The sequence below is a fragment of the Colius striatus genome, chromosome 24 (genome assembly GCF_028858725.1).
Source record: "Colius striatus isolate bColStr4 chromosome 24, bColStr4.1.hap1, whole genome shotgun sequence".
Lineage (NCBI taxonomy): Eukaryota > Metazoa > Chordata > Aves > Coliiformes > Coliidae > Colius > Colius striatus.
In genome coordinates, this window is record NC_084782.1 from 5,072,355 (window position 1) to 5,317,572 (window position 245,218).

At 59.7% G+C, this 245,218-nt stretch overlaps 9 protein-coding genes across 15 annotated transcripts in view; 5 read left to right on the plus strand and 4 right to left on the minus strand.

Moving 5' to 3' along the window:
- KCNQ4 (potassium voltage-gated channel subfamily Q member 4) overlaps nucleotides 1-16,674 on the plus strand; it is a 17,865-nt gene extending 1,191 nt beyond the window's left edge. The window contains exons 2-15 of the mRNA XM_062014287.1: nucleotides 7,722-7,812; nucleotides 8,444-8,570; nucleotides 8,662-8,837; nucleotides 9,723-9,848; nucleotides 9,931-10,068; nucleotides 10,170-10,265; nucleotides 10,419-10,507; nucleotides 11,601-11,738; nucleotides 12,738-12,782; nucleotides 14,727-14,944; nucleotides 15,057-15,159; nucleotides 15,586-15,717; nucleotides 15,874-16,009; nucleotides 16,122-16,674. Coding sequence (XP_061870271.1) covers nucleotides 7,722-7,812; nucleotides 8,444-8,570; nucleotides 8,662-8,837; nucleotides 9,723-9,848; nucleotides 9,931-10,068; nucleotides 10,170-10,265; nucleotides 10,419-10,507; nucleotides 11,601-11,738; nucleotides 12,738-12,782; nucleotides 14,727-14,944; nucleotides 15,057-15,159; nucleotides 15,586-15,717; nucleotides 15,874-16,009; nucleotides 16,122-16,340 — 1,834 coding nt within the window. The 3' untranslated portion in view covers nucleotides 16,341-16,674. The remainder of the gene's footprint in view (nucleotides 1-7,721; nucleotides 7,813-8,443; nucleotides 8,571-8,661; nucleotides 8,838-9,722; nucleotides 9,849-9,930; nucleotides 10,069-10,169; nucleotides 10,266-10,418; nucleotides 10,508-11,600; nucleotides 11,739-12,737; nucleotides 12,783-14,726; nucleotides 14,945-15,056; nucleotides 15,160-15,585; nucleotides 15,718-15,873; nucleotides 16,010-16,121) is intronic.
- Nucleotides 16,675-22,323: 5,649 nt separating this feature from the next.
- TINAGL1 (tubulointerstitial nephritis antigen like 1) lies at nucleotides 22,324-31,258 on the plus strand. Its single transcript, XM_062014595.1, has 12 exons — nucleotides 22,324-22,408; nucleotides 22,891-23,213; nucleotides 23,967-24,030; nucleotides 26,212-26,304; nucleotides 26,400-26,514; nucleotides 27,727-27,850; nucleotides 28,043-28,193; nucleotides 28,381-28,564; nucleotides 28,855-28,900; nucleotides 29,764-29,887; nucleotides 30,309-30,354; nucleotides 30,453-31,258. Exons 2-12 carry the CDS (start codon nucleotides 22,922-22,924, stop codon nucleotides 30,591-30,593), a joined length of 1,380 nt encoding a protein of 459 aa, XP_061870579.1. The 5' UTR covers nucleotides 22,324-22,408; nucleotides 22,891-22,921; the 3' UTR covers nucleotides 30,594-31,258.
- A 4,488-nt stretch (nucleotides 31,259-35,746) lies between these two features.
- PEF1 (penta-EF-hand domain containing 1) lies at nucleotides 35,747-39,192 on the minus strand. 2 transcript variants are annotated; one of them, XM_062014606.1, is made up of 5 exons: nucleotides 39,148-39,192; nucleotides 38,920-39,058; nucleotides 37,989-38,144; nucleotides 37,569-37,712; nucleotides 35,747-36,620 (listed from the first exon to the last, which is right to left on the minus strand). In XM_062014606.1, the coding sequence occupies exons 1-5, from the start codon at nucleotides 39,166-39,168 to the stop codon at nucleotides 36,391-36,393; spliced, it is 690 nt and encodes a 229-aa protein (XP_061870590.1). In that variant the 5' UTR covers nucleotides 39,169-39,192; the 3' UTR covers nucleotides 35,747-36,390. The 2 variants fall into 2 exon arrangements, with proteins under 2 accessions (XP_061870590.1, XP_061870591.1); XM_062014607.1 differs by lacking the exon at nucleotides 35,747-36,620 and adding an exon at nucleotides 36,628-37,483.
- A 1,157-nt stretch (nucleotides 39,193-40,349) lies between these two features.
- On the minus strand, nucleotides 40,350-62,624 carry COL16A1 (collagen type XVI alpha 1 chain). Of its 2 annotated transcripts, none has more exons than XM_062014594.1 (71): nucleotides 62,558-62,624; nucleotides 61,458-61,570; nucleotides 59,486-59,548; nucleotides 59,231-59,348; nucleotides 57,564-57,687; nucleotides 57,224-57,484; nucleotides 57,030-57,110; nucleotides 56,305-56,436; nucleotides 55,766-55,819; nucleotides 54,833-54,868; nucleotides 54,433-54,459; nucleotides 54,201-54,263; nucleotides 54,047-54,088; nucleotides 53,913-53,957; nucleotides 53,701-53,736; nucleotides 53,499-53,561; nucleotides 53,306-53,350; nucleotides 53,133-53,228; nucleotides 52,978-53,016; nucleotides 52,749-52,793; nucleotides 52,451-52,486; nucleotides 52,155-52,271; nucleotides 52,038-52,073; nucleotides 51,916-51,951; nucleotides 51,769-51,849; nucleotides 51,641-51,679; nucleotides 51,492-51,527; nucleotides 51,360-51,413; nucleotides 50,828-50,944; nucleotides 50,715-50,750; nucleotides 50,498-50,605; nucleotides 50,264-50,386; nucleotides 50,142-50,195; nucleotides 50,006-50,047; nucleotides 49,747-49,782; nucleotides 49,460-49,513; nucleotides 49,323-49,391; nucleotides 49,156-49,200; nucleotides 49,030-49,056; nucleotides 48,885-48,950; nucleotides 48,753-48,800; nucleotides 48,608-48,661; nucleotides 48,477-48,530; nucleotides 48,332-48,376; nucleotides 48,128-48,235; nucleotides 47,676-47,711; nucleotides 47,049-47,129; nucleotides 46,861-46,905; nucleotides 46,504-46,548; nucleotides 45,204-45,257; nucleotides 45,045-45,098; nucleotides 44,699-44,752; nucleotides 44,522-44,566; nucleotides 44,353-44,406; nucleotides 44,232-44,267; nucleotides 43,929-43,991; nucleotides 43,711-43,782; nucleotides 43,458-43,511; nucleotides 43,321-43,365; nucleotides 43,033-43,077; nucleotides 42,878-42,931; nucleotides 42,746-42,799; nucleotides 42,573-42,623; nucleotides 41,873-41,962; nucleotides 41,758-41,793; nucleotides 41,580-41,624; nucleotides 41,308-41,496; nucleotides 41,139-41,205; nucleotides 40,877-41,053; nucleotides 40,715-40,792; nucleotides 40,350-40,619 (listed from the first exon to the last, which is right to left on the minus strand). In XM_062014594.1, the coding sequence occupies exons 2-71, from the start codon at nucleotides 61,531-61,533 to the stop codon at nucleotides 40,417-40,419; spliced, it is 4,794 nt and encodes a 1,597-aa protein (XP_061870578.1). In that variant the 5' UTR covers nucleotides 61,534-61,570; nucleotides 62,558-62,624; the 3' UTR covers nucleotides 40,350-40,416. The 2 variants fall into 2 exon arrangements, with proteins under 2 accessions (XP_061870578.1, XP_061870577.1); XM_062014593.1 differs by lacking the exon at nucleotides 62,558-62,624 and adding an exon at nucleotides 62,368-62,420.
- Nucleotides 62,625-66,069: 3,445 nt separating this feature from the next.
- On the minus strand, nucleotides 66,070-170,101 carry ADGRB2 (adhesion G protein-coupled receptor B2). Of its 2 annotated transcripts, XM_062014359.1 has the most exons (31): nucleotides 169,994-170,083; nucleotides 87,398-88,202; nucleotides 83,228-83,311; nucleotides 81,500-81,664; nucleotides 80,252-80,416; nucleotides 78,762-78,926; nucleotides 77,897-78,061; nucleotides 77,718-77,819; nucleotides 77,506-77,612; nucleotides 76,956-77,150; nucleotides 76,808-76,876; nucleotides 76,595-76,703; nucleotides 76,374-76,520; nucleotides 74,998-75,073; nucleotides 74,823-74,925; nucleotides 74,645-74,688; nucleotides 73,438-73,564; nucleotides 72,824-72,927; nucleotides 72,474-72,576; nucleotides 72,078-72,228; nucleotides 71,509-71,578; nucleotides 71,321-71,387; nucleotides 71,109-71,194; nucleotides 69,472-69,643; nucleotides 69,293-69,388; nucleotides 69,105-69,144; nucleotides 68,313-68,974; nucleotides 67,991-68,026; nucleotides 67,077-67,181; nucleotides 66,873-66,926; nucleotides 66,070-66,717 (listed from the first exon to the last, which is right to left on the minus strand). In XM_062014359.1, exons 2-31 carry the CDS (start codon nucleotides 88,185-88,187, stop codon nucleotides 66,538-66,540), a joined length of 4,539 nt encoding a protein of 1,512 aa, XP_061870343.1. In that variant the 5' UTR covers nucleotides 88,188-88,202; nucleotides 169,994-170,083; the 3' UTR covers nucleotides 66,070-66,537. The 2 variants fall into 2 exon arrangements, with proteins under 2 accessions (XP_061870343.1, XP_061870342.1); XM_062014358.1 differs by lacking the exons at nucleotides 78,762-78,926; nucleotides 80,252-80,416 and having other exon boundaries at nucleotides 169,994-170,101.
- On the plus strand, nucleotides 140,645-150,485 carry LOC133627676 (skin secretory protein xP2-like; the record flags this gene model as incomplete). Its single annotated transcript, XM_062014288.1, has 4 exons — nucleotides 140,645-140,687; nucleotides 142,685-142,791; nucleotides 149,148-149,321; nucleotides 149,454-150,485. Coding segments are annotated over exons 1-4 (1,356 nt in total), but the record flags the coding sequence as incomplete, so codon positions are not given.
- Nucleotides 170,102-174,271: 4,170 nt separating the features above from the next.
- On the minus strand, nucleotides 174,272-196,559 carry PTP4A2 (protein tyrosine phosphatase 4A2). 3 transcript variants are annotated; one of them, XM_062014557.1, is made up of 7 exons: nucleotides 196,356-196,559; nucleotides 195,661-195,738; nucleotides 183,790-184,447; nucleotides 182,123-182,215; nucleotides 177,094-177,224; nucleotides 175,789-175,863; nucleotides 174,272-174,707 (listed from the first exon to the last, which is right to left on the minus strand). In XM_062014557.1, exons 3-7 carry the CDS (start codon nucleotides 183,883-183,885, stop codon nucleotides 174,599-174,601), a joined length of 504 nt encoding a protein of 167 aa, XP_061870541.1. In that variant the 5' UTR covers nucleotides 183,886-184,447; nucleotides 195,661-195,738; nucleotides 196,356-196,559; the 3' UTR covers nucleotides 174,272-174,598. The 3 variants fall into 3 exon arrangements, with proteins under 3 accessions (XP_061870541.1, XP_061870540.1, XP_061870539.1); XM_062014556.1 differs by having other exon boundaries at nucleotides 196,289-196,559; XM_062014555.1 differs by lacking the exons at nucleotides 195,661-195,738; nucleotides 196,356-196,559 and adding an exon at nucleotides 192,795-193,000.
- A 134-nt stretch (nucleotides 196,560-196,693) lies between these two features.
- On the plus strand, nucleotides 196,694-214,202 carry KHDRBS1 (KH RNA binding domain containing, signal transduction associated 1). 2 transcript variants are annotated; one of them, XR_009820354.1, is made up of 10 exons: nucleotides 196,694-197,337; nucleotides 203,979-204,106; nucleotides 204,689-204,805; nucleotides 205,838-205,984; nucleotides 207,908-208,044; nucleotides 208,903-209,116; nucleotides 210,050-210,117; nucleotides 210,447-210,505; nucleotides 212,843-213,037; nucleotides 213,870-214,202. XR_009820354.1 is itself a non-coding variant. In XM_062014552.1 (9 exons), the coding sequence occupies exons 1-9, from the start codon at nucleotides 197,010-197,012 to the stop codon at nucleotides 212,938-212,940; spliced, it is 1,296 nt and encodes a 431-aa protein (XP_061870536.1). In that variant the 5' UTR covers nucleotides 196,694-197,009; the 3' UTR covers nucleotides 212,941-214,202. The 2 variants fall into 2 exon arrangements, 1 of the variants encoding a protein (XP_061870536.1); XM_062014552.1 differs by having other exon boundaries at nucleotides 212,843-214,202.
- A 6,011-nt stretch (nucleotides 214,203-220,213) lies between these two features.
- Nucleotides 220,214-228,546, plus strand: TMEM39B (transmembrane protein 39B). Its single transcript, XM_062014554.1, has 9 exons — nucleotides 220,214-220,303; nucleotides 222,392-222,566; nucleotides 224,242-224,461; nucleotides 224,667-224,750; nucleotides 224,975-225,129; nucleotides 225,846-226,179; nucleotides 227,088-227,275; nucleotides 227,629-227,749; nucleotides 228,144-228,546. Exons 2-9 carry the CDS (start codon nucleotides 222,451-222,453, stop codon nucleotides 228,375-228,377), a joined length of 1,452 nt encoding a protein of 483 aa, XP_061870538.1. The 5' UTR covers nucleotides 220,214-220,303; nucleotides 222,392-222,450; the 3' UTR covers nucleotides 228,378-228,546.
- Nucleotides 228,547-245,218: the final 16,672 nt, after the last annotated feature.

Below are 245,218 nucleotides of genomic sequence, written 5' to 3' on the forward strand. Positions count from 1 at the left end.
GGTGTAATGCACCCAGAGGCTGGGAGGAGTCAGAGGGGAGCTCTGTGCTGGGGAGGATTGTTCTGAGACCCCTGCTCAGCCCCAGCTGCTGGGGGACACAGCTCCCTGCCAGCCACAGCAAGGGGAAGGAGGCCATTCCCCCCTCCTTCTGCCCTGTGTGTGCTGTATGTGTGCTTGGTGTGTGCCAGGCATGGGCACTGTGCCCCCTGTCCCACCTGGGCACAGACCCTCTGAGAGCAGGAGCTGACAAAGTGCCTCTCCCTCTGCTTCCAGGAGCAGTAAGTCAGGGCTGAGTCGTTAGCAGGCTGTGGGAGCTGGAGCTCGTTAAGAGGCAGGAAAGTGGGTCTTGCCTCAGTTAGCAGATTGAGCTGGCAGGATGAATTTGTCACCAGCTCAGAGGGCACCTGAGCTCCCAGGGGACGCAGGAGAGGAGCCTGGGGCCCATTTGTAACACCTCCCAACACCTCTGCAGTGTGCTCCAGCAGCAGCACCCACATGGCAAATGATGCCCTGAAAGAGTTTTTCCTGCAAACAATTAATAAGGGTGGCAGCCAAATCCTCCTGCCAGGGCAGAGGGAGCAGGGTGTTTTGTGCAGGTACTTGCTGGGCTCTGGAGGAGAGTTGCCCCTGCACATCTCCCAGCTGAGATGCATGTGCCTGAGTGTCTCCCATGAGTTCTGCCTCCTCACCTGCTCGTGCTTTGCCCCAGGAACAACCACATCAGAGCCCACTGAGCCCCAGCTCCCTCCTCTGCCACCCTGGCTGTGCCCAGCCCTCAGCTCTTGGCAGAGGGGCTTTGCCTGGCATGGGCAAGGCAGGAGCAAGAGCAAAACATCTTGGAGCATCTGGTGGGATGGGGAGGGTTCTCATCCTGGGGAAGGGGCTGATGGGGAGCAGCTGTGAGGGAATGGGGGTGTTGAGGCTGGAGAAGAGGAGGCTGAGGGGAGACAGCAGCACTCTGACACTCCCTGGCAGGAGTAGCCAGGGCAGCTGCTGCAGAGTGTGGAGCTGTGTGTGCTGAAACCTTTCCTGTCAATGTCACTCCTTTCTGCCTCCTTCAAAGCTGAGGTTTGGTGGGTTTTTTCCCCTCTCTCCTGCAGCAGATGGGAGCTGTGAAGATCAAGTCCAGTGCCTGGGAGCACAGAGCAGGGGTTGAGCTGGTATCATTTACTGGACAAGTTCAGGCTCTTTCTGTCAGCAAATTGATCCCAAATGGCTTCTTCCCATCCCCAGTGTCTGCCCTGGGCTGCTGCTGCTGCTCCTTGCAGGGTGGTTTTGTGGCTTTGCTGTCTTGCAGCCCCTGAGCTGTGTTGGGTGCTCAGAGTTACTGCTGGGCTCTGCTGGGGCTTCAAAGCCCCTCAGAGCCCCTGTGCAGGATCTTTCCCTTCTGCAAAGGCTGGAGATGAGCGTGGTGTGGAAGCAGCTGGAGCAGTGCAAAGCTGGGGCTGAGGTGAGCAATGTCAGCTGCCCATCCCCTCTAACTGCTGCTAACCACGGCAGGGCCGTGGAGGCACGTACTGGGGCTTGCAAAGCTGTGCCTTGCCCTCTTGAAATGAGTTTCTAGCCCTGGAGCTTACAGAGCAAATCTGGGAGTGTGACCAGCCTGTTAACCCAAAGGCTTTACAGACAGAAGGCAAAGAAAAAATTTCCTTTTCCAATCTGCACCTCTTAAGCAAATGGGGGAGGGTTGTTCTCATACCCAGCTCCTGCTTTTTGCTGCCTGTGGCCAGTGCTGAGTGCCCTGCTGCTGGGCAGAGCTGCTGGGGGCTCTGCCCTTGGCACAGGCACCTCTGGCAGCCCCAGGGCCTGACCCCCAAGGGCTCTCCTGCAGCCTGGTGCATTGGGGAGGTTTTCAGTTCAAGCTGTCCATCCCCATCTGCCAGCCCCTGCCCTTGGCCAGGGCTCTGAGTGCTGCTGCCCCGATGGAAACGGGGCTCTGGGATCTCCTCTCCATGGTTATGAAACTGCTGGGTGCAGCAGCAGCTCAGCTCAGCACTTTCCCATTTCCTAGAGGGAAGCTTTGATAAAGAACAGCTCGACCTGGAGCAAATGAGGCAGGACCGAGCTGGCAGCATCAGTAACAACCCCCAACCCCCTGCCTGAAACCCTGGGCAGCTCAGCCCCTCCTCTGCCCGCTGCTGCTGGCACCATCGCACCTGGGTTGGAGCTGGGGGCTTCATTTGCCTTGTGGAAGTGTAAGCGATGGGAGGGCAGAGCTTGGAGGGTGCCCAGCCCATGGGCTGTCCCAGGGCATCCCCCACCCGTGCTGTGCTGGGTCCCCGTGTATGTTGGGGGGTAGCAGAGGGATGGCAGCTTCTGCCAGAGCCCCGGGGCCATCCCTGAGCTCGCTGGGCAGTGGGTGGATGAGGCCGGGCACGGGCACTGGCTGGATGCCTCGGGATGTCGGGGATGGGATGGGTGCAGGGAGGGGGGCTGCTGGGGGGTCCCCGTGTGCTGCTCGGGAGCAGCTCAGCGCTCGGATGCTGCTGCGGGAGGGGGCTGTGGGGGGTGGGCTGGAGCTCAGCCCGTCGCTCCGGAGCAGCTCAGCGCTCGGATGCTGCTGCGGGAGGGGGCTGCGGGGGGTGGGCTGGAGCTCAGCCCGTGGCTCCGGAGCTCCTGAGCGCTCGGATGCTGCTGCGGGAGGGGGCTGCGGGGGGTGGGCTGGAGCTCAGCCCGTGGCTCCCGGAGCAGCTCAGCGCTCGGATGCTGCTGCGGGAGGGGGCTGCGGGGGGTGGGCTGGAGCTCAGCCCGGGCCCCGCATCCCGGCGCGGTACCGCGGCTCTGCCGGTGCGTCCCGCCGCATTTCCCCGCATCCCCCGTCGGCGGGTAACGGGGAAAAGCCCTTTCCCGGGCAGCCCAGGGATTGTCACCGGCTTTGTCGCCCGCGGCAGCTCCAGCCCCTCCCTCACCAACCCCCCCGGGGCCATTTGATGGGTGAGATCCCCGGGAGGGGTTTGCAGGCTGTTTGCTCCGTGCGGGTTCTCCACTCGGTAAAACCTTCCTGGGATTAACCCCGCGGGGTTTAAAGTGCCGTCCCAGGCTGGGCACGGTGCTTTCCCAGCCGCGGGGCTGTGTCCTTGGGGCAGGGGCTGTGCCCAGGGCAGGAGGAGCCGTCCCAGCAGCTTCCTCGGCCCGACGTGGTGCCACCGGGGCATAGAATTCAGCGGCTTCGGCACAACATGAGCCTCTGCATTGATTTGTTTTCGTCTTTCTTTGGTTCTTTCCTTCCCTCTTTTGCTGCTCCCACAGCCCAGAGCAGCAGATGCCAGTTTGGGTGCCTCAAGGGGGAGGATGGGGGGGGGGAACCCCAGTGCTGGGGGGTGCAGAGGTGATGCCTGGTCACCCCAGAGAGGCTTTGTGACCCCCTCTCCTTCCCCCCTCGAGTTACTTCGGAGGTGAGGGTTGGAGTGGGGCTGAGCAAGCACCTGCATCTGCCCACTCAGCCTGGCAATGCTTCTGCCCCCCCTGCAACGCATTTAGGGGCTCATCTTGCCTCAGTTTCTCGGGGCCACTCGTGTCCCTGTGCCCTGAAGGTCCCACATCCCCTGTGGAGTCCCCAGGAGCTGCAGCTGGGCACAGCCCCAACTCCTGTCCTGGGGTGTGAGGTGCATCTGAAAACACACTGCTTTGCTTTTCCCCTCTTTAAGTCAGCTCCTTGCCAGATGATTCAAGAGCAAAACTATCTGAGCTGCCCTGTGTGAGTCTTGGCAGCATCTGCAGGAGCCTTGTGACCGTGCTCCCTGCGGGGTTGGGGTGCTGGGGGGCACTGGGTGCTGTGGGGGTGCAGCTCTGCAGCCTGAGGGTGATGTGATGGGTGATGCTGCTCAGGCTTTGGGTCCCTCTCATCAGCTCCTGTGTGCTGTGGGACATCACCTGGAGCTGCTGCTGTGGGTGCTGCAGGGTGAGTTCAGCCTGCAGACAAGCTCCTTGTGCCAGTCCTGCTTCAAGGCTGCACCAGGGCACTGGAAACACCCCATTCTGGTACCCTGGGGGTGTGGAGGGCTCTTGGAGCAGCACCTTTCCTCTCCTGGCACTGATGACCAGGTCAGGGCTGGGCTTTGAGCATGTGCTGGGCTTTGTGGTGCTGGTGCCATGGCAAAGCTGCTTAGTTCCAGCCCTGCTTTCCCTGACCGTGGGGAAACACTCAGTGCCTTTGTGTTTCTCTTCTTGTCAGGGCACAGAGCAGAGCACAGAGCAGGCCAGCCCAGCCCCTGCCATGGTTACAGGCACAAACAGGCCCACCACAGCCTGGTTATTTTTATCCCCTGGAGCTGAGAGGCTGCTGAGGCGAGGGACAGGGCATTTCTGAGCCTTGCTGTTTACAGGGTGCTGGGGAAGCTGAACCTGGCAGAGTGGGGAATGAAACATCATCCCTCTTCCCATCCCCAGTAAGGCTGAGCTGGGGCAGTTTTGACCCAGTGACACAGCCTGATGGGGACAGCCTGGGACTGCCCAGCACTGTGCTGCTGGGGCAGAGGCTGGTTGTTCCCTCATCCCCTGTCTGAGCCTTTTATCCTCCTGCACGTGGTGTTTTCCCTTCCAGTGAGTTATTGCTGGGCATCAGTGTGAGCCTCCAGCCTCTGCTCTGGGCTTCCTCACAGGGGGAGAGTAAAGCAGAGCCTGGGCCAGTCCACACAGGGCACAAGGAACCCAGCATCACTCCCTCCTCCCAGCCTGGACACTGCTGTGCTTGGGGATTGCAGCCTGGCTGGGCTGTGCCATCCCAGTGCACAGGCTCTGAGCATCACCATGGGCACTGGCTGTGCCAGGGTTCAGCCTGGTTACCCAGGTGGGCACTGGGCTGGTTCTGCCTTGCCCAGAGCTGCTCCTTGCTGGTTCTGCCTTGCCCAGAGCTGCTCCTTGCTAGCCAGGGCCAAGCTGGCCCCGTTTCCCCCGAGCTCAGCAGCTTTCCCAGCTCACCTGTTCCTTGGCTGCCACAAGCATATGGCCAAGGCTGCTCTAATGAAGATTAATGGGAAGGGATTGGCTTCCCCCCCCCAACCCCACCGGGGTTTAATTATCAATGTGGGGAGGAATGCTCTGCCTGTGCAGCCAGGCTCTGCTCCTGCAGGGGAGTTCCCATCCCTATCCCCATGCCCAGGGTGCCAGCAGTGGTCCCCTCCTGCCTGGGCACATTTGGGGGTGGTGTGTGAGCCCCTGGGGAGGGGGCTGTGGGATGGTGATGGAAGGTTTCTTGTGGAGAGCTGATGCAACAGCAGCATCTGCTCCCCTCAGCCCCTGGGTGCTGGGGCAGGGGGAGGCAGCGAGGCTCCTGCCAGCCCCTGCCCTGCCAGCTTTGCCCCATTTGCCCCACGTTCCCTGGCAGTGCAGCTTTTCCCTGGCTCTGTCTGTGGCTGGGGAGGGCTCAGGGAGCCTGGCACCGCCGGCACCGCGCAGCGTGTGATGGACACAGGTTGGGCTGAGCCCTGGCTGCGGTGCTGAGCTCTCAGCGCGGTGCTGAGCTGCTGCAGGCGGCACTTTCACCCCCGAGGGCTGCCTTCCCGGGGGGGGGACGGCCGGTTCCTGGCTCATGAGCTGCCTCCAGGCATCTGAGCCGTCCCTAAGCCGCTTATGCGCCGCCGGCACCGTTCGCTGGGGCTTTAACGACTTAATTCCCAGCAGCTGATGTGTTCCCACCGCGTTTCTTTCCCAGGCTGCCGGTGGAGGGGGCTGCCAGGAAGGTTTTTCCCACCTCGGGGGCTGCAGGTTTCCATCTGCACTCCCGTGGCTCAGCTTTTACCGCGGGTCCCGTTGCTGTGGGGATGGGGGATGAGGGGGCTCCAGCTGGGACTTGCTGCTCCCCAAACCCATCCCCAGGCGCTGGAGACCCTCCCCTCCCTGCTCCCCAGCTGGGGTGAGAGGCACCAGAAGCTTTCTGCCTTGCCTCCTGCTCTGTGCCCTGCTGCATCCCGACTGAGCTGATGGTGCATGGAGCTGAAAGGCTCTGCCCTGGGCCAGGGCTCATGTTGCTCCTCAGCCTGGGAGGACAGAGACCTGCTGGGTGCTCCCTGGCTGCAGGAGCTCAGGGCAGAGCTGCTGTGCTGGAGAAAAGGGGCTCCATTAATAATTCAGAGGGAGAAGGGACTGGCTCCAGCCTTCTGCCTTGCAGCTGCATCTTCTGCCTTGGAGCATCGTCCTCTGCAGCGAGGGCAGGGCTGTGACACCCCCAGCCCCTTCATTCCTGCAGCTGGCACAGGGTGTGTGGCTCCAGCCTCCTCTGGACCAGCCCTTCTGCTGTTCCCTGGGGTTTCTGTGCCATCAGTCCCATCTCCAGCTCCCCCTCGCAGTGGTTCTGGGGGGAGGGACCTGCTTGACCCCTTAGGCTGTGTTTTGAGCTGCATGTTCCCCTCTTTCCCTGCTGTGGCCCAGGCTTGCAGAGCCCCCCAGCCCTCCAAACCCTGGGGCTGGGGGTGTGCACGTTGTCCCCAGGCTGTGCTCAGTGTCTGCACCAGGTCTCCTGGGCCTGGGTGATCCCACAAAGGGCACAGAGCGTCGTCCCCTCTCACTGCATCACCTGGCACTGGGGCAGCCTGTGGGTCAGGCTCTGCCTTCACCCCTTTTCTTTGGGTCTGAAGTTCCAGGTGAGCACCAAGAGGAGCCAGGGCAATGCTCCCAAGCAGGTGTGGGGCAGAATCCCCCCAAACTGAGCCCCCCACGCTGTCTGGGGCACGGTGGGTGTTGCTCCCTGTGGGGAGATGCTGCTGAGGGGGGTGAGATGGATACTGGACACTCAGCAGCTTGGGGACAGGCTGCCAGGGCCACCTCTCTCACACTGCTGGCCTGAGCTGGGCCACCCCAGAGCTGGCAGTGGCCAGGGGGTGCCCAGAGCCCCCCCAGCCGTGGCTGTGGCAGAGCCCTGGCCCTGCTCCCGCTGCTGCCACCTCAAACCCTTCATTTGCCTTTTTTAGAATCGCTGGATCAGGGGAAAAAAAATGTATTTTTGGAGTTTGATTTGCTTCAGCTTCAGTCTGCTCTGGGGGTTTTTTATTTCCCTTGCTTTTCCCTTCTACTGTAAATGGGCCAAAGCCCCTCGTGCCTTGGCACAGCTCTGAGGGACAGGCAGCCCCAGGGCAGCTCCCTGGCATCTCTGCCCCAGGCTTGGCTGTTCCCAGGTGGTCCCAGCAGGATCCCCCAGTGACTGGGATGTTGGGGACAGTCAGGACAAGCTCTGGTCCCCTTTCTACGGCAGCAGCAGCACCTTGTTGCCATACAGGACCCTCCATCTCCCTCCCTGCCTTTAAGCAGAGGCTGTTTTGCCCGGGCAGAGGCTGCAGGGCTGTGTTGGAGCCTCCTCCTCAGTGCCTGTGGGGCAGCCTGGGGGTGTGCTGGGCTGGCACATGGGTGCCAATACAGGGCTGGTGTCCATCCCAGGGAGAACCAGGGGGAGCTGTGTTCCCTCTGGGCACCCAAAGCTGGGCAAAGAGCTTGTCCTGGAGCGATGCCCAAGTAGTAGAGGAGTCCCACCGTGGGCTGGGTGCCCTGGGCCAGGGAGGTGCTGCCAGAGCCATGGGCATCCTGGGAGTGGGTAGGCTTTAGGCACAGCCCTGCCTCTGCACCCACAGGCAGCTGCTTGTGGGCTCCTGAATTGCTCCATGTCACCATCTAGGGGCAAAGCCTGTGCCCAGTGGCTCAGCTCGGCTGGGGGGGTCAGGCTGTGAGTGGGAGGGTGCATTGGGAGCACTGGGAGCCCTGACACCCACACCAGCACCTTCTCCTTCCAGATTCCTCCTGGTCTTCAGCTGCCTGGTGCTGTCAGTCTTCTCCACCATCCAGGAGCACCAGAAACTGGCCAACCAGTGCCTCTTCATCCTGGTAAGCAGGGAGTGGGGCTGTTGCTCACACTCTTCCTCCTCACATTACACCCTAAGAGACAAGATCACAGACAAAAACCTTTCTGGCCCTTTCCCCAGCCCAGATGTCCCCACTGATGGGCATCAGCCTGTCTGGCTCAGGGGGTGACAAGCTGCAGCCTGGCTCGGGGTGGCCCATCCAGACCTGTGTGGTGCAGAGAGACATTAAAAGCAGCAGCAAAGGCAGGGCAGGAGGGGCTAAAAAAACCAGGCAGCTTTCCCCCTGAAGTGTCAGAAAGGGCTGACTCTGGGATTGTTCTGGGTGATGGAGACTAAATCGGGAAGGTCCGTGTGACTTTCCCGCGAGTAAGCAGCACGGGGCTGGCTGTGCCGGAGGTAGGACAATGCTGACAGCGGAGGAAAAGGCCCAGCTCGCTGGGAGCTGACACAGGGAGAGGAGCTGGGCTGCTCACACAGCCCTCACAGCCCTCACAGCCCAGCTCCCATCTCCCTGCCCTCATTCCTCACCCCCGGGGACGGCTCCACATCACAAGGGCCGGGCACCAGCATCTCGTTTTACCCCTTTCCACCAAGCTGAGCCCCGTCCCCCTCCTCACCTCACCTGGCTGAGCCCCAGCTGTGCTCTCTGGCAGGAGTTTGTGATGATTGTGGTGTTTGGCATGGAGTACCTCGTCCGGGTGTGGGCTGCTGGCTGCTGCTGCCGCTACCGGGGCTGGAGGGGCCGGCTCCGCTTCGCACGGAAACCCTTCTGCGTGATAGGTAACGGCGGGGGCTGCCTTGGAGGCTTCAGAGCATCAACCACGGCGTGGCTGTGGCTCCTGAGCTTCAGTGTGTGTGTGTGTGGCCCCAGATCTCATGGTGTTTGTGGCCTCGGTGGCCGTGATCGCCGCCGGCACTCAGGGCAACATCCTGGCGACGTCGGCGCTGCGCAGCCTGCGCTTCCTGCAGATCCTGCGCATGGTGCGCATGGACCGCCGGGGCGGCACCTGGAAGCTGCTGGGCTCCGTCGTCTACGCCCACAGCAAGGTGAGGGGAAGGGAAACACAGACTCAGATGGCTTGGCAAAGCCTCTGGAGCTGCTGCAGCCCCAGCCCTGCCCTCGCCCTGCCCAGCCCAGCGCTGACCCACAGCCCTCAGCACCTCAGCCCCACGGCTTTGGGGTCCCTCCAGGGCTGGGCACTGCCCCAGCTCCCTGGGCAGCCTGGCACAGGGGTGACACCCCTCTCAGGGAAACAGTTCTGCCTCAGCTCCAGCCTCAACCTCCCCTGAGCCCGTTTCCCCTTGTCCTGTCATTCATTATTGGGGAGTAGACCCCAACCCCCAGCTCCCTGCAGCCTCCTGCCAGGGAGTGTCAGAGAGGGCTCTGGTCTCCCCTCAGCCTCCTCTTCTCCAGCCTCAACACCCCCATTCCCTCACAGCCCCTCCCCATCAGCCCCTTCCCCAGGGTGAAAACCCTCCCCATCCCACCAGATGCTCCAAGATGTTTTGCTCTTGCTCCTCCTGCCTTGCCCATGCCAGGCAAAGCCCCTCTGCCAAGAGCTGAGGGCTGGGCACAGCCAGCGTGGCAGAGGAGGGAGCTGGGGCTCAGTGGGCTCTGATGTGGTTGTTTCTGGGGCAAAGCACGAGCAGGTGAGGAGGCAGAACTCATGGGAGACACTCAGGCACATGCATCTCAGCTGTGAGATGTGCAGGGGCAACTCTCCTCCAGAGCCCAGCGAGAACCTGCACAAAACACCCTGCTGCCTCTGCCCTGGCAGGAGGGTTTGGCTGCCACCCTTCTCCAGGCTCAACACCCCCATTCCCTCAGCCCCTCCCCAGCACCCTTGTGCTCCAGCCCCTTCCCCAGCACACTCATTCTCCAGCAACAGCCTCCCTCCCACGGGCCCTCTGACCCCGTCCCTGCCCTGGCAGGAGCTCATCACCGCCTGGTACATCGGTTTCCTGGTGCTCATCTTCGCCTCCTTCCTCGTGTACCTGGCAGAGAAGGATGCCAATGCCCAGTTTGCCACCTACGCCGACTCGCTGTGGTGGGGCACGGTAAGCTCGGCCACCGCGGCCCCCCGGCGCTGGAGGGGATGAGCAGGGTGGGATGGGGCTGTGTGTGGGGAGCTCCCTCCAGGCCTCCCCCTGCTCTGGCCCCGGGCAGGTCACTCTCACCACCATTGGCTACGGGGACAAGACCCCTGAGACGTGGCTGGGCAGGATGCTGGCGGCCGCCTTCGCCCTGCTGGGCATCTCCTTCTTCGCTCTGCCCGCCGTGAGTAGCACCAGCCACGGGCACAAAGGGGCCAAACCCTGCCCCTGCAGCCCTCGGTGTGGACTCCAGCACCCACAGAGCCCCATCCCCTCCATCCTCAGGGCATCCTGGGCTCCGGCTTCGCCCTCAAAGTGCAGGAGCAGCATCGGCAGAAGCACTTCGAGAAGAGACGGACTCCGGCGGCCAACCTCATCCAGGTAACGTGGGCTTGGTGCGTGCTGGGGGTCTCTCCTCCCCCCTCTGCTGCCCTGCCTGCTGCAGGCTCGACCCACAGGCCCTCTGGCAGCTCCTGTGCCCGTGTGGCACGGGGGGCAGGGCAGGGGGTGACCCGGTGCCCACGGGCTCTGCAGGCTGCCTGGCGCCTGTACTCCACGGACAGCACCCACAGCTACCTGACAGCGACCTGGTGCTACTATGACAGCCTGCTGCCCTCCTTCAGGTAAGCAGGGGCTGGGGGAGGGATGAGGGGGAGTCTCTGTGGGGCTCCAACCCCCTGAGGGGCCCCGTGGAGCCAGCCAGGGCTCGGTGTGGCCGAGCAGCACGGACACCTCGGCAGCCCCAGCACAGCATCTGCCTCTCCTCCATCCTCACCATCCTCCCAGCACACAGCACCCATCTCACCCTGTTCCCCCTCACAGCCTTCCTCCCAACAGGCTGGTGCCACTGGGCACAGGGACCTCGTGGCTGAGGCCATGGATGGAGCATGGATGGACCCAGAGAGGATCCAGCAGAGACCCCCCCCATCCCCATCCCTGCAGCCCACCTCCGTCCCACAGCCCCTGGGATGTTGCACCATGGCTCTACTGAAGATTCTGGAGCTTTTGCAGCTGCCCTGTGTGTTGCCATCACCCTGTGCCACAGCCCTGCCCTCCTGCCTGCCCCTGCTCCCTCCAGCCACATTTTCCTTGGCAGGCACAAGTTGATTGTTGTGTTTTGGTGTCTTTTCCCCAAGCCAGGGCTCTGAGCAGCCGGGGCAGCCTCTGAGCCTCAGCCCAGGACACGTCCTGGGCATCACCCCCAGGCAAGGTGCCCAGCTCTCCCGACATGGGCACCACGGGGGGCTCCCCCAGCCTCTCCTGCTCTGCCAGGAGCCCTTTCTCCTGTCCCAGGGGAGCTGAGGGAGGACTCCATCCCTGCCAGCTCTGAGCTTTTCCCTCTTTGGCTGCTCCAGCAGTGGCCAGTCCCCCAGATGGAGTGGTGGCCTGTGCCCCCATCCCCACTCTGCTTCTCCTGCCTGTGCCCTGCCTCAGCCATCCCTCTGAGCACAGCCTGACCCCTCTGATGATGGACAACCTCTGTGGAGCCCTTTCCCAGCACCATCACCCCCGGGTGCCTCAGCCTGCTGCCAGCTGGGCTGGGAACAAGCTGGTTTTTGCACGGGAGCTGCTGGGTTTTCCCCCGCTCCCCTCGCCCGTGGCTCTGCTTTGCTTTGCACAGAGGAGGAGGAGCCAGCTCTGCCCAGTCTCCTTTGGCTCGTTTGCTTTTGGGAAGTTGTAATTTGTGCCCTGTTTGTATTTGACCCCCAACCCCAGAGAGCTGCTCCTAATGTTTGAGCACTTGCACCGGGTCCGCAACGGAGGATTTAGGAACTCAGAGGTGACAAACTGGCCCGACGGAGCCCCAGCACCTTCCCTGGGCCAGGCACACAGCAGCCCGTGCTCAGGGGAAAGGTAGGAGGGTGCAGCCCCGTGGCCCTGTGTTCTCCCTCCTCTCTGCCTTCTCTCTGTTCATCTGTGTGTGCCTCTGATGCCACCCCGGTGCCCGTCGCCCCAAGGAGCCCAGAGGAGCAGCCCCTGGCCTCAGTCCCTGCCCTGTGGCACCCATCCTGCTCTGCTCCCAGCTGCTGAGGGGTCACTTTTGGTCCCCATGGATGGACTCTGGGGCTGTTGGACCGTGGTGAAGCATCTTGCAAGGTTCAGCACCGACTGTTTTGATGTGGCCACAGCTCTGGACCCGTGCAGGGGGTAACGTGTGGCTGCAGAGGCTGGGCATCGGCGCTGCAGTGGTGGGGGCCCTTCTGCAGGGCCCAGTGAGGAGCAAACCACACTCCCTGCAGTCCCAGGTGGGCTTCCCATACCCACAGCAGTGGGCAACAGCGATGCTGAGCTGCCCCAGTGCTGGTGAGGACAGAGCAAGAGGGTTTGGGGCTGCTCTGCACCTCATCCCCCATCCCTTCGGAGAGCGTCCTGGAGACCCCCCACCATGGCTGCTGGGTGCCCACCCAGGGCATGGGCACAGCACAGGGCCCTGGGCTGCTGGCAGGAGAAGCAGCACTGCTCCTCCCTGGCATCCTGCCTCAGTTTCCCCTGGTACTGGGGGTGATGCTGCTGGGGGGATGTGCTGAGCCATGAGGCTGAGGGGGACCTGCTCCCCCCACCAGCCCCCAGGTGAGTATGGGCTTAGGGGGGGCTTCTCCCTGCAGCAGCACCAGCCTGGCCTCAGCTTCCCAGGGAAGAGCCAGAAGCTGGCAAGGGAAAGGCTGCAGCCCCCTGGATAACCCACCCTGGGGAGGGGGGCCCAGCCTCCCCCCACCTCCTCCACAAGCATCACCTCTCATAACATCTCACCTTCTCTCTCTCCTCCCCTCTCCTGCTCACCCTCCTCCTCTCCATCCCTCCAACCTCCCCCCAAACCTCCTGTGCCCCTCATTCACCCCCTTTCCCCCCAAGCTGGAAGGAGGAGGACGTGCAGCCCCACAAGTGCTTACAGCTCAGGTAACGTTCTGCCCTGGCAGTGCCGTGGCAGGGGGTGTGCAGAGCCCCCCCTTCAGCTGCCTGGCACCACCTGCCATCACCAGCTCACTTTGCTTTTGAGCAACTGGACTGTTCTTACCCTCTGAGGGGGAGGTGTTGGTGGTGTTTATGCAGGACCTACACAAACAACTTGACTGGTGCTTCTTGCCTCCACAGCGGAGGTGGGTACTGGGGCTGGGGATGCCCAGGGGGCTGGGCTGGCAGCTCAGGGGGAGCAGGGAAACGGTGGCCCAGGATGCTCTGCTCCCTCCCAGCCATGGGCTAACTCATTGTTTTTTCTCCTGTGTCTCTGCCCTGATCCTCCAGCCCCATCTTTGGTGGTAAGAGGAGGCTCTTGCGGACGTGGGGCACGTGGAGATGGAGGTACTGCGTGGCACAGGGCTGGGGGCACCGGGGCTGCATGGTGCCCCGTGCTGGGCTGGCTGCGGGGAGGAGGGGGCTGGAGGGCTGAGGCAGATGGGTAGAAGCTGAAGGGTGATTTTTCCATAGGGCAGGGGGTCTGTGCATGGCTTGGGCTGTCCCCACCGTCCCTCCACCAGCTCCCACAGCCAGCCCTGCCTCGGTTTCCCCTCCTGCATGGATGAGCCGGGCACATTGGCTGTGCCAAGTCCAACAACAGCAAAGAGGCTCTTGGATGAATCCCATCCCACGTGTATCCCCCAGCCTGGTCCCCTGGGGCACAGCCCTCCCTTGTTCCCTGGCAGCATGGCTTGTCTGTGGCTGCAGGGGCTGCTGGCAGCCCTTCTTGCCTGGTGCCAGCTGCCTGCCTGGGCACGGGCCGGGAGCCCCCTGTGCTGCCCATTCCTCTGCCTATGCCCATCCCTTGCCCTGGGGAACCCAGCAACCTCCCACAGTGCAGGGCTTTGGCAGAGCTGCTCGTGCAGGGTTTGCTCTCTCTGGGGGCTGAGCAGCTGCTTGGCCTCCTGTGCATGTCCAGGGGGTGCTTGTGGTCCCCCCTCACCCAAACTGCAGCGCTGAGGGTGGCTTTGTGTAGGTCCTACATAAAGGATGCCCCTTGTTCCCCTTCCCTGGGGGGCAGCTGGTGTTAGGGCAGGAGAGCAGCTGCTCCACTCACTCCCTGGAGCAGAGCCTCAGGAGGAGGATGAAGGACCATGGTTGGGTGCCCCATGGCAGGGGGTTTGGGGCAGGGGCAGAGCTGCTCCCCACGGTGCCAGGGCTGGGTGCTCTGAGGGCAGCTCTCCTGTGTGTCCTCCCCACTGTGCCTGTCTGTCCCCACTCTAAGTCTGTCTGTCTCCTGTTTCTCTGCTCTTGTGGGGGGGGAAAAGGTGTTTAAAGGAGTAAGCCCAGAGCTGCTCAGATGGTCAGAGGCTGGAACATCTCTGATGGGAGGGTGGGGTTTCCTCACCTGAGGCTGTTCAGCCTGGAGAAGAGAAGGCTGAGAGGGGACCTTGGTAACACAAGCACCTGAAAGGTGGGTGTCAGGAGCATGGGACCAGATTTTGTTCTGTGGTGGCCAGTGCCAGGACAAGGGCTCATGGAAAGAAGCTGGCACACAGGCAGTGCCCCTGGCCCGGGAGGAGCAAGTCCTTTGGTGCTGGGGTGAGGGAGCCCTGGCCCAGGCTGCCCAGGGAGGGTGTGGAGGCTCCTGCTCAGGAGGTTTCCAACCCCAGCTGGACACGTTCCTATGCCCCTGAGCCAGGGGAAGCTGCTGGAGCAGGGGCTGGGGCTGGAGCAGCTCTGCAGGGGGGATTTTATGATCCACGTGGCACCACCAGCTCCTGGTTGCCCATCACATGCCAGGGGCTCTCTGTGAGCCCAGCACAGCCACCTCCCATCCTCAGCCCCCCTGCAGTGGGTACCATGTGTGCTCCCTCCTCTCCCTGTCCCCATGCCTGTGAGCCTGGCACCAGCTCCGTGCTGACGCTGCCCCGCTGTGCCCCGCAGCACCAGGATGGGCATCAAGGAGCGCATCCGCCTGGGCACCCCCCAGCGCCAGAGCAGCCGGGGCAGGCAGCACCTGGGGCCCCCCCTGCACCGCTCCCCCAGCACTGAGGATGTCTCTGAGGCCTCCAGTCCCACCAAGGTGCAGAAGAGCTGGAGCTTCAATGACAGGACCCGCTTCCGTGCGTCCCTGAGGCTCAAACCGCGCACCCCGGCCGAGGGTGAGCCCTGGGGACCGGTGGGGGGTGATGCTGAGGGGGGCTGCTGGCATTTTGGGGGGCACAGAGGGGTAGGTCTCTGTCTCTCTCACCTTCCCACTCTTGTCACCCACAGCCAGCTGCCCACCAGAGGACAGCAGCGAGGAGAAGAGCTCCCACTGCGACCTGACCTTCGAGGACATCATGCCAGCAGTGAAGACTCTCATCCGAGCTGTCAGGTGAGATTGTCCCCTCTCATGTCCCCCCACTGTCTGTGCTGCCATCCCCCAGCTCCTCTGCAGCTCCTGGCACTTGGGGACAAGTGGATGTGTGCAGACAGCTCTGGTCCTGGCAGGGGTTGAGTTTGGCAGGGTGTCTCAGCCCCACAATCAGGACCCCCCCCACAGAGCCCCCTTCTCCTCCCCAGTGCCCCATGGCCAAGCCCAGGACCCCCCACAGAGCCCCCTGCTCCTCCCCAGTGCCCCATGGCCAAACCCAGGACCCTCACAGAGCCCCCTGGTCCTCCCCAGTGCCCCATGGCCAAGCCCAGGACCCCCCACAGATCCCCCTGCTCCTCCCCAGTGCCCCATGGCCAAACCCAGGACCCCCACAGAGCCCCCTGGTCCTCCCCAGTGCCCCATGGCCAAGCCTGGGTGTCTCTGCAGGATCCTCAAGTTCCTGGTGGCCAAGAGGAAGTTCAAGGAGACTTTGCGTCCCTACGACGTGAAGGACGTCATCGAGCAGTACTCAGCCGGTCACCTGGACATGCTGGGCCGGATCAAGAGCCTGCAGACACGGTGAGCTGCCCTGGCACTGCAGGGGAGGGGGCTCTGGGTTCCTTGGGGTCCCCAGTCGCTGGCTGTGCTCAGCAGGAGCAGCATTCCCAAAGCCCCCATCCTCACCCCTGCTGTGCCCCCGGGAGTGATGGGCTACATCCTGTCCCTCGGTGCCAGCGTGGACCAGATCGTGGGCAGAGGGAGCCTGGCTGCAGACAAGAAGCTCCGGGAGAAGGGGGAGAAGCCGGCGCTGGAGGTGGAGCTGGTGGATGAGCTCAGCATGATGGGCCGAGTGGTCAAAGTGGAGAGGCAGGTGAGGAGGGGGCTGGTCCCTGGGAGGATGTCACCCAGGACCCGTCCCCCAGGGAGGGACCCGTCCCCCAGGGAGGGACCCGCCCAGCCCCTCTCGCCCCCCTCCCCTGCAGGTTCAGTCCATTGAGCACAAGCTGGACCTGCTGCTCGGCCTCTACTCGCAGTGCCTGAGGAAAGGCTCCACCAACTCCTTCAGCCTGGCTGCTGTGCAGGTCCCTCCCTGCGAGCCAGACATCACCTCAGACTACCACAGCCCCGTGGACCACGAGGACATCTCTGTGTCTGCCCAGACCCTGAACATCTCCAGGTCGGCCAGTGCCAACATGGACTGAGCAGGGAGGCGCCGGGGCCGGATCCTGCCCGGGTGCGGGCGCTGGGAGCAGCGTGGCGGTGCCTGGCCCCCAGCAGCCACGTCCCTCGCCCTGTTACTTGAACCAAGGCTTCCTTGGAGGGGGCACATCTGCAGGGGGCTGGGCTGGGAGCCCGTGGCACGGCCAGACCCCGCTCCTGGAGCGTTCTCCAGCCTGGCCCTGTCCCGTGGGGGTTGGCTCGTAGCCCCAGCCCTCAGGACCCCCCCTCTCAGCTCCTGCCTGGTTCCCCCAGAGCTGAGCTGGGGCCACCACAGCTATGCAGGACCCCGTCTCCCTTCTGCTGCTGGGACTGGGACACGCCTGGGGGGGGTTATCTGCATTGCTGCAGGTCAGGGCAGTGATTGGGGGTCCCCCCGGGCAGGGGAGTGGGGGTCTGTCCCTCCTCATCCTCCTCTGCACAGGTTGTTTCCCTGCTTGCAGGGCTGCAGAGCTGCAGCTGCACCTCTAGAAGCACAGCAGAGCCTCGTGCCTGCCCCTGCATGCTCCCAGGGCCATATATATATAGGAGATATATATATATTTATGCAATAATGACTTAATATGCAACACCCCCGGGCACAGCAACCCAGGGGGACATAGGCAATAAGCAAACCCTCCTAGCAGCACACAGGGCTGGATCCTGCTGCCCATGGAGGGGGGCTTGGGGACAGGTAATAAACCTTTGCCCAAGGGTGGCCCTGGGGCCACGGGGCTGGGTGGGGGCTGTGGAGGAGGGAGGGATGCAGGCACAGGGGATGCTGGTCCCCAAGGAGCATCCTCATCTCTTGTATCCCAGCCCAGGCTCTTGCTTAGAGGATTCCTTCCCTGCCAGGTCCTGTGGTGCTCAGTTTGTCCCCTTCGATGTCCCTGTGGGGGGCAGGGAGCAGGGGTCAGGCCTGGGGGGGGTGACTGTCTGGCAGGGACAGAGCAGGGGTGGCAGGACAGAGCAGGGCTGGCTGTGCCTCCTCGCAGAGCTCCCAGCCCCACAGAGCCGGGCTGGAAGGGAGGGTGGGAGTGCCAAAGTGTTCTGAGCTGGGGCTGCTGCCAGCCCCCGGGGGTCTCAGCTGGAGCCACGGTGCCAGGCTCTGAGCTGGGCTAGTGATGCTGCACCGATCCCCTCCCTGCTGCTGCAGCCCGTCCCTGGGCTTCCGACGGTCAGACTCGCAGCTCCCCCTTCGCCCCTCCCTCACCCCCCGCCGCTGCCTCTGCCCCCGGCAGCCGGGACCCCCCACCCTGCTCGTTTTTCTTGCCTCCTTAGTGCATGTGGCCAGAGCCGCCTGCAGCCTCCCCCCGGCCCCCTCCCGCCCCCCCGGCCGGGCCGTGGGGCAGCGGGACACGCGGGGGGGTGCGGGGGGGTCTCGGGGTGAGGGTGCATGTGAGAGCTTTGCCCGCAGCCGCAGGAACGGCCCCGTGGGAGCGTCGCCCGGGGGGTCCCCGCGGAGCTCCCGGCCCGCGGCACTTACCTCGGTAACTTATTAACTTATTTCTGTCATTAAACGTTGGAGCAGGGGCTGTGTGCGGTGCCTGTGTGCGGTGCCGGCTGTGTGCGGTGCCGGCTGTGTGCGGTGCCCGGCTGTGTGCGGTGTCTGTGTGCGGTGTCTGTGTGCGGTGTCCGGCTGTGTGCGGTGTCCGGCTGTGTGCGGTGTCTGTGTGCGGTGCCGGCTGTGTGCGGTGCCGGCTGTGTGCGGTGCCGGCTGTGTGCGGTGTCTGTGTGCGGTGCCGGCTGTGTGCGGTGTCTGTGTGCGGTGTCTGTGTGCGGTGTCCGGCTGTGTGCGGTGTCCGGCTGTGTGCGGTGTCTGTGTGCAGTGCCGGCTGTGTGCGGTGCCCGGCTGTGTGCGGTACCTGTGTGCGGTGCCCGGCTGTGTGCGGTGTCCGGCTGTGTGCGGTGTCTGTGTGCGGTGCCGGCTGTGTGCGGTGCCGGCTGTGTGCGGTGCCTGTGTGCGGTGCCGGCTGTGTGCGGTGCCTGTGTGCGGTGTCTGTGTGCGGTGTCCGGCTGTGTGCGGTGTCCGGCTGTGTGCGGTGTCTGTGTGCGGTGTCTGTGTGCGGTGTCTGTGTGCGGTGCCGGCTGTGTGCGGTGTCTGTGTGCGGTGTCTGTGTGCGGTGCCGGCTGTGTGCGGTGTCTGTGTGCGGTGTCCGGCTGTGTGCGGTGTCTGTGTGCGGTGCCGGCTGTGTGCGGTGTCTGTGTGCGGTGTCTGTGTGCGGTGTCCGGCTGTGTGCGGTGTCCGGCTGTGTGCGGTGTCTGTGTGCAGTGCCGGCTGTGTGCGGTGCCCGGCTGTGTGCGGTACCTGTGTGCGGTGCCCGGCTGTGTGCGGTGTCCGGCTGTGTGCGGTGTCTGTGTGCGGTGCCGGCTGTGTGCGGTGCCGGCTGTGTGCGGTGCCTGTGTGCGGTGCCGGCTGTGTGCGGTGCCTGTGTGCGGTGTCTGTGTGCGGTGTCCGGCTGTGTGCGGTGTCCGGCTGTGTGCGGTGTCTGTGTGCGGTGTCTGTGTGCGGTGTCTGTGTGCGGTGCCGGCTGTGTGCGGTGTCTGTGTGCGGTGTCTGTGTGCGGTGCCGGCTGTGTGCGGTGTCTGTGTGCGGTGTCCGGCTGTGTGCGGTGTCTGTGTGCGGTGTCCGGCTGTGTGCGGTGTCTGTGTGCGGTGTCCGGCTGTGTGCGGTGCCGGCTGTGTGCGGTGCCGGCTGTGTGCGGTGTCTGTGTGCGGTGCCGGCTGTGTGCGGTGTCTGGCTGTGTGCGGTGCCTGTGTGCGGTGCCCGGCTGTGTGCGGTGTCCGGCTGTGTGCGGTGTCCGGCTGTGTGCGGTGTCTGTGTGCGGTGCCGGCTGTGTGCGGTGTCCGGCTGTGTGCGGTGTCTGTGTGCGGTGCCGGCTGTGTGCGGTGCCGGCTGTGTGCGGTGCCTGTGTGCGGTGCCGGCTGTGTGCGGTGTCCGGCTGTGTGCGGTGTCCGGCTGTGTGCGGTGCCTGTGTGCGGTGTCTGTGTGCGGTGCCGGCTGTGTGCGGTGCCGGCTGTGTGCGGTGTCTGTGTGCGGTGCCGGCTGTGTGCGGTGTCTGGCTGTGTGCGGTGCCTGTGTGCGGTGCCCGGCTGTGTGCGGTGCTGCCTGTGTGCGGTGCCCGGCTGTGTGCGGTGTCTGGCTGCTGGCTCGCTCCCGGGAGGTGGCACTCCAGCCCTGCTGCTGGCACAGGACACGGCCCCCTCCGCAGCCCCAGCCCCTGCCCCGGGCTCCCCTCGAGCCGCAGCAGCTTCCCGCAGTGAGAGCGGGGTCCTGGCTCCAGCCCCATCCCCCTGCCCGGCTCCGAGGGGCTCTGGGGTGGGGGGTGTGGGGGCCTGATGCTGCTGTAGAGGGGCTCAAGCCCTGGGGTTGGAGGGAGGGTGGCTGCTTTGGGAAGGGCAGTGTCCCATCTGCCTCTTCAGGAGTGTCACGGTGTGTCCTTACATGGGGATGATGCTCTGATGGCTGTCCCAGGGGAGGGGAGGGTGTGAGCCCCCTGCCCCATGAGACCACAGCCCCTCAGGGGGTGGCAGATCCCTCAGCCCTGTGTGCTGGCACCTCCCAGGGATGTGTCCCCATTGGGGGGGCTGGGGCTGGCCCCTTTCCACACTGTCCTGCCCCAGCACTGGCTGGGGAGGAAGCCAGGGCTCGTCTCAGGTCAGTCCCTGCCTTTCCTGGCTGCTTCTTGCCAACAAACCCATTCCTGGCTCATCCTGGAGCCTTGGGCTGGGCTGAGCTCTGCAGGGACCAGCACCTCCCTTCCCCAGCCCTGCTGCCCTCAGGGCTGCCTCAGCCCGTGGGGATGGGTATCTTGGGGTGACTGTGCTTGCCCTGAGCACCCCAAGGGCCTGGCAGGTGGGGTGCAGGCTCTGGGGAGCCTGAGCCGCCCCCAGCCCTGCGCACGTCCGCTGGCGCCTGGGCTCAGGCTGCTCTGACGCCAGAGCTTTGAAGGGGGAGCCAGGACACGGCAGCACCCGGAAAGCCCCGTGTGAGGGAGCTGGGCTCTGCCCTCACAGCCCTGCACCAGCCTCCTCCCAGCTCGCTGGGGCTGGGGGGGGACACATCTCTGCAGCCGAGGGGTCTTCAACCTGCCCCAGGTCATGGCAGGAGAAGGGGGGGGACACACTTTGTTCTGTGGTGGCCAGTGCCAGGATAAGGGGTACTGGGCACAGTACCTCAGCAACCAGGAGAAGCTCCTTTGGTGCTGAGGGGAGGGAGTCCTGGCCCAGGCTGCCCAGGGAGGGTGTGGAGGCTCCTTCTCAGGAGGTTCCCAACCCCACCTGGACACGTTCCTGTGCCCCCTGAGCCAGGGGAAGCTGCTGGAGCAGGGGCTGGGGCTGCAGCAGCTCTGCAGGGCCCTGCACACCTCCACCAGTCAGGGATTCTGTGATTCTATTCAATGGGGGGCCTCACATTGCACCCCCTGGGGATGGCAGCAATGGGTGCAGCTCAGCAGAGCCCCTGCATGGCCCTGCAGCTCCGTGGGGCATCCAGGGACAACCCACAGGCAGCGGCGGTGGCGGGAGCTTGGCGTGTGCCAACCCCTGGCACCCGGCTCAGCTTCCCGCTGCCACGTGTGCCCAAGGTGCCCTGGCTGGACTTTACCCCCCTCCACCTTGGCTCCCTCACATGTGCCAGAGGCTGCCACTCCCCGGAGCGGGGCCAGGCCTGGCAGTGGGAGAGGTGCCAGCGGCAGAGGGACGCAGCGAGCTGTGACCCCAACGCCCCGTCCCACGCAGAGCACGGCTGGAGGAAGGGACAGGGGGGACACACTCACAGGCACTTGGGCTGTTGCTGCTCCCAGCTCCACACACGAGCCCTTATCAGGGGCTGGGGGCTGCAATGGGAAGGGGAAGGAGCCAGCACTGCTGGCAGCACCCTGCAGCACCCCACAGCACCCCACAGTCTCTGGCAGGGAGCTGCCTGGCAGGAGCACAATGACCCTGAGCCAGGGGTGCCCCTTTTTGCCAGTGGCTTTGCTTTGTCTAAGGGTCTTGGGGGATATGTGACTCACTGTGGATTCTTGTCAGTCCAGTCATGGGGAGCTGTACATCTGATTGGAGACAGTCAGGCTCCAGGCAGCAGCCAGTTCCTTCCTGAGGTGCTCAGCAGCCTCCAGCCCTGTGGGCTCTGCCCAAGGCCATGCTTGCAGGAAAAGGCCCTTCTGAGAGCCAGAAGAGCAGCCAGCCTGGGGTTCCAGCAGATGAGGCTCTTGCAGGACCCTTGTTTGGGCACCCAGAGCTCCCTGGGGGCTCGGGGAGCAGGCAACTCTCCTTGGGGGGATGCAGTGCCCCTTGTGTATGGGCACCTGGGGTGCAAGCACAGCCTGACCAGCCACAGCATCCTCCCTGTGGGCTGCAGGCAGGAGCCAGGAGCGCTTCAGCCTCTGTGCCCCAGCTCCCATGAAACCCCATTCCCACCTCCTTCCATCCTGGCTGCCATGAGGCATCCTTGAGGGGTCCTTTGCAGCTGGGAGATGCTCCTGGGTGGGCCAGGAGCCCTGTGGGGAGCAGCTGAAGCCCTGCAGTGAGTATTGGTGCTCCAGAGGCTGCTGGAGCCTGTGGAGCAACCAGGAGCAAACATCCCCAGGTCCTCAATGCCTGGGGGCCAGCCAAGATCCCCCTCCCCATAATCCCGAGCACCTGGCTGGCTGCTGGCAGCGGCTACACGGAGCTGACTCCAAGTGACACCGACTCAGTGCTGTGAGGGATGTCCCCGGGGGTGCTGGAAGCGGGGGGGGAGGCATGCAGCCCCCTCCCCACACCCCGCAGCAGAGACACACCCCGGGATGGAGCAGAGGGTGCCGGCGGAGCTGCTGGGACCCCCACCCCCCCCAATTTACGAGGGCACGGCCAGGGCAGCACAGCCACCCGGGGAAGCCCGGGCAGGGTTGGGGGCGGCAGCCGGCGGGAGTCCCCGGGCTCCAACCCCGCGGGCAGGGGCAGCGCAGCCCGGCCGGCTCCCGGCTGCCCCCGGCGCCTGCCCACGCCCCCCCACGCTCGGGGCGCGGCTATAAGGAGCGGCGGGGCCGGGGGAGGCGCTCGGCGCGGAGCTCGGCGGCGGGCGCGGCAGGTACGGGCAGGGGCACGGGAGGGGGTCGAGTCGGGCCCCGGGGGCTTGCCGTGGGTTCCCCGAATCAGCCCTTCCAGGGGTCTCCAGCCCCTTCCCCCCCGCTCCGACCCGCGCGGGATGAACCGGGGCCGAGGCAGCGAGGAGCAGCCGGGCTAAAGCAGCTGCCCCCGGGTGCGCCGAGGAGCCTCGTCCCGCTGGGGCTCCGCGTTTGGGGCAGGGGGTTCAGGGGTGGGTGGGCTCGGGGCCCCTCGGCCGTCTGGGGAGGGGGCGCTCGGGGGAGCGGTTGTTTTTGCTGCTTCGCGGAGTCGCATTGCTCGCAAGGGGGATTATGAAACTCTCACTCTGAGCGTCCCGGGGGAGGGTCGGGGCGAGGCAGCCCGGGGAGAGGCTCGGTGGGCAGCACCGAGGGGGTGCAGAGCTGCTCTGTGCCCACAGGACCCCCCCGGCTGCCCCTCGCCCAACTCCCTGCCCTCCCTCCGCAGCGGCTGCGGGTCTGGGCACATCCCCGGCAACATGCGGGTCCTGCTCCTCCTCTGGCTCCTGGCCGAGGCTGCCGTGGCTGCCCGGGTGCGCACCCGCCGGGAGTTGTCCCCCGGGCTGTACGAGCACGGGGTGTACGATGCCAGCGGGTCCTACTGCCAGCGAGGGGACGTCTGCTGCCACGGCCGCGACGACGCCTGCACCGTCCCCTACCACGACACCCTCTGCTACTGTGACCTCTTCTGCAACCGCACCGTGTCCGACTGCTGCCCTGACTTCTGGGAGTACTGCCTGGGCATCCCCGCCCCCTTCCCCAAAGCCGCAGGTGAGGCGGGGGTCCGTGGGCCAGCCCGGTATGCTGTGTGGTGCTGTGCCGGGTGATGGATGCAGCCCGTGTGGCATCTCAGCTCCGGCTCCCCCGCAGCTGCAGCGGCTCCCGGGAAGTGGGGGGCTGGGGCTGGGCTGACAGAAACGGGGCTGGGGGCGGCTGGTGGCCCCACAGCCCATCCTCTGTGCCTCCCTCCGGACAGGGCTGCGGGAGGGCAGAGGAGCCGTTCCAGCTCCGGTGGGTTCCCGTGGTGCAGGGCAGGGGAGTGAGGGAGCTCTGTGCCAGCTTCCCCGGTCGTGTCTGGGGCAGGCAGATGCTGACCCGGACTTAACCCTCCCGGTGGCCGGGGCGAGAGGGCAGACGGGGGCGGGAGGGGGGCGCGAGCAGCCCCCGCCGCGCAGCACAAGGCTCTCTAAGATAAAGTGCCCGCAGAGCAGAGCCAGCTCCCGGGTACAAGTGGCCCCTTTATCCCCGTCCTGTCAGGAGCCGACTCTGCTCGGCAGCCCCACGCACAGCCCCACGGTTAACCCTCCCGGCGCCGAGCCAGTCCTGCTCCCACCCTCACCCCGCGGGGCGTGAACTGGTCCCCGTTGCAGGTCTGGAGGTGCCGGGATGCAGCCAGGGACCTGCCTGCAATTAACGACCACATTTATTTGCCCTCGGTATTTACCACCTGGAGCCGTGGAGGTTCTGGCAGGACCCTTGATACAGCCACAGCCTCTCACCAGGACTCTCCCTTCTCCCATCCAGGCTGTGCCCGCGCCGGCCGCAACTACCCCGCGGGAGCCACGTACCGAGAGAACTGCAACCTGTGGTGAGTGCCCGGAGGAAAGGCAGCGAGGGGAGGTCTGTGAGCACCGGGGCTGCCCGGAGGAAAGGCATCGAGGTGGGGTCTGTAAGCACCGGGGCTGCCCGGAGGAAAGGCATCGAGGGGAGGTCTGTGAGCACCGGGGCTGCCCGGAGGAAAGGCATCGAGGGGAGGTCTGTAAGCACCGGGGCTGCCCGGAGGAAAGGCATCGAGGGGAGGTCTGTAAGCACCGGGGCTGCCCGGAGGAAAGGCATCGAGGTGGGGTCTGTGAGCACCGGGCTGCCCGGAGGAAAGGCATCGAGGTGGGATCTGTGAGCACCGGGGCTGCCCGGAGGAAAGGCATCGAGGGAGGGTCTATAAGCACCGGGGCTGCCCGGAGGAAAGGCATCGAGGGGAGGTCTGTGAGCACCGGGGCTGCCCGGAGGAAAGGCATCGAGGGAGGGTCTGTGAGCGCCGGGGCTGCCCGGAGGAAAGGCATCGAGGTGGGGCCTGTGACCACCGGGCTGCCCGGAGGAAAGGCATCGAGGTGGGGTCTGTAAGCACCGGGGCTGCCCGGAGGAAAGGCATCGAGGTGGGGTCTGTGAGCACCGGGGCTGCCCGCAGCCGTCTCGGCAGGAGCACAGGGCCCGAGCTGGGTGGTGGGGGCCGGCGCCAAAATGCTTTTGCTCTGGCATATTCGTGTTGCAGAGCCCGGGGCTCCGAGCCGCTCCCAAGTTTCAGCACATGCCGTGTGGGAGCCGCTGGCTCGGCCGGGTTAGCGCGGGGCCGGGCTGGCTGCGGGTTGCCGACGCGAGCCCGACGCCGCTTTGGCCCCGCTGGTCCCGGCTCGGCTTGCCCGTGCCTGACGGGCTGCGTCTGTCCCTGGCAGCCAGGCGGCTGTAGCCCGGCCCCGCGGCCGCTTTGGGTGCGAGCAGCCCGGTGTGCGCCGAGCGCCGGGAGCTCGCTGTTTGCATTAGCTCCCAGCGTGGGGTTTATCTGGAAGCGGCTGCGGTTGGTATTAATGGCATCCTGGAGGTGGGGGAGAGGGGAGCCCGCGGGCGCAGATCCGCCCCGCAGACGGAGCAGAGCCGCCAGGGCTGCGATGCGGCAGATAAAGGGAATCAAACGGCTCCGTCTGGGGCGCGTGTGAGGGCACGAGTGCGTGTGTGTGTGCAGGCGTGTGCGTGGGGCTGCGGGGGAATCCAGCCCGACCCCTCCTCGCGGCCCCGCTGCCGTCTGTGGGACGTGGGGGGAGGCTGTCCCCGAGCTCTGGGGACAAGTTGAGGTTTCCAAGCCGTGCAAGTTGGGTGACAGGTCCCTGCTGCTGGGAAATCATCCCTTCCCCCAGCTGCGCTGGCCTGTGGGCATTGAGGCTTCTGTGCCAAAACCTCCTTCCCCAGCCCTTGGCGCCTGGAGAGCCGCGATTGCTGCAGCGTTTCACCCCAGCCCCTGGCCCGTGGGCTCTGGGGGGGTGGCAGGGGGCAAACGCAGAGGGGGCTGCCGTGGGAATGCAGCTGGCTGCACCCCGAGGTGCTGCTGGGGATCCCCAGGGAGTTACAGGCAGCTGTGGGGTGTGATGGGGATGGGGGAGTGCTGGGGTGCAGGTGGGGTCGGGGCTGGACACGGCTCCGGCCTCACACGGCTCCTTAAAAGGGAAGAACGTGGCGGGAGCTGGGCCGAGGGCAGGAGGGAACATGCCAAGCATTGCTCACTGTGTGGGGGGAGCACAGCCCAGGGCTCCCCAGGGGGACCCCGACCCAGCACAGCCTGCTCAGCCCTCCCCATCCTGGGTTTCCCCATGGGTGCTGCAGGGCTCCTGGCTGACCCAGAGCAGCTCGCCCTGGAGCTGGGGGAGGGAGCAGCCAGCCCAGAATCCCCCTCCCTGGGCTGGTGTCCAAGTCCCACTCTGATGTCTGCAGGCCTGGCTGCTTTTCAGCTGAAATTCTGTCCCATGCTCTGTCTGCCCTCCAGGCTCGTGCAGGGACTGGGTTGGTGGGGAGGGGGACAGTCCCCGTGGCCACACAGAGGCTCCTGGCCTAGCTTCACCCTGTCCTGAGGTGCCAAGCCAAGGTGTGAGCCCCACAGCCCTTGCTGGCTGCCCACGATGGCACCAGGTCACTTGAGAGGGGCAGCACCGATTTGGGGTGACCCCAGGGCCACCATCCTCCCCCTGAGCTGACTGTCCCCTCTGATGCCATCCCCCTGCAGCACCTGCAGCCCCGGGGGGCAGTGGCAGTGCGAGGACCACGCCTGCCTGATGGATGGAGAGCTCATCGACGCTGTCAACAGGGGCAATTACGGGTAAGGACCGAGCACCAAGAGGATGGGGAAGGGGTTGCTTCACCCCTGGGTGCTTTTTGGGGCAACCCTGACCTGTGCCCCCTCCTCATGTGCAGCTGGAGAGCCACCAACTACAGCCAGTTCTGGGGCATGACGCTGGAGGAAGGGATCCGGCACCGCCTGGGCACCTTCCGACCCTCTCCCACCGTCATGAACATGAACGAGCTGCAGGTGGGTCACACGGATGCGAGGGGAAACTGAGGCACGCCGAGGCTGGAGCCTGCCAGTCCCACACAATGCCTCATCCCCACGTCCTCACAGCGTCCCCATCCCTGGGAGGGGGCTCTGGCTGCGGGGGGGAGGGGGCTGTGGTGGGTGGGTGCCCCCGGGGCAGCCCTTGTGTTTGGAGACAGCAGCTCAGCAAATTCCCCCTGACAATCCCCGGGCTGCCAGTGTTGTTTTTTCCCCCCTCTCCTCCCTCTCTTTCCCATCGGAAAGCCGTCCCTGTGGCTGCTGAGTCGGCAGAGCCGCCTGTGCCAGAGCTTTGTGAGTGGGGTGCTTCTGCCCTGACCCCCACAAACACCCAGACTGACCCCCCCGGTGAGGGTGGGCAGCAGCCGGGGGTCCCGGGGCGCTGGCAGGGAGCGAGCGCGGCACCCGGCGCACACCCACAGCTCCCACCTCTGCTGCTGGGGAGGTTTAATTTTAGAGGCACTTCCTGTGCTGGGAGATGTCGGGTGTCACGGCCACGTCCTCCCCAGGAAAGGCTGAACCCCGTGGCCTCACCGTGGCCCCCCCTGCAGCGGAAAGGCCGGGTGTGAGTCAGCGGCCGGAGGCCACAATGAGGGGCTGGAGGCAGCCGGGGCTGGGCACTTGTATCAGGGAAGCGCTGCCCCTGCTGGGACCTGAGAGCTGGCACTTGGGGCTGGTGCTGCTGGGGGTGAAGAGCACAAATTTTGGGGAAGTAGAGGGATTTGACACTTCTTCACCCCTCACTGCCACAGGGACACTGAGGGGCTGCAGCGGGGCCAGAGCTGGGCACTGAGCTGGGGAAGGGGCTGGGGAACAAGGGTGTGGGGAGGGGCTGAGGGAATGGGGGTGTTGAGGCTGGAGAAGAGGAGGCTGAGGGGAGCCAGGAGCCCTCTCTGACACTCCCTGACAGGAGGCTGCAGGGAGCTGGGGGTTGGTCTGTTCTTCCAAGTAATGAGCAGCAGGACAAGAGGAAACGGGCTTCAGTTGCCCCAGGGGAGGTTGAGGCTGGAGCTGAGGCAGAGCTGTTTCCCTGAGAGGGGTGTCAGCCCTGTGCCAGGCTGCCCAGGGAGCTGGGGCAGTGCCCAGCCCTGGAGGGACCCCAAAGCCGTGGAGCTGAGCTGCTGAGGGAGGAAGGAGTGAGGGTCCCTGTGACGTGTGACCACCCCTCACAGCTCCATTCTGCCTCCACAGATGAACATGGACTCCAATGAGGTGCTGCCCCGGCACTTTGATGCAGCTGCCAAGTGGCCTGGGATGATCCACGAGCCCCTGGACCAGGGGAACTGTGCTGGCTCCTGGGCCTTCTCCACAGCAGGTGGGATGGGGTGAGATGGGATGAGGTGGGATGGGATGGGGTGAGATGGGGTGGGATGGGATGAGGTGGGATGGGGTGGGGTGGGATGGGATGGGATGGGGTGAGATGGGATGGGATGGGGTGGCCAGTGGGGAGCAGAGCAGGCTCTGGGGGAGCAGCTGCTGGTGTCTGACCCTCTCTGCTGGCTCCCAGCCGTCGCCTCAGACCGCATCTCCATCCACTCCATGGGCCACATGACGCCCGCCCTGTCCCCGCAGAACCTCCTGTCCTGCGACACCCGCAACCAGCGCGGCTGCGGCGGCGGGCGGCTGGACGGCGCCTGGTGGTACCTGCGCCGCAGAGGGTGAGCGGGGCTGGGGGGACAGAGGCTGCCCCAGCCCTGGGGACGCAGCCAGGGGCCTGTGAGCATCCCGTCCCGAGGGCTGCTGGGGACCGAGGGCTGCCAGCCCAGGTGGGGATGGAGAGGGGTGGTGTTTGGGGATGAAGCCCGGTGGTCCATCCCCTCCTCACGCCCTCGTCCCTCTGCCCAGGGTGGTGACAGACGAGTGCTATCCCTTCAGCAGCCAGCAGCGGCAGCCGGTGGCACAGCCCTGCATGATGCACAGCCGCTCCACGGGCAGGGGCAAGCGGCAGGCCACGGCGCGGTGCCCCAACCCCCAGACCCACGCCAACGACATCTACCAGTCCACCCCTGCCTACCGCCTCTCCTCCAGCGTGAGTGGCCGTGGGCACAGCCTCTGGCACGGGCACAGCCTCTGGCACGGGCACAGCGGGAGCTGTTTGTTGTGGGGAGCAGGAGGGGGCTTGGCACGGGGCCGTTTGCCTGGGAGAGCCAAGTTTGGGAGCGAAGCTGGGGAAAAACCCCAGGGAAGCTGCTCCTCCCCCTGGCATCTCCACAGCACCCACCTGTGGGGGCTGAAACAGCCTCTGCCTGCATCCCTGGGGGGTGGGGAGGGCGCTGCTGGGGGTCCCAGCCCTGATACCACCCTGCTCTGTGCTTGCAGGAGAAGGAGATCATGAAGGAGCTGCTGGAGAATGGCCCTGTGCAAGGTAGGGAGCTGGCAGGGGTACCCCAAACCTGGGTGCTGCAATGGCCAGGGGAGTGAGGTGGGTGGGGAAAGCTGGTGCCTGAGGCTGCTGTGGGAGCCTGGACCCCCCTCCCCTGCTCTCCCTGTTAATGTTCAGCCACGTGCCCGGGCAGCACCGTGCTCTGGCCGGCCCAGGGGTGCCCGTCACGCTGCCCACACCAGCGGGCACTTGTTGCTCATTAACTCCTGAGATTTAATCTCTCTTTTGGCAGTTGGGTTTGTTTTCCTTTCGGCTTTTTTTTTTGTGTGTGTGTGTTTTTCCTTAATCCTCCTCTGAGTCTTGTCACAGCACCCAGGGGAGGGTCTGGGACTGAGGGGCTGGCACTGGGGCTGCTCAGCCTGGGGAAGGGAAGGCTGAGGGGGGATCTCACCAATGCTGATCAGTCCCTAAAGGGTGGGTGTCAGGAGGATGGGGGGGACACTTTTTTTACAGTGGTGGCCAGTGACAGGACAAGGGGTAAAGGACATAAACTGGAGCAAAACCAGTTCCCCTGGCACAGGAGGAGCAAGTCCTTTGGTGCTGAGGGGAGGGAGCCCTGGCCCAGGCTGCCCAGGGAGGGTGTGGAGGCTCCTTCTTGGGAGGTTTCTGGACACATTCCTGTGGCCTCTGAGCCAGGGGAACCTGCTGGGGCTGGAGCAGCTTTGCAGGGCCCTTCCCACCCCACCACTCGGGGACTCCATGATCTGACTTGCTGCCTTCCCTCCCCCTGGGCAATGCCCTGTGCCTGTATCCCCCAAACCTGGGGGCTGTGGACCCCTGGGAGTTTGCTGCCCCATCCCTCAGCAAAGGCTCAGCATCCCCAGCCCCTCTCCCTGTTCCCACAGCCATCCTGGAGGTGCACGAGGATTTCTTCATGTACCAGAGCGGGATCTATCGGCACACGCCGGTGGCTGAGGGGAAGGGGCCAAAGCACCAGAGACACGGCACCCACTCGGTCAAAATCACTGGGTAGGTGGGAAGGGGGGTTTGGGGGCTGTGGAGAGCTCTGCTCTGGGCAGGAGCAGCGTTTGCTGTGAGGGAGGAAAGGCGTCCCCTTCCTCCGGGCAGGGAGAGGAAGCGGCGAGGGGAGGAGGGTGCAGGGGCTGCTGCGGGGGCCAACGCTTGCCCCAGGGTGCTGGCCACGGCTGGGTGGTGCTCAGCCCCTCCGTGCAGGAAGGGTTGAGGATGAGGAGGGGAGCAGGGCTGCCTGCCCCATGGCTGTACCCTCCTCATGGCTCAGAACCCCTGCCTATGTTTTGGGAGCGGAGCAAGCAGCTCAGGCTGGGCTTTGGGGTGTGAGGGCTGGGAAAGGAGGGGGCAGATCCTACAGCAGGGCTCAGGGGGTGCCTGGGCATCCCCCCACCCTGCTCACCAGCCCGTCCTGCTGCAGGTGGGGAGAAGAGCAGCTGCCTGATGGCCAGACCCTCAAATACTGGGTGAGTGGGGTGTCAGGGGCTGGGTGGGCGTTGGTGGGGGTGAGGGGGGTGTTGAGGGGGGTCCCCCCGCGCTGAGCCGTGTCCCCCCTCCCCTGCAGACGGCGGCCAACTCGTGGGGCACAGCGTGGGGCGAGCGCGGCCGCTTCCGCATCGCCCGCGGCGTCAACGAGTGCGAGGTCGAGACCTTCGTGGTGGGCGTGTGGGGCCGGGTCAGCGTGGAGGACATGGCCCACAAGTGAGAGCAGCAGCCCCCCGACCCCAGGGACCCCCACACACCCCCTACAAGCGTCCTTGTCCCCGGCCTGGGGGGCAGAGGCGTGGGGCAGGGGCTGGGCTTGGCCGCTGGTGCCCCGGCCGTGCTGACACAGCACACGGGTGCAGCGGGGCGTGGGAAAGGGGGGGATGCTGGGCCCCAGCCCCTGGCCTGGGGGGGATTTACCCGTTAATCCCCCTGCCCTGGGCTCAGCTGTGCTGCCATGGCACATGGGGGCTCTGCAAAAGCAGCTTCACCCTCCTGCTCCCACTGCAATGGGACCCCCACACCCCAGATCTGCCCCCTCAGCTCCCCTGGAGTAGGGAAGGGGGGTTAAAATAGCCCAGCAGTGTCCAGGGGAGGCTCAGCCGTGCTCCCAGGGCTGGGAGCTGCCAGCATGGGCTCCCCACCGTCCCCCCTGCCTGTCCCTATGGTGCTATGGCCCTGCTCCCCCCCAGGCACAGGGGAAGGCTCAGCCCTGCGCTGTCCCTGTCCTGGTTGGGCCACAATTGGGGACCACACCGACACACAGCCCAGGCCCCCCCTTCCCTGCTCCCTCTTTCCCCCACTCCCCAGGGCTGGGCTTTTAAAATGGGTTTTTGTATTTATTGTTGCTTTTTATTATTTCTAAATAAAGCTGTGGAAGCCTCAGTGCTGCAGCCTCTGTGTGCCCAGCACGGGGGGCACGAGCCTGGAGCGGCCTCTGGGTGCCCAGCACGGGGGGCACGAGCCTGGAGCGGCCTCTGGGTGCCCAGCACAGGGGCACGAGCCTGGAGCGGCCTCTGGGTGCCCAGCACGGGGGGCACGAGCCTGGAGCGGCCTCTGGGTGCCCAGCACGGGGGGCACAAGCCTGGAGCGGCCTCCGGGTGCCCAGCACGGGGGGCACGAGCCTGGAGCGGCCTCTGGGTGTCCAGCACGGGGGGCACGAGCCTGGAGCGGCCTCTGGGTGCCCAGCACGGGGGGCACGAGCCTGGAGCGGCCTCTGGGTGCCCAGCACGGGGGGCACGAGCCTGGAGCTGCCTCTGGGTGTCCAGCACGGGGGGCACGAGCCTGGAGCGGCCTCTGGGTGCCCAGCATGGGGGGCACGAGCCTGGAGCTGCCTCTGCAGGCCCAGCACAGGGGGTATGGGCCCTGCTGCCCCTCCTGCCCTGGCCTGGGGAGGGGGAAGGACCGCAGGGGGCCCCAGGAAGGGCTGTGGGGTGAGATAAGGCCTCGCTCATTGTGTCCCTTCCGGCCCCACAGCCGCGGGTGCCTGCCCCAGCAGCAGCGGCCAGCGCTGGCCCCGCCACAGCCCCGGCGGCCACACGGGCCACGGGGGTCAGGGATGTGGCTGCAGCCACCCCACAGCCAGAGGTGCCACCAACAGCCCCCCCGGCCCCCACAGCCAGCAGGAGCAGGGCAGCCCCCTTGGCCCCTGCAGCCCCGTCCATGGCAGCGCCCTGCTCCGTGCCGGCTGCAGCAGGGGTGCAGGGGGGGCTGAGCCTGTCCCAGGGGTGCAGGGGGTGCTGCTGAGCCTGTCCCAGGGGTGCAGGGGGGGCTGAGCCTGTCCCAGGGGTGCAGGGGGTGCTGCTGAGCCTGTCCCAGGGGTGCAGGGGGGGCTGAGCCTGTCCCAGGGGTGCAGGGGGTGCTGCTGAGCCTGTCCCAGGGGTGCAGGGGGGACTGAGCCTGTCCCAGGGGTGCAGGGGGTGCTGCTGAGCCTGTCCCAGGGGTGCAGGGGGGGCTGAGCCTGTCCCAGGGGTGCAGGGGGTGCTGCTGAGCCTGTCCCAGGGGTGCAGGGGGGACTGAGCCTGTCCCAGGGGTGCAGGGGGTGCTGCTGAGCCTGTCCCAGGGGTGCAGGGGGGACTGAGCCTGTCCCAGGGGTGCAGGGGGTGCTGCTGAGCCTGTCCCAGGGGTGCAGGGGGGGCTGAGCCTGTCCCAGGGGTGCAGGGGGGTGCTGCTGAGCCTGTCCCAGGGGTGCAGGGGGGGCTGAGCCTGTCCCAGGGGTGCAGGGGGGTGCTGCTGAGCCTGTCCCAGGGGTGCAGGGGGGGCTGAGCCTGTCCCAGGGGTGCAGGGGGGTGCTGCTGAGCCTGTCCCAGGGGTGCAGGGGGGACTGAGCCTGTCCCAGGGGTGCAGGGGGTGCTGCTGAGCCTGTCCCAGGGGTGCAGGGGGGACTGAACCTGTCCCGGAGGTTCGGGGGTCCCTCTCGCCCCCCGCAGCGCGCATGGGCCGGGCAGGGGCGCCCCCTGCTGGACACGGGTGTGTTACAGCGGCTGCTGCAGCCGGCACCTGTGGCTGCAACCCAGCTGCACACAGAGCTGCAGTTATAGCTGTCACCTACAGAGCTGCAGTTATAGCTGTCACCTACAGCTCTCTTCACACACACAAACACACACACATACATTAGAGTCAAGGATGGTAAGGGTCTTTTCCAACCACAATGATTCGATTCTGTTCTATTCTATTCTATTCTATTCTATTCTATTCTATTCTATTCTATTCTATTCTATTCCATTCTGGTATATATCTGCACACACACACACACAGAGTGATACATATAGATATAAAAATAATATAAATGTATACCAATAAATGATAATTAGAGATATTGCATATATTAAATATATATATTTCTAGACACACACATATATATATATATATATATCTCTATATATATCTATATATATATATAGAGAGAGAGAGAGAGAGATTTATAGACAGATAGATAGATTGGACTCAAAGATCTTAAAGGTCTTTTCCTACCACAATAATTCTCCTCTACTCTCTCTCTCTCTCTCTCTCTCTCTCTCTCTATACATATACACATATATGTGTGTGTGTGTATATATATATATATATATACACACACACACACACATACACAGAGAAAATGATGTATTTGTATTTATACTTGTATTTATATATTCAGAAATTAAAATATCATCATGATCTTAAAGGTCTTTTCCTACCACAATATTCCTAGCCTATCTGATTTACACACATCATTTTATATATACATATATAAATATGTAATACATACATATGATATACATATCATTTAATATATCATTATATGTATATATACATATACATAGCCTATGTATGATATGTACATATCATTATATGTCTATATAAAATCATATGTAAAAAAAGAAATAAAAGTTAAAGAAATTTACAAGACATATATTATCTATGAGCTAAACACACACACACACACACACACACACACACACACACATTTTTATGGGTTAAAAAAAGAAACTAAACATAAAATATATTATTATAATATATAAAATATATGTACTATATATATATAAAAATTATATAAATATATATTATATAAATATAAAATATATATATAAATAGATTATATATATATAAAATATAAATAGATATAAATTTATATAATTATAAATAAATATAATATATAAATATATATTTTTATATAAATAGATATAAATATATTTATAATATATAAATGTATATAATATATACAATATCTAAATAGATAAATATATATTTATATATAAATATATATTTATATATAAAAATATATTTATATAGAGAGATAATAAATAAACAAATAAATATCTAGATATATTTTTTAATATATATATGTGAAATAAAATATAGATTTTGTTTTTAAATGAAAAAAATGTTGGTACACAAACACACATACTTGTGTTTTATACACACACACACACACACACACACACGTTATAAATTTCTTATTTATTTTTTATATGTGTGTATATATATGTGTGTGTGTGTGTGTGTGTGTGTGTGATTCACTCACATATTTTTCTATCTCTATTTGACGTGTGCAGATATATAAACACGTGTGTGCATATCAAGTACTAGATATATTTTTAAATTATTTATATATCTATTAAAAAACTATTAATATGTATATCTGTGTGTGTGTGTGTGTGTGTGTAAAAAATAAGATTGGAATGGAATGGACTAGACTAGAATAGAATTATTGTGGTTGGAATAGACCTTTAAGATCTTTGAGTCTCATCTGTCCATCTACCTATCTATTTATCTATCCACACACACACACACACACACACACACACACAACTCAAAGATCTTTTCCAACCACAATAATTCTGTCTATTCTATTCTATTCTATTCTATTCTATTCTATTCTATTCTATTCTATTCTATTCTATTCCATTCTATTCCATTCTATTCCATTATATAGATATATACACACACACACACATACAGTCATATATAAAAATAATATCTACATGTATATACTCTATATATATATATATGACTGATATATATATATATAGATAGATATATAGATATACACCCCCCCCATCTATCTATATCTATACACATTAGACATGATGATCTTAAAGGTCTTTTCCTACCACAATATTTCTATTCTATTCTATTTGTTCTCTTCTCTGTGTGTGTGTATATATATATATATATATGTTTCTCTCTCTATATAAACACACACACAAGGATATATTAATATATATATCAAAAAAAACCCATCAGTGGTGTCTGTGAGGAAGAGCATGTGTGTGTGTGTGTGTCTGTGTATACACAGAGTCTCACAGAGACACACAGAGCTGTTTATTTCTCACACACACACACACAGATGCTGCTGTTTATAAAATCTACACACCAAAGGTCATTAGCTATTAGGGGCAAGAGGTGTCCCCCCACCTCTGCTTTGACCCTCTCTCCAGGGCTGGGCTGCTCTGACTCACCAGCCAGCAATGAGAAATATTGTTGGAATGATGAACAACACTCTGGAACAAACTGTGCTGCCTTTGGCTCAATGTGAGGAAAACACTGACACGTGGTTATCACTTGGGCAGGCCTTGCACTTCCCCGCAGGATCCCTGAGTGATGGGGTGGGCAGGGCCCTGCAGAGCTGCTGCAGCCCCAGCCCTGCTAAAGCAGGTTCCCGTTAATCAGGGAGCACAGGAACCTGTCCAGATGGGTTTGGAAACCTCCAGAGAAGCCTCCACACCCTTCCCTTGCAGCCTGGGCTAGGGCTCCCCGTATTTCCTCTAACTTGACCTGAAACAAGCAACAATTAACCCCAGAGATGTACCCTGAGCCCCATGAGCAGCACCAAGAGCTGCTGCTGGCCCCCCGTCCACGAGCTGCTCAGCAAACACAAAGCCCCTGCTGCCCAGTGCACGCTGCCTTTTATTCAAAAGCTGTAAAAATAAGCTCTAAACCAGTTCTGAGTTTGGCTTCAGCAGACAGAATCCAGCCATTGGCAACAAGGGGAGGTCAATGATCCCGTGTGTGGCTGCTGGAAGGGGCCACATGTCTGCAGCCTGGCGAGAAACAGGGCTGAGAGCCCCAGGAAAGCTGAGAGGATGGACAGTCAGTTCTTCCCAGTGAGGAAGAACCATCTGTAAGTTGAAGAAGGATGAACTCTGCCTTGGCTTGTGCCCTTCAAACAAAGGTTCAGCTCTTGGGTCACTGGAGCATCCCCAAAAGCACGCTGAGACTGGGATGTTCCAGTGCAGACATCCCAGCAGGCAGGGGCACGGAGCAGCTGGGGGTGAGGTGTGTGGCAGGGGATGCTCTCAGCACTCCCTGGGAGGCATGGCACAGGCTGCTGCTTTGGCTGTCCCACTCCATGGCTCAACACCAGCTCTGGGCTGTATTTTGCTGGGTGCAGCACCCACTGCCACCGAGTGGGGAACAAGGAATGGAAGCCAGGAAGATCCCAAACAGGACTCAGGGATTGGAACTCCAAGCTGGGGGAACGGCTCTTCCACTTCTACTGCTGCTGGCCCTGGGGCTCTGCCAGGCTCTGGGTGTCACATCATGCGTGTGACGACCATGGTGAGGAAATCCTCGTAGCTGAGGCGGACGTTGCCCAGCAGCCCCGTGTCCTTCTCTCGGAAGGCGTCGGTGCTGCTCTGCAGCTGCATGCACAGCTGCATGAAACGGTCCAGCTGGATGCCAGCGCTGGGGGAGTGCTGGGCATAGCGGGCCAGCAGCAGCTGGCTGAACTGGGGGCTCAGGTTATAGCCCATCTGGGAGAAAGCTGAGGGCAAAAACCAAGGAAAAACTCGCTCAAGATGGTATTTAGCAGCCTGTGTTCTCCCTGGCACACACAGCCCATCGCCCACTGCCACAGGGTGGTTGCTTCCCATGATGGGGTGTGTGGGCAGAGCTTCCCGTGGGCAGGGCTCAGACAAGGGACGAACCAAACCAAGGCTGGAATTCCAGATGTTTTTCCCCTCCATCAGACACACACACCCAAGAGGAGGCTGAGGGGAGACAGGAGCACTCTCTGATACTCCCTGGCAGGAGGCTGCAGGGAGCTGGGGGTTGGGCTCTGCTCCCCAGTGATGAATGACAGGATCAAAGGAAATGGGCTCAAGTTACCCCAGGGGAGGTTGAGGTTGGAGCTGAGGCAGAACTGTTTCCCTGAGAGGGGTGTCACCCCTGTGCCAGGCTGCCCAGGGAGCTGGGGAAGTGCCCAGCCCTGGAGGGATCCCAAAGCCATGGGGCTGAGGTGCTGAGGGCCAGGGGTTAGTGCTGGGCTAGGCAGGGTGAGGGGAGGGCTGGGACTGCAGAAGCTGAGAGCTCTTTTCCAACCAAAATGATCCTCTCATTCTAAAAATCCCTCCCAGAAAACTGGCTTTAGCCACATACTACTTCAGGAGGGTATACTGAGTTTCCTTAAGGGAGGAAGCTCATGCCCCAGTCCTGCTGTAGCTCCTCATCTCCTGCCCCATGGGAAGGCTCAGTACCAGCTCTGCTACAGCCAATTCAGCCAGCCCAGTGTGCCCCAGCACAGCCACAGGCATGGGCTGCAGCCAGGCCTGCATGGGAGGCACCTGAGAGCTACCCCACACCCAGTTCTGCTGCAGGGACGGGGCTGGGAGGAGTCACTGGGCCAGGCTGGAAAGAAACACCAAGAAGAGCTCGTCAGCAGGGCCTGGGGAGCTGGGTAAGGGCCAGGCTGGTGTCTCTGCCTCTCACCCACCTTGCTGGAGCTCGTTAACGCTGATGGAGCCCGACTGGTCCCTGTCATACTGCTGGAAGAGGCTCTTCCACTGCTGGATGAAGCGCAGCAGGGCCGAGAAGCCGTACACGTCTATGCGACCCGACCTGGTCCTGTCAAACATGTCTGGGGAGGAAGGAGGGAAGATGAGGAGCAGGGCAATAAGGAGCAAAGCAAGGACACGCTGTAGAAACACCCAGAACACTCAGGATCTGCAGCTGCAGAATCCTGGCCCTCAAAAGCCCTCCCTCACCAAGACCTGGTAGGAAACAGCCTCAAAACCTGATGCCGGGGCAAGCAGGGGAATGGGGTGACTCTGGTTTGCTGCTGGAGCTCTCCCTACCTTTTCTCCCTGGGAGCAGGGACTCACTCAGCCTCGTACAGAGACGGGCTCAGACTCACTTATCATCAGCAGGCAAGTCTCATCGTTGAACGTTGACCAGTTGGAGTTGACCAGCGCCTGCTTCAGCTCCTTCATTGAGATGTACCCGCTGCCATCGGCATCGACCGCCTGGAACCAGGAGAAGGCCTCTGGGTCCACCCCTGGGGGGGCATTACCTGTGTGGGGAGAGCCCATTCACCCCCTCAGAGAGGCTGCTGGCTGTGCTGCCTCAGCTGTCCCTGGGGTGGCTCACAGCGAACACCCAGGGTCAGGCAGTGCTTCTGCTCCACAAAGCTTTTCACAGCCACGTGACGCTGGGAAACCAGCCTGGCAAGGTCAGGGCTTGGCAGGCAAAGTGTGGCAGCAGTGGCAGGGAAGGAAATCAGAGCCCTCACATTTATTGGGTCTGAAGAGTGAACCACCAACCACAAACCTGTCAGTGCCAGAGACAGATGTGAGGCTGTAAAGTTCATAGAACTGGACACAGGACTCCAGCTGAGGCCTCAGCAGGGCAGAGCAGAGGGGCAGCACAACCTCCCTGGCCCTGCTGCCCACACTCTTCCTGCTGCCCCCAGGCTGCCATTGGCTTCTTGCCCACGAGGGCTCCTTGCTGCTCAGGGTTAGTTTGTTATCATCCAGCACTCCCAGGTCCCTCTCCTGGAGCTGCTCTCCAGCAGGTCACCCCCAGCCTGTGCTGGTGCTGGGCTTGTCCCTCCCCAGCTGCACGACTCCACTACTAAACAGCACCACGTCCTGCTCCTGTTGCTCAGGGCCGGGGCCCCTTCAGCCCGTTCCTCCTCCTCGGCGTTGCGGTTTCATTCCCGGGTGGGTGCAGCGGAGCCGGGGCCGGGACACGGGCGGGACCGGGCTGGGGACCCCGCACTCCCCGTCCCGGGCACACCCGGCGGTTCGTACCGCCGCCGCCCGCCCCAAACCAGCGGCCCCACTCACCTCCGGGAGCCGGCCCTCCGTAGGGCCCAGGCTGGGGGCCGCTGCCGGGCTGGCCGTAGGGCCCTCCGGCCGCCGCGCCGCCTCCGTACGGACCCCCAGGGTACGGCGCGCCGGGGGCCGGTCCTGCGCCGGGGAAGCCCTGGGGAGAGGCCAGAGGACAGTGGGCGGCCGGCACCAGGCGCCGCGTCCCTCCCGCCGCCCCCCGCCCGGCCCCGGCCGCGGCCTCACCGGCCCCGGGTACGCGGCCATGGCTCCGCTGCCGCCTCCGCCGGCCACGCCCCCTCTTATGACGTCACTGGCGTCGCGCACGCCCATTGCGCGATCACGTCCGGGCCCCGCCCACCCGAGCTCTGATAGGCGGAGGGGCGGAACGCGCGGGAAGGGCGGAACGCGCGGGAAGGGCGCGCCCGGAAGAGCCTTAAAGCGGCAACGGCCGGTGACCGCGTGGGGCCCACCGCGCCCCAGCCGCGAACGGGGCTGGCGCTTCCCTGCGAGCCGGGCCGGGAGCAGAGCCAGCGACAGCCTGGGAGTGGGGCGGGGACGCTCCTGGGAAGAAGGACTGGGATCCCTGCAGTAGCTGCTCAGGGATTCCCCCAGAGGCAGGACGCGGATCAGCCCGGGAGCACGGCTGGGATCTCCCCAGGATCACAGCTGGGATCCCCGCAGTAGGGGGACTGAGATCGCCTGGTATCGGGGCTGGGATTGCCCCAGGGTCTGGGCTGGCATCTCCTCAGGATGTGGCCTGAGCATCCCTGTGATCAGGGCTGGGATCTCCCTGAGATCACATCTGGGATCAGGGCTGGGATCTCCATGAGATCACATCTCGGATCGGGGCTGGGATCTCCATGAGATCAGGGCTGGGATCTCCATGAGATCACATCTTGGATCAGGGCTGGGATCTCATGAGATCACATCTTGGATCAGGGCTGGGATCTCCATGAGATCAGGGCTGGGATCTCCATGAGATCACATCTGGGATCAGGGCTGGGATCTCATGAGATCACATCTTGGATCAGGGCTGGGATCTCCATGAGATCAGGGCTGGGATCTCCATGAGATCACATCTGGGATCAGGGCTGGGATCTCCATGACATCAGGGCTGGGATCTCCATGAGATCACATCTGGGACCAGGGCTGGGATCCCCCCAGGATCTCCTCCCGTCAGCCCCAGGAGCACAGGGTGTAAGGGGCTCTGGGTCACGCCGCTCCAGGCCAGTCTGGCCCCAGGCCCCACGCAGAGCACGGGCAGTGCCAGGCTGAGCATCCCCGTTCCTCAGGGATGGGGATGGAGCAGGAGCCACCCAGCAGCCGAGGGAGCAGGCAGGAGGCACGAGGGCACCAGCACGGGTGTATTTGGCCAGGCAGGATCCACCTGCCCCCCACCGAGCGGTACAACACCCACCCCCCTGCCCACCCCCCCAGAACAGGCACAGCCCCGGCACAGCAGGGAAACAATATTAACAGCAAAGGTGGGGGGCACGGGGGGCGCCGGGAGCCTCAGCCGAACGGGCCCTTGACATTTTTGGGCTGGAAGAGGGGCTGCTCCATGGCCATGGCGCCCATGCAGTCTGCTGGGCTGCAGTGCCCCGTCTTGCCCGGCTGCCCCGTGGCTCCGGGGGGCCCGGGGATGCCAGGGATGCCCTGCTGACCCACCGGGCCCGGGGGACCCATCTTCCCATAGCCTGGTGGCCCTTGGGGACCTGGAAGAGACAGAGAGAAAGAGGGTGGGAGAGCAGGGGGGGTGGCAGCAAGCCCCGGCATGGCGCTGGCGGTCTCGTGGAGGGAGGGGGCTCACCTGGGGGTCCCGGGGGGCCGCTGTCCCCCATCACCCCGACACCTTTCTCGCCTTTCTCGCCCTTGGCACCCGGCTCACCTGCGGGAGGGGAGGGGGATGCAGAGGGGTGAGAGCCCGGCAGAGGCTGGGCACGGGGCGAATGGCGGGGGGAGCAGCACGTACCCCTCATGCCCGGCACTCCCTGCCGCCCCTCTCTGCCGATCTGCCCCGGCAGCCCCGGTGAGCCCGGCGGGCCCGGCCGGCCCGGCAGCCCGTCCTTCCCCGGCGGCCCGGGTCTGCCCGGGGCTGCCACCATCTCCACGGGGAAGTGCAGGCGGGAGGTGTAGTAGGCCATGCGCTCTGCGGGACGGGCAGCGGGGGCTCAGGGGGGGCTCAGGGGGGCTGGGGACCCCCCACGCTGCCCCCGGCCCCGCCGACACCTCACCCTCGAACATCTTGCTGAGCTCCTGCCGCACGAACCGCTTGATCTCGTCGTAATTCACCGCGTCTCCCTGGGGAGGGGAACACACACACACACACACACACGGGAGGGGCCGTGGCCAGCAGGCCCTGGCCAGGGGGTGCTGGAGCTCAGAGCAGACCCCAACCCTTACCATGGTGCCCGGGGGGCCCGGCAGCCCAGGGCTGCCCGCAGGGCCCGGCGAGCCGGGGGGGCCCCTCTCTCCCGCAGGGCCCCGCGGCCCCACGAGGCCCATGGCGCCGCTCTTCCCCGGCCCCCCGGGCACACCGGCCCGGCCCTTCTCCCCGGGGTAGCCTCTGTCGCCGGGGGATCCCGCTTCGCCCTGCGGAGGGGCAGAGGGGGAGGGCTCAGAGCCAGCCCCCCTGGGCTGGGGGGGTGCCAGCATGGCAGAGGTTCTGCCCTCACCTTCTGTCCCGCCGGGCCCGCGAGGCCGGGTTTTCCTGGGGGGCCCTGAGGAGACACAGGTGAGGGGCAGCAGGGTGTCCCCCACATGGGCACCCCGGGCACGGCCTGGCCAGGGCAGGGGAGGCCGCGAGCCGTCCTTCGGGTGCCCGTGGCAGAGCTGCAGAGCCCACGCTCGTACCTCTTTACCAACGGGTCCGTCTGCTCCCTGCTCCCCCTGTCAAATCACAGTGAGATGGCGACTGGTGCAGCCCCCCCAGGTCTCCGTGGCACCCCTCAGGCCCCGCTGCACTCACCGGTGGTCCCGGGTGGCCTGGGGATCCCGGCTGGCCTGGCATCCCTGGCAGCCCTCGCTCCCCCACAGAGCCCCTCTCGCCCTTCAGCCCCTGCAGGGAGGAAGGAGAGGGCAGCCAGGGGCGTCAGTGTAGGATGGGGACAGCGACCCTCAGACCTGCTCTTCATGGCAGCCAGGCAGCCCCATCCCAGCCCCCCACCACAGAATCCCCCAATGGTGGGGTGAGCAGGGCCCTGCAGAGCTGCTCCAGCCCCTGCTCCAGCAGCTTCCCCTGGCTCAGGGGGCACAGGAACGTGTCCAGGGGGGTTGGAAACCTCCTGAGAAGGAGCCTCCACACCCTCCCTGGGCAGCCTGGGCCAGGGCTCCCTCACCTCAGCACCAAAGGAGCTTCTCCTTGTGTTCCAGCCTGTGCCCGTTACCCCTTGTCCTGGCACTGGCCGCGTGCTCCTGACACCCACCCTGTAGGGACTGATCACCATTGATCAGGGCCCCCTGAGCTCAGGCTTCTCTTCCCCAAGCTGAGCAGCCCCAGGGCTGCAGCCTTTCCTCCTCACACACACATCCCATCCCCTCAGCACCTTGGTGTCCCTGCCCTGGCCTCTCTGCAGCAGCTCCCTGTCTCTGCTGAGCTGGGGAGCCCAGACCTGGGCACAGGGCTCCAGCTGATCCCCCAGCCCAGGCTGTGCCGGGTCACTACTCACCACTCCAGTGAGGCCAGCGGGACCTGGCTGCCCTGGGCTGCCGGGGGGACCCTGGGGACACAGATTGGGGTGTGGAGTGGGCTGCAGGTGATGCCCCCCTCCCTGCAGAGCCCCTCCACACCCCTGCCATGGGCACCTGCCCCGTGTGCCCTGGGGGGACGGGTCCAACTTACGATGAGCCCTGGGGGTCCCTGTCGGCCTTGGGGTCCCATGGGGCCGGGGTCACCCTGAGGAAGGCGGCGTGGTCAGAGGTGGCACGGGGTCCCTGCAGCTCAGGGCTCCTGTGCCCACCTCCCCTCGCTCACCTCCGCTCCGGGCCGGCCCGTGCTGCCCGGGGGGCCGGGTTTGCCGCAGTCACCCTGAGGGGAGGAAGGTTCATGGTGGGCAGTGCAGCGTGTGCAGGACACAGGTGCCCCAGGGCTGGCACCTCCCAGGGTCCCCTGGTGCCACCAGCACTCACCTTCGGTCCTGGGAGACCTGGGAGACCCGTCTTCCCTTTGAAGCCCTTGGGAGGAAAGGAGTTGGGGGGAGGTGGGGGGGTACCTGCTCCCACCAGCAAAACGAGGCAGGTGACCCCCCCCAGGAGGAGCAGCACTGGTGCCAGGGGAATGCCCACCCTCCTCTGGGGCTCAGCACGCCCAGGGGCACACGGTGGGACATCCCAGCTGAGGGGACACCAGCTCCTGGCTGCAGGGATGTGCCAGGCAGCCAGCACTGGGGAGGGGGCACAAGGGAAGGGAACACTCACCGGGGGACCCATCATCCCTGGAGGCCCAGGGGGCCCGGGGTCACCCTGCAGGGAAAGAGACAGGGCTTGGGGGTGTGCTGGGGGGTTGCAGGGTGGCTGCTCCTCTGCCAGCACCCAGGAATGCCTCAGAGCCTCACCCGCAGCCCTGGCTTGCCGTCCTTGCCATCCAGTCCTTCCAAGCCAGCGGGGCCCTACGGGGGAAAGGGAGGGTGGCAGAAGGTGGTTTGCACTGAGGGGCTTTTGGGGTCCCCAAGGGAACCTCTTGGGGTACCCCAGGGCGTGGGAACAGATCCCTGGGGCATGGGAACAGATCCCTGGGGGACAGATCCAGCCAGCAGCAGCACGATACCAGCCATCCCGTCCCCAAGGGTGACATGGGGGGGATTTTACCTGGATGCCTGGGGGTCCTGGGGGTCCAGGGGGTCCTGGCATCCCTGTGGGGCCACGCATGCCCTCGCTGCCCTGCAAGAGCCATGGGAGGTGATGGGAGCAGCCAGGGCTGGGCAGCCCTCAGCCACCCCACAGAGCAGCAGCCAAACCTGGCCACCATGCAGCCATGCCCCCTGGCACTCACTCCCCCTCAGCATTCACTCCCCCTCAGCACTCACCTTCTCAGCTGCAGGTCCTGGGGGTCCAGCTGGACCAACCTTCCCTGGGAAGCCAGGAGGCCCCTAAAGAGAAGAGGGGTTTTGGGGCATCACAGGGTGAGCTGCCTCGTTTTAAGGGCTGCTCTCTGCACCTCATCCCACAGAATGTGCCTGTGTTCCCCTGGTAGAGACCCCCATCCCCATCCCCATCCCCATCCCCATCCCCATCCCCATCGGCTCCCCAGCCCCGAGGGGCCATGGGAACACAGAGCTGGGGCCAGGCAGCATGTCCTGGAGACCCCTGAGGTGCTGGGACATACTCACTGGTGGCCCTGGGAAGCCAGGCTGGCCCTGGAAACCCTGTGGAGAGCCAGGAGCTGAGTCAGACCCCCATGGTCACATCCTGCCCGAGGAGGGTCCTGGGGGTCCCCTCAGGGATGCTCACCTGGTCGCCCTTCTCACCAGCACTGCCTGGGAGCCCACGCTCACCCCTGGGGCCCTGCAGAGATGGGAGGGAGGTGGGTGAGTGGGTGAGAAGCACCTCACTGGCCCCATGGCCACCGTGGCTGTCCCCCCACCCCCTCCCCACAGCCCCCCAGGAGCTGGTCACCTACCGCTGGCCCCGTGGGACCGGGGAGCCCGTCCATGCCGGGGGGTCCCTGGGGAGGGGAGCAATGGATGGAGTCAGATGGACACAGCTGGAAGGACTCAGCCCCGGTGCCCGTGGGGAGGGGGCACCTGGGAGAGCCCCCAGACCCTCTGCCCCCCGAGCACAGCCCCCAGGGACTCACCAGTTCCCCTTTCTCCCCGGGGGGACCCACGTAGCCTCGCTCGCCTTTGATGCCCTGGGGGAGGAAGGGGATGAAGGCTCCACGCAGGAGAGGGGTGACACGGGGCACAGATGGGACATGGAGGGGACAGATGGGGACAGGGATGGATGGGGAAAGACAGAGCAGAGCCAGGGCACAGATGGATGGAGTGAAGAGAGGGGCAGTGGGGAGGGCACTGGGCACGGGGGGCAGGGGATGGATGCCCCTGGCAGCAGGGGGGGACCCCAGCAGGGAGGGATGGGGGGACATGGGGACATGGGGGTGGCTGGGGGCTGGCACATGCTGCCTGGCTCCCCGTGCTACTCACAGGAAGGCCAGGGGGGCCTGTTGCACCGGGGTAGCCAGGCTGCCCTGGAGGTCCCTGTGCAGGACAAAGAGGATGCTGAAGCCCCTGCAATGCCCCTGCAGGTGCCCAAAGCCCACAGGGCACTGGTGTCCCCCTGTCCCCTCCTCCAGCACCACTCACCGGCTCCCCTTTGGCTCCAGCAAGCCCTGTGGGGCCACGTTCCCCCTGGAGACCCTTTGGAGGGAGAAGAGAGGAGCTGCAGTGGGGCTCCTGCAGCCTCTGCCCAGGGCTGTGCCTGGCTGGCAGCACAACCGGGCACAGCGTGGGGGCTGAGAGCCCGTGGGGACTGTGACCACCAGCCCGTGCTGGCCCCAGCGTGCCCAGCAGCTCTGGGCACCAGGGAGGACCTGCTTGGCACCTGGCTGGGCTCCCTCCAGCCATGGCACCAGGCTCAGTGCACAAGGGTGGCCAGGAACGCTCACAGGTCAGTGTGGCCCAGGGGCAAGGAGCCACGGGCAGCCCCGGTGCCATGCCCAGCTCCTGGCACACTGGCCACTGCCCCGACCACAGCTCCAGCCTGGCTGCCACCACTGCCCCCTGTCCCCCCAGGGCACAGGGAGACACGGGGAGGGGGGCACACGGGGACAGTGTGACGGGTTAGTGGGGTGAGGAGGCGGTGGAGGCTGGACAGGACACGCTGGCACACCACAGAGCAGCGACCCCCAGACACCCACAGAGCCCAGACACCCACACAGAGCCCAGACACCCACACAGACCGTGGTGTTACGGTGACATTAGCAGCCCAGGGGACAAGAGCAGGACAGGACTGGCACTGGCACGGGCCAGGGAGGGCGGGATCCTCCGAGAGCTGCCGCACGGCCCCGCCGCCGCCTCGAGTGAGGAGGGAGCGGGAGGATGAAGATGAGGATGAGGATGAAGATGACAATGAAGATCAAGATGGAGGTGGTGGTGGAGGCTGGCTGGCCCCAGAGGAGCTGGGGGGCAGGGGAGGAGCAGGGTGAGCCCAGGCTGCAGCGGCTGCACAGGGGGACTCTCCTGACCCCCGTGAGAGGAGTCGCTGGGGGCAGCAGCCGGGTGCCATCGGGCACATCCAGCTTGCCCCAGGGGAGCTGCAGTCAGCCACGGGCACCAAGCCAGGCCACCAGCTTGCCAGCACCCTGAGAGCTGCTGGGACAAGGCAGCCCTGGGCCCGCTGGGTGCAGGGAACGGCCCTGCCGTGGGCAGCAGAGCCGCCGAGCGCCGGGTCCCTGAGCTCAGGAAGGTCACTCCCGAGCCTGCAGACCCCAGACCTGCCTGGAGATGGATGGAAGAGGTGGAAATGGGAGGATGGAGATGGGGTGGAAGGGGAAGGGGGCAGCTGGGCTGCAGCTGCTGCCAGGGGGGCACAGGGACAAGGGGACACAGCCAAAGGAAGCGGCAGCAACACAGGGCACAGAGCGGAGCCGTGCTGGGTCCTTACGGGCAGTCCGGGTGCGCCAGGCGTGCCAGGAAAGCCTGGGGGGCCCTGAGGGGAGAAACAGGGAGGTCACAGCCTGGAAATGGCACTTGAGAGCCTGGGCTGAGTCCTCAGGGAGCCACAGAGCAGCTGGGCACGAGCCAGCTCGGCCTCAGCCTCGCACCACGCCGGGCTCCTGCTCTGTCTCCGGGCTGGCAGCGCCTGAGCCTCCATCTCCAGACGGGCCGTGCCATGCTGTGCCTCACTGTGGCTTTGGGGCAGGGTGACTTGCAGTGGGGAGGGGGCTCCAAGCCCCCCAGGCCTGTGACACGATGCCTGCAGAGCCCCACAGCCCCCCCTATCCCAGGCAGAGCTACTTACGATGGGCCCGGGTGGTCCCGGGGGTCCCCGCAGTCCTGGGGAGCCCTGGGGAGAGAGACGGGTGCAGGAGCTGTGACCACGCACTGGGGACAGGGACCTGGTCCCACCTCAGCTCTGAGGGACACTGAGGGCACAGCCATGGGGGTGCCAGAGGAAGGGGCAGTGCTGGGGGTCTGGGGTGCACCCACCTGCTCGCCTCTCTCGCCAGGGATGCCCGGGGCACCCGGTAACCCGGGGTCACCCCCACAGTCGGGGTCAGGGCTGTCACCCTGCAGGGAATGGGGACACATCAGGGGCTGGGGACAGCTCTGCCCCAGCCAGAGCCCTGCCAAGTGCTTCCCAAAGCGACCTCCACACTGCCTGGATCACCCTGCAGCTCCCTGACAGGGGGTTGCAGTGAGCTGGGGGTCAGTCTGTGCTCCCAGATGATGACAGGACCAGAGGAAAGGGGCTGGAGCTGCCCCAGGGGAGGGTGAGGTTGGAGCTGGGGCAGAACTGTTTCCCTGAGAGGGGTGTCACCCCTGTGCCAGGCTGCCCAGGGAGCTGGGGCAGTGCCCAGCCCTGGAGGGGTCCCAGAGCCGTGGGGCTGAGGTGCTGAGGCCGTGGGTCAGTGCTGGGCTGGGCAGGGCAAGGGCAGGGCTGGGACTTGGGAAAGCCCTTGAAGCTCATCAGGCAAAATCCTTCTCTGATTCTCTGCTCCCCAAAGCTTCAGCTGCTCCCACAGCGAGGGGACAGTGCCAGGTCCTATCCCAGCAGGGCCCATCCCTGCAGCACCCTGGGGCAGGGAGAGGCTGCCAGGCAGCAGCTCCACTCACCCGAGCCTCCTCTGCTCGTGGGAACTGGGCAAAGCACTGGAAGAAGAACCCAGGAGTCACCCAGGGCTGCTCTGCAGAGGGCACAGCTGGGCACAGAGCCCCACATCCTGCAGCGCTGGGGCACTCAGCACCCACTGCTGCAGCCCACTCCAGCTCAGGATGAGCTTCTCACCCTCCCTGGGTTCCCATGCAGGCAGGTAGGAGCTGTGCATGGAGCCTACCTGCCTGCTGTGCAGGACTAGCATGCCCAGAGTGTTCCCAGAGTGTACCCAGAGCATGCCCATGTGCCTAGAGTATGTCAGAGTGTGCCCAGAGCATGCTCAGCACCTGCTGTTTTGCACAACCACCTCTTGAGCCAATGCCTAGGGCTCAGGATCATCTTTACACTTCACTCCAAGACTCATCTGGGCCAGGAGCTTCTGGGCACCCACCCAGAGGTGGGAAACACTCACCTGGGCACAGCTCTCAGTGCCAGGGGCGCCTGGCATGCCCCCATCCCCCTCGATGCTGCTGGGTGCTGTGAAGGCTGCCTGCAGCTGGGCACAGTCCCCACACAGGCTCTGGGAGGAGACAGCGAGTCAGGAGCAGCCCGAGGTGCTGGGAGTCCCCTGAGTCTGACCCACAGAGTCATGGTGCCCCATCCCTGGAGCTCTCACCTTCAGCACCTCGATGTTCCTCTCGGCCATGGCAGCCAGGGGGCCCTGGAAGGGATGCAGAGGGGAGGGGGTGCTCCCTGCCCTGGGGGAGGTGCAGGATGGGTGGGAGTGGGGGAGTGGGGGTGTGGGCTGAGATGCTGCCTACCAGGTCTCCAGCTGGCCCAGGCAGTCCTGGCAAACCGTTGTGCCCTGGCATCCCCTGCAGAGAGGGAAGGTTGAGCCCCTGCCCTGAAAGCTGAGCAGGATGAGTCCCTGGTCCCAGCTCCCAGCGCTCACCTGGCGACCCGGGGCACCGGGAGGGCCGGGGGGGCCGGGGGCTCCGGGGGGACCCTGCAACACCCCAAAACACAGAGAGAGCTGAGGGGTGAGGTGGTGGTGGGGAAGGGGCTGGTGGGCACGGGGCAGCAGGGGCAGCACCCACCTGAGGACCCGGCTGCCAGGACATCCCTGTCCACAGTCCCGGCGCTCCCTGGGGCACAGAGGAAGGGGAGAGCGGTCAGTGGGGGGCAAAGTGGAGCTGGGGGGTGCCCAGGGGGGTGCTCGTGGTGCTTACTGGCATCCCAGAGTAGCTGGGGTCCTGGCGTGGGCTGGGGGGGCAGGAGCAGTCCCCGGGGTCTCCCTGCAGAGAGAGGGGGGTGAGGGCAGGGAGGGTGCTGGGCTGGCACAGGGGGTACAGCTCACCCCCCAGCATGACTCACCTTCTCTCCCCGGGCACCTTTCTCACCCTGCCAGGAGGAAAGGCAGAGGTGGGCATTAGCAGCTGCCTCCCCCCTCCCCGTGCCCCCCACCACAGGGCATCGCTGCCCGTCCAGCCCCCGACCTACCGGCTGCCCGCTGGAGCCAGGGAGCCCCCGCTGCCCTTCGGGGCCCTGCGAGGAAGAGGAGGGCTCAGAGCTCTGGGTGCTGGGCTCAGAGCACTGCAGGGTGGCTTTCAGCCAGGGTGCAGGGGCAGGGGAGGATGGCAGTGCCCATCCCCGAGGGCAGGACTCACCTGAGGCCCCACGACGCCGGTTCCCGGTGGCCCAGGGGGTCCCACGGCACCTTTGGGCCCTGGAGCCCCCTGCAGAGGAAGGACAGCAGCAGTGGGGGCACAGCCAGGGGAGGGAGGGCTGGGGGACACCCCCTTACCTTGGCACCTTTCTCTGCTGCCATCCCTGGGGGGCCCTGTGGTCCAGGGGGGCCCTGGGGGGGTGGGAGAGAGTGTCAGCACCCCCCAGCAGCCCCCAGCCAGCCCCTCTGCCCACCCAGCCGGCTGTGGGGACAGCACTGTGCCCAGGGGCCGCTGCCCAGGACCCCAACTGCCACCACCAGCAGCGGGGCAGGAGGGGGCAGGATGGGCTGATGCTGCAGGGCTGTGAATCCCCCCATGGGCAGGAACTGGGGAGGGGGCTGTGGGCTCCTCAAACGCTACTCACGGGTGTCCCAGGGGGTCCAGGGGTCCCAGGCTCTCCCTGTGAACAGCAGAGTGTGAGAGAGATGGCACTGCCAAGGGGCATGGCACGGCATGGCATGGCACAGCATGGCATGGCACAGCATGGCACTGCTAAGGGGCATGATATGGCATGGCATGGCATGGCACAGCACGGCATGGTACAGCATGGCATGGTACAGCATGGCACGGCACAGTATGGCACAGCATGGCATGGCATGGTACAGCATGGCACGGGCACTCACCTCTGGCCCTGGCTGCCCAATGCCTGGTGGTCCTGGCTCACCCTGGGGACACAGCAGGACAGTGAATGGCCCCAAGACCCCCCTCCCCTGCCCCCCAAACCCTGCCCCCACCCCCTCCCCCCGCAGCCCCACTCACCTGCAGCCCCTTCAGCCCGGCAGGACCCTGTGCCCCGGGCAGTCCCGGCTTCCCCTGAAACACAGCGGGGTCACCCCGAGGCCACGGTGCCAGGGGGCTGCGGGGGGCTGGGGGGCACTCACGGGTCTGCCTGGCTGCCCCATGCCCGGGGGTCCCTGGTCCCCTTTGGCCCCGGGTTTGCCCGGGATGCCAACCACGTCTGAGAGGGCGCCGTGCGGAGTGGGGCCGGGCTGGCAGGCGTCTCCCTGCGGGGGAGGCACAGTGGGCATGGGAGGGGGATGGAGGGGGTGGGTGATGCCAGGGCACAGCGTGGGGGTGCCCACACAAGCGTTGGGGAGGAGGGGGGCGGGTCTCACCTTCTCGCCTTTGGGGCCGGCGGGACCCCTGATGCCAGGCTCACCCGACAGCCCCGGGACACCAGCCATGCCCGGGGTGCCAGGGTCCCCAGGGCTGCCAGCATCGCCCTGCCAGACACCAGGTGAGGCTGGCAGGGAGGCTGGGGGGCACACGGCCCTCCCCCAGCCCCACAAGTGCCCGCTCTGCCACCTCCATCCCCTCCCCAGCCCCACTCACCTTCTGTCCCTTCTGCCCCACGTCCCCAGGTCTGCCCTGCAGGAGCAGAGGAAGGGCTCAGGTCACAGCATCCCCCCCAAAACCGGGCACCGCTGGGCACGGGGGGCACTCACCGCTCTGCCCGGGGCGCCGTCCTGGCCCCTCTGCCCCGCTGGTCCCGGCACAGCCAGCACCGTGGCTGCCCCTTCCAGGGCCTGTGGTGCAGGAGGGCACTGCCCACACGGCTCACCCTGCACAGGGCACAGCCTGGTCACAGCCTGGCCTGGGGGCTGCAGCGCTGTGGGCATGGGGGGTCCCAGCCCTGCTGCTCCCCCCACCTCAGGCTGTTGGCAGAGTGCCCCAATGGTGGGGTGTGCAGGGCCCTGCAGAGCTGCTGCAGCCCCAGCCCCTGCTCCAGCAGCTTCCCCTGGCTCAGGGGGCACGGGAAGGTGTCCAGCCTTTCCTCCTCACACACGTTGCATCCCCTCAGCACCTTGCTGTCCCTGCCCTGGCCTCTCTCCAGCACTTCCCTGTCTCCCCTGAGCTGGGGAGCCCAGACCTGGACACTCCTCCAGCCATGGCCAGAGCTGCAGAGGTTTCACAGGGAAGGACTCACACAGGGGGGGCAGGGAGTGGGGTCCCAGGGGGTCCCATCACAGGACTCACCTTCTCTCCTTTGAGCCCCTGCACACCTGGGTCACCTTTGTCTCCCTGGAGCCCCTGCACGGAGAAGCCAGAGCTGAGGTGACACTACAGGGCACAGCCCCTGCACCCCTGGGCACCCAGCACCCCACTCACCGCTCTGCCTGGGGGTCCCTCCTGGCCCAGATCCCCCTGCAAGACAGTGGGGTGAGGGTGAGGCCCCAGGGGAAGCCCACGGCGTGACCCAGCCGCTGCTGCCCCCTCGGGGGGGTGCAGAGAGGAGGGTGGGCACTGGGCTCACTCACCTTCTGGCCCTTGATGCCAGGCAGCCCCACGTCACCCTGCTGAATGCCCCACAGGTTACACACAGCACCCTCACGGCCTCGGGGTGCCCCTCTGGCACTGGAGGGGGGGCTCAGCCCCGTGTACTCACCAGCAGCCCCTCCAGCCCCTCGCTGGGTGCCCGCAGCAGCGCAGCCAGGACACGGGCATCGCAGGACAGGCACGAGTCCCCCTGCGAGGGCACAGTCAGGGGGCTGCCCATTGAGCAGGCTGAGGGGATGCAGGGATGGGCACTCACCTTCTCTCCTTTCACCCCCTGCATGCCAGGATCTCCCTGGGGAGGAAACACAGGAGCTGTGCCGGACGCTGCCCCGCATCCCCTGGCCCTGCCAGCCCACCCTGTGCCCCCCCGTCACCTACCCTGTCCCCTTTGGGTCCCACGGGGCCAGGTCTGTCCTGGGGAGGGGGAAATCAAGAGGGAGGGTTAAGGGTGCTGAGAGAACCCCCTCTCTGCCCTGCTCCTGGTCCCAGACTCACCGAGACGCCGTCCCTGCCGGGTGCTCCGGGCGCTCCCCTGGGCCCAGGTTTGCCCGGCGGCCCCGTGGCACCCAGCAGCCCCTCAGGGCCGGTGGGACACACCTCACACGGCTCACCCTGCCCACAGCAGACAGTGACACACAGCCCAGGGCTGGGGGGTCCTGGGGGAGGCCCCCGAGATGCACCCAGCAGCCCCGAGCCCACGGGACGGGCACAGCCTGGCAGGGGCTGCCACAGCCGCGGCACGGTGAGATGTGGCACAGCCCCTTGCCAGGACGTCCCGCTGCCGCACCCACCTTGTCTCCTTTTGGCCCCAGGGTGCCAGGGGGTCCCTGTGGGAGGAAGGCAGGAGATGGGGCAGCTTCAGGGAGCCCCGAGGCCAAGGTTTGCCCAGGCAATGCCACCCAGCAGCCCCCAAGCCCTGCACCAGCCGTGGCACGGGCCGGTGTCAGCTCTGAGCGAGGCTGTCAGCTCTCCCACAGCCTTCCCCGTGCCTGGGCTCGGATCCCACCACAGCTCCAGCCAGTGGCCCCGACCCTGAGCCAAGAAACCCGGCGCTGACCCCGGGCTTTGGCTGCAGCCGCCGGTACTCACGGGCATCCCCGGCGATCCTCCCGGCCCAGGAGCTCCCCAGCTGCCCTGGAGCCAGAGACAGGAGAGCCTGAGCCCCCAGGGGGGAAAACCACAGCCCCTGGCACTCCTGTGTTCCTCCCAGGGGGTTTCCTGTCCCCAAGCCAAACCTTGGGCCACCCCCAGCCGGCAGCACCGTGAGATGCTGCTGACTCAGCACAGCGGTCCAGGACCCCCCTTTCCCCCTACTCACCTTTTCTCCCTTTGGGCCTGGGGGACCCCCAGGGTCACCCTGCAAGGGAGAGAGAGGATGGCATTAGCCCTGCCCAAGCCTCCCGGCCAGCCAGCCCCACGGTGCTGAGCAGGGGCTGCCCCTTGGGCACAGCCCCATGCCAGGGGGGTCCTCACCGGCCTCCCTGGAATGCCAATGCCCGGAGAGCCCGGCTTCCCCGGGGGTCCCGGCTCCCCAGCCAGCCCCTCGGGTCCCACGAGCCCAGGGTCACCCTGGAAAGCAACAGGAGGGGTGTGAGTGCCAGTGGGTGGCCCAATTCCCACCCACTCACCCCCAAACCCCCACCTACCTTCTGGCCCTTGGGACCCACCACACAAATCTCGCCGGGCCGGCCCTGCAGGGGATGGGGAGAGGGGTGTGAAGGCTCTGCACGTGCAGCACTGTGGGGGCTGGTGCAGTGGAGGGACCCCACTGCCCACGGGATGCCCCAGGGGGTGGGTGCCCCAGGGGGTGGGTGCCCAGGACCACCCAGCACGACTCACGTCACGTCCCGGCCGCCCTGGCTTGCCCTGCAGTCCCCCGTCGCCCTTCTCGCCCTTCTGGCCCTGTGGGACAGACAGACTCTGTCACTCAGATCATCCCCCCACGCTCCCCAGGTCCTGGCAGCTCTGCCAGCGTGCTGGGACCCCCGTGGCAGCCGTGTCCCCGCTGCCAGGCTGGGTCACACGGCTGGGCTGCACTCACCTTCTGCCCGTCGGCGCCGGTTGCCCCCGGGACCCCCTACGTGGGAACAGCAGGGCAAGGTGGGTGCCCAGCGGTGGGCTCACGCAGGGGCTTCCCTCCCAGTCACACCACAGCTCCCTTCAGCCCCTCACCACTCCCCAGCTTGGGCCAGACCCCCCCTCCAGCCCAGGGAACACACGAGGGGGGCGCCTCGGGGTGCCCATCACACTTACCGCCTCGCCACGCTCTCCCTTCTCACCCTGAGGCCCCTCAGCGCACTGTGGGGAGGAGGAGGAAGGAGTGGGGTGAGGCAGAGCAGCAGAGCCAGGGGTGGGGGGTACACAGAGGGCTGTTGGGGGGGTCTCACCTGCACGGGGCCGCCGGGGTGGCTGCGCACACAGTCAGCACCCTGCAGGGGAAAGCGGGCGCTCAGGGGGCGCTGCCTGCGCCTGCCACGGCTGGGGCCGGGGGCTGTGGGGGGCAGGAGCAGCCCCCAGAGGGACACGGCCACAGCCACTCACCCGCTCGCCCTTCTCGCCCCTGCTGCCAGCGGGGCCGGGCAGCCCACGCTCACCCTTCGCCCCCTGCGAGAGACGAGGGCTGTGGGCACGGGACGGGCATGGGACGGGCACGGGACCCACCACGTGTGCCACAGCTCCCGGGCAGGGATGCTCCACACACAGCCCAGGGTCTGTGTGGCCACATCCCTGCAGGAGCTGGGCTCTGTGGGGCCCAAGGGGGTCACAAACCTACCTTTGGACCCGAGGGACCGACTGTGACCTAGAGAGAGAGGAGAACGATGTCCCACGGCACCCAGAGCGCTGGGAGGGCACACGGGCTCCAAGCAGGAGACAGCCACAGTGCCCATCCTCCCAACACCCTGTCCCCACATCAGGGACCTCACGGGGCACGTGGGGACCCAAACACCCACTATCGCCCCACATCAGCCCCACACCTCCCGTTGCCATGGGAATGGGACCACGTCTGGGAGGGATCAGAGACCAGGGCCAGGAGGAGCTGAGGGTCAGGGGGAGCAGAGCAGCGGGTGCCACCCCCAAACCAGCACCCCAGTGGCTTTTGCCAGCTGCCAGGCAGCAGGGGCTGGGCTGGGGTCCTCATCCCCTCCTGCCAGCACAGACAGTGGCACACTCACGTTTGCTGAGGCCATCTGTGGTGAGCAGGGTGGGCACTGGAAGAGACAGAGATGGCAACTTGCACCAGCTCCAGGCACTGCCCACGGCACCCAAACAGCCCCCAGCACCCACAGCCCCACTCCCCTGGGCACCCCAAACCCACGGAGCTCACCCAGCAGTATCTGTCTCCAGGGCCAGCCCTGGGGTGCCCATGGGCACAGGGTGATGCTCAGGGTGGAGAAGGGAAGAGCCAGGAGAGTGTTTTCCCCCTGCCACGTCCCTGTGGCTTCGTGGCTCACCCACAGCTCCTCTGGGCCAAACCACAGACCCAGTGCCAGGCAGGACAGGGCTGCCCACCCCCTGTGGTGCCCTGTGGCAGGGCTCAGCACAGCTCCCCAGGCTTACACCCCACATCTGGAGGCAGCCCCACACCTCAGCCCCTCACTGGGGTCCCCACTTGCCTGGGGGGTGCCCAGGGGAAGTTACATGGGGCAGGGAGGGGAGAGGAAAAGCCAACCAGGCTCGTGGAGCACAACCCACGCTGCTGGATCCGATCTGCACAGCCTGGGGATCCCCAGGAGGATCCCAGAGGGGCTGGAGCAGCCCTGGGGGGACGGAGCCTGGCGGGGCTGGGGCAGGGGCTGAGCTGCAGCCGCTTCCCAGAGCTGGCAGCGCTCCGGAGACGCTCGGAGGGAACAAAGAGGCCCTTGGCCACGGCTGGGATGGCTCCAGCAGCAGCACAGCCTGAGTGGGGCCTCAATTCCAGCTCGGGGAAGCAGAGCAGCCACTTCTGCAGGAGTCCCTGCAGCTCTGGCAGCAGCAGCAAGTTCCCAAACGCTGCAGGGACAGGCTGAGCCCATGGCATGGACAGGCTCCTGGCATGGCAGCAGCAGCAGTGGGCACGCCAGGGCCAGGGCAGCCAGGCTGGGACACCCTCTGCCACCTCCTTGTACCTTCTCCTTGTAATCCCCCTTCAGGCCAGTCCTCCCTGGGGTCCTCACTGACTGCTGTGAAGAGAGAAGAGCACCCACAGGATCACAGAAGGGTTTGGGTTGGCAAAGCCCCTGGAGCTGCTGCAGCCCCAGCCCTGCCCTCACCCTGCCCAGCCCAGCACTGACCCACAGCCCTCAGCACCTCACCCCACGGCTCTGGGATCCCTCCAGAGCTGGGCACTGCCCCAGCTCCCTGGGCAGCCTGGCACAGGGGTGACACCCCTCTCAGGGAAACAGTTCTGCCTCAGCTCCAGCCTCAGCCTCCCCTGGGGCAACTCCAGCCCATTTCCTCTGGTCCTGTCATTACTGAGGAGCAGAACCCGACCCCCAGCTCTCTCCAGCCTCCTGTCACCGAGCTGTAGAGAGCACCCATGGGTGCTACCCGCCTGCTCTCCTGCCTGGGCACCTCCTGCCCATGCAGCCGGGGTACGCCCTGGTGCGGGTGCAGCTCCGCGCTGTGCCCGTGGGGGGCTGCAGGGACCCCCGTGCCCAGCACTCACCGAGCCCAGCGGCTCCTCCAGGCAGAAGCAGCGGGTGTACACCCGGCCCTCGGGCTGCGGGGACATCTCGATCAGGTTGCTGCTCTGCGCCGGCTCCGCTTGCCGACGGGTCTTGGGCGCTTCGCTGGGGCACTGCAGGGAGAGGGGCGTGGGGGTGGGAGCTGGGACCATCCAGCGTGATACACAGCGGATCCAGCCCCAGCCCCTGCTCCAGCAGCTGCCCCTGGCTCAGGGGGCACAGGAACGTGTCCAGCTGGGGTTGGAAACCTCCTGAGCAGGAGCCTCCACACCCTCCCTGGGCAGCCTGGGCCAGGGCTCCCTCACCCCAGCACCGAAGGAGCTTCTCCTCCTGTGCCAGGGGCTGTGTGCCAGCCTGTGCCCATTGTCCTGGCGCTGGCCCCATCCTCCTGACACCCACCCTTTAGGGATTGATCAGCATTGCTGAGGTGCCCGAGCTCAGGCTTCTCTCCCCCAGGCTGAACAGCCCCAGGGCTGCAGCCTTTCCCCAGCAGAACGATCACCCAGCCCCCTCATCACCTTGTTAGCCCTGCACTGGCCTCTCTCCAGAGGCACCAGGGCTGGCAGAGACCTGCCCTCCATCCCCACCCACCACAGGCAGGAGGCGACCCACAGGGCAGCTCTAAACCCCTGCCCTCAGCGTGCCTCAGTTTCCCCTGTGGCCGTGGCTGGCAGCGCCAGGGCCTCGGGGCTCCCTGGGGACTCACCCCAGCAGCCGAGATCTCGCAGCAGCCCTCGTGCCTGGCCAGCTCGGGGTCACAGTAGATGTGAGCTTGCTGGATGTCAAACTGCAGCGGGAAGGGGCCGGGGGGTCAGGGGCTGGCAGGGGACGGGTGCAGAGCGTGGCCAGAGCATGCCCAAAGTGTGCCCAGAGCGTGCCCAGGGCTCAGCAGGGACTCACCCGCACCGGGGTGCCGCGCACAGCATCCAGCCCCAGCAGGGCATTGCCCTCGGGGCTCAGCGCCCGCCGCGGCGGCAGCGGCTTGGAGGAGATGGACGAGCAGTCGAGGTGCAGGGCCACGCCGCGGCTCTGCACCGCCACAGCCAGCTTGTGCCAGCGGCCGTCGAACAGCGAGGCCACGGCTCTGCCCACGAACACGGCGCCGGCCGCCCGCGCCCGGAACTCCAGGCTCCTCTCGGGGCCGTGCACGGCCAGGGAGAGCTGGGCAGAGACGGGACGGGGCTGTGCTGGGGGACGGCTCCGGGGTGGCCCCTCGAAGCCCAGCGCCCCGGGGCCGTACCTGGGGGTAGCCCTGGCGGTCGGTGACCTGGAACAGGTACCAGTGCTCCCCGGTGCTGTTCTTCTTCAGCAGCACGGTGAGGATGAGGGTGAAGGTGGAGGGGAGCCCGTGGGGAAACACCTGCCTGTGGGGACGGGCATCAGAGGCACAGAATCAGAGACTCATTTGGGTTGTTCAAGCCCTTGGAGCTGCTGCAGTCCCAGCCCTGCCCTCACCCTGCCCAGCCCAGCACTGATCCCTCAGCACCTCAGCCCCACGGCTTTGGGATCCCTCCAGGGCTGGGCACTGCCCCAGCTCCCTGGGCAGCCTGGCACAGGGCTGACACCCCTCTCAGGGAAACAGCTCTGCCTCAGCTCCAGCCTCAGCCTCCCCTGGGGAAACTGCAGCCCATTGCCTCTTGTCCTGTTGTTCATTACTGGGGAGCAGAGCCCAACCCCCAGCTCCCTGCAGCCCTCTGTCACACACTGACTGTCCCCTCCACCACTGCTCTCTCCACTGTTCATCCCAAACACATCTCTCCTGGGGCTGCCCCATGCCCAGGGCCTCGTTCTCATCACTGGGGTACTGAATTTTGTCCCCAAGCAGTGGGGGAACACATCCCTGACCCCACAGGCTCCGTGGGACAGATCCCCATCTCCTGCCTGTAGCCTGACCCCTGCTTCTGCAGCAAGGACTTGTGGCAGCCACATCCTGAGAGGTCTGCCCAGCTTGCCTGTGGCAGGCTCAGCCACTGGAAACATTTGCTTTGGGCTCCACTCTGTTCCCAGCCTCAGCTGCACCACACCAGGCATATTCCAAACCACCACTCTGGAGCTGGACCAAAGCATGTGGAATGGGCCAGACCCACCAGTCCCCTCTGCTGTCCATGAGGCCACCCTTGCTGGGCACCAAAGGCAGGGACAGGGTGAAGGAGAACCCATGGGTGGCCATCTGGAGCTCGTGACAGGGCTGCCAGGGCCAGTCCCGTGCTGAACCCTCCCCAGGGCCGGCTCTGGGCTGCCACAGGCACCCAGCCAAGAGCAACACCAGGCTGCAGCATTTGCCATCTCAGAGCCATCTAAGGACTTGGCTGCCCAGGTCAGGAGAGCCCTGTGCCCAGCGTAGCTGTGTGCCAGCCTTGGGGCTGTGTGGGGACAGGAGGGCTGGAGGAGGCAGCAGTGCAAACCACAGCAGTTTCCTCCAGGAACAGCTCCAGAGGACGTGGACCTGCTCCCACCTCGCCACGCTGCAGCAGCCCTGCCAGCACCTCTGCCAGTCCCTGCCCCTCCAGGCAGGATGTGCTGGAGACAGCGGGGCTGAAGGTGTCCACAAACCTCCCCCAACAGCCCCTCACGGCCTCGACAAACCCAGCAGCTCCTGCTCGGAGCTGTGCAGGGTTCTGAGCTTGTCTAGAGCCCCGTGAGTGACTGCCAAGCTGAGGAGAGCAGCCCAGAGCAGCCTCAGAACAGCCCAGAGCAGCCCCAGAGCAGCCCCAGAGCTGCGGTTCAGTCCAGGTTGGCTCCATCCCAGACGAGCCACCGCAGCCCATCAGTTCCAGGAGGAAGGTGGTTTGGGCAGCCCCAGGGCTGCACCCACCACTGGCACCTCTGCACCTCCCCCAGCCCAAGCCAAGGGCAAAGCCTGGGGAGCTGTGGCGGGCTCCTGGCGGTGCTGCAGTTGCCACTCACCGCGTGGGCTGCACCAGCGGCACCGCGCCCAGCCGCAGCACCGGCAGCCCCCGGGGGCTGTGGCTTTGCTTGATGGAGGAGATCTTCAGCAGGTCAAACCTTTTAATCAGGTTAAAACCTGCAGGACAGAGCAGAGGAGGTGAGGCCTGGCCCTGGCACCAAGGGCTGGTGCTCTCCGGGTAGGGGAGCAGAGCCCATCCCAGGGGAGCTGGGGCAGTGTGGGGACCTCTGTGGGGCAAGAGGAGCTTTCCTTACCTGTTACGTTCTCATACTTGTCCCCAACCAGATCCTCATCCCAGAGCTGTGGGCACAGCCCCCCTGCAGGGCAAAGCAGGAGGTCACCACAGCCTGAGGCTGTATCAGGACTGTGCAGAGCCCCCCAAACCCTGGCGGGTCTCAGGGGGCTGCTGGGAGCTCACCCCAGCCCCCAGCCCCCAGCTCCCTGAGGCTGCTGGCAGAGGCAGCTCCCAGGACAGCAAACAGCCCACAGGCAGCCAGGCAGGAGCTTTGGAAGGGACGGGCAGTGAGCTCCCTGCAGCCAATTCACCAGCTCAAATGTTTCCCTGGCCCCGCAGCTGGAACCGGCACCAAGAGACACCCAAGGTGGGAGATGCCCCCAGAGATGCCCCCAGAGATGCCCCCAGAGATGCCCCTTCCCGTCCCATCCCAGTGACACCCTCAGGGGACAGACCCCAGGGCTCAGCCAGGGGACAGCCAGAGGCTGAGCTGCAGGAAACGCCGTGTCAGGCGGGATCAGGGAGATGCTGCTGTTTGTAGCCCCTCTTGATCTATGAGAGCTTCAGCAGCATCAATCCACCTCCGCTGGCCACTGCCAGATGTCAGGAGGCTCCAGAGAGGAGGAAACAAGGAGGTATTGAAAGAGGAATTTGTTTTGTCTCCATCCACACCGGCCCTGGAGCAGGGATGGCCCTCGATGATTCACCCGGCTCTCCCCCAGCCCTTGGCTGTTCCTGTGGGGGTGGCTCCGGCCCCCACAGCCCCGCTGCCCGTCCCTGCCCAGCACCACCACGGTGCTTCTCCCCCAGGCTGACCACTTGCTCACACACAGCGCAGGGAGGTGCCCACAGCCCTCGGGACCCCCTTGGGATGTGGCAGCAGCGGGGGCTGCTGGCTCGGAGCAGGGGAGCTCCGTCCCGCTGGTGCTGAGCTCATCTGCAGCGGGGCAGGACACGGAAAGCGAAGCATAAATCACCCCAGGAGTGCTCTGCTTTGAGCCTGCCCCAGCCCCAGCGCTGCCTTGGAGGGAAACCTCATCTCCTCAAGCCTCCCTAACGAAGGGTCTGGGGCTGGGTGGCTGTGCCAGGAGGGATGGGGGGTGCCAGGAGGGACGGGGGGTGCCAAGAGGGACGGGGGGTGCCAGGAGGGACGGGGGGTGCCGGTGGTGGCCGTGGAGACCTTGCATGGGCCAAAGCTGGGCAGCCCCCAGGCCCTGCTGGGACGAGCCGCCGCTCCACCCCCACAAAGACTGATGCAACCACGGCCTCGCTGCCAGCAGCTCCTCCCCACCATCCGCCTCCAGCTCACCCTGAGCTGCAGCAGCCCCCACAGCAGCCCCCACACACAGCGGCCCCACAGCCTGCGACGCCCCAGCTGGGACCCCCACGGGCTCGCTCGTGGCTGAGCTGCACGGGGACGGCCCCAAACCATCCACCGTTGGTATTCACCGTGGCCAAACCTCTTCCCACCTTGCAGATGAGGGCCAAAACCCCTCTGGGAGCCGTGTGCATCCTCCCTGCTGCCCTGAGCGGCTCTGGCTCACCTACAGAGCGGCCCCGGCTCGCCCCGCGCCAGCCCCAGCTTCCGCCGGCGCCGGCTCCGCTGCCAGCTGGCAGCACGTGCCCCACGCCCACAGCGACGCCACATCTGCTCCCTCCACGCTACCCCTGGGCCATGGGGTGTTCCCAGCTGCTGGGGGGTGATGGGGGTGTCCCCAGAGCTCGGCTCTCCCTGGCCCCTGCCCACACAGGATGCTGAATGAGGCCCCCCCAGCCTGGGTAGCTGGTGCTCAGCGAGGATCCCATGTCCACAGCCACTGCTCTGGCTACCAACCAGCCCCTGTGAGTGGTCCTGGCATAAAGGGTCAGTGTCTCCCAGCCACTTCTGCCCTGCAGTCCCTGGGTCTGCCCTGACCCTTCTCTCCCCAAGCAGAGGCAGAGGAGGCTGCTCCCACACAGCTCCCCCAGCCCCCACTCCCGGTGCCTCGTACCTTCTGCTGACGGCAGCTCCTTCCCCTCACAGGCACTGACGAGTCCTGCAAGTGCCAGGGCCCAGAGACCCCTCATGGTGCCCACAGCTGTGGCTCAGGGCCCAGGTGGCTGCCTGCAAGGGAGAGAGATGAGGCAGCAGCGGGACAGGCACGTGCTGGGCACAATCCTGTGTCCCACGAGCTCGTCTGCGCTGGGACACCGACAGCAAGGCCACTGGCACGGTGTTGATGCTGACCTGATGCTGGGCCACAGCTTGGCCATGTTTTGGGGGTTCAGTGTGCCCCCCCCATCTGCTCCACACCCAGCCAAGCACACAGAGCACACTCCAGCACTCACAGGTTCAGGCCAACCCCAGCACCCAAAGTTACTCCAAGTATCCAGAAAGGCAGAGGCTGGGGTGCCCCAGAGCACAACCAGCTGCCCCCTGAGCTGACCCCCGCGGGAAAGTCTCACTCCCTCCTGTTTTATCTCCCATGGGGATGCCCGGGATGGCCCAAAACTTTGGAGATCACCCTGATCTGTCCTGGCTCCTGCCCGTGTCCTGCCGGCAGCCGCGGGACAGACCCGGCCGCTGGGACAGACCCGACAGCGGGAGTGGGATGTGCATCCCCACGCGTGCATCCCCGCACCTCCATCCCCACATGTGCATCCCCGCACCTCCATCCCCACGCACAGCAACCGCGCACCCCCGCGATGGGTGGCCCTGCCTCTGCCCCGCGGCTCCCCTGCCCCAAAGCCCCCCGCACCGCCCCAAGCCCCCCGCACCGCCGCAAAGCTGCCGGCTGCCCTGGCCCCGCACCGCCGGCGTGCCCCGCTGCCCTGCTCGCCCGCATCGCCGCTCCCCCCCTGCTCCCGCAGCGCCCACCCGCCCGTTTCCCTCTTCACCCCCCGCCTTTCCTCCCTCCGCACCGGCGGGTCCCCGCGGCTCCGGGAGCCGACGCCGCCTCGGTCCCGCCCAGCCCCGGGGGCGGTGATGAGTTGTGATTAATTACGGGGAATCCCCCCGTTCCCCTCCCCCCGCCCCGTCCCGCCCCGCCCCGCCCCGCCCCGTCCCGTCCCGTCCCGTCCCGTCCCGTCCCGTCCCGTCCCCGGGGCTCACCTGGTGCTCGGCGGGGCCGGGGGGAGGCAGCGGCGGCGGCTCCGGCCGCTCCGGGCGGTGGGAGCTCGGCGGGACACCGGCAGCTCGGCCGCGCCGCCCCCTTCCCCGCCTCCCTCCGGGGGGGTTCCAGCTGCCCCCCGGCCGCTGCCCGCCCTCCGCCTCCCGAACCCGGGGGGGGACCCGAACCACCGCCCGCCTTCGGCTCCCCGCCCTCCTCCTCCTCCTCCTCCTCAACCTGCCGGACCCCCGCCCGGAGGACGGGACCGAGCCGGGGTCCCGAAGCCCCGGGATGGGGGTGAACCCCATTCCTTGGCTGCCACCCCCGTGGAGCAGCTCCTCCTGCCCCAGGGACCAGAGGGGACGCAGGTGCTGGCACCGGGGCTGGCATCACTGGCCGGAACGGGGGGAGGAAGGTGTCCCTCCAGGATGCTGCTCCACTGGCATCCCACCGGGTGGGAGCAGCCCCAGGCAGCCCCCATGGCACAGGGGCAGCCAGACCAGGACTCCCCCACGTCCCCAGGGCCAGAGCCACTGCCTGTCCAGAGCTGAAGCAGCCTCAGTGGCAGTGCCAGAGCCCTGCCAAGCCCTGTGGGCATCCAGCACCCATCCGGGCTCACGCTGTCTCTGCCAGCCCCCAGTGCTGCCCTGCTGCCTGCTCCAGCATCCCCTGCCCACTCCAAACCCCTGTGAGCCCACCCAGGACAACCACTGACCCACACAAGTTTGGGTCCAGGGGCTGTCCCCGTGTCCCCACGCCCGCATTCCCCCTCCCAGGGATGCCCAGCACAGCACCAGGCCTCTGCTCAGCTGCTTCCCTCCCCAAATTGTGATGAATCTATTTACACTGAAGCTTTACAAATGTGTGTTAGGGCCACGATGCATCTCAATAAACGAGCTCTAATTAACAACTGCTATTTATTCAGCCCACAGTAAATAAGCTGTTGTGGGCAAACCAAGTGCTGCTGCTTCTGAAGAGCAGCTCCACTCTGCCATTTATCCAGCCCACAGCCCCTGAGATGAGGTGACAGGGCACTCCATTCCTCAGCGAGCTGCACACTGGAGTAATTAAGGGTAATTAAGGCAAGTGGGTATGAAATATAATGAAACTTTTAATAATTCCTGTTGGTTGGACCATTATTCAGCCAGAGCTGTTGTTCCTTTGTGGCCACCCAGCAGCAATGAACCGCTCTGTGAGCACGAGCCAGGCTTTGTGTGTCTCCTGGGTTGGGGCAGGTGGGACCTGCCCTGGCCCCCAGCACCTGGCACAGCCCCACAACCCACCCAGAGCGGGGCAGGGACAGGGGGCAGCCTCGTCCCTTCCTCTCAAGCCACACTCCTTGCCAACACCAGCACAGCCAGCAGCTCCCAGGGCTGCTCTGGGGGGTTGCATCTCCTCCTGCTGCTCTTCCCGTGCCTCAGCTTCCCCTGTTTGCCAGAATCACACAATCCTTTGGGTTGTCAAAGTCCTTGGAGCTGCTGCAGTCCCAGCCCTGCCCAGCCCAGCACTGACCCACAGCCCTCAGCACCACGGCTTTGGGACCCCTCCAGGGCTGGGCACTGCCCCAGCTCCCTGGGCAGCCTGGCACAGGGCTGACACCCCTCTCAGGGAAACAGCTCTGCCTAAAGAGCTGCCCTGGGATGATTGTCCCCAGCCCAGCGACCTCATTGGCCCTGGGAGCACAGCGACAGCCCCAGTGTGGAAACCTCTGCTCCCTCTTCCAGGGGATGAGTGTCCCTGGGGCAAGAGGCCGCATCCTGCTCCCCAGCGCTCAGCAAAGCAAGGAGCAGCCTGGCTGCAGCCCCAGGAGTGCTGCAGAGCTGGGGGGTGGAAAACAGGACCCTGCTGCCCCCCAGCCCAGCGTGGGAAACTGCCAGAGGCCAGGGCAGCTCCCAAGAGCGAGCGGTGCCGGCTGCCGGGAGCCAGGAGCCGCGGCACAACCCGGCAGCTCCGGGGCTGGACATGATTCACCTCCAAACCCAACATCACGTGGCGACTGCGGGACCGTGGGGCTCCATGTCCCAGCCCCACAGCTGCCAGCACGGCCCCCCCAGGCTGTGGGGTGAGGGTTGGGGTAACAGCGCCCAGCCCCTGCCAGGGAACTCCTGCAGCCAGGACTTTGTGGGTTCAATTCTTCCTGCACTGATTTGGGCACAATCCTCTCCTCCCTCCCAGTTCCACCATTGGCCAGGAAGGAGGGAGCCTGTGGGGATTCTTTCCCCCTCGGTCGGGGCCGTTTGTTTCCACGGTGCTAAAGCAGCACTTTTGCGTCTTTGGGAGGAAATTCTTTGCTGAGGAGCCAAGCGCCGGCGCTGGCCGCGGGCTGCAGCCTCACAGCCCTTCCCTCAGCGCTTCCCCCCCTAACCCCACGCTTTTGGCACGGGAGGGGGAAGGGGGAAGTTTGGCTCTGATGGAAATTGCAGATGGAAAATGGCTCCAGAGCTTTTCCAACCCACCCTGTACCACCCCCCCGGTCTCTGCCCGGAGCCGCAGGGCTGGGGGCTGCTCCCCCCGAGCCGGGACACGCCGGGCTCCGTTCCCTCACCCCATATGGCGGCTCCATGAGTAATCAGAGCTGCTAATTGCCAACAGATGCCCCAGGAAACCCTGACGCCGCCTCTCACGGCTGAGCTGGGCTGGGAAGGGAGAGGAAAGGAGGGGCTGGAGCCAGCCCTGGGTCCCCCAAAACGTGGGAGGGAGGCGGGGGGGGGGGGTCCCGGTGTGTGGCAGCTTCCAGTGACCAGAGCGAGGGGATGTGGCTGCTGCTGTCACTGAGAGCAAGGCCAAGGCAAGGGGGGGCATCCCTGGGGAGAGCCCCCAGCACACAGCATCACCCCCAGGGCACTGCCCACACGCTCTTCTTGATGCCCCCCCAGGCTGCCATTGGCCTTCTTGCCCACATGGCTGGCTCACGGTCGGTTTGTGATGGACCAGGGCAGAGCACCCGCTGCCTGAGGTGCTGGGAACCACGATGGAGCCACATCCTGCCCCCCTCTGCCTCAGGTGCTGGGAACCACGATGGAGCCACATCCTGCCCCCCTCTGCCTCATGCCCACAGCCTGCTCTCCCAACACAGCTCCTGGTCCAGCACCAGCCTGGCAGTGCCAGCCCCCCCCCTGCCCCTGTGCCCCATCCCCAGAGGCACCCACACCCTCAGTGCGCGGCTCAGCACCGGCAGGATGAGACCCCTCCCCCCGGTTCCATGCCTCTGCAGAACGCAGGGTAATTGCCTTCCAAGTTACTAATTTGCTCATAGATTAATTAACGTGTAATTTACTGCTCTTGGCTCCCACGATAAGACGCCGATTTGCAAAGCAGAGCGTGGGCAGGGGCTCAGAATGAGCAGGGAGGGGGGAGCAGACAGGCCGGGGGTCCCCACGGGGCGACGACCATCCCCCTCCCCTTCCCCAGCCGCAGCCCTGGCACCCAGCAGAGGCGGCGGCCGCGGCCCCAACGGCACCACAGAGAGTGAACTTTTATTTCCAACAACGACAGCACCTGCCCCGTGGGGGGGGACGGTGGGGAGGGCTGGGGGGGGGCGGCCACGGACCCCCGGGGGGAAGGGGCGGCGGGCGAGGGCAGCCCGGCCGCTGGCGTGCACACGGTGCACTGCGTGAGGAACATCCCGGTAGAAAAGAACAAAGATCCGACGGCCTCGACGGCTGATCCTGCCCCGGGGGGTGCGGGCGGGATCGGAGGGTGGGGAGTGAGCGTGGAGCGGGGCGGGAGGGAGCGCGTGTGTGTGTGTGTGTGTCCGTGTGTCCCTCACCCCCAGCCCCGTGTCCGGAGGGTGACGGGGAGGAGAAACCGCGGCGGAGACGGGCGGGGGGCGGCTGCGGAGCTGGGAGGAGACGGGGCGGGGGGAGCGCGGCCCCTCCCCCGGGGATGAGTCCGGGACCCCCGCGGCCGCCCAGAGGGATGGAGCGAAGCCAACGAGCCCGGCCCTGGGCAGCGCTGGGGGCGGGGGCCGGGGAGGGGAGGGTCACACCTCCGTCTGGAAGTCGCCGTCGGGCGCATCCAGAGCGGCGCACGGACCCTCCCAGTCGGCGCAGCGCAGCTCCAGCCGCTCCCGGTGGGCGCTGGGCAGAGACCCCAACGTCAGCGCCTTGAACGTGCTCCACGGCTTCGGCGGCGCCGGCGGCTTCTCGGGGGCGGCCGCGTCCTGGGGAGGGAGAGCTGCGGTGAGTGGTGGGGGACACAGCCGCGGGGCTCCATCCCACCCCCCAGCCAGCCCCGGGGCACAGGCACCCGCCTGCACCCCCGGGCACACGTCCAGGATGGGGGAGCAGCGGCCCCCGGGGGGATTCGGGCACTTACAGGGGTCGTGCTCTTCTCCCCCCCGCCCGACGAGACGCTCCATCGCTTCTCTCGCTGGGGAAGGAACCCGAGCGCTCAGCCCCAGCCCCGCGGGGAGACCCCATGGCCCCGTCCTCCCGGGGAGGCCTCGGCCCATGCAGAGGGGAGCTGGGGGGGGTTAGGGGAGCAAATGGGGTCACAGGACGGGGGTCTCCACGCCCTCACCTTGGAGGAACCGGCGGCCGGTGCCCGGTACCGGTCCAGTGTGTGAAACTTCTGGTTGAGCTCGTGGTAGAGCTCAGAGTGACGCTTCCGTGTGTGCATCACCTTCTGTGGGGGACACGGGGCCATCAGCCCCCGGCCCTGCCCCGCTCAGCACCCACCTCACCCCTCCCACCCCTCTGCCCTCTGCCCCCCGACCAGCAGCTGAGCTCCCCGCACCTCTCCTGGATGTGCTCCCTGCTCTGCTCCCAGCTGAGCTCCCTGCACCTCTCCTGGATGTGCTCCCTGCACCTCTCCTGGATGAGCTCCCTGCTCTGCTCCTGGATGAGCTCCCTGCACCTCTCCTGGATGTGCTCCCTGCACCTCTCCTGGATGAGCTCCCTGCTCTGCTCCTGGATGAGCTCCCTGCACCTCTCCTGGATGTGCTCCCTGCACCTCTCCTGGATGAGCTCCCTGCTCTGCTCCTGGATGAGCTCCCTGCACCTCTCCTGGATGTGCTCCCTGCACCTCTCCTGGATGAGCTCCCTGCTCTGCTCCTGGATGAGCTCCCTGCACCTCTCCTGGATGAGCTCCCTGCTCTGCTCCCAGCTGAGCTCCCTGCACCTCTCCTGGATGTGCTCCCTGCTCTGCTCCCAGCTGAGCTCCCTGCACCTCTCCTGGATGAGCTCCCTGCACCTCTCCCGGATGAGCTCTCTGCTGTGCTCCCAGCACTGCTCCCAGCTGAGCTCCCTGCTCTGCTCCTGGATGAGCTCTCTGCAGTGCTCCCTCTTGCTCCAGGCATTTGAACCAAGAGCCAGTGCTGGGTGTTGTCTGGTGTAAAACTGCCCCGAGCTCAGCTGCTTGTCAGTGAGCCAGAGGGGAGCAGGGACAGGGGGCTTCACAGTCCCCGGCTGGCACCGACCCGCCACGGGCCTTACCTCGAAGTCCAGGTCGGAATATCGCAACCTCTTCCTCTGGCGGGGCAGACACAGGGCCCAGAGCAGGGGGAGGAGATGGAGAAGAAAAGGGAAAGGTCTTTGCAGGGCTGAGGGGTGACACAGGGAGCGGGGCAGAGGGGGAAGCTCATGCCAACCCCGAGCTGTGCCACGTGCAGGGGACAGAACCCGGCGGGAGACAGGGGGCAAAGGGAGGGAGTGGGCTGGAAGGGGGGTGGGGGGTCTCTCATGCGACCTGCACCGTGCCCACAGGGCTCTGACACGCTCCCCCACCCCCTGCATTCCCCCCCTGCCCCCAGCTCACCTCCAGGGACCCCACTTTCATGGCAGAGCCGGGCACGGTGCGGGGCATGGTGCGGCTGCGCTCCGACAGCTCCGAGGCCAAGATCTGCCTCACCGTGGGGTGCTGCTTGAACTGGAGGCTGTAGGACGGGCCCTTCACCGTCCCGTAGGCTTGGCTCAAGTTCACATTGACGTGATCCAGCGCCACGAAGCCCGGGTAGGCATCGCCCTCGGCCGCCGGCCGCCCCGTCCCGCCGGGCAGCGCCTCCTCGGCACCGGGGCCGCGGCCGCCCTCGTCCCTCGGGAAGGGTTTGAGGCTGCCGCTGCGCCGGGGCAGCAGCATGTAGTCGCTCTCGCGGGGGGGCTCGGGGGCCCGCAGCCAGCCGTAGTCCAGGGGCCTCAGGCTGCTCTCCGTGCACAGGTAGACGGGCGCCGGAGCTTCCAGCCCCAGGGGCTGCGCCGGAGGCTCGGCCAGCTCGCTCAGGCCCGCCACCACGTTGGGTGGCATCTTGGGGACCTGGACCAGGATGCTGGCCGGAGGGATGTTTCCCGGCAGGCTGGAGAAGCCCAGGCCGCTTTCTGAGGTGGTGTTGAGCTTGGGGTCTTCGTCTCCGTCCAGGGAGATACGGGACAAGGTGCCCGTGATGGTGGCGGGGTTGCAGGTGTTCACCTCCTTGAAGAGCACTGAGGGCAGGGAGCGGGGTCAGAGGGGGCTACGGGGGTCCCACAGGACCTTCCCCAGGCTGTGTGGTGCCCGATGGGACACGGTGACATCCCTGTGCCCCCCTGGCACAGCGGGCAGGGGACGCCTCACCTGTCTGACACGCCAGGTCAACGTCCTTTTCAAAGTCTGTCTATAAAAATACAGAAAGAGGGGAAAGAGAAAGAGGAGAGAGAGAGAGAGAGAGGGGGGAGAGGGAAATGAATGCATCTGGGCCAGCACAGGGAGAGGGGAGGGGGTTGCAAAGGAAGCCGTGCCCAGCCCTGCCCTGCCGCACTCACCAGGATCTGCACCTGCCCGTTCTTGCAGGAGTCGGGTGAGTTTTCATTCTCCTCGCTCCTGCACCCCCCCATCTGACACTTCACCACGTCCTGGACCTGCGGGGACAGAGCCCAGAGCCGGTCACGTCCCGCAGCCGGGCTGAGGGGAGGAGGGGAGGGGAGGGGAAGCCACCCCCCACCTCTCTGCGCAGGAAGCCGTGCACCGTGATGATGACGAAGCCCTGGACGGAGTTGAAGACGGCGAAGAGGACCTGGAAGAGGATGGAGCGCCGGTCGGTCATGGCGAGCACGGCCGACATCCAGGTCAGCGCCAGCAGAGGCAGGACCACGCAGGAGCTCCACAGCGATGCCCTGCGGCGGGGAGAGAGGGGCCGGGGTGAGCCCACAGCGCCGGGGCTGCCCCACCACAGCCCCCCCCGGCCATCAGCCCTCTGTGCACCCCGAATGCCCCGTCCCTGCCCCCTCGGTGACCCCTCATCCTCGGTGTCCCCCAGCCCGAGTGCCCGGGGCGCCGCCGGGGACCCCTGGGCTCCTTCTGCCCCCCGGGCTGGGCCGTCAGCGTGGCTGAGGCGGCCTGGGCAGGGCACAGCCACGCGTGCCCCCGTCCCCACCAGGCAGTGAGGGTGCTGGGGGATGCAAGGAAGAGCAGAAAGGGGATTTTTCTCTCTCTCTCTCTCTCTTTCTCTCTTTTTCAGCAGCAGGTTTGGGAGCTGCTTCTATTGAAATGAAACCCCCCCAGTCCCAGCCCAGCCCCCGGCTCACGGCTCAGCCAGCTTCCCGTGCCAGGAAGAGGAGCCCTGGGATGCCCCCGAGGCCAGGACTAGCCCGTGCCACACAGCACCGTGCCCCTCATGCTCTCCCCGCTCCCAAAGCCCCCTGGGGAAGAGGAGCTGAGCCCCCCTCCAGCACCCCAACCCCGGGGATGAGGTGACCTGCGGGAAGCCATGCCATGCAGACGTGATGGCCGCGGTGGCACCCGCCCCGAGCACGCAGCCTTCACCCTGCCCACGGGACCCCCGAGCCCAGAGCCTCCCCGGGGATGGTGCCTGACATCCCCCTTCCCCTCCAGCCCCCCGGGCTCCCGCTGGCGGGGCGCGAGGCCGTGCTCGGGGCGGGGGGCGAGGCGGGCGCGTGGCGGCACTAACATGGCGCTGCTGGCGGTGGCGGAGGTCATGGCCGCGCTGGACACCACGCCGCACTTGGTGCATTTCAGCAGCAGGTTGCCACAGGGAGGAGGGGGCTTGGAGCTACGTGCCCACCACCCCCCCGGTGCCCCGCGGCCAGCGCCGGCCCAGGCGGGGATGCGGGAGCGGGGAGCAAGGCCGGGGCAGAGCGGGGTGGGGGGTGATGGGGGGATTGGAGGGATGGATGGATGGATGGATGGATGGATGGACGGAGGGATGGACAGACACAGGCCAGAAGCAAATGGGAGAAGGACAAGAGGAAGAGAAAGAGAGAAAGAGAGAGAGAGCCGGGTTAGTCGAGGGCAGCGGTGGCTGTTAATGAGGAGCGGGGTGGCCAAGCGGCAGCGGGCCGGGGCGGGCAGGGCTCAGCCCCCCTCTCAGCCGGTGCCAGGGAGGGGGGGCTGCAGTGTGTGACTCCCCCTGCCCCAGGTGTGGGGTGACCCCCCCTCCTCAGCTCCTTGCCCCTCCAGCAGCCCCCAGCAAAGGGCTGTGGTTGCCCCGGGCTCGGCCTCGCGCCGCCCGCCGATGAGCTGAAGTCGGCCCCGTCCTCAGGAGCTGAGCCCAGGCCGTGCCCCGTGGCAGGGGCAGGGTGCTCGGTGCCAGCCCCAGGGACGGCCCCACAGGGCACTTACCCAGCTCGCTGCTTTTTGGACTTATCTGAAATGCCATCGCGGGCCATGAGCTTGTTGAACACAATGATGCCCACCAGCATGTTCACCTTGGGCGAGAGCAGCGCCGGGGTCAGGGCTGGGGGCACCGAGCCCTTCGCCAGCCGGGGCTGGCACGAGCTGGCACCAGGGAAGGGGGTTTTGGGGGGCGGTTCCTGGGCTCGGGGTCAGCTCACCAGCACGATGACGGCGGCGGGTCCCACGAAGGCGTAGAGCAACCCACCCTCCAGCGAGAGCCAGCAGCTGCGGGGCACCGCGGCGCGTTGGGCTGGGGCAGGGGGCACGTGCCCCGTCCCCGTGCCCTGCTGCCAGCCCAGGGCAGTCCCTGTGCCCCCTACGTGCCCCCCACCCCATCCCCACGTACTAGCTCGCTGTCCCGTAGCCTTTGGTCCGTGTGAAACCGACGGAGACTGCGACCACGAGGGCTGGCAACCCTGCAGAGGGGAGAGGAGGCTGGAGCTGCAGAGCTGGCATCGCTGCCCCCCAGCCCCCAGGGATGGGGCTTTCCTGGCACCTGACTGGTGGGGGTGTGCAGGGCCCTGCAGAGCTGCTCCAGCTCCAGCCCCAGCCCCTGCTCCAGCAGCTTCCCCTGGCTCAGGGGGCACAGGAACGTGTCCAGGTGGGGTTGGAAACCTCCTGAGAAGGAGCCTCCACACCCTCCCTGGGCAGCCTGGGCCAGGGCTCCCTCACCCCAGCACCAAAGGACTTGCTCCTCCTGTGCCAGGGGAACTGTGTGTGTTCCAGTTGATGTCCTTTACCCCTTGTCCTGCCCAGCTCCCCGTGGCCTGGCTGGGCAGAAGGTGCCACATCAACGGACCCAAGACACCTGGGTCTGGTTTCCTCCGTTGTGCCTCAGTTTCCCTTTCCAGGGGGTAGCAGGGAGGGCTGGGTGGTGTTTTCCCTCCCCCAGAGCCAGCCCTGCCAGGTTCTTACCCCATCCCAAGCACAAGAAGCGCTTCCTGACCAGGCGTGTCCGGATCCGGCCGATCACCGCCAGGTAGGACTGCCAGGCCTCTGTGAGCACCCAGCAGAAGGACGAGAGGAAGAAGAAGTGGAGGAAGGCAGCTGTCATGGTGCACACACCCTGTGGGGACATGGGGATGTCACAGGGAGGCACCGTGGCACCGTGGCACGGCGGTGGTTAAACTCCCACGGCCCGCACCAGCCTCGTGGCAAAGCCACAGAGGATTTAAGCCCGAGATCGAGTTAATCCAAATCCAATCTGCTGCTGGGAGCTGGAGGGGATGAGGCAGCCAGAGGGAAGAGAGGGCTCAGACCCCAACCACAGCCCCCATGCCCACCCAGGGACCCCACGACGGTGGCACCCACCTTGCTGAGCATCTGGGACTGGCCCACGAGGATGAGGATGTTGGAGGCCAGGATGGAGACGCAGAAGTTGAGCAGGATGATGGAACGCTCCGACTTGATGAACCTGAGGGCAGGAGCAGCGTGGGGCCGGGGTGCCAGCCTGTGCCACATCCCTGTCCCACGTCCCCTGCGTGCCGTGGTGGGGCAGGGACAGTGCCAGGCAGCCCGGGCACCTCTCCCAGGGGGTGATTCCCTTCCCTCCACGTTGAGTTTAATCACAGTTAACCAGGATTAACACCCTTCACCGCCCCCTCCCCACAGGGTCTCATGCCCCAGGTGCCCCCCAGGTGCCCCATCTGTGCCCAGGTCACCTCCAGAAGGCCGCGTAGATCACCAGGAGGGTCAGCAGGGCCATGCAGGACACGGCACAGCCGATCATCAGCGGCACCGACGGGGTGCCCGAGGGGTCCATGGCCTAGTGGGCAACGGGACAGAGGGGGAGAGCAGCTGAGCCCAACCCCCAAGAGCTGCCCCCTGCCCCTCTCTGGGCCCCTCAACCCCCCCTGGCTGGGGACCCCTGGGTGCCGGGAGCAGGGGGGTGGCACAGCCAAGGCGCCTTCCCAGGGACCCGTGCCCGTCTCCATGCCAACGGGGGATGCGGGCGGAATAGCAATGGGGTGGGGGGATGCCCGGGGCTGGGGCTGCCCTCTCCCCTCCTGGCACACATATGGCAGCCCCCTGCTCACCCAAGCCCACCCTTGGGGTGCCAGGGGAGAGTGGGGACCCTTCCCTTGGGTGGTGAGAGACACCTCCCACCGTCCCCCCCTCCATGGAGGTGCCCGCAGGCAGCGCAGCCCCTGCCCCTCCCCAGACACCCCTGGGACCCCCACCTCAGCCAGGCCCCACAGCCTGGGGGTTGCCCCCCATCCAGGGTCCGTGTCCCCAGCAGGCTGCTCCCTGTCCCCATCCCTGTCCTGTCCCCTACCAGGTCTCTGGGCAGCTGGGCGAGGACGGCGAAGGTGGCGAGCTGGCGGCACTGGCATTTGGTGTGTGCTGGGAGGGTCTCCAGGGTTTGGCAGCTCTCCGTGTCCCAGTTTCCCAAGCCAGCATCTCTGATTAATGGGATGAGAGCGAGGGAGAGCAATTTGAAATGATCAAACACACGCAGCCCCTCACGCCTCTCTCCAGTTAACCCTTCGCTGGCCCTGCCTCAGGGAGGCAGATGGTGGAAGAGGGGGCACAGAGCCAGGGCACAGGTTAATCCTGAGCCCGTGGGGAGGGTGAAGCCATCTCTGCTCAAGTTGCCCCCACCTGCCCCGGTGCTGATCCCTCTGGGGAGCTGTGCAACACAAAGGCTTCGTTCTTAATCATCCCACACAGCTTTAGGGAGGGGGGCAGGTGTGGGAGGAGGGATGGCAGAGATGGAGGGGGGCTGAGGCAGCCCCAGGAGCCCACCACATCCCCATCATCCACATTCACATCATCCACATCCACATTCACATCATCCACATCCACATCATCCACATCCACATCCCCATCATCCACATCCACATCATCCACATCCCCCCCAGCGTGAGCCGTGGCAAAGGCAGCAGAGATGTGAAGGCCAAAGCTGCCTGGGAGCAGGTGATGCTGCACAGGAACCCCCCCGGGAGGGAGCTGTGAGGGAGTGGGAACAAGGAATGGAGGAGCAGCCCCAGCTCCCAGTGAGGCAGGGAAACTGGGAACTGGGTCTGTGGGACAGCTGGGGCTGCAGTTCCCCCTGGGCCAGGCTGAGACCTGCCATGCTCATCACAGCCACGTGCCTCCCCATCAGCACAGGGGCTGGACTGGGACCAGTGACACCCCCAGGTGAGAGGGGGACCAGGCACTGCCCCCCAGCACCGTGCAGTGCTGCTCCCCCCTCGCTGTGCCCTACTTTCCCTCGCTCCTGCCACAGCACCAGGCTCCAGGATAACAAATTGCATCTGGCAGGCTGGCGGCAGCCGTGTCCATCCCCGGCGGCACACGGCAGCACGGCCATCCCCTGGCACCACCATGCCCCCCACTCAGAGGTGTCTGGCCCCAGGAAGGGACTCCCCATCCCCCTCCCCACCCAAACAGCTCCCCAGAGATCAATGGGGTGCTGGGGCAGCCCCAATGCCCAGAGTGGCACTGCCACAGGGGTCCCCATCCCCGTGCCCCTCACTCACGTCCTCGAGTAGTCCCAAGTGACGCACTGTGGGTGTGACGTGCCCTGTGGGCAGAGGGACGGGTTAGTGCTGACCCCCTGCCTCGTGCCCACCCCAGCAGGGTATGTGGCACGGAGCTGAGTCCACGTGGGAGCTGCTGGAGAGGGGACCCGGAGCGTGAGGGCACGGGGACACTCACGTTGATGATGTGGGAGAGTTCCACCAGGACGAGGGGCTCGGCGGGTTTGGTCGGCGGGCGCACGGTGACCATCAGCACCTTGGAGGTGACGGCCAGAGGGGTCCTGGAGGGAGGGGCGCTGGCTGTCACAGGGAGGGGGACGTGGGCTGGGGGACAGCGGGGCAGCCCCACTCACCTGGGCGGGGGCAGGATCAGCCCCAGCGTGCGGTACAGCACGGCCCCGATGACAAAGTGCGACGACTCGTCCGACTCTGCAGAGGCGAGAGTGGTGCCGTGAGCCAGCTGGGCACAGATGGGCACAGGGCCCGGTGCACACTCACACCCACACACATGCACACCCCTGTGTGCTCACAACTGCACCTTCACACACGTGCACACTCCCAGCTGGGCACAGACGGGCACAGGGCCCGATGCACACTCACACCCACACACATGCACACCCGTGTGTGCTCACAACTGTGCACCTTCACACACGTGCACACTCCCAGATATGCTCTCAGATGTGCACAGCAACAGATGTGCACTCACATGTGCATCCTCACACAGGTGCACATCCATGTGCACTCACAACTGTGCAGGTCCACACATGTGCACAGCACCAGATGCACACTCACACATGTGCACAGCACCAGATGCGCACTCACACACATGCACAGCACCAGATGCGGACTCACACACATGCACAGCACCAGATGCACACTCACACACGTGCACAGCACCAGATGCACTCACACACGTGCACAGCACCAGATGCACACTCACACATGTGCACAGCACCAGATGTGCACTCACACACGTGCACAGCACCAGATGCACTCACACACGTGCACAGCACCAGATGCACACTCACACATGTGCACAGCACCAGATGCGCACTCACACACGTGCACAGCACCAGATGTGCACTCACACATGTGCACAGCACCAGATGCACACTCACACACGTGCACAGCACCAGATGCACACTCACACACGTGCACAGCACCAGATGCACACTCACACATGTGCACAGCACCAGATGTGCTCACACACATGCACAGCACCAGATGCACACTCACACACATGCACAGCACCAGATGCACACTCACACACGTGCACAGCACCAGATGCGCACTCACACACGTGCACAGCACCAGATGCACACTCACACACGTGCACAGCACCAGATGCACTCACACACGTGCACAGCACCAGATGCGCACTCACACACATGCACAGCACCAAATGCACACTCACACACATGCACAGCACCAAATGCACACTCACACACGTGCACAGCACCAGATGTGCACTCACACACGTGCACAGCACCAGATGCACACTCACACACGTGCACAGCACCAGATGTGCACTCACACACGTGCACAGCACCAAATGCACACTCACACACGTGCACAGCACCAGATGCACACTCACACATGTGCACAGCACCAGATGCGCACTCACACACGTGCACAGCACCAGATGCACTCACACACGTGCACAGCACCAGATGCACACTCACACACGTGCTCTGTCAGGCACAGCCCCTCTTGCCCAGCACAGCCTCACCAGCCGAGGCGAGGCTGAGCACCTCCCTAGGGATGAAGAGCTTGTCCTCGGAGCTGCGGGCCCAATCCTTCATACCCCGCCGCCCCTTCATGGGGAAGTTGATGTCGCTGGAGACGGCGGTGACGGGTTCCCTCTGGATGCTGATCACTGCCGGGGCACAGCGGGTGTCACCGGCCGCCTGCCCGTGCCCGCCGCGGCCCTGCGCCCGTCCCGCCGCTCACCCAGGTTGTCGGTGACGATGAGGGAGCTCTGGAAAGCCTTCAGCGCGTCCCCTACCAGGTGGATGAAGTCCTCCACCACCTTCATCAGGTGCACGGAGCCGGGTGAGACCTGCGGGCGAGGAACCAGCTCCACAGCTGGATGCATCCCCGGTGCTGGGGGCATCCCGGTTGCCACCCCATCCCCGCCACCCGCTCGTGCCCTGTGCCACTCACCTGCTGGGCATCCTCCCACTTGTCCCGGTTCTCCACGTCCACCATGTAGCTCACCACCTGGAAGAAGCGCTGCGGGACCGGGGCTCAGCGGGGCTGGGGGGCCGGGAGAGCTCCCCGGGGCCGTCCCTCACCGCCCCTCGCCCGCTACCTGCACGTCCTCGGAGGATGGGATGTAGGTGGCTCTCTTGAAGGTGTCGGTGACGTTGCGCAGGATCTCCACGGAGAACAGCAGGTCCCCGCTGTAGTAGCTCTTGCGGGCCATGAGCTCCAGGAGGCTCCTCACCACCTGCGACATGCCCTCGCCCGCCAGCACCCGCTGCCCCTTGGCCAGGTGCTCCCGCAGCTTGGGCAGAGAGAGGGGACACACTGGTGTCACTCCCCCTTCCCCCAGCGGCGCTCTGTGTCCCCAGGACCCTCGCCACGCCAGGGCAGTGGGGACACCGCAGAGCTAATGACCATAATTAGGGCAGCAGAGGGGGTCTGAGGGGTTCCTTCCCACCCCAAGAGCCATTTCCCGAGCACAGAGGCTCCCCACCAGCTCCAGGAAGGGCCCTCCTTTCCCAGCCCTGCCTCAGTGTCCCCATGCACGAAGCAAAGGAGCTGCTGGGTTTCCCTGCCCAGGGGGATGGGGCAGACCCCCTGAGCCACGAGGGAAGGGAGGGCAAGAGGGAGGGTCCCGCGCCAGAGCGTGCACCTACTGAGAGATGCAAGTATCGGTACTCGTGGGAGATGCAGCGGGCAAAGCTGGGCACTCCCCAGTAGGCAACGCCGTGGGGGCTCAGCAGGCACCGGCGGCTGGCGGACCCTGCGTGGCACAACCGGGTTGGACACGGTGCCACCCATCACCCCCTGCCCTGCTGCAGGTGGGAGGGGGGCCGGGGGTTGGGGGCTGCCACCCCGTGCCCCTCACCCGTGGCGTTGGGGGGACATTTGTTGTAGATGATCTCCCCGGCAGCCGTTTTCTTCCAGGTCATCAGCATGACGTACTCGTCCTTGCACATCTCGTGGTAGGCTGAGGGGTGAGGGGAGCTCAGGCACAGCCCTGGGGCAGGGCGGTGGGCACAGGCATGGGGAGGGGGTGTCTCCTACCTGGGCACTTCTTCTCGTTGCAGGTCTTCACCTCCTCGCCGGTGCCCTCGCAGGGGTAGCCCTGCACGCCCGTGCCCTCGCACATGCGGAAGCGCCGCTGCCAGCCCGTGTCACACGTCTTGGAGCAGAGGCTCCAGTGGTTCCAGGGACCCCACTTGCTGTCAGCTGTGGGGATGGGGACGCTGTGGGACACCTGGCTCGGCATGGCAAGTGGCAGCCAGGGGGATGGGGACAGGGCAGGGCCGGTGGGCACTGCCGCCTATGCCATGAGCCGAAAGCCCCACAGGGTACAAAGTCCACGGATCAACGATTTAAACCTCATTTAGACAAGACCCAATGTCCCCACTGCAGCCACTGTCCCGCCAGCAGCCCGAGGGCACCCCTGGGTGCGTGGGAGAGCTGCTCCTCCCTCCTCCCCTGAGGCTACCGCGGCAGCTCCGGCGCAGCAACCAGCTCCCCGTGCCCGCCACCGATGCCAAGGGCTCGAAGGACAACAACATGACGGGGTCCATCCTTTGGCCTGCTGACTTACCCCCCCACACACTCCGTGTGCCCCCTCCCAGCCCCAGAGTCACCCCCATGAGCTCGCACACCCGCAGCACACGCCGGGACCTGCAGCCACCGGGCACCGACGGGTCCCCGCAGGGTGTGACGGCAGCGAGGGCACGGGACGAAGGCAGCGACCGGCACGAGGAGAGGGGCACCTGATCCCTGGCATCGCCCTTTGGCTCCCACTCCCTCCCCACCCCAGCAGCGGAGGGTGCCACGGGCACCTCGGCGACACCGCAGCGGCTCCAGGGCACGGTGCCCCAGCGGCACGAGGCCGCTTCCCGCCCCACTCCCTCCCCAGCGCGCGGGGCCTTACTGGGACAGGCGGGGTTGGAGCAGTCCCGGGCGTCGGCGTGGGCCCCGCGGCACTCGGCCCAGCCGTGGGCCGTGACGCTGCACCTGCGCGTGCGCTGCTGGGTGCCGTTGGCGCAGGTGACGGAGCAGCGGCTCCAGGCGCCCCACTCCAGCCACTGCCCTTCCGCTGCGGGGACAAGCGAGAGCGGCGTCAGCCCCCCGCGGGCACCCCACGGCCCTGCCGCCTCCCGCCGGGCCAAGCTCAGCGGCTCGTGGGGAATCCTGGCCTGGGGCGGGGGGATTGGCCCCCCCAGGACTGACCCCTGCTCACAGCACCACCTCCCCGCTGCACCACAGCGCCCGGCCACGCTCGTGGGACCCTGGCATCGCTCCCTGGCAAACACAGCAGCTCTGGCATCGCTTCCCACCAAACACAGCAGCCCTGGCATTGCTCTTCACCAAACTCAGCAGCTCTGGCATCACCCCTGCCAAACACAGCAGCCCTGGCATTGCTCTTCACCAAACCCAGCAGCTCTGGCATCACTCCTGCCAAACACAGCAGCCCTGGCATTGCTCTTCACCAAACTCAGCAGCCCTGGCATTGCTCCTGGCAAATTCAGCAGCCTCAGCACCACTCTACACCAAATCCAGCAGCCCTGGCATCACTTCTGACCAGATCCAGAAGTCGTGGCATTGCTCTTCACCAAACCCAGCAGCCCTGGCATCACTTCTCAACAAACCCAGCAGCCTTGGCATCACTCCAGCCATACCCAGTGGCTCTGGCATTGCTCCTGGCAAAGCCAGCAGCACCCCCACTCTCCACCATGAGCCCCAGCACTGGTGCATGGGCAGGGGCATGGGGGGATGGACCTGCTGGGACCTTTCATTGGTGCAGCAGCACTCCCACGGAGCTGCCACGGTATAAGCCATGTGCCACGGGTGGCACATCCCTGCTGCAGCTGCTGCAGAGAGGCAGCACCCTGCACACCCCACAGCTCCCTCATTTCCCTCCCCTCCCAGCCCACTGCCAGTCCCCACACCGCACGTGGGGTGCCCACGGGGACGCTGGTCACGTCCTGGCATCCCAGGCCATCACTGCAGAAGCCCCACAGCCACCAGCACAGCCAGTGGTGGCACAGAGAAGGAAGGGATGGACAATGTGCTGACACACACAGACCCTGTAGCCGACCCACTCTGCCACCTCCCCGGTGCCCCACGACGTCTCCAGCACTGTGCCTGCAGTGGGGACAGGGACTCCCAGCAGACAGGGAGGGAAGGAGCTGGCTCCTCCATGGTCCCCGTGCCCACAGTGTGGGCTCAGGCCCCTGGCATGGCCGATGGAGACAGGTCTCCACCCTTGTTTCCAGCAGGGACGGGAGGGTGCAGCCCAGGTCGCAGCAGCCACGTGCCCAGGGGCTGTCCCGGGGCTGGAAGCACAGCCCCAGCTCTCAGCCGTCTCCTGCTGTTGCTGGGGTGGGGAAAGGAGGAGCAGGGGGAGAAGCAGGTACTGACCAGGGCAGCTCACGATATTGCAGGGCTTGGCCTGCAGCTCGGGGCCCTCGCAGGGTTTCCCTCCGCGCCGCGGGGCCACGCACGGCCGCGTCCTGGTCCTGGCCCCTCGCCCGCAGGTCACCGAGCACAGGCTCCACGGGGACCACTCCAACCACGCACCGGCAACTGCAACACAGCACAGCGGCCTGGCCACGCGCCCCCGGCCCCGCGGGGCTCCTGCTCCTGGCACCGAGGGGTCCTGGTCATGGCAGACCCCTCGTGCCCAGGGCTCCGCCGGGCACGGTCCCCGGCTCCTCTCCACGTCCCAGCAGCGTCACGCCCAGGTCTGAACCCCGAGGGCCCTGAGCGGGCAGCGGTGCCACTGCTGCTCCTGCCCTGCTCCAGCCTCGCCTCAGGGGTCCTGGCACCGGCGGCACACGTCCCTCCACGCCCACACACAGCTCTGCTCACCCCAACCCACGGCCACACACTGGGCACACGGCACAGCCACGGGAGCTCAGCTCACCCAGGGCAAGAGTGGGGGCACACACAGCACATGAGCATCCTAAAGGATGCTCTGCCCGTTGTGCCAGTGCACTCCCTAGCATGAGGGGGAGTGGGCACCCATGTGTTTTGGAGGTGCAAAGCCCCCAAAACGTGCCAGGCTTGGACAGGGCAGCCCAGCACCCCGAGACCCCTCCACTCCTCAGGGTCCCACACGAGACGCACGGGCAGCACCACGGACAAACGGCACAGAATACGGCCCAGAGAGACCCCCAGCACCCTGCCCTCGCCCTGCCCCGCAGCACTGAGCAGCTCAGTCCCCTCCTGCCCCACCGTGCCAGGCCAGGCAGCTGCCCAGCCCCTCTGCAGCCTCCAGCCCCCACTTCTCCCCCGGCACAAAGCCCAGAGACAACCGGGGGACGCCCCAAGGCTGTGGGGATGGAGGATGGAGAGCAGCTGCCGGCTGAGCTGCTCCAGAGGCACAAGCCCTGGCAGCAGGAGCTGGGGGGTAGGACCCATTCCAGGTGCCTCCCCCAGCTTTGCTGCTCCCCCTGTGCTTTCCCAGGAGCTGGGAAGGTGAGGTGATGGGTGGATGTAACGGGGCTCAGAGCATCGTCCACGACAGCGCTGCGGTGTAAAGCCCCCCTCCTGTCCTCCCCCACCCACAGACACTCCCCAGCAGCACATCCCAGCTCCCCCCAGCCACTTTGGGCAGTGAGCTGGTGCCCTGCAGCGTGCCCCCTGGTGCCCCTGTGCCCCCCGTACCTGGGCAGGTGGCCGTGTTGTTGCAGGCGCGTGTCTCCCGCAGCAGCCCACTGCACAGCGTCCCGTACGGAGAGGAGACGCAGGAGCGCGTCCGCACCTGGGAGCCCTGCCCACACGTCAGGGAACACACACTCCACTGTGACCACTCCTCTGCTGCGGGGTCCCCTGAGGAGACACAGACCCTGAGACACGAGCGGCCTGGGGAAGGTCCCGTGAGAGGAGGGATGGGAAACAGAGCGGGATGGAGACAGGGATGGGAGCGTGGCCAGAGTGGAGCTGGGGAAGGGGCTGGAGCACAAGGGTGCTGGGGAGGGGCCGAGGGAATGGGGGTGTTCAGCCTGGAGAAGAGGAGGCTGAGGGGAGACAGCAGCACTCTCTGACACTCCCTGGCAGGAGGCTGCAAGGAGCTGGGGGTCGGGCTCTGCTCCCCAGTAACAAATGACAGGACAAGAGGAAAGGGGCTCCAGTATCCCCAGGGGAGGTTGAGGCTGGAGCTGAGGCAGAGCTGTTTCCCTGAGAGGGGTGTCACCCCTGTGCCAGGCTGCCCAGGGAGCTGGGGCAGTGCCCAGCCCTGGAGGGATACCAAAGCCGTGGGGCTGAGGTGCTGAGGGCTGTGGGTCAGTGCTGGGCTGGGCAGGGTGAGGGCAGGGCTGGGACTGCAGCAGCTCCAAGGGCTTTAACAACCCAAACCATTCTATGGAAGTGGCTGGGCAGCACCTGTGAGCACAGGGACGGGGACTGGCCCAGGCTGCCCAGGGAGGGTGTGGAGGCTCCTTCTCAGGAGGTTTCCAACCCCGCCTGGACACATTCCTGTGCCCCCTGAGCCAGGGGAACCTGCTGTAGCAGGGGCTGTAGCAGCTCTGCAGGGCCCTGCCCACCCCACCATTCAGGGATTCTAAGGTGCTGCGAGTGACAGTGATGACACTGAGGACATGAACAGGACAAAGGAGCCTGTGACACTCTCTGGACCCAGCACCTGGAGGATTCAGGGCACAGGATGGCACACAGCATCCAGCCCGGGCACTGCAGGCAGCACAGCACGGCTCCCTCTCCCCACCCAGGCACAGCATTGACATTTACAACAACCCTGCTCTTATTAAGCTTGATGATGTCTCTGAAGCTATTGGACAGGCCAGAAGAAAAGGCCATCAGTTTAAATTAAAAAGGAATATATGGAGGAGGGCTCTGAAGGGGACGATTTGTCCTGGAGACAGGCAGGACGTGGGCTCCGGAGCGGGGCTCCCACGGAGGTGACAACATCCCACAGCTGCTCCTCGTCACCCTGGGGTCACCCCATGATTTACCCAGAGGCTCCCAGGGAGGGCAGGACCCCCTGTGAGCACGGAGTGAGGCAGGGAGGGGATCTGCATGCCAGGCACACGGAGCAGGGCTCCTCTCCACATCCATCTCCCGCTCGCCTCCCAGCCCTCGGCCCATAAATCAGGGAGGGATGGGGAGGGGGGAGCAGGGCTCTGGAATTACCCAGATGGATTTGCTAAATAAATACATTTGAACAAAACAATTAATGGATGAGGGCTGGGGGTGTTTTTCCTTGTAGGTTTTTTTTGCTTTACAACCCTCGGAGGAAAGTGTGAAGGAACAACACGGAGCAAACGAAGTGAGTCCGTGAGCAGGAAGCAAAGGGAGCTGGTGCATCTCATCCCCCTGCCCAGGGCTGCTGCCACCAGCCACCTCGTGCCTGTCGCTGTGCCAGGGCAGTGCCAGTACCTGTCTGGGCCATGTAGACACCTGGCTCATCTGCTGAACGTGGCCACTGGGTTTTCACCTTCTGGTTCTCCTCAACAGCATTTTCTGGAAGAGAGAAGCGTCCCAGTGAGAGCAGGGAGAGGATGGGGATGGGCCATTGTGGGTCAAAGGACAACAGGGGGGTACAGAGGTACCACATGGCACCCCTGAGGGAAAGAGCTGCTTGAGCACAGCTGAGCACACTCACAGACACCCCAAAATGTGTCACAGCTCTCCCAGATATGTGTCTCCCCACCACCACAGGGGCTGCAGCTGGAGCACAGCCCAGGGTGCCCGTGCCCACAGAGTGATGGGCAGAGGTGCTCTCCCACCCCCACTTAACAGCTTGCTGCAGTGAGGTGGCACAAATTTATAGCTTGGCTCACCAAAAATAACAAGTGATCCATCAAGAGCACTTGGTGTGAAATTAACTGGCATGTGGAGAGCGCAACGGGAGGCACAGCTGTGGGTGAGGCTCCTTCCCCACACCCTCCCGGCCACCCCCTGTCCTGCAGCAGGGTCCCTTGTCCCCAAACCCGGGTGTGGGATGCTGGGGAGCTGCCATGGACCTGCCCCAGGCATGGCAGGCCAGTAACAGGGCACAGAGATGCTCTGGGCACACAGAGGTGATGCAGGAGTCCAGGAAGGAAGGGACACTTTGCAGTGCTGTAAAACAGACCCAAATTTCACAGAATCCCCCAATGGTGGGGTGGGCAGGGTCCTGCAGAGCTGCTGCAGCTTAAACCCCTGCTAAAGCAGCTTCTCCTCACTCAAGGGACACAGGGACGTGTCCAGGTGGAGTTGCAAACCTCCTGAGAAGGAGCCTCCACACCCTCCCTGGGCAGCCTGGGCCAGGGCTCCCTCCCCTCAGCACCAAAGGAGTTCCTTTGTTCCAACTTGTCCTGGCACCGGTCCCAACCTCCTGCCACCCACCCTTTAGGTATTTATCACCATTGATGAGCTCTTCCCTCCCTCATCCTTCTCTTTTCCAGGCTAAACAGCCCCAGGTCTCACAGCTTTCCCTCATCAGAGGGTGTTCCCTCCTCCCAGCATCTTGATAGCCCTCAGCTGGCCTCTCTCCAGCAGCTCCATGTCTCTCTTGTCCAGGGGAGCTCAGAACTGGGAGGGGTCTGGCCAGCCATGGGACTGAGCTCCCCATGGGAACACCACCCCCCACAAGCAGCCCAGCAGAATCCCACTCATCAGAGTGAGCGTATGGGAAGCCATAAATCCCCAGGATATCCCCTCCCCTCTGTGTGTGACAGACACCCAATTCCATCTCCTTCAGCGAGCACTAAATCCCACCTGTCACTGTGGGGAGGCTGCAGCCACCCCAGCACCCACAGCTCATCCTGCCCTGGGGGTCCCTCAGTGCCCCCCACCACGGCAGGGCTACTGGGCTGCAAGGGCAGGGAAGGGGGTTCTTCTGGACAACTCAAGGTTGTCCCCCCAGAGCCATTTGTGTCCCCACAACCCAGCAGCTGCAGCCCTGCCCCAGCACCACCTCCCCAAGGGGGTGGCTTCTGAAGAGTGATGGGTTTGGGGCACAGGGGAAACACAGCTGAAGAGCTGGAACCCCTTGCAGGCTGTGTCAGGGTGTACCCCCTCCAAAGACCCCCCTCAATGCCCGGTGTCACCCCCCAAAGCTTCAACCTTCTCACACCCACCCACACTCCCTGTGAGCATGGACCCAGTGCTACGTCACACCAGGGCTGCATCTCCCTGGCTCCAGCACATTCCCCTGGGAGAACCATGTCCTGGAGGGGATGGGTAACCCTGGGGGCACCCTGGGAGTGGGGAGGGTCTGGGCAGGCGCCAGCCCCCGCGGCGCTGCGGCGTGGAGCGGAGGAGAGGCGGTGAGATCAGCGCTGGGTGCCCGCCAAGGCTCAGCTCACAGGCGCCATTCAGCCCCCCAGGCCCTGCCTGCCACCACCACCCTGAAAGCAGCCATTCTGCACCCAGGCACAGAGGGACCCCTGGGACCCCCCTGCCCCTCGCTGCCAGGAAGGGTGCTCTGCGCCCGGGGGCACGGCGGGGTCCGGGGAGGCTGGGGCAGCACGTCCTGCCCACAGCTCCGGTGCTGCAGGAACACTGTAGCTCCGAGGGCCTCTGGGTTTTAATTGAATGTCAAATGTAATTTGGGGCAGGAGCAGGAGTTCAGGCTCTCGCCATTGCAGCCCGTCAGCGTGCCAGCCCGTGCAGAGGCGGCAGGCAGCTCGATGCATGAGCGTGCCAGGTCTGCAGGGACCTCCAGCATCCCCTGAGTCATCACTGAGCCCCTCCAAACCAACCAGAATCCCCCCCAACCCCCCAAGAAGAAAGGTGAGGAAGGGACATCCCACAGCCCTGCTCTGCACCAGCAGCCCCTGCGGCATCCCTGCGCCCAGGGTGGGCCGGGCTGACCTTGAGGCTGGTGCTGAACTCTTAACTGTCCCCGTGGAGTTGCATGTAAAGGGGAAAGAGGGGGAAAAGAAAAAGAAGGAAGGAGGAAAAGAACCAAATAAGATCAGCTGAAGCAGCTCCCCTCGGGATGAGGCACTTTATAAGTGCAGCTGTAACGGACCGGGGATTTAGTCAGGGGATCTGCCCATAATGACATTTAGCTCCTGAAATAAATGCTAAAGCCCAATGAAATGATATCTCCACACTCACAGCCCGTCAGCACCACCTAATCTGCCGGATAAAGACTCTGCACAGCCAAGTTGGGGCTCGCTCCTCTCCACGCTTCACCCGGAGCTGGCGCAGCGGGAACATCTGGCCAGATGTGGCCCCTAAAGCTCTGCATCACCTCCCCTGGGCTGGGCAGAGATGCCTCACGGGCAAAGGGAGCACTGGAGTGAAGCAGCTCCCTGCCACGGGCAGCTGACCCCAGTGCCCAGGCTGCTTTATCTTCACTTGAGGTTTCTGCAGCTCCGTAACGAGCAAATGGCTCCATTCCGCCTGGTTAATAGCCCGGCCGCGCCGCGCCGCGTGCCGTGCCGTCCTGCCTGGAATAACAAGCGCCCGGGCTGCAGCAGTCAAGGGTAATTTGCCACAGGAAAGGGTCATTTTACCTGCAAATTGTTTTCTACGTCTCCACCAATGCAGAGTGATAAGGCTCCTGCTCAGGGCTTGGAGTCAGGCGAGCAGCAGCCCTGGGAGAGGCAGCGAGCAAGGCAGCGGGGCCACACAGGCTGTGCCAGAGCAGCCACGGCAAACAGCCCCCCAGGGCTAAGAGGGCTGCCCAAAACACAGCCAGGGCACAGCCAGCAGCAGCTTAAACACGAAGCAAAACTCCCTCGGTGCTGAGGTGAGGGAGCCCTGGCCCAGGCTGCCCAGGGAGGGTGTGGAGGCTCCTTCTCAGGAGGTTTCCAACCCCAGCTGGACACGTTCCTGTGCCCCTGAGCCAGGGGCAGCTGCTGGAGCAGGGGCTGGGGCTGCAGCAGCTCTGCAGGGCCCTTCCCACCCCACCACTGGGGCATTCTGTGATAGTTCAGGTGAGGAGCACATGGAGTTGGGAGTGTGCAGAGGAGTCTGTGCTCAGTTTTGGACTTGTCACTACAAGAAAGACATGGAGGTGCTGGAGTGTGGCCAGAGAAGGGCTGGAGCACAAGGGTGCTGGGGAAGGACTCAGTGAATGGGGGTGTTGAGCTTGGAGAAGAGGAGGCTGAGGGCAGACAGCAGCACTCTGTGACACTCCCTGACAGGAGGCTGCAGGGAGCTGGGGGTCGGGCTCTGCTCCCCAGTGATGAATGACAGGACAAGGGGAAATGGGCTCAGGTAGCCCCAGGGGAGGCTGAGGCTGGAGCTGAGGCAGAGCTGTTTCCCTGAGAGGGGTGTTAGCCCCTGTGCCAGGCTGCCCAGGGAGCTGGGGCAGTGCCCAGACCTGGAGGGACCCCAAAGCCATGGGGTGAGGTGCTGAGGGCTGTGGGTCAGTGCTGGGCTGGGCAGGGTGAGGGCAGGGCTGGGACTGCAGCAGCTCCACGGGCTTCAACAACCCAAACAAACCAAGTCCATGAGTCTGCACAGGTTCCCTGCACCCTGCCCTTGCTTCCCACCCTCCCATCCTGCTCCAAGCCCACGGGCAGGACTCACCCACAGCCCGGCTGCCCCCGGGGACTCACAGCAGGCACAGGCCGCCCGTGCCCGCAGCTCCCCCATCACGCCACTCACCGTGCGGGGCCCTGGGCAGCTCCAGGCCGTGCTGCCCGTCGGGGTGCGGGTCTGGGGGGCAGCAGGCCGGGGTCGGGGCGGTGGGCGCCGGGGCCGCGGGCCGGGTGCCGTTGCGCCGGGGCGCCGGGGCGCTCTCGGCCTGGCAGCTGCAGCCCGCGTGGGTGAAGCCGCAGCGGCGGGCGCCAGGGGCCTGCAGGCACTCCTCGAGCCAGCGGCACAGCACGCTGCAGGTGAACTGGCTGGAGTTGTTGTTGTTGATGAGCAGCACCTCGACGAAGCGGAACTCCAGCGCCTGGGGGGCCAGCAGGCGAGGCGCCGCCTCGGGCTCGGCCGCCAGGCACAGCTGCACAAAGTTCTTGTCGAAGTGGAGGAAGGTGAAAGGCCCCGCGGCCTCGCACAGCTCCAGCTCGGCTTCCTCCTCCTCCTCCTCCTCCTCCTCCTCGGCCTCGGGGCGCCGGCGGGAGGGCGGGGGGCTGGCGGCCTCGCCGCGGGGGTCGCACGTGTAGTTGGCCAAGTAGTGATCGAGCGGCAGCACCATGGGCGAGAAGTGCGTGCAGACCTGCTCCTCCCGGTTGAAGCGCAGGTACAGCGAGTACTTGGTGGGGTCGGGGTTCTCCAGGGTCCAGGAGCAGCCAGAGGAGATGGTGGGGAAAAGGTCCTTGAGGGAGAAGGAGCCGTAGAGGACGCCGGAGGCCAGAGCGGAGCAGGCGCTGGGAGCCGGGTCGAAGCCCCGCGTGAGCCACAGGACAGACGATATCACAGCCAGTAAGAGGGGACCAGCAGCGGTCATCCTATGGCATTTGCCCTGGGGGAGAGGCAGACGGAAAGACAGACACACACACACGCTTACCAGGAGGCTCCCTGCTTTGCCAGGGGACCGTGGAGCTGGCACAGAGGGTGTCAGCACCTTGCACCCAGCTCCTGGGCTGGTCCCTGTTCCCAGCTGCCACCCAGCAGCCATGGAGACCCCTGCCCTGACCCCTGCCCTGTGCCAAGGGGGGCACTTCATGGCCTTTAGACCAGGGACTTTACCCTAAAACCACCAGAGCACAGCCCTGGCTCCCACCCTGCAGCTGGTGGCCCCCCACCACAGTGACTTCCCCCCACTACCCCTGACCAAGCCAAGCACGACCTGAGCAAGGAGCCACCAAACAGCTTCTGCCCAGACAGGGCTATAAAAAGCCTCGCAGCTCCTGCTGCTGCCCCAGAGCCCTGTGGGGACAGGCTGACTGCTCAGTGTGGAGCCCAGGCTGATGTCTTGGGGGTACACAGGCACCCCAACAGCACGGTGTGCCCTCCCCCAGCTGCTGCGAGAGCCCAGCACGGGGTGAAAATCGTTCAAGTCCATATTTCTTGGCCAGCAGGCTGGGTACACAGCAGCAGCACGGCCATGGAGAGCTTTTTAATAACTCATTAATAAAATAGTGCACACGGTGACCTTATTAAGTGGGACCCGAGAGCAGCTCTACAGAGGCCGAGGCCACTGTGCACGTGTCGGCACCGCTCTGCAGGGTCAGCCCATGCCTGGGGACGTGGCACAGAGGGGACAGCCCTGGGGATGCTCAGGGACATGCAGGACAGATGCCATTTCAGAGGTTAATTGCCAAAATCACCTCTCCCCTCTGTCTCAGCCACACATGGGGGATGCTGAGCCCTCAGCACAACACGGGGATGCCTCTCTCCATCCCCAAACATCCCCTGCTCCCAAATCAACCCCTTACCCCAGGCCTTGGTGCTGGGGCATCCCCCTGCTCATCGGGGAGGGAGCCTGGGCCCGGCTGAGCCTGCGCCGAAGCCACGACGGGCACATTACAGAGCTAAAAATAACCCAGCTGTCATGCAACAGGCTGGTGCTGGCTCCTGCACGGGGAGAAAGGGGCTGGGATGGAGCCCCTGGGAGCAGCCAGGCCTGGGGATGGATACAGGCAGGACCCCTTCCCTGATGGAAGCTGGGACATCTGGGGCAAAGGCCACCTTCTTACAGCCACTTCCAGCCCTGGGGAATTCAATGGGCGATTCCTCACTCGCTGGGGCAGCAGCACAGAGCTGGAGGGGGGTCAGCCAGAGTGGGGAGCCCCATGGGCATCCCTCAGCCACGCTCCTCAAACACCCAGGAAGGACCTGGGGTCTCCTGGAGAGTCACAGCCCTCCAGTGCTCTGTGAGAGCCGGGGATGGGAGAAGCAGAGGAGGTGGAGATGAAGGAGGAGGAGGCAGAGGAGGAAGAGGTCAGGCAGGGACATGCTGCTGCTCTGCAGCGAGCTCCCGGGGTTCCCGCAGCCTGGCAGGGACACAAGATGGTGCTTCCTCCCCTCAGCCGGGAGCAGCGAGGAGGGATGCTCCAGCGCTGCCAGCCCTCCTGCCCCGCTCTGGCTGGTGCCCACCGTGCTGCCAGAAAGCTCAGCGGGCACAGGCACCGCCAGGCTGCCCGCTGCTGCACCTCCCTGCATGTTAACCACAGCACCGTGCAACAGCCGCGTGCTGCGGCCCCCGAGGAGCCTCCTCCCAGCCCACAGCCCCTGCCAGGGCCGGCGCCGCGGCTGCCCCAGAGCCGCTGCCACGCTGCAGCTGACGGCCAGAGCTCGTTACAGAGCGGCTCAAATGTGATGGAGCTCGTTGAGCACCAGCCCCGCTCCCTGCAGCGTCTGTTGCTGCTGCTGCTGCAGTGAAAATATTTCACCGAGCCGGGCCCAGAGAAGATCTTTAACATCTGGGGCACAGAGGCACGAGCAGGGGCCACCGTCACCCCCCTACCTGGCACCGCAGCGAGGCCGTCGCATCCCGCAGCATCGCCGCCCGTGCGCCCTGCCCAGGGGGAGCTCAGCCCGAGCGGGGTGCCAGGGCACAGCCCCGCTGCCCAGCACCCCTCTGCCACAGCCTCCATCCGCGGGGGTGAAACCACCCGGCCGTGGCCCGGCACTGCCGCCAAAACCTGCTGCCGGGGGCAGGGCGGCAGCCCCCCGGGACCCCCCGCGCCCATCCGCTGGAGCTGCTCCGCGGGGCCGGCTGCCGTGGCACGGCTGGCACGGGCTGGCACGGGCTGGCACGCTCAGCCGCCGCAGGCGCTCGCTCCAGCCCTGCCGTGCGCCTTTGTTCCGCGCCCGGACGCAGGGAAGGGGGTGGGTTTTTAATTACAGCTTTAAGGAGCCGTGCAGAGGCAGGAAGCGCCGGCACAGGAGCGGCAGCACCATCCCTCCCCGTCACCAGCATCACCCTCCCCGTCACCACCATCATCACCCTCCCGGCTCCGGCACCGGGCAGGATGCGACCCAGCCCGGCTGCCCGTCCCTGCCCATGGCGTCGCTCAGCACCCCTCTGCCCACGCCACACACACAGGTTGTTTCCCTGGAGGTGCTTTTGGCGTGGAGCTGAGCCAGCTGCATCCCCCTGGCACAGCCGGAGCCGGCTGCTGAGCATGGCGCTGCCGAAACGAGCACCCAGCCCCGAGGTGATGAGCGGGCGGCACTAAGCCCTGCTGCCATTAATAATCTGAGAAACGATTAGTAGCAAAGGAAAGGAGATTTGGGGTTTGAGAGACACGGTTTTTAACCCGACTGTTCTTTTAACAGGCTGTAGCAAATACCCATGAGAATCCCCAACGTGGGGATGGGTCAGGATGAGGGCGTGAGGGAGGAAGGGCCGGGCAGTGCTGGCTGGTGAGCCTCAGTGGGAATGGCCTCGGGTAACGGTGTCTGGGGAAGGGAAGGCTGGCCAGCAGCATGGCCATGCAGCCACCAAACAGGCCCCATCCCGTGGGGGCACAGCCCCTGTGCCAGGCTGCCCAGGGAGCTGGGGCAGTGCCCAGCCCTGGAGGGATCCCAGAGCCGTGGGGCTGAGGTGCTGAGGGCTGTGGGTCAGTGCTGGGCTGGGCAGGGTGAGGGCAGGGCTGGGACTGCAGCAGCTCCAAGGGCTTTAACAACCAAACTGATGTGATGACTCTGATTCTATGGTTCTATGATTCCTGCCCAGAGGTGAATCCAACCAACAAAGCGCCCGTAACGAGCTCTTCCTGCCAGGAGACCTTCTGATTTCCAGGATCTTTGCTGGTGGTTCAAAGGCATCCAGGAACTTCAAAGGCACCTCCACCACCTCCATGCTCAGCCCTCAGCAAAAGGGACCCCCAGCCCTCAGCCCCTGCCCAGCCCTCAGGGTCTCTCCACCAACTAATTAACACCGTGAGCATCGTCAGGAGAAAGTGTCAGAGTCCCTGCAGCGAGACCCCAGCCCTGAGCCCTCCCATCCCACCCCATCCCAGCTCCGTGCTCTGCCTGGACCTGCACCCACATGGGCTCTGACGGGGAGGGGGTGCCCATCCCTGTGCCCACCCCCAAAGCACGGTCCCCACCCAGTGCCAGGGCCACATCTGCCCCTGCTGCGTGCTCCCACGTCTCCCCCTCACACTCCCCCTCTCCCTCTGCCTCCCCCAGCGCGCTGCCACCACCTTTCCCGAAGCAGGCGGGCTGGCAGCGGCGCCGAGCTGTAATTAATGGTGCCGCTTTGCCAGTCCCTGGCTCAGCCTCGCTAGCACTGGCAAGCACAGGCCTCTTTATTTATTTTACTTAACTGCTGTTGGTAAAACTCCACTCCAAAAGCGAGGCCCAGAGACAGCACAGTGACATCTCCACCGGGATTAGGGATTACGCTCTGCCAGGCAACAGCGTGCGCTCCCCTCCCATCCCCTGGCTCTGGGGGGCTCTGGGGATGAGCCCCCTTCTCCCTGCAGCAAGGCACCCACTGAGGCTGCAGCAGCCACAGCTGCTCCTGCTGCTCTCCCACGGCCTCTTCCAAGTGGCTCCCGTGTTGCTGGGATGCAGGGATGCTCCTCCACCAGCTCCATCCTGCCCTGGCACTGTATGGTGGGGGGTCGGGGGGCTGAGAGCCCTGGGAGGGCTCCAAAGGGGAGGCTGAGTCGGCGCATGTGTGCTCACACCTGAAGGGTGTTTCTTTGTGTAACCCACCATCTCAGCTGGGCTCAGATCCACCAGGAGCCTCTGAGGTGCCTCAAGGAGATGAGGCCTGACTCCATCCCGGTCTTGGAGGACATCAAGAAGGAACAGACGGGACGAGAGCAGGGGGGATGCACCGAGGAGTGAGCACCGAGGAGCTACAGAGCCTCTGATGTTTGGCAACCAAGCTGCGTGGCCCAGAGCCAGCCCCATCCCAATTAGAGGACAGCTCCGTGGTAGGAAATGAGTTTGCAGGGCCTCGATCCAAATTCCCGTGGAGAACCATGAGGCACCCCAGCAGCACAGCCTCAGGCGCTGGGAGGGGCTGGCGGCTCATCCCACGGGCAGCGCATCCATCCCGCTGAGCGGCGCCTTCCTCCAGGCCAGGGGGGCACAGGGACCCCATCCTGCAGCCCACACCTGCACGGGGCGGGTTTGGAAGTGATGGGAACGGCTCAGGCGAAGGAAAACACATCTACTGCCACCACTCAGCACGGGAGGCTGGGGCCAGGGCAGGGCCAGCCCAGGGGGACGGAGCCCACTGCAGCTCCCTGGGAAAAGCCGGGCACTCCTGGCACCGTCGCGGCAGAGGCGTCACGCTGGGCTGAAGGGATGTGCTGCCAGAGGTCCTTAGAGCCATCGAGAGGAGCTGGAGCAGCTGGGAGGAGCAGGCAGCGTGTCCCCACTGGCACTGGAGCACCTCTGCCAGGCAGCTGCTGGTCAGAGCACGAGCCACCCGCGCTGCCAGCTCCACGTCCATCCTCCATCCAGCACACACCGAATTTGTAGGATCCCGGCTTCTTGCAGACTCCTTGGCTCAAAGCAGGGTCTGGTGACCAGGCCTGACGAGCAGCCGGGCAGGCCTCGAATTGGAGCCGCTGTCAGGCTCTGGGCTCTGGCACACGGGCGCTGGCACTGCCCCACGGCCGACGCCGGCATCCGCTGGCAAACGGGGCTCAGAGCCCCCCGAGGAGGGCAGTGGGTGAGGTCTGTGCTGCCCTGCTCCTCCCCACGGCCGTGAGCCCCGCGAGCCGGCTCCTTCCCCGCAGCTCAGCCGCCTGCGAGGGGCGAAGCGCCGAGTCCCAAAGCAGAGCCGCAGCCGGAGCTCTCCCGGCGGCGCAGCCCAGCGCCGGTCCCACGCACACCCCGACCACAAGCCCTGCCACGACCCAGCCTGGCCACCCCCCAGGGCCACCTCCCCACGTCAGCGGCAGCCCCGGCTGCCGGGAGCCACCCAGCACAGGCAGCAGTGCCGTGACCTAGAAAAGCGAAGGGTTGTTGAGCCGCGGCGCTGCCGCCAGCCCCCAGCGCCGGCCGTGGCGATGAGCCCGCGGCACACACGCACCCACCAGGGCTGCGGAAACAACCCCCACACACACACACACACAGCCCCTGTGCCTGCAACAAGTGACCTGCGTGGGCACACACGTGGGCACACGTGGCATCGCTCCTGCCGTGAACCCCAGGGCTGGCAGGGCCCCTGGGATGGGCAAGCAGCTCCCCCCAGCCCTCCTCCAGATCTGGTTGCCACCTGCACGCCGCACGTGCCCGCGCCAGCACACGCCGGGTGCCCACGTGTGCCCTCGCTGCGCACCCACGGTGCCAGGGCAGCGCTCAGCACCCGCGGCACGGCTGTGGCACGGGGGGCTTCCCGCAGCCCTCCGCGCTGGCACCGAACAAAGCCCCGCTGCAAAGCCACCCCTGGGGCTGTGCCAACACGGCTCTGCCCACGCGTCTCGGTGCGTGCCCGTTGCCCACGGCCCCGGCTGGGGGGGGCACAGCGTGGGGCGAGTCACGGCGTGCGGGAGACCCTGAGCACCCCCGGGAACCGGGCTGGCGGCACACGGGTGCCCACGCTGGGGCTGGCAGCTGGGTGCCCGTGGCCCTGCTGTGTGACACACCACCGTGCCACACGTGTGCTCAGCAACACACATGTGCCCAGCGACACGCGTGCAGCCCCGGCACTGCCTGGGGAGGGGGGGGACCGGCAGCCTGAGCCGGGGAAGGAGCGGGCAATGGCAGCTCCGGAGGAGCACCGGGGCTCGCTGCCGAGCCCGCTCACCACCGCAGCTCCGCGCAACTTCCAGGCAGGGCCAGGGCCGGCCCCGGGGATGCCACAGCCCGCACCGAGCACCGGGCAGCCCCGGTACCGAGGCGCCGCTGCAACTCCCCGGCCCCGCAGCCCCGCGGCCGGGGCAGGAAAGTTGGCCGAGGATTGCGGGGAGGAAAGCGGCGAGGCGGAGCTGGGGGGGCGGACGAGGCGGCGGGGAACGGTGGCAGCGGCACGGCGGAACCGGGGCTCTGCCGAGCGGCCGCCGCATCCCGCAGCCCGGCGAGCTGCCGCCCCCGCTGCGCCGCGGAGGGGGGGAGCGGAACGCACCGGACCCCGAGGCTCGGCGCAGCGCGGACGGCGAGCAAGCTGAGCGGGGGAGGAGCGGGGGAAGCTGCCGGTGCACCGGAGGGTTATCGGTGCACGGCGGTGCAAGGGGGGACCCCCCGCTCCCCTCCACCCTCCCCCCGCCGCCGCCGCCCTTTACCTGCGCTCCGTCAGCAGCGCGTGTAGCCCCGGCGCGGCGCGGCGTGCAGCGGGATCCCGGCCATTCCCGAGCGGCGGCGGCGGCAGAGGCGGCGGCAGAGGCGGCGGCAGAGGCGGCGGCAGAGGCGGCGGCAGAGGCAGCCGGTGCCCGGGCGCGCCCGGGGGAGCGCGGCGGCGGCGGCGGCGCGCGGGGCCGGCAGCGGGCGCGCGGAGCGCCGGGCCCCGGTGGCGGCGGCTGGAGGAGGGGGGCGGGAGGGAGGAGGGGGGAGGACAGGGGAGGAGGAGGAGGAGGAGGAGGAGAGCAGGGGGCGGGAGGGGGGGGGGCGGGGGCGGCGCGCGCGGCTCGGGCACTTGCTGCATGCGCCGGGTGCGGGGCGGTGTGAGCGCGGCGGGCACGGCGGGGAGGCTGCGCGGCGCGGGGGGCGGGGGGGACACGCGCACACACACACACATGCACCCCCCCCCAGCGTGTCATGTGTGCACCCCCCCACCCGCACACCGAAAGGTGACCCCCCGAGATACTGCAGCGCTTGGGGGGGCAGCGAGGTGCAGGCGGGTTGGGGGGGGGGGTGCGGTGTGCACACGCACACGAGTGGAGGGAGACACACGCACACGCGTGCTGCATGCGTGAACCCCGCACACGCGTGGAGCGGGCTGTGCTTGCGTGCAAGGGCTGTTGGTGCGTGCACACGAGGGGCCCGTCGCGCGTGTCGGTGCGTGGGCAGTGCACGCGTGCACCTCGGGGGGGCACACGCACGTGTGTGGCACCTTCCTGTGCAGGATACGTGTGCGCCCTGCCACTGGCTGTGGTGTGCAGGGAGCGGGGCTGGCACAGCCTGTGGCTGCACAAACGTGGCACAAGCGTGTGTCTGACTCCCAGAGCCACGGCGGTGTTTGGGGAGGCTGCAGAGCTGCAGTTCCACACGTGAAGGCTGTGCCCAGATGGGATAAACCTGAGTGTCTTGGTGCTCTGTGGGCAACTAAGAGCAGCTGGCACAGAAGCTCTGCTGCAGCCCGAGGAGATGGGGTGTCATGGCCTGTGAGCCCCAGTCCCTCAGCAAGGTGCCTGGCAGGATGCAGCACGGCCTGGCTGCACCTGGAAATGCAACGTGTGCCCATTGCCTGCCTGTCCAGCTCCAGTGGTCTCATCCTGCCTGGTGTGGTGTGCTCTGTGCTTAGCCCCAGGGGTGCTCAGGTCTCCAAGTGGCCCCTTGCAGCACCCATCCAGGGCTGGATGTGACAGGCAGAAATTGGATAGCAAGAGGCAATACTGGGACCACTACTGTACACCCTGGGGATCTGCTGAGCACCAGCTCTAATCCAGTCCAGCAACTCTTGAAGTGCAGGATTAGATCCACCTTTGTGCAATTCAGCTCCCTGGTGTTCTCTTTTCCCAGTCGCTGCAGCCTGGGAGTGCCTGACCCAGCATCCCCAGACTGACACATATCCCCTCTGGGTCACAGCTGAGAGACAGCACACCAGCTACTCTGTATCCTGGGGACAAAAGCATCATGAGCTCAGACACAACTGGAGGATGTTCCAGAACCCACCTCTGTAAATCCAGCTCATGGCAGTGGCTGCAGTGCTGGGGACGGGCAATCCCAGAGCCGTGGCTCTGGGTCACACTCTCTGCTTCCTGTGAGGTGTTTGACCCCTCAGCTGAACGGCTCTGCACGCCTCATGTACTCCCAAATGCACAAACACATCGTCTGTCACCAGCTACCACTGCCCTGTGAGGGATGCAGGATGCACTGAGAGATGCAGGATGCACTGTGAGGGATGCAGGCCGTGCTGCAGGGTGCAGGCTGTGCTGTGGGATGCAGGCTGGGCTGTGGGGTGCAGGATGCACTGTGAGGGATGCAGGCCGTGCTGCAGGGTGCAGGCTGTGCTGTGGGATGCAGGCTGGGCTGTGGGGTGCAGGATGCACTGTGAGGGATGCAGGTTGGGCTGTGGGGTGCAGGATGCACTGTGAGGGATGCAGGCCGTGCTGCAGGGTGCAGGCTGTGCTGCAGGGTGCAGGATGCAGGATGGGCTGCCTGCACATTGCCCTGCCCCCGGTGCTGGCTGTGGCACAGCCTGGTTTGCATCACTCAGCCCTTCAAGACCCTTCCTGCCTCCAAGCCTGGCCACGGCCTGCAGTCCTGCAGGTGACATCACCCTGTGCCCACTGCTGCCCCTTCCAGCGAGGGAGTCACTTCCAGCCACCACATCACCCCCTGTCCCAGGCTCTCTGTCAAAACTCTCCTTTGCCCCTGTGGGACCTTGCCTGCAATGAGGAGGGGCCAGAGGGTGCTGGGGGGCTGAGCTGCAGGAGCCAGAGGCACCCACGTTACCAGGACAACTGGGTGCTCTCCATAGCTGCTTGTTGCTGCTGCATCCCTGCAAACCTTCCCCCAGCCGCAGTGTGAGCTCTGCCTCCAGCACAAAGCAAAGCAAGAGGGGTGCTCAGCCCCCTCCCAGCCCCCTGCACCAGCCAGAGCTCGGGAAGGCGCTGGAGACCCCCCCAGCCAAAACAAAGCATCTCTCCCAGGGTGTGAGCACTCAGAGCCTCCAGCATCCTCCTCACCTCTGTGAACTGCTGGGACCTGGGGGAAACACTGGTGTGGCTCAGCCTCACTGGTGCTGGGGGATCCAGGGGGGCTGCAGCACAGGCTGAGCAGCCCATGGGGTGTCATTAGAGCAGCTCCTGCATGTGTAGAGGTTGTAACACCAGGGCTCTGCCTGCTGCATGGGAATTACACCCAGCCATTAAGGCAAATAATAACCCACCAGGTTGACACAAGGTCTCTGGTGCCTCCAGGATCACTGCTGCTGCCACGCTGGCAGCATGCATGGGCATGGGCACTGCCAGGACAGCCAGTGCTGGGCAGGGACTGGCCAAGCCCCCCATGGCAGCCACAGGCCCCTGAGCACACAGCACTGTTGTATTTCCAGCATGAGGCTCTTACTTCCCCTTGAGTTGGCACAGAATCCAGGGATGTGGAGAGTCACTGAGGTGGCAGCTCCTCTGTGTCAGGCCCTGGATGAGGATTCAGGGAAGAGAGCTGGGGTGATGTGGGGATGCTGTGACCAGCCCCCAAGGATCTGAGAATCACAGATTCATTTTGATTGTTAAAGCCCTTGGAGCTGCTGCAGTCCCAGCCCTGCCCTCGCCCTGCCCAGCCCAGCACTGACCCACAGCCCTCAGCACCTCAGCCCCACGGCTCTGGGATCCCTCCAGGGCTGGGCACTGCCCCAGCTCCCTGGGCAGCCTGGCACAGGGGTGACACCCCTCTCAGGGAAACAGTTCTGCCTCAGCTCCAGCCTCAGCCTCCCCTGGGGCAACTCCAGCCCATTGCCTCTTGTCCTGTTGTTCATTACTGGGGAGCAGAGCCCGACCCCCAGCTCCCTGCAGCCTCCTGCCAGGGAGTGTCAGAGAGTGCTGCTGTCTGCCCTCAGCCTCCTCTTCTCCATGAAGAGAAGCTCCAAGCTGTGGTCTGTGCTGGGCCCAGTCCCCAGGGCTCATCTCTCCTGAGCAGCACACGGAGCAGCAGCTTTTCAGCGAGGCTCAGCAGGAGCATCTCGGCTGGGGCCGCGGGGCAGGACGGCAGCAGGAGGCAGCTCCCAGCCCTGTACCGGCAGCTGCCTGGCGGAATCGCTGCCCATAAACCTCACCCTGGATTGCTCCCGTGGAAAAACAAAAGCAGCAATAAACAGGGAAGTTTGGTTGGCAGGATAATCCTCTCTGATGGGCAGAGGCAGGCAGTGCCTGCGCAGGAGCCCTCACCAGTCGCTCGGTGCCCGGCACCAGCTGCCCGCGGCTGCTCCCGTCGCCTGCACGGGAGGCTTTCTGCTTGTGCTGGCAGAGAGGAAAGCAAAGGCAAAGGGTGAGGGAAGCCTCACTCCCAGCAAGGGGAAAGATGTGAAGAAGCTCTGAAATCAATTTCATGTGGGGGTTTGTTGTGGCCTGGGCAGTGGTGCCACCGTGGAGCAGCCAACGGTCCCAAGCAGCTCCCAGCCCCACGGGCACAGCCCTTGTGTCCAGGAGGGTGGGTTTCAGCTCAGCACCTTCAGTTTGGTTTTTCCAGGCAGTTTGTGTGCTGAAGGACAGAGCAGGGCTGACCCACCTTCATCTGCACCAGCGCAGAGATGGCGCCTTGGCACGAGGCAGAGGCACTGGGCCAGACACTTCTGGGAGAGGTTCTGCTGGGTGAGGGGGCAGAGGCTGGCTCTTGGACCTGTGGCACCAAGGGATGAGCACAGCATCAGTGGGGAGCCAGCACAGGGGATGCCAGCAGGATTCTCGCCTCCAAGGCTCCATGCAGCAGGCAGCAGCCCAGCTCCATCCCAGGGCTTCGGGCAGGATGAGTCCCTCTGGGTCCCATCGTGCTGGGTGATGCTCCCCAAGCCCTGGCAGCCTGGCAAAGGTGCAAGCTCAGGGCCAGCCCTGCCTGCCCAGCCCCACAGCCTCCAGCCACTGGAGCCATTTCACCTCCCAAAGCAGCAGCAGTAGCTGGCTGGTGCCTGCACACGAGCAACTGCTCAGGAGCAGGGAACTTTGCATAAATCTGCATCTCCATTAATAAACATGAGGGCTGCAGAGCCCAGGCTGGAGCTGTCAGCACTGGGGGGGGTTATCTGGGCTGCTCAGCCTTGCAGGAGCACCGTGTTCAACGCTGACACCTGATGGGGTTTCACAGCAGGAAAACCCCGAGGCTGGGTGTTGGGAAAGACACTGGGCCACGTCCCCTCTCTCCTTCTCAGCAGCAGGGTGGCATCTCCCAGGGGCTGGAACCCCAGTGCCTCCCAGTAAGCCATGCTGAGGATGATGCTGGAGCTGCCCTGGATGCCTTTGCCTCAGGTGCTGTGGGGTTGAACCCCCTGGGTGACACAGGGGCCACAGCCATGGTGGCACTGAGGCTGCTGTGCCAGGCTCCCCACCCCAGCAGCATGCAGAGAGATGGATCCAGGTACATTCAGCCCCCACCACGGGGGAAACTGAGGCACAAGGACAGGCTGAGGGCTGCTGGGGAGACACAGGCAGCAGCTGGGTCCTGGCACCCTGGGAGCTGCAGCAGGGTGATGCCCGAGGGCTCCTCAGGGACCCTGCCTTTGTCACTCTGCCAGACACCCGGGGCATAAACAAGTGCCTGACATTTCCAGGCCCCTTGGATAAAAGCAGAACATAATTAGCAAATTAATCAGGAGACAATGGCTGTGGATCTGAAGGCTGCTGGGCTGTCATCAGCTCTGTGGGGAGCTGACCCTGGGGCACGCTGGGCTGGATGCGCTGGGGGAAGGGGCAGCCCCGGTCTCCAGCTCCCCTCAGGGCTCCTGGCCCCTGCACCCCTGGCAGGCAGCAGGGCAGGGGGAGGTGAGTGGCATTTCATGCCCCATCAGGAACCTGAGAATGAAACCTTCAAAGGGCAGCACCTTCCCTGGCTCGTCAGGAGCTTCCAAAGCTGTGAATCAGAGTGGATTTGCACCCAGCTTATTAGACACCCTGCAAATACAGCAAACCTCGTTCAAACACATTGCAGTGATAAAATGATATTGACTCTGAGTAATTAAAAACCATTTCCATATTCAAATACAGCTGATTGAGGAGAAATGGTTTCCTTTTAATTGCCTGGAGGGGAATTAGCAACTTTTGGAGTGAGCAGCCTGGGAAATGCATCTTCACTTGGCAGCTCAGGAAAGGCCCCTGCAGGAGGAGGAGAGGAGGAAGAGGAGGTGCAAGAGGAGGAGGAGGAGGAGAGCTGGTGTGCTGGCAGTGTGCAGAGTGAAGGTGTGACCCTGCCACCTGTGAGATCTTCCCTTGCCCTCCTGCCTGGTCGCTGAGGAACCAGCACTGATGCCCCATCTCAACTCTGAAGCCATGCACTGCTTCCCCCCCATCCATGGAGTCTTCCCAGGGAGATGTGATCTCCCAGCCCCTCTGGCAGCAGGGTTCCAGCCTGCTGGTGTGGGAGCTCTGGAGAGTCCCAGACTGCCCAGTGCTCAGGAGGTGATGCTCTGGGAGAGCTTCCAGCAGTCCTGACCCTGCTCAGGGCTGCAGCAGTGACAGCCCCACACCACCCCATTTTGGTCAGCTGGGAGTGCCAGGGGAGTGCCCAGAGGCCGTTTCATCACCAAACCCCTCTGTCCAGCCCTCCACAGCAGCACAGCCCCTCTCACCCCCAGCCACCCCCAGTGAGTGCCCTCACTGCTGTGGGCGTCCCTCAGCTGGGACCATGAGGCTCCTGGGGTGGGAAGCTCTTCAGGCCACATTTCAGAGCCCCTCCAGCACCTCCCTGCAGGAATTTGGGCTCTGGTTGGTTTCCTATGGAAACCAGGCTGCAGCTCGGCTCAGCCCCCGCGCTCGTGGGCGGGTGCAGGGCCGGGGGTGTGCGTGGGCACACGGGTGCCCCACACCCTCCATCTCCCTCCCCAGCTCTCACTCACACAGCAACCCTCAGTGCAGAGCATGAGGCCTCTCAGCACCCAGGAGCAGAGCTGAGCACCCATCCCTGGGTGCCCCTTCAGCAGGGTCCCTGGGGATGCTGCAGGTCCCACACCATGAGGATGCTCCGTGCCACCCCACCACCCCCAGCCCTCCGGCTCTGGCCTGTCCTGGGCTCTGTGTGTGGCAGGAGGAGGGCTCAGCCTTGGTGCCACGGCTGTTTCCACTCCCCATTGCCCACTGAACAGACTCACAGCTCCCTCACTTTGCTCACATGGATGCCCTCTCTCCTGGAGCTGTTGCTCACTCCGTGGGCAAAGCCCTGAGCCTCAAGTCCCCAGTTCCAGGGGACACACAGGAGCCCCCCATGAGCACACCCCACACCAGGCACACGGGCAGCACCTTCAGGGCACCCAGCACTGGGCCAGGGAGGCTGAGGTGGGAGAAGGGAGGAGGGGAGGGTGTGAATGGAACCTGCAGCTCCCCCAGAACAGCTCTGCTCTGCTTCAGCCTCACACACACACACACACACGTGCCTCCTGCTGCTCCAAAGGAGCTTCTAGCCCAGAAAAGCCACCACCAAACAGAGCCACTGCATCCCATTCCCCCACAGGCACTGCAAAAAGTGCCTCCAAAGGAACAGTCAACAGGCAAAATGCTCCCCCAGTGATCAGAGGGAGAAGGAGAAGAGTCCTCCAGGAGCAGAGGGGCAGGCAGAGGGTTGGGCAGGGGGCAGAGAGTTGGGCACAGGGGCCACTGGAGCTGCATGGGGAGCAGATCAAAGGCAACATGTGCACCAGCTCCAGCTTCCAGCTCAGCCTCTGCTCCATCACTCAGCTCACACTGATGAATTTTCCAGCCAGGGTTGCCTTGATGAACCCAGGGAAGATCCTTCTCCCCCCAGCATCGCTCTGTGGGCAGGGTGCACAAGCCCAGATCACAGACCAGCCACTGCTGTGCAGGGCAGAAGCAGCCTCAGCAAGTGTTTGGAGGTGTTTTCCTTCCTAACCCACAGAAAAAAGCACCAAATGTGCTTGAAAAACACCAGAGAGCTGAGTGTGCTCTTGTGTCTCTGTGAGCTGGGGTTTAGAGGGACACCAGCCCCAAGAAAGGGACTGAACCAGACTCCTGGGTACCAGGGATCACTCCCAGGAGCTGCCAGATCCTTCTGACCCCCTTCACTCTGTGCAGTTCCAGCCCTGGAGCCCCATCCAGGTGCCCCACAGCCCTGCTCCACAAACACACCGTGCTGGGACGTGGCTCAGCTCTGGGGCTGTGGGACACTCACCCTGCTTGCAAGGGAGAAATAGCAAAGCTAAAGGCAAAGGCACCAAGGAACCCTGATTCAAGTGGATTTTGCAGCATGTTGAAGGCAGAAGAGGCTGGTTGTGTTTGCCTCCCACATCCCAGATGGATGCAGGAGGGCTGCAGACAGCAGCAGAGCGCCTGGAGAAGAGGAGAGGAGGGAGTGAGCTGGTCCAGGACGTGTGTGTGAGCACAAATGGAATTGTTATCAGTTGCTGTGGGGATGGTGTTTATTCATCTGTCTCCCATCCAGCTCCCCCTGCACCTCCCTGTTTCTTTTACAAAATTACTTTCCTCCTTTGGCCTAATTTTGTTTGTGTAGCTAGCAGCTGCTTTCTTCCACTTCTGCATAAAGAAACCTCCTCACAAAGGAGGTGCTCAGCACCCTCAGCACAGGCTGGAGCAGCTACCCAGAGCCCATTAGCCTCTTGCTCCCACGGGGGCCATTTCCATCACAAAAAGCCAATGTTTGCTGCCTGCCCCTGAAGAAAAGGCTCCTGCCACCACAGGATGGGTGAGCTGGCACGAAACTGAGTGGGTGCTGCTCCCATGCACTGGCTCCTGCTGCCCACCCAGCCCCAGAGTCCCTCCCTGGGGAGAGCCCCACTCAGATTCATTGTATGAGACCAGAGTGGAACAGAGCCAGGGTCATGCAGAGTGCCAGTAAGGGAGGGTTTTGCCCTGAGAGCTGTTATTGGTGGTACCTGTCACTTGGATTCACCCCCCATGGCTGTGGGGCAGAGGAGAGCTGTGCAGGCAGCAGCCTGGCTCTCAAGTGAGCCCAGAGCTGAGCCTTGGGCTGCTCCCAAAAAGCAGGAGCCCTGGAGGGAGGCCAATGGCCAGGCAGGACCCTACATCCCATGGCAGGACCTGGTGTCCCTGAGCACTGCTGGGGACTGATGCTGGGCTGCACCAGTCAGCACCTCCAGACCCATCCCCATCCCCTGGATGACCTAAAGCCAAGCTCAGCATGTTCCTGTGAGCCCTGGGGCAGATGAGCCTGGAGGAGAGAAGCCTGAGCTCTGGGGGTTCTTATCCATGCTGACAAATCCTTACAGGGTGGGTGTCAGGAGGATGGGGCCAGTGCCAGGACAACGGGCACAGGCTGGCACACAGGCAGTGCCCCTGGCACAGGAGGAGAAGCTCCTTTGGTGCTGAGGTGAGGGAGCCCTGGCCCAGGCTGCCCAGGGAGGGTGTGGAGGCTCCTTCTCAGGAGGTTTCCAACCCCAGCTGGACACGTTCCTGTGCCCCCTGAGCCAGGGGCAGCTGCTGGAGCAGGGGCTGGGGCTGGGGCAGCTCTGCAGGGCTCTTCCAGCCCCACCATTCTCTCATTCTATAGTTTCTCCCATGCACAAACCCCCAAACCCAGCCCCTGGGTCCCACAAATGCAACAAAACCTTCCCATTGAGACCCCAGCCCAGCCAGTAAGCCCTGGGGAGACACAGATGGCTTGGCCAGAGGGGTATTTCCTATGCAGGGGGGTCCCTGGGGGTGCTGTGCCTGAGCAGGGCTGAGGAGGCAGCAGCTCAGTGCAGGGGGAAGCGGCTGCTCTGTGCTGTGCTGTGCTTTGAGGGAGCAGCCACGCAGCTGATTGATTCTCCCCCAGGGCCCACCATTAAAAATGTATGGAATTACTCATGCAGAGCCCCACTTACACACGGGTCTTTTGTGAGGACATTAAAACACCAGCGTTTGTCAGTTCACTTACCCACTGTTTGCAATTTGCTCCCATTTATTATCATGAACAAACCAGCATTGATTCTATTTTCGACTCCTTTCCACGTCACACTGAGCTCCCAGGCTCAGCACAGCTCAGCTGCAGCCCCCCAGCACGGGAGCCACTCCAGGCACAGCCCCCCCACCCCAAGCCCACAGTGAGCAAGGAAGATGCAGAGGATGCTCAGCATCACGTCCCCAGCCCCCTCCCAGCTCCCTTCTCACCACTGATGGGGGCAAAACCCAGCTGGGAGGAGGCTGAGGGAGCATCAGGATGCTCAGGGTGGGAAGGGGCTTTATCTTTGACCAGCAGCTGGGATCTCTGCCCCCTCCTCACCCCTCCAGGCCAGGCAGGGAGGCAGGTGCTGCAGCACTCAGCTCCTGGTTGCAGCCCAGGAGGGAACAAACACATTTACACACACAGCACAGGGAGGTGAAGGAATGCAAAGAATACAATATCTTGTGTTCACTGGGTTCCTCTCCCTGGGAGGAACAGGGCTTGAATCACATAACGTTTCCCCTTTGCTCTCAAAGCATTTCAGCTGTAATGCATTTCCCTCCCAGCTCAGCACCTCGCAGAGTCAAAGAGACAAATCTCCCAAGGCTTCAAAAGCTGCCGAGAGCCACAGCTCTGTGCTTCAAAACCATCACTCATTTACCCAAACAGCTCCAGCTCTCAGCAGCTCCTGCCCTCCCTCACCATCCCCTCCTCTCCCATCCCACCTTACCAACCAGGGCTGAGGGTGCTGAGCACAGCCCTGGCCCCCAAAGCACGGGGGGGACACACAATGTGGTGCCTCCTCCTGCCCACCCAGCTGCCAACATGAGGTGGGAGCCCCAGGATCAGAGGGAGGGTCACAGTGAGGTGGGTTTAGGGCTGTGGCAGACATAGGAAGGCTGGATGTGACCCTGCCCTTGGGGATGGCAGCGTGTGCAGCCTGCTGCAGGTCCACACGAGCAGCACCCACAGCAGCAGCAGTGCCCTCAGCACCCACGGGGATGGCACCAGCTGCCACCAGCACCTGACCCTCAGCCAGGGCTGGATGCTGCCAGGAGGCTGTGCCACTGCACACAGGGCATGTTCCACACTACTGCCAGTAATTGCATCTCCCAAAAAGCAATTGCCACGTAAGCAACCCTGCAGCTTCGGGGGTGAGACGGAGGGGGCAGCCCTGGGAGGTGCCCTGGCACTGGGCATTTCAGACAGTCATTGAATGGTGGGGTGAGCAGGGCCCTGCAGAGCTGCTGCAGCCCCAGCCCCTGCTCCAGCAGCTTCCCCTGGCTCAGGGGGCACAGGAACGTGTCCAGGTGGGGTTGGAAACCTCCTGAGAAGGAGCCTCCACACCCTCCCTGGGCAGCCTGGGCCAGGGCTCCCTCACCTCAGCACCAAAGGAGCTTCTCCTCCCGTGCCAGGGGCTGTGTGCCAGCCTGTGCCCATCACCCCTTGTCCTGGCACTGGCCCCATCCTCCTGACACCCACCCTTTAGGGACTGATCCTTCCAAATGCTGAACCAGTTTGGAAACCTCCTCTCTGGTGCCACACAAGCTGGAGATGCCACTTTTGCTCATTCAAGCACAGCCAGCAGTGATGGCAGCTCACCAGGGCAGCAAGCTGGGGGGCAATGGGGTATGCCAGCCCCCCAACAAACCCCCTCCATCCCACACCACCCCCTTTCCCCTTCCCTCCATCATCATTTCCCCCCTTCACCAGGAAGGTGACAACCCAGGGAAGGGAGCACCCCAGCCCTGTGCCCAGGTGCCCAAGGCAGGGTTGGTCCTGGGGCTGACTCTGAGCTCCTTGGAGAAGCAGCACATGCAATTAGTAAATTAATGATGGAGCAGTCAGGGAGGTTTCAGAGCTGGGAGCTGTCACATCAACAGGGGTTTGTCAACCCAGATGACGACTGGTGGAATTATTACTGCGGTGCTGGGGTTGAGAGAAGAGGAGAGAGAGACTTGCAGGGAGAGGGGAGGATAAAAATATAAAGGGAAGAGATAGGAAAGAACAAGATAAGTGGGTTTTGTTGCTAATGGAAGCTGGCACTGGGACAGAATTGAGACTATTATAAGACAACACACTACGTTACTAGTGGCTCTGAATGAGCCTCTCAATTAACAACCAGCACAAAAGGAGCCCCTGCCCATGCCCAGAAAGCAGCATGGCATGGGAAACTCTCTGTGCAGCCAGGCTGAGGCCAGTCCTGCCCCAAAACACACAGCCACAAGCAGGCAGGGAGCACAGAATCACTGAATCCCTTGGGTTTGAAAAGCCCCTGGAGCTGCTGCAGCCCCAGCCCTGCCCTCGCCCTGCCCAGCCCAGCACTGACCCCTCAGCACCTCAGCTCCAGGGCTTTGGGATCCCTCCAGGGCTGGGCACTGCCCCAGCTCCCTGGGCAGCCTGGCACAGGGCTGACACCCCTCTCAGGGAAACAGTTCTGCCTCAGCTCCAACCTCAACCTCCCCTGGGGCAACTTGGAGCTGTTTCCTCAGAGCTGAGGGGATGCTCAAAGCTGAGGGCAGGAGCCCTTTGGATCCTTGAGCCACCCTGGGCACTGACAACAACTCCAGGGCTTTGCCTGGGCACTGACAACAACTCCAGGGCTTTGCCTTCCCTTGCTTTGGCCATTTGCACTTTGCACATCAAGCCACAGGGATGTACTGGACTGGGACACCAGAAAGAGCACCCAGGGCTCCCTGTCCCCTCCTGCCACCAGCCAGGGCTGGGGGAGGAGCAGGACACAGCGTGGCACAGCCTGGAGCTGGCAGTAGGAGGGTGATCACAGCAGAGCCGTAACAGCAGGTGCTGAGCTGCCTTCCCCACCTCAGCCTGTTTCCTCTTCATCTTTTCCAGGGCCAGATTTAAGCTGTGTATCCAACCACATACAGAAATAACACCCCGCCCTCCTACTTGGGAAACTGATTCCTTCACTTCCCACCCTGCTCAGGCTTTAAATAGCCCCAGTTGAATGCAGCTTGTGCTATGTGAGGAGCCAGAGCTGGAGCTGGAGGGTGCTGGGACCCTGACCTGCTGCTCTGCTCCAGCCTGAGCTGGGGAGAGACAACCAGGGCAGGCGCCTCCGATGCCATCTCTGCAACACCCTGATGCTCCTTCCCAAACTGGCCACAGCCAGCCCACACCTGGGGTTGGCATCACCATCAAAGGCCACTGTGTGCCAGGCAGAGCCTGAATGGAGCAGCACATCTCACCCAGCTCCAATCCTCACCCAGCACTGCAGCCCTGCAGCCCCTGCAGCCCCCAGGGCCACGTCTGCTCCCGGCCCCAGCAGAGCAGCAGCTGCTGTGGGAAGGGGATGAGGAGCCATGGGCTGAGCCCTGGATCCCAGGGCAAACTCTGCAGGGGGAAGCTGAGCCATTGTGTGAGCAAATACAGCATCTGTGCTGGCTGGCAGAGCTCACACCCAGGGCCCCCAGCCCCCCCCCAGCTCAGAGGAGCCTTCCCCAGCCCTCCCCAGGGACAAAGCAGGAGCGTGGGGCACAGGGGTGATGGTGTGGGACAGGAGGGGTGGCTGTGGGGAGGGATTTGGGGGTGTCACACGGAGCAGAGACCGGCAGGACCAGCAGTGACCCCAGCTCAGAACTTCAGGCAGGAGGGAAAAACAAGGAGGGGTTTGAAGGAGGCACCTGAGGGCTCCCAGAGGGACCTTTGCCAGCTTCTCAGAGGGCTGAAATCCTTCCCCTGGGCAGCCCAGACTCGTGGCAGCACTCCCCAGCACAGCCCCATGTCCCAGATCACCTCCCTGGGCTGAGGGTGGGAGAAAAGCACCATTCTGTCTGAAACTGGGGAGAGCACAAAGAGCATTTACATATTCCAGCATCTTAATTCTATTTTAGCACCTCTTTGGCTATTTCTGTCACAGCAGAAGCACAACAGGAGGACAAGGCCAGAGAAAGGGCGAGAAACGAGCTGGAAATGTGGGGCAGAGGTGGAAAAAGTAAGTAAATCCCAACCTGAGCTCAGGAGCAGCTGAGACCTGCCCTGCTCATCACACCCAGCACCTTCAGCCTCCAGCCCCAGCTCAGACCTGCCCTGCTCAGCACACCCAGCACCTTCAGCCTCAGCTCAGACCTGCCCTGCTCAGCACACCCAGCACCTTCAGCCTCAGCTCAGACCTGCCCTGCTCAGCACACCCAGCACCTTCAGCCTCAGCTCAGACCTGCCCTGCTCAGCACACCCAGCACCTTCAGCCTCCAGCCATGCTCACATTCCCCCCACCATGGCCAGGAGCTGTTGCTGCTGCTGAGGTTAAACTCAGTGTGAAAGGCAGCTCTGCATGTGGTTTTATCCAAGGGGTGGGGGGTTAATTGGGAGAAATCCACCCTGATGGGTGTAGTTTAAGCATCTGCTCATGACCCTGGTGCTTCCTGTGCCAGGGCTCAAGTCTGCACCAAGCTCCTGTGTCTGGGAGGGGCAGTTTTGGAGTGGGTGGGTGTTCTCTGGCCATGCTCTGGTATGGGGGGGCTGCACCATGACCCCATCCCTGGAGAGGAGCCCCCCCAGGGCTCTGCCTGTCCCCATCCCAGCACCATTCCCTGCTGTGGCAGCGGGCTCTCAAGTCCCAGAAGAGCCCTACAGCAAATGGCTTCGTGCTGGCAGCCAGGCAGGCGGCCTGCTGGCAATTAGCTAATTGATACTGCGCTGTGCCACCAGCTCTTGCTTTGCTCCTCACCCTGTAAACAATCACAACCCACCCAGGAAATGGGGGACAAAAGGACACAAGTGTGAGCAGGCTCTGCTGTGCTGTGTGCAGCTGGGGCAGCACGGTGAGGGGGGGCTGTGAGGAGGGGACGGTCCCCAACAGCCCCGGGGCAGAAGTGCTGCCCCTCACTGGCTGGGAAATGCTGTGGGACCCTCAGGTCCAGGCACAGGGGGGATATTTCAGGGTGAGGGCAGCCCCTTGTAGCTGGAGGGGACCAGCCAGGGCTGGCTCAGCAGCATCCTTGCCTGTTGCCAGGACAACGGGATGTGATGGAGCCATCTCCATCAGGGCAACGACCGCAGGCACAGGGGGAGGTTGGGGTGGGGGGGATGCAGTCAGAGAGCAGGTCTGGGGAGCCAGGAAAGCTCCTCCAGGCTGGGGCCCACATGAGATCCCTGGAGAACCCCCCAAAAGCCACCAGCACCATGCTGAGCTCAACAGGCCCCACATGGACAGGGGATGTGGGCACAGTGAGGAGATGGGGAAAGGGGGATGGAGCAGGGAGCCTGTGGGGATCAACCCCAGCTCCCTGGGGAAAAGACAAGGCCCAATTTTGGGTCCCAGCTGCCGCATCCTGACACTTCTGGTCCTCCTCAGACATGGGGGGGGGAGGTTGGGGGCAGGTGGAGGGACCATGGGGGTCTCCTGAGCCCTGCAGCATCGCACTGCCCCAGGCACGGGCTGGCAGCACCCGAGGCTCTGGAGCAGCCATAAAGGTGCAGCTTCCTTTCTTTGCTTCTGGTACCATGGCAACCTTTCCCACTTGGCTTAATTACAGAGCTGGTTGCTGCCTCGGTAGGGGGTTCTGTCTATTCCCTGCTCCCCAGAGCCAGGGCTGCAAGACAGGAGCCAACAGGAACCCAGGGGCTCCCACAGAAGCTGGAGGGTCCTTGTCTGGCCTCAAATGAGCATCCTCACAGAGCAACCCTGGTGTGAGCTGAGCTGATGCCCCCCCTGGCACCCCACCCAGGGCTGGGGAATGCCAGGGCAAAGCCAGCAAAGCCTGATCCTGCAGAGGGGAAAGACCTTTTCCTCCTCCTCATGGCACAGCCACCAGTGCCTTTGGCAGCCCTTGTCCCAGCTCACTCCAGCCCTCTCTGCTGCTTGAGCATCCCCACACACAGCAGGATGCCCCAGCCCAACCATCCATCCACCCCAGCTGGCAAGCAAAGCAAGAGCAGGCTGAGGGGACCAGGCATCACATGGGCACACATGGAAGCAGGAGGATGGCACACACCTTCCTTGTCACACCTCTCCACAGCACCCCAGGCTGCATTTGGGGCCGTTCTTGGCTCAACACTCTTGACCATCATCTCGCTCTGGTGAGAACCCCAGCTTTGGGGTGGGATGTGGGGGGCTCATGGCACGGGCACACGCTCAGCCAGAGGAACAGCAGCACCAGGGGTGAAGCTTTGCCGAGTCCACAGCGTTTGGGAGCAGCCAGAGCCCAGCACTGGAGCAGCAGATGAGCTGCAAACGGGCAGCGACCGGCCACGTCCAGCCCCGGGGGGACGGGCAGGGAAATCCCTTCTCCGGGGAGGGGCTCCGGCTGCCAAGTTGCTGCCCAAAGCAACGACAAACGCTTGTCCTGGCGAGGTGGCTGCCCTCGGGCCGTGCCCAGGTGCCAGCTGGAGCCGAGCCACGGCGTTAATGACCTTTAATTGATCTGCCACGAGCCCGCCGCGGAGCGCCCGGCGAGCAGCGGGATGAGCAGAGATTTGGGAGCAGAGATTTGGGAGCAGCGGGATGAGCAGAGATTTGGGAGCAGAGATTTGGGAGCAGAGATTTGGGAGTAGCGGGATGAGCAGAGATTTGGGAGCAGAGATTTGGGAGCAGAGATTTGGGAGCAGAGATTTGGGAGCAGCGATTTGGGAGCAGCGATTTGGGAGCAGAGATTTGGGAGCAGAGATTTGGGAGCAGCGGGATGAGCAGAGATTTGGGAGCAGAGATTTGGGAGCAGAGATTTGGGAGTAGCGGGATGAGCAGAGATTTGGGAGCAGAGATTTGGGAGCAGAGATTTGGGAGCAGAGATTTGGGAGCAGCGATTTGGGAGCAGAGATTTGGGAGCAGCGGGATGAGCAGAGATTTGGGAGCAGAGATTTGGGAGCAGAGATTTGGGAGCCCGCGGGAGCGGGGAGGAGGCGGCAGAGGGAGGGAGAACATCTCCGGAGGAACGCCACGGAACGCGGTTAGACGGGGAGGGAGGAGGAGGTGTGAAAGGAGCCGTCGGGAGGCGGCGGGAGCGTGAGAGAAAGGGGGAAAGGGGGGAAAACCGAGCGAAGCCAGGAGGCAGCAGCCAGAGCTGCTTCGGGGGTCACCTCTGGGCCGGGGCTTTGTTCACACCGCAGCTTTGTTCGTTTGTTAATTATTCTCAGATGAAAAGGGAGAGATGCCCGTGACGGGGCGAAGGGCTGCGGTGGCGTTTGAGCTTCAAAGCGAGCTGTTTGCAGGGAAAACAGGAGCGGAGAGAGGGGAGAGTGAGATTCGAGAGGAGACAGAGGCTGGTGAGGGTCCCCCGCTGTCCCTGGCACTGCTGGGGACGTGCCGAGGACACGGGGGGTCTGCACTGAACCCCGACCTTCGCCCCTGTCCCCCGGCCCCCCCAGGAACAGGCGCACGGGGACGAGTCCTGAGCCCGGCCCGGGATGGGGGAGGGATGAGGCTGGGGGGTCTCAGGGATGAATCTGAGGGGTCTCGGGGATGAGGCTGAGGGGGTCTCGGGGATGAGGCTGGGGGACCTCGGGGATGAGGCTGGGGGGGTCTCGGGGATGAGGCTGGGGGGGTCTCGGGGATGAGGCTGGGGGGGTCTCGGGGATGAGGGGTCTCAGGGATGAGGCTGGGGGGTCTCGGGGATGAGGGGTCTCAGGGATGAGGCTGGGGGGTCTCGGGGATGAGGCTGGGGGGTCTCGGGGATGAGGCTGGGGGGGGTCTCAGGGATGAGGCTGGGAGGTCTCAGGGATGCTCCCAAAACCAGTCCCGAAGGGGGAATTGTCTCTGCCAGGTCTGCAAAGAGTCTGACCCCGGGGAGAGAAGAGCAAAAGCGACCTGAAAGCCGGGGCCAGGCAGGAGGAGCCAGGGAGGGGGGAGGAGAGCGCCTTTCCTCCTGCTCTCAGCTTTTGAGGCAGCCGTTTGCTGGAGCCGGAGCCCCGGGGAGGATTCGAGCGTGTTGCATGGAAAGCACAAGCGGGCGAGTTAAAGCCCCCGAGGGCTGCGCAGTGCAGAGCGTTAAAGCGACCCCCCTGTCCCTGCCCCCGAGAGCAGCCGCCCGCGGGACGGAGCCCAGCCGGAGCATCCCCGCGAAGCGGCGCCGACGGGGGGACGAGCCCGCAGCCCCCCGAGACCCCCCACGGCCGGACGAGCCCCCTCTGCATCAGCTGCCCTGTGTTTTTCTCGGCAGCCCCGTGCCTCAGTTTCCCCCTCGCGGGCTGGGAACGATCGTTACTCAGGAAGAGGAAGATTAGACCGAGGATTCGTCGTGATTTCTCGACTCCTCTTGATCTCCTGCCGGAGCTACCAGGGGGATTTTGCTCTCAGCTCCTCTGCAGCAGTTCTGCCCTGCCAAAGCCAGGGAAAAGCCCAATTTCAACAGCTCTCAGTCCATCCTGAGCTCCTAAAACGAAGCATATTGATGCCTAATGCAGAGCTAAAGCACAGCAGCCACGGTGGAGGAGAAAGGGCTGGGGGCAACGGGTCCAGGGGCACAGCACCCTTCCCCAGGGCTGTGATCCTGCTCCCTGGGCAGGGGATGCTCACACAGCCCCACCTCTCCCAGCATCATCCTCCCTGCCACTGCTGGTGACCCATAAAGGCAGCAAAGGGACTCGATGGCCCAAAGCCCACCTCCCCTCCCCCACAGCCTGTGTGGATGCCAAGAGCTGCAGCAGCAGCACGAGAGGCTGCCCCAGACCTGGACGTTAAGGGGCTGTGTCCCCTCAGTGCCACCCTCCCCTGGATCATCCCTGCAGAACAGGGACATTCAGCCTCTCCTGGGGCATCCCACGGAGGGTGCAGCCCCAGTGCAGGGATGGAGTGTTATTGCACCCCCTGGGCTCTCACTAATGAGGCAGCCTTAAACATCAAGGGGCAGGTTTGTGAACAAAGCAGCTCAGTGAGGCTGCATCCCCTTGTGAGTCAACATGGACAAGCAAACCCAGCACAGTCTGAACATCAGCACAGAACCATTTGGGTTGTTAAAGGCCCTGAAACTGCTGCAGTCCCAGCCCTGCCCTCACCCTGCCACAGCCACCACTAACCCACAGCCCTCAGCACCATGGCTGTGGGATCTCTCCAGGGCTGGGCACTCCCCCACCAATGAGGGGCCCAGCACTGACACAGTCCTGGAGCTGCAGCCTCCCCAGGGCCCAGCACGGGACAATCCCTGCCCTGCTCCTGCTGCCACCCCACTGCTGAGCCCAGCCAGGCTGCCCTTCGCTTCTTGCCCCCCTGGGCACGCTGCTGGCTCCTGTTCTGCCCCTGGCACCAATTCCCCCAAGTCCTTTCCCTCCAGCAGCTTTCCAGCCCCTCTGCCCCAGCCTGGAGCTGCCTGGCCTTGGGGTGGCCCAAGTGCAGGACTCAGCCCTTGCCCTTAGCCCATCCCTCTGCAGACCCTTCCTGAACAGCTGCTGGAGCTGCCAGTGACGTGCTGCAGCTCTGAGACTGACCCTGTCCCCTGCCACCATCCCCACGAGCAGCCCTGGCTGCGAGGCACCTGCTCCTGCCACCATTCACCAGCAGCTCCTCCAGAGCCTCTGCACCCTCCCCATGTGCTGAAACACTCAGTATTTTGTGTCTACAAGAAAATACCAAGTGGAGTTTGCAAAGATGAGGCACATTTAAATGCAAATGGTGTTATTTCTGTCTTGCAAAGTGTCATTAATACATTTGCTGCAATTGGGAGAAATCAGGGGCAACTTTGGGGTTGTTTTTGCTCAAAACCAACCATCAGCCAACCTGCACTTGAAGGGGAGAATATCAAGGAAATCATTACATGAGTGACATTTCCTCCCAGGTCTTCAAGCTGCTTTCTCTTTCTCTTTTCTCTTTAGAATAATTACTGAGGAGAGGAGCTGAGAAGTGGTTCCAGGAGAAGGATGTGCACAAAGCCAAGTGTCTTGTATTTGGTGTTGGCTGAAGGGCTGAACCAAGACCTGGGGCTGCTCAGCCTGGAGAAGAGAAGCCTGAGCTCAGGGAGCTCTTCTCAAGGCTGATCAATCCCTAAAGGCTGGGTGTCAGGAGGATGGGGCCAGTCTGTGTTCTGTGGTGCCCAGGGACAGGACAAGGGGTAACAGGCAAAGGATGGAACACAAACAGTTCCACTGGCACAGGAGTAGAAGCTCCTTTGGTGCTGAGGGGAGGGAGCCCTGGCCCAGGCTGCCCAGGGAGGGTGTGGAGGCTCCTTCTCAGGAGGTTTCCAACCCCAGCTGGACACGTTCCTGTGCCCCCTGAGCCAGGGGCAGCTGCTGGAGCAGGGGCTGGGGCTGCAGCAGCTCTGCATGGCCCTTCCCACCCCACCATTAGGGGATTCTGTGTGGTTCTGGGTGCACTCAGCCCAATCTGACTCCCTCAGGCTCACCAGCCCCTCCCTGGGCATCACCCCGTGGCACAGCCCATCAGCAGTGGCATCGGGGCTGCACCTTTTTAGCCAGAATCCCTAACGCTGCAAGTTCAAAAAAAGCTTCAGCAGCTGTCAGTGATGCCTGAGCCCACTTGCTGATGCAGCAGAGGGGTTCTGGAGGGATGTCTCCAAGGAGAAGGCTGGGCAGGGGGCTCCTGGCACCACTCAGGCTTCCCCCCAGCCGGGAGCTGCCTGTTGAACTCACACTGATGTGATCTCCCGGCTGCTAAATGAAAGGGAAAGGAGGAAAAAGCAACGAGGAGCTGTGGTGAGATTAAAAGAGAAAGGGGAGGAGGAGGGAAGGAAAGAAAAAAAGGCACCTGCTCTGATTTGATTCCTCGGGAAAGAGCAAATTTACATAACACTGCAAAGGACAGGCAGCTCCTGCAGCCCGGGACCGGCCAGCCCCGCTTCCAAAGCCTCGCACGCCCCCAGAGCAGCCCCGGGAGGGGCATTTGGGCTGAAGGGGAGCTGCCAGGCTGAGGGGCTGCCTCTGCTTTTCCCAGCAGCACAGGGGCTGCTGCAGATGTGTCGCTGACAAACGGCCCCGAGGCCCCCTCCAAAAGCAAAGAGGTGGGAGCCACCAAATGCCACATCCCTGGGACACCCCCAGCCATGTCACCTGCTGCAGGTCCCTCAGGCCTGGCAACACCTCCTTGCTGCTGGATAATTAATGGCAATGGGGGCTGGGCTGGATGATGTCCAGAGGCCCCTTCCAGCCTCTCCCACCCTGTGATTCCTGCTGGGTAAAGACATGCCACTTTTTATCTTCCCCTCCTTCCAGACTAAGCTGCAGAAGCTTTGTCTGCACCATTTCTGATGAAGGTCACCCAGAAACTTTGTTTGATGTACAGTGTCATTGTCCATCCTGCCACAGCCCTGACAGCAGCTGCCTGGTGCATTGAGATTCGGTGCCATCACTCACCCCCAAAACCAGTCTGACAGAAGGCTGGGCTCAGGGTTTGGTTTTTGCCAGTTGTGCCAAGCAGAAATACACCTAAAATGCTCCCTGATCCTCCCCAGGCAGGAGGAGCCAAGCCAAGAGCCCTTCACCATCAGCACAGAGGATGCAGGAGCCTGTTGCCACGAGTTGCAGAGCACCAACCTCCATCCATCAGCACCCACTGAGATGCCCAAAGCCCTGCCAGATCCCCCACTCCTGCAGCTCACCCAGCCCTGCTGCCAAGCCCTGCCCACAAACCCCATGCCCTCTGCCAGCTGATGGATGGCTGGAGGAGGGGGGTGAGTGAAGATGGGAGGCAGAACCCACCCCACAGCGCTGGCACAGCCCAGCAAGGGGCTTGGGGGGATGGTCCTCTCCTTGGGATAACCCTCAGCCACAACAGCAGCTCCTTGCCTGTGATGGATGGGTCCTGTCATCTCTCCCAGCCCTTTCCTATTGACTTTTTTTGTGCTACACATCATAAACCCCCGTGCAGCAGCCTGGCACCCACCCCTGCCCCGTGGGCAGCAGCAGGGAGGGGGGTTGCAAACACCTCAGGCCAGGCTGAGAGGTTCTCCCTGGATCCCCAGGGCTGTGTCCCCTCTCCATGGGCTGCAGGGGACACCAGAGCAATGCTCATCCCAGCACTGGGCTCTGGGCAGCGAGTAAAACCCAACGTGCAGCTGTTTAAGCCCCATAAATTACATTGGGGTTACCTGCTGAATGCTTAATCAAAAGAGTGTATTTCACCCAAGGGCTTGACTGATCTCTCTGCTTTTAGTAGCTTTTTTTCATGTCCTCTTTTGCTTGGCTATGGATCCAATCTCTCTTGTGGCATCCAAGGCCATAAAGATAAAAAATGGGGTAATTGTGGCAGAAGTTTATTGGTGGGAAAACACACACTCCCACAAACAAGCCCTGACAACTATTTTTTGGGCAGGTGAGCTGCAGGGAGAGACCCTCTGTCAGGAATTCATTCACCTCCAGCCCTACCTGCTCCTGCCAGCCCCAGCAGAGACTCCCAAGTGTGGGGATTGTCTCAGATGGGGGATCTGGGGCAGTGGGAGGGGTTCAGGGCAGGTGGCTGCACCCTGCAAGGAGCTCAGCACCTTGGTGCCCCCAGGAGGCAGCTGGCAAAGCAGAAAGGCTGGGAAACAAACCAGCTAAAGGAGATGAAGCTCTCCTTGCCCAGCTCCCACTGAGCAGGATGTGACAGCTGAGGAGGAGGAAGGGTGAGAGCGTGGCTTTGAGGAAAAGGGGTTTGGGATTGTGTCTGACACTGCTGGCTGTCCCTGGTCCTGTCAGGGAGGTCAGGATGGAGCTGACAGGTCCCAGCAAGGATCATTCCCACCCATCTTCAGAGGACTTTGGCTTTCTCAAGACACAGAGCCACTCAGCACAGACAACACCAACCCTACAGCTCAGGTCCAGGGAGAGTCATCACACTGCCCAGCCTCACACCTCACATCACTCCCAACCTGCCCCTGCTCATTCCACTCAGAAACCAAAGGCCAGGTTGTTGTGGGGAGTGAGATGCTCTTGCTCCACTCCCCACATCCCCAGTGAGTGCCCAGTACAGCCCCAGTGCCCAGCTCCTTGTTGCCTGGGTCACAAGGTGTGGCAGGGGAGGGATGGGAGGCTGATTTATAGACACAGCACATCCCTGACATCCAACTCACTGATGGCAAAGTCCTGAGATGGGCTCTTCAGAGCTGCTCTGCCAGCGAGTGTGGAGCTGTAAAAGGTGTTTAAAACAACAGCCCAATAAATTAAGAGCTGCCAAGCAGCCTCTCAGCACCACAGAGGGATCTGCTCTGGGGCTCCCTCCCTGCTCCCATTGCTCCTTTGGGGATGGGCTCTGTGTGCCCCAGCACACTTGCACCCTCTTCCCCCAGCTCTAGTCTGGCCCAGGACCAGCCCCTGTGATGGAGGCAAAGTCTCCTCCCAGTAACTCCAGTTTAAACTGGAGCTGAGGCAGAGCTGTTTCCCTGAGAGGGGTGTCACCCCTGTGCCAGGCTGCCCAGGGAGCTGGGGCAGTGCCCAGCCCTGGAGGGACCCCAAAGACCCCTAGAGGGCTGTGGGTCAGTGCTGGGCTGGGACTGCAGCAGCTCCAAGGGCTTTAACAACCCAAATGACTGTGATCTGTGACCCTCTCCTCGCCCTGCTCATCCCAGCACCCCCCTGTGCCTCCCATCAGCATCGTGCCCACCCCAGGGGAACGTTGCTTCCTCCCCAGATGCTGAAACCCATCGTGTGTCCCCCCCAAGCACGAGCAGCTCCAGGGGTAAGGTACAGTGCTAATTAATCCACAACTGACTCCAGCTACGTTACAATTAGCAGCCAATTAGCTGTGAGGCAGCAGCAAGCAGAGCCTGGCAGCCAGACAAACGCCTCGTCCCTCCCTCCTGCTCCTCAGGGGCAGCAGCAGCTCCTGGCCCCAGCACCCACAGCCCCTGGGAACCAGCTGCACCTCCAGCACTGAAGTGGCACCAGAGTTGTTCCATCACCCCACAGCTCCTTTTCCCCTGGGGCAGCTTTGCCCCAGCTCAAATTAACTCCATCCTCCCCACTGCCTCTGCACTCCCTTCTTTCCCCCTTCTAATTTCTAGGCTCCTAATGACTGTGTTGTTAAGCCTGTAATAACTGGTGAAATTGTGCATGTCCTTCTGGCAGATCCCATCCTGTGAGGAGGCAGCAGGGCTCCTGCAGCTCCATACAGGAGGGCCAGGGCTGGATGGGCTGTGTTGGGGTGTCAGCACTGATGGGTGTCCCTGAAGCGTTGGTGCTGCATGGGTGAAGGGGAGCCTGGGGCTGAGCAGGGAGGGACCTCTCCTGCAGCCCCCTCCCTGGGAAGTCTCCTTTCCCCATTTACAAGGGATGGATGTGAGCCTGGGGATGGGCTGGGTGCTGGCACCAAGGCTGGCTCCAGACAGGAGGAGAGGAGAGGAGAGGAGAGGAGAGGAGAGGAGAGGAGAGGAGAGGAGAGGAGAGGAGAGGAGAGGAGAGGAGAGGAGAGGAGAGGAGAGGAGAGGAGAGGAGAGGAGAGGAGAGGAGAGGACTGACCACCATGCCCAGGGGCAGGATGGAGAGACCCAGGAGAGGCAAAGCCATACATTTGGAGCCCACAGGGGCTGCTGTGCTGCTTTCTTTGCTGGGTGGAAGGAGGGTACAGCTCTGCACACAGCAGCTCCCGTGGCAAAGCGGCACCAGCTCTAACGGCACAGTGACACCATCCACGCTCCAGCCCCAGCAGCAGCCTCCCTGGCTTTCACACCCAGGCAACTGGAGCTGCTCAAGCTCACACTCTCAGGTTCCCTCCTCCTGAATAAAGAAAAGACCTGCCCCCAGCTCTTCCAGCAGCCTGAGATGATCATGAGTTCATCAAAACCCAGAGCACGCCGGTGCCGCCGCCCCACGGCCGCAGCAGCTGGGAAGGGCTGAGCTTTGCTTTGCTGGAGCCACATGCAAGAGCTTCACTCTCATTCAGCTTGAGCCTCACTTGCTGAGGTCCCAGAGGAGAGGCAGCAGGAGGATGACTGGGGGAGGCAGGCTGGGCTGAGGCTGGGAGCAGAGATGCTGCCAGGCAGCTCCCCTGGGCCCTGGGGACTCTGTGCTGGGAGATGCTCAGGTGGGGAGGAGAAAACTGGGCTTAAAGGCTGATAATTAAAGGCCTCCTGTCAGGGTATTAATACCTAAACACAACCAGTGAATGCATTAGCAGGGATCCCACTGGGGCTGTTGTGCTGCTTTATTTGATGGGTTTAATTAATTCATTGCTCTGCACACAACTGCTTCTCAAGCTGAGGCAACAGCAGCAGGGCTGGGGCATGGCCAGGCTCAGCCACCCCCCAGGGACCCACAGATGACCTCAAGCTGTCCCCCACCCCACAGGGGCTGCAGCCCTGCTCCTGGCACACACCACTCACCCACCTCAGCTCCTCTGGCTTGGCCAGCATCCTTCTGTGCCCACACTTGCAGTGTCCAGATGCCAGTGGTCCAGCTCAGTGGCTCATCCTGGTAGTTCAGCTGTGCACAGACACCCCCAGGATCCCAGCACAAGAACTCAACTGCTCTGAGCTCCCCATCTTATACTCAGCCCTCTCCATAAAGGGCAAGAACTTTCTCCACCTGCCTCATCTTCCACAGCTGGGCTCATGGATGGGGAAGGACCCCACACTCACCCACTCAGCTCTGCAGCTGCTCGTTACTCCCATCTGAGACCCTCGTTAGGGACCCAAGAGCCCCCCAGCACTTCAGGGTCTCTAACAGTGTGGCCCTGCCCTTGCCCTACACTGAGCTCACCCCAAAACATTGGAGGCACAAGGACTCACAAAAGGGCTCATTCACCCACCCAGCTCCCCCAGTCCAGGACCTTGACGTGCTTGTTCACCCCTTCATCCCTCAACTGGGTTGCACCAGGGCTGAGCTGCAGCTTTGCTCTTGGAGTCAGGTCTGCCCACTGTCCCCAGCACCCCCAGCACTGCAGCCATCCCACTGCCATCCCACTGCCATCCCACTGTCATCCCACTGCCATCCCACTGCCCCAGTGACTGATGGGCTGAGCAAAAGAGCCCCCACCTCATCACTTTGAGGAGCATCCCAGAGCATATTTATGGCTGCCAGCCTTCCCACATCAGAGGCTGTTACCTCCAGGCACAGTCTCAGCAGCCTTCAGAGGCTGATAAATGGCCACTTCTGCTGGGAGAGTGTGGAGAAGGAACATGGGAGATGGGGCTGCTGCTGGGCAATGGGTCCAGACAGCTCTGGGCCCCCATCCTGAGCCTCATGTGTGCCTTCAGACCACCTCCCCTGACACAAAACCACACATCACAGAAGGGCAGGTGGTCCCTGGGCTGCACACACACGCATTCCTGCACAGACACCATGGCCACACCCCAACACATCCTCTTACTTCATCCTTCCTCCCACCATCACCATCCCCAGCGCAGGGGAAGATGTGAGCAGCCTCAGCAGCTCCCTCTCCCTCTCCTCTCCCCTGAGGCTCCCTGAGGAGCAGTGGGCAGATGTTTGCTCTGTGACAATCTGCATCCTGCTGAATTCAATAATGGTGTCAATTACCCTGAGCTTTCATCCAGGGAGCTCTGTGTGCTCTGGAAACAGGGATGGATGGAGCCTCTTCACTGCCAGCCAGAGCAGGGGGGACCCACACAGCCATCCTGGGGATGCTGAGCCCTGTGACAGATGGGGAGCTCACAAGGAATTAATGGCAGAAGGGACATGGACAGCCCAAGGCTGGATTCCATATGGGAAATGGGAAAACTCTTCATTTCCATCCCCAGCTGGAGGGGAAGCCCTGAGCTCTGCCTTGGTGCTGATGGGAGAGAGCAGAGCTGCCCAGGGAGATGCTGGCCTCAGGCAGGGGCTGCTCCATGGATGGATGCCAACAGCTCCTTGGCAGAGCTGTGCCCTGGTGTGAGCCCACCCAGCTGCTGGGGTGGCAGAGTGGGAGCATCCCTGCAGGGATGAGCACAGCTGCTCCCTCTCAGCCACCTCCCTGCACCCAGTGAGTGCCCTGAGCTCCCAACACTCGCTCCCTTGGGACATCCCTTTCCCTTCAGGATGGGTTTTGCAGTCCTGGCTGGCTGGAGCAAGGGCTGAGGAGGGATGTGGGTGGAGAACACCCCAAGCAGCCCTTGGAAGCCTGTGCACAGCCCTGGGGTGAGTGCTCCCCCTCCCCCCCGGGCAGATCTCCCCCTGGGGCTGCTCACCAAGGGGTCTCTCCTCTTTTTTCCATGTGTGTTGTGATTTTGGCAGTGCCAGTAGCTCAGTTAAGCACTGAGGGGCCTCTGGACAGCTGCCCACACAGCCCCTGGTAACCAGGGACATGCTGCAGGCACACAGCAGACGGGGAGCAGCACGGGGAGAGCTCCGAGAGGAGCCCGAGCGGCTCCTGCAGGGCTGCAGCCAGCCCAGGATGCTGCCCACGGGGCCAGGGCTGCACCCAGCACCCCACAGCCTTGGAGAGGCTGGAGGGAAGCGTCCTGCAGCTGCTCTGTGGTGTGATGTGCCCCAGGAGCCGCTGCCAGCCCAGGGCTGGGAGATGGAGACGTCTCACTGGCAGCAGACGTGCTGGAGCGGATCCCGGCAGCCCGTGTCCCTCCTGTGTCCTGCCCTCTGCCTCAGCCCTGAGAGTGAGGGGTAATGCCTGGAGGGAAACCTCCCTCCTCAGCCTTGGCTCCTGCCCCACGTCCCCTTTGCTGAGGAGGAGGCAGAGTGGGAGCAGCAGCACATGGAAAACTTTCACCAAGCCCCTGGACGGGTCTGGAGGTGAAGCACATCCCTGAGCTGCTCCATCCTGCTGCTCCTGAGCTGCTCCTGAGCTGCTCCACTCACAGCAGCTGCACCCATCTCCTTCAGCCAAGCACAGGAGCATCACTGAAAGGCCTAATTGCAAACCACTGACAGATACATATGAATGCCAAACCCCCAGGAATAAAGCATATGGCTGGTTGTCCTGGGGGCTCGGCACAGGAGCCTCGGCTGTGCCTGCTGCAGCCACTTTGGTGGCCTGGCAGGAGGCTGCAGAGATGCAGCTGGGCATGAGCTGGCAGTGCCCACCTCTGAAGGGCCAGCAGCATGCACACAAGGAGCTGGAGGAGGGTTAGTGGCCACGGGCTGGTTTATGAAGCTCTCAGAGGGCAGCAGCTCCCAGGAGGCAGCAGGAGCAGCCTCTCCATATTCACATTTCCATCACATCCTCCTCAGACAGCTCCAGCTCCATTCTTCCATCTGCTTAAATGCCACCTCCAGAAGGGATTGGCTTCAAACATCCTCTCCCCTTGTCATTTGTTTCCCATCCTCCTCTTAAGGATTCGCCAGCTTGATCCTTGGAGTGGACGAGGGCTCTGGGCTTTGTGGGAGCCAGGAGCAAGGAAAACATCTCACCCTGAGGCTGGGGCAGGAGATGTCTCAAAGGCTCCATGGGCTGCTGCAGGCTGGGTGCCCCCAGCCACACCAGAGCTCCCACACTGTCTAGCAAGGGGAGGCACCTCTGCAACGAGGAGAGAGGCACCAAGTCCCAGCCCTGAATGCAAAGGATGCCTGTTTGTGTCCCTAAAGCTCAGCTGAGGCTGCAGCATCCCAGCCCAGATGTCACCCACCTGGGGACAGCCCTGGGCACGGCTCTGCCTCAGGCTCCCAGCCAGGAATGACTTGGCTGCTGCTTATTTTCTGAGCATGAATTGAATCTCAGCTGACAAGGAGCTTTTCTGCAGGATCTACCTGCCTGGTGCCTGGCAAATCCCATTTGTGAGTGACCCTGGGAGGCAGCTTCCAGATCTTCATCTCCATTATCAGCTCCAGGCCAATTTCCAAATGGCCCCAGCACACAGCTCCCAGCTGCTCTCAGAACTTCAGCTCACACCCAGCCCAGCTCCAGGGAGCTAAACACTGTCCTGGGATGAAATGGGATGAGCTGGGATGAACTGGGATGAACTGGGGTGGACTGGGATGAGCTGGGATGCTTTAAGACTCTCCCCACAAAGGTACACGTGCTCCTCATTGCAAACTGTGGCACTGCTGGGGATCTGCTGCCCACTGCAATGGCCAGGAGGGGGTCTGTCCCTTGGCCAAACCCTGTGTCACTTCCCCAGCCCCACACCCAGCTGCCTTTGGGCCCCACATCCACACTCAGCCCCCTGCACCCTGTTCCTTCCCTGCCCTGCTTGCCAGGAGGGTGACAGTGCTGGGGGGACACAGCTGCTGCTGGCAGAGGATGTGACAGGGTGTTGCAGCCCCTCCCCTCCCCTCCCCTCCCCTCCCCTCCCTGCCACGCTGGCACTGAGCATCTTTTCCCCAGCATGATTTGCATCCTCCCAGAGGCAGTTTCTGGGCTGTGGCTGCTGGTGTCAATCTGCAGCTCGCTGCCTCCTGAGATTCCAACGTGATGTGGCATCAAACCCAAATGCTGGGCACAGGGGTGGCTCCAGCACTGTGTCCTCCTGCCCACGCTGGCACCCACCTGTGCCCCCAGCCCTGGCAGCACCACGGAGCTGGGCTGGTGCTGGGCACTGTCTGGCCCAGGGTCCCTTTGGGGGGTGTCTGGCCATGACCCCTCTGGGTTCCTGCCCTGTAGAGATGGGGGAAACCTTGGAGAGGGACCAAGTTGGGCTGTGTGACATGGGGACAACATGGGGATGGCACCAGAGCTGCCAGAGCTCAGATGGATCATTGAATCACAGAATCATTTGGGTTGTCAAAGCCCCTGGAGCTGCTGCAGCCCCAGCCCTGCCCTCACCCTGCCCCAGCCCAGCACTGACCCCTCAGCACCTCACCCCACGGCTTTGGGATCCCTCCAGGGCTGGGCACTGCCCCAGCTCCCTGGGCAGCCTGGCACAGGGGTGACACCCCTCTCAGGGGAAACAGTTCTGCCTCAGCTCCAGCCTCAACCTCCCCTGGAGTAACTCCAGCCCGTTTCCTCAAGAGCCTGACCCCCAGCTCCCTGCAGCCTCCTGTCAGGGAGTGTCAGAGAGTGCTGCTGGCTGCCCTCAGCCTCCTCTTCTCCAGGCTCAACACCCCCCATTCCCTCAGCCCCTCCCCAGCCCCTTGTGCTCCAGCCCCTTCCCCAGCTCTGTGCTCAGCTCTGGCCACACTCCAGCTCCTCAGTGTCTTTCTTGTAGCATCTCCATGTCTTTTCTGCAGCATCTCCCATCTGTCCCAGCACACCACAGGTCCCTGTAGCACCCTGCTCTGCTGAGGCACCCCAGGGACACTGAGCCACAGGCGTGCTGTGGTCTCCAGGGAGCAGCTCTGCTCCCCTCCCATCCCTCTGCTTCATCCACCACCAACCACAGCCATCCACAAGCCCAGCTCAGCTCTCTGGGATTCTCCCCTCCCAGCACACACCAGCTCTGCTGAACCCCACTGGTTTGCAGTGAGCTGCCTGGATCTGAGCTCTCCATCAGCATCCTCCATCAGAGGCCTCCCCTTCACTCCAAAGTCCCTGATTCCAGGCACTGGGGGCTCTTCTCACTTTTATGTGCTATCTATAGGCCCTCTATGGCTCTATATATAGATTCCATATCTCCCAGCTAATCTCTTTGCAATCATAAAACCAATTAAATTAATTAGCCAAGGGAAAAGAGGAAAGGCTGCCCTGCCTCCCAAGGAACAGATGATGGTTTAACCTTTATCCACCCCCAGGATGAAAGGCAGCTCAGCCCCAGAGCTGCCAGTCCCCCAGGGCACGAGGGGCAGAGCCACGAGGCCACTGCCATGGGCCCCCATGGGCTGAGCTGTTAAGACCTGCTGGCACTGCTGCAAGGTTGGCATCAGCCCTGGGGATACTTAAAAGGCACAGAGATGAGGTTTAGTTTAGTGATGGGCAGCGTGAGGTGAGAGGACTCGATGCTCTGAAAGGGCTTTTCCAGGTGTAAGGATTCTGTGTGAGATCTGCTGGCCCTGCTGTGAGATCTGCTGGCCCTGCTGTGAGATCTGCTGGCCCTGCAGCCTCCAGCTCCCTCCTTATTTTCCAAGTGGGGAAATGAAGCATGAAAGAGCTGGAGGTGCCTGAAGCTGTGCAAGACCTACAGCTCCTGCAGCCCTTGGCAGCACCCCCTGTGACAGATCTGACACATGGGAGGGTTGGGGAGGTGGGTGCTGAACCCCACTCTGCCCCCCATCTCCCCTCCACACAGCCCCAGCACCTCTGCTCCCACCTCACAGGCTGAGAAACGTGTTTGGGGGAGGGAAGGGAAGGGAAGGGAAGGGAAGGGAAGGGAAGGGAAGGGAAGGGAAGGGAAGGGAAGGGAAGGGAAGGGAAGGGAAGGGAAGGGAAGGGAAGGGAAGGGAAGGGAAGGGAAGGGAAGGGAAGGGAAGGCCCCAGCCCCTGTTGTTGAGGGAAGAGCTCAGCATGGGCTGAGAGCTGCACACTTGCAATCAAACTGCAACCCCCAGCTCCTTTGCTTGAGGATGAGAAACAGCATTGCCTGGGAGCTGGGTTTTGCCTGGGAGCTGGGAGTGGATTTGGTCTCAGCCACCACGTTCAGACATGGTGGGAGAAGAGTGATGCTGGGATGGGGGAAGGAGCCCACGAAGCATGCAGAGCTGCCTCTCCAGCAGCCAGGGAAGCTTCTCCCCCGGAGCAGCTCAGGGGTTGATTGATCGGCTGTCTGCCTGCAATCCCCAGCCGTCACTCAGCCTCTAATCCGCAGCCCTGATGCATTCTCCTCGCTGACAGCCCAGCTGACACGGTTTTCATTGCACTTAATCAGCTCTTTAAATTTAATGCCCCAATCGGCAGCATCTGCATCGGCCACTCGGCAGCGGCCGGCTGAAATCCCTCACCGGGCTGTTAAGCAGCAGGACAGGAGCTCTGAGGCTGCTTCTCGGCACCCGGGAGCCTCGGCAAAGGGGCTCCAAACCCGGCACGGCCCCGGCAGCAGCCCGGATTGGCAGCTCTCCCGTGCCTCCCCCCGCCCCCGGGCAGCGCAGACCCCAGCCGGGCACACAGAGCATCCCTCCCACACCAGCCGGGCACACAGAGCATCCCTCCCACATCAGCTGGGCACACAGAGCATCCCTCCCACACCAGCTGGACACACAGAGCATCCCTCCCACACCAGCTGGGCACACAGAGCATCCCTCCCACATCAGCAGGGCACACAGAGCATCCCTCCCGCATCAGCCGGGCACACAGAGCATCCCTCCCACAGCAGCCGGGCACACAGAGCATCCCTCCCACACCAGCCGGGCACACAGCATCCCTCCCACACCAGCCGGGCACACAGAGCATCCCTCCCACACCAGCCGGGCACACAGCATCCCTCCCACACCAGCCGGGCACACAGAGCATCCCTCCCACACCAGCTGGGCACACAGAGCATCCCTCCCACACCAGCCGGGCACACAGCATCCCTCCCACACCAGCCGGGCACACAGAGCATCCCTCCCACATCAGCAGGGCACACAGAGCATCCCTCCCACACCAGCCGGGCACACAGCATCCCTCCCACAGCAGCCAGGCACACAGAGCATCCCTCCCACAGCAGCAGGACACACAGAGCATCCCTCCCACAGCAGCCGGGCACACAGAGCATCCCTCCCACACCAGCCGGGCACACAGAGCATCCCTCCCACATCAGCAGGGCACACAGAGCATCCCTCCCACAGCAGCCAGGCACACAGAGCATCCCTCCCACATCAGCCAGGCACACAGAGCATCCCTCCCACACCAGCAGGGCACACAGAGCATCCCTCCCACAGCAGCAGGACACACAGAGCATCCCTCCCACATCAGCAGGGCACACAGAGCATCCCTCCCACAGCAGCCGGGCACACAGAGCATCCCTCCCACACCAGCTGGGCACACAGAGCATCCCTCCCACATCAGCCAGGCACACAGCATCCCTCCCACAGCAGCCGGGCACACAGAGCATCCCTCCCACACCAGCAGGGCACACAGAGCATCCCTCCCACAGCAGCCAGGCACACAGAGCATCCCTCCCACACCAGCTGGACACACAGAGCATCCCTCCCACATCAGCCAGGCACACAGAGCATCCCTCCCACACCAGCCGGGCACACAGAGCATCCCTCCCACACCAGCTGGGCACACAGAGCATCCCTCCCACAGCAGCCAGGCACACAGAGCATCCCTCCCACAGCAGCCAGGCACACAGAGCATCCCTCCCACAGCAGCCGGGCACACAGAGCATCCCTCCCACACCAGCCGGGCACACAGAGCATCCCTCCCACATCAGCTGGGCACACAGAGCATCCCTCCCACATCAGCTGGACACACAGAGCATCCCTCCCACATCAGCAGGGCACACAGAGCATCCCTCCCACACCAGCAGGGCACACAGAGCATCCCTCCCACACCAGCCAGGCACACAGAGCATCCCTCCCACAGCAGCCGGGCACACAGAGCATCCCTCCCACACCAGCCGGGCACACAGAGCATCCCTCCCACACCAGCAGGGCACACAGAGCATCCCTCCCACATCAGCAGGGCACACAGAGCATCCCTCCCACATCAGCAGGGCACACAGAGCATCCCTCCCACACCAGCAGGGCACACAGAGCATCCCTCCCACATCAGCAGGGCACACAGAGCATCCCTCCCACAGCAGCCAGGCACACAGAGCATCCCTCCCACATCAGCCAGGCACACAGAGCATCCCTCCCACACCAGCAGGGCACACAGAGCATCCCTCCCACAGCAGCAGGACACACAGAGCATCCCTCCCACATCAGCAGGGCACACAGAGCATCCCTCCCACAGCAGCCGGGCACACAGAGCATCCCTCCCACACCAGCTGGACACACAGAGCATCCCTCCCACATCAGCCAGGCACACAGAGCATCCCTCCCACATCAGCAGGGCACACAGAGCATCCCTCCCACAGCAGCAGGACACACAGAGCATCCCTCCCACATCAGCCAGGCACACAGAGCATCCCTCCCACATCAGCCAGGCACACAGAGCATCCCTCCCACACCAGCTGGACACACAGAGCCTCCCTCCCACATCAGCCAGGCACACAGAGCATCCCTCCCACATCAGCAGGGCACACAGAGCATCCCTCCCACACCAGCAGGGCACACAGAGCATCCCTCCCACAGCAGCCAGGCACACAGAGCATCCCTCCCACCTTGCTGACCCCACCACTGCCAGCGCCCCTGTCCCCATCCCACAGCTGCAGCATCACCTCTCCCATCCCTGCCCTGTGTCCAGTTCTGGGCTCCCCAGCTCAGGAGAGACAGGGAGCTCCTGGAGAGAGGCCAGTGCAGGGCCACCAAGATGCTGAGGGGATGGAACATGTGTGTGAGGAGGAAAGGCTGCAGCCCTGGGGCTGCTCAGCCTGGAGAAGAGAAGCCTGAGCTCAGGGGCACCTCAGCAGCACTTGCTGTGGGGCAGGGAGCTGCCTTCATCAGCTGTGGGCAGGCACAGAGCTCTGAGGGGGGCTGTGAGCTCAGCCTCAGCTCTTTCCTCCACACCCTCAGGGGCTCACAGATACCCAGGCAGCCTCCAACCAATGCCCCTGCTCAGGGACTTACCTCCCAGCTCCCCACTGCCTGACACAGCTCTTTTATCTGCTAAAAGCCCTGGATGCCCATCAGCTGCAGCTCCTCAATGACCCCCCTCCCAAGCCCTGCCAGCAGCTGCCTTTTTCAGTTGCCAGGTTCATAAAACAGCCAAAATAAAGGGCCTGGGATTGTGTTGTGGTTCCTCTGATGGAGAATCTGCCCATGCCAGCACCCCAGGAGCCACTAACTAGGGCTGAGGGTGGGTGGGGGACACCCACACCTGAACTCCTTGTGCAGTGCTGTGTGGCTTCCTTGGGTGCCCATGCAGAAGTGAATTGGGTGTTGGTGCATGGGCTGAAGGGTGCTCATGCAGAAATGATCCAGGTGCTCTCACATGAGCCCTCTGAGTGCTGCTGCACAGCCCCCTCCTGCAGCCAGGCACTGGAGGTTTGGTACCCAGAGCTCTGTGAAGGGTGGGGAGAGAGATGAGCCCACTGCCCACAGGGACTGAGGACGTGGCACTGATGTCACTGTTGTCACCAATGACAGACTTTCCCCCTCCTGTGCTTGCCCCCAGCTTGATCTCTGCATTCACACCTCTACATCCCCCTGATGTGCCGCTGCCAGTCCTGGGGATGGAGCAACACTCACACTGCCCATGGTCTCACTGCCCCCTGCCCAAGTGATCAGACCCCCTGTGCTGTTGTCTAAAAACCTGCTGCCCATTCCCCTCCCCAGAGCTGGAGTCACACCCCCCCCTCCTCTGCCCCACACAGCCCCACACACCCAGGGCTGCACAGCCCCATGGCTCCAGCCCCCATCCTCTCAGGACCCTCCATGCATTTTGCTCCCCTCCTCATATTTTCCTCCATGAGCTGTTTTCCCCTTTGCTCCTGCCCCTGCCTGGGTGTTTCTGCAGGCAGGAGCTGGGGGTTCCCAGCACAGGGCTCTGATGTCACGTCAGGGCTCCAGCTGCTGCCGCTGAACCCGCCACTGATGCTCTTCTGAAAGCTCCCAGAAGCTCCAGCTCTGGCAGAAAGCTGCTGCTCACCTTGAAAAAGCCATTTGCTGAAGGCCAGAGCCACGATCTCTGCTGAAGCCAGAAGCTGCTCCTGTGATGGATGTGCAGCCACAAACAGCAGCTGGGCAGCAGCAGGACCGGCTCAGCCCCTGCTCCCGCGGCACCAGCGGGCACCAGCGGGCACCAGGGCTCTGCCCCGGCCACACCTGGCAATGTGGGTGTGCAGCTGTGTCCTCACAGCCAGGTACCCCGGGCTGGGCAGGATGTGGCCCTGGGCTGGGCAGGATGTGGCCCTGGGCTGGGAGGTGCCTTTGCTGGATCCCCCGGCTGATGGAGAATCACACACAGCAGGGAAGGAGGGAGCACAGGCAGTGAGAGGAGGGATGGATGCTGCTGCCTGCCCCAAATACACTTCCTAGAGTCACAGAATCCCCCAATGGTGGGGTGAGCAGAGCCCTGCAGAGCTGCTCCAGCCCCAGCCCCTGCTCCAGCAGCTTCCCCTGGCTCAGGGGGCACAGGAATGTGTCCAGGGGGGTTGGAAACCTCCTGAGAAGGAGCCTCCACACCCTCCCTGGGCAGCCTGGGCCAGGGCTCCCTCCCCTCAGCACCAAAGGACTTGCTCCTCCTGTGCCAGAGGAACTCTTTGTGTTCCAGTTGATGTCCTTTACCCCTTGTCCTGCTGCTGACCACCACAGAAAGGAATGTCCCCCCATCCTCCTGCCACCCAGCCTTTAGGTGCTTACTCCTGCTCCTCCTCCCCTTCCTCACTGCACAGCAGTTGTTGCTGAGCTGTAGCACACAACCAGCCCCCATCCATAGCATTCCCCCTTCCAAAGGAGCCTCCCAAATGACAGCCCCAGGCTCTGTGCCCCTGCACAGGGCTCCCTGCCCGGCCCTGCAGCTCCCACCAAGCCCTCATTAGCTGCCATCCTTAGGGCTGCCTGACAGAGCCATGGCACTGCCACAGCAAACCTAATTACAGCTGTGTTCCAGCATGACAGGGTTAAATGAACCACGAGGTGGGGGCTCTCCCCTCCCCTGCCTGGCTCAGGCTGCTGCAGAGATGCTTCAGCAACCTCCACTCAGTTATTCCCCAAACTGTGGGTCTTTCCCTAAGCCACAATCTCAGCTGCAGCCCCAACCCAGCTGCTGCCTATTTAGGGGTCCCCTGATTCCATCCTGGCCCTGTGGCCACCACTTCCCCTGGATGCCTGAGCATCCCTGAGTGGGCACATTCTCCCCTGGCATTTGATCATCCAGCCAAGGGCCAGGCTGTGCCCCAGCCCAGCTTTGCCCTGGAGCTGCAGCGAGTGCTTTGCTGCAAGTGCCTCACATTTTGAGCCCAGGGAGACACAGAGGCCTTTTAAACTAGGAAGCAATTCACAAATCCCAATAATTCAGCTAACAATTGCCTTTTTCCCCCCAAACTGTCCAAGCTCATAAATATGCATTCCCTTCTTTTCATTTTCTATAGATCTAGGATTGTTTTCAGTGGCAACAGGAGGCTGCAGTTTGCATTAGGAGTGTGTAATTTATCATTAAAATGTAATTTATAACATATAGAACAGAGCATAATAAAGTCTGGATGGGGTGATGGATGGCTGGGAAGCATGTGTTTAAAGGGTATCTTGTTTACATCCTTGTAGGTCGGCAGAGAAAGGGAAATGTGATTGTTGAGAAGTAATTACCTCCATGTTGTGCATTACCCTGTGCTCCCCCCACTCCTCCTGCCCCCAGGGAGCAGCAGCCAGAGCCACCAGCCTGCAGCAGATTGCTGGGAATGTGTAGAGGGCATCAGGTGCTGCAGCCTGGGGAGAGCACCCAGAGAAAGGAGAGAAGCCAAGGAGGGATGAGCACCCTGAGGAAGGAGAGCAGCTGTGGAAGGGAGAGCATCCAGGGAAGGGAGAGAACCCAGGGAAGGGGAGAGTACTCAAGGAAAGGAAAGCACCCAGGGGAGAGAGAGTAGTCAGGGAAGGGTGAGCATCCAGGGAAAGGGAGAACACCTAGGGAAAGGAAAGCACCCAGGGGAGAGAGAGTAGTCAGTCAGGAAAGGGTGAGCATCCAGGGAAAGGTGGTAGCCCATGCAAGGGAAAGTATCCAGGGAAAAGAGAGCAGCCAGGGAGGGGTGAACATTCATGGAAGGGAAAGCATCCAGAGAAGGGAGGGAAGCCAGGGAAAGGGTGAGCATCCAGGGAAAGGGTGAGCATCCAGGGAAAGGAGAGCATCCAGAGAAGAGAGAGCAGCCAGGGAAGGGAGAACATTGATGGAAGGGAGAGCTCTCAGGGACGGGAGCTGATGCAGGTGCCGCCGGGCTGGGGGATGTTTCGCAGCGATGGGACTCGGCCACCCGCAGCTCCGGCTTGATTTGAGCATAGGGAGGAAGGCTCGGCCCTCCTCCGAGTTACCGCAGGGCAGGTAGAGACGAGCCAGTCCCCAGTTTCGTTTCGCAGGGAGGGGCCGGGGAGGAGGTGTGTTGCCGGGCAGGAGCGAGCGCTGAGCTGTCGGTCGCTGCCGGCAGCGGGACCCGGTGCCACCGGGAGCTGAGCGCGGCTGTGACAGCCAGAGCAGCATCACCCCGGCACAGCATCACCCCGCGCAGCATCACCCCGGGCAGCATCACCCCGCACAGCATCACCCCGCACAGCATCACCCCGGGCAGCATCACCCCGGGCAGCATCAGCCCGCACAGCATCACCCCGGGCAGCATCACCCCGCACAGCATAACCCCGGGCAGCATCCCCCCGCACAGCATCACCCCGCACAGCATCACCCCGGGCAGCATCACCCCGGGCAGCATCAGCCCGCACAGCATCACCCCGGGCAGCATCCCCCCGCACAGCATCACCCCGGCACAGCATCACCCCGCACAGCATCCCCCCGGGCAGCATCACCCCGCACAGCATCCCCCCGGGCAGCATCACCCCGGGCAGCATCACCCCGGGCAGCATCACCCCGCGCAGCATCACCCCGGGCAGCATCCCCCGCACAGCATCACCCCGGGCAGCATCACCCCGGGCAGCATCTTCCCGACACAGCATCACCCCGCATAGCATCACCCTGGGCAGCATCCCCCCGCACAGCATCCTCCCAGCACAGCATCCCCCCGGGCAGCATCACCCCGGGCAGCATCCCCCGCACAGCATCACCCCGGGCAGCATCACCCCGCGCAGCATCACCCCGGGCAGCATCACCCCGGGCAGCATCACCCCGGGCAGCATCTTCCCGACACAGCATCACCCCGCACAGCATCCCCCCGGGCAGCATCCCCCGCACAGCATCACCCCGCACAGCATCACCCCGCACAGCATCACCCCGGGCAGCATCATCCCGCACAGCATCACCCCGCACAGCATCCCCCCGCACAGCATCCCCCCGCACAGCATCACCCCGGGCAGCATCACCCCGGGCAGCATCACCCCGCACAGCATCCCCCCGCACAGCATCACCCCGGCACAGCATCACCCCGGGCAGCATCATCCCGCACAGCATCACCCCGGGCAGCATCCCCCCGGGCAGCATCCCCCCGGTCAGCATCACCCCGGGCAGCATCACCCCGGGCAGCATCCCCCCGCGCAGCATCACCCCGCACAGCATCCCCCCGGGCAGCATCCCCCCGGGCAGCATCCCCCCGCACAGCATCACCCCGCACAGCATCACCCCGGGCAGCATCACCCCGGGCAGCATCACCCCGGGCAGCATCACCCCGGGCAGCATCACCCCGGGCAGCATCCTCCCAGCACATCATCCTCCTGGGGCAGTATCTTCCCGACACAGCATCCTCCCGGGGCAGCATCTCCCCGGGCAGCATCCCCCCCGCACAGCATCCTCCCGGTGCCTTCAGGGCAGACACGGCCGGGGCTGTGCCCTGAACTGATGGATCTGCAGCAAAGCAGCCGAGAAAAAATGTCTTTCTCTAACTCAGCAGCCGCTGGCTCTGCTCCTGCCAACCTGGGCTGTGCCCGTGCCAGGGGCTGTTGGTACCCTCCCGAGGCCCTGGCCCTTCTCTTGCCTGAATCTGGGTAGACACAGGGGATGCAGGAGCAGGATGTGCCAGCCCAGGCTGAGTCCCCACAGCCAGCAGCCAGCCAGGAGGGTGCTTGTGGCAATTCAGGTGTTTTAAAGCTGCAACTGCAGGACATTTGGGAACACTCAGGAATCTCATAGGGAAAAGGCTCCCCAGAGGGAGGCTGGAGTGGGCACCCCATGGGCTGAGCCCTGGGAAGTGATGCCTCCATCCTGGGGTGGGAATCCCACACGGCCCAGCTGATCCAGCTGAGGTTCTGGCTTCATTCCTGAGCCGAATCTGGCCCATTGTTTTCAATCTGTCTGCTTTCAAATTGCTCCTAAATAACACAGTTTATCTTTGGCTGATTGAGTCTAAGAATTTTGCAATTACAGACAAACAAGGACATTCAGCACCACTTGTTATTTGCATTTTTAAGGACCAAGACTTTTTTTGCTGTGGGTTTTTGCCTGCTGATGTTGCAGATTGGGGCTGATTTCACACCCCATCCCCTGTGTGGCTCCTCTTCCCAGCCCCAAAGTCCCTCCAGCCCAGCCCAGGTCTCCTCACACACCTGGGGAAACAAATTCAATCCCAAATGGGGCATTTTTTTTGCCTTGCCCTCTGCCCTTGTCCAGCTGCATTGAAGCTGCAGGAAGGCAAATCACAGCCCCAGTGCAACAGAGTGAGCCCAGAGCATCCGTGGGGCTGGCAGCAGATCCAGCAGCCTGCTCTGCCCTGCTGAGGCCTCATCTGTGTCCTGTGGCCAGTGCTGGGCTGCCCAGCTCAGGAGAGACAGGGAGCTGCTGGAGAGAGGCCAGTGCAGGGATACCAAGGTGCTGAGGGGATGGAACATGTGTGTGAGGAGGAAAGGCTGCAGCCCTGGGGCTGCTCAGCCTGGAGAAGAGAAGCCTGAGCTCAGGGGCACCTCAGCAGCACTGACAAGTACCTGAAGGGTGGGTGTCAGGAGGATGGGACTAATGCCAGGCCAAGGGGTAACAGGCACAGGCTGCACACAGGCAGTGCCCCTGGCACAGGAGGAGCAAGTCCTTTGGTGCTGAGGTGAGGGAGCCCTGGCCCAGGCTGCCCAGGGAGGGTGTGGAGGCTCCTTCTCAGGAGGTTTCCAACCCCAGCTGGACACGTTCCTGTGCCCCCTGAGCCAGGGGAAGCTGCTGGAGCAGGGGCTGGGGCTGCAGCAGCTCTGCAGGGCCCTTCCAGCCCCATCACCCTCCTGCCTGGGCAGGGTTTGCTCTGACAGCTCAGGCTCAGGCTCAGCAGCCCCGCTCCAGCTTTTATCCCCCTTTCCCCCGCCCGGCTGCTCCATTAAGGTCAGGCTCCTTCCTCCAGGCCGCTTTGTTTTCTGCTCTAATTACCTCTCCCCTCGGCCCCAGCCCCCAGCCGGCTCGTTGATCACCTTGTCACGGGAGGAGCCGCGGCAGAGCTGCAATTGCACCCTGCAAACGCTGCCCCGGAGCTGGGAGTGATCCAGCAGAGCCCGAGGAGCTGCAGCTGATGCACCAAGTGCTCTGCCCTGCCAAATACCTGCTGGAAGCCCGGAGGGAGCACAGCCAAGTGCAGAGCATCAGCGGTGCAAACGTTGCACACAGCCCTGTGCAGTGCCCCAGTTTCAGGCCTGAGGGTGCTCAGTGAGGCACCCAAACCTCCCAGCACCTGTGGGAAGCGTGTGGGTGCTGACCCCCAGTGAGGAGCCAAGCAGTGCTCATTCACAGTTACCCCCCCAGCTGCCATCTCCTGCCCTTTTAGTGCTGAATCCCACCTTGGCCAGCCTGGGAGAGCAAGTGGATCCCAGGGCTTCTGCAGCAGAGGGAGAATCAGAATCAGTTTGGTTGGCAAAGCTCTTGAAGCTCCTGGAGTCCAAGCCACTAACAGGGTGGCTGTGCCTGAGTGAGGAGGTGGCTGCAGGACTGAGTGGTGAAGGGATGCTCATCCCAACTCCCACAGTGCCAGGGAAACCCCCCCTCATGTGAGGTCCAGCCCCTCTGGCTCCAGTCAGCCCAGTGCCACGAGTTCCCAACAGCTCCCTACCCAGCAGCCCATTAAATCACAGCCACAGCTCATCTTTCATCCTCTGGGTTTTCTTCCCCTTCCTATTTTATTAGGTTGTTTATGTTTCTAAGAGCAATTAATTCCTGATTGGGAGCCAGCAGCCATGGGGGAGGGAGAGCATCCAGCAGCAAGGGGCTCAGCATCACTTCCCTCCTCCCACCAGTCACCCTGAGCACTGGGACCCTCAGGATTTGCCCCCTCTGCAGCATCACAATCTCCTTCCAAGCCTCAGCCAGGAGCTGCTTCAGCATCTCCAAACCCTCCTGTAAATTCTCCCTTCCAGTGCTCTCAGTAACCAGCAGCCCCTGGAGCCTCCCAGTCCTGTGGCTGTGCCCTGGTCTGGAGGAAGGACCTAATGAACCAGGGAAATGAGTGTGACATGCTCAAAATGCTCAGTGAAGTTTCCCCCATCACAGTTCATGTTAGAGGGGGAACTTGGGGCTTCTTTTCTCTCCCACTCTCAAAGTGGAGGCTGGCAGTGTCAGCCCAGACTCTGCCTTGGGAAGGGGGAGGGAAGGGGATGGGAGGAGTGGGGTGAGGGGAGAGGAGGGGGATGGTATTTCATTAAACATGCACCTTATTAAGGTTGGCAGCTGCCTAAGGTGACATTTCAGTGTCAGTTGTGCAGTGTGTGACTCTCACACCCCACAAGCCTGGAATCATGGAATGCTTTGGTCTTGAAGCCCTGGAGCTGCTGCAGCCCCAGCCCTCCCCTCACCCAGCCCAGCCCTGCCCAGGGTCCCCAGCCCAGGGTGGCCACTGGCCACGCAGCAGACAGGGAGCAAAGGCATCCAATTAGCTGTAATTAACGTGGTGCTCATCAGTGCTTCCCTGCTGGGGGATCTGCAGTTTCACTGGGATGTGCCAACCCCACTGGGAGACCCCAGCAGCAGCAGCAGCCTTTGCCTTGGCCAGCCCAGCCCCCGGGGCCAGGACCTTCTCCCACTGACTCAGGCTGAGTGGGGCTGGGGCAGATCCTCATAAATCTGCCCCTGTCAGCAAAAGGTCCCTGTGGCATTTCCATTTTATATCCTGCACTTTGCAAGGAATAAATCTTGGTGGGGAGGGGGAGGAATTGCCTTCAACACACTGGGCAGTGAGAAGTGCCCCTCTCATCCCTGTCTCCTGCAGCAAGCAGAGGGGATGGAGCCTGGAGGGCTCATCTGGAGATGCTCTGGCCTCAGGAACCCCCTGTGCCTGGGTCTGGATGGGGGAGGAATGGAGCAACAATCCCTTGGGGCAGCAGACAGGCACCTTTGTCTCCTTCTCCCTTCGTGGAGGGTAAACAGATGTTGTTTTCCTCGTGTAGGCTCGAATTTATGGCTGTAGCCACACACGAAGGGAACAGCAGGAGAAGGTGAGGAAGAGGAGGAAGAAACAAGGTTTTCTCCAAGGGCCTGGAGCCATTTGCTCAGCCCATTGCTGCTGCTGCTGCTGCCTCACCCAGCCTCGTGCTCAGGGCCTGGAGAGGCCACATGGAGTGTCCAGCTGAAACCCCAACACGCTGCTTCTCCCACCAGCCCTTTCACCCCCTTGTCCCTAAAGACCCCTCTTGTCAGCCAAGGCCATGGGCCAGGCCAGGGGTTGTGGCTGAGCCCTGATGCAGTGTCCAGCCCCAAATCCTGCTCCTTGCACAGAGGCCAGGGGGGGCTGAGGCTGCCCTGGGGACAATGAGCACGTCTGGCTCCTGGGTCTCAGCAGCAACTGATGCATCACCTCTGAAACAAACACCTGTGATGCAGGAGAGGCCACAGAGGCTCATCAATGAAGAGCATTAATGAAGGAACAAATCCCTCCTGCCTGTGCCATGAAGGGCTGCCTGGAGCTCCCCCAGACCCTGCTGCTCTCCCTCCAGCATCTGGAGGCTCCCTTTGGCCTCCAGCTCCTGGTGACTGGCCACAGCTGAAGGGTGGTCAGGGTCCTCCTGGTCCTTGTGGGCACAGGCACAGGATGGGTGCCAATGTGCTGAGCACAAAGCTCTGCACCATCAGGGACCCCCCTGTGCCCCCTCCCCGTGGCCAAGTGAGCTGGGGGTGGCTGCTGCCTCCTTTCATCTTTCCCTGGGCTGAACTTTCATTCCTATAATCAAGCCTGATATTAATGATGCTTCAAATTACCCCTGATTGAAAGAACCTTTTCCAGGCACAGCAGTGTGGGGAGATGACAGGAGTGAGGAGCAGCACAGGCCCCCAGCTCCAGCATCCACCCCCAGACCCCCATGAGCGGAGCAGAGATGCCATTTGCTTCATCTGGGGGTTATTTAGGGACTGAACTCTCACATCTTCCTTGTGAGCCTTGGTGGAAGGGTCACTGAGAGCACCCCAAAGCCCAGGGACCATGCACCACCTGGGGCCACATTCTGCTCCAAGCCCAGAGCTGTTTGCATCCCCTCTGCCCCATCCCCAGGGAGGGACAGGGAGGTGTCATCACCCATCCCTTTAAGGGACATAACCATGGGGCAGGTGCTGGCAGCACCAGGACACCCAGACTGGTGGGATGCAGAGTGATGATGGGCAGGTGACAGCCTCTGCTCCCCCAAACCCCCCATGAGCCCTGGAGCAGGGAAAGCAGCAGCCCTGGCACCCCAGGTCAGCCAGAGCACCCACAGCTGGGTGAGCCAGGGCTCCTGTGAGCAGTGTCCTCCCAGCCCTGTCCCCATCCCCATCCTGGCTGTAAATCCCTGGAGCCACTTGCAAACAAGCCCTGAAATCTCAGCCAGGGAGATGGGCTGAGGAAGATTTCAGGCTCCATTAACTTCATATTTACAGCCCCTTTGTAACAGGACATGGGTCCTGCTGCTGAGGGAGGATGCCCAGAGCAGCAACATGCCAGGAGCTGAGTGATGCCCCAGCCAAGCAGAGGCACAAAGATGGTGCAGTCTGGGACAAGGCACCCCAAGACTCACCCCACATTCCCTCCTTTGCAGAGCTGAGACCCATCACCTGCACTAAATCCCCCTGTCCCCATCCCTGGGGTGCATCCAGTGCTGCCTCCAGCCCAGGGCTGGGCAGTGGGAGCAGCCACATGGTTTAACAGCACACATGTCCCCCCCAGCCTCTCCTCTCTCAAGGGCTTCTCTGCCTGTCAAAGGACTTTGTCTAATCCAGGGAGAAGAATGGAAGCCCCAGCCCTGCAGGACGGACTGTGCTGTCTGGGGTAGAACTAATAGTTATTATCTCCATTAAGCACCAGGGCTGTCAGGGAGGAATTAATTTCCAAGCAGCAAGAGATGAAAGTTCCCCATTTTTCAGGGAAATCTACTCAGTGCGAGGTGGCTCAAGAAAAATAACTCAGCTGTGATTCAAAATGATCCCCATTTTATTAAAAATAATTGTAATTTATCTCTCCCTGCAGCTCCCTGGGGTGTTGGCTCCGAGCCCAGGCAGCAGGGCAGAGGGATCCTGGCCCTGCCCCACGCTGGGGCATCCCCAGGGTGGCTCCAGATTCTGGCCACATCACCTGCTGGGGAGCTGAGCTGCTGCCTGCCAAGCCCTGACACCCCTCTGCAGCGTCCAAGATGGAAAAGACAAGCCCACTCCCAGCTCTGCTGGGCCATAGCATCATAGAATCAATCATTTGGGTTGGAAGAGATGTTTAAGATCAAGTCCCAGCCCTCCCCTCGCCCTGCCCAGCCCAGCACTGACCCCTCAGCACCTCAGCACCAAGCCTTTGGGATCCCTGCAGGGCTGGGCACTCCCCCAGCTCCCTGGGCAGCCTGGCACAGGGGCTCACACCCCTCTCAGGGAAACAGCTCTGCCTCAGCTCCAGCCTCAGCCTCCCCTGGGGCAACTGGAGCCCATTTCCCCTTGTCCTGTCATTCATCACTGGGGAGCTGAGCCTGACCCCCAGCTCCCTGCAGCCTCCTGTCAGAGTGCTGCTGTCTGCCCTCAGCCTCCTCCAGCCTCAACACCCCCATTCCCTCAGCCCCTCCCCAGCCCCTTATGCTCCAGCCCTTTCCCCTGCTCCATTGGTGCCTCCCCTCAGGCAGCACAACGAAGCTGCTGCAATCCCAGACATGTGGGGGTCAGAGACACCCCTCTCTGAGCCATGGGGAGCAGCCCCAGCTCCCAGCCATGCCCTGGGCAGCAAAGCCTCAGCTGGGTGCTGGGTGCATGTGTCTCTGCACAGCCAGGCTCCTGCTCCTGCTCCCCTCAGCTGGGTGCTGGGTGCATGTGTCTCTGCACAGCCAGGCTCCTGCTCCTGCTCCCCTCAGCTGGGTGCTGTGTGCTGGGTGTATCTGTCTCTGCACAGCCAGGCTCCTGCTCCCCTCAGCTGGGTGCTGTGTGCTGGGTGTATCTGTCTCTGCACAGCCAGGCTCCTGCTCCTGCTCCCCTCAGCTGGGTGCTGGGTGCTGGGTGCATGTGTCTCTGCACAGCCAGGCTCCTGCTCCCCTCAGCTGGGTGCTGTGTGCTGGGTGCATGTGTCTCTGCACAGCCAGGCTCCTGCTCCTGCTCCCCTCAGCTGGGTGCTGGGTGCTGGGTGCATGTGTCTCTGCACAGCCAGGCTCCTGCTCCTGCTCCCCTCAGCTGGGTGCTGGGTGCATGTGTCTCTGCACAGCCAGGCTCCTGCTCCCCTCAGCTGGGTGCTGGGTGCTGGGTGCATGTGTCTCTGCACAGCCAGGCTCCTGCTCCCCTCAGCTGGGTGCTGGGTGTATCTGTCTCTGCACAGCCAGGCTCCTGCTCCTGCTCCCCTCAGCTGGGTGCTGGGTGCATGTGTCTCTGCACAGCCAGGCTCCTGCTCCCCTCAGCTGGGTGCTGGGTGCTGGGTGTATCTGTCTCTGCACAGCCAGGCTCCTGCTCCTGCTCCCCTCAGCTGGGTGCTGGGTGCTGGGTGCATGTGTCTCTGCACAGCCAGGCTCCTGCTCCCCTCAGCTGGGTGCTGGGTGCTGGGTGTATCTGTCTCTGCACAGCCAGGCTCCTGTTCCACTGTCTCACCAAGATGTTGCAATAAAAAAATCAATTAGTGGCTAATGGCATCACAGTGGTTGGGAGATCTAAAGCTTTCCAGGGACAGTGAGTGGTGGTGAGCTGCTGTAATTCAGGTTCCAGCAGTGAGGGATGGGAGCTTGCTCTCGCTTTAGGAGCAGCTGCCAACGTTACTCATCTCGTTAGGTTTATTCATAAGCTGATCTCCCCCAGCCTGGGGAGGGGCTGAGCCTGAGCTGTGCCTCCTGCTGCATGTGTGGGCTGTGGCTAAAGCAAGCAGGGGGCTGTTTTACCCAACCCCCTCCACGCCAACACCCCCCCGTCCTCATCCCAAATGGGGGGTTTGCTCATCTGTCAGATCACAAAGCCCCAACCTGCTCCCAGATGGAAATCTCTCCTTTGTTTGCTTTCCAAAAATACCTCAGTAATGGGCAAAGTCAGAGCTTTGAGCTTTCAGGGCCTTTCAGGGTTTGATTTTCTGCCTCTTTCATTGTGGCTGTGACAGTCTCTGTCCTGCTGCTGCCACCCCAACGAGATTCTATTGTCAGAGCTGAAACATTCCCCTGGCTGGTTAAAGCCTGCAGGGAGGATTCTCCTGCACATTCACAGACTGAGAACCAGTTGGAAGGGGGAGAAAAGACCAACAGCCCCCCCATTTCAGACTAACCCTGGAGAAGGAAGCCTGGCTCTGCCTCAGCATCACTGGCATCTCTCCCATCTGCTGCTCTCCCAGCCCAGATTGAGCCCAGGTTTACAAACAGCCCCACATTGGAGGGTGAGGAGATCAGTTCCTTGGGGTAACTTCCCAAACCCACAGCAGAGCCCTTAAAACCTCACCATTATCCCCAAAACGGGAGAGATGCCTTTCCCTGCCCCGTGCCTCAGTTTCCCCAAGTGCCCAGGCGGGCTGTGCCCGTCCTCTGGCTGGCATGGGGGGTGTCCCAGGCCCTGAAATGGGGCAAAACACCAGGAAATCGATGCAGAAAAACAAACAAGAGGTACCTAATGTTCACTTTGCTGCTTCAGAAGCTGTGCACCTCAGGGAAGGGCTTTGCCTTTACAATCCAGCCCCACAGCTGCACGTTTCTCTGATGCAACGAGATCTGGAAAAGAAGGAGCTCGCTGGAAAGAGGATGATGGACTGAAGCTGCTCAGGATAACCCACTGAAGCTGTTCTGATCTCTGTCTCTACACTCCAGTGTCCAAGGTGCAAGCATGAGGCCAAGCTCCCCCTCCTGATCCTCCTCCTGCCCCTGTTTCAAGGTTAATGCAGCAAAATGAGCCCCATTTTCTCTCTCCCAGCCTCAGATGTTACAAGTGCAGGAGACCAGGACTCCCCAGATGCCACCATCAGCTCCTGGATCTCAAAGCTCCTCACACCCCAGGGCAGCATCTCCCACCCCGTCCCCATAGTCCTTTCTGTTCCTGCCTGGGAGCATCTGCCCCATCCCACCACCCAGACAGCAGCTACAAACCAACCTGGCTCTGCAAAACCAGCCTCAGCTCCCTTCTTTTCCAGGGGAAACATCCCAAAAGCAGGAATGGGAGAGGAGAGGTCCCACAGCAGCAGACACTCCCTGAGGAGGCTGCAGGGAGCTGGGGGTCAGTTGAGGTCAGAGCTGAGGCAGAGCTGTGTCCCTGAGAGGGGTGTCAGCCCTGTGCCAGGCTGCCCAGGGAGCTGGGGCAGTGCCCAGCCCTGGAGGGACCCCAGAGCCGTGGGGCTGAGGTGCTGAGGCTGTGGGTCAGTGCTGGGCTGGGGCTGCAGCAGCTTTGGGGGCTTTTCCAGCTGACAGCTTTGCCTGACAGCTCCAGACACGCTGCTCACCCCCTGCTCAGCGCCTTAATCACAGCTCACGGCCCTGCAATGCCATTAACGAGAGTGGCTGAGCTAATTAAATACCTGTTAGTGATCCACTCATTACCGAGGGCAATAAAAGCCGCCTCTGAGCTCCGGGGCTCCCCTGCTGGGCTCGGTGCCCAGCGCCTGCAGCACAGCTCCCTGCAGCTCCTCAGCAGCCCCCGCAGGCAGGGCTGGGCACCGCCGGAGCTGCTGAGCTGGGCACGTCCCTGCCCTGTGCCCACAGCATCTGCCACCATCCTGAGCTCCACCGAGGTCCCCTCTGCTCCAGCTTCACCTGCCCCAGTGCCACCAAAGCCCCTGGGGAGCAGCAGTGCCCAGCCCAGGACTTCAGCAAGGATGGGAGAGTCACATTTGTCAGTGCCAGCAGCTGAGCACTGACACACAGCTGAGGCAAGAACAGAAACCAGCCAGAGAGATAAAAGCCCCAGTTTGGGAGCTGGTTCTGTTCACTGGAACAACTGGGCAGAAAAAGAAGGTCAGAGGCTTGTGCCTCCTCCTGGCTGCAGGTCACCCCTGGGGCAGCACACACCCTGCCCAAAGCTGCCTGTGGACTGAATGCCACGCTGAGACTGCACCAAGGCAGCAGCTCCAGAGCCAGGGCAGAGGGGGACTCATCCTGCACCCAGCCCTGGGCACTGAGGGGGTCCTGCCCTCCGGGATGCTCCCACTCAGCCTCCCTCTGTTTGGTGCTGCAGTTCACCTCCCAGAAAATTTGCTCTTTCTGCTCTTAATGAGAGATTCCTCCTGGAGCTGGGGAGCCCAAGCAGCGGGGTGGATGTCAGGGAAACCGAGGCACAGAGACACCAAGTGCTCTGGACTCATCCCCCCATGGTTGCCCTCAGCCTCCTGCTGCTGACCTGGCCCCAGGCACAGTGGGATGCTGACAGGGCTGCTGGGAATCAACCACCCACCCAATTAATCCCCCACAGCTGCCCTGGTGCTGGTGGGGTGCTGGGGAGCCCTGGGCTGTGTGCTGGGCTTTGTGGCCCCAGGGCTGAGCCCCTTCCCTGGGAGCTCTCTCCTCTGGAGCTGCTGAGCAGCCTGGCAGAGAGCAGTGAACCTGCTGCAGCTCTGCTCCAGTTACCTGCCACACATGTGATGAATTCACAGGGCTCAGCTCCCAGCCACAGCACAGGGTCTGTGGTTTCTCACTCCCCAGAGCCTGGAGCTGCTGCAGCATCCCTGGGCAGACTGGGGAATATTCAAGCCCTCTGTGCCTGCAGCACTTCAGCAAATCAACTGGAGCAGGGAGGTGTTTGGGCTCCTGGGGGATGAGGAAACCAGAGCCCTGTGTGGGAAACGAAGGGGCTTCACAGCTGGGGAACCTCTCTGAGCTGCCACAAAGCCAGGGATGCTCCTGCATGTGCTCAGGTGGCTCATTAATGCCAGGCCCAGGAATGCAGAGACAGGAGGGATGAGCAGGGTGAGTTCCCTGGGGAGGGATGAGCAGGGTGAGTTCCCTGGCGAGGGTCATCCTGGGGGCCATGAGCAGTGGAGGTCTCAGCACTGTCCCCTCTGCTCTGTCCCCTTTGTCACCCAAGCACAGCAGCCAAAAGCCCAGAGTCCCAGCTGCTGCCTTGGCTCACTGACTCCATCCCCAAGCTGCTGCCATGTGATGGTGACAAGCTCCTGCCATCTGCCTGCAAACCCAGCCCACAGCCTCACCCTGTCACTCACCCCCACGGGCACCTCCAGCCCCAGATGGGGCATCCCCAGCCCAGTCTGGATGCTCAGCACCACGCTGGAAAAGCCTCCATGGGAGCAGCACCCTGCGGGGAGCAACTGCCTGAGGATGCACAGCAGCATCCCCACCTGCAGCAGCAGGACCCTGGGCCCCCACCCTGGCCATGCTGTGGGGCTGCAGGAGGAGGAGGAGGAGGAGGAGGAGGAGGAGGAGGAGGAGGACAGCGCTGCCTGGCTCTTTCCCACGCTCCCTCCTCTCCAGCACAGCCGCAAGGCAGCGGCAGCACTTGCACATCCCAGCTCACCTTCCCGGGCTGTTTGATCTCAGCAAAGCCTTGGACCAAGGCAGCTCCCTCCCTCCCTTCCCCCACCGCCCCCTCCCTTCCCCCACCGCCCCCTCCAGGCTTTTCTTAGTTTAAACACACGGACGCATGAAAAATAAATGTTGCTCTGGAAAGACGGCGGCAGAGGGCTGGGAAGCAATTAGCATCCAAAGAGGCGTAATTAGTGCTCAGAATGCAAGCGGCAGAGAAGAAATAAAGTAGCGTTCGGATGCAATCAGGGTCGTGCCTGAATTACAAACCGTTAACGGAATTGCTAATTAAGCACCGCGTGTGAATCGGGGCTTATGAAGGGCTCAGCACAGGCTCAGAGACCCAGGGACTCACCGTGCAGGGTCACTGCTGGGCTGGGACGGGGCTTTTGCTGCCTCCCTGGTGGCACAGGCTGTCCCTGGCACTGCTGGTGACCCTGGAGGACAGATGGCACGTGCAGAGCAGCAGCTTTTGGGGGGAGTCCCCACTGAGATGATGCTTGTGCTGAGTGTGCCTTTGGCAGGGCTGTGGCACACAGGGCAAGGGCTGCCTGCCTGGCTGTTAATTAGCTGTAATTAGCCAGATTTGCCTCGTTTTAGCAGCCTGGGCAAATATTTGCCCAAGGAGCACTGGTGTGTCGGCTCCCCACAGGCCCCACGGGCTCCTGTGGGGATTGAGCTGCTGGAGGAAAGGGCTGCAGCCACATCTGAGCCCCAACATCCCCCTGAGGCCTTGTAGGGGGGATTTGCTTCACCCCTTAGTGTGTGGGAGGGGCCACAGACTCCTCAGTGGGGCCACTTCCCTTTGGGGAGCCCATCAAGACACCCTCATACCTTGTATCCCCACACCCTGCATCCTCACATCCTGCATCCCTCATCCCCACACCCTGCATGCTCATACCCTGCATCCTCACACATTGCATCCCTCATCCTCACATCTTGCATCCCCACACCCTGCATCCTCACACCCCACATCCCTCATCCCCACACCCCACCTTCCTCATCCTCACATCTTGCATCCTCACACCCTGCATCCCCCATCCCCACATCCCTCCTTCTCACATTCCTGCACCTTCACACCCCCCATTCCTGCATCCTCACACCCCACCTTCCTCATTCTCACATCCTCACACCCCCCTCCCCGGACAGGGGATCCCCTGTTTCCCAGCCCCCCCAGCTCAGCACCCGCAGGCAGCAGCAGGATCAGTCCCAGCCTCACCCCCTGCAGGGGAAGGATTAATTATTCATATTTTATCAACTTCAGACACGTCTTACAAAGGTCTGACAAGCTCTGCCTTTGCCCAGGGGGGCAGCTCTCCTTCCTGCCTCTCTTTTGCTTTCCAACCCTTTCTCCTTTTTTCCCTGGGATGGTTTTTATCTTCACCTTCTCATTTCCTTTCTCTTTTCCCCAGTGTCCCAGCAGCTCCTCCCCAGCACAGCTCCACCAGCCGTGTCCTTGCTGGGCTCCCTGACATCCCTCTGTGCTGAGCTGCTGGGGATGCACCACAACCTCCCTCCCTCCCTCCATCCACACCGGGCTCCCCAAGGGCTGGCATCCCCCAGCTTCTCCCTGGCAGGAGTGCAACAGCCTGGGGAGCTCCTGCCCTGCACCCCCTGCAGCTCCTGCCCTGCAGCCCGGGGAGCTCCTGTCCTGCAGCTCCTGCCCTGCAGCTCCTGCCCTGCACCCCCGGGGAGCTCCTGCCCTGCAGCTCCTGTCCTGCAGCCTGGGGAGCTCCTGTCCTGCAGCTCCTGCCCTGCACCCCCGGGGAGCTCCTGCCCTGCAGCTCCTGTCCTGCACCCCCGGGGAGCTCCTGTCCTGCAGCTCCTGCCCTGCACCCCCGGGGAGCTCCTGTCCTGCAGCTCCTGTCCTGCAGCCCTGGGGAGCTCCTGCCCTGCAGCTCCTGTCCTGCAGCCCTGGGGAGCTCCTGCCCTGCAGCTCCTGCCCTGCACCCCCGGGGAGCTCCTGTCCTGCAGCTCCTGTCCTGCAGCTCCTGCCCTGCAGCTCCTGTCCTGCACCCCCGGGGAGCTCCTGCCCTGCAGCTCCTGTCCTGCAGCCCTGGGGAGCTCCTGCCCTGCAGCTCCTGTCCTGCACCCCCGGGGAGCTCCTGCCTTGCAGCTCCTGCCCTGCAGCTCCTGTCCTGCAGCCCTGGGGAGCTCCTGCCCTGCAGCTCCTGCCCTGCAGCTCCTGCCCTGCAGCCTGGGGAGCTCCTGCCCTGCAGCTCCTGCCCTGCAGCCCCTGCAGCCCCCGGCCGGCGCTGGGATGAAAGGCGGGCGGCAGCGCTTGAAGCCTCCCAGCAGGGAAGGTCCCGGGAGCACCGCGGCGATCAAAGGCAGCTTCAGCTGGTTTAATAAGTCTCCGCTGAGACACCGCAGTCGGTTCAGTGTGGGGAAGGGGCTTTCCAGAGGAGATCAAAGGCCTGAGTGAGTGTGGAAGGAGCTGGGGGACTGGGAGGGAGGAGAGGAAGAGGAAGGAAGGGGAGGAAGGGAGCGAGGGCTGGGAACAAAAGATGGAGAGGCTGGAGCTTCCAGCGCTGCCTGGAGACTGTGCCCAGAGCTTCTGCACCCAGGCAGGGGCTGAGCACAGGGGGAGGCAGCTGTGGGACAGCCTGAGCCCTCAGCCAGCTCAGAACCATCTGGGCTAGTGCCCATCACCCTGCTCAGCACCCCAAAAGCCAGGCACCCAGAGCAGCCTCAGGCCCAGCAGGGCTGGGGGGGATGGAAGGCTGAGGCTGGGCAAGGACACGGTGGGGCTGTGGCAGAAGCCTCTGGCAGGAGCAGAGAGCTCAGTTGTCAGCATCAGGTCCTGTTTGCCCACAGATCACCAGCCCCTGCCTGTGTGTTCTGGCAAAATTAATCATAATTGCTGAAAGCAAGACACATGGCACTTGTAACTTTGGTCTGTTAATTAGGATGCTGTAATTGGATACAGCACTCCCTGTAAATGCAATTACCTGGGATCAGAGCAGCAGCAGGGCTTGGGCACTGGGCTCAGCAGGGACACAGCTGGGGTGGCCACTCCAGGCTCCTTCCTACCCCAAAAACTGTCACAGCCCCTGTCTGCTGCTGTGGTGAGGGGAGCTGGGAAGGTCCAGAACACAAAATGTCCCTAAATCAGAAGTGAGCAGAAGGCTCATTGAATCATTTGGGTTGTTGAAGCCCCTGGAGCTGCTGCAGTCCCAGCCCTGCCCTCACCCTGCCCAGCCCAGCACTGACCCACAGCCCTCAGCACCTCAGCCCCACAGCTTTGGGATCCCTCCAGGGCTGGGCACTGCCCCAGCTCCCTGGGCAGCCTGGCACAGGGGTGACACCCCTCTCAGGGAAACAGTTCTGCCTCAGCTCCAGCCTCAGCCTCCCCTGGGGCAACTGCAGCCCATTTCCCTTGTCCTGTCATTCATCCCTGAGCCTGACCCCCAGCTCCCTGCAGCCTCCCGTGTGCATGGCAGCCCTGCAGCCCCAAACCCTCCTCCCCATCCCCCAGCCCTCAGTGAGGCAGCCACACACCCCTCCCTGGGTCCATAAAGATTGAATTATAGAAAAGGCAAAGATCCCTTAACTACACTGAACAATCATCTGTGTTAATATCCAGAGATAAAACCTGATTGTTTCATGAGAGAGCTGGGTAATTGAGGCTCCATTTCACGGTGGTTTGGGCTATAAAGTCTCCTGGAGGGCTGCACAAAGGGCTGCACAAAGGGCTGCCTTTAGTGGGGGGTGTTGGTATTGTTTTACTTAAAGTTAGGTGGAAAATACACAACAATGACCCTTCATTCAAGGTGTCCCAGGGCTCCTCTGCTCCTGGCTCTCAGGGTACCTGAGGATGGTTTGAAGCACAGAGAGAGCAGAGGCAGAAGTGGCTGCCCACCAGCCCCAGCCAATGCCCCACCATGCTCCACATCCCCCCCCCAGGTTTAGGGTCCTTTCAGAGCAGGGCCAGGGCTCAGAGCAGAGCTGCTCCAGCCCCAGGGATGGTGCCCATCCAGGCTGCACACAGCCTGTGCCCATCAGGTGTGGAACATGCTGTGAGTGCCCCTCACACCTCCCAGGGCAGCAGGTGAGTCACCACCAGGCACTTCCCTGGGGGGGATGGATTTGCACCACTGGGAAAGAAACTCCCTCCCTCCCCTGCCCTCAGCCCTGCAAGGTTTCCTAACAGCAGCTTCTCCCATCAGGCTGAGTGTCAGCCCTAACCCTGACTGACAGCAGCCCTTTAACACCCGGATTTGTGCCCTTGGGAAGGAGCCTCCATCCCTGTTCCTGCTCAGCAGCTCCCTGCTCCTCTCAGCCCCAGCCCTGCCCCATTCAACCCCCTGTACAAGCTCCCCCAGCCCCAGGCTGAGCTTTGGAAACAGCCAACCCAGCCCTTGTGTCAGGGTGCTCATCCCCTGTCCCAGAGCCTGCACAGCACCCAGAGCCTGCACAGCACCCAGAACTTGCACAGCACCCAGAGCCTGCACAGCACCCAGAGCCTGCACAGCACCTAGAGCTTGCACAGCACCCAGAGCCCACACAGCACCCAAAGCCTGCACAGCATCCAGAGCTTGCAGAGCACCCAGAGCCTGCACAGCACCCAGAGTCTGCACAGCACCCAGAGTCTGCACAGCACCCAGAGCCCACACAGCACCCAGAGCCTGCAGAGCACCCAGAGCCCACACAGCACCAAGAGCCCGCACAGCACCCAGAGCCTGCACAGCACCCAGAGCCCACACAGCACCCAGAGCTTGCAGAGCACCCAGAGCCTGCAGAGCACCCAGAGCCTGCACAGCACCCAGAGCCCACACAGCACCCAGAGCTTGCAGAGCACCCAGAGCCTGCACAGCACCCAGAGCCTGCAGAGCACCCAGAGCCTGCAGAGCACCCAGAGCTTGCACAGCACCCAGAGCCCACACAGCACCCAGAGCTTGCACAGCACCCAGAGCCCACACAGCACCCAGAGCTTGCACAGCACCCAGAGCCTGCACAGCACCCAGAGCCCACACAGCACCCAGAGCCTGCACAGCACCCAGAGCCTGCACAGCACCCAGAGCTTGCAGAGCACCCAGAGCCTGCACAGCACCCAGAGCCCGCACAGCACCCAAAGCCTGCACAGCATCCAGAGCCTGCACAGCACCCAGAGCCCGCACAGCACCCAGAGCCTGCACAGCATCCAGAGCTTGCACAGCACCCAGAGCCTGCACAGCACCCAAAGCCTGCACAGCATCCAGAGCCTGCACAGCACCCAGAGCCCGCACAGCACCCAGAGCCTGCACAGCATCCAGAGCTTGCACAGCACCCAGAGCCCACACAGCACCCAGAGCCTGCACAGCATCCAGAGCCTGCACAGCACCCAGAGCCTGCACAGCACCCAGAGCCTGCACAGCATCCAGAGCCTGCACAGCACCCAGAGCTTGCAGAGCACCCAGAGCCCACACAGCACCCAGAGCCTGCACAGCACCCAGAGCCTGCACAGCACCCAGAGCTTGCAGAGCACCCAGAGCCTGCACAGCACCCAGAGCCTGCACAGCACCCAGAGCTTGCAGAGCACCCAGAGCTTGCACAGCACCCAGAGCCTGCACAGCACCCAGAGCTTGCAGAGCACCCAGAGCCCACACAGCACCCAGAGCCTGTAGAGCACCCAGAGCCTGCACAGCACCCAGAGCTTGCAGAGCACCCAGAGCCCACACAGCACCCAGAGCCTGCACAGCACCCAGAGCTTGCACAGCACCCAGAGCCTGCACAGCACCCAGAGCCTGCACAGCACCCAGAGCTTGCAGAGCACCCAGAGCCTGCACAGCACCCAGAGCCTGTAGAGCACCCAGAGCCCACACAGCACCCAGAGCCCGCACAGCACCCAGAGCCTGCACAGCACCCAGAGCTTGCACAGCACCCAGAGCCCACACAGCACCCAGAGCTTGCAGAGCACCCAGAGCCCACACAGCACCCAGAGCTTGCACAGCACCCAGAGCCTGCACAGCACCCAGAGCTTGCAGAGCACCCAGAGCCTGCACAGCACCCAGAGCCTGTAGAGCACCCAGAGCCTGCACAGCACCCAGAGCCTGCACAGCACCCAGAGCTTGTACAGCACCCAGAGCCCACACAGCACCCAGAGCCCACACAGCACCCAGAGCCCGCTGCAGTGCAGGGTGCTGGCTCTGCACCCGCCTGGGGCTGCGCCTGCCTGGCACCGCTGCAGCGGGCACCGCCGTGCCAAGGCTGCTGCTGCCATCTGCCGCCACGTGCTGCTGCCAGGACACAGCTGCCCACCACGGGCACCTCTGCCTGGGCCCCTCTGCCTCAGCCCCTGGGACAGCCCCGGGCTGGCTCTGTACCCCCAGACTGGGATGTGCTGCAAGAGCCCATGAAGTGCCCCGTGAGGCCTGGGGCTGTCTGCAAACAGCCAGGGCTGGGCAGGAGGGTTGGTGCAGGGGGCACCTCAGCCCTGGTGCATGCAGGACAGCTGGTGTGGGGCTCAGTGAGTGGGTGAAGGGAGAGCCTGAGCTTGGGGAACCATGAGCAAGGAGAGAAAACACCTCAGGGATGGGAAACATCCCTCAGCTGAGGCGCCTGGGGATGGGCTCGAGCATCCCAAGACAGACAAGGTCAGGGCAGAGCCACACAGGAGGCTGAGGACACAGACCCTGTGCCAGGGAGATGTCAGGGCTGTGCCAGGGGAGCAGAGCCTGGCCAAGGTAGGGCTGGACCCCACACCCCTGCAACCCCTCCACTCCCAACCCCTCACCATGACCCAATGGGCCACACAGCTGATCCCCTGGGAGCCTCCAGACACAGGCAGCCCTATTAACAGCATTAATTACACCAGGGGCTGGTGGATGATCTCATTATGAATGTGCCCAGCTTTGATTTTCCTTTCAATCAATGGTTATTATTTACACAGAGCAGCAGCTGCCCTGGGCAGAAGTCAGGGGAAGCATCTCAGCACTTGGCAAGGGGCAGGTCCCAAAGGAAAGGAGTGGCCAGGGCTGACCCCCTGGTGACAGCACCTTGCAGCCCAGGGCACAGTGGGGAGACAAGGGGGGGTCCCAGGAGGCTGTGGGGAGGGGGACACAGGGCCAGCTCCTTTGGGGGTCACTTAGTTTGAAGCCAGTGACTGGTCTTGCAGCAGGACATGGAGCAGCCACACAGGTCCCAGCACAAAGTGCCACTATCCCACAGGGACGTGCCCTGCCCTGGGGACCCCAAAGGCTGTGTACCCCACTGGAGGGGTACAAAAAGGAGGTGTCAGTGCTGTGGGGACCCCAAAGGGAGCCCAGCTGCCAGACCTCACTAGAGGGCAGCAAAATGCTGCTGTTCCCAGGGCTGGGGACATGGGGCCACCCGTCCCAGGTGCTGGTAGCCACGTCCTCTTGGGGATCCCCCAGCATCTGCCCCCAGTACATGGAGCCAACTCTCTCCATCACACTTGGTGTCTGCTGAAAGGGGAGCTGCAAACTCCTGGCTTTGCCTCCCCAGCAGCCAGGGGCATGCAGCCAGGAGGCAGAGCCATGGGCAGCCTGCTTGGCTTGGGTGGGTGATGCCAAAGGTGGGCAGTGGGCACTGCCTGGGGAAAGGGGCTGCAGAGGGGCTCAGGACCCTGGGGACCACTCGTTACTTGGGAGCACAGACAGACCCCCAGCTCCCTGAAGCCTCCTGCCAGAGAGAGCTCCTGGCTCCCCTCAGCCTCTTCTCCAGGCTCAGCACCCCCATTCCCTCAGCCCCTCCCCAGCCCCTTGTGCTCCAGCCCCTTCCCCAGCTCTGTGCCCGGCTCTGGCCACGCTGCAGCCCCTCAGTGTCCCTGTGGCAGTGAGTGAGGGGCCCAGCACTGACACAGCCCTGGAGCTGCAGCCTCCCCAGGGCCCAGCACAGGGGACAATCCCTGCCCTGCCCCTGCTGCCACCCCACTGCAGGATGCCCTTGTGCCCTTGTCCCCTGGGCACGCTGCTGCCTCCTGTTCAGCTGCTGCCAACTGACACCCCCAGAGCCTGCTCCCCTTGGCTCCTGGGAAAAGCTCACCCCTGGCAGCAGCCCCAGCACCACCACACCCAGATGGGACCATGCCAGCCCTCCCTGCCCCACGGAGCCAGGGCTGCAGCTCCCAAGGGGCCAGAGGCAGCCGAGCAGCCCCCACGGGCTGAGGAGCCCCCACGGCCCAGCCAGAGCGTTTCCAGCCCGGGCAGGCTGCCTGCTGTGGTGTCTGGGAGAGGACAGGGAGCCTCCTGCCATCTGGATCCTGTACAAGGAAACAAGATAAATGCAGAGGCTCAGAGCTTCCTCGCTGCCCTCAGCCGGGAGCCGAAGCTGGAGCAGGATCCTCCCTCCCCTCCCCTCACTGCCCCACACACAGCACTTGGAGCAGCACTTGGAGCAGCACTTGGAGCAGCAAACCTGCCCAGGCAATGCCAGGAAACACCTTGTCTGGACACAAATCCTCCTGCTCTGCAGGAGCAAGGGAAGGCAGCTGGATGGAGGGTGCTGCAGGCAAAGTCCCTCTGGCAGGGGGCACTGGGATTGCTGGTGCTGGGAAGATGAGTGTCTGTCCCAGCAGGGTCAATCACAGAACTGTGCTGGCTGGAAAAGACCTTTTCCATCCTCATTTCCATCTTTCCATCAGGGGCAACCCCCCTCAGCCCAGCTGTCCCAGCAGCAGATGCCCTGGCTCGGGGCTGGGCTGCCCACAGCTCACAGCAGCTCACAGGGACAGCAGCTGCCCCTGAGCTTTTCTTCCCAAATCAGCTCTTTTGAAGACCCCACAGCCATGCAAGACACACAGGGTGCAGCCACCCCTGCCCCACACACAGGTCAAGGCACAGCCCTGCAAACCCCACGAGGATTCAAGCCTGCAGCTATCAGATGAAGCCCTGGGAGCTCAGGCTGACCTTTCCCAGAGCCCTCCAGAGCCTGGCAGGTCTTTCTGAGAAGCAGCAGCACTGCCAATGCTCAGCAGCAGGGCCCAGCCCTGGAAAGATCTGGGTTTTCTTCCCACTCACAGCAAGACTTTAACATGGGAGAAGCACTAGTTTGCACCCAGTGACAGAGGTAAAACCTTCAGGGCCGTGTCACACTGTGCAAGTCACCAAATCCACCTCTGTCTGCTGCCTCTGCACCAAAACCATCATCCAAAACCCCCCATTAAAAGCCCCAAACTCCAGCCTGTGCCCACACCAGGTGTCATTAAACTCTGAATCCCTTCCTCTCAGCAGGCTGCTGCTTCCAAGTGGGCACAGAGGTGCCTCCCCAGCACAGCCACAGCCTCCACCTGCCTCATTTTCCTGCCCCTCCTGGGGAAACAGTCAATAGTTATTTTTTTTAGCTGCTGCAGAAAGCTGAGTGAGCAGAAAGCATCCAGCTCCTCAGCTCACCTTGGGATCAGCACCTGGCCAGGCTCCTGGGACAGGCTCCAAGCCCTGCACCTTGCTCCTGCTGGCTCAAGCTCCTGCACAGCCCCTCACCAGCAAAGGGCAGCTCCAGGCTGGGGCACAGGGGCTGGAGAGCTGCTGGAGGGAAAGGGCTTGGGAGGGCTGCTGCCAGCAGCTGAACAGGAGCCAGCAGCGTGCCCAGGGGGACAAGGAGGCCAAGGGCATCCTGGCTGGGCTCAGCAGTGGGGTGGCAGCAGGAGCAGGGCAGGGATTGTCCCCTGTGCAGGGCAGGCAGCCACATCCCCCGTGCCCAGAGCTGCAGCCCCAGGCTCAGGCAGTGCTGCCATGTGCAGGGCTGTTCCTGCTGCATGGGGAGAGCCCACTGCTCCAGACAGGGAATGTTGTTTTCCTCCTGGGGTGACACACCAACACTAATTGCATAAATTACTCTAAATGAGGAGATGTAGCTAATTGTGCACACAAACATGTCACTGCAGCTCAGCTGGGACTTGAGGCTGACCACAGCTAAAAATAAGGCACTGCTGCTGTGCATGAGCAGCAATCCCCAGCCACTGTGGGCTGTGCCAGGAGTCGCTGCCTGCTTGGGAAGAGCCAAAGAGCTCAAGTACAAGCCCTTTCCAATAACCCAGGCAACATCACCCTCCCTTTTCCAGCCATAGCTCAAAGCCCTTCACTGCCCTGAAGACAACCACAAGAGAACATTGCTTTTCTCAGCCAGGGCTTGGGAGCAGGGGCAGGATCAGTCCCTGATGGGCAAAGTTGGTTTTGCCACCAGATGCTGCAAACTCATGTCAGCACCTCTGCAGCTCCCAAAAAGCTCACCATGGCACTGGGTGTTGCAGGGAGCACCAGACACCTCCTCTGCTCCCTTCTCTGACAAGCTCCTTGGCACAGAAAGCAAGAGCCTTGGGAGGAATAACCTGAGCTTCAGCTCCCCACACAGTGCCAGTGCCCTCAGGAGAGACACAGCCTGCAGGGAACAGCCTCCTTTAGAAAGCCTTTCTGCAAAAATGGCTTTGAAAGCCCAAAGGAGCAAAACCCCCACCCAGGATTATCATCATTATTTATCTCATAACCTTCAGGTTTACTCCAGGCCGGTGTTTGCAGCACGACACCCACACTGCTCCTGCTGTTCATCTCTCCTTATTTACTTCTGACATTTATCAAGTGGCCTTCCTGCAGGCTGGGGCACATGCTGCACACTTCTCAGACCAGCAACTAACACTGGAAGGTGAAATGCTCTTAACTCAAGCTGCCAGGAGACTTTTCCCAGCTCCTCTCCAAAGCAAGACACAGCAAGGGGAAAAAAACCCTTCCCATGTGAGAGGCTCCTTGAGCTGAAGCCCATCTCCCCTGTGCCTGAGGTGGGCCTCAGGCTGTGCTCCCCCACTGCAATGGAGCTGGAACCTCACTAATGCCAAACATCTGGGCAGCTGCATGTCAGTGCCCCAGGCTCCCAGGCTCAGGCTGTGGCAGCAGCTCAGGCAGAGGCAGCCTCTGGCTGCAGGGGGAAGCAGGACACGAGCGAGAAGCTGGGGCTGAGTTAGGTCCCACCTAAATGGGATGCTCAGTGAGAGATCTTTCAGCTCCAGGGGGGGGGATGTGGCACAGATGGAGCAGGAGCTTTGCCTCATCCTGCAAGAGGAGGCAGAAGGAGGCTCCAGGGGAGCTGAAGGTGCAGCCGCTGCCTCGTGGAGCGAGCAGATTCCCCGGAGAAAAGACAACGGGGTTTGTTGTGCTTCAGAACAGCTTGTTCCAAGGCAGCTCTCTCCAACAGCACAGCAAGCACTTCCCAAACAAGGGCTTCACTGCCTGTGTGCTCAAGGGAAGAGGCACCAGACATCAGGTTTTGCCTGGCAATTGCATGCAGCTCCTGGCAAACACCAGCACAGCCCCCACGGTCCTGCCCGCCCGCCGCTGCCTTCTCCTCACCACCCCTGGCACAGCTGCTGCCCTTAAGCCACTTCCAGCCTCTGCTGGTGGACAAGACACAGAAACCTGCTCAGAAGATGCCTCCCCTCTCCTCTGCTCACCCTTTACCACGCTACACCTCAGCCCCTCTCCAATAATGAGGGCTGCAGGAGCTCTGAGCAGGAGCACAGGGCCAAAGCTCACTTCACATCCCCTACTCTCAGCATCCAATTAACGACCATCCTTTGCCTTCCCCAACCTCCCTCCTGTGCAGCTCCACGTGGACAACTGAGAGCAAATCACTTTCTGCCTGAAATCATTTCAAAACACCAGGTGCAGGCAACCCCCTGACCAGAGAAACACCCTCACCAGCAGCACCAAGGGACCTCAGCATGGCACATTTCCAAACCAGCCTGGACACGTTGCTGTGCCCCTGAGCCAGGGGCAGCTGCTGGAGCAGGGGCTGGGGCTGGATCTGCTCTGCAGGGCTCTGCACACCCCACCATTCAATGCTTCTGTAGAGCTGATAAAGTCAGATTCCCCACCAAAGGAAACCTCACATTGCATAACAGCATTTTGAGGCAGCTGCAGGCTGTGGCACACACAAGGCAGGCTTTTATCTGCCCTGGGTATGAATCCTCTCACATCCCTCCAGGTCAGTGTCTCCACCAAGCACCAGCATCGCCGCACGTGGCTGCAGAGCCGTGTCCCACCGCCGGCTACGTGAGCCCTGCCAGGCATCTCCTGGCATCTCAGACCACCACACAGCCCAGCCACCCTTGCCAAGAACCAAGTGCAGAGTGGGGAAGCTCTGGGTCAGCAACAAAGGCTTTGTGTGCCAATGCCAGCAGCGGGATGGCCTCAAAGGGGTGATGCTCACTGTCACTGCCTCCATCAGGCTGCAGAACTGCCCCCAGCATCACTTCACCTGCCTCACTGGCAGCCCTGCTTCATCCTTTTTAGGATTAAGGTCTCATCTATTTATAGCTTAGGTCAGGACTGCTGCTCATCTGCTACCTGGGCAATTACAGAGCTGTGGTGATCAATAAAACAAAGGTCACCTCCCCAGGGGCTGAGGTGCAGGAGGCTGCCTGCAGGAGCAGCACCAGCACACTGGGCTCACCCACACACCATCACACCTCCCTGTGGGAAGTGTTTCCCCACTGCCACATAACACAGTGACTCCCCTCCACACCAAGCAGCAGCTGAGGTGATGAAGTGGCTCCTCTTCCCCACAGCCCTGCTGAGCCACAGGAGCCCTGGACATGAGGCAGAGCTGCAGAGCCACTGGAGCCCTGGACATGAGGCAGAGCTGCAGAGCCACTGGAGCCCTGGACATGAGGCAGAGCTGCAGAGCCACAGGAGCCCTGGACATGAGGCAGAGCTGCAGAGCCACAGGAGCCCTGGACATGAGGCAGAGCTGCAGAGCCACAGGAGCCCTGGACATGAGGCAGAGCTGCAGAGCTGCTCCAAATCAGCATTTGAATCCCAGGGGCCGGGTGGGCTGCACAGAAACGACCCAGCTCACATCTTTACTGTCAGCAACACAACAGCCAGGCAGAGCTTGCTGCCAGAGCCTGGCTAAGATTGGCCAGCAGAGACACCCCCTTTTTTGACCCCCACGCTGCCGTGGAGCTGAAGGAACAAGAAGAAAATCCTCCTCATCTTGACCCGCCAGCACAGCGCGGTGCCGGGAGAGGCCGGAGCTGCTGCACTCGCCTGGCACGAAGCCAGGGCCAGCCAGGGCCAGCCGGGGGGCAGCAGCAGTGCTAACGAGGCCCTGCTAATTTGGAGGGCTGGGAAGAGCAGGCAGAGGTCAGGGGCTGCCTGCAGCCTCCTGGGTGACTCTCTGCAGCCGTCGCAGGGTCCGTGTCAGCCCCGCTGGGGATCACCCGAGGCCAGGCTGCGGGTTTTGCTCCGTGTTGTCTCAGCTCACAAACCTCTGTCGTGACCTGGAATGATGTCTGGTGCTCAGGGATGCTTTCAGCAGCTCCAAGGAGGGCTGGGAATGAATAGGAGACTGTTAAAGGGCCACCAGATCCACTTTCTCCTGCCTGACCCACAACCTCGCAGGAGAAGAGAGAGGCTGAAGAGCAGAAGGGTAAAGTGCTGTGCTCTGCCACAGCCCATCCCCACAGCAGAACCCACCCCAGCACAGCCCCTTCACACACACCTTCCTCATCCAGCTGGCCCCTTCTTCCCCGTGCATGGTCATCAAAAGGAGCTGAGGATCCTGAGTGCTTGCCAGGGAAGAGCAGCTCTCACATCTCAGAGCCATTGCCTCACAGGGCTGTGTGCCCAGAGGCTGCTGCCTGATTAATAACCATTTCATGCTCTGAAAGTTAATATTTCAACCAGAAGGATTATAGACTGGGCTGTGGCAGCAGCCAGCTTCCCTGGCACCAGGGAATCCTACCCAGATAACAAAACCAGTCCACGTTGTCTCTCTGAGCTGGCATTGCCCACCTTTGCCACCACAGCTCCCCTGCTCCGAGCCCAGGACTGACCCCCCTGGAGAAGGGATCCTCCAGCATGGGGGGGTCACAGCACCTTGGTCACCAGGGACAGGAGGTGCCCTCGAGTGCCACGTGCCCAGGGTGGTCTCACTTCCACCATCAGTGGCTGCTGGTGGTGTTTCTCCTGCACAATCACCTCAGCCTTCCCACAGCCGACTGCTCAGAGCAGCACGACTCGGTACGGGAGCAGCAGAGAGCAGCCAGGCTGCTCAGACTCCTGCCCTCCATCCCCAGGGCACTGCTGGCCTGTCTGCTGTGCCACCTGCCCTGCCAGGCTGGCTGCAAAGGGGACTGAAGCCCTTTTCCAGAGGGGTGGTCAGTGTAGCCAGAACTAGCCACGGATTTGCACCCAGATCCACGTTACACCAGAACGCCCTTTCCTGAGGTCAATGCCTTGGAAGGGACCCCTTTCAAGGTGACTTCCCAAGCTGCTGAGGTCCAACATCAGCAGGATTTTCCCTTATAACAGAATAATCCTGCTCAGATTTACCTAATCTCCAAGTGACTCATCTGCCTCCCTGGGTGCCCTGTCCCAATTACTGCTGCACTCAGCCTCCGCTCCCGGCGTCTCTCTGTGCATTCATGTTTTGCATCAGACCATTCCAGCCCATTTTTACTGCTTCCTGCAGCCTGGAAACACACTCTCCCTCCCATTAACACCTCCTAAATAGCTGCCTGGTGCACAGCACACCCTTGTCATACCCAGGGCCAGCCCTTGGCAGGCTGGTTGCAGCCGAGCTGGGATCTCCTGGGCAGCTCTACCATGAGGCTCCCCAGCTGCTGGGCTGTGGTGGTGTGGGGGGCTGCCCCTGTGCCCCACTGCTCATGTGGGGCATTGCCCTGTGTGGGATCAGGGGCATCCTCCATCTCATGTAGGAGCCACCAGCTGGAAACCTCCTGATGTACAGGAGACTTTGGAGAGGTTTGGACAAACCCCTGTGAGGCAAAGGGCTCGTTTATCTGCCTCCAAACCCCTTCTCTGCTTGCTTTCTAGTCCCCATTGGGGTGTGACAACCATTTGCTGCTGTGGATCATGTCACTGCAAGGGACAAAGTGCCCCAAAAACGCTTCAAAAACCAGCCCACCCCTCCCAGGGTAACTCAGGCAGCTCCTCCCAGCTCTGCCTCTGGGCTGGCTTCTGAGCTCTCCTGCTAGGGGCAACCCGCTCTGCTTCAGGCACCTTCTGCTCCAGCACAAACCTGCCAGCAATTAAGCTGTCTCCAAGGCAGGAGATGAATGCTGAGCAGGGCCCAAGCTCCAGCCCACAGTCCCCCCTTAGCCCAACCCCACACAGAGCAACAGGCACTACCGACGCTGTTCACTCCACGGGAACCAAACGTGGCCAAACTCCCAGAAGAAGCTGCTGGAGCCAAGAAATTAGCAACACTCCAAGAAGAAGCATATGTTTATGTGCATAACAGTGAATCATCTTGCAATAGTGAACTGCACACAGGAAAACAAAGGGGAAAAACACCCTCGTCCTTCCTGCTTGGGGTGAATCTTTACCAGGGGTCAGGCTGATGAGCAGTGGGCTCTGTCCAGGGGGGTCACTCCTCCTGGAGATCTTGGTGTGAATAACTGGAGAGCACACACAAGATGGACAACTCCTTCCCATCCTATCACACTGCATCTTCTAAATGTGGGTTAAAACCCAAGGGCCACAGAGGTGTGTTTGCAGCCATCACCTCACCACGGGCACATCTTCCTCCCAAGCGTGGGACAGGCAGAGCTCGAGCCTCACAGCGGGGTCAGCTCCAGCTGCTTCTCCAAGGCCCTGCCAGGCAGCCTCTTCCCCCTTGTCCTCACTTCAACGGTGCCTTTCCAGCCTCATTCTTTCACTGGCAAAAACAGGTCACCATCTGCTGTCCCTCCTGCCTCTGGCTGAACGACAGAGCCTCTGCAGGAGGAGAAACAAGGGCTCTGCAAAGCGCTTTCCCCAGCACACACACATGGGGGGACACACAAAGATTCCCTCTCCAAAGCAGATGACCAAGGAGGACACGAGGCACAGGGATGAGGGCTGTCACAAGGAGGCCTGCAGGCTATGAAATAATGACTGCCACATTCATCATCGTGGCCCCAGGAGAGGGGGAGAGCTACAGCCTCCACCTGCAAGGAAAGAATTCAGCCCTGCTCCACTTCAGGCTTTTACTTTCCGTGCTGAAGGACGAGCTCCTGCAGCCACTCTCTGCTCCTGGGGGTACGAAGCGCTTGAGCAGGCAGCTGACAGGCACAGACAAGACTTCCAGCCCCCCCCCAGGCTCTTGCAATCATCAGGCTCTGGAGGAGAAACCAGAGGGGTTGAACGTGCAGAAAGACTGCAAAAAGCAAGGGCCAGAGAGAAGCTGCCTCCCCTCCCAGCCAGCCTCAAGGACCTGGCTCAGTCCTGCTGCAATCCCTGCTGTGCCCACGTCCCTGGGCAGGGCAGGCAGGTCCAGGCTGGCAGCCTTCCACCTCCTGCTGCTTCCCTCACAGCCCTTCCCTGGGAAGAAAGCTGCTCCTAAACCTCTTCCCTGTGTTACAGGGCAAGTCTGTCTCTCATCAGGTGGCTATTTCATGGTGTCAGTCTCCAGCCAGCCAGGAGCAACAGGTCTCCTTCACAGGAAGGATCTGAACCCACATCTCAGCAAGTGCCCGATGCTCTTGGCACCCTGGAGTCAGGTGTCTGCTCTTGTTTGTGGGGATAAGACTGTGAAGTGCTTCCTCTGACCTCAAAGCCTGTTCTTCCTGGGGGCAGGAAAAAACCCAGCCCAAACACCCCAAACTGCAGGTGGCTTCCATCCATGTGGCTGACAGACCCAGGATCCTCTTCCCTTCTGCACAGAAAAGGGAGAGGCTGCAGCCTCACTGCTGTGCTCACAGGGGTCTCATCCCCTGCTCAAGCCACATTCAATGCTGATGCTTTAGTCCTGAGCTGCTCACAGTGGAGATGTGCCCAGGCCAAAGCTCCACTGCTGCTGAGCCCTTGACAGCTGTCTGTCCTCTGGGAAGCAGAGGGAATGCAGAGTGTGACTGAGCAGCTGGGGATGGAAACCTGTCCCCCAGTGCACACCACTACCTGCCACCTCCCTGCTCCCTCCTGCAGCACTGGCACTCTGCATTCTCAGCTCCTCAGCAGCAAACTGGAGAACCTGAGGAGGAAAGGCTGAGCCCTGGGGCTGTTCAGCCTGGAGAAGGCTGAGGGAGGGAAGTTATCAATGCTGATCAACCCCTGAGGGGGGTGTCAGGAGGATGGGGGGGGACACACTTTCTGGTGAGTGACAGGATCAGGGGTAAAGGACATAAACTGGAACACGAGAAGTCCTACTGGAACTCCTTTGGTGCTGAGGTGAGGGAGCCCTGGCCCAGGCTGCCCAGGGAGGGTGTGGAGGCTCCTCAGGAGGTTTCCAACCCCCCTGGACACGTTCCTGTGCCCCCTGAGCCAGGGGAAGCTGCTGGAGAAGGGGCTGGGGCTGCAGCAGCTCTGCAGGGCCCTGCTCACCCCAGCACTCTGTGATTCTGGGAGGGAGCCATGGCAGGGGTGAGTCCCTACACGTGTCCCACTGCTGCTACGCTCCCTCTCTGCCTCGATGAAGCCGTTTCACGCAGCACCCTCCCCACAGGGACACTCTGCACCCATCCCTGCACCCGCCCTGGCACGCTGGTTGCCATGGCAATGGGCTGGCTGGAGGAGGGAGGTTTATTATCAGTTTCTCTATTGAATAAAACCTTGGATGAAATTCTGTTTTCTGCCTGCTGATGCAAAAAGTCAGGGATTTGTTCGTGCCCCTGCTGAAGCTGCCTCTGTGTTTATGGATTACCCAGGCCAGCCTTCAAAGCATATTTTCTGCCACGGCTGAGGGAGTTTAATGCACACACTCAGCCAGGGCAGCAACTGCATCCCCATTAACAACTCACCCAAGCCCTGGGGTAAACCACAGAGAGCAGCATCCTGGAACAAAGCTCCTCTGGCCGCTTCCCAGGCGCTCAGGAAAGGCACCAACTGTCGCCAATCAAACGGCAATCAGCCACCTCCAAGGAAGAAACAAACCTGGGGGTCCCTCTGACTAATCCTGGAAGGTGCTGAGCCCCCTGTGCTGAGCCCTCCCAGTGCTCCTCAGCAGTGCAGAGGCTGCAGGACACACAGGAGCCCTGAGGCTCAGAAATGCAGAGCAGCAGGTTTGTGAGTCAGTTGTAGGAATGTGAGAAAACTGGGTAGGAAACAGCTAAACAAGTGGCAGATTTGGTGGGGTTTTTTCCCCCCCCCAGCTCTGTGTTGCAGTGCCAAGGACCCCTCCTACACAGGCCAATCCTCCTCACATCAAAAGCTCTCCAGAAGCTGTTCCCATCAGCTGGCAGGCTGACGCATCCCGGCCTGTTCCCTCAGTACAATGATGCGACTTGAGACAAGCTCCAGCGTTTTTAACAGGTTTTTAAGAGTCAGTTGGGAAGCAGGAGCACAGAGAAATCAGGGCTGCAGCACAGCAACACAGGGGACTTGGGCTCCTGTCTCCCAGGAGATTCCCAGCAATGGGCAGTAGCCTGAAAATGCCATTTCTGCAGCCCCTGGCTCAGCAAAGAGCCCTCCCTGGGAAAGCAGGAGAGCAACACAAACCCCTCAGGTTTCACCCCCGTGGAGTTTTGCAGGCTGGCTGCAAAGCAGCCTGTGCTCCAGCACAGGGGCAGGCAGCCTGGCCTCCCCAGGCACAGCCCAAGCTTCAGGAAGGGTGGTTGTGTTTCTGCCTCAGGTTCATGGCAAGCTCAGGGTGTAGGTGCCAGGGCTGGAGGGGGCTCACAGCCTGGTCACAGGCACGTCAGGGTGACACAGCTGCCAGCCCTCATTAGTGGGGAGAAGAGACTGACCACCTCACTACAACCCCCTGTCAGGGAGTTGCAGAGTTGCTCCTGTCTCCCATCAGTCTCATCCAGGCTGAACACCCCCATTCCCTCAGCTGCTCCCCATCAGACCTGTGCCAGCAGTGAGAGGACAGGGAGCAGAGCAGGGAAGCAGCAGCTCACTCCCTGTCCCTGGCTCCTCCAGCCCAGGCACGTGCAGCTCCATCTGGGCTGGAGCAGGAGCCACTCCAGCAGGACACAGCAACACAGGCTGAGGTGGCAGCACGTGCAGGAGGCAGCCCCAGCTCCTGCCAGTCACTTCTCGTGATCCCCTTCCCTCCCTGGGATGACTCAGGCCCTGTCTCTCCCAGTGCTGCAGGGACAAACCCCAGGCTACCCCAGCACGGGGATCTGCTCTCCCCTCCTGGCAAGGCAAAGGCAGGTGCTCTACCAGATGGCAACAGCTCAGCTGAACATTGAAAGATGTAACTGGCACCAAAACCAAAGGAGTCTGTGCCCACAAGCCGCTCAGTTTGATATTTTGGACCACAGTCAAGGGAAGTTCCTTGTGGACACGCTCTTTTTGGCCAGGAACCCACCCAGGGCTCTGCCAAGCCAACAGCCATCTCCCTCCTCTTAGCAAAGTCATCCCACTGTGGGACATCTAAAGGCCTCGGTGGCCTGGACCTGTCATGTTCAGCCAGGTGGCAAGTGTGTCCTGTCCCCCTCTGGGACAGCATTCAGACTGTGTGAGGCAGACAGCAGATGGGCAAGTCAGGCTGCAGCTGAACCAGGAATAGCATCTATGTCACTGGGAATCACACAGTGTAGCTGCAGGATGCTGCCAGGCTGGGCTGGCACTCGGCAGGCTGGGCAGGGATCAGATCTCCAACCACACTCCAAGTGTAAGGGCAACAAAGGCAGCTGGGTTCAAACACCTTCTGATCTGCAACACGCCTCCCGTGGCTAGCGAGGGAGGCTTACAAAGATCAGGTCCTGCAGGTAGACAGACAGCACCCTGGTGACAGCAGAAGGCAGCCTCCAAAACCTCTCCTCTAGCAGCAGGGACGTTGGGCTCAGGGGCTGCCCTGGGATGATCTCAGCAACACAGGAATGAGCTGGTGCCACTTCAGCAGCCAAAGTCTGTGTTTGGAAAGCTCTGTGACAGGCAGCCCTCAACTGGCCGTGCTCTGCAGTGGGGTGGCAGCAGGAGCAGGGCAGGGCTTGTCCCCTGGGGAGGCTGCAGCTCCAGGGCTGTGCTCAGTGTTGGGCCACAGCTCCTCCTGAGCACAACCTGTGCAGAGCCCGAGGGCTGCACGTCGAGACGTTACGGTGCAGAGTTAGAAGGTCACTGTCCTCAGCATCACTAAGTGGTTGCCCTTGAGAAATCTTTGTCAAGGGAACAAGAATAATGTCCTGCCTGAACTCTGCCAAGGCATCCATCTAAAATCCCTTCTTTGTCTCACACCAAATGCAAAACACACATTAAATCAACACCCCTGGTGTTTTATGACCCTTTTCTCACAGAGAGGCAGCGCTGGGCTCCAGGCGAGCAGGACACCTTCTCCCAGCCTCCAGCTCTCAGAGCCATTCTCATCCTCTTCTGCCTCAGCTGCACAGCAAACCTGAGGGAGACTCGAGCTTCTGCTGCAGGGTTTGTGAAGCACAGAGGTACAACGGGAACACGGTGACGGGACAGGACTGAGGAGGCAGCAGAGCTCCGTGCAGGCATCTGCCAGGCTCCAGCCAGGAAAGCACTTCACAAGGCTGCAAATATTTCTTCCACTTCTGATGGGAGGTCCCAAGAAGGTACAGATTTAACACTGCTTCATCTCTAGCACATATCGATCAGATATTGGTGTCAGGGACAGCAGAGAGCGCTCATCAATTAGGAGGATGCTCCCCTGCCGCATTCAGCCCTGCAGGCAGCAGTCAGCAGCCCTCAAAGGCTGACTCAAAGAGCAATTGCTTTCTGTATTATTGCATTTTCAATAGAAGACTGATCTCTGAGATGTTACATTTATTCCCATCATGAAAAAAATATTGCTAACTGGCTGAAGGACAGCCCCAGCAGTCAGAGAGCAAGGGCACTGCAGGGCTAGCTGCAAATCACCCCAGCAAAAAGGGACAGGGCAGCCAGCTGCTTTGCCTTAAGGACACAGCACACAGGAGGGAAGAGGCCCCTCTCCAGGGAGCTGCCAGGCTCCAAGTCACAAAGCACATTTGAAACACAACCAGATAATAATTCCTGAAGAGGTGTCAGGAGGAGAAGATGGACTGAAGGAAGCTCTGACATCCTGTGCTGCGTGATCAGCTGCTGTCAAACACCATCCTCCAAAGAAGCCAGTCCCACTTAGCACCGGTTCACCTGCCACACAACTCGGGCAGTGGAAATGCAAGAGGTTTCCAGCAAGAGCTGGAAGGGGCAGGAGGTGTCAGGGGAGGGTGCAGGGAGCAGGCAGGGCTGGCATGTGCTGGAGTGCTGCTGGTGCTGTGATGTGCTGAGGTGAGCAGCACACATAGGGCTGCAGGCAGAACCACCAGCCTGCTCGCTGCTGCCTAGTTGAGAGGCATTGCTTTCCTGCTACAGCTTCCTCTGATCAATTCACAGCTGAGGCCAACACACAACACAACATGGGGCTTTTTCCCAAAACAAGAAGCTGATTACAACTGATCTGAAGGTGGAAACAAGCCTCCTGCAATGTCAGAGAGGCCAGGACCCTGGGAACTGCTGGGTACCCCTTGGAGCCTCTGCTGCTCAGGGCCAGCTTCTGCAGCCTCCCCCTGTTTGAGGACCAAGATGGAACTGGCAAGAACTGCTGCCAGAGGGAAAGCTGGCCTGGCAAGTTGCTGAGTGAGCAGAGCCCTGGTTGGGTGTGAGAGAAAGTGCAAGCTGTGCAGCAGGATGCCTGTGCTGATGCCCAGCCCCACGTGTATCCCACGGGATCCTCTCTCCCCTTTCCACAGCAGGCGATGGGGTCCAAGGCCGGGATGAACGCTCAGCACTTGCTCTGCTCAGCACAAATGCTGTTGCTGTTGGAGCTCCTGGAGCATTCCTGCTGAGGAGAGGTTTTGCCACAGCATTGGCTTGTTAAGACTGAGCTGAGCAGGGTCTTATCAAGATTCATCCCAAGGGAAGTGCAGAGGCATCACTCCATGAGCATCCTCTTTGGAGGACGCAGCACTGCTCTGCAGACTGGAAACTCCAGTGGCTCAGAGGCAGCTGGGCAGCAGCCTGGTGACAGGAGCCTGGTGACAGGAGCCTGGTGACAGGAGCCTGGTGACAGCAGCCTGCCATGGTACAGCAGCACACACAGGCAGGCAGCAGTTCCTTGTAAAAGCTCAACAAAATTACTTTTCCAATCCCTCCATACCTGAGCTGATCTGATTTTTGTCTTTAGCCCTGCCACAATTCCCTGCCACACAGCACTGGCAATTTCTTCTTCAATTTCTCAGCAGTCCCTCTAGCCCAGAGCACAGCACATTTCCCTAATTCACATCATCAGCACCATTTGCCTGATGAACCAGGGAAGAAGCGCTGGAGACTGAAAGGAAAGCTGTTGCCCTTTGGGTTTCCCCCCCTCACAGGCTGCACCGTGTGTCTGTTTGTAGCCTCCTGCCTCAAGAGCTGTGCAGAGTTTAAACCCACTGGCCAGCAAACAAACAGCACATGCAAAACCCTCTCTTTGGAGCAGAAAAGCTATTCCCTTCCTAGGCTGTCAGATGCCATGGGTAATTGATACAGGACTCCATGAGATAAAGAAATAAACCATTCTCCCTTCTGGAGGCCCCTTCTGCCTCCAGCTCTCAGAGCTGGGTAGCCTTTGACCTTGAGTTCTTGCATTAATGCCTGCACACAGTCAGAACAGGGATATCACACACACACTCAGCTCATCTCCTGGGGTTTCTCTTTCTTCTGCCCCTGAATAATGGCAGCTTTGTCCTCCAGCAAAGGAAGGAGCAGCCAGTTTATTGCAGGCCCAGCTTGTTCTCACTGATAAACCCAGTGAAAAATGTCACCTGCTGATGTGATCCACCCAGTGTGCCACTTTAGCAGCTGATGTGATCCACCCAGTGTGCCACTTTAGCAGCTGCTCTACCCCAAACAGCCATTATCATCAAACAGGTGTGAGAATGGAAGTGTACAGAGCACACATACATAAACATGAGCTGGAGGAAAGATGGCATTTCGCCTCCCAGCCCCACAGGCCTGGCTTAGAGAGATGCTTTGTTTAGGAGCTGCAACAGCCCAGATTCACAACCAAGCTTTGTTATTGTTCCACTGGCACTGTGGCATCCCAGGGCTGAATCCCCAGTGGGCTGCACACCAGGTCCCCTGCAGACCACCCAGCTCAGGGCACGACAGCAGGACCCTGGGTAGCAATGGGGGTCAGGAGGGGAGGGCAGCTCAGCAAAGCTGCCTTGGACTTCACTCCTCGAGGAGGTTAATGCACGTCTGCACTTCAAGAAGCCACGGGGACTCGGGTTGTGTATCAGCTATCACACAGCTCCAGGGCAGGGGAAGGCAGAGAGGTGCAGCACAGTGCTCAGACCTGCCTCCCATCCCAGCCAGCACCAGCAGCCCCAGCTCTGCCAGCACCAGAATGAATTTCAAGCAATTTCCAAGCAAAGGCAAACAGTTTAATTCCTCTGCCCTTTGGCAGCCCCGTTTGGATTTCTTACAGAGGCCCTGAAATAAATGGGAGGCTTGGATTCAGCTTAGCAGAACACAAACAGGAAAGCCATATGACAAATTACCTTTGCAGGCACGAAGGATTCACCTGGGACAGTGCTATTACCTAGTAACCAGGAAGCAACCGCCGGTATCAGCGTCACATCTGGCTCTTGCGAGAGCAGCTTCACCCACCATGGCAGTGAGTGGGAGACACCAGCTCTCTCATCACTCCTGGGCAAAACAGCTCCAGCAGCCTCACCCGTGGGGTGATGCTAAAGGAGCCCTAGCAGCAGCAGCAGCAGCATCCTGAGCCTTGGCAGCTACTCACAGCCCTCCTGGGGTGTTTAAATTTACTGTCATCATTAAGGACAAAGACGCAAATGTCAAGCGGGAGGCATCCAGTAATGGATCTGATGCAGGCTGCAGAGGAGTTAACTGAGATGCAGAGCATTCCTCTTGCTTTAAGTAATTATCCTTGCAGGAAGGACCCTGCTACCACAAGCAAGTCTGCTGTAATTTCTGTCACCTTCCTCCTGACCCCTTTTTCTCCTACTTAAAATTTGTGGCTGGCTTTACAGAAAAGGAAAGCAAGACTGGCTCATTAAAGGAAAGTACAAAGCCTAACTACAGCAGGTTGGGATGGAGTCCACACAGCAATCAAAACAAGGCTTTGTAGTTAGCACTGAATTCCTGCTGTCTCAATTACGTTTGTGGAGCCTGCCCTGTGCACGCAGCTCTGCTGTGGGGAGACTTTGCTTGGTGCCTCACTGCTCACGCTGCTCCTGGCAGAGCAGTTTCCTTGACAACATTTTCTTTTCCTTTTTACATAGATCCCTTTTTTTTTCCCCTTGCCCCACTCCACCACTGGAACACCAGGCCTGGCTCTGCATCCCACTTGCAAAGCTGGCAGGAGTTAGCGTGCTGAGAGGAGGAGCAGCCCCACAGCCTGTGTGTGAGCAGAGGCCCCAGCCCCACGCAGCAAGCAGTGCTGCAGGAGCTGAAGGAACAGTTGGGCAAGTCGTGATGATCGTGAAGCTGTGCGTGATGCAGTTCTTCCTCACAACATTTTGTTACCCTTCCTCTTGGTTTTGGTGGTGTGTAGGGAAGAGGAAAGAGAAGAAGTCTCTGGCTTCTATCCCCAGGAGCTATTTGGGGTCACACAGCAGGTGCTGTGTGGTACCATGCGCCCCAGCTGACTCCTCTGAAGCACCAGCCAGCCCCTCCATCCCCAGGGAGTCCAGCAAATCTGCATCATTTCATCTCCTCTTTGCCAGATCCCACAGCAGGAATCCCACTGATGCCCTTAGAGCCCCCAAGCAACAGAAACAACCAACAAAGCAGCATGCATCATTATTAGGCCCAGTCAAAGCTCTTCCAGCGAGACAGACGCTCCCCTCCCTGCCAAAGGATGGGACTGAAGAGTTCTGCAGGAACATATCGATCCCATCGTAGTCCTCAAACAAGCAGGAGGCTCTGCCTGCACTCCTAGCACTTCAAGCTCACAGGCAGCAGGGCTGAGCAGCAGTGAGGGTTACATGTCAACAAGCTGCTGCTATTTTAACATCTCCCCCCAAGCCCACTGGGCGCCAGGCTGATGGCTCCTGCTGCCTTTTGCACCGAGAACATTTCCTTGGTTCAGTCCTAAGGCCATTTACAGCCCATGCAATGGGCCCCTTCCTTCCCTTTCAGTGCTGGGAGTTTGAAATTGAAATGGCATTAAATCACACAGCAGCACAAGAGGCAGCCTGCACAGAGAATTATCTGCAGCACAAGGTACCCCAAAGCACTCGGTCTAGTCAATTGGAATAACCAGCTCAGCAAGCCCGTGCCACCCAGGCAGCTCATGATCCTGACAGCCCTCTGGGGAACAAGGACAATCAAACACAGAAACAAAACAGTAGCCCAGGAAGGTCACCAGCTCCACATGCATGGCCTTGCCAAAGACAACCCAAGGGCTCTCTGATTATTACTTGAGCCAGGGGCTCACGCTGTGCTCTCCGTTCTCTGCAGAACACGGCAGATGTTGACAGCCCCAGCCTCCCCTTCACAACATCCCATCCTCCAGCTCCCTGCATGTGCATCCCCTCAGGGTGCTTGTCAGCGAGAGAAGCCTCTCAGTAAAGGACTCCAGCCACCAGCATCCAGCCCTGCTTCCAGCAAAGCACTGCAGGAACCACGGAGGATGCCCCACCTCCTGGGGCCACACTCCCCCAGCCCTGAAGGAGTCACCTTATTGCCTGGTGCTTACAGACAAGAAGCAATTCCTTACCTGGGTGTTCTTCTCCTCTTGAGCTCTTCTAATCCACCCGAGGATTTGGATCAGGGATTTTCCTCTGGCTTTGGCTCTGGTGTCCCTCGGTCAGCTCCATCTACAGAGTTAAGCCCTGTAAGAAAGGGCAGAGACATAGCCACCTCAAATTCTAGCTATCCTGCCAGTATCAATACAGCCACTGCCAAAAGAAAGGAGATTCTCTAGCAGCCTCTAAATCTCACCCACAGTTGTTTCTTCAAGAGGAAAGCTCCTTGCCAGCCACACCACTACCCCCACAAAGCACTCAGGTACCTGCTCCCAACCACATCTGCATCTGTTCAGAGGCCCAAAGAGAAGTACAAAAGCCCAGGAAGGGAAGCTCCCATCAACAACTTTGTCAGCCTGTAGCTGTGAGACAGCCCAGTTTTCTCCCTGATGTCCCAGCAGGCAGCAGCAGCAGGATCTGGACTGATTATATGGCATGAAAAACGTGAAGACTTCACTTACGTCACTTCGTTCACTGATGACGGCGACTTAAACTCTGATGGAACGAGTAGAAACCAGACCAAGGGAAGGTCCCAAGACTTAGCTCCAAATCAAAGGTTTGGGAAAAATATTTAACACAAGTTTATCAAGGTAAGGATGTCCACACTGCCCTTGGACAGCCTACAAGGAAAGCTGTGACACACCTGTGAACAGCATGAGCTGTTATGTCCCTTCGGGTCTTGACCAGACATAAACACAGCTCCAGACAGTCATCCCTGACATCTCCCTTTCCACAGGAGAGCTGTGCTATCCAATACCCCCAACTTCACACCTCTCCAAATCCATGGCAGTCTATTAACCACAGCCTGGTAACTCACTTCAGAGCTCAGCTGCAGATCACAGTGTGCTCCAAGTGCCTTTGCCCAAGAATCATCCCATCTCTGTACGGGAACGTCACAGCGCAGAGCCCAGGCTCTGGCCATCTCTAGCACGTGACTGTTGTCTGCAGCAGAGACACTACTCAAATTTAGAGAGACAACAGGCTTGGTAGTAACCTTAAGTTTCCTTCAAGAAGCTGTTCTTCCCCTACCCCAAGAAACACATGTTTAAAATGCTCTCTGAAAGTGATCTGCAAGTTCAGGAGTGAAACCTTTATCATTTTCTGAAGTACACCATTACAGAAGCACCAGCCATGACTCCTGCAGTTCCTTCCCTCATGCAGAGTCACTCAGCTCTGCTTATCCTTCTTAATTGCTCCAAAAGTAGCATCTTGAATGATATAAATATGCATGTGATTAAGTGTTATCTCCAGTAAAAGCATCAGCAGCTGAAGCCTCCGAGATGTTAGTGGGGAAAAAACCCCTCCTAACACAAGACACAACTGGTACAGGAACAGCTCAGCTCCAGTGCCATTTGTGTCGTGTTTTATGCTGGGTAGCCACAGACTGGCAGAACATTTCACTTCTATGCAGAGTAACCAAAGGGGCAGAAACTTTGCAAAACAAACAAAGCAAGAGCTGAGTGTTAGAAACAAAAAACACACAAAACCTGTACAAGTAGAAAAGAGGAGCTGGAACTTCACAGTCTCACAGTCCAAGTGGGGTTATTATCTCCTTGCCAACAGGGACTCAAAATTTGCTCCAGTACACCAGTGGGAAAAATCTGATAAATCCTAGAAACACGACACCACCTGCAAGTCACGTTTTCCTTTGATGGCAGCAAAGCAAAGCTGATTGGGCTCTTATCTGTGAAGCCCAGAAAACAGCACCTCAGTATTATTTAAATACATTCTACAGATCAACACAGTGACAAATTCTGCTACCAAGGAAGGGGAACTGCTGGGGCTCCAGCACTCTGGAAACTCCCCCGTCGTTCCCCCAGAACAATAACCCTGCTCAGGCTCTGCCAGGTGGCACCGTGTCCAGTTTTCTCCAGGGCACCACAGCAAGTTTTGCAACAGATCTCTGACAGTTCTTGGGAAAGTTCAGAGCTGTTGTTTGTTTGGGGGGGTTGCTGTGTTTGTTTAAAGGTAAGCTGACACGTTTTCAAAGAGGGAATTGAAGAGGACTGTTCCTGGCGGCAGCACCCGCTCCCTCTTCCCGGCCTTTCCCACCAGCACATCCAAGCCCTGTAGCACCCAGTGATCAGTAACACAAGGGCCACAGACAAACTCATCCAAAGGCCTTTACAAATCCAACTGAAGAAGAGCATTTAACAATAATGAGCTGCAATAAATTCATCAAGAGCCAGAGGGACGATGTTTTACTGCAAGAACTTTATTGCACTACGTTCAAGTGCTGAACCACGCTTTGTGCCTCCTGGACATGGGTCACAATCACACTCCCCCTCTTCTGCCTACACTGGCTGACACTCTGCACTTCCCACTACATGTTTTTTCCCCCCCCTCAATTAAGGCTGCAGAGTCATATAGATGATAATTAGTACATTATAAACCAGAGTCAAACTAAGGGGAAGAATGCAAAGTTATACAGAGAGCACGTAAAAGTTGCTTTATTGTTCTTTGGAAGGGCTTGGGGTTTGGTTTTTAACCCAGCTCAACACCTTCCCCTCCAAGCTGACTTCCAGCACCTGTCAGATTGGCTTCAGCTACCAGTATTTTCAGTTGTTAAAAACATCATTTTTCATTTGCAGACACCAGAACATTAAGCTTCGAGTTTGTGAGGGGAAGGTAAAGGCTGGAATCAGGTCACTTCATTCCACACACACCCCAGCGGCACCAGAGAGGTTATTTCCCTGCTGTAGGCACTGACATCACAAACACTTCTGTGTCTCCTTTATCTAGTAAAGAAATCAGAAACGTTACACATCTTAAAGGGAGGAAGGAACTCAGTACAACAATACAGCTCGAGTCAGGGTACAGACCAAGTGTTGGGGAGCGCAGGCACGGGCTGCAAACGGATCCGTTGGCCTGTCTGTGAAGTGAAGGGCTTGACAGAATCATTCTTCTTTTGCTTTGCTTTAAATTTATAAATCCCTTCCAGGAATAGAATTGTTAAAGTCCACCACCTGTGTTCTGAATGTGTTTGCACAGTTGAGCTGCAGATGAAAAGCAGAAGTCTAGAACAGGAAGAAGTCCTGTGAAGGCAGTTCCCATCGCCAGCAGCTGAGGTATTAGTAAAAGATGGGTATTGGTCTACACCTACTACAGGCACAGACCAACAGAAAGCCTTTGGTGCACCCCAGCAAAAGATCACAGGAGAGTATGACCCTAAACTTGGATTCACAGCCTTCAGTGGCTGAATATTACAGACATAACATCAAGTTGAAAGCACATGAGGTCACTACTGGGGTAGGGCACTAAGTTAACATGTGCTTGGTGGAGGCAGCCTGGCTGAAACTGCTTATTGGAGGCTGTAAAGTGACTTCTTTTGATTAATTCACTGGCAACACCCAAGGCCCTACAAAGGGAAGGTGCTGCCAGTCCCCACTCCAAAAGCCAGCATGTTTATGGCCTGCCAGTGGAGAGTACGTGGTAGGCATGTTGGTGTGCAGCTAAAGTCTCCCTCCAAAAGAGCCTAATAAAAAAGAATAACAAGGCAATCAGTGGTCAAACTGAACTGTACATGAGGGCTAGTCTGGGGAAATACCCATACCAGGCATTTATCCATGGCCCACATCGCTGTGTGTGTCCCATCTTTACCTCAGATAGGATTCAAATGGGATCCTCCCCCCAAATCCTGATTTCCTGACTTCAGCAAGGCAAAGAAACTGGACAGCAGCAAAAAGCCTTTTCTTCCTTATGACAGATAACTTTCAGTCCTTGTCTGAGTTGCCCCTTGCTCTCACCTAGGGCACTTCTGAACACCAGTCTCGTGCCAGGACAGATTTTCTATCTAGCAACAGAAAGACAATGAACATCTCAGCCAAATTCTTTGGAAAAATAAGACTGACGTGCACACACCCAAAACCTCACACGTGCACACACCCACACAGGGAAAAGCACTGTCTCCCACCAACCACTGAAGGCCTTCAGCAGATTCACCAAAGACACCAGACAGCGAGTCTTCCGTTAAAGCCCACCAGGAAGTTTTTCACACCTGCAGAGTCTGAACACCACAGAGACATACAACACACACATCACTGAACCTCTAAAACATGCCCAGGCTGGGCTTAAGGCTGTCAGACTGCTCCCATACAGTAACAAAGGCTCTGCCAGGTCCCAGCAAGGTTAAAAATAAAAGGCAACTCTGTTTAAGAGAGTCCCATAGAAACGACTGGATCGGGCCCTAACTGTGGGGAACTTGCCCCAAGTCAAGAAAACAGTTTGTGCACAAGCCAATGCTCTGCTGGTTTCCTTACACATAAAATTTACTTTATTTCTTTTCTTAAAAAGTTAAAAATACAGAAGGTTCAGAAACTGATTTTCTCCTTGCAGATGTTCAAACTGCAGCTTAAGGAGAAAACAATCCTTCACTGAAATGCTGCTCTGAACTCTTTGTTTGTTTAATTTTTATTTCTCTTTCAATCACCACCACCGTTAGGACAGAGGTTGAGGAGCACTGACTCCACCACTAATTTGATGACGTAGTTTGATTCCAGATTCACATTTCCAGGTGCCAAGAGTCCAGAAAACAGCCATGCTAACTTCTGCCTTCGTCTGAGATTACTGGGTTTGTTTTATTGAACACAGCAGTGACCGTTGGCATCTTTGAAGCGTAATCGCATCTTAGGTCGGTATTTCTCAAGGTAAAGCAGCTGTTTGGAATTGAAAGCTCCCCTCCTTTTCCTAAAACAAAGAGAAGGAAGGCTAGTATCAATGGAAGAAGTACTGCTTCAGTCACCACACACATTCTAAGGCAGGTTAATCCTCTTTTTCTGCATTTTGGCTTGGTGCCACAGCCACTGCCGCTCGGAGGAAGGACAAAGCGGGCCAGCACGTGCAGTTCATCACCTACATGCCAGTACCCAAATCACAATCCAGTTAGCCAATTTCAGCATATTTTCTTGGGCTGGGAGAGTTCATTTCCAGCACCAGCAGCAGTGACTGAACAACATCAAGGTCACCCTTGCCCTGCAGATGCACACGCTACTTATTCCATTAGCTAAGACAGACCGTGACATTCAGACACAGATTCACCAGAGGTTCTCAGAAAACAGCTCCTCAGTAGAAAGTGTGTTGTGCCCAGGAACAGAGAAAGGAATTCAAGAGAGGAAAATTTCAGGAAGGCCTGTTGACAGCAATACACAGTTTGCAAAGGTAACTGAAGACCCCAGGAATCCATTAAAGGATGAATTGCTTTTTTGGCAAAGCTCATCCAACATAATCTCACCTGCTGGGCTTCATTTCAAGATCTGATATTATCACTAAACCATCAGAGCTCTGCAAGTCTCATCCTTCACCAGTTTTGTTATTTTCCAGACAGGGTGGCTGCTGACACACTCACCCACCACACCTGTAGGAGTGTTGCTGCTCACCTACTTGCTGTACAAATCCTGCTCAGGGCCACAGGCTCAGTAGGATTCTGTTTTCACTTAGGAGCAGTTAGTCCACGTTCAATTCATCCACGATTTTCACATCCCCAGCTGAGACATTTATCCTTCCAAGTTCAATCTTTGTGTCTTAAGTCAATGGCTTTACATGTAAGCCCAGACTTATTACAAAAACCAGACAGGCAAATAAAAGAGATCACCTTTTAATCCTCATCTCTAAACAGAGGGCAGGGCCCAAGCCTCAGCATTACTGTTGAAGTCGTGCCCATTGCTGTCAGGATGCAGCAATTAGAAAACAAATCAGAAATCTAAAACTTGGCTGTTCCAGTACAGTGGAAAGCAGAGAGATTCCTTGAGGATGGGGAAGTTTAACTTACTGCCTTATAAACTGAACTGCATCTTCATACTTCATTCCACATTCAATGAGAGCAAGTGCAACCAGTACAGGAGCCCTAAAGGAGAAATCAATATTTAAGGAAGAGCTGGAAAAAACGATGTATTGAATCTCTCAAAAATACATCAAATTAAACCATAAGCAGAGAGCTGAAGTATTTCCTCTTCAAGCATTCTCTCCAGAAAGACATTTGCCTGCTGAGTACCTAATGTAAAACTTCTTTTAGTAGATAGCTCTGCTTCCAGCCCACACATTAAAAAAAATAAGAAATCAATCACTGCTCAGTGTTTGGGGCATGAAACAATCCTTCCACGTTTCTATGCTGTCTCATTTCACTATCACCTAATTTTCCACTTTGCTAGAACAAGTGTGTGATACCTCTGGCATGCATTGTGCTTCTCATGACACTGTAGATGTAGCTGTGAACAGATGAACAAAGCACTGCAAAGATGATTCATGCAGATTTGGGGTGGTTAATTATGTGTAGTCCATGGAACTGGGCATTCCAGGGACAACAGAGTGAGACTTTCTGCTTCACAGTCCACATCTGGGGAACTGGTGAAGTGTAAAGGGATGGCTTCCCAAACAGGCAGAAGTCACATTACACACCAACCTTGTCCTGAACTGACAGCCACCCCAGTAGACACACAGAGCTGCAACAGGCACCTCTGACAGTAGTGAGGGATTAAACAGGCACCAGGAACTGGGCAACTTGTACTCATGGCCAAACACAAACAGTTCAGGAGAAACAACTCCCACTGCCATGCTGCACCTGCACAAGCAGGGTTCTTCACTCTCCAGAGGAAACTCTCTGAAATCTCAAGTCACTAACAAAACCAAAGCTCTCTCTTTTTACTCCAGCTGAGGTTCAGTTCCCCATCACAGGTAGGAAATTAAAACTACTGCATTGTCTTACAAAGTGCACTAGAGGTGTGTATTATTGCACTCATCACCAAGCACAAGAGATGTTATTGTTTTAGCAGCAAGATGTAACACTTTCAAGTTAATAACATCTCGAACTGCTCGTGTGGTGGTGATTGACACAAGGGTTCTGAACAACCTCTCCAAGTTTTTCCTGTCACCCTTGATCAGTGTTATGAATTACTGAAGATTTTTAAGCTGCAAGAAGCCTCTCTTGCCTTAATGACACAAACTTGATGCTGCTGCTTTGAAGTGTTATTTGGGAGAAAACAGAGAAATTGGCATTTACTTAACCCCTTCCATGTCCTCCCTCCCAAACAAACGAACTAACTTGAAGTGCAGTGTGACAAGAGAGCAGAACACCAACCTTCCCAACCCTGCAACACAGTGAACAGCAACGCAGCATCCAGGCTCCTCACGAAATTTGGTTTTCAACAGGTTTAGCCAGTCATCAACTATCTGACTGGGGGGTGGTGCTCCATCGTCAAACGGCCAGTCCTTGGGAGGAAAAAAACATGACATGAGCTACACGGATTTCAAGCCATACCCAACAGCAAGGGAGCTGTAGCTGGGAGAAGGAAACCACTGCACTCAGCAAGTGCATGTTATACACATGGTTCTGTGGGTATGTTCTGGTTGCACAGGAGTTTGCAGGTCAATATCACAATGCAACACTAAAGGTTTAACAACCCTTTAATTGCACTGTCCAAGGGAACTCTACACTAACACTAGGATAGAATTTTTCAGCAGAACAGCTGCCCTGGCAACCTCATCTTAGGCAAAATATGTAGAAATCAATAGCCATTTCAAATAAACATTTGAAAGATGAAAACTCTGCAGACTTCTGCCTGTGGTTCTGTGAACGTTTTAAAACACTATTTGTACACCAGACCCTGTGCAGGGGAGAAACTGCTTCATAACAATTCAAGGAGAAGGTACTTAGAACAACTCAAAAAGATCATCTTGTCCAGCTGACATGAATCCAATAAGCAAGACAGCTCAAATTACCTGAGTAATTTCAAGTGAAATAAAACATACTTACAAGAAAAAAACAGTGCACAGGGAGAGGCAAAGTCAACAGCTAAGCAGCGTTTACATTTCTGTCTATGACAGGGGTAGACCACACTGAGACTACCCAGGACACATTTAGTATCAACGTGGCTGTCCATCAAAATTACATGTCAGAAGCTTCCCATTTTCCTGAGGTCACAGCTCTCTCCTGGAACTCGTGCTAACTGGAGTACTACATGTCCTACATTTCAGGACCAAGCACAACATCACATGCTTTATAATCTTCTCAGGCACAGGGAGTGCAGCACAGAGCACTCCTGGATGCAAAGGAGGGAAAAAAATAATACTTGGCAGCTATTTAACACTTTTCATTAGACAACTGCAAGGCATTTCACAAGCCAGACTCACAGCCAGGTTCATATTGTTCAACAACCTCTCCAAATGGCAGGGGAATTGCTTTGAAAGGAGCCCTCTCCTTCCCACATTGGCTAGAAACAAGTCTTTCAGGTAGCATCTTGAAAACAGGTTAACATGAAGGAATATTCTCTGAAGCCTGAAAGAAGCACGCAGAAACTCTGAGCAGGGACAGCCAAGACAAAAACCCACCACACTTTGCATGTGATTAGCACAGATCTCAGCCCAAGAGAACCTTACAGACAGGTTGGCACTTAAAGCTGTAAGGTGGAAGGAAATCTGTGCCACTGAACTACAAAACCCAAAAGCTTCAAGTTACTGAAATGATTTTACATGCAATTAATTCAGACAGATACACAAAGTCTGAAGAGTGCAGAAAGTCCTTTCCTCGATGCAAATGGGAAATCAAAAATATCTGTGACAGCACAGCAAAAGAGAAGAGCTGCAGCAACAAGATCATCAAGTAAAACTTGTTCTAATAAAAGGCTTTTACAAGATTTTTCCACTCAATCCCACTATATTATTTTAGACTTAGTGCCATCCACTGTCCCAGGAAGAGGCAGCCAAGGGAAGAGACATGATCCATTGCAGGATGATTTCCTTCGAATCTGCCTGGCAAAGAACAGGATTTGCACCTCAGCTCTAGCTCCTAGGTTTAGACTGAATTAAATTCCTTCCTTGAGACCAAATACAGGAGCTTATTAACATGTGAACTAAAGCAATGTAACTAGGTGTCCACACAACCCTGGTGCTGGCCTGAATTAATCACAGTCATCATTTCCCCACACAGATCACCTTCTCAGCAACGGTACACCCCTGCCACTAAATTAGCTCTGACAAAACACTGCTGCGTGGGACACTGCCCAGAACAAGGCACAGGAATCATTCTGGGACTAGAGGAGTAATTGCAGTAAAGTTTTGCAGGTTTTTTTTCCCTGATTATGATTTCTGCCAGCATCTCCACTGAGTTCCTGTCAGACAGGATAGAAAACAAATGGCTAAGCTCCACGACCAACAGAGTCATTAATAACCAGGATGATGTACTGCAATTGCACAAGCAGAAAATACGGCTCTTTTGTGCCACCCTGCAGCAGCTGGGAAAGATGACAGGCAAGAAAGGGTTATTCTTATTTACCCTCTGTCTGGAGCAGCCTTGCTCAGCAGAACAGCTCAGGGTTTTTCAGCCAGCAACGACTGCAGGACTGACAACGCAGAAGTGAGATGACCAAGAAGCAGTACCAGGAGTTTAAGGTGACAAAGAATCTGTTCAAAACCCTCATGCAACTTGCACCAAACCTATGGCAGGAAAACACTCCCAGAACCCCCTGCATCTGTGGAGGACAAAACCACAGTCACCAGCATGGAACCTTCCCACCCTCAAGGCCAGAGCCCACAGGGGTGCAGTGAAGCCTCATCTCTAACATCTCTAAAGCCTCATCCTGACTGCAGAGTTTCCAGATCTGAAGGGCAGGGTGGGAAGAGCCTGATTCAGGGATGAACGACAAATGAAAGGCTGGTGGGAAAACAATGGGTCACCAGCCAGTGCACAAATACTTCCAGAAGAAAGCCTCCCAGCTTTTCCAGTGTGACCTTTCTATGTAACCAGATCTTACACATGAACATCACTGTTCAGAACTGCAGAAGCCCACAGGACCTAAATTCATCCCCGCCTCCTGTCTCCTGGATTTAATCTGTTGATAAACATGTGCATGCAATAGTACTACTTCAAACATGGAACATCTCATTCTCCACTTTCTCACTATGCCATCTGCCAGAGGAGCTCTGTAGCTGCCACATTCTACCCATCGTGCCAGTAGACGCTCCTGCTCCACAGCACGAGAGCAGCCTCTGCTCCAACGCTCTGGTTTTCAGGGGCTTCACTACGCCTTTGACCTCAGCAGCTTTCAAACAGACACTCATCTCTCTCAGGCTGTGTTTTGAATCTTAATGTTATTTTTGCAAGCAACACTAGCTTTAAATAGTGACGTGTTATTTTCTCAGCCAGCTGGTAATTCAATACCACTTCAGCAACAGGACTCTGCTCTGAAAAAGTCTGCATTCAGAGGAAGGAAAAGCTACCCAGGAGGTGGTCACGTCAGTGACCAGTTAAGATTAGCTCAAATAGCAAAACACTATTGCAATCCAGCAGATTAGGAAGACAACCTCATGACTAGGATCATCAGGATCAGTGATGACATTAGCAGCAAACCTTCCCTGTCACCTCCTGCTTTCTGTTATCCTTAACAGATGCCTGGTGGATTTATGCTCTCTCCTGTTTTGCCTTCTGCAGCAGTGGAATACTAAGAACTGGTATGTACCAAACACAGAGAGGCTTGTCAGTCAAGGCACATGTGTACAGGCACAAGACTCTCCCATGTGTTGCTCAAAGGGAAAGGCTCCCCAGCAGAAGAGAGCTTAGCAGAGCTTGCAGAAACATGTTTCCAGTTTTGAGAAAAGCTTCCTCAAAAACCTGCTTTCAGTTCAGACCCAGCCAACTCCAAGTTTTAAAGTTCCTTGAGAACTAACATCTCCAAGCTGTTTCGGAAGTGTAGGCTGCAGAGCACAGTGCTCTGGCTCCAGCAGCTGCTCCGGGGCCCCAGCCACAGACTGGAGAAGGTGGATTTCACTCATAGCTGCAGCAGTCAAGGTCAGCTGGCCTCACAGGGCAGCCACCCTGGCAGAGCTGGACACCTGCAGAACTGTCCTAAGGCTTCTAGGAAGAGCTCAGATCTCTGCTCTGGCACAGGAACGAAAAAATACTCTGTCCCATTTTAAATCAGGTCCCTGAAGGCTTCTACTCCAGAAGTTTAATCCTTCCAGCCTTCAGAAGCCTCAGGAGTTATTTGGCTAGAGGATTCTCAGCAGTGAGTCCAAGATAGCTCTGGAGTGAACCAAACCACTGGTCTAGAGAACAACCCTAGGAGCACTGCTAGTCCTGTGATGACTGATTTTCCAACAACACTGAGGCACACATGGCTGCCTGGAACTGGAGTCAGTGCTTACTAGGGCAGAAAGCCAAGAAACCCGACTGACCTGTGTGTGGAGTTTTCACAGATATGGCAGGATCCAAATTTTTGTCCTAATAGAAAACTGCAGAAGTTTTCCTCCAACTGAGACAAAACAACCAAGAGGCAACAGGAGACTGACTACCTGCAAGATGCAGGTAAGGTACAATTTCTGGCCTCACAGCAGGGTAATACTCACTGCAGTACAATAAACTGATTATATCTGCCACACTAATAATTCAGAAGTATTGCCTGGAAAAACACGGCCTGCAAGCTGCAGATGAGCACACACCTATTAGAAAAACCTCCCCTCAAACACCAAGCAATACCAGCTGACAGAGTCAGACACTCATTGCATAAGCTGTGCCATGAGCAGCAGTTCAGGAATTCTACCTGCTGAACAAGGCAGCCACCAGCAGCCAGGCTCCATTTGGAGGTGAGCAGTGATGAGGCTGTCGATCCATATCCTGCTGCTAACCATTAACACAAACCTTTATCATCATGTCAGCTATATTCTCAAAAGGTGGCACTTTTTGAAAGAGCAAGAGAAGGGAGATAAAACTGCAGATAAAACTGCATCCTGAGAAGTTCGACTGTAAAGCCAAGAAGTGTTGTATCAAGAGGAAAGGACCACACCAAGCTGTACGAAGCACGAGGCTGAACGTTGGATTGCTACTGAACTGGTCACTAAAAGGCACCTTGACAAGTGTCTCAACAAATCCAGAAATCCAGGAGGAGACATTTCCATTCCAACTGAAGCACTCAGGCAACAGTAAAGGAAACAGCAAGTACCTTTCACAAAAGCACAGTGAGTTTCTCAAAACCAGCTTTAGCTGATGCTGGTGACCATGTTGCTTGTGGCCAGTCTGAATCAGTCATAAGCACTCGCCCAAGGCACGAGGGGCCACCCCCAGCACTTCCACACACGTCACTCTGCATTTTTAGACAGTTTTAAAGGCAACTCACTAGAACCTGGATTCCTTCTTTTTCAATAGGAGCTTGATCGTAAGTGGCTTCACAAACTCGCACCAGGGTTGTCACTCCATACTTCTTCAGCTCCTTTAAGAAAAAGGAAAACAGGTGAGCACCCTGACAGAGGGAAGGATTAAAGCACTTTCTTATCAGCTACAAAACCAAACATTTTCCACAGAGCCAGCAGTACCAACTATTGCACAGCTCCAACGAATGAGCAAGGGCCAGTGCAGGAAGGGGGGTTATGGCCCACGTTAGGACACAGCTAAAAGTGACAGGAATAAACGTGAAGCATATCTCAATTCTCCTCTGGGAAAAAAGGTGGAAAAAATCCATCTATAGCAGTAAAATTAAAATAATTGCTTCTATTCTTCAAGCAGCTTTTCCTTCTCTTTAAACAGAAACCTGGAACTCTCTGCTTCAGCCAGTGTTGACATTTTGAGGCAGGGAGGAACAGAACACACACTCCACCATGCTCCAGCTTCCTTGTAACGCACTATAAGCAGCACATTGTGCTACATAAATAATCAGAAGATCAAACAAAAGCTGTTCCAGTTCACTTTGAAGGTTCATACAGCAAGCAGAATTTCCTCTCATGCTTGGATTGACTCACTATAAACTTCTAACTGGTAGCAATAATACCTGTGTCAGAGTCAAGACTCCTGAAAAAGGAAGACAATTCATTACAGGTATTTTTTTTAAATGATAGATTTTACTTTACCAATCAAGACCAAAAAACTGTGGCTTTCAGACAAAATTAGACACTAATATCTGAGCAGATTCATGATTTACAGTTAAATGATGGAAGTCTGTTAATAGCCTGAGTCAGACGTGGGTATCAGATGACAGGATCTCTTTGGAATGAGAGAGACCTGCATACACAAGACAAAAGTCCTCTAGATGTAAGGGCACAAAGATCCATCAGCTTTGGAGAATGCAGAAAGACACTGTACTAATGCTTCTCTGGTGTTGCCATCTGTTACTTTTTCAGAAAACCAAGTATTAATTTTGCAGTATTTAAGACCTTATTGTGCCAGTCTTGGTGTGATCCACTGCTGATTGTCATGACAATGGGCTCTACTCCAGTCTGACAGAGGCAGATGTCATCCTTCATGGAGAAACTGGCACCTGAAATCTCTGACATTCTGGGATTGGCAGGACAGTTTGATAATGCATCTTATAAACCAACACACCAGTTTAACTATTATTAACATCCTCCTCTTAAGAGAGAAGGTCAGAAACCAGTACAACTCTGTCAACTAGCTCTTTAAAAGCCAGGAGATGAGCACAAGATCAATGTATCAGAAGAACTGTCTCAGTTCATGAAAAATAACATTCAGAATCCCAGAACATGCAGCCCTTCAGAAACCAGGACAAGAACAATGGCATGGGTGTGTGTCTGCATTCCAAAATGGAAGAAGCTCATCCAGCCACTCACAATCAAAGAGCTGCAGGACTTGGGAAAAAGTAACTGGTGGATTCTCATACTGTCAAGAGAACTTGAACAATATGTCAAAGATAAAAACACCTTTGGTTTCAAGTAACACAGAATATGTAGGCAAAGCACTGAGCAAGAGGCACGAAGAATGACTGCTCAGTGCCCCTACAGAAACGAGGAGCACATAAGGAACAGAGGCTGGTGCTTTATTTGACTGCCTTACCTCTATGAATTTGCTGAGGGTTGCGTTGGTTGGGTTGTGAGTGATCAGAAAACGCATATTCTCGTAGCTGATTTCCACGGGGGCCGGACGGTTCATAATGGCAAATCAAACGTGTCAGGGGCCAAAAAAAAAAATCAATAACCTTGGAAAGGTTTCACAGCAGAAAACATTAAAAAGACCACTAAAATGCCTGGGATTGATCAGAGCTTGCTTCGACGTGTTTGTTCCTTAAAGAATTCACTTCCAGAAAAGCAGGTTTGCTTCAGGAATCACTTGAATTCAACTTCGGCCTCAATTACTGCAGGTGGTATCCTTTGGACTCCAAAGATTCTGACTACATGCAAGACTAGGCAGCCTGTTCTACATTTAGGCACTGGTGAGGCAAAAAAGTAAGGGCAGATTTTCTCTCCACTTTGTTTTCTTGATGCTTAGTTTTGCTAGAGTCAGTAAAAGGAATATGCTTCCAATGTGCAGAAGATATCCCATATATTTGAGTGTGTTCACTGTGTCTGGAGTCTTCAAGGCAAAGTAATTTTGGCACGTAGAACCTCCTGCACTCAGCTCACTTGTCAGCCAGGGTGCTGTGCTGGGCCTGGCAGAAGTCTGCCCTCACGCTCAGAATCGCCATAAATGTGCGACGTATATTCCGACAGAACACCTGAGGGGAAGAAACACACCACGTCAGAGTTGGGTCCTTGGACTTCCAGATACACCAAATATCAACCCTCTCAGAGAAACTCTCACTCTGTTTAAGAAAAACAAACATACATCAGTCTTCACTGGAGTCCTGACAGTGGCAATCCCAAACACTCTTCTGTCCCCGGGTGTGCTGTAGCCCAGAGACTCATAATTGCTGCCCGTGGCAACCGGGCCCTGGAGACAAGCACAAGGAAAGCTTTCTGAGCTCCAGGCAGCCTCCCCCTAAACTAGGTGCCCCAGAAGTGGAGAAAATGGCACAAAGCCAAGTCCACATTGGAACTGTCCCTTGGTACAGGCACTCCTATTTGGCTTAAGCTCAGATATGGAAAGGATATTGTGGGGATGGCTTTATTTTCTGAACCAAACAAGCAGTAAAAGCAGAAATAAGGATATAAGTAAATTAGGACGTGTTCAAGCTTTAGCTAGCACATACATTTCATCAATGTTGTTGTAATATCCTCCAGAAACCAGTCATTTCAAAAGCAACCAAACGTTCATGTAGCAGTAATAACTTTTAGTTAGCCTTATCTGTGCTTACACTCCTATATTTGTTTACAGACTAGGGCATCCAGGCAGTGGCAGCTTCCAGTGCAAACACACAGGGTTCAAAATAGAGACGTTTCAGCAGCAGCAATAACAGATGGAACAATGTAATTCTACCATGAAGTTGAGGAGGATGAAAATGGAGCTCACCTGCACTACCTCGACTAATTTAAGGCTGAAAACCCAAGCAAGATGGCTTTTCACTGCGTTCAAAAAGCATGAAACCAAAGAATCCTTACTGATGCTTCTTTTACAGGGTATTTTTAAATCAGCTGAATAAAATCTAAAGGAGCAGCCAGAAGTCACAAACCTGCAACTGGAGCAGAAAGGTCAACACGGCACACTCAGCTGAACGCAGTGAGGGGAAAGCACACACGTGTGAAGTTCACACCTCGAGTTTCTGCTGTGCTCAACAGCTTAATGAGAGCCTCACTTGAACACAGGCAAATGAAGTGTTACAAAACTACCTTTTTTCCACTGACATCGAGTCAAAAATCACCCAAAGAACAGCAATTATTTCCTTAAAGAATGGCTTTCACTACCAAAAAAACACATTAATTAGTTGCCAGAGGCAAGAACAAAGATGTTTCCAATAACCTCCCCCAACCTTCACACAGTTCCTGCTCTGAGTGACTGAAATGCAAATTCCACAAATGAATCCTGGAATATGTTATCAGTGTAATGGCCACGGGACGAGGCTCAGCCCAGATGGAAGAGTCCCATCTAAACACATCACACTCAAGTCCTTCCACTTGTCAGCTCCTGCTCATTTGTCACAGCTCTCTGGGATTTACCAACCACCAAAGCTCAAAGCAAAGGCTTTGTTACAGCGCATTACAGTCTGCTACAGCAATGCTGCGCCAAGGACCCGACAACTACAGCCACATCTGTCCAACACCTGTGAAACCACACGAGAAAGTCTTTTTTAGGGCAAACACCGGCCTGTTTTCTCTCCCTGTGAACACTCTACACATGACAGGTCCAGGAGAGCAACCCGTGGATGAACACCACAGGAGGAGTTTTCAAACCAACCTGTGAGGACCTAACAAGGCCATTTAAATAAAAATTGGTCAACAGTTCTTGGCACAGGAGATCACAACCTGGATGCCGAGTACCTGAGGCTCCCAGCGTGACAAAGTCCACTGCTGTGAGGGGAAGAGCGATTGTGTCACATTTCAACAAATCCTTTGAAACATGTTTCTTTTCAGCAATTTGGTTGGAAGAGCCTCATCCAGCGCTATTTGCAGTGTGGGTTGTATCAAGTCAGGTCATTATGGTTACACTTCTCCTCCCTCAAGCAAATCAAAGAGGGAATTTCAGCCCAATTATTTTTAAAGTCTTTTGTAAAAATGATTTACCAAGTCATTAGGAAAGGACACACGGAGATGACATGTTGCAGTCAATTAAGTATGGCAGCAGAGTCACCAAGTCAAGTCCTACCCTCAGATCTACAGCTGCTCGTGGTCTGACCTTGGCCAAGCCACTTCCAGCAGCTCGACTCATGTGTGCAACAGGAAGGACGGCAGCTCACCTTCCCCAGAGGAAGGCTGCTGAAGCGGTTAATTAGCTAACAGCTAAGGAGTGATTAAAAATGTAAAGTGCTGTATTTAAGTCAGAAAAGCAATTTCCAGAAGGAGAAAAAGTTTATGTAGCACACAGCCCTGTTTTTAACAGTTTGCTTTCAGACACACACATCCCTTCCTCCCTGACTTTCAACTGCTGTCAAGCTGAAGTTTTAAAAGGCTTCTGATTCAAAGAAGCCTTAAAAAAGCTTCTAATTTGAAAATGAAAAACAGGAAACCCCCTATTGTCCTTAACTTCTGACCTCCCCCGAGTAAATCCTTTACAATTTCTTCCTCCTTGTCTTAGCAAGCAAATTTGCACTTCAAAATCCCCAGAGACCAGAGCACTATCAGACTGATGGCAACAAACAGCAACCGGCTCTACACACAACATAAAACAAGGAAGAATTTTTCAGCCAATTAACCTTCAACTTTTTATACTTAGAAAGTGAGACAGCACATGGAGAGAAACCAAAAAATTACACCATGCTCTCTGTGGCTGGCCTGAGACGGGGAGCAGAAGTGTCCCAGACGTCAGTGCTAGGAATGAGGTGCAACAGCTCCATCAGGAACCAGAGGAGGGGAAAGGGCAGAGACAGCAGGACGACCAAGCCAAGCCACGGCCATTCCTGCATCTGAAAAGAACTCCATGTGCCGGGGAGTCAGCTCCTGGTGGTGGTTAACTTCATTATTCTGGAGTAGCCATCAATCAACGTGCCTATCTACACAACCAAGTTTAGTGAGCTGTGACAGTCGCTGTACCTAGAGACAGGACTAATTTGAGCTGTACCTGCCAGCACTGTGAGCTCCCCAGCTCTCACACAGCCACACATGCCAAGAGAGCTGCATAAAGCCTCATAAGGCCAGTTTGAGGAGACTGTCTTTCAAAACACCAACGTGCAAGAAGATGCTTTGAACATAAGCAAGGGGCAGTCGTGTTAACTACCACAAATAAATCTAAACTAACTAATTAAGAGAGAACAGGTCAATGAATTCCTGACTCAATAGAAGCTTCGCTTGAGATTGCCTTAAGTAAAAATCCAAACACACCTACAGCTTTCATCTCCAGTGGCTGCCTCATCTGCCACTGCTCTGACGCCTAAATTAGACACTTCAGCAGGGCAAGGCACTTGCTCTTCTGCATTGAACACATACAGGCTCAGGGAGACAGGTCTAACAAAAAACAAGTAATAACACTGTAAGAAATTGCTAGTTCCACTGTCTCCTTCAAAACACACCAGTAAAAGTGCTGCCTTAGCTACACCAAGACAGCAAAAGAGTCTGCAACAGCTGCAGCTTCCAGAGACTGCAAAACACAGATACCTTTGCAAAGGTCACTTGGATCACCTTTCAAAACAACACAGCACACAGGATCCACAGCAAAACCTGCTAATTTGTCAGTCAGTGTTAAAAGAATATTTCAGTGTTTTGAAGACCTGTGTTTTCAAACCATCTCAGTGAATTCTCTTCCTGTGAGAACCCAGGTTCAATGTTAACAAAGCCAGGCCATAAACTGATGACTTTTGCTCTTTTTCCTCTTCTATAAAACATCATTCTTGTGATTCACATTTATACATGAGAAATAGGCACCACAGGGTACAAACTGTCATTCTGATAAGACGCTGCTGTCCAGCCAGGCTTTTCTGACACCCTTTGGATGTCACATTTCACTTCCCCTTCCTCATTGCCCCACTAGTGACCTGTGTTCTACCCATACACTATCAAAGTGTCCTTTTTCATCCTGGAGCACACAAGGTGCTTTGCAAGTGAAAGAATTCACACAGATCTCAAAAACGAGCCTTAAAACAGTGGAACACACATCAGCCAGAAGCAATGCCATCACCTTTTCTAAAAGACACTCTCTGAGTACACAGAGAAAAGAAACTCTGGGACTGATGTTCTTGGAAAAAAATCTTGAAGGCTCTCTGAAGGAAGCTTGCTCAGGATGACACGTGCCTGGAGAGGGGTGAGGTCAACAATTTCACTGTCCCACCCAATCCACCCCCGCCGTGGAGTTCCCTCCCAGTCTGCTGACAACTCCTGCCAGTGACTCATTCGTTTCCTTTTGCACTAACCCAGTCCCTCCATCCCAGGCCATAAAACCCACAACAGAGATCTGCCTTAGCAAGGGATAAAAAAAAAAGTCCAGATTAAAGAGGGCTCAACTTCAAAGAGGCCCATCAGGAAACAGTAAGGACTATCAAACAGTGAGAGAACGTCCCTGCAACGAAGCTCAAAATAGAGAGCTCCACATAGAAAGTTTAACTGTCATTCCTCAGTTTGGGTGAGGTCAAAGCACTCTGTTCCACACAGGCATCGATGCACAGAGAGCATCATCCTGGCAAGCCTGGCAGCAGGAAGTGATCAGACGCTGCATTAAGCTCTTTCAGGAAGAAGGGACGGGCCTGCGTGCTTTACGCTTCAGATCTTTCCTGTCAAACGGAACCTGTTCTGTCGCTAAAAATGCTGTTCTGACAAGAGCTTTTGAACGCCTTCCTCAGCCACCATTCCGGCGCTAAAAACCCATCAGAGGATGCATTTGAATGCTATTTACATACCATGCCCAAAAAGTTTAAAGTTACCAGAAGTGTTTGAAGTCCAAACCAAAAGGCCCTGCTAAGAAAAAGAAACTTAAGTCACAGGAACATATTGAAATGAAATATGAAACACTTGAGACAAGAGTTCATGAATATGTAACACTAACAGTCCCACAAATCAGAATGCTCAGTCTATTCAGCTACATCACAGAATCACAGAATTGTGAGGGTTGGAAGGGACCTCAAAAGCTCATCCAGTGCAACCCCCCTGCCAGAGCAGCACCACCTAGAGCAGGGCACACAGGAACTCATGCAGCTGGGGATGATTGTCTCCACAGAAGGAGCCTCCACAGCCCATCTGGGCAGCCCCTGCCAGTGCTCCCTCACCTCAACAGGGAACAAATTCTGCCTTGTGTTTCTTTGGAACCTCTTGTCTTCCAGCTTGTGCCTGTTGCCCCTTGTCCTGTCATTGGCCATCACTGAGAACAGTCTGTCTCCATCCTCCTGACACTGTCGGTCTTCCAACACACAGCCCTGCCAAACCATCAGCTCCCTCACCAGCTCGGGATGAATCTTCTCACACGTTGAGGAGAAGCACAAAAAGCCCACCAAACATTAACCACAAACCCATTTACAAGTCAAGCAGGACTTAAAAGCAATTTCAAATCACACAGCAACAGGGATATGAATCTGTGAAGTCAGGGAGTGGAGTTACTTGTGTCTTACTGATCTCATTTATTTGAAGTTGCCGCAAACTGCCCCCGTGGAGAGCCGGCTCCTCTTCCACACTCCTGGGGCAGTTCAGTTCAGCCTGGCAACTGAGACTGGAGTTTACTGATAAATTTCACTGCACGCCCACAAAGTCTCAATTGTTTCAAATCCACAGTCCATTATTTCGAGCAGAGCTAGACTTTCAGTGTCAGAGACCAAGAAGAATTTAACTTTTTGGTACAGAACACAGAGAAACTCGGGGAAACACAAAGGCACAGACAAGAGTGACCTGAATAGAGGCACCAACCCAGCGTCTCAAGTGTTAGAACTGAGAAAAAAAAGAGATCAAGAGATTTCAGACTCCTTTACCCCTTCACAGTTAGCAAAATGAGCCATGAGATGATACCAAAGCCAACAGCCACTACAGAGGTATTCTGTAGTCTCTTATCACATGCATCAGCCAGGTTACTGGCCTAAATAGGTGACAGTCTGACCAGCAGTTCACAAGCACCAAAAAGCGTAACTTCTACCCCAGATTCTCAAGCCATTAGAGCTATTTTTCAATGTTTGGATGGAGCTGTTTTAAATCTCCAGCTCTTTAACTGGCAGAGAAGCTGCCAAACTAATCCAAATACAACACAGCCTCTCTCTGCTAGTTCAGGTGTGGTACATCACCAACAACGTGTTTTCTCCTCCAAATACACAACTGACACCATTTACCAACACTGCCTGCTTGCACTACAATCTCTCTAGAGCTGCATTTGCAGATGTGGATGGTCTTCCTTAAAGTGAGGACAGAAACAGCCTCTTCAGGAGCCATGCCTCACCCAGCTCTCCCTCCAAGGCCTCACAACACTCAGCCAACACGGCATTCCTCCACGGGGCAAAGTCCTGCAGCAGCAGCGAGGAAACCAGCTGCGATCACAGTTCAGCTCTGCCCTGACAGAGGAAGGGTGTTTTGAGTACTGCTGTGTGGAAGAGAATGAGGGATGTTTGCAGCCAATTAAAACTGAATTCAGTCACCTACATGATAGAGATGTACATAAAAACACCACAAGTAGATCCTGTGTAAGGAGGCCAAGGCTCCAGCCCGTGCACACGTACGTACGCAGAGCCTTACTCCTACCTTCCCTCCAGTTGATCTTTTCTTTCCAACAGTTGGGTTCATTAAATCTAAGTATTTCTACATGTTGAGTCATAAGGAGATAGAGTTTTCTGGCTGCTGCTGGTGGCGGGTTTATCTTTTTTTCTTCTTTAAATACTAACTGCAGTTCTGAGTCAGAACCCAACTGGTTCATTTTGGGGGTTTTGAAGCGAGTTTCCATTTATACAGTAGCCCTTAAAAGCCAACTTTCTGCCTCACTCCTCCTCACTGAAACCAACAAGCACATAGCTGCCCTGAGAGAAAAAGCAGATCACGACTAATCATGCCAAGGAACCACGAGGAGACATCACTGCAGCTGACTGGAGGCCCCTGCTCCGATCATCCCGGTCCCGTAACACCTCTGAACCTGCAACCTCACCTGCACTCCAAACCTCCAGCTCCCAGTAACTAGGGTTTCTCACCCACCAAAGTACACTCTAAAGCAGCAAACCACAGCCATTCTCAGTAAGTACACCCCTCCATGTCCCAGGCTTCCCTGCAGGTCACTCTTGGCACCCTCAGCAACACCAACATTTTCTTTAGCTACTGCCCTGACCAGGACAGACTTCAGCAGCTCCCCCCATCAAGCCTAAGCAGCTCTAAATCCCACAGGACAGCCCTCTATCTACACAAACCAGCCTCGCCATTAACAACCCTGCCCCCACTTCAACCCCGGGAAAACCACCACATCCTGGACACCCTTCCTTTCCAGCTCTGCATGCCTCACTCTGGCCTGAGAGGGATTCCCCCCCCAACATTGCTACCAGTCTTCCCCCTTCATTTTCCAGCCTAAAGCCCAGAAATATTCTTTACCCTTTACAGACCATCTCCAGGCCTAAACACCAGCTATGACCCCTTCCCTCAGAACAACCCACCCACCCTTTCTCAAACTCTTCCCTCCCACACTGTATATACACACACAAACAAATCCTTCAAATGGCCCCTATCCCGGGTACAAGCAGGACACCCCCCTCCATGCACCCACACCAACCCCCTTCCAGTCTCTTTACCCTGTCACTGTTGCAATCCCATAGGAAAGTACCTCCCTTCTTGACCACCCTCACCAAGCTCAGGTACACAGCAGACTCTTCCCTAAACGCTCTTTTGAGGGTCCACACTTCCCAGCCCCATGGCTCAGGGGTGACCCACAGACCTAAGGAGTGGAAGTAAAGTCAACCCCATCCCACAGGTGAGGGAAGGGCTCTCCAAAGCAGCCTTCTAGGCAGAATGGACACCCCACAAAGCAGCCCAACACTGCAGCCAAAGGCTACTATCCTAAAACCAGCTTTACTGGCCATGGGGGTTCCTCGTACCAGTCCAACTCCACAGGTGGAGAAGATCCCTCCTGAAACAGCCCCAAAGTAGAATAGGGACATCAGAAGCCAGGGAGTTGTCCCCAAGCCTGCTCCTTGGACCAAGGGAGCCCCAAACAAGCCCACAGGTCAGGAAGTCCCCACGGGCCAGAAGAGCTCCCCCGACTGAGTCCCTGAGACCAAAGTCTCCTAGGCCAGGAAGAGCCCTCCCAGCCCAGACCTGCCGCCCAGGCGAGATATGCAGAGAACAAAAGCCCCTTCCCCCAAATCAGCCGCAAGGGCCAAGAGAGACTCCCCAGGCCAGGGAGATCGCCCTGGACCATACTCGGAGGCCAAGGGACTCCCCTCAAAACCTCTCAAGCAGCCAAGGACGGGCCCCCCGGCGCCCCTGCCGCCCCCCACCACACGCCAGGCCCGCCCAGGGGCGGGAGCTGCAGCCTCCCGCGCTCGCTCCTCACCCGAAGCCCCCCAGCTCCTCCCCACCGCGGCCCCTCACCCTGAGCATTGAGCGCCTCGGCGTTCTTCCGAGTGGGCCCAGCGCCTCCCACACACCGGGCCGGGAAACGAGAAGGAGCGAGAGGGGGCGGGAGGGGGCGCGGCGGCGGTGGGGCCCGTGACGGGGCTGCGGCTGCGCTCGACCAGGTCCGGCCCGGCCCGGCCGCGCGGAGACACCCGAGAGCCCGCGCGCCGCCCGACGGCTCTTCGCGCACAGGCCGCTCCCTCCCCGCCCGGTCCCGTGGTACGGCCCGCCCGCCGCTGATTGGCACGGCCCACCTCACACCCACCGCCGGCATTGGTACGGTCCGCCCGCCCGCCACCCCCGGCCTGGTTCGGGGAGTAGGGCGCGTCCACGCGCAGACCCGCGCGGGGGGGAGCTCCGGCCGCGACAACGGGCAACCTCACTCCCCACTGCCGCGGCTTTGTCGTGCCGCTGCTATGGGACCAACTGCGTCCTTCTCCCCGAGCCGCAGAGAACGGCTCCCTCCACCCTCGCCGCTGTTGGAACAGGCCCTCTCCTTCCCCTGCGAGAGAAGCGTGATTGGTGTAGCCCGCATCCCCCTCTTGGGCATTGGTATGGCCTTTCCCAAGGCGCCGGAGAGCTCGGGGGCAGCTCGCTCTGCTCCGCCTGCCCGCCCCCGGCTGCACGGGCCGAAGCGAAACGCGCCGCCCTGCTCTGTGCGTGTGTGTCCGCCCCCCCTCCCCGTCCCGGTGCCTGTGGACTGGCCCCTCCGGCCGCACGTGCACGCGGGGCCTCCCACGCCGGCACACCGGAGTCCCCAGCGCACAGCACAGTGGTACGCACCGATCCCCCCCCCCTCCGCCCCTCAGTGGTTCGGCCCGCACGGCGGTTCCCACGCGCCTGCGGCCCCGGGAACGGGCGGCGCTGGGGGGGGGGGCACCGAAAGCCCCCGGCGGGAGCGGGCCGCCGGGAAGGGGAGCTCACGGCCGGGGCTCCCCCGGGCTCTGCGCACGGCCAACCCCGAATCAATGAATGACCCGTTCATCCGGTTCCCTGCCCCAGGGCGGAGCAGCGGATACGGTGACTCAGAGGCTGGCGGGAGCAGGATGCTGGCCCGCAGGAAGCCCCGCGCCTGGCCGCTGCCGGCCCCGGCCACGTGGCGTTAGGTGGCCCAAAGGGACAGCCCCGGGCCTGGCCCCAGCCGGGCTGTGCCCCGCGACACCCCTCGCTGGCCTCCGACACGGCATTTATCAGCAGTGCTCGTATAATGCAGCTCCAGCTTCTTCATCTTCCCTGGAAAACGGGTTCAAAGGTCACCGGGGCTGGATGGGGCATCAAAATGTCACGGGAAGCCAGGTGGGAGAACCCTCGGTGGCACTGGGCAGCAGCAGGCACAGCTTTCCCAAGCACGGGGTGGCATTTTCCCCTCCAAAAGCTGAGAGCCAGGCTGAGGCTGCTCCAGCCTCCCAGGAAAATGAGATCTTCAGCCACACATAAAGATATCAGAGGCTCCCGGTGAGCCCCAAGAACAGTAGGGTCGGCATCTCCAAGGCTAATGTTTATTAATCCCCCGGCACAAAGACCTGCCTTTGGAGCCTCAGCCTGGCACATCCTTTTCTGCCAGATGAGATAAAAATAGGGGAGCAGAGGACAGAGCTGTGGGACAGATGGCCCATTCCTGCTGGCCCAGCCCAGGGAGCAGGCAGCCTTGCTGGAAGTGGCACCAGCCAGAGCTGGAACAAGAGCTGCTGTGTTCTCAGCTCCCACGGGAAGCCCTCGGCAGGGCCCCTCATGAGCAGGCAGCAGTGCCTCTGACACGCAGCCATTTGCATAACACACAATATCAAGTGCTGTGGACTGGCAGGCCTCTTCCTCTTCTGCAGCAAAACAAAGGCGTTTTCTCCAAGAGCTGATGAACCGCCCCTTCAGAAACCATTGTGTCCATCCCAGCCATTGGCTGCTCCCAGAAGACATTCACACCAGGAGGATGCAGCAGGGGTGGCCCAAAATGCACCCACCTCCTGTTTTCAGGACATCATTCCTCTGCCCTCAGTCTGGCACTCTGGAAGGGAACCACCTCCCTTTAACACCCAGTCACTCTATTTCTGAAGCAGCTGGCATCTCTGGCCCAGCTCAGAGCCTGGCTGCTCTCTCTGTAGGTTGTGTAAGGTAACAACAAAGGAATGTCTCAGCCCATTCACACTCTGAGCATACCAGACAATACTAAAAAAGAAAGAAGTGACTTAAGTGACTGGTTAAGAAATGTGCTGGGATTCACTCAGGAAGCCTGGGAAGCATTAGAAACTGCTCCCAGATTTCCTACTTTCCAGTTCAGGGCCCCATCAGGCAACTTTCCTCTGAAAACTGAAACGTATTCCAAAGGAGCCACATCCATCTCTTTTTCTTTGCTGAAGTTCTTTGAGGAATGAGTCCAAATCAAACAGCTAAGGAGAGCTGCCACCCACAGCCCCAAAATCAGAGGTGGTGGGAAGGGGGGAGCTGGGAGTGTGGCTGAGGCAGCAGGTGGAAACCCCGGGGCAATGACAGCCAGGAGGAGTTAGTTCATTGCAGCTCTGGGAAGGTGCCATGGCATTTCCAAGTGAGACAGGGATGGCAGGTGGGGAAGGAGAATCTCAATGGAAAATATGCAAGAATGACACTGAAGATACATAACGGTGGTGAAGGAAAAAAAGAGACAGTATGTGAAGAGGGAACTGACAGAGGAGCAGCAGACCATAGCAGGGATGCACACAGCTATCAATAGCAGGAGCTGCCTTATATAGGCAAGATGTTTAGTGCAGTAGAACTGCACAGCCACTGAGTGACAGGTTTGCACAGGTTCGGGGAGCCTGTTTGGCACCCTGGAGGCAAGATAGACAGGACAAGGTTCAGGCTGCGTTACCTGATGACATCGAAGGCTATGTCTGTCCATGAACATCAACTTCAGCTCTGCAGAGAAGGGGCTGCTGCAGACAGCGGTCTGTCACAAGACATTGAGAGATCAAATAAGAACTGGGTGCCTCCTTAACAGGCTAAACTCTGTGTGCAATTTCATGAATTATAAAAGCTGCTGTCTTTCCATGTTCTCATGCTATTAATAAAAGGCTTTGTTTGATACTAAATTAAGGAGCTGCAGCGCCTGGAACATATCCTGTATACTAAATAACTGCTGCCTCCACAAAGCACACTAACAGAAATCCCTGCAACACAGGATATCCACATTTGCAATGATCCTGACTCAAAAGCCACCCAGTGCCACTTTGCTTTCTTTCATGACTCCGTAGACAAGCCTTCCCCCGCTAGCTCCATCCCAGCACCTTTAACTAGAGGTTAATTGACAGCTATCTGATAATTGTAGCCCATAAGACTCTTTCTTTTTCCCCTGGTAATTGTAGCCCATAGAATCACAGAATGGTGGGGTTGGAAGGGACCTCCAGAGATCATCTAGTCCAACCCCCCTGCAGAAGCAGGTTCACGTAGCCCATAAGACTATTTCCCCCCCCCCTTCAACACTGTGTAACATCACCTACCACACGAGAGTTGTGAGAGTTGTCTCCAAAGCCCCAGACCAAAGCACGGGGCCCCTGTGACACTTACATGCCTCCTCAGGGGGCACTGCCAGGGACCGCAGGGCAGGGCTGGGAGGGCCCAGCTCCCACACAGACACTGCCCAGGCCCAGCAGCGCAGGGCAAGTTTTACGAGCAGGACGCGTGCTCGGCGCTTTGAGGCAGGAGGAGGTGCTGCCCTGCGGTGCCCGCGGAGGCCAGGCGGCGGTGGCCACACGGCCGCCGTCACTCGCCAGCCAGCCCCGGCGCGCGCGCGCCCGCAGCCGCCGCCTCAGGGCCCGGGGCGCGCGCGCGCTCAGCCGCCGCTTTGTGTCCCTGCGCATGCGCCCTGAGCACGGCGGGCGCGCGCCCCCTCACACCGGCCGGGACTCGACGTCGCGCAGCCGGAGCGGCCGCGGCCTCTTCCCACACGCATGGCCTCTCCCTACCGCCGCCGCCACCACCACGGGGCTCGGTACCGGGCATGCGTCCGGTGACGGCGCCTCGTTGGCGGTGTCGGGGTCGGTGACGCAGAGCCGCGCGGGAGCCGGCGCTGAGGGGACACACACACCCCGCAGGCGGCAGGGGGCGGTCCTTCCGGGCCCTCACTTCCGGCGCTGGTGCTGCGGCGGACGGTGTGGCAGCGCCGCTCGTGCCGCTCCGCGCCCGCCCCGCACCGCCCCCCCCACCCCCCCCCCCCACCGCATGCAACGCCGCGACGACCCCGCCGCCCGCATGGGCCGGGGGCCGGGCCCTGGCGGTGCTCGGCAAGGGGGACCCCAACAGAGGCGGCCGCCCCGTGGCGGTGGGGGCCGAGGGGCCGGTAGCGGGGCGCAGCAGCCGCCGCCGCTGCTGCCGCCCGGCTCTGCGGGCTCCGGCTCGGCCGGTCAGGGCGGCGGTGCCAACGCTGCCCCGCTGCTGACCGGGTCCGGTGGCAAGATGGAGCCCGAGAACAAGTACTTGCCCGAGCTGATGGCCGAGAAGGACAGCCTCGACCCGTCCTTCACGCACGCCATGCAGCTCCTCACAGCAGGTACCGGGGGCAGGCGGGGCGGAGCGGGGGCTGGGCAGGGCGGGACCCCCGGGCAGTGTCCCCCCGGCGCTCGGTGGGACGGGCAGGGTCGGAGGCAGCTCCTCATAAACGCTGTGTGTGGCGAGAGGGACCCCCTGGGTGGCTGATGCGGCGGCTCCCGGCCAGCCCCGGTGAAGCAGCCGTTGGCCGGAGCTGCTCTGGTTCCCCTTTCCCGGTGCGACACCGAAGGCTTGAAGATGAGATGTTTGTATTTCATCTGTGTTTAACGCAGAGCCTGTGCCGGGTTAAACGCAGAGCCAGAAGTTTCTTTCCCCAGCGCGGTGTGCGGTCATACCGGCCCGTTTCATCCCCGTGAGGGAGGGAACCAAAGAGACCGGTACCGACTGGGATTTTCCCGGTAGCCTCTGCTTGAGGCCTCCCCGTGAGGCATGGTTCGCCATCTCTTTGATTTTTTTTCACTCTGGTAATCTATGTTAGAGCTTGTTTCACGCTCCTGACGGCCCTAAGTAGGGAATGGAAATGGCAGCCTTTGTTCTGCGCCCAGCCCAGCCTTCTTCCCCGCCACCAAGCCCGCTTTCCCCTGGCTCTCGTTTCTCCCCAGTGCAGCTGCTGCACCCGCGCTCAGTGCCTCTATGGAGGAGGTTCAGCTGCCTCAGGACACAGCAGTCAGCTTAAAAAAAATGAGAAAGAGTTAAATATTTGCTACTACTTTAGATGTGCACAGGGGAGAGCTGGGAGGGAGGTACCCGGGGTGAGAACGTCCTCAGATTTCATCTGCAGATGAGCGGAGATGCTTAGCTCTGCTGTTTATCATTCTGCTTTTCAGTGATTATTCTTGTTTTAAAGGTCTTTAGAACACACTGTATTGTCTTGGTGCAGTGCTAGAGATTTTATTAGCTCCTCTTCAAATGTAGGCAATAATTGTTAGGACTTGCTGTGTGAGTGACTGAGGGGTGTCATCACGGGCGACTCGGCATCACCCGCGGACATCTTGAGCTAAATAAATTAGTTTTATAATCGGATTTGCTGACAATTTAATGTTTTTCATTAATAAAACCCTTTAGCCAGCTGGTGCTTGACAGCTCAGTGGTAATGCCTTCCAGTGAAATGAAACCTAAGGAGTTTGCTGATTCCTGCACAAAGGACAGTGTTCTCAGCCCACTGGTGTAACAAGGGGTTATCAAGTCTTTTCACACTTAAAAACTGCTGATAATATTGACTGTAGCATTGTGAGACTTTAAAATTGATCATTGGAAGGGCTCCAGATGCTTCCTGCTTGCTTTGGGTGTTCTGAAAATCGCTGTCCTTTGGGAGCATTCACCAGCAGTCCAAATTCAGGCTGATCCGACCAGAAAGCTCGTGAGAAAGGATCTGAGATAAAGGGATGGGTTTAGGCAAGTAAATCTTTCTGCACAGATGACCCCAAAGTAATCTGGATTGCTCAGGATGTCTCTAGTGTTGTGGCACTTTTTGGGAATGTTGTTGGAGAAGCTGCTGTAAAGCTTACTTTGGAATTTCGGTCTGGGCCAAAGGTTGCCATGCACATGGCCAGCAGAACTTGAACAAAATGACTTCCAGACAAAGAAAAGATACTGAATGTCAGCAGTATTCCTACTACAGCCTTTCTTCTGGAGTGGAAGGTGCTTGTCCTACCTGCCTCTGCATGAGTTCTGCACTGAAACTAAGACTTTTGCTTTAAAACCACGTAAAAATATTCCAAGAATACTTCTGTGTCTCTGAGGCTGCTCAGCATTTCTAGAGAAAATCAGCGTTACTGGGAGCTGTTCAGGGTACAGTGATGTGATACTGCTTCTCAAACAGCACACTGTGATGAAAAGGCACTGTAAAGTGGCTAGATTTTAGGGCTCTCTTTCCCAGCACCCTGAACAGAAATTGGAAGCTCTGATTTCTTGCACTTTGGAGGCTGCTGCAGGTTTCCTTCTGTGACTGGAGTCGCTGTGACCTTCCATAGGAACAAGAAAACCCTTTTTCCTCGTTTTGATTTATGCCCTCCATCTGCTGCGGGGAGAGCAGGAGGAGATGCTAGTGGATCCTCTCTGCTTGCATGCATTGGGAAGATAGGAGGCATCCAGCAGTGTGTTAGCCAGGTGCAGGGGGTTTTATTCAAATTCTTGTGGTTATCTTAGCTATTTTTATTTCATGGAGAAACTCCCAAGTGAGAAGAGAGGGTCATTGAGCTCCCTGTGCTGCCAACAGATACGTGGGCTATGTCATTCCTCTAACGAGTCTCTGTATAGCCAGCACTGTGTTCAACCTGAAGTTAAATGCAGCACCTCACATCCCCAGAAGCATGGAGGGAATGGAGGTGGGTGGCAGGAGGTGGATTCAGAGCACTGGGTATTTGAACAGGACTCATGAAGGGAGGGATCACTGAGCAACAGGAAGCAGAGCAATGTGTTGTGTAGCAGCGAGCAGCTGGAGGTGTTGGAGGACTCCTCAGCAGAAGTCTTTCTCTCAGACCATGCCGGTTCTGCAGCCAGGCTCAGTCAATCTGTGTGTATTCCTTGGAAGGGAAAGGGCTGTCTGGGAAAGTCTGATGGCTGGCCTCACTGGTGTGACCTGCCAAGGGACCAAATAGTGGGATTAGAGATGGGTTGAGGTCATGGGGGTGATGAGAAACTGTGTGTAACCCAGCACAAGACAGTGTCCTGAAGCTTGCTTAGTATGAACTTCAGGCTGTCCTAAAATGGAGAAGATTAGATAATCTTCTGTGTTTCTTGAGTGTAAGCCCTACCCCCTGAAGGAGCTGTAACTGCTGCCTTAAACTGGTGCCCAGATGTCACAGGCTGGGATATGCTAACACTGTTCTACTGTTGCATCTTTAAATGTACTGCTAAGCCATGCCAACATTGTTAGATGCTGATGCCAGCCTGCCTGTCACCACTGTGACTCTGCCTCCTCCCACTCCTCTCCCAGGAGCCTCTACTACCTGTGCCATCTCCCCCTCACCTCCAGGCTTTCTTCTTCCTGCCTTGTGCTTGAGCAGTGTTTCTTTTCTTCCCCTATGCCCTTTCTCCTTGTACCAGTGGCAGTCCCCTCCTCAGCAAAGCTCCAAAGCAGAGCTGTCTACATACAAGCCCCAGCATACAGGCTGGAGGAGCAGGGGGTGTTTCAGCAGGAAATGGGAGGGAAGTGGTGGGGTTGTGCTTGCCAAATTCTGCAGAGTCCATACAGGAACAGATCTCTGCTTCCTCTCCTGCAAAAGCAAACCAGCTGGGAGCAGTAGCATTGGATAGAGAGAGATCTCTTCTTTCCCCCAGAGCCTCCCATCCCCAGGCTCTTGTGGTTTTGGTGGATTTTTTGTTGCTTTTTGAGCACTGGGTCAATATTGTTGTACTGTTCAGATAGAACTGTCAGTATTATGATTAAACAGAATGCCTCTCTGCTTACAGAGCACAAATGTGCTGCAGGACAGTGTTTAATATGGGGTTTTTTGTTGTTGAAGAAGAGCTTGGGCTTAGATCAGGAGTAGCACTGTGGCTGCTTAGCCTCCTCCTTGTAAAGCAGCGGTGTTACCAACCCCCTTTACCTACCCCTTAGGATTTCATCTGAGACAATGCAATCACTGCCCCACATGAAGTCCTGGAAGCCACTGCCACTCATGCTGCCAGACTGCTGACATTCCCCGTGGCAAGAAGGTAACCTTCTGCTGCACCTCTGACACGGCTGTAAAAATCAGCACTGAAATGAGGCAATGCTTAATCCCTCGAGGTGTGCGTACGCTGCTCCTTCCTCTCAGTAAGTGGTCTGACACACTGCTACCACTCATCACTTCATTCACTCCCTGTGCAGCTCCTGTGCCAGAGCGCAGACAGGTAGCACTGGAATTGTCACAGGTGGTGTGAGTGCTCTGAGTTCTCCTTCACACCTATTTCCAGCCTGGGGGGTTTGTTCTGAAGGTGTGAAGGGGACTGTGAGGTCACCCCTGCGACCTCAAGCTGGAGAGCTGAGCAGTTACTCTGCTGTGCAGTGTTTTCCTCTCCTGTGTTCTGGGTTTCATTTGGATGTGGTGATGGATCCAATGCCACTTTGTTGGTTTTACTTCTTACTATTTTAGCAAATGGTTCCTTCCTTGTTGCTCTCACAGACTGATTCCAGCTGCTGTAGCTCCTGTTGCAGGAGGCAGAGGGGATTTTGCTGCCTGGTTGTGAACTGTGATTCAGTGGTTTGCAGGGGTGCACATCTGATTGTGTTGGCTTTTGACAAGGTAGAAGATGCCTCTGGGTAGCCTAATTGACATGAAGGAAGTTTTAGGGTGCTTTTAGTCTTGATGGGAGTGTCGAAAACCCTTCTTGTTAATATGCAGAATGCATTTGGAGAAGCTCACTTACTGGCTTTGGAGAAGCAAAGTCTTTGAGAAGCAATCACATTGCATTATAGTGTCTAAAGCTGCACCTAACCAGGGAAAAGGCCACCAGTGCATCTGTAGTTTCCAAATCTTGATTTTCTGACCTGTTCCTACAGCTAAAATTCAAAAGCCAGGTAAAACTAACCAAGGCAGACAATGTTTTTTTTGCTTGTTTTATACATTTGACAGTGCTGGGACTCCTGGAGCTTTCACTTGTGTAGTGTCTTCAGGAATCGTTTCTTTTTAAAGCAAAACTAATTTTTCAAAGCAGTTAGATCTGGTGATTTTATTTTTTCTAAACTCAGGTAACACTTGTGTAAGAGAGCCAAGGTGCTGCTGCAAGTAGAAATACAAAATCCAGTCTTTTTTTCCTCATAATTATGCCACACAATCTCCAAGTTCTGTGTTTAGATGACTAAACTAAAAACCAGTTTATGCTGCTGTGTCTGTCAATGAAGAGTTAAAACATGGGTCATTCAACCACGTTGGTTTTTGGGTTGCACATCTAGTTGCTGACTTTCCTTGAAAAGTGCTTCTCAGCCCATGAGGCTGTGGTTGCCTGTTCAGTAAACCATTGTTCCTCTCTCTTTGGATGATAGGAGACTGTTACTAGGTGGATAATATGTCAAGTATCTCATCTGCCCAAAACTGTAACTGTGAACTTTTAGTCTATAGTTTGTGACACAGACAGAAATCATGGGAAACACAAGGAATTGCAGCTGCCCTCTTTCAATTCTGGTAATGACTAAGCAGTCTTCAGTTTCAATTTTGTCTTACAGCCTTAATCCAGTTTTGTGTATAATCTTATGAAAGTGTCTCTGTCTTTCCCCTGAGATGTGAGAAGTTGTATTTAGAGCACTTTTGACTCAGAAGAGATATTTATAGTGCTGGGGTTTGCTGATGAAATGGCACAGTTTAACTTCTGAGGAAGAGTGGTGCTCCTCCCATGATAAGCATCTGTAAATAGTGATTTGTGATGGCTCTGCTTGGTGTGCCCAATTGGTTTGTAGTTGGACCACAGAGTGCACAATGGTTCAGCAATAATTAGGGGTTAATGATGGGTATTGTTAGTAATGGATTGGCTCCAAATTGGAGGGAATTTGTAATCTAGTTGTTGGCCATTCAGTAAAAATGGTGTATGACTGGACAGCTGTGGAAAGGAAAAGTCAGTCAGCTGTGGGCTACATTCCTTTCGAAATGGTGGGTGTTTTGTGTTGTACAAAGGAAAGAGCACTAATGGCTGTAAGAACCTATGCTGGAAATGCCTGCCTTGAAGATGATCTTCAGTCTCCATTTGTGTTCCATGAGATGTCCCCTGCCATCTCTCAACAAAAGTGTAATTTCTACCCAGATTTGAGGTGGTTCTTCTGTACTAGTTCCCATTTGCCCTACCTTAACGTCCTACTTCCAGCAGGTTATTTGGACTTTGTTCCAGGCCCCCTTAGGCTGCAGCACACCTTCAGCTCAGTCAGGCTGCCTCTTCCAAGACTCTGTAATTCACCATATACCAATAAAAATGAGGATCTTATTTTGAGAGACACAACTTTGGAGTTGCATTTGCCTGAATCAGGTTGAGGACTTCTGACACTTTCGTGTGCCGGAGGCTTGCCATTTTGAACAAACCAAGTTATGAATTGCTGGTGTGACAAAGTTGCATTTGTCTAATGAAATGGAGCTTAGAAGAATCTCATCAGCCAAGCTACACACTAGTGTGTGTGTGCCAGTCATTTGGGCTTCTGTTTATGAGGAGTGTTTGCAGCTTCACTGACATTGTAGTGTCAGTATGTATTGACAACACTAATTAAATTCCAGATTTAAAATAGTGCCACAGCTTGCATCCTAAAAACTTGCTGGGTTTGCTGATGGCTGCTGTACTGCAGCAGCAGTCCTGTAGGTGTACAACCACGGCAGCTGAGGCTGGTTTCCTTGTAGGTTTAGGAGACCACATGCTGGGGAGGCACAAGGTTGGGCACTGAGCACAGCAGAAGTGATACACAAGACTGTGCTTGCAGTTTCCTGCTCTTACCTGTTGAAGGTATTTGTAGGACATTCTCTGCTGTTCTTTCTCTCTTTTGTTTGTTGTCCCATTTTGGAATCTCTGGGTGTGAAGGGAGGAAGGGGGGAGCTGGGCTAGCACTGAAGATTCCATTAATGCAATTCTAAGTGTTGCTGTATTCACAGAGAATGAGAATGGTGTGTCCTGTTGTAATCCCAGCTCCAAAAATGATGCTTGTTTGAGGAATATAAGCAGCCCTATTTTTATCTTGTTTAGAAATTGAAAAAATTCAGAAGGGTGAAACAACAAAGAAGGATGAGGAAGAGAACTACCTGGATTTATTTTCCCACAAGAATATGAAACTGAAAGAACGAGTTCTGATACCTGTCAAACAGTACCCCAAGGTGAGGGCCAGCAAATAGCCTACTGAATCTCTGTGATTTGCTGCTTTTCTGTGGATGTTACAGCTGACTTGTAGAGATTGCAGCTCTCAAAGTGTCACCAGGAGTTATGCCACTGTTCCACTAGCACTATGGAATTCTTCCTGTGCAAGCTTACAGGATCTTATTTCTAATATATGACACTTCTAGAATGTCTTGGCATAAAGCTAAATGGTGATGCATAGTTGTGGTCTTTTATTACTAGAGAAGACACTTTCATATGTAGAGCTTTGTGTTTTACAGTTAAGAATTCACTGAACTCTTCAGACTCACTGCCTGTAAATTACTGGAGAGGAGATGTTAGAATTAAATGCTTTCTGTGAGTTAATTTAGCTTGATTTTCTGGTGGAGCATTTTTTTTTTCATGAAAAGAATGTTCTGGAACTTAACTTTTCACATGCTTTTTGGTCTGTATTTTCTTGGTGAGGTGAAGGGAAAATGGAGTGACTAAATCTTGTGTCAGCCAGCACAATGTTCAGAAAAGCTTTTGTGGTGGCTGCTGAGCTCTGGAGATCATTCTTTCCTTGTTTTTTCCATCATTTACAGTTCAATTTTGTTGGAAAGATTTTGGGACCTCAAGGCAACACCATCAAGAGACTTCAGGAAGAAACTGGTGCTAAGATATCTGTGCTTGGGAAGGGTTCAATGCGAGATAAAGCAAAGGTGAGGGCACCTCCCTGTAAACATAAATATTCATGTGTATAATATATAGAAATCTCTCTTTGTGCCTGTATTTATGCTGTGAGATATAGGGGCTCTCAAAGCATCTTATAAAAGGTGAAACCATTAAGATCCAACAGCAAAGGCAGCAGGAAGTCACCCTTCCTAAGTGTTCTGTGCACTTGGGTGGGATGGGTGTTTTCTTTAGCAGTGTGTTTTAAGAGACCAGTCCTTTGCTATCCGGTACCTTTGGATGCAGGGATAGGTTAAAGGTGAAGTACAAAGTTTATACATGAAGTATTAATTCCAGCTACTCTGTAGAAAGTCATTCACTGAAAGAGTGAGTTTCTCTTTCAGAAAATAAAAAACCAAAACCACCTAAAACCTTCTTTCTCCAGATGCTCCCTCTGAAAGCCTTCAATTGTCCTGTTCACTGGGGTTGTTGAAGCAGTGTGTTCCTGGTAATCTTTACTGAATCACAAAATGCTGGAGGGGCACTGAGCAGGAAAAGAAAAGCAAGAATAATGTTTTACCTTCCTGCTTACTCCCAAAACTGAACAAACAGTCAACAGAGCTGTAACTTGAGCTTTTTACTTCAGCAGCATGAAAAGCTTTTACACTTGTAGCTCATGTGCAGCTTTTTTGAGCCATCTGAATAACACAGGTACCTGGGAGCAGACTTTAATGCCTCAAACAAGCTTGCTCTTTGACTTGAGTAAAGAGCACCTCGAGCAGAAAGGTGATGTGAAGAGGAAGAACTGCTTGAGTATGCTTAATCTTCTGGGAAAAGGAAAGTGTGTGGCATCAATGCATTAGCAAAAAGAATACAGCAGCTAGAAGCTGATGGAAGGTTGCATTTGCCTTCTTGTCAAACTGTAGACCCGTGTCAATAGGATGTTACAGTGATCCATGTCCAGGCCAGGGACAAAATGCTTTTACAGCCATTTCTTGTCAAGGTTTGGGAAACAGGTAACAGAAAGCTAGTTTCTCTGTATCTCCCTTAGTTTTAGGAACCTCTAATGTGCCTTGTTTCAGGAGGAAGAGCTGCGTAAAGGGGGAGATCCTAAATACGCTCATCTAAACATGGATTTGCACGTCTTCATTGAGGTTTTTGGACCCCCTTGTGAAGCGTATGCTCTGATGGCTCACGCCATGGAGGAAGTCAAGAAGTTCCTCGTTCCAGTAAGTATGCTGCTGTTCTTTCCTTTCTGAAGGAGGTAGATGGGTTGTGAATATAAGAATGGGCAAAGTTTGCACAGTGTTAATGTTCATACTGCAGGAATTGGAGTTGAGGAAGCCTGGAGTATAGTGTGTTTGCATGAATCTTGCATGAAGACATGTTTTATTCTCCTAACCATGATTAGAAGATACACATACACAGGGCAATTGTACAGGAGAGTTGAAGCAGGTATTTCTCTGCCAGTTCTGGCTGTGGACACTGGGCTGGATGGGTTGCTTCTCTAGCTCCATGTGTCAGTTGTAGTGGGAGAGCCTGGCATAGAAGAGACTTCTTGGATGAGTTCCTCTGACTTGGAACTGTAAACTCCAGAAATAGAGCTAGAGAGCTTCATTGGTCAGATCAGAAAGTAAGTACAAAGATGTTTGTGCTCAAAAGGAGTGGTGTGAGGGTGAGGAGGGTGACTGCTCAGGCAGCTCAGTAGTAGTGTTCAATGTTGAAGCTGTTTTCTGAGACACAGCTGTTAAATCAGTATTTCTTTGAACACAGATGATGATAAGGAACCTCTTTTTGCTAACCAGGTATTTATACAGATGACTCTTGTCTACTTGGGGATGTCTTTTACTGGTGAACCTTGTAAGACCTTTATGGTCAACTTTGTGTTAGTGTTGTGCCAGTACCTAACACCACAGTGCTGGAGTATCACCTCCAAGAGCTGCACAACCTGAAGGAGCCTTTCAGATGTTATTGAAACAATAGTGTTGCTCACTAAATTAGGAGAAAAAAGCCAACAAAATGAGAAAGCAGCATGCAGTGCTTCCTGCCTCTGGCTAGCTCAAATGCCTGGCAGGTAGATCACTGAACATGCTGTCACTGTGCTCTGCAGCTGAGCTTGGAGAGCTCAGATGTTCTGTCTGAAATACCAGAGGCCAGTGGAACTCAGGAGTGTGGGGTAGTAGGGAAGTGTGGAAAAGCATTTGGATACTGTGTGATTTCTGCAAGTCTGACACAGAGAGGAGGAGAGATTGCTGTGTGAAGTGTCTTTGAAGGAAAGAGGTCATCTTCAAGGAGCCCCTGGGATGTACAAAACCTCAGCTCCCTAAAGCAAGCGTGCAGCCTTGCTATTTAAAGTGTCTTATCTATTGCTGCCTTCAAACAATGTGTTAAACTTGTGAAAATTGACAGAGAAGTCACTGTGGAAGCCAGCAGTGCTGTGAAGACACATCTGGTAGGAGACTCCTTGCTTTGTGGTGTTGCTATGGCATCGTGAAGATCCTCAGATCGAGGCCCAGCCTGCCTGTGTATTGAGGGGAGGAGTACAATGACTTCTGCAGGGTCACCAGAGATCTGTACTAATTCCTGAAGCCAGATCCCCTGAGGTGATAAAAATGCACAGAGCCAGACACATACTGTGTTCCTAAGAATATGAAAAGACAGCCTAGGTTTGAAGATGAGTGTTTACTCTTTGTCAGGCTTTATGGTATCCTGTTCCTCCAGTGTGTTTGAAACGCAGCAGTATTTGACATGGGCTCACTGCCAGCCACTTGCCTTTAAAAGAGAGCTGTAAGGTGCACGAGGTGAGATGTGTCTTACCTGATTTCACCTCTGAACTCTCCAACACTACCAATAAATCCTGTGACATCCCTGGCATGATGGTCATCAGATGCCTCCAGAACCCCTATGAGAGAGGTCCCAGGGACCACCTGCCATGCTCCCAGACATGGAGGTGGATTGCCCTTCTCGGCCAGTTTGGACAAGACTGCCAGCTGTGCACTGCTGCCTGCTGAGCAAATCCCAGTAAAACGAGCCAGCAGATGTCCATTGAGGACTATCAGGTGAATTTCATTGCAGCATGGTAGCCTGTGATATCCTGGAGTACAGACTGGCTAGTTAGGTGCTCTTTGGAGCTGACTTTCTCCCCTTTTTAGGATATGATGGATGATATCTGTCAGGAGCAATTCTTGGAGCTCTCCTATCTGAACGGTGTGCCGGAGCCAAACCGTGGCCGAGGAGTCCCTGTGCGGGGAAGGGGAGCAGCTCCACCGCCACCTCCGCCGGTTCCAAGGTATCTCACCCAAAGGCACAGGCTTGGAAATGCTTGTTCAGATTTCTGCTGCTAGATAAGGTTAAGCTACTTGTGCACATCAGCTGTTGGCCTCAAGCTTGGCTTTTGGCCAGGGCATTCTAGCCTTGTGTTGCAAGCTTGCTTTTAGCAAGCTGGCATCTAATGCTTTGAGATGTAATCTGGTGCAGTGGATGTCTTCTGCATTATTTTTGATGGCTGAAATCGGTACTTTATAAAGTAACCTTTCAGAAAAGGGCCTCCAAAATCCTGGATAGATGAATGTGTCACATTTGCTTCTGTAGCCTTCAGCAGAATAAGCATTTCCAGTTCAAACCGGCCTTCCCTTGAAAGTTATGGAATGATGATCCTGTCCTTGCTGTCAAGCCATTGGGATAAATTGATGATAAAACTCTTATTACTCTAATTCTTGCTTCCCTGTTTCATGGGGGAAAGTCTTTGCTTCTGTGTTTGGCCCAGAAGTGTCCCTGCTTATCTCCTCATTGATCTGTACGGCCCTGCAGGCCTGGCAGTCGTCACGGGTTAGTGATGGAGGGCTGTTTAAAATGACCTCTGACAAACCACTAGGCAAAGTTCTGTGTCAGATTCACTTCTTTGTCTGTACAACTTGCAAAGCACTGGAGTTCTCATCTCAGAGGAGGGTTTTGTAAGTCCTGCAATACCACAGTACTCTCGTGCTTTCGTTCTTGATGATTTCTGACTGATCTCATGGTGCCAGTGTTTATCTACCGAGCTGTTGCATTGCAAGGTAGGCGTGGGAAGCGCCTGCCCTGCCCTGCGTGCTCAGCACACCAGCAGTACCACAGTAGCTGCTCACAATCCTTTTTCTCTTCTTTGCAGGGGCCGTGGTGTTGGGCCTCCCCCTCCTCCTCCTCGGGGGGCTCTGGTGCGAGGAGCCCCGGTACGAGGGGCCATCGCCCGGGGAGCTGCCGTAGCCCGCGGGGTTCCTCCTCCCCCGGCCGTGCGCGGTGCTCCCGCACCCAGAGCGCGTGCAGCTGGCATCCAGAGAATACCCCTTCCTCCTCCTCCTGCTCCAGAAACCTATGAGGAATATGTAAGAAACTCTGTGTCTTTGTAGTTATTGAATTCCAGCTAGCATGATGTCTTAGCATTGTTTACAGAAGGGCTCCAGCCAGTAAGATTGCTCTGGAGAAGCGACCACCAGCACAGACACTGGTGTGGTGCTGGGTGGCCTGCACTGCCTCTTAGTCCTCAAAGAAGGGATCCACTAGTGTCTGTGGGGAAGAGGTGGTTTCTGTAAAACCGAGACATGTCCCTGAGACTGAAGTTTGCTGTAACTGTCAGTGCACAGTAGAGAAACTGCATCACAAAGACTGATGTGGTTCACAGCGCTTCATCTCCCTGTGAGCAAGGAGCAGCAAAGGTTTCTCACTGCCCCTAAAATCCTTCAAGTAAATATGTGAATGAACATGGTAATATTTCAAGTCACATAATCCCACCCTCTTGCCAAGCTTAGCTTAGCATCTCTGTTCTGGGTAATCTCAAGGCAAAACAAGCCAACTGATTTTGATGTGCCAGAGCATTTAGGGGAATCCTCACAAATGCTGATGCATTGGAAAGGTCTGTTTGTCCTCTCAGTAAAACTGCTCAGTTTTTCCACTGAAACAAGTCGTAAGTGAATAGATCGGGTTTGGTCTGCCTGTAAGTCTGTGTTTTGGGTAGCAAAGGTATCTTGTCTTGGCACGTGGATTTGTACCGCAGACAAACTGCAGCCTTGGACACAGACACACCAATGACTTGGAAAGGCCTTGTAAATATTGGCATGGTTCATTTGTCCCAAGCCACAGGGCACGAGCAGATCTGAGCTCCCTGTGTCTCATGATTGAATGCAATCCCTGTGGCAGCCAAGGATTCACAGGCTCCCCTGGAAGCTGCTGTTGCCTGGATTCAGTTTTGCCATTACTCTTGGTCAGCTGTTAAGCTTTGGTCCTTCCATTAACATCGTCTGTGTCGCCGTCCGTTCCAGGGCTATGATGATGCCTATGCAGACCAGAGCTATGAGGGCTATGAAGGCTACTACAGCCAGGGCCAAGGGTAAGTTTGTTTGTCTCCTGGCTGTTGCTGAGACAATTATGCATGATCTTTTTTTTTCCTCTTGTCTTTTATTTCTTTAAGGACATGGAAACACTCATTTCTGAGTTTGAGCTGTAGGGAAAGTGCCCTATTCTGGAATCCAGGAGTGCCTGGGGAATAACTTTTGGGAGTGTCCCAGTGTCCTTGACAATTCTGTAAGCACAGTGATCAGACACACCACAGCCACGAGCAGTATTGGGCATCTTTGCTTTTCAAGTGTTTGTGCAAGTTGTGTCAGTTTAGGGATATGATTTCAGCACTGTGTGTAACCAACATAATTACTCTTCCAGGGACACAGAATACTATGATTATGGACACGGGGAGGCACAGGAAACCTATGAAGCTTATGGTATGTCTGGGAATACTGTTCTCTTGACAGGGAAGGGGCTGCACGTAGTGGGGAGTTGCTTGTGGCTGACCCAGGTGTTTTCCAGTGCCACTCCATGCTCTTGAGTAAAAACGTGGAGGATCTCAAGTAATTGTCATGGTAGAATATTTACACCCTACAGATTATCCAGGGCTGAACCACTGAAGGTGTTCTGTGGGGATTAGGTTCTTACCCAGCTGGATTGTCTCAAAGGTGATGCTTTTCCAAGTCCATGGTTTTTTACCTACGGAAATGTCTCTTCATTTCCTTGTAGCTTTGGAGTATTTTGAGAGCTCTGCATTGCCACCCACAGCACTGCCTTTGCTGCAGTCTGCTTTCCACAGATTAGATTTTGTTGAGCTGGATGAGGGCATGGTTCCATCTGCTTCCTTATCCTCAGAAACCTGCAAGCTGATGCTGCCTCTGCACTACACATTTGCTCAAAAAATGGATTTAAATGTCAGATGAAGGCTTCCCTTTGACTAGCTGAAGATAAAATTGGCCAAAATTGTTCCAAGTAGTCTGGGAAGTTTAGCTAATTTGAATTATGTAAAGTTATCAACTTAAGCTAGACTGAGGGCTGTGGGAGACCCAATTTAACCACAACTGTGCAAATCAAGTGTTGAAAACAATACATCAGAGGTGTGCTGGCAATAAAGGACTGGGTGACAGCATTGGGGGTTTTTTGAACTAGTTGATGAATTGGAGCTTATGAATGGCATCTGCACGTGGCAATGAGTAAGAATCATTTTCCTCTCACTGCAAACAAGCTGAACTATAAACAAGTTAATGCTGCACTGCAAGCTGCTCAGTTGCATAGGAATGGGCTGCCTTGAAAACAGTCCCTTCAGCAGAGCATCAGTTGCCTGAAGGTGTGAATAGATGCAGGTAGTGATGGTTATCACCAGCTGCAGGGGCTTTCTGGGATCCTCAGGAGCTGGGAATCCCATCAGGGACGTGCAGTTGTTAACAATCCAGTGGCTGTCTCCCTGTGCCAGCCTCGGGGTGTTCCCTGCTCTGGGCTTAACTTGTGAGACAAGTTCAAATTCAGGTGCTGAACCAGGGATGCTTTTCCACCCCAAGCTACATTTGAGTAGACAGCTGCTGTCAGGAACCTTGGCTGTCTTTCTTGCCGTCAGTGACTTGGTTGGTTGCCTGTGTTAGTCACGCAGCACAAAGAGGTTTTTGTGCCGCCTACTTGGTAGGAGAGCAGTGATGTTGTCTGGGATATGAAGGCCAAAATGCTCATTGTATACTTGGCATGAAATTGCCACAGCTAATCTGTTTATCCACAGTCATTTCCTTTGGTCTCTGCTTTCATGAAAACAGAATTAGAGAAATAGATCCTTGAGCCAGGCTGGAGACAGTTTGGAGAAGGCAGGAAGGTGCTCCGTGGTGGTAGGAACAGCCTGGGCTGTCTTCCGGCCTTCAGACGCTTGCTTGCAGAAGTTGGTGACCCTGGAGAGGAGTGGACATGCAAGTCTGAGTGTTGCAAGCACAAGCCACAGTGGAAGCTGAAGTTGTATAGTTGGGGCCTGAGCTAGCTCAGGGACAGAGGGGATGTGTGATCCTCATCTGCTTCAGTGGTGGCTGTATGTAGCAGGAAGGGCTTGTCGGGTGCTTTGTCTGGACAGCAGCTCATGCTGGTACAACAGCAGTAAGTGATGTCTGCTGGGAAGAGGTGAGCAGATGCTGCTCTTGAGAGCTGCAGCTGGAAATTTTCCTGTGTTGAGGGAGGGGAAGGAACAGCAAGTCCCAGTCAGGAACAGACTGGTGCCTGGCAGTTCAGTCAGACGCTGCCATCCTAGAGCAGCGCAGGGACTTAATTATTGCAACACAGTTGTCTAGAAGCTGCCTTGCCTGGTGTCTGGGAAGGAGGGAAGCACTACTTGTAGTGATTCCCCCTCAGCCAGACCTCAGGGTTTTAGATGCTGCCAGCTCCCAGCCCCATGGGCCGTGGCTGCTGCGACCTTCGCCGGCTGCCAGAGCTGCCCTGTGAATCGGCCTTGGCTCTGCTGCAATTAATTACTCCTAAAAGGCACCAGGTTTGTCCAAGCCAGGGCTTAGGCGAGCTGTAGGAGCTGCAGGCTTCCCAGGGATCCAGCTCAAGTGGCGTTTTTCCCCTGTAACATCAGAAGTGCTGCAGCCCAGGGTTTTGGTGGGCCACGGGGCGTTTGAGAGGCCGGTTTTGGGATGGAGCGGCTGTGACGATGCCCTGTGCCTCCGTGTGGGCTCTGGAAGGGGAGCCCAGCCACCCCCTCCATGCCCCTCAGCTCCCAGCACTCCACCTTCCTTGACATATCCCTCTCTTTTCCGCAGGGCAAGATGACTGGAACGGAACCAGGCCCTCCCTGAAGGCCCCGCCGGCCAGGCCAGTGAAGGGGGCCTACAGAGAGCACCCATACGGACGTTATTAAAAAACAAACATGAGGGAAAAATATCAGTTATGAGCAAACAGTTGTTACTGATTCTTGTATCTCCCAGGATTCCCGTTGCTTTACCCACACCAGACAAGTAATTGTCTAACTGTTTTTCTTCGTGGCCCTTTTTCTCCCACTCCATCCTCACCCTGCATTCTGGCTTCTGTACGTAGTATTTTAAGATGAGTTTTAAATAGACTTAGAGGAGCGACTTTAAGTTCTTTTTATCCCTTTTTTTTTTAAGTGTGTAGATGGCTTTTCTTTCTTTGTTGTTTAGATCAACACAAACTGTACCTTTTTTAATTAAAAAGAAAACACACAAAAAAGAGTTAAAGCTGTTAGTTTCCAACGGGACGTGCTTCTTGCTTAGCAGTTATGAAATTATGGGTTTTTATAAGTTTGGTTTGATTAAGGAACCCCATAAAAGTTGTAGTTGCAGAATCCCAAAGTAGGCTACATTTCAAAATTCAGGGCTGTTTTTAAGAGCTAAAATCACAGAGTTAACGGTAGTGGCTGCCACCGTTTAAAAGGAACCTCAGCTGTCAAACCTTTCCTTAAAAGCAAGATTGCTGGTGAATCTTAAAGCTTACATTTTAAGATGAAGGATCCTCTAACGAATTAAATAGCATTGTTTTAAAGGTCATTGACTTTTAAAGAACCAAAAAAGTAAAAATTAGGTGTGTAAAATTGACTTTTCTGACGTGGGTTTTGAAATCTAGCCCCAAAACAGGCGGTGTTGAGAGGTGCTTGGGAAGCAGGATGGCAAGTGCAAAGGGGTTCGTAGCGTGGTTCTAGATGAAGAACTCTTAAAGGGGAAAAACAATCCAATGAAAGCTCTAACTGCCTAGTGTCTGATACCAGAAAACAAAAGAGTATTCCGTGATAGGCCTGTGTAAAATTACAGTCTTCTCATTTCTTTTTTATAGTGCTTGGGGCAGATAACACAGAGCAAGTTAAAAACTGGCAGGATGGCCGATGTTAGCAATCCCATTGACTCGTTCAAGTGCATCTCAACACGAGCTTTGCATAAAAAGGGACACTGCAGCTGAAAAAAACAAAACCAAACCAAACCATGAGGGGAAAAAACAAAAAGTCACTTTGTACATAGGATAAAGTCCTAATTGGATTTGTACACTGTCCTCCCACTCTGTTCCTGAAGATTAAATGCTACATGTGTAAGTCTGCCTAAATAGGTAGCTAAAACTTGTCAAAATGTCTGCCGCAGTTTGTCAATAAAGTTCAGTCCTTTTTTAATCAAAGTCAATGTGATGAATTGTCATTTTTATCTCTTTTTTTTGATTGTGAAGCAATAAAATACCTTTTTTTTTTCCAAGTAAACTTAAATTAATGCCACAGCTAATTGTCTTTTTAAACGTGGAGACATCCCAAAACGTGGTGGTTTGCCCTGTCCTCACAGTTTCTCCAGCTCAGTAAATGGGCTGAATGCTCTTTTTTTTAAAGGAAAAAAAGTATTGTTTTTCACCCCCTGGAAGTTGTTGAAAAGCAGTTTTGATGCTGTGACTATGGCAGCAATCTGACTTCAGTCTGCTGGTTGTGTTTTGCTGGTTCTTGCCCAATTGGAGCGGCCTGGCGCAGCATTCCGGCCCGCAGGCTCCAGCCTGGGGTGCGATGGCTGGTTTAAACGTAGCGTGACAAAAGGAATGCTCAACAGTGCCAGGCTTAGCTTGCCAGCAGGAGGAGAAGGAAGCTTGCTTTCTGCTTCAGGCAAAAACCCCTAACCCCCTTGGCTAAGATGATGTGCCCTTCCTCCTTTTACATGGAAGCCTCTTAAAATGTCTCTTTCTTTGAGAAGGGTGCTGCAGTTGCTCCCCGTATCCTTCTGCGAGGGTGTGTATCTAGAGATGTACAACATCATAAACTGCTGCTTAGAGAGACATGCAAAATGGTTTGTGTTTCCCATCTGCAATGTGAATCTGGCATGCTAGGGGGAAAGAGACCTAAACTGCTCGGGGGTGAAAAATGGAGCGTTAGGAAGCAAACTGCGCTGGAGCAGTGCACGACCGAGGGGGAACACTTCAAAAACAAACCAAGGAAGTTGTATTTGGAGATTTGTTATGAAAGTGTAAATAACTTGAATTCTCAACAATGGTTTGGAGTCAGCTTTCAGGGACATAATGTCTTGCTTGATGAAAAGATCACCCTATACCCCCCTTTTAAAGGAAAGTTATCGCAGGAGAATCAGGATGTGTAAAGCTAACAGGCATCGAAAGCCCAAAAGGTAACCTAAATGTCTGATTTTAATAGCACATTTCTCTTTTATATAAACTGTGACAGCAACTTGCATAAACTTGACTGAACCAACCCTTCAGCTGTTAATTTTAATGTTAAAAAAGCCCAAAAAAAAAGAAATGTTTAAAATAAACGTTTAAAAACAAGAAAAAAACCCAACCAAGCAAAGCAAAGGCACATGGCTTGTGCATAAATTAGCTCTAACTTTAATACTGTGCCCTTTGAAACACGCACTGTCACCTAATGTGGGCAAAGAGGAATCGGCGAGCTTAAATACCAACCGGTGTAAAAGTGCCAACGCGTGTAGAGAGTCCTGCTGCTGCCAGGCCCCCTCTGCTCAGCTCTTCTAAACCTAAAGATGTGAAATGATGGCCCTTTGTAGACCCCCAGTATTGATATTTACTGTGAAACTGTTCAATGCTCAGCTTAAGTTGCATGCTTTCCTTCCTGTGTAATTGCATGCAGGAGTCTTTGGGTGTGTGTTCTCTGGGGCTGTGCTCGCACTGGGGACGCTCACAAATGTCCTTCCCTTTGCAGGAGTCAAGAGTACGTGGCTGTGAGTCACTTGGGTGAGGACGAGCAGGGGCAACACGAAGTGGGTAAGTGTGTTTGGTTTTTGCCACCCGTTGCAAGCTGCTAACATGTTTGGTGTGGGAGTTGGGTGGGGGGAGGCACCATCTGAGCTGCTAAATTGAAGCCATTCTTTCTAGACCCAGAAATAAATGACTCTTGGGAAAGGCCGGTTACATGAGTGATGTTCTTGCAGAGGTCGTGGTGTGGAGGAGGCTTTGGGATGTACCTGCATAGAAGCTCTCCCAGCGAGGTCCTGTGGAGAAGGAGGTTTAAGTGGATTTGAGGAGAGAAGGAAATCATTGAGTGGTTTAGGTTGGGAAGTACCTTAGAGCTCACTCCAACCCCCATGCCATGGGCAGTGACACCTTCCTCTAGAACAAGGTGCTCAAAAGCCCATCCAACCCGGCCTTAGAACACTGCAGGGATGAAGCATCCACAGCCTCTCAGGGCAGCCTGTGCCAGGGCCTCACTGTCCTCACAGGAATGAACCTCCTGACAGCTCAGTCTGTCCTCTTTCACTTTAAAGCCATTGTGGTGGGGGGATGTGGCTGTTGGAGCTGATTCCTGGCTGACATGCTGACCTTCACCAGAGCAGGCTCAGCAGCAGAGCAGCATTGCAGTTGTTACCCCGTGCTCTGGAAACAGAGCAGCCCAAGGAGCAGCTCAGGAGGAATCCCTGTACAAGCCCATAATGCTTTAAAATGACAGACTGCAGATTTTGGACCAGATGCTGCCCAGCTAGGCCTTGATAGTTCTACCCCTTCCATGCCCCCATCAATGAGCTCTGAATGGGGGGGGATTTATGGCTTTTTGTCTGCTGTCCTTGCCAGAGAGGGCTTGGGTAGTGGTCCTGCTGGGCTGGCTGGGACATACTAGCTCAGAGCCCCTCAGGGCTACATGTCTGATGCCCTGAGCCTGCAGAAGGGGGTGATGGACCCCCCCCCAGCACCTTTAGGGTGCCAGTCAGGGCTCACAGTGGTTGGGCTCCCTCTGACAACTGCTGTGACCCCAATGACTTGCTTGTTTGCCAATAAATACCTTAGTAAACACACAGGAGTGCTTGGCTGGGGAGACTGTCAGGAGTGACCTGCTTACAGAGCAAGGACACATCTCCCCCAAGGCCCCGAGGCAGCAGCTGCCAGCGTTGCCTTTGGGGACAGCTAATCGCTTCCTCTCAAATCTTGAGATCACTGAGAAGTCTGAGCTCTGTAAATAAAAGAACAAAGACATCAGCCCTTGGAAACCCTGAAGTCGAGTGGCTTCAAAAGGCAACGCTGAGCAGCCCTGGGCATGGGACATCAAGGACACAAGTGTTAATTTATGTGGAACTGTAAAGCTAACAAAGGAGCTTCTCTTATCTTGGGAATGGGGAAGCAGGAATCTGTGGAGATGCTGCCACAGAGTGAGATTGCCCTCAATACTGTGACTTGGCCATTGGATCTGTGGTGTTCTGTGAGGGGAGATGATGATGTGTCTGGATTTGTGGCCCGAATGCATCTTCATTTACAGTGTAATTGGAACATCCATTTCTGTGCTGGTGTACCAATCTTTCCCGTTTCTTTCTTAATAGGCACAGCTTTTATATCAAGTGGAAAAGATTTGATAGAGATCATCTATTATGATGCAGTTTTTTACCAGTAGAAGTGGATCTTGTGACACTGCCTTTGGAGTAACACAGCTTGCTTGTGCATTGCCTTTGTTGCATGTTGATGTGAAAGATGTTCGTGTCCTGGAGGAATGTAAATCTCAGTACCTTGAAAATAACTGTATCTGCTAAAAGCATTTTGAAACCATGCCCTGCATCCAACGTCCTCCTCCCTCCCATGGTGTTACTACACACAGATTTTAGCCTCCAGTCTGCAGGAGCTAATTTGAGATCCCAAAATAGCCATCAGCATCGGATGTGCCTCTCAAAGCTGCTCTAATTAGCCAGACGTTCTGGGGGTGACACAGGGCTTTGGAATTCGTGAGGGGTAGAGATTCCTTTGAGTACTGAGGGCTGAGTCACACAAATAACCTTCCCTGTCCTACCACCACGTAGCCACTGGAGGTAGCATTCTGCTGGCCGTGAGCTCACAAGCGCCGCTGAGCCGCGTCTCCCGAGTGCCCCGAAGGACTGAGCCACATCTTCTTGTTTGTAGGATTTTGCTGAAGGCCATAAATGAGATCAAAGCCTCTATTGTGCTTGGGACTGTACAGTGAGATGTACAGCAGCAGCTCTGTCTCCTCTGTGCAAGTGTTTCCCAGCAATCCTGCTCTGTTTGAGAGGAGCTTGGCTCTAGAAACATCCTCGTGCTGCAGAGCACTCCGTGCCTCAGCAGTCCCATCTTCTCTGGCCCTTGCCCTGAGTGGCCTCAGCTTCTTCAGCCTCTATTCCAGCCTTTTGGTATAAATATTCAGGCTGGGCTTGCTCAGAGCTGGGACAAACCTGGACTTTACACCTCCTCAGGGAGGTCTCACCATGGTGGTTCATAGCCAGGATCTCAGACCAGCAACAGGAGCAGGAAACTGAGCTTGCAGGAGAACCCCTCTGCCTGGTATTGCAGAGATGTCCCCAGCAGCTTGTTGTGGGAGGAGGCTGTCACACCCTGCCCATTCCCTGACCCTGCTTTCAGGTTGCTGTTTGGATTATTAAATAAAGCAAATGGCTACGAGCTTTCACTGTGGGATGTTCCTCTGGTATTGTGATGCTGAGCTGAAAGCACAGTGGCTGCAGACGTTACCTCTGTAACTGCACGTTTGGTGAGCTGGGTTGAGAGCACAGCTGCACTCCCTGTTTGGCTCTTAAAGCAGCTCATTCTTTTTTTTACACAGAGTGAGTTTTTAAAATTGTATGAGAGCATCTGTCACCAACAGAGCCAAGAAAAACAACTTCCACACGTGCCTCTTCCCTTCCTCAAGCCCTGCCGCTGCTCTGCTAAGGAGCACCTGGGCTGAGGGGGCTTCCTGCAGCCTGTGAGAGACCCTCCAAATGGCCCCAGAGGAGGAGAGACCAGCTGTGCCCTGTTTGGGGGGGGCTGCAGAGGAGAACAGGCTGTGCTGCTAACAGGGCTCTGCTCTGGGCTGCCAGGAGCCCAGTACATATGGTGCTTTTGGGGAGAAAGACTGGGCTCAGGGAAATTCTCCTTCAATTGATAAACCTGTTACATCTTGGAGGAGATGTTGGACACGTGCCCAACTTGTAAGCTTTGGGGGGTGGAATTTCTGCAGGCTGGGCAGGGCCCAGGGGAGCTCCCCCCTCAAATGGAGATGTTACTCCTGTGTGTGCAGGGGAGGCTGAGCTGTGAGCACAGAGCAGGAAGCAGCGCTGTTCCACTCGGCTGAGCCTCCCAGCCCTGACATATGTTTTAATAGAAATGTTTTGCTTCCACACTCATTTTGCTCCTTTTGCAAAGTGGGATGAACCTCCAGTGAGCTGATAAAGGAACCCAGTCGAGATGCTTCGCTGTGGCTGGGAAATAGGAACCTGCCGGCTCTTGGTGAGTGCTGGAGGATGCCAGAGCCTCCCTCAGCAGCCACAGAGGCTGGGGAGCAGCAGCTGTGTGTTGGAGTGCTGAAACAGAAAGTGTTTTCCAGTTAAGCTCGTTCATTTTACCACTGGCTTTAGAACCAGCTATGACCAAAGGCTTGTTTGCAGTTTACAAACTTGTTTTTAACCTCAGTACCTCCTGTTACCTTCAGACTTGTTGCTGGGAGATGCTGTAAAACCCACAGGATGCTCCTTGGTTTTTGATGGCTTCAAAACCAGTGAGAAATGAAACGTGATCCCCATGGAGGTTTATTAGTGATGGCTTTGCCTCCAGCCCAGACAGGGCTGCTGAGCATCAGCGGGGCAGTGTAATGCTCCATCTGCCCTGGAGCATCGAAACACGCCCGGGTTCAGGTGAATCCGCTGAGAAGCGATGCAGGGGAACCACGTTGTTCCAGGGCGTGGCGCTGGGAGGCGGCAGTGAGCGAGGGGCGCTCGGCACGTGTCGGGAGCCGTTATCACGCCCCTAATAAAGCCTGAAATGAGACGCGCATTTAGTTATTCGTTCACTGGGGCTTTCCAGGGCCTGGGCGGGGCTGCTGCGGTTACTCTCCCTGCTGCAGCGTCAAGGGGAGGACGCGGGGAGGGGGCTTTGCCGCAAGAAGGGGGGTGGTTTGAAGGGGTTGGTTTGAAGGGGGGGTGTTTGGGGAGGGGGGTGTCCAGCGCTGCCTCGGCGCGCGACGAGTCCTGCGGGGCTTTGGGGGCGGGGCCTGGGTTGAAGGGGCGTGGTCTCAACGGGGCGTGGCCTCGGTGGAGGGGCGTGGTCTGGTTGAAGGGGCGTTGCTTGTGTGGGCGTGGCCTCGGTGGAAGGGGCGTGGCCTGGGTGGAGGGAGCGTGGTCTGTTTGGGGGCGGAGTCTCGTGGGAGGGGCGTGGCTTGCTGCGTGGGGCCGCCCCCCCCGGCCGGAGGAGGAGGGGGAGGAGGTTTGTCCGCCCTCGGCCGCCATCGCGCCGCCGGCCCCTCCCGCCATATTGTGGCCGGCGCAGGCGGAGCGGCGGCCGGAGGATGGGTGAGGGGGGAAGCGAGCGGCGGGACGGGAGCGGCACCGGGAGCGGGGCGGGGGGACGCGGGCGGACGCGGGCGGGACGCGGGGGAGGGGGTGAGGAGGCGCTGGAGAGCCCCCGGCTCGCCCCGCCCCGCTGGGATGGGGGCGGCTCCTGGGCCGCGGCCTCGCCCGGAGCCCCCCCGCAGCCCCCTGCTCGCTGCGGCCCCGCTGCGCGCTCCCGGAGCCCCCCCGCAGCCCCCTGTGCCCTCCCTGCACGAGTCTTGTGTCCCGCTGGAGCCTGAGGAGACCTCGGGGCTTTCCTGGGGTCCGTCCTGACAGCCCCTGGCCCCCACAGCACCCCTGCAGCCCCCACAGCACCCCCCACAGCACCCCCTTAGATCCCACGGCACCCCTGTAGCGCCCATGGCACCCCTGTAGCCCCACAGCACCCCTGCAGCCCCCACTGCCGTGCCACAGCTCTGGCCTGCACCCCAAGGGCTTTCATAGTCCCCACGACCTTTTATGCCCCACTTGTGCCCCCAGACTCCCATTTGCCCCCTGCAGCCTCTGCCTGCAGCCCAGGAGTGTCTGTGGCCCCTGCCTGCACCTCTGGAGACCCACAGCCCCCAGCTTGTGCCCTCACATCTGCCTCTGCTCCTTCAGAGCCCCCAGCCCAGACCCCAGAGCACCTGCAGCCCCTGTTGTGCTTCTGAGGCCCCACTGGCCTCAGAGATGGCTCCAGTTTTGGGGTGTTTTTGCAGCCCCCTCATTCTCCTGCACTGACACAGCCCTTTTGCTGGAGGACTCTGGAGCTCAGCAGAAGCTTTACAACCCATTTCAGTGCAGTCTCTTCTTCAGCAAGTCTCTTCACATCAGCTGCTGATTCCTGGGTGATGCCAAGGGGAGCTCAGCCCTGGCAAGGGGAAGCAGTGAGCAGTGGATGTGACCTCATCTGAGCTTCCTCCTGGCTCAGGTTTCACCTCCAGGAAAGGGGCTGTTATCACCCACAGCTGGGGAGGCTCTGCTGAGGGGCAGCAGGACGCAGGGAGGGTTTTCAGAGCCTTGGTGTTGATGCTGTTTACACTCTGAGCAGCCAGACTTTGGGCTGACACACCACAACAGCAGTGCCCTAAAATCCCAGCTGCCTTCTCCTACCTTAAAGAAGCCAAACAAAGGGAAAGGCCAGTCTGTGTGGTTTTGCAGCTGTCCCCTGACAGGAGCTGTGAGCCTTTGACCCTCCTTGGGCAAAGGGGGCTGAGGGGACACCCTCAGGGTACTGAACCCTTTGGGTGAAGGGTGTAACACCCTCCTGAGTGTTTTGCTCTGCCTGTAACACAGGGACAACACTGTGGGGGTGAGATTAAATTCCTTGCAAAGCACCTTGGGTTGAGAGAGAGGCATCAAAAGCCTGCACACAGAGCCAGGTGAATTCACAGCAGCTCAGCAAGCTGCTGCATGTCTGGAGAGTGTTCTCAGAGGCTGCACCTGTAGCCTGTGGCAAACAGGAGATGCAGAAAATCACAGAACCCCCCCAAAGGCGGAGTGGGCAGGGCCCTGCAGAGCTGCTGCAGCCCCAGCCCCTGCTCCAGCAGCTTCCCCTGGCTCAGGGGGGTTTGGAAACCTCCCGAGAAGGAGCCTCCACACCCTCCCTGGGCAGCCTGGGCCAGGGCTCCCTCACCTCAGCACCAAAGGAGCTTCTCCTCCTGTGCCAGGGGAACTGTTTGTGCTCCAGTTGATGTCCTTTACCCCTTGTCCTGTCATTGGCCACCTCAGCAAATGAGACCAGCCCCATGCTGCTGACACCCACCCTTTGGGGATGGATCAGCCTTGATAAAAGGCCCCCTGAGCTCAGGCAGGAGGATGCTCCATCCCCTCAGCATCCTGCTGTCCCTGCCCTGGCCTCTCTCCAGCACTTCCCTGTCCCTCCTGAGCTGGGGAGCCCAGCCCTGGACACAGGACTGCAGCTGAGGCCTCCCCAGGGCAGAGCAGAGGGGGCAGCACAAGCTCCCTGCGCTGCTGCCCCGGGACACGCTGGGACAGGCTGGGACAGGCTGGGTGGGTTCCCCTCAGGGCACAGAGCAGCCTTAATGACACCAACCTTTCTCCTTCCAGTTGCCAGGGCTGAAGGCAGAAGCCCGAAGTGAAGAGCAGAGCAGCCCCTGTGTGTTGCCATGGCCGGGGGCCGGCGGGGCCCCAGCCGCGCCTCGTACTGCCGCAGCGCCCTGTGCGAGCCCGGCGCGGCCGCCTCGGGCGGCTCCTGCGTGACAGGCGTGCGCTCCCGCACCAGGTACGGCCTCCTCCTGCTCCACACACCCAGCCAAGCCTGCTGCTCCCCTCTGGGGCAGCCCTGAGCCCGCCTCTACCCACTCAGCGGCGGGTTTCCCCGTGCCCGGTGCCAGGACAAGGGGTGACGGGCATCGGCCGCAGCGCAGGCAGCGCCCTGGCACAGGAGGAGAAGCTCCTTGGTGCTGGGGTGAGGGAGCCCTGGCCCAGGCTGCACAGGGAGGGTGTGGAGGCTCCTTCTCTGGAGGTTTCCAAACCCCCCCGAGCCAGGGGAAGCTGCTGGAGCAGGGGCTGGGGCTGCAGCAGCTCTGCAGGGCCCTGCACACCCCACCAGTCAGGGACTCCGTGCTTTCTGTGGCAGAGTTTAGCCAGGTCAGGTGGGGGGAGGGCTGTGGGGATTTTTAGGCTCTGACCAGGTTGGTTTCATCTGTGTGGCAGAGGAAGGAGAAGGGGAGCACTGACAGCAGTGCCCAGGCAAGGACATGCCTCGTGACCTCTCTGCAAAGGGAGTGTTGGATCCATCCTCACACGCTCCCTGCTCACAGCCCTGGGCCAGGCCATCTGCAGGGATACAGCCATCCCAACAGGTTGTTGTGAGCCACCACCTCATGAGGCTTTGCTGTGGGGTCTGCACAGAGGCCCTGAGCATGTGGTGCAGACCCACAGCTCAGCTTCCCTGCAGGGGCTCTGTCACCTCCATGGCAGCCCCAGAGTGCTCAGTGCACACCTTGTGCTCAGTCCTGCTCCTACAGGAGCACTCTTAGGTCTTCAGTGTCAGTTCAAGGCAGGAGAGGTGGTGTGGTGATACCTAAAGCCCCTGCTCAGAGAGCCAGAAGAGGAGTTGGTGTTCTGTGGACAGGAGCAGTTTGTTGGTGGATTTTTCAGGCCCAAGGAGCTGAATCAGTTTCCTCAGCTTGGGAATTGGGGGTTTCAGAGGGACAGCTCAGGTTCCTAAAGCTTTCTCCTCCTGCATGGCCTTGTTTGGGGCTGGCAGCTTTCTATTCTCAGGTGGCTGATCCACCTGTGCCCACCCCAGGCCAGAAACCTTTCTGCCCTCACACCCTGAGCCTTCTGAGGCTTTCCTGTAGCAGTTTGTGCTCTGTAGTTCCTTTGAAACCCACACCCAGATTCTTTTAGCTTATTGTTTAGAGATAGCAAATCAGGAGAGATGTATCTGGGATCTGTTCCTTCCCTTTGCAGAACAGGGCTGCTGTCTGGGGTTGTGTGCATGCTCACACAGGAGCACAAACCTCTGACTAAACTTGTTTTTCCTCCATAGCTGAGTAGAAGCTGGAGAATGGGAACGGGCTGGAGTTTAATTGCTCCGTGTTTCGGGTCTTTCAAGCACTCTTAGAAATGTAAACAGCAACTTGAGGCCTGACAGCTTCCAGTTAATTAAGAGGGCCACTGGTTGCTCCTTGGAGAGCAAAACCACAGCCACAGCTTTTCAACCTGACTCCAGGGATTTCATATCAAATGACCTGGTGCTGTAGCCTGGCCCAGCTCCAGGTGCTGCTTTCCCTGGGCCGATTCCTGCTCACAGCTGCCTGTAGCAGGAGCCCAGAGCCCCTTGGTTTGGCCAGCTGAGCTCTCAGGGCAGCAGGAGCACGTGGGCTGGAGGATAAGGCTGTGTTTGTGTGTGGGGGGGGTGACTGGTGGCTTTTGGCTTGCCTTGGCAGGAGTGGTTCAGGCACAGGCCTTTCCAGCCCGCCCTTGGCGACGCAGAGCGTGGTGCCGCTGCGGCACTGCAAGATCCCCGAGCTGCCCGTGGAGCGCAGGGTCCTGTTCGAGCTGCAGCTCTTCTTCTGCCACCTGGTTGCTCTCTTTGTCCACTACATCAACATCTACAAGACAGTGTGGTGGTACCCACCCTCCCACCCACCTTCTCACACCTCCTTGGTAAGCACCAGAGGACAGAGCTGTGTGTGTGTGATGCAAACTCAGCCCTGCAGGGGCGAGTTCTGGGCACTGGCTCTTTGCTTGGCCTTCTCCTTCTGATCTTGGAAGGGAAGAGTCTAAGGAGAATAGCTTGGCAGCTTCTGTGGTGGATGTGTGTTTCTGCTCCCTGGTGGGAAGTGGAATCATTTTGGTTTTGTCCTGGCAGAACTTTCACCTCATCGACTTCAACGTGCTGACGGTGACCACGCTCGTGCTGGCGCGGCGCCTCATCGGGGCCGTCGTCAAGGAGGTAAAGTCCCCTCAGCACAGCTCAGAGCCTCTCTGTCCTCCCAGGCCAAGTGTAAAGCTGTGTCTCCCTCCTGCAGCTCCAGACCTTCCTGTCTTCCTTTCATTAGCTCTCCCCTCACACACATGACATTGATGTCACAGATCAAGTGCTGCTCCTTTACCTGCTTCCTGGAGGAAGAGTGGATTAGTCTCCCCTGTGCCCAGCTCTTCCTTCTCTCCCTGCAGGCTTCCCAGGGGGGCAAAGTCTCCCTGGCACGCTCGGTGTTCCTGGTGGTCACTCGGTTTGCTGTTCTCACTGGCACAGGCTGGAGCTTGTGTCGCTCCATAATCCACCTCTTCAGAACCTACTCCTTCCTGAACCTCCTGTTCCTGTGTTACCCGTGAGTATCCCCCTCACTGCCGTGTCAGCTCTGATGTTGCCTCAGTGCATTTCAGCTGAGTGCTGCTCAGTTGAAACGAAGCCTGGAAGTACATAAACACTTGGTTACAGACCTTCAGCTCCCCTTCTCCCTCCTGCTGTGTGACATTTCTACCTGGTGACAGGGCTTATCTTTGGCTCTTACCCATATTTCAGATGTGAGGTATTTAAAGTGGTGTAATCAGTGATCAGAGTGTTTGTGCCCTCTGACAAGGATTGTTGTCAGATTGCTGTGTCCTCTGACAGGGGTTGTGTGCTTTCATGGAATCATGGAATGGTGGGGGTTGGAAGGGACCTTTAGAGGTGAAATGTGCAGCCCCCAGCTCCACCTGCTCACTGGGTATTCAGACAAGCCCTGACTTTGGTTTAGTGTAGTTCTTTGGTGCCAGTGGAGGGAATCAGAGTCCCTGCTTCATCCCAGCTGACAAAAGGAAGGCAGCTCTGTTGCCAGTCAAGCAGTGGAAGTAGCTCTTCTCCCTGACAGACTCAGGAGGAAGTGTCTCTGAGTTCTGCCACTGGGTGCCTGTGTTTGAGCTCAGGTTGGGTGAAGCTCATCTCAGGAGCTCCCGCCAGTTCTGGCCAGCACCAGGGAGCAGGACGCGACATTTGCTGCTGTGCTGCCAGCAAAAGGCATCAGCTGGTGAGGAAATAACCCCCTTTCTGCCCTTTGCTGCCCAGGTTTGGCATGTACATTCCCTTCCTGCAGCTGAACTGTGACTTTCGGAAGAGCAGCCCCTTCCCACACGTGGCCACCATCGGCCCCCGCGAGCCGGGCGACAGCGGCCGCGGCCGGGACTACCTGGCGGTGCTGAGGGAGACGTGGAAGCAGCACAGCAGGCAGCTGCAGGGGCTGGAGGCCATGCCCAGCCACGCCTGCTGCCTCTCCCCTGACCTCATCCGCAGCGAGGTCGAGTACCTCAAGATGGACTTCAACTGGCGCATGAAGGAGGTGCTGGTGAGCTCCATGCTCAGCGCCTACTACGTGGCCTTTGTGCCCGTCTGGTTCGTGAAGGTGAGGGAAGGTCCCTCCGGGGAGGGCTGAGGGATGTGGGTCAGGGGTGGCTGTGGCAGGGTGAGACCAGGGGTTGGGCTCCAGGAGCTTTCAAAGCCTTTTCCAGCTGCAGCAGCTGTGGGTCCCCTGGCTGAGGGGTGATGGGGGAGGGCTGCTCCTCACCTCCCGCAGGACGGGAGCAGGGGAGAGGCTTGTCAAAGGTTCTGCTCTGCTGTGTCAAACCTGAAGTCAGAACTAAAAGCATCCAGGTTTATCTGGCTTAAAGCCCAGAGAACAGTGTTGTCCCAGGAAAGTGCATCCTGAGTGCTCCTGAGGGTGTGAATCCCTCTCTGAGGGACCCTGGGCCAGCTCACCCTCCACACACTGCAAGGACAGAGCTCCAGGACAAAGGGCTGGGCTTTCACAAGAGAAGCAGCATTGGAGGAGCAGGGACCTTGTTAAGATTCTTGGCCATTTTATTCATGTCTCTCATAAGTGGTGCAATGAAATCAGGTCCCTAATGTGTTGTACAAGGAGACAAATGTCTCACAGTAAATCTGTCAGACCTCAGGGATGGAGCCTGAGCCCCTGAGGAGCTCCTGCCCCTGTCAGCTGAGCAAGGGGAGCAGCAGGGACTGTCTCTGTTCTGGGTGGTGCAGGGGAGCAGCAGGGACTGAGTTTGGGTCATGCAGGGGAGCAGCAGGGACTGTCTCTGGGTGGTGCAGGGCAGCAGCAGGGACTGTCTGAGCTTGGGTGCTGGGTGCTGGCAGGATGAGTGTTTGGATGTGGCACATTCAGGAGTTGTACAACCAGCCTCCTCTGTGGGTGTTTGTTTCTTACCTGCCTGAACACTGTGTTTTGATGGCTGTGTTAGGTGAGGCTGCCCAAACACCTCTCTCACATCCTCCTTGTCCCCCCTCACCCCCCAGAACACCCAGTACTACGACAAGCGCTGGTCCTGTGAGCTCTTCCTGCTGGTGTCCATCAGCACGTTGGTGATCCTGATGCAGCACCTGCTGCCCGCACGCTACTGCGACCTGCTGCACAAAGCTGCAGCACACCTGGGCTGCTGGCAGAAGGTCGACCCAGCCCTCTGCTCCAACGTGCTACAGCACCAGTAAGGACCTCCCTGCTGGGGCTGGGGGTTCCTCTTTAGCTGGTGTGGATGGGAAGCTCAGCTCTCCAGCCACCTCTCCTCCTGGAAAACCCACAAAAGGGGATGAAAGAGTTGCTGGCTGCCCCATGTGACAGCTCACAGACACTCTGTGCTGTCCACCTCCAAGCACAGCGAGCAGATCTGAGTTTTGGCTGCTTGCCTCTGGCCACAGGCACCCACAGTTTGTCTCTGCCATGGCCGTGTGACTCCACGGGCCAAGCTCTGGGGCCTGACCCCAGCTGAGGGTGGGACAGCAGCAGGTTTCCCCGTGTCCAGCCGTGGGGGTGTGGGTCAGCTCCCTGTGTCTCTTGCAGGTGGACAGAGGAGTGCATGTGGCCCCAGGGAGTGCTGGTGAAGCACAGCAAGAACGTGTACAAAGCCGTGGGCCATTACAACGTGGCCGTGCCCTCGGACGTCTCGCACTTCCGCTTCCACGTAAGGTGCCGCGTCCCGCCCGGCAGCGCCACGCTCGGCTCGTGCCCAGCACCCCGGGCTGCCCGAGGGGCTGTGGGGAGGGGGCTGCCCACAGAGGTGGCAGGAGGAGCACAGGCCAGTGCAGCGTTTCACCTGAACCCCTCATCTCTGTGGGACCTGGACACGTTCCTGTGCCCCCTGAGCGAGGGGAAGCTGCTTGAGCCGGGGCTGCAGCAGCTCTGCAGGGCTCTGCCCACCACAGCAGTCGGGCTCTGTGTCTCCTGCCAAAGGGCAGCTGGTCCCTGTGAGCCAATTGTAATCCCAGGGGAATCCTCCCCAGCCTCACCCCTCCTGTCCAAAACCCTCCCCCCAGGCTCTGCCCTCCCTCCCTGCCTCACTGCAGCCTCTCCTCCAGTTCTTCTTCAGCAAACCCCTGCGGATCCTCAACATCCTGATCCTGCTGGAAGGAGCCGTCATCTTTTACCAGCTTTACTCGCTGATTTCCTCAGAGAAGTGGCACCAGACCATCTCCCTGGCTCTGATCCTCTTCAGCAATTACTACGCCTTCTTCAAGCTGCTGCGGGACCGGCTGGTGCTGGGCAAAGCCTATTCCTACTCTGCCAGAGACCCAGAGCACAAGTTCAACTGAGCCACTTGCACTGATGCTCAGCTCACGCCAGAACCGACAGAACGAGGAGCCCTCAGAGCTTTGTATTTTTGTTACCACTGCTTTTTGTTGTTGTTGTTGTTGTTGTTCTTTGATAACTGATGTAATTAAAAGGGGAAGACAAAGAAAACAGATATTTTTTTACTCCCAACAGTTGTTTGTGTGTTTGTTGGCTGGGCAAAGCCCCCCCAGGAAGGGGCTGGGCCTGGGGGGGGTGAGAGGAGGGGTGGGTTAGCAGCGGTGCTGGAGTTTTGGGGAGGTGCAGCGGCACCAGGGGAGGAGGAGAAGGGCAGGGAGGGGGGAGCTTGAAGCTTCAGCCGAGTCCCGTGGCAGGAGGGACCCCAGGAGGGACTCCCCCAGCCCTGAGGAGAGGGAGAGGCCGCGGCACCGAGAGAGGAGTTTAGCAGAGGGAGGAGGAGGAGGATGGGGCGCAGAGCGGCACCGCTGCCGGGGGCTCCGGCCCAGCCCAGCCCAGCCCGTGCCGGGGGGCTCCAGCCCGGCCCAGCCCAGCCCAGCCCAGCCCAGCCCGTGTCGGGGGGCTCCAGCCCAGCCCAGCCCAGCCCGTGCCGGGGCTCCCGCTGCCGCCGGTGCCGGAACGGCCTTTGTTCTGCTGCTCCACCGTCACCGCCAGGGGGCGCCCGGGGCCGGTTCAGCCGCTTTCGGCCCCGTTCGATCCCATTTCAGCCCCATTTGATCCCATTTCAGCCCATTCTGTCCCATTTCAGCCCCATTTGATCCCATTTCAGCCCATTCGATCCCATTTCAGCCCATTTGATCCCATTTCAGCCCCATTCGATCCCATTTCAGCCCATTCGATCCCGTTTCAGCCCCGTTTGGTCCCATTTCAGCCCATTCGATCCCATTTCAGCCCCATTCGATCCCATTTCAGCCCATTAGATCCCATTTCAGCCCATTTGGTCCCATTTCAGCCCATTCTGTCCCATTTCAGCCCCATTCTGTCCCATTTCAGCCCCGTTCTGTCCCGTTTCAGCACCAGGACTGGGACGCAGGCCCGGGCTGAGCCCTGGGGCAGCGCAGGCTGCAGCAGCCCCGTCCCTCCGTGCCCAGGCCGTGGCAGCCAGGGGACCCCGGGCATGGCGTGGGGGTGCCAGTGCCCAGCAGAGCCCCCAGCAGATCCCAGGGCAGGGGACACGCTGGGGACACGGCGGGGCCAAAGGCCACCGCAACCGAGGCCGCCGGCGCTGCCCGGCGTTACCAGCACCGAGCGATGGGCTGGGCAGGGACAGGAAGGACGAGCTGGGGCTGGCACAGAGCCCCGTGGGGCTGAGGAGCCCCCACAGCCCCCACAGCCCCAGAGCAGCGGGGCAGCCCCACAGCCCCAGCACCAGGCAGCAGGGGGGGGTCAGAGCTGGCTCCCGGGCTGGGAAGGCTGCACAAGTGCCCCCAGCAGGGATGGAGAGACCCCCCAGCCCATTCCCTGGCTCCCAAATGGCCCCAGCCAGGGCCAGACCCAGTCTCAGGACTGGGGGGGCTGTGGGGGGCCGTGGGCAGGCGTGTGCCTGTGCCCCAGCCCCCTCCCCACGGCGGCAGGAGGAAACGGCCGTGTCCAGCCTTTCCCGAGGATGAGGATTTCCTTCCTCCCATTGAGCGGGGACCCTGAGGTTAGCACGCAGCTGTGGGACAGGGGGGCCTGGCTGGGAGCTGAGGGGCAGAGACCTCCCCCCTCACCCAACACACAGCCCAGGGTGCAGGGAACCCCCTTTCTCTCCCCCTGCCTGGCCGAGCCCGGTGCTGCCACACAGGCAAGAGGGAAAGTGCCCAGGGGGGTGAGGAGCCGGCTTTGCAGGAGCTCAGGATGGACACTTGGGGCCATTTTCTTCTCTCCTTCCCCACAGCTTCGCTCCCTCCCCTCTGCCCAGCCTGAGGCAGCTGCTGGTACTCTGGGGCAAGAGGCAGCCCTGGGGTGACAGAGCCTGTCTGGCCCTCCACGGGGTGACCCGACAGGGACTGGCCAAGCTGCAGCCACGCTGGGAGGGCTGAGGGCCAGGAGGGCTTGGAGGTACCCCCAAGTCCAGCAACATCCACCTCTGGGCAGAGCCTCCCAGCCCCAAAGAGTGCCAGCAGCCTGCTGCAGCCCTGGCTCTCTCCTCCCTGCAGGGACCCAGCCTGGACACAGAGGTTACTGGATTCCCAGAAAAGGCTCTTCCTGCAGCTGGAAGGGCTCTGAGGGGGACAGGAGGACACTGCTCCCGCTCCTTTCCCTTGACTCATCTGACAGGGGCTTTCCCAGGGGCCTGGAGGGGCTGGCCCAGGGAGATCCCAGGTGGGAATTCCCCTGGGAGCAGTTGGGTGCTGCTCTGGGGTGTCGTTGGAGACCCAGCTGCCTTGGTGACCCAAAGAACCCAACCAGTGCCTCAGGCAGCTGGGGGGCCCTGGCTGGGCTCCATCTGCCACCCTCCCTGCGCCCACTAATCCCGGGATTAGCAGCCAGATCCAGGTTTGCTGCAGGTGATGAGCATCCCCCAGGGAGGAGGCAACAGACAGGAAAGTGGCGGCACGTAGGGCTCGTCCCGCCCCAGGGGGCTCAGCCTGTGCCAGGAGGGACCGGCCAGAAGCCGGATGGCACCGTGCTGGAGCCCCGAGGAAGCAGTGGGTACAGGGAGCCCGAGTGTGCTGGAGACACATCCCAGGGTGCCCCCAAACACCAGACCCCGGGATAACGGCTGTGTTGGTGAGCCAGGGAGCAAAAAGCCAGGCAGAGACACCCCCCTGGGGCTCAGCACTGCTGGGGGCATGCCTGAGCCCTCCCTTGGGCACACCTGAGACCGGGCACAAGCACTGGGGTGAAGCTCCACCCTCCCACGGCCCTCCCGGCATCCCCCCACCGCTCCCCAGCGGATGCAGCTGATGGGAAGTGGCTGTTTTTTCCCCGAAGAGCCTGTTCTGACATTCCTGGGAGGCCACGTCTGCCCCAGCCCCGGGACTTCCCCGTCCAGCCGCTTCCCAGCTGCTCCCAGCCCAGCTCAGCACAGAGGGAGGACGGATGTCATAGAGCTGCAGCAGCCCCCGACCCACAAACCTGTCCCATCCCCCACCCCCCCTCCAGCTTCTGCCCACAGCTTGGTGGGGGGATGGAAACTGCCAGCACAGATTTCACCCCTGAGCCTGCAAACACTCCTTTTCTCCCCAGATGCCGCAGCAGAAGCTGCTGGAACCTTCCAGTGCCGACACAGAGATGGTGTCAATGCCCCTGGGGACGCAGATTCTTTGGTCCCAGGTTGCTGGGTGACCCCACAGCAGTGATACCCCACTGGAGACCTGACAGACCCTCCCCAGAAACTTGTCCCCCCAAAAAACCAGCAGCCTGTCCCTCCAGGTTTTTGCATTGCTGAGTCCAGCATCCAGCAGCTGCTGATGTGGGGACTGGGGTAGGGGGCCAAGGGGATGGGGGCACCCCAGGAAGCTGGAGACCCCCAGCCTGAGCACACAGGGCATGTGGGTAATCCCAGCTGGGCCATGTTGCCCTTTATCTGGAGACTGGTAGCTTTAATTCTTCCTTAATAATCATTTATGCCATTAATAAAGCCAAATCCCTAAAGTGGCTGATTAAGGGTCTGTTCACCCGTTGCCATTTCACACTGCAGCAGGTTTTGTGTAAGATCAAGGTGTGTTGGGGGGCAATCACAGGGGAAGGGGTGGGAGCATCCTCCCAGTGCTCCCCCCAGGCTGGGGATCCCTGAGCAGCACCCCAGGGCCTGCTCCCCCCCAGACCCAGAACTGTGGGGGTCTGTGGGGCCTGAGTGCCTGAATCTGGAAGGTGCTGAGCCGAGCTGAGCACCCACTGCTGCTGCCTGACCTTGCCCAGAGCTCACCTGGCCGAAACCGGGGCAGGACACGGCCCCAGAGACCCTGTCCCGAGCCACTGAGACTTGCCTTAATTGGCACATCCTCATTAGCAACGACACACACACACACACGGCCTCATTCTCTCATCTGAACAAGCCCAGGGTGGGGATGCAGGAGCCGGCTCAGGCAAGCACAGGGGGTGCTGGGGCCAGTCCTCAGCCCTCTGCTCATCACCTGAGGCCGCCAAACTCACAGCACTTGTGCAAGGGAGCAGACGCGGCTCCTGCAGCCCCCCGCAGCCCCCCGCAGCCCCCGCAGCTCCTGCAGCCCCCCGCAGCCCCCGCAGCCCCGGCCCGGGCAGGGAACAGATGGCACCTCGCAGCCCCTCGCCGCACGGAGCAGAGCCGGGGCCAGATGGGAGCGGAGCCGCCTCCCCCTCCCCTCCCGCTGCCATTTCACCCGACCGGCTCCCACAGCACACATCAATATTTAACAGCTCCGGCCTCTGAAGAAGCAGCTCAGGAGGGACTCAGATCCCACCCCTCCAGCCCAGCACACCGAGCTGTGCCAGGCGAGACCCCTGCCCCTGGGAGACCCCCGGCAGCGTGGGCACAGCCCCTCCCGCAGCATCGCTCCGGCTCAGAGCTAAATAAGCCCAGCGAGCCAGAGCTTGAGGACTGAAAGATGGTGAATGGAGTCTTTGAAGGGAGCCCGGGGATGGGGGGAGCGGGCAGAGCCGGGCAGGTTGCCCACGTCCCGGGTGGGTGCCAGGCTCCGTGGTGGCCCCATCCCGGGCTCCGCGCGAGCTGAGCATCCCTGAGCCCTCCTGGACACCCCAGCACCGGGGGGTTCGCTGCCAGCGCGGGCACGGCCGCTGCCTCCTCTCGCGGTGCCACGGCCTCGGTGCCCCCGGCACACACGAGCGGCCGGACTCAGCCTCCTCCGGCCCCGGCTCCTTTCGCCGCTCTTCCGCCGACCCCGGGGCCGCAGCCGCGCTCCCGCTGCATCCTGCGCTGCCGCCCGTTTCCTGCCCGCTGGGGCTGCGTCCTGCCAGCCCCACATCCCTGCCAGCCCCACATCCCTGCCAGCCCCACGTCCCTGCGTCCTGCCAGCCCCACATCCCTGCGTCCTGCCAGCCCCACATCCCTGCCAGCCCCACATCCCTGCCAGCCCCACATCCCTGCCAGCCCCACGTCCCTGCGTCCTGCCAGCCCCACATCCCTGCCAGCCCCACATCCCTGCCTCCTGCCAGCCCCACATCCCTGCCAGCCCCACATCCCTGCCTCCTGCCAGCCCCACATCCCTGCCTCCTGCCAGCTCCACATCCCTGCCAGCCCCACGTCCCTGCGTCCTGCCAGCCCCACATCCCTGCCAGCCCCACATCCCTGCCAGCCCCACATCCCTGCCAGCCCCACGTCCCTGCGTCCTGCCAGCCCCACATCCCTGCCAGCCCCACATCCCTGCCAGCCCCACGTCCCTGCGTCCTGCCAGCCCCACATCCCTGCCAGCCCCACGTCCCTGCGTCCTGCCAGCCCCACATCCCTGCCAGCCCCACATCCCTGCGTCCTGCCAGCCCCACATCCCTGCCAGCCCCACATCCCTGCCTCCTGCCAGCCCCACATCCCTGCCAGCCCCACATCCCTGCGTCCTGCCAGCCCCACATCCCTGCCAGTCCCACATCCCTGCCAGCCCCACATCCCTGCCTCCTGCCAGCCCCACATCCCTGCCAGCCCCACATCCCTGCCTCCTGCCAGCCCCACATCCCTGCCAGCCCCACATCTCTGCCTCCTGCCAGCCCCACATCCCTGCCAGCCCCACATCCCCTGCCCCCTGCCCAGCCCCACATCCCTACACACCCCGTTCCTGCCTTCCCCCACCGTGCCAGCACCCTGGGGTTCTCTCCCAAGCTTCAGAAGGGGGGATCTGGCCCTGCCACCGTGTCCCCAGCTGCTGTCCCGGGACCCTGTGGCCTCTCCGGGGTCTGGTCCCCAGGACGCGCTGGGAGAGTGACCCGACTCGCTCGGGCGATGTCTGGGGCGGCGGGTTCGCGTTTCACCAGCCGTTTCCTTCCAGCTCAGTGACAAAAGCATCGACCCGAGCGAGTTCCCCCCCGGGCTCACACCCGCGGAGCAGCAATTCCCCGACTCCAACCGCTTTTGGGGCTCTACCACTGACCCAGTTCGGGCTCCTCTGCAGGGAGGGCGCGGGGCTGCCTTTGGGAAGGAACTAGAGCTTTCCAGGAGCACCGTGCAAAGCCCCCCCCGCTCCCCACGCCTCGTTTTTGGGCGCTGAGGGTCGGGCAGGGCGGCTGTGCTGAGGTCAGCCCGTTCCCACGGGGCTCCCCAGGACCGGGCGGGCGTGCGGAGCCGTGAGTCAGCGCCCGGCAGCGCGCAGGGACAGGCCCGGGGGGGCGGCGGCAGGACGGGACGTGCGAGGCTCGGAGGGAAACGAAAAGTTTCCTTTTCCTGCGTCCTGCAGAGCTGCAGAGCGGGTGTCACCGCGGCGGGGTCACCCCCTCCCCTCCCTCCACAGGGTGAGGGCTGGGAAGGGCTCCTTATCTCCCGGGCTGGCTGATGCAAGGTTTGCTCATCGCTGCTGCTCCCCGGGGCCATCCTGCCACGCTGGGGTGTCACCTCCCTGTCACCGTCCCTCCGTGATCCCTACGTGTGTTTCAGCCCCTTCCCTCCTCCCCCAGCATCACCCCCTGCCCCTCGGCTGCCCAGCTGAGGAGGTTTCCCCCTCCCCGGGGCCGGGGGCTCAGCACACGCCGGCTGTTGGAAGGAGGCTGCTGTCAGCCCTCAGCGCCAGCCAGGAATAAGTGGATTAGGAACCAATCTCGTTATCGCTGGTCGCAGCCTGGGCGAGGGCCGTGGGATGGGGACAGGGCTGGGGACACTGCTGGGGGAGGTGGGCAGGGGTGGCACAGGGCAGAGCGTGGCCAGGGTGCAGTGACAGCCAGGGCTCGGCTGCCTGCTGTTCCCAGCAATGTGGCATCCGGGCTCTAATGAGCCGGGACGGTTAATTAGTCAGTGTCAATTTATGTTAATTAGCCGGAGGAGTCGAGAGACTGATTCCTCTGCCACCTGGCTGGCAGTGGGATGGGCAGAGCCTGGGAGGGGGAAGGGGGAAGCCTGCATCGTTTGTGCGTGTGTGTGAGCACCTGGGAGCACTGGTGCGCACACAGACGCGAGTCGGACCCACGGCCACCCCCACGCACACGGGACACTGAGCTCACCCCAACGCCACAGCCCAGCGGCTGCTGCTCGGGTGGCCCCGAGGGTGAGGAGGGACCGAGCAGCCACGAACCGGGGGCGGGGCGGAGTGTCCCAGGAGCTGCAGCGAGGGCTCAGCCACGGGATGAGGGATGTGAAGCTTCCTGCGGCTGATTCACCCTCTTCCTCGACTTTGCTGCCTCGAGCAGGGGCTGAGAGACCCCAGAGGAAGCCGCAGGGATTTCCAAAAAGGCTCAGAAAAGCTCCTCCCCCCCCACCCCTGGCTGCGATTTCCTCCCTTCTCCTGGGTGGAAACGCGGCTGTTCTGGAGGCGAAGGAGCCGTGTGGGCAGCAGGATGCAGTTCCAGCCATGGGAGCAGAGTTGGGCTCAGCTGCACGGAGGGAGGAGGATGTGAAACGTGCCGGGGCCGGATCCAGCCGGGGAGCTGAGCAGGGGGTGAGGCTGCTCGGTCCCACGCTGCACAGTGGGTTATTCCATCCAGGCTCATGGCAACTGCTGCCTTCTGGGGTTTGTTTCTTAAAACAGGATTGCAACCACACACACACACACACACACACACAAAGGGCAAAACCTTAATCCTGCAAAGCCTCAGCTGCTCCCTCTGAATCCTGAGTGTGGGGCAGGGTCTGGGGCTGCCTGTGCCCCTCGAGATGCCCATCCTGGGATGCCAGGTCTGACACCACCTCAGGGTCTCTGTCCCCCCTCCCCGTGTCTCTACCCACCAGCCGAGATGCTGCAGCCGCTGAACCCGCTGTGCAAACAAGCCCCAAATCAAATCAGCCCTAAATGAAATCAGGCACAAGCCAGGGAAATCCGTTAACCCTTGCCAGGGCGGCGGGGACACGGCCCCCATGTGCACCAGCAGCCAGGGCCAGGTTGGGGATGGGCACACACAGCACCCGTGGGGCTGCAGCCTCTCCAGGGCTGCTGCTGGGCATGGGGGGCTGTGCCCCTACAGTGTGGCTGAGCCTCCATCCCCCCGCTGCCCTCGGCTGCCCCAGCTCGCAGCCATCTGGCTGGGGTGTATTAAAGAAGCCAGAGAGAAACAAGGTCAGGGCTGTGATGGCAGCCAGGGGATGAGGTGTCTGCACCCACCTCACCTTCCCTGGCAGCGGGACCTGCCACCCCCTCCGTGTCTCCAGCAGCATCCAGCTGTGGCACCGGCCAGAGTAGGGACGGCTTTGGGATGCCCTCGGACCCCTGATGGGAGCCTGAGTCTCAGAATCCCCCAATGCTGGGGCTGGAAGGGCCCTGCAGAGCTGCTGCAGCCCCAGCCCCTGCTCCAGCAGCTTCCCCTGGCTCAGGGGGCACAGGAACGTGTCCAGGTGGGGTTGGAAACCTCCTGAGAAGGAGCCTCCACATCCTCCCTGGGCAGCCTGGGCCAGGGCTCCCTCACCCCAGCACCAAAGGAGCTTCTCCTCCTGGGCCAGGGGAACTTCTTGTGTCCCATCTGGTGTCCATCACCCCTTGTCCTGTCCCTGGCCACTACAGAACAAAGTGTCCTCCCATCCTCCTGACACCCACCCTTTAGGGACTCAGCAGCATTGCTGAGGTGCCCCTGAGCTCAGGCTTCTCTTCCCCAGGCTGAGCAGCCCCAGAGCCCGCAGCCTTTCCTCCTCACACACGTTCCATCCCCTGCAGTGCTCCCTGGCCCTGCCGGTGGCCGCCGGCTCCCGGTGACACCACGGCTGGACTTTGCACGGCGGCGTTGCCACAGGAAGGGCTGCGCGATGCCTCAGCTCCTGCCGGGAAACCCGCCCACGCCACGGGCACGCTGCCCCTCACCAGGGCATCAAACAGCACCAGCAACGGGAGGGCAGCCCCCCTGCAGATACCCCGAAATGGGGGCAGTGAGTGCAGCACATCCCCCCGCGGGCTGCCCCGGCACCGCTGCCCGGCGCGGGTGCAGCGCCCCAAACGCGCCCGTGCCCCTGCGTGTGCCGGTCCCTGCAGGCAGCTGCCTGCATTTCATGCATTTTTAAGAAGAACAAGGTTAGTGGGTCACTCCAGCGCCAGAGGCTTTTCTCCAGCTGAGCTGCTTTGCTGCCAAACCCATCCGTGCCGGCGGCTGCGCACACGGTGGCGGCGAGGCGCGGGGGCTACCCCGGCGGCGGCTGCACTGCCCCGCGCCCCCGCGGCCCTTCTGCCCCCCAACAGCCCCACCGGAGGCACCCCAGAAGCTGTCGGGAGCGGGATGCAGCCGGAGCAGTCCCCATCCCGCCGGCAAGAGGCAGGGAACAGGCGTGCCGCATGCTGGGGGGCTCCTGCAGCCCCCTCCCCAAGACAGCTGCCAGATGCCGGGGCTCCCGCACCCCGAGCTGCAGGGTGCGGCGGGGGCGGCGGAGAGGAAAAGCCGCCGTGGTTAAAAGTTAACGTGGAGACAAAGCAGAGCCCAGGACGGCAACGCCAAAGCAAACAGCTCCGGCTTTATGGCCGCCCAGCCCCGATGAAGGGACGAGCGGCTCCGTCCGCACCCTGCCCGGCCTCTCCCCGGGGCTCTGAACACCCCCCAGGAGGAGCGGCTGCATCGGCGCCCGTGTCCGTGTTTGCAGGCTGGGATATGCACCAGTGTCGCTGCTGGGAACGGGGTGAAGGAGGGGAGGCAGCGGCGGGGTGCAGCGGAGCCGGGGGGTGCAGCGATGCGTCTGTGCGCAGCCCCCCGCGCGCACGCAGCCCCCCGGCAGCCCATCGCCGGCGCGGCGCAGCCGTTGCCATGGCTACGGCCATGCAAGTCTGAGCGAAATGCATCTGTCGGTGCAACCCGGAGAGATGTGGGGGTGGGGAGGGCACCGCTGCGCTCAATAGGAAACAGACCCCCCCCTCCCCGACAGGTCCCCACCGAGCCGTTCCCTCCCGGGACCTTTGCTGAGCCCCCCTGTGCAGCGGGATGAGGAACCCCACGGGGAGGGCTCCCCTGACCCTAAAAGCTGTGTGAGAGGTTTGCCGGGGGCCGGAGGGGGAGTCAGAGAGCAGCAAAAGCCCCACGTGTGTTCCCCCCAGCACGTCCCAGCAGCAGGGTGGGGGCAGAGCCAAACCGGCTGAGAGGCCAAGTGCTCCTCAGCAACCCCAGCGCCAGGCTGGGGCATGGAGCAGCCCTCGGAGCGCGGGGGCTCGGGGCTCTGCTGGCCCCCAGGCTCTCACCCAGCCCTGCCCAGGCTGCAGTAGCCCCGGGAACTGTTTCGGTTTTGCTCTGAGGCAGAGGGGATTTCTGTTCCTTGCAGTGCTGCAATCCAGGCCCGGGACAGTGGGGAGGAAGAAGGGAAGGAGGGGATTTCTGATGGAAAGTTGCAGACAATCCCAGTGCTGCTGTGATTCCCCTGCCCAGCTCTGCTCCCCCTCACTGCCCACCGGCCCCTGCCCCATCCCACCTGCCTGGGGTTTTGGGGAGAGGGTTTTCCTGGCATCCCAGGAGTCACAGGGAGGGACAGGCACCCCGGCTGCCCGGCCTCAGGGAAGCAGCCGGGATCTGCTGGCGGTGGGAACAGCAGAGAAAAGGTTCACGATGACACTTGCAGGTTCCTAATGAGGCTTTAAAGTCGAGTGGGACTGGAGATTTGCATCTCTGGGCTGTTTTTTTCCTGGCTGTGTGAGTGACAAAAGGTAACAGCAGCCCCTCACTCCCCTCTGGGGCTCCCCAGCCCTCCAGCCCCTCACCCAGCCAGCCCTGGCCGGGATGTCCAGGCTCTTTCCTGCTGCCTGTCCCTCCATCCCAGTCCCTTCCCCCACGGCCTCCTGTGCACACACACACACACACACTGGCCTCTCTCTGCCCAGGCCCGTCAGATGTTGCTGAAAAGGAACAATGCGACGTATTGTCTCTGGCTGCTCGCAGGCATCAAACCCAGCAGCGCAACAAAAAGACACATTGACTGGCTGGGAGAAAGAGGCCCATAGATGCTGGGCTGCGGGCCGGGGGAGGGCCCTGTGCCCCACAGCAGCCCAGCACCGCTCCCCTGGCCCGGGGCCGCTGCCCCTGCAGGGCTCAGCACACTGCCAGCAGCCCCAGGGGCTGGGGAGAGGGGTCCCGGTGGGTGATGGGTGGTGGGTGATGGGTGGGGGGTGATGAGCTGCCCATGCTGCCGTGCCAAGCGATGTACTTGGGGTCAGCAGCGTGGCTGTGCTCGTGCAAGACGGACTCACACTGCAGTGTGTGCATGGGCTGGTCGCACACTGCCTCTGCACACCCATCCCGAGCCCACCCCCACGCTCCCAAAGACACACAGAGCTCGCTCGTGGCTGTGCCCTCAGAGAAAAGGGACAGGCTCACAGGGCCAGGGAAGGGATGTGACACTGACACCCTTCTGCCTGGCCCAAAGTTCCAGTGGAACTTCCTGTGTTCCAGTTTATATCCATTACCCCTTGCCCTGTCCCCCCATGCTCCTGACACCCACTCTTTAGGTATTTATCAGAACTGATGAGGTGCCCCCTCATCCTTCTCTTCCCCAGGCTGAGCAGCCCCAGGGCTGCAGCCTTTCCTCCTCACACACACGTTCCATCCCCTCAGCATCTCGGTGTCCCTGCCCTGGCCTCTCTCCAGCATTTCCCTGTCTCTCCACACAGGACAGAGGCAGCTGAGACCACCCTGAGGACAACCAGAAGCTGCCACAGCCTGGGGGGATTGGTGGTCCCCATGGGACCGGCAGCACCCCGTGCTCATCCCGGCTCTGCCACGACAGAATGCCACAACAGCCCGGGCACGTTCCCCGTGGCAAAGCCGGACGCCGTGAGCACCGAGGCCACGGCCAGGACACACAAACCCCCCGTGGCCGTGGCGTGTGGTCGCGCTGCCGGGGCACGGCCGGGGCACCTCCGCAGGAAGCGGCACGGGAAAAGCTCCGCTTGGAACCAGCAGCGCTTTTGTTTCCATTATAAACTTCCTTCTAACGAGGAAGGAGCCTCTGAAACACTCTCCCCCCTCAGCCCCCGGCCACGGGACCCTGCCAGCATCCCGGTGCACCAGCCGCACGCGGTAGCACCGGCCGCCCCCCGGCCCCGGCCCGGCCCCGCTGGATGCCGCAGCCCCTTTTCTCTCCGGACAGCGGCTGGCAGCCGTCCTGGCAGCTCACGGCTGGCTCAGGGTCACGGAGCCCTTTATCAGCACCGAAACGCAGCCTTTGGCGGGGATGCAGGAGATAAGGCGCGTGGGACGAGCATCCCGCCCGGGCCAGGGTGTTGTGGCGGGTTCCTGTCCTCCCCGGGAGCAGCTGGGCTGCGGGAGGCCATGCGGGGGGCTCCCTGCGGGGTGTTGATCCCCACTGTGCCCCTGGAGAAAGCCCCCCAGGACCCTGCCCGCAGGGAGTGGGGGCACCCGGGACCCCTCAGGTCCCATCCCCAGCACAGCCCAGCCCGGCTGGTTTGGATGGGTTGAGGTTAGAGAGCTCGGCTTTGTTTGCAAACGCTCCAGCTCCTGGCCCAAAAGGAGGGCAGATGGTCTCTGAGATAAGAGACCGAGGGGATTGCTCTCTTTTTCCTCCACCGTGACTCACAGCTGCCAACCTCTGCCCTGGAGTGAGCAGGGAATGGGGTGATGGGTGGGGGGGGAAGCAAGGCCCTGGGGTGGGAGAGCGAGCGTGGTCCTGCGGGGTGGGATGTGGGGAGGATGTTACCGGAGTGCAGAGCGAGCCCAGAAATAGCAAAGCAGTTACACAAGGCGCCGGTTGCCATGGGATCTTCACAACCAAAAATGACGGGGCTCTGGCAAACACAAGAACGAGCCCTTTCATGTGTTTCTATGGGAAGCCGGTGCCTCGCTGCAGCCTCCCGGGCTGGAGCCGTTCCCAGGCCAGGAAGGACTCGGGGACGCCGGTGACGGCACCGGCTCTGCCCGTGTGTCAGGGACACCCCCGGTAAGGTCCTGGGCAGCCCCTTGCTTGGGTCCAGGATGCTTTTTCCTGGTGCAAATGACACTCAGAACCAACTCAGTGGCCATCCCAAGGGACGGCGCAGCCCTGGGCAGGTTCAGCAGCGACTGGCTTCTGCTTAGGTGAAGGACTGGAAAGATCCCCCTGGTCACCACACAATCCTGCTCTTGCTCCTGCCTGCCTGGCCCCAGCCAGCCCTCATCCCCCACAGAAATCCCCTGGTGTGAGGCTCAGCACATTTTCCTCCTGCAGCTCACAGCCTCATTCAGCCCCTGCAGCCCCTGTGGCCCCCTCAGCCCCCTCGCCCAGACCCCACAGGAGCTGCACAGCCACAGCATCACTTGCCCCAGAGACCACTCTGGGGCTGGGGGAGTCTCCAGTGCTGGAGGGATCCCAAAGCCGTGGGGCTGAGGTGCTGAGGGCTGTGGGTCAGTGCTGGGCTGGGCAGGGTGAGGGCAGGGCTGGGACTGCAGCAGCTCCAAGGGCTGTAACAACCCAATTGAGTCTGTGATTCCACGAGCAGGCAGGTGGAACCACACCACGGGAAAGGCAAGCCACGGGCAGGCAGGGCTGGTGGGCAAGGCAGCGTGGCAGGAGCAGACCCTGGACTCCAACCCACAGCTACTGTCTTTAGCCAAGGGCAGTTCTGAAGGGCCATCCCCGTGGCAGAGCTGCTGCCTTGGCTGAAGCTGTTCCCATCCATCCCTGCAGCCCTGCACTCTCCCTGACGGAATTCTCTCCCTGGAGAGATCTAATTAGTTAATTCCTTTGCTATTTATAAATCAATATGGAAATCCCTCTGCTTTATTCCCAGCACTGCTGGGTGCCCTGGCTGGGCCCCGCTAACTCCGTTTAAAATCCTCCCTCAGAGGCTTGTGAATGGCTCCAGGTACGTGAATACATAACTGTGTTAATTCTTCGTTAAGGGCTGGGGGAATGGGAGGCAGGAGCAGGGCAAGGGGCTGGGGCTGCACCCCCCTGCCCCACACCAGCACCCTGGCACGGGGCTGTGCTGGCTGCCCTGCCTGGCAGCACTTCACACCTGATCAATGAATAAGCAGCACAGAGCCTGGACAGGGCTGCACAGTGAAAAACAACAGCAGCAATGTCACGTTTAGGCAGGAGCAGTGCAGAGGGGCAGACAAATCCTGTCCATCTGCTAGAGGAGCTGGCAGCCCCCTAATCTGCCTGTCTGCAACCTGCAAATCCCCATCACTCCCCAAAGCAAGCCCTGGGAGCTGATGGAGAGCCCAGGCTGAGCCTGAGCACCCTCTGCCCCGCTCCAGCTCCCCGCCAACACCTGGGAACGGAGCAGCCCGACCCAGGGCCGAGGCAGTGGCAGCAGGGATGGGCCCCACGGCACGTGGGGCTGGTGGTCACACTGGTTTCCACTGGGAGGGTTGGGGTTGGTGGAAATCCACCTGCTGTCCCTGTGTAACCACAGCAGCACCGTCTGCTCCACGTCACCAACGCTCCCAGTGACACAAGGGAGGGGAAAACAACCTCTTCCCAGGCTGAGAGCTGTAACAACCACCCCACGTTCGCCCCACAGAGCACTGGGGCTCTGGCACTGGCAGCAGCTGCTGATGTGGCCACACCAAGCAGGAGCCATCGGCACAGGCAGGACAGCCCGTGAGCCAGGCCTTGGGCCAGGAGGCGAGGCTGGGGAATCCACAGGGGAAGGCAGCTATTTATAAACACATCCCTGACGCAGCGCTGCAGGAGAGGGGCTTCAAGGGAAGGCAGCATCAAGAGAGCTGTGGCAACTGAGGATTGCTGGGAGATGAAAGCCACTAGAGAATGGCACACGGGGTGTGCTGCGTCGCCTCTGATGGCAGTGGGGGCTGCACCCCCTCCCCCTGCCAGCATCTGCATCCTGACCTGTCCAATCATGCTAAAGTTTGCCCTTTAGAGCCATCACATCTGCCACCCATCACTCCAGCGCTGCCCAGCCATCGCTCTGGCAGGGGAGCAGTGGGGTGTGAAGCACTTTCTCCCCTCCAGCAAAACGTGGAAGAGACCTGGGCTTGGCACAGGAGGGGCTGGTGGTTGGGGGATGGGGGCTGAGCTGAGCAGCCTCAGCTGAGCCAGTGGCACAGGGCACAGGGTATGGCAGGAGCCCTGCAGCCACCCTGCCAGGCTCAGCCCCATAAATCCCCTCCTAAACAACCACTCCTCCAGCCCAGCACTGAAGAAAGCAGCCAGCAAGCAGCCAGTTTCACAGCACAGGGTACACATCTGCACTCTGAACCAAGCAGCCAAAGTCACACCAGGGCTGCCACTGTCACCCCAAAGGCTGCACCCTCAGAGCCCCCTCCCAGCTCCCAGTACCTGTATGTAGTGTGTTTACTGGTGCTGCTCACCTGAGGTTTTGGTACGGGGTGTCAGGAGCATCTTGGGGCTGTTGCATGGACAGACAGTCCTGGATGGGTGCTGTGAAAGCTGTTGCTCAGATTTGCTCAGCGTGGCCAAAACGTGCTCTTGCTGCAGTGGTGGCACAGCATGGTGGGATGGGATGGGATGGGATGGGATGGGATGGGATGGGATGCCATGCCATGCCATGCCATGCCATGCCATGCCATGCCATGCCATGGGACAGCAGCATGAGGCCTCTCTGCATTCCTACAGAGAAAAGCCAGGACAAAATAAAGCTCAACAGAAAGACAGAAGATCACTCTCAGAAGGTGGGAAGGAAAGTGTGGGGTTGGCACAGATGCTGCCTGACACCAGCTGGCTGCTGGGGCAGGGAAGGACTCACCAGCCACAGCTCTGCTGGGTTTTGCTCCCCAGCAGCTCACGGCTGCAGACACTGGTGTGGAGCTCACTACTGGGGGACAAGTGGGAGAAGACGAGAGTGTGTTTACTGACTAACTTGACACAGTTGTTGGGACAGTTTGTCTTCCCAAGGCAAACAGCCTCGCTGAGCCCTGAGGAGCGTCTGGTTTTGGACAGGGCACATCCCCCACGGCCCCAGCGGCTCCTCCGGCCGTGGCTGGCGGCTGGAGGCTCGTGCAGCAGCAGCAGCAGCCCGGAGCCATTCAGAGGCTTTATCAACTGGCAACCAAAAGTCAATAAGGAAGATGCCGCCTGTTTTAATTAACAGAGAAATTTCGCTCTAACGGGGGTGAGATGATGTGTGTGGGGGGGAGTGAGGGGGGAAGGGAGCACAGAGACAAAACATGACCTTGTTGGCGGAGCACACACAGCAGCACATTGTTTTCCCCTTGGAGACATTGGCCTTGGTTCTGCACGGGCTCTGTGGCACAGCTGGGTGCTGGGGGGTGCTGCCTGCCTGTGGCAGCTCAGTGGCAGGAGCAAGGTGCCTGGAAGGTGCCAGGGCTGTGGGGCTCAGGATGTGGCACCAGGAGCGTGTCCCACAGCAGCTGCCAGCAGAGCGTGGGCTGGCCAGGGAATGCTGGTGGCTTGGATGAGCACCAAAGGGTCTTGGTTTTGGGAGCCTCTCAGTGAAATCACCTGTGCCTGGGTGCCAAGAGAGCCCTGGGAATGAGTCCCCCATGGCCACTGCTGCAAGGCTGTGGTGGTGGCCCTGGCAGCACAGGGAAGCCCTTCACCAGTGTCAGCATCCACTTCCATTTAGTTCCATTTTCTTCTGAGCTCACTCTCCTTTTCCAGGAAGGCAGAGAGGGGAAGACCCAGAGGACAAAAACCTACCAGTCTGCATGCCAAGGGAGCAGAGCAAGGCGGGGAGCTGGGGTCTGAGCCATGGTACAACCCACGTCCCACAGCAGGACCCTCTGGTGGGGCTGGGGTGAGCAGCACCGGGGGGTGAGCAGCACCATGTCACAGTCCTGCAAGCCACAGGGCTGGGACAAGAGGTACTGTGGGACCCTTTCAGGGGTGAGGGAGCTGAGGGGAGAGGCAAGCCAAGGGTGTCACAGCACCCCAGAGGCGAGAGAGTCA

Excerpts from the sequence above, each read along its gene's own strand:
- TINAGL1 (XM_062014595.1), top strand. The coding sequence starts at position 22,922 with ATGCGGGTCCTGCTCCTCCTCTGGCTCCTGGCCGAGGCTGCCGTGGCT. Across the intron at positions 23,214-23,966 it reads CCCCTTCCCCAAAGCCGCAG|GCTGTGCCCGCGCCGGCCGC; the intron begins GTGAGGCGGGGG and ends TCTCCCATCCAG. Across the intron at positions 24,031-26,211 it reads CGAGAGAACTGCAACCTGTG|CACCTGCAGCCCCGGGGGGC; the intron begins GTGAGTGCCCGG and ends ATCCCCCTGCAG.
- PEF1 (XM_062014606.1), bottom strand. The coding sequence starts at position 39,168 with ATGGCCGCGTACCCGGGGCCG. Across the intron at positions 37,713-37,988 it reads GACTTGCCTGCTGATGATAA|ACATGTTTGACAGGACCAGG; the intron begins GTGAGTCTGAGC and ends CTTCCTCCCCAG. Across the intron at positions 36,621-37,568 it reads CGTTAACGAGCTCCAGCAAG|CTTTCTCCCAGATGGGCTAT; the intron begins GTGGGTGAGAGG and ends TTTTGCCCTCAG.
- COL16A1 (XM_062014594.1), bottom strand. The coding sequence starts at position 61,533 with ATGAGGGGTCTCTGGGCCCTGGCACTTGCAGGACTCGTCAGTGCCTGT. Across the intron at positions 56,437-57,029 it reads GCGAGATCTCGGCTGCTGGG|TGCCCCAGCGAAGCGCCCAA; the intron begins GTGAGTCCCCAG and ends CTCTCCCTGCAG. Across the intron at positions 49,783-50,005 it reads TTGGGCAGCCAGGGCCAGAG|GGAGAGCCTGGGACCCCTGG; the intron begins GTGAGTGCCCGT and ends TGCTGTTCACAG.
- ADGRB2 (XM_062014359.1), bottom strand. The coding sequence starts at position 88,187 with ATGACCGCTGCTGGTCCCCTCTTACTGGCTGTGATATCGTCTGTCCTG. Across the intron at positions 69,644-71,108 it reads TCCAAAAAGCAGCGAGCTGG|GGCATCGCTGTGGAGCTCCT; the intron begins GTAAGTGCCCTG and ends TCCCCGCCGCAG. Across the intron at positions 67,182-67,990 it reads ATTCCGACCTGGACTTCGAG|AAGGTGATGCACACACGGAA; the intron begins GTAAGGCCCGTG and ends TGTCCCCCACAG.
- PTP4A2 (XM_062014557.1), bottom strand. The coding sequence starts at position 183,885 with ATGAACCGTCCGGCCCCCGTGGAAATCAGCTACGAGAATATGCGTTTT. Across the intron at positions 182,216-183,789 it reads CCCTCAGCAAATTCATAGAG|GAGCTGAAGAAGTATGGAGT; the intron begins GTAAGGCAGTCA and ends TTTTTCTTAAAG. Across the intron at positions 177,225-182,122 it reads AAGAAGGAATCCAGGTTCTA|GACTGGCCGTTTGACGATGG; the intron begins GTGAGTTGCCTT and ends TTTCCTCCCAAG.
- KHDRBS1 (XM_062014552.1), top strand. The coding sequence starts at position 197,010 with ATGCAACGCCGCGACGACCCCGCCGCCCGCATGGGCCGGGGGCCGGGC. Across the intron at positions 204,806-205,837 it reads CAATGCGAGATAAAGCAAAG|GAGGAAGAGCTGCGTAAAGG; the intron begins GTGAGGGCACCT and ends GCCTTGTTTCAG. Across the intron at positions 209,117-210,049 it reads CAGAAACCTATGAGGAATAT|GGCTATGATGATGCCTATGC; the intron begins GTAAGAAACTCT and ends CGTCCGTTCCAG.
- TMEM39B (XM_062014554.1), top strand. The coding sequence starts at position 222,451 with ATGGCCGGGGGCCGGCGGGGCCCCAGCCGCGCCTCGTACTGCCGCAGC. Across the intron at positions 222,567-224,241 it reads GGCGTGCGCTCCCGCACCAG|GAGTGGTTCAGGCACAGGCC; the intron begins GTACGGCCTCCT and ends TTGCCTTGGCAG. Across the intron at positions 225,130-225,845 it reads CTCCTGTTCCTGTGTTACCC|GTTTGGCATGTACATTCCCT; the intron begins GTGAGTATCCCC and ends TTTGCTGCCCAG.